The following is a 288,358-nucleotide window of genomic DNA, read 5'->3' on the forward strand; positions in this document are numbered from 1 at the left end:
TGGTGGTTACCAGAGGCTGGGGGATGGAGGAAATGGATAAGGTGGTTAAAGGTACAAACTTCCAGTTATAAGATGAGTAGGTTCTGGGGATCTAATGGACAGTATGGTACTATGATGAACAACTCTATAGTGTATACTTGAAAGTTGCTAAGAGAATAGATATTAAATATTCTCAGCACAACACTAAAAAGTAATAATGGGAAGGGGTAGATATGTTAACTAACCTGATTATAGTAATCATTTTGCAATACAGACATGTATCAAATCATCAAGTTTTATACCTTAAACTTACTCATTGTATGTCAACTGTATTTCAGTACAGCTGGAAGGGGGAAAAAAAAGCTAAGTCTTGACTAAAACTACTGGCAAGTTATTTATTTAATTACAAATTCTGGATGAATTTCTTGCTTAATATGGTAAACACAATAATTACTTTTAAACTAATGTTATCTCTTAGTATATTTGTAGTTCAATTTAGAAATGTCCTTAGAATGACTGTTTTCTCCCCTATTTTGCTACTAAATGTTCAGCTGTGATGAGTAATGACATATTCTGTTTCACATTAGGAAAAGATTAAGCATTCCTAACATTAAAATCCCATATTCTTACCATATTCCCTTATTCTTTCCTCTCACCCTTGCCTTCCTACTCTAACCACCACCCCGAAACCCACTCTTGGCCTCCTAGAACTGGACTGCATCTGCAGTATTTTGAGAGCATCTTCTGTAATATTTCTAAATGTTGGGAAGGCAGTTTTACGCACACAGGCAGGCTTTCCATTTCCTCGTGGCTGAGTAAGAATGGGCCTTGAGCCTGGAACGCGTTTTTATCAAGAGAGAAAGAACGCTCACAGTCTGTTCTAGACTTATCACCTTGTAGGGGAATGTCTCTCCCTGTCTCAGACTCGATGGGCACTCCTTTGCTCTGCTGACGTGTGTGTGTTATATGGCACCTGGCCAGCCCCACTACTATACCCGTCCCCTGTGGGAAAAGGACGAGGTCCTTCTTCTGCAATGTGAGAGGGGTTTGTGCAGGTCACTTGCTCTGTGCTGGCTGCTGAGAGGGACCTGCTGGCTGTGGAGGACTGATGCACACCCTGGAGCTGATCTTGTTCTGTCTCTTCTCTATGTCAGAAAAGCATCCTTCATGTAGTGCTTGACTGCGCTGTGTTTTCCTTGGTGACTCCGAGACCAAGGTGCAGTGGGCAGAAGTGCCTAGACTTCTACTCCTGATAACAGGTGGCAGATGCCACTTGCTCAACATCAAATCTTCAGTAAAATTACTGCTCATCTGTTTTATTTTGATTTCATGGAAACTACTGGTAGGCTTGAACTTTGCACCCATGTGTAAGTACCGGAGTGAAGATATAGGAAAGATATAGAGGGCCCTGTATCACATAAGCCTTGAAATTAAGGCATCAGGCCAAATTTATGTAATTCATTCAAGGGAAATAGAAAGCCTCGGAAGATATGGAATTACAAAAATCTTAGTGTAATCTTCAAAGACCAGCGAGAATATCCATTACAGAAGGACTGCTTGACATAGTATCTTCATTGAACTGTAACCACAGCCATCCTTTTGAAACCCAAAAGACTGTTGCCTAGCCAGCAGGCCTCTACTGTAAAGTGTATATACAGTCCCCAAAAGTAAAAAATAATTCTCTAAGTATTAAAGAAAGCAATGCATAATAAAATAACATGTGGAACAGAAAGTAACTAGTTAAAATTTTACTTTGAAAAACTTACAATAAACTAGATTAAAGCCATTCATTTCTTCATTTGTAATTTGAAAAAAAATCCATTAAATTTTTGCATTACTGGTTAAGAGAGAGGCTTTAGAGTCTGACTGCCAGGGTTTGAATCCTGATTTTGCTTTTCCCAGCAAGTTACATAAGCTCTTTGGCAAGTTACTCAAGTTCTCAGTGTCTTACTTTCCTCATCTGGACAATACAGATAGAATTAGTAGTACCTTAGAGAGTTCTACTTAATGAATTAATACATGTAAAGCACTTGGCTCAGCAAATGCTAGCTGCTATTATTATTATGAAATAGCTTGAATGAAATTATTGGACATGTTAACACAGAGGCAAGGTACATTTGTAGACTGTCTATAAAGATTTATACTGTTTTTCCCCTTAATTTAAGCTATTTTAAAAATATATAAAATTATAGAACCTTTCTTTCCAAATTGAAGAGAACTCTCAGCCAAGACTGTGAAAGGAGAAGGAGAGAGGCTCAGATTGCAAGGACATGCAAGCTGAGAAGCAGAAGAGACAAACACGCATGGCTGGGAGGTCACAGACTCAGGGATTTAAAACCTTCCACAGGTACAGAAGTGAAAAGCAAAATGCTGCTTTTTCACCATCTCTGCCAACACTCCATGCCATTGCCAAGGGTTACTGCCCTTAAAAGACTTACTTTTCTGTCCAGAAACTATCTGTAAATACAGAAACATATTTATTTTATGTACATAAAGTTTCTGTTGGTCTCCGTGTTACTATGTTATGTAATAGTAACTGTAAGAGATTCCATAGTGTTCGAGAGGAATTTGCTGAAGATGGTTTGACTTAAGATACAGAGTGCAGGGCTGAGATGAAAGCCACTTTGGAGAGTGTTGGGTCATTCCACAGAAGCAGGCAGTTATCCTCCAAAGCAACTGACACAGAAGTATGGGAAGCGTGTGTGCTGCCAAATGGGAAAGAAATACTACGTGGATGGAAAGATCAAAAACAGGGAAACCAGGCAGATTTTAGACATAGATCCCAACTGGAAAGTCATACGTAGTAGGCATTCCAAATTGCAGATGGTTTCTGATGAAGCTCTTTGTCACGTAAGAATTGTTGGCAGTGTCCTTTAGAATGAGTAGCAGCAAGATTATATCTATTTATATTGGTTAATGAAGTTCTTAGGCTACCCGTGGCAGGTTTGCTAATTCTACATAGATCCTTGCCTCCCCTACATATGGTAATTTATGGTACACAGAACAAATATATGTCTACTCTGTGCCAGGAGTTACAGTAAGTAAAGGGTTGGTTATAACCAACCCTTTGTTCTTGCCCTCACAGAATTCAGATCAAATTAAGAAAAAATTTCCTATAATGGTCTGGAGGGTGTGTCAGGTGTAACCCACTTTGAACATGACGCTCTTAACTTTGTAGGGAGGAGAGCCTAGAGAGGGCACCTTAGATACTGTGGATACACTTTTAGAATAGTTCTTTATTCAGTCTTCCAACAAATATTTACTTAGTACAAATATTTGGTGTCTAAGCCATTGTAGGTCACTATGAAGACTTTGGCTTTTACTCTGGGTGGGATGAAGGGATTCGAGTTTTTTTAAACAGAGGAATGAAATGATCTGACTTATATATTAACAGGTTTACTATGGCTGCTGTATGGAGCACAGAGTCTAAAGGGCAGAGAAACCAGTTAGAAGGCTATTACAATAATGAGAGAGAGAGAGAGAGAGAGAGAGAGAGAGAGAGAGAGAGAGAGAGAGAGAGAGACTGGTAGGTTGGATCAAGGTATTAGCAGAGGTGATAAAAATGAATTGTAATCAGGATATATTTGAAAACATGTTTTGTGATGGATTAATATGGAGTTTGAATGTGTTGTTAATGGAGAGTTGGATTTAACAGGGGTAAGATTTTAGGCACATATATACTATGCGCTGGAATAATATGATGAAGTGTGCATGACTACAAGAGAATTGATTGTAATAATAACCACGGTAGTGGGATAGACAGGGATGTGGGCACCTGAGATGTGGTGAGGGAAAGAAAATGGCTGGTAGAATCAATGAATTGTTGGTTTTGATATGGACAGAGATATTTGGAGATAGGGTTCTAAAACAGTGAGCTAGAAAAACAGGTGGAGGGAAGCTGGGTGTGGAAATCTGTATTATGGAATGGCTGCACATTTTGGTAATACGAAGGTAAAGATATACCACAGGAAGGAGTGGCTAGTGTAAGGTGATGCACAAGGTGGAGGTGAGGAGGTAAGGGGATTTAGAGGCTAGAGTATTGAAAGAATCATCTACCTGGATTTTTAACTGACTAATAAGACAGTAATAGTGTTGAAGAGAGTGACAGTGAGCCAGGAATTAAATCTGGTGGATGACTGCAAGAAGAGGTTAATGAATGGTATTGTCAGTTGGTATAAGACTCAAAGTCAGAGAATTTTAGGGAGGAGGAAAAGAGAGTGACTTGGAGGTGAAGCAGGGAGGACACCTGTCCCACCTCCTATTTTACCTGTAGGCCTTATATGTCCAGGAATGTGGAGGAAAAACGGCCACCACATGTGAGAGTCCCAGGGGAAAGCCAGGTTTATAATAAAGCAAGAAGGTAAAGGAAATGTTGAGAGAAGAGACTGAGAAAATAAGGGAGTTTGATGATGATGATCCATGAGTTCCAGAAGGCATAGGGCTCTCTCCTCATTCCTGACACTGGAAAGCAGAAGCTGGGAGTCTGGTGTTTTATTCCAAGAGACCTCAGTGGACATAAACTTTCCAGGCTTTGGTAAATCATGAATCTGTGTTAGCAAAATATGTATTCTTTTGGAGATACATACATATATATATATATATATACACACACACACACACACATATATATATATGAGAGAGAGAGAGAGAGAGAGAGAGAGAGAGAGAGAGAGAGAGAGAGAGAGAAATATTGATCAGTTGTCTCCCATACATGCCCTGACTGGAGATCGAACCCAAAACCTGGGTATGTGCCCTGACCTGGAATCAAACGTGCCACTTTTCCTGTATGGGATGATGCTCCAAACAAGCAAGCCACACTGGCCAGAGCTTCTTTTGGATTTTTAGAGTGGAAATGTCCTTTGCATTTTAGGATTAATACACACTGTCTACTCTGGTAAGAAGTGGTAAGGATCTAGATGTAGAACCATTCTACATAACCCAGTATAGGTTTTCTACACTGGGCACCTGAAGGGACTCATCAAAAACAGAGAAAAGACTCATGTGGATTGATGATGGCCCCCTAGGACTAAGACTATTAGGCAAATATCAAGGAACAGAGACTTCTGAACCTCTCAGTAAATCCCCTGTTTAGTAAAGGGATTAACACAGGCAGAAAAGAGTTGAGGTTCCTGGAACATTTTGTGGTGCCACACTGATAGACAGATTTCAGCAATTCTGTGAGATAAAAGTTCAGAGCCAAAGACTGTATTCATGGCCTAGATTTTGTTATGCTCACCCCTTGACCTCTGCAAACTCATTGGGGTGCCCAAGAAAGCCAGGATTGTATATATCTTAAATTGATCAAATCTGAAAATGCTTGGTACCAAAGCAACATACTGCTCTTTATTATTTTTTTTCTTAATTGATTTAGATTTTCTTTCTAAAGCTTTTTCTTTTTTCTTTTCTATCATAATGTATCATCGCTCCACTCACAACCACCAGCTGGAATAATGTAATGGATTTTTAAAAGCACTTCCTTCCTTGATATATCATTTTGGGGTAAAAATTGATCCTGTATCCAAGTAATTTCAAAGGCATTTAATTGACTCATTTGACTCATTTCTGGAACATTCCATTTCTACATTCTTTTTTTTTTTCCAAATCTTTATGTTGGATGTAAAATGTATTACAGATGTTCCACATTTTTCCCCCATTGACCCCCTCCTCCCCACTCCCGCCCCCCTCCCACCTTTTCCCACACTATTGTCTGTGTCCATTGGTTATGCATATAAGTTCTTTGGTTTATTTCTTCCTACCCCCCAACCCCTTTCCCTTTGAGGTTTGTCAGTCTAGCAATGAATTTGTGCTTCTTAATCCCTTCACCTTTTTCACCCATTCCCCCAACCCCCTTCCCAACTGGCAACCAACAAAATGTTCTCTGTATCTATGAGAATGTTTCTGTTCTTCCTGTTCATTTTGTTTGTAGATTCCATTGTTGATAGATATGTATTCATTGCCATTTTGTTTGTTCATACATTTTATCTTTTTCTTTAAAAAGACCCTTCATCATTTCATATAATAACGGTTTGGTGGTGATGGAACTCCTTTAACTTTTTCTTGTCTGGGAAAGTTTTTGTATGTCCATCTATTCTAAATGACAGCTTTGCAGGATAGAGTAATTTTGGTTGTAGGTTCTTGGTTTTCATCACTCTGAATATTTCTTGCCACTCCCTTCTGGCCTGCAAAGTTTCTTTTGAGAAATCAGCTGACAGCCTAATGGGAACTCCCTTGTAGGTAACTAGCTGCCTTTCTCTTGCTGCTTTTAATATTCTCTCTTTGTCTTGAACCTTTTGCATTTTGATGATGATGTGTCTTGGTGTGTGCCTCTTGGGGTTCATCTTGTTTGGGACTCTCTGTGCTTCCTGGACTTGTATGTCTGTTTCCTTTACCAAGTTAGGAAAGTTTTCTGCCATTATTGTTTCAAACAGGTTTTCGATTTCTTGTTCTCGCTCTTCTCCTTCTGGCACCCCCAGGATGCGAATGTTGGCACGCTTGAAGTTATCCCAGAGGCTCCTTACTCTATCCTCATTTTTTTTGGATTCTTTTTTCTTTTTGCTGTTCTGATTGGGGATTTTTTGCTTCCTTATATTCCAAATCGATGGTTTGCTCCTTGGGTCTACATACTCTATTATTGAAGCTGTGTAAATTATTCTTTATTTCAGTTAATGCCTCCTTTAATTCTAACTGTGTATCCATGATTTCTAACTGGTACTTTTTTATGCTCTTGAGGCCCTCCCTAAGTTCACTGAGGTTCTCACTAAGTTCATTGAGCATCCTTATAAGCAGTATTTTGAACTCAGTATCTGTTAGGTTGCTTATCTCCCTTTCGCTTAGTTCTTTTATTGGGGTTTTGTTCTGTTCTTTCATTTGGGACCTGTTTCCTTGTATCCTCATTTTGGCTGCCTCCCTGTGTTTGTTTCTGTGTATTACTTAATGAGAGGTATGGGGCTCGCTGAGACCCGGTGCTGCTCGTTTGAAAGAATTTAGGAAAAACCTGAAGCAGGATCCAAGACCGGCCAATCCTATGGTTAAGCAAGTGGCAACAGCTTGGGTGGGCTTGAAAGTTGGGTGGGGCGGGGCCTCAGGGAGTCAGCAGGGCGGGGCTACCAGTGTGAGCCAGGTTGCTGGAGTCCCAGATATGGCTTCTGTCTGCCGCCCCCGGGAAGGGCTCACCAAAGGAACAAAGGCCTCTGACAGCACGTTTGTCCCCGAGGAAGCCCCCTCTCCAGCGCTCGCTCCAGTGCCAAACAGCTCAGTTCTTCCCTGTATGTCTCTGGTGCCCCTTGAGCTGCCTCCCCTCCGAGCTTAGAGGGAGAGAGTCCGATAAGTCCGTGCGCGGGCCCTTTAGGGAGCTGCCTGGGGTTCCAGCCGCTTCAGCTTCCCTGAGCCTCAGTTTCCGCTGGTTTTTCCAGCCAGAAGTTATGGGGATTCTCTTCCTGGCACTGGAACCCTGAACGGGGCACCTGGTGTGGGACGGGGACCCCTCAGTCCTCAGGGAGGACCTTCCCAGCCGCGGGAGCCTCCTGATTTTCATCCACCACACTTGGGTGTGGGACCAGCCTGTCTCGCCACTGCGCCGCCGCCCCGCCTCGCGCCGCCGCCCGTCCTACCGGTCTGGATGTAGCTGCTTTTTTTTTTCCTTAGTTCCGTAGTTGTACGACTTCCATTCAGCTTGATTTCAGGCGGTTTTGAATGATGGTTGTTCTTTAGTTTAGTTATAACTTTGATGTGGTTGTGGGAGGATGAGATACCGCGTTTACCTACGCCACCATCTTGACCGGAAGTCCCATTTCTACATTCTTACAATAGAAATTGAATGGCATTTGGCATACTTAAACTGTACATATTGTATTAAAAAAATTATTTCGAGATATAGTTAAAAGGGCAGTAATGAAAACTGAGTGTATGTATCACTTAATTGTGTACAACAGAAGAAAAACATATTTTTCTCTGACACCCATAACCTCATATATAACCCTTGTGGCATTGTTACATAGTGCTAAGGTATAATTTTATCCTTAATTCTCAGCAGTTTTGTGCCCTTTTAAATCTGCATCAAACGTAGAATATGGTAATTAAGGAACGTAATAGTTTCCAGGCAGGTGCAAATTTCACAGAGACAAGCTAATGTGTGCAAAAGATGACAACTCGCTTTATTTTCCCACAAATAAATACAATTTCTATTTTTAGATCTTGTTTTCATCTGATGGAAGAAAGCATTATCTTGTAGACTCTGGCAAACACAGTGACTTCTCAGTCATTTGGGTTTAAATGTGGTCCAGTTCAGAACTCTCTCCCTTCTCTCTCATTTGGCCTTTTATTTAACAAGGGAAAGAGAGGGAACAGGAGTTGGAGGTGTCATACATGGCATTACAGCACTGAATAAGCAGAGAATTCTGCTCTGGAATTCTCTGAGGTGGCTGGCAATTGCTCACGTTGACACACAGTAGGTCTGCATCTGCTTTCCTGTTTGCGCAATCCACACCGACACCTGCAGATGTAATGTCCCTTGAGTATTGCCACACCCTTTGGGCCCCAGGCAATCTGTCTTATATATTTTATTCTCAGAAGCAAGGAGAAGGTTTGGCCATCGCCCCTCACTTCTCTAAGGCTGCGAGCGACCCAGAGCTGTCACTGGGCTTCTCTGTTCCTCTGTCTTCACCTTCTGTGGCCCAAGCCCTTCTTTGGGATTCTTTGAGCTTCACTTTCAGAGCTCCAGCAGTGAAACAGACACGAGTCCCTTCAACAGGACCCTGCTCCCAGTGTTTCTGTTTTGGGTCTGCTACAATCCACCAGCCTTCCCCAAGACAAGCTCTTGGAGGGGGAAAGGATAAGTCCTCTTGTAAAGACCTGCCAGAATCTATGCTTTCTCCTTTCACTTTTGAATCTCTTCTCAGAGGCTGGTAAGTGGATGTTACTCTGGCTCATTTATTTTAGGCCTCAATTATAGAGATCAGCCTTTTAAAACTCAAAAACCTGCTGGCTTTTAGAACCTACTTTGGAATTCAAAATCTAAGTGTTGGCCATTTCTTTTTACAACCCTGCTACCCCTGGAGGCATGGATGCCCTGACCAAGTGGAAGGATCTACCGACATGAGGGCATGCTGGCAAATGGGCAGAGGAAGAAGATGCAGAGAATAGAAGACACACTGGCGAGTACCTGACACTGCTGTACCACAGCATCTACCCTGACCAGGTGACCATCTCCATTTATATATTCCTCTACTGTGTGACATTGCCTATTTTAATTTTCTCCCTACCTCTTCAATTAGTTTCTTTTTCTCCTTTCCTACTTTTGTCTCAAACAGAGAGGTTCTGGTTTAAGCTCTTGATTTTTCTCTTTTCTTGGCCTCTGTCCTTTTTTATTTTTATTTTTTAATTTCATGCAATTCAATACATTCATCTGGTATATCTATACAAACAATGCCCACCTCCAATCCTGACCTTGAATTTCACATTTCTACTTGGACCTAGCCTCACCTCAAAATAACATGTCTAAAAGCAAATTCTTTATCTTCCTGTTACCTTTCAAACCTAGTCCCTGCTTTCCTCCCTATTTCTATTGATGTCATCACCATTCTTGTAGTCACTATATTCAAAACTCTTCTTCTTGGCATTAAACAGTCAACAAACCTCATGTATTCTTACCTTGAGATATCTCTGATATTTGCAATCCCCTTCCACTCTGAGTCTCACCACTGACTGGAAGCTTGTTATCTCAGAACCTGCACCGTGACTTCGCTTTGCCTCCTCTCGCCATGTCCATCGCCTTCAGATCCCCTGGTTATTCTTACCGTTTTGATTCTATACCTTGGCCCTCACATCCTATCTTGCTTCTTAGATGAGTGAGTAGATGTTGGATGTTCTAGCCTGGCTCAGTTTCTGAGTGTCTTTCAGGGTACTTGTTCTTCAATTTTGTGTGCCAACACTTGATTGATGAGGATTCCATTTGATAGAACCCAGCCTGACCCTACCTAACTAGGAAAGAGCTTCCAATGAACTCACCTTGCCACCTGCAGTGTACTGAACACTACCCTCAGATTAATGGTAGTCTTATCCTGTCTCTTCCTTTCTTTCTTTCTAGTCCTTAGGGATTCTTCACCACTTACGGGAGAAGATTCAAACGTGTTGATTCTTGCATTTAAGTTCCTCCACGTTCGGTCACCAGTCAGCTTTCTAGCTTTAGTACCACTGGCTGTCATGAAAGAACGCTTAGTCAGTCCCACTGAATTGGTCTAATTACCATCACTCCAACACTTTTTACTTTTGTACATCTGTAATTTTGTTTGTGTCTTTTCAGATATCTGAAATCCCTGCCCCAATTCCACCTATAGAAAACACACTCTTGTTTCAAATTTTAGCTTAAATTCCTTCCTGAAGCTTTTCTTTTCTACTAGAAACACAAATAACAGGAACTAAAACAATGAACTATTACAAACATTTAAACAGAAACATAAAATATAAATATATCTTATATATAATAGTTGCATGTAAGTAATTTTACTCATTTTTACAATAATTGGATTGGCCAAGCTCTAGATAGGTTTCTGTGGAAAATAAGAGATGATTTTTAATTTCTCTTGCAAAGGTCATAATGACCTCTAAATCCCCCAATTTAATCTTTCTTCCTAGGCTTCTTCCTTCTTGATGTTTATTGCATGCATCCCCCCGGATGTCCTTCCCCCCTCCCCAATTCCTTACTGGCCCTTTTTCTTCCTCAATGACTGCTTCTTTTCAGGCTGCTTTCCCATCTTTCTTTGCCTAAACCCTGATCTGCAGGTGCCCTGAGTGATATCACCATTGACTCCAAGGACCTGCTTATGACCCACGCATACTGAATGCCTACCCTTGAATCTTCTACTAGTAAGGCCAATCTAGACCAATGCTTCTACTTAGAAGTTCTATAAATAATTTAAACTCTAAATGTTCCAAACCAAACTCACTATTAGGCCCCACAACAGCAGTTTGCTCCTCCCTCTGTATTTGCCATTTGTGATGGAAACAGCATCATCTTCTCAGTCACGCATTCGGAAAGAATCCTCGATTCCTCCTCCTCTTTCTCAACACCAAGTCACTCCTCACTTGGAAACCCTTCAGACCATCTCATTACACTCAGGTACATAAAAATTTTTTTACCATGGCCTTAAATGTCCTTCACAGACTGGTTGCTTCATTCAACCTTTTCTCATGACATTATTCTCCTTTGGTCAAATTTTAACAACTTAGATTTTTTTTTTTAACCTGTGGCTGGCTTATTAGGATTCTTCATATCTTAGTTTAAAGGCCATTTTCTCAAAGTCACAATGGACCTAACTGAAGTAGCTGCCTTTCTATTATTTTCTATTACCCATTACTTTATTTCTTTCTGTCCTTTTTAAAAAATATATATTTTTAATTATTGATTTTTTTTTTTGTTTTACAGAGAGAGAAAGGGAGAGAGAGATAGAAACATCAATGGGAGAAAGAAACATTGATCAGCTGCCTACTGGGGACTGAACCCGAAACCCAGGCATGTGCCCTGACCGGGAATCGAACCGGGACCTCTCAGCTCATGGGACGATACTCAATCCACTGAGCCACACAGCCAGGCTCTTACTATCTTTATTCTTATTATGAACCACATATGGTCTGCTCTTCCACTGGCAAATAAGTTTCATGAAAACAGGTGCCATGTCTGCTTTTTCATTGTTGTAGCTGCAGGTGATTGCGTGGAGTAGGAACTTAATAAACCTTCATGAATTGAAAATTGGTCATCCAATCCTGTTGATTCTATTTTCAGAATGCCTCTTGAATAAAATTTCCCTTCCATTCTTAATTGCTTTTGCTCTAGTTTGACTCTATTATTTGAGAAGCAGTGAAGATTAGTGTTTAATATACAGACTCAAGAGTAAGACTTTCTATGGTTGAATCCTAGCCTCAACACTAGCTCTGGAACCTTAAACAAATTGTTTTAACAACTGTATACCTAAGTTTATAATCTGTAAAATGGAGATAATAATAGCAGCCTTATAGGACTGTTACAATAATTAATTCACATAAATTAGGCAAACAGTTAGCATCTACATTTAATAAGCATTATGTGTTAGCTATAATTACTTTTCTCATATGAACTATTATAGCCTCCTAACTATCTCTAGTATCTTTACTGCTGTGTTCCTAAAATCTGATCATAGCACTTTTCATCCTCACCCAAGGACATTTTTCCATTGATTTTTAGATAGAGTTGGAGGGAGGGACAGAGAGAGAGAGAGAGAGAGAGAGAGAGAGAGAGAGAGAGAGAGAGAGAAATGTGAGAGAGACACATCAATTAGTTGTTTCCCACAAGACCGCAACCAGGGCTGGGGATCAAACTGCAACTGAGGTACATGCCCTTGAGTAGAATGGAACCTGTGACTCTTTGGTCCATGGGCCAACACTCTAAGCACTGAGCTAAAACAACCAGGGCTACATGAACATTTCTAATGGCTGTGTACTGTCCACAGTGTGAAGGTCAGCACTTGGCATTTAGTACAATGTTCCTCACAGTCTGCACCATTTCTCACACTCAGACCCATGCTCCTATGTTCCAGTTACTTGGGTTACTTGTCTTTCCTAGAGTTAACAGCATGGCTTTCCCTAATTCTGTATCTTGGCTCATGTCCTTACCTCTGCCTGGAATGCCCCTTGCTCCTTCCAAAGAGGCAAATTCTTACTCTTTCTCCCCTGTTCTGAACACCCAGTTCTAATGCTGCCTGCTCAGTGAAACCTTCCCTGACTCTACTTAGTAATAATTATAGAAACACTGCCCAGCTGGTGTGGCTCAGTGGTTGAGCATCAACCCATACACCAAGAGGGTGCCGGTTCGATTCCCATTCAGGACACATGCCCAGGTTGTGGGGCCAAATCCCCAGAGCGGAGTATGCAAGAGGTGACCAACTGGTGTTTTCTCTCATTGATGTTTCTATCTTTCTCTTGCTCTCTCTTCCTCTAAAATCAATAAAGAAAAGTTAAAAAAAATTATAACAATACTAAAAATAATTACAGCCATTAAACTTAGTGAGTACTCGCCATATGGCAGCCACAATGCTCAACACTTCACATTATATCATTTATTTTTTTTAACACTCCTATGAGATAGGATTAATGTTGGCTTCCATTATACAAATGGAGAAACCAGGGTTAGAGAAGTTAACGAGAATTAATAATTTCCCTGTACTCCATTAGGATTTTAGATCTACCTCCATTATAGCTCTAGATCCCTGTTACACTATTATTTATTTGAGTGACTGCTGCCTGCCTCCCTTTCTGCAGAATGAGCTGCTTGCAATGAAGAACCATGTTATTCAACTTTTATCTGTGGGGCTCACTGGTGCTCATGATGTGGTAGTCAGTCAGGAAGTGCTTTCTCTTGCTTGAATTGTGTCTTCACTAAGGTGTCCAAAGTCAGTTTTAGACAACTTTCTCTAATTATGTCCAAAATGTCCTTTGAATCCTTGAACTTGGCTTAAAGTTGCCTCAATAACTTTTTTTTTTTTCCTCACCCGAGGACATTTTTCCATTTTTTGTACAGATAGAGTGGGAGGGAGAGAGAGGAAGAGAGAGAGAGAGGGAAACATCGATGTGAAAGGGACACATCGAGTGGTTGCCACCCGCACGACCAACCAGGGCCGGGGACAAACTGCAACCGAGGTACGTGCTCTTAGCGGGAACCGAACCCGGGTCTCTCCGGACCGCAGGCGGACGCTCTAACCGCTGAGCCAAACCGGCCAGGGCATAACTTTTGTTTTTTGAATACACAATTATAAATCCCCTTTAAAGAAGAAATGAGGGAGCCACATGGGGACATTAAAATTTGTTTTACTTATTTTACTTATCCCTCAAATAATAAAAAGCTTTAACAGTAAAAAGAAATAATATGTAAACAAAGCATTTATATTCATTTTGTGATACTGACACAAAAGGAGTAAAAATGCATTTTGTTATGATTAAACTTGTTCTAATATGTCTGTATCTAATGATGCCCTTAAGAACAAAAGTAATTTTTTTGTTTTGTATTTTCTTGAAACATCAGGATGCTCCTATAGAAATTTACTGACATAATAACCCTACATATCTTTCACTGATGGGTACTTCTTTGTTCAAAAAAATATATCTTTTATCCCCAAAGCTGCTTTAAAAACCACACATGGAAAGATTGGGCATTTTCATCAAAACTGACAGATAAAATTAGAAATTATATGAAAGATCTAGTTTATGTGAAAAATTTAGTTTATTTTTTTGCCAGAATATGCCACTACAGACAGAGATGTCTGGCAATGTGAATTATAACTTTATTTTATTTATTTTACTCTTCCTGTGGATAGAAATGTTACATATACTAATTTGAGTTTTGCAAAGGTTTCTTTGAAGTTATGAGAAAAAACAAGGACACTGAAAATATTTTATTTTATTAATTAAATGGAACTCAGGAAGGACTCATACATTCAACAAAAGGTATACAAAGAACCCAATTAAAAAATGGGCAGAGGACCTAAAGAGACACCTCTCCAAACAGGACATATAAATGACATACATATGAAAAAATGTTCAACGTTACTAATCATCAGAGAGATGCAACAACGATGAGGTATCACCTCACACCTGTCAGAATGGCCGCCATCAACAAATCATCAAACAATTGTTGGTGAGGGTGTGGAAAAAAGGGGACTCTAGTACACTGCTGGTGGGAATGCAAACTGGTGCAGAAAAACACTATGGTGTTTCCTCAAAAAATTAGCTGAGACCAAAACCCTGGTAGTTCTGACTCCACTGGCTGCACCTCTAACCACTGTGCTATAACAGACTACAGAGCCCCAAAGGTGGGCTCTACAGGTTCTATATTCAGTTTTAGCCTCCATAAATAGTACTTCATGGTGATTATATGTAAGACTGCTAAGTTCAAGCTATGAAATTCAACAAATAGGAAGTTGAAAAAAGCATTTATCTTCAAGACTGATCAGTGTTGGTCTTGGTGGACTTGGAAGAGGCTCCATGTTTTAGGTGTTCAACTTAGACAATGAGAAAATTAAATGTACAAATGGAACAATTGAGGTGCACATATAAAAGCATATAATTTTTTTATGGCAACTGAAGAGGTCTTACTGCCAAAACCATTATAAAGATACAGTCTTTACAATATTCTGAAATTTTTTCAGAGGAGGTGGTTCATAGCCTCCTTAAAAATATTATGGTCATGGCCCTGGCCAGTTTAGCTCAGAAGTTGGAGCATCAGCCCAAGGACTGAGGGGTTGCAGGATCACTTCCTGGTCATAGGGCATATACGTGGGTTTTGGGTTTGTTCCCTGGCCTCAGTTGGGGTGATGCGGGAGGCAACCAATAAATGTGTCTCTCTCACACCCATGTTTCTCTCTCTCTCTCTCTCCCTTCCACTCTATCTAAGAATCAATGTAAAAATATCTTCTGGTGAGGATTAAAAAAATATATATGATCATCAATTTATTTCTGATGTACAATTTACATCTATCAAACTGAAATTAAAACCCCTAATTTCCTTAAGTATAAATGATGAACATTTGCTCATCTATATAGATTCAAGGAAACTATATAAAATGCTGGGTATAACTCTGCAGGGACATGGTGACATTTGGGTAAGTTCAGGGTCATTACTGAGAAGAACTTTTAAGCTGGTGAAAAACTTTGTTTCAAAGAATTTCTCCATTGTTGATAAATCTGTCAAGTGTTGATATGTAGCTAACTGTCCCATATAATTGTTTTGCTTATTTGGAATAAAAATCTATCCATCTTGCTATTTGTTAGCTGATGTGCTTAAAACTTCTTGTTAGTAGTTAAAACAATACTCAATTAAAAGAAAGTTATTTATCATATATAGAATCATCATTTTATTTATTTATTTATTTATTTATTTATTTATTTATTTATTTATTTAAACCCTCACTTGAGGACATTTTTTTTGCATTTATCTTCAGACAGATCAGGAGGGAGAGAGGAAAGGAGAGAGAGAAACATCAATGTGAGAGAGACACATCATCTGGTTGCCACCGGTATGACCCCGACCACGGGGGAGGGACCTCAATCGTGGTACGTGCCCTTAGCGGAACCGAACCTGGGACTCTCTGGGACTCTCTGGTCTGTGGCTCTATGCTCTAAGCGCTGAGCAAAACTGGCCAGGGCTAGAATCATCATTTTAAAATGTCCTTTATTTTCCTTACTAATACTGAACTCATTTTGCTTACTTTGACATACTATGTCACTTTCTTTCAGATCAATTCACTAAATTTGGCCCTTGCCAATTGTCTTTTCTTGTTTTGTAACAATAATGTGGTTGGTTCTTTTTATTTTTTAAATAGACTTTATTTCTTAGAGAAGTATTAGGTTCACAGCAAAACTGAGTGGAAAGTATAGAGTTCCCATGTATCCTCTGCCTGCCATCCCCATGCATACAACCTCCTGCGCTATAGACATTTGCACCACAGTGGTTACAATTGAACTTGTATTAATGCATCATTATCACCAAAAATCTATAGTTTACATTAGGGTTCACTTGGTGTTGTACATTCTATGGGTTTAGACAAATGTATAATGACATGTATCCACCATTGTAGTATCAGATAGACTATTTTTACAGCCCTAAAAATCCTCTGTGCTCTGCCTATTCATCCCTCCCTCTCCCCATACCTTGGCAGCTACTGAATGTTTTTACAGTTTTTTTAGTTTTGCCTTTTTCAGAATGTTATGTAGTTGGAATCATATACTGACTGCATGTAGCCTTTTCAAATTGGCTTGTTGACACAACATAAACACGTTTATGTCATGTTCTTTGAAAAACAATTTAAAATTTAATGCATATAATGAACATAATTGAATATACACGATCTTATTAAATCCTCAGACTGTCTTTGAGATGAGTTCTATCTCCACAATTACTGAAGAAGAAAAGTAACTAATTTCTACATGTTCATACTTTCAGTAATAGACTCACACCTGTTGCAGCACCCACCTATCTTTGCATTTGCAGTTGACCCAAAATCACCTTTTTGCGCCTACAGGCTTGCTCTTCCCACCACATTCTTCTTCATATATTCAAAGAATTGGCAGCATTATGCAAAAAAAGGAATTAGCTTCTGAAAGTTGAAGGGATCACAGGTTTGTCTTCCTCACCTTGCAAACTTTTACTTCAACGTTACCCTATTTTACAGTATAAAAACTGAAAATTCAGTAAAGATAAAGGGTTGAAGCTCTCTCTCCCCACCCGCAGTTCTGGGAAACTCCAAGCTCGGGGACGCGCTTACTTCTAATCTTTAGAATCTAAAGGCTGGCCACGGTCCGGCCTCAAAGAAGGGAGGCTGGTGTCGCAAACCCCCCTCCACACACACGCAAAATACAACAACCACCCCGCCGCGCTGCTTTACGGCACTCGCTCCGCCCCCTCCAGGTGCGGGAAGCTGAGCTCGGCAATCATGGTCGCCACCTGCTTTTTCAGCCAGAGTGTGACTGTCCTGGCGGGGTGGTTGCTCTTGTCCTTCGGCAGCTCGGCCACTAGTCAGATCGAGGTAGGCGTCCGTCCCTCGGAGCGGTCGGGCCCGGAGGACAGCCCTGTTGTGGCTGCGAGCGCCCCAGCACAGGTCGGATGCACCGGAGCTGAGGGAAGCCGCCTGGAGTCTTCAGCCTCTTACTGGGCTGCCCGGGCTGTGGGGGCGGCGGTCACAGGGGACGGGATAGGACACTGTCGGCCCGTTTCAGCTTTTTAAACCGAATGAGTTAAAAGAATCAAGGTGTGGGAGTCGGGGGAGGACCTGGTCCTTTGCGCCGGCGCGTGTTAGTCCCTAGCAGGTGGATTGCGAGCAGAGTGCCGCACCTTCCTGGGGTTCAACCACGGGCTCCCTTCCACCGGCCTCGGAAGGACAGGTGTTTTGTTTCTTGCTCACAGGACGTTCTGCCTTTCATAAAGCCTTTACTGCCCCTTACACTCTGATAAACACCTCAGTACAGTTCTACAGTCCAGATTCCTAGCATCATTTTCAGGCCTACATATCAAGCTGGTTAAGGGGCCCTTTATGGGTCAGCAGACATTTGAAAATCTGTATCCAACGTGTCTTCTGTCTGCCCCATTTCCTAAGGGGCTGTCTGCCCCATTTCCCAAGGGGTTGCTCCTAGACTGAAACCTGGGGTTTTAAAAAAAATAAACTTTTCTCTTTATTCCACTTTTTAATCAAAACTAAATTCTGTGTTCTGAACTTTTAGAATTGCTTTCACTTGTTTAGTGAATGGCTTAATGCAGGCCTGGTCATTTCTTCCCTTGACTACTGTAATAGCTTTATCCAGTTTATCCCAGGCTTCCAAACTCCCTCACTTAGATGCTAGATTAGTCGTCACAAAATGTAAACCTGGCCCTGGCCAGTTGCTCAGTAGTTAAAGCAATCCCACCCCACCTCCGGCCCCTTGTCAGGGTCTCACTGGAGGCAACCAATTGATGTGTCTCTCTCACATCAGTGTTTCTGTCTCTCTCCCCCCCCCTCCCCCCCCCTCCGCTTCCACTCTGTCTAAAAATTAATGGAAAACTATCCTCCGGTGAGGATTAGCAACAACAAGTTAAAAAAAAAAAAAAAAGTAAACCTGATCAGGTTATTCTTCTGATGGAATCTTTTTATTTCTTTCCCCCTGCATACAGGATAAAATTAACAGCGTCATCTGGCCTCTGTCTACTTTTTGGTTCTTCATATTGGAGCCCATTCTGCTCACCACCTCAGTACACTGAACTTAGATCAGTGGACTCCAAACTTTAAAAGGATATTGAGCATGCACTCTCTATATTCATGAATTACTGCTCATTTATATATTCAGTATTTATAAAGCATATTTTTGAGATAATATAAATATGAATTAAAGTTCTGTTTTTCTCCTTAATTCTAATGAATTATCAAGTCATTCTTCCAGTCTGTTCTCCAAGCTGCAGATAGAGTAACTTTTAAAGATGTAAATCTGATCATGTTATCTATGTACATCTTAATATTGCTTTAAGGATAAAGAATGCAATCTCTATTATGACCCATAAACAAGGCCCTGCATACTTTGGCCCCTGCCTACACCCTGAGTTCTCTCTCTCTTTCAAACTTTTAGTTATGCTAATCTTTAAGTTTCTCAAAGCCTTTAAGCCCCACCTGCCATTAGGGCCTATGTTTCCTTTGTCTGAAACTATCTTTCTTCTTCACCTTTTGGATCTTAACCCAAATGTCACTTCTGTAGGGAAACTTTCCCTAACCCTTCCCCACCCCACCCCCCAGATCAGGTTATTTCCCCCTCTTCTGCTCTTTCATGATTCTGTGTATCTCACCTTTATAGAATTATAGGTTGTCATCTGTTTAACATGTCTAGCAAATTGGATAGTAACCTTTTTGGAGGCAAGTACTATGATATTTATAGGTTGTCATCTGTTTAGTGTGTGAATATAGAGAGCAAATTGGATAGTAAAATCTTTGGAAGCAAGTACTGTGCTTGTTTTGCCCATCATTGTATTCTGAACACTCAAGAAAGTGACTGGCACATGGCATCTACAGAAGTGATGAGTGAATGAATGAATGAATGAATGAATGTTACATTGTAGTGTAATGAACTTGCATGCTTGTCTTTATTGAACTCTGGGATTCTTGAGAGAAAGCAGCATGCTCTTCAATGATTTTTTGTTTTATCATTGTACATTACATGGTATTTGGCACATAGTAGGTGCTCCACTAACTATATGTAGAATGAATAACTTTTCAGTGCCTATATTATCTAATCAATCACAGAACAGTTTTGCCATCTCACCTTTTTTCACTAAAGTCCTAATGATATAAGAATTTTGGAGCTGGAAGGGACGTGCAGCTCTTATTTTCTGCATGAGGAAAGTCAAGTGTAAAGAGCTAAATGACTTACCCCAGTTTTGCAGTCAGGTGAGGGACATGACCTGGGCTAAAACCCAGATCTTCAAATCCCTAAACCAGTGCTTTATCCACTATAGCACATTGCTTTTTTTTTTATCCTCACCTGAGGACATCTTTCCATTTTTTGTTCAGATAGAGTGGGAAGGAGAGAGAAACATTGATGTGAAAGGGACACATTGAGTGGCTGCCTCCTGCAGGGCCCAACCAGGGCCAGGGACAAACTGCAACTGAGTTTGTCTGCGCCCCCAGTGGGAACCGAACCCCGGTCTCTCTGGACTGCAGGCCGACACTCCAACCACTAAGCCAAACTGGCCAGGGTGCACATTGCTTTTTTTAAGCATCTAGGTAACTATTGAGAAGGGTTAAAAAAAATTGTGTGTGTGTGTGACACACACACGTGTGAATGAATTTTTAAATTTCATTCTCCCTGAAATTTTCTTAGCAGCTGAAAACTCAAACAGCTAACATTTGTTATAAAATTATTAGGTTCCAGTCACCAGTCCTATGTTGTGAGTCAGGTAACATTACCATTTTATAGATGGGGAAATGGAGGCACAGAGAAGTTAAGCAGCTTTTCTAAGTTTATATAGCGAGTAACCAATAGGGCCCAGGTTTGAATCCAGGCAATTTGACTGGTCTAGTTATTAATACTGCTTGGGGGCAGATCTGAGGTCATTATGGTTTATATTCATTATTCTTTTAATATATAATAAGAATCATGTTCATTAGGTATTTGGATGCTGAGGTTTTTAATGTTCTATGCCAGCAAATATAATTCAGACTCATTTTAACAGATTAGTGAAGGGATACATGGCAGTATGTTAGAGAATGTGCTCAATCAAATATATTGATGAATTCAAATAAAGTAACTGGAAGCACCCGGTACAAAGTTTGCATGAATATTGAATGAAATTTCAACAGGAAGGGTATTAATTGTTATGTTTAGAATCAAGATACAAAATAGATCATTCACAATTTGAAGATAATGGAAAACTTGAAGCATAAGAAAGATGACTGGGATAAAATGTTTAAAAACAAACAGCTTCTCCCCCAAATAATGCTGCCTAACACAAAAATAAATCTCTTTATAGGTCCTTCATAAGGTCAAAAACTAGCATCTTTATAAACTTACATAATGATAACTTACTGTTATTGTAACTGTAAAAACTCTATGACTCTTGCCTGTCCTTTAGCAGTCTTTATCCTGTGAAATGTGGCTTTCTTCTAATCTTTTTGCTATTATTTGACTGATAGGAACAAGCAGAGCAGCTCTTTAGAAGTGGCCACACAAACAACTGGGCTGTTTTGGTAAGTATATTCTATAAAGGTTAGATATGTGTCTGAGAAATTTTGTGTGAATCAAATTTTTGAAAATAAAATTTATTATATCTTATACTAGAAATTCTTTGTTTTGATTTGCTATATTTAAAATTGACCATATCAGCTAGTAATATTCTTGTCTTCAGTATATCTATCAAGTGGTAATGTGTTTTTGTTAAAGGAAGCATTATATAAAATGTAGAGTTATTTTAATGATGGAAACTGGTAATTGTATTTCTTATTTGTAATGTCAGTTTATAGATACTCTTTACGTAGGCGGTTTTATTTTTATTACAATTTCTTTTCCCTTTATAAAAGTATATGATCAGTATAGAAAATTCAAATTATAAAAGCTTAGAAGACAGAGATTTTATGTTATGTGAATTTCACCTCAATTGAAAAAAAATAAGACAAGAAAAATGTCGTCAAGTTCCACATGTCAGAATCAACATTTTGATGAACATTCTTCTAAATTTCTCTGTCTTCATACATAAGCATAAAGATACATGATTTTATGTAACAGGATCATGTAATACCTACTATTTTACAGTCGCACAGCAGTAAACCTTGGGGAATCTTTCCCTGCCAGTAGATATGGAGATACATAATCTTTCCCAAAGGCCGTATTGTTTTCTCTTTTATGAATGTACCATAATATCTAGTCATGGGCTTTTAGATTCTAGATTTTTCACTATTTTAAACAGGGCTATGCTGGTCACCCTTATACATACATCTTCGTGGACTTCACCGATTTTCTCTTTAGAATAGACTCCTAGGCATAAGGCTTTTTAAAAGCATCTAGGTAACTGTTGAGGAGGGTTAAAAATAATGTGTGTGTGTGTGTATGTGACACACACATGTGAATGAATTTTTAAATTTCATTCTCCCTGAAATTTTCTTAGCAGCTGAAAATTCAAACAGCTAACATGAAGCAACAGAGCACCATTGCCCTCTAGAAATGCTGCACCTCTTTTTCTTTTTCTTTTTGGTGCATGCCCCTAGCGGGAACCAAACCCAGGACTCTCTGGTCCACAGGCCAACGCTCCAACCGCTGAGCCAAACCGGCCAGGGCTGGACCTCCTTTTCTAATCTCCAATCAACTGTGTATTATTAAATTTATCTTTTGCTTTTGACTGCTTGGCAACAGATTACATTTTGTTTAATCTGAATTGTTTTGATTCTTAGTAAGTTTTGCTTATTGGCTCATTTTATTTTTCTCCTGCCTTTTTTGGTTTTTGTTGGTGTGAATTATCAGAAATATTCACCACTGGAGATTCATTTAGTGATATTTACATGATTAGAAGATACAATAAATTTGACTTAATGAAAAAAAATGTATAAAAGGGTCCATTGGAAGAAAGGTGAGGAAAGAGGTAAGAAGGGAAGCTGATTTTTGTGAAAAAGGAAGAGAACAAAGAATGTGTACCTTTTTGAAGGCAGTAACTCTTGTTGGAAAAGGAGAAAAATTGGGGAACTAAGGATGCAGTAAGACTGTAAAGGAGATGGGTAGAAGAATTCAAATAAAAGTGTAGAATAAACTTATACAAGCATAATTAACTTTACTAATGTCAAAGGAAGATTGAATCTTTGAGGCATTGTAAGTTTATTGAAAATAGTTTTATAAAAGTATTTACAGGTTGCTGGAAGTAAATAAATAGTAATTATAGCTGCTATAGATTTTTGTATTCAACGTAATTTAATTATGATTAAATAGAAGAGTATTATGTGGGTTTATGGCTCATTTTCTTGTTATCCAGGAAAGAACACCTTTTATATGCTACACCTCACAAGAGAGTTGGTGAAGGAATTGAACAGAAGCTATTAAAGATAGGAGACAGGTTTTCAATGACTACTTGAAAGGGGGGAAAGCTATCAGGAGCAGGCCATGATATACCAATTTGAGAGGATAAGATGCTCTACAAGACAGTAAAGGCTCTTCCACGGTTGGTCTCTCTGTGGGAATCCTTAAAATGGAATCAGTGCATATGTGCAGGCAACAAATTGCCACAGGGCTCATTCTGTGGAACAGAGCCTATTTGGTTATAGGGCACACACTTTAAAGCCTTCCTTGTTTTGGGAAACCTCAAACCAAGACCCTTTTCAATCTCAGTAGTCAGGGTTTCAGATGAGAAATAGAGGTGAAAAAGAATTATTACTGAGCATTTCACAGTAACTGTAGTTTTCATATTTTGTGTTGTATTTTATACATTAACTCAGACTGACGGTGGTGAGACTTCAATCAATTGTACTTTCTGAAATGGAAAATTAGAAAATTTGACCAGGACCAACTTGAAAATACTAAACATGCATTTCTTTCAGTGTTATAAAATTCAGATTAAAAAAAATAAATGTTTTCCCCCGCAGTTTGAATTAATCTTTTAGTTTTGACTAGATGACCAGAGGTAAATGAAATGTCCCCTTGCTCTTGTAGTTTGACTGAGAAAACTTGCCACCAGAGGGAGATAAAGGAAAATTGGCTTCTATTTTAGTCTTCAGATCTACTTTGAATAAAATATTTTTGTCTTTATGTAATAAAAAAAGTTATAAATTTTTTTTTAAAGTATAGTAGTGAAGTAGGTAAACTGAAAAGTTATTGTACCCTTCTTTGACTCCCACTTTTATTCTTTTTAATTGCTATTATCAGTTTTTTCTGTATCCTTTTAGAAATTTCCACTGCATATAATCACATTTATGTCTACCTCTCCCTTCTTTTAAAAAGATGAATGGAGCATACCAGTTGTGTTTTACAACTTGCTTTATATTTTGTATTCCATTCAGAGAATATGTGATCATGTAAATTGGTTTTTCCTTATACCATTGGCTTTTTTCTCCTCCTTCTTGTCTTGTAAATTGCTGGTAAAAATGAGGGCAGTTTCTTAGGGTTATGCTCATTAAATACTATAATATATGACAAAAATCTTTTGGGTATATATAGTAAAGTGCACTGAACATACTGGCTTTTATTATAACTAATTCAGATATAAATTATACTTTTCTGCTCGAAAACCTGTAGTTTTTTTTGCTACTGCTAGGTAGTGATTTAGTTTCTAGCTTTTTGGTTTTGATTTTTGCTAATCCAATGTTAAAGTGAAAGTCCTTGAATACATATTATTGCATACTTATATAAGAGAAATCAAAAGGTAAGTACATTTTCAGATTTGATGTATATTACATATTACCCATTTAGAAGATTTATTTTAGTTTACATTCCCATCAGTAGGATATGAGTATTCATTTCTTTACACTTTCGTCACTGCTATGGATTGTCAGACTCTTGGATATTTATCAATTTGATTCTTGTGTTCTAAATTATAACAGAAGTTGAACATCTTTAAGAGCTTTATTTTCCTTTTTTTTTTTTATCCTCACCCGAGGACATTTTTCCATTTTTTGTACAGACAGAGTGGGAGGGAGAGAGAGGAAAAGAGAGAGAGAGGAAACATCAATGTGAAAGGGACACATCGAGTGGCTGCCACCCGCACGACCAACCAGGGCTGGGGACAAACTGCAACCGAGGTACATGCCCTTAGCGGGAACCGAACCCGTGTCTCTCCGGACCGCAGGTGGACGCTCTAACCGCTGAGCCAAACTGGCCAGGGCTTATTTTCCATTTTTAATACTCTTGTTATAAAATGCTTGCTGTCATCCTTTGCCTATTTTTCAAAATGGGGTTGTTTTTCTTACTGTGTTATGATTATTTAAAATTTTTCATTTCAGTTAATGTTTTATAGTATTTTTCTCATGTGGACTTTTACATTTTTATGTAGTCAAGAGTTTTAGTCTTTTTCTTATTGGATTCCAGGTTGAACATTTATGTTAATAAAAAATCTTGGTCCAGCTGGTGTGGCTCACCGGTTGAGCATTGACCCATGCACCAAGAAGTCACCGGTTTGATTCCCAGTCAGGGCACATGCCCAGGCTGTGGGCCCGATCCCCAGTGGGGAGGAGCATGCAGGAGGCTGCCAGTCGATGTTCTCGCTCATCGATATTTCTCTCTCTCTCTCCCTCTCCCTTCCTCTCTCTAAAATCAATAAGGAAAAAATATATTTAAAAAAAATCTTGTAGTTTCTTTTTGCAGGGGCAAGAATATTTATGCTATTCTCATAACTGTCGTTATATTTACTATCAGTAGAGGCATGTGGTAGGAGGTAGGAGGGTGTTTGGTGGGTTAGGTAGATTACCACCTGACCCCAATCTCTGTTACTTCTTTTGGAACGGATTCTCAAGAGGGCTGACTTTTGAGGCATGGTGTTAGGTTTTTCTAATACTCTTGGTATCATTTTTAGGAATGTTTCTTTTTTTAAAATGCCATTTTGTGTCACTTTAGAACTTACATTTTCTATGTCATAATATAAACAAATGATTGCATAACATTCTACAAATGATTGAAGTTTTTAGGTGTAAAACTAGTTTGAATTGTTTCTAGTGTTCTGTTCAGCTTAACAGCTTTATAACACATTCTCTTACATGCATATAAACCTGTTTTGTATGTTATAGTCTTTATTTTATGTTTTTCACAACTAAATTAGGAAGCAATCTAGAGTACAAGGAATATACAGCCCAAGGTAGCTTTTTTTTTTTTTTCTATTCTGTGAAGAGATTATACATGCTCTCTGATTTTAAAGAATTTAATCTTTTAGAAACAGGAACATTATAGGATTGCATAGATTGAGGGTAACTAAATTAGTTCACTATTTGATTGAATTTCCCAAAGATTTTTTTTCTCTTAAGCTCAGTGGTCTTTTTATTTAATGCTAGTAATGAAAGATCTCTCTCAAGAGAGGTTGATTTTATTGACAATTTTTTATTTGCTTTGCTGTTTCTAAACTTGGATTATGATGTACTCTTTCTTTAGGCATCTATATTATCCTACCTAAAGAGAAATTATTCTGTTACTTTGTGGCTTGTTTCATAAAAATAATATATTTGTTTTAATATCTTAGGTGTGTACATCCCGATTCTGGTTTAATTATCGACATGTTGCAAATACTCTTTCTGTTTATAGAAGTGTGAAGAGGCTAGGTATTCCTGACAGGTAAGAATTCTTAATAAAGCTAAACTCTGAACTTCAGTGAAAATCACCCTTAGATGATTGTTATAGTTGTATTTTCGTATTGTTTTTGTAAAAGATAAGGAAACTTGATTTGAAGTTTTTTTAAATTGTTAGAACATGCCATCATGTATAATGTAACTTACTTAAGACTATAATGGCAAATTATATAAAACATCAATCAATGCCAAGCTAAAAATATTTGGTAAAGTATAATTGTTTAGTGTCATTTATTTAATCATTAAATGTCTCAGTGTGGGTTTTTAATTGTAGGCAACAAAAGACAATTTGGACTGATTGAAGTAGAAAGGAATTTACTGAAAGCATCTTAATTAGTACACCAAATTGATGGGAAGGCTGTAATTTTAAATAGTCAGGAACAAGCAAGACTAGGTAGCAAAGAAGACATCTCTAAAAATGGTGACAAAACCAGTCCAGTAATAATAATGCAGCTGCGAGTTGCTGAAGTCTAGACTCAGCTACCGCATAGCTGCTGCGGTCGCCTTTGGAAACTTAATGTTGGTAACTGCTGCCTGCTGCCAGAGTCCAACCTTTGCTGCCCCGGCTTCTTACAGTCTCTAGCTCTTAATCTAGAGCCCTTGGAGGGATGCTTTATTGGCAGAGCGTATATTAAGTGCACGTGTCCATGCTCTGGGGGGTTGGGGAGTGACAGGAAGGAACAACTATATGGCATTACTAGCTTCTGTATAGGGAGGTAGGATCTGCTTTCTATGAAGACTCATGAAGTGGGATACTTCCTCATTATGTGAGAGGGGTTGGGTACTAGGCAGAACCTCTACACCTTCACCCTCAGATATATGTCCTCTACATTTGACTTGTCAGACATAATAGATCTGCTTTTGCTATTACCAAAGTAGTTGTAAAAGCAAGTGCAGTTAATTCAGTTGTTTAGGTTTGATTTATTTAGTCCTATGTTCTCTACCTGTGAGAAAGTGTGGAAAGAGCTTTACATTCAGACAAATGAATTTGAAATCTGGGTTTAGTGGTGATTTTGGTTAAGTCACTTGGCCATGGTAAGCCTGTTTCCTCAGCTGTTATGTGGTGATAATAGTACCTTCTTTGCACGATTCAGGAACTTGCCATAAGAAGCAAATTGAGATATGTAGAAAGTGCTGCAGGAGCAGAAAGACAGTGAATGACTCAGGAAATACAGTTGTATTCCATGTAAATAGATCAGGTTATCTTGAGAAGCTGATAAGAACTATAATTTAATTCCTGTATTTTCAATAGAAATTAAGGCAACTCTATATAATACTACCATTTTTTTAAAAAGTACGTTAAGTCTGAGAAAAGATTTGTTATATCAAGTATATAGGTATTATTCTTTTTTTTTTTTTTTAAATCCTCACTTGATGATATTTTCCCATTTATCTTCAGATAGAGTGGGTGGGAGGGAGAGAGAGAGACATCAGTATGAGAGAGAGACATTGACTGGCTGCCTCCCGCATGATCCCACCCAGGGCAGGGGACGAACCACAACCAAGGTATGTGCTCTTGACTGGAATGAAACCCCAGACTGTTTGGTCTGCGGGCTGACACTCTAACCGCTGAGCCAAGCCTGTCAGGACTGCAGGTATTATTCTTATAATTAGTCAATTATTATAATTTGTCAGTTGGTTCTCTTTAGTAGGTCTATCCGGTTAATCCTTGGGTCTTTAACTCTCGTTGCTTCTATGTATGCCTTGTGTGCTCCTCCAGGGAGCTACTATGTATGGTTTGGCAACAGTTTTCACTTTGGTAAATGAATCTTTGATCTCCGAGTCATGAGGAAATGTTTAAATGGTTTAAGTAAGATTTAAATGAACATTTTAGAAGTAGAGTATTACTATAGGATGTATTTTATATATTATAATCAGTAGGTTTGTTCCTGGGTTTCTGAAGAATATTCTTTAAAAGCTTATTCTTGTTTCAAATAATTGCCTGTGTATATCCCTGCTTATAAAGTCGTTGTTGAGGAATGAATTGGGATAGACAGTTGATGGTTTAAACCGTTAATTATTTAGCAAACAGAAATCAAAGAAAAGAGTCTGTTAAGCTTTTTACCTGTTACGGTGACTTGTCCGACTTCTACCTGGAATTAAGTATAAAAATATAACTATAAATAAATTTTTATTCAGAAAGTAAAAAATTATTATGAAATAACATTTTGGAAACAAAATTATTAAGAATAGTTTTCAGCCCTGGCCAGTTTGGCTCAACAGAGCATTGGCCCACAGACCAGAGACTCCGGGTTTGGTTCCCGCAAAGGGCATGTGCCTTGGTTGCAGTTTGTCCTCGGCTCTGGTTAGGGTCATGTGGGTGGCGACCACTTGATGTGTCTCTCTCACATTAATGTTTCTCTCTCTCCTTTCCTCGCTCCCTCCCGCTCTGTCTGAAATTAAATGCAAAAATCTCCTCAGGTGAGGATTAAAAAAAAAAGAATAGTTTTCAGTTTTAAAGTTTGAATTTTCCAATACAGAATTTATTTTATATTATGGAACCTTTTCAAGTTAAAACAACGTTAGTATAACTTCTGTCATATTCCAGATATGTATCCTGAGAAAGTGATTGGTCACTATATTTAATAACAGTCATGAGTAGAGCTCTGGGCTTTAAAAAAATCTGTTTGCTTTTTCAAAGGAGTATTTTACCTTTGTTTTGAAATGCAAACTATTTGCTTTTAGTTTTCCTATAACTCCCAATGAGAAATTAGTTCATGTCAAAATCATGTACTAAAATACATGTCACATGTGATTCCGTTTTTGAAAGTTGACATCAATTTGATCTTGTTTGAAATGTCACATTAATTATGTCACTACTTTTGTTCTGATTTCTCTCTTATCTTCTGTCTGTATTTCATATACTCTGACTATACTGACCTATTCTCTCTGCCTGGAATGGTTGTTTATCCTTGTAGCTCAGTGCTACCTAAACCTGGCTGTGCATGTTGAAAATCCTGATATCTGAGTTTTACCTCTGGAGATTCTAATTTACTAAACATGAAGTGAGGCCCAGACATCAGTTCTATATGTGGTTCTGATACACGGCCAAGTTTAGGAAACACAGCTTTAACTTTAACTGACCTTCCAAATTCACTTCACTTTACTACTTCAAAAAGCATTTTTTTGATCCCCTCTTTTGCTTCTCTGGTATCCTTTGATCATAATATGATTATATTAATTTAGTATGTTTTCCTTAATAGATTATAAACTCCTTGAAGGGAATAAGGATTAGATTTTATTTCACTCTGTACTTCCAGCATCTAGCACAGTGCCTTGCACATAGTAGGTACTCAGTACATACTGGATAAATAAACACATGACTGGAAAATACTTTATCAGTTAGGCAAAGCAAACACAAGTTTGCACTTTAAAAGTAGAAATTGTGTTAGTCTAATTTTTAGCAAGTGTGAATCTGATATAAACGATACTTTAATAGGTTGCCATAATTTTATAATACTGTTTCAAAATATTGACTCGGAAAAGGAATTTCAGTGGTAATGGGGAAAATAAAAGACATGCTCTTAAGATTTTCACAACTGCCCTACAGCCTGACTGTTACCATTTTATACCTAAGTTCTGTGGAGGACAGGTGTCTCGCACGTTGAGCCCATGCTTGCTGTAACCTACCCAACCTCAGAGATTTTGTTATTATTTGCTTAGTGTGTGCTTCCTGAAACATTTCACTATTTTTAGGAATTTTTTGCCCTCAAATAATTGTTTTGAACTAAACTCCTGTTTCATTACCTCCAATATGTTTAATGTGCTTAAGATGAGGAAGAGAAAAGGTATTATTAAGCAGGGATTAATTTTAAAATCAGTATGTGAAGCAAAACTTGAGCTGAAATTAATTTTTCTTAAATAGCATACAAAGTACAGTATAGTATTGTCTTTCACCAAATCTTACACAGCCAGTTTTTCCTCCAGTGCTAGAGCAGATGACTGTTTTCTTTGGTGAAGTGCTTGATGAAGTGGTTTACTTGGATTAAGGGACATGGTATATGAAAATATGCACATCTTTAATACTAGAATTATGATGCTCAAGCTGTGAGAGGCACATAGGAATTGAGATTAATTGAGGGAATGTAGAATCATAGTTCTCATTTCATAATTACTTTGGGAATAAACTTTGAGTATTAGGCTGAGATCTGTCTCCATTTTTTAAAATATATGATTTACCTCTACTACAAATTGGGTGGATTTGAGTTTTTATAATGATCCTTGTTTGATAACTATTTCTGTAATTAAATTCAGCAGCTTTTGGGACTATTTTTTCTTATTATACATTTTAATCATTATGTGAGATTAGTATTCTTAATTTAAACGTTTAATTCGTCATCTCCCCTTATTCATAAACTCTAGTGTATGTACATAAAGTTCAAATTTCTTATGGTAGTACTCAAGGCTTTTGCAATCTGGTTCCAAATATGTTATTCCAATCATTTAATTTCTAATCATTTAATTTCAGTTCAGTCAGTTTCTTCTTGTAAGTTCATGTATTGGCCTCTGTCATTGCCTTGCATTGATCCTTCCACCACCGGTCTTTCCTTCCTTTCTACTTTCTGGTTCTCTGCCCAAATTTAATCCATGAATTCTCTAAATTTTTCGTGATTCTTTCTGCATAAATACTATTTTATTTATACTTGTCCCATGACATCTTTTTGTATGTATTGATCTTATTTCTTCTAGGCTGGTTCTGATACTGTGTATATTCCTAACAAAGAATTAGTTGGTATATTGTGCACAGTTAAATGAATGAATGAAAAGTATGTTAAGGACCCTTAGCTAAGAGGAACCTTGTTGATCTAGGATAGAAAGGAAATATTTAAATGCTGCAAATTTATATTCTCTTTAAATCCTGTTTCTCAAACTGTGTTGAGCTAAATGTGCTCAGTAGTTAATTTTATAAACCATTTCCCCATTTCTACTTTAGGGATCCTGTGGGTGGGATGATCTTACCAGGGAACTTTAAATTCATTTCTTTCTGTCAGATAGAAGTCGATAAGAGTCTTGTCTAAGACAAGTTAACTTTAACTTTCTTATTCCCTACCTTTCTACTATTTAACTTCCCCCTGGGTGTACTTTTTAATTTTGGTCTGTGGTCTGTTTTAACTTCTTTCTCAAGTTATAAATACTGGAATTACAGATGTGAATTCTGGTAATCATTTTTGTAAATTAAAAAAGAAAAAATTACTTCTTGCCTATTGTTGTTTTAAAAATTACATTGGTAATACAGCTTTTGACTATTGGTTTTTATGCTGATGTGGATTCGATAGTATACATAAGAGGGCATTTTCTAAGGTAAAGCATTAAGATATTTCAGGAATTTTTGGTGTTCTTGCTTATTAAAATAATATGGAGATGGGTGTGGCTATTATGGTTCTTTGAAAATACTTTTGGCTTTTTCTCTAATGAGGTCAGCCAAAAGGGACCCCTATTTTCTTCCTCCTCCTCTACCCACCCTGTACCAAACATTCATTATCCACCATAATTTAGGCACTATGTTAGGGATTTTATAATGAAATATTTTAGTGATTCTTTGAGGCCTTTGTGACAGATTGTATTTTTTTCCCATTTTGCATATTAAGAATAGTTACTCAGAATGCTTAAATTACTTAATTAGTCCATTAAAGTTACCATTAAATAATAGAAACAGATTTTTAATTCAGGTGTTTTGCCTTTATGGCTGGAATATTTCTACTATAACTATCTCTTCCTTAAGAAATTATAACAGTTAACATCTATGTAGTATTTATTTTTTATTTTTATTTTTTATCCTCACCCGAGGACATTTTTCCATTTTTTGTACAGATAGAGTGGGAGGGAGAGAGAGGAAGAGACAGAGAGAGAGAAACATCGACGTGAAGGGACACATCGAGTGGCTGCCACCGCACGACCAACCAGGGCCGGGGACAAACTGCAACCGAAGTACGTGCCCTTAGTGGGAACCGAACCCGGGTCTCTCCGGACCGCAGGCCGATGCTCTAACCGCTGAGCCAAACCGGCCAGGGCTCTATGTAGTATTTATAATTAGAAATTTAAAAAATATTATCTCGCCTAGCTGGTATGGCTCAGTGGATTGAGCATCATCCCTATGGACTAAGAGGTCCCAGTTCAATTCCCAGTTAGGGAACATGCTCGGGTTGGGGGCTCAATACCCATTGGGGGGCATGCAGGAAGCAGCCAGTCGATGTATCTCTCTCACATCAATGTTTCTCTCTTTCTCTGAAAAAAAACAAAAAAAATCAATAAAATATATATTTAAAAAAATAAAAAAAAAATCTCATTTTATTCTTAGGGTATTCCTGTAGAGGTTGGTATAATTATGCACACCTATCATTTTTATACCTTATTAAATTAAAAAATGTATATGTCGCCACGGCTAGTTTGGCTCAGCGGTTAGAGTGTTGGCCCACGGACCAGAGAGTCCTGGGCTTGGTTCCTGCTAAGGTCACGTACCTCAGTTGCAGTTCGTCCCCAGCCCTGGTTTGGGTTGTATAGGTGGCAACCAGTCGATGTTTCTCTCTCTTTCTCTCTACCTCCCTCTCTATCTGAAGATGAATGCAAAAATGTCCTTGGGTGAGGATAAAAAAAATGTATATACTACATGATGAATATAATGCTGGGTTGTTGTGAAAATAGTTAATTTAATAAATATAAGGAATGCCTCTCTTATGTTTCCATTTTCAATTTTTCATAGTTTTTATTATTGTCTAAGTCTTTATTATTTCACATTTATGTACTTCATGCTTCTTCATCACGTTTGTAACTGTAATACATGCTTCTGTATTTCAGCATCTTTGTAGCTGTTTATTCCCTGTCTCTAGTCTCTTTCCCCCTCCAACTCATCCTACACACAGCTGTTAGAATTATCTTGCTAAGACACTGCTTTTGTCTTTTACTCCCACGATCAAAACCTGCAGTGACTCGGTTGCCTCTATAAAATCAGGAATTTTCAACCAGCCTTTAGTCTTTAACTACAGCTTTGTTAATTCCAACTTATTACTATGTTTATTTTTTTGTTATGACATCTGCTACATAATATTTGGTTACTCCCATTTCTTTTATTATTATTATTTTTTACTGTTTATCCTGCCTAAAACACTTAGAATATCTACTGTGTTCTTCTTTCCCACACATATAGCTTTCTTTTCTTTGTGTCACTGTGTAGAACTTTGTAGAGTACTCTGTATAGGGAGGTAATTTAGTAATTTATTCATTCATTCATTGATTCATTCATTTAAATCCTCACCCGAGGATATTTTCCCATTTATCTTCAGATAGAGTGGAAGGGAGAGAGAGAAACATCGATGTGAGAGAGACACATCTATGGCCGCCTCCTGCAGGACCCTGACCAGGGCTGGGACCAAACCGCAGCTGAGGTACGTGCCCTTGACCGGAATAGAACCTGAGACTACTTGGTCTGTGGGCTGATGCTATAACTGATGAGCCAAACCAGCCAGTGCAATTGAGTGATTTTTAAAAACTCATTACAATTAACTTATGAAATTTTCTAAATTAAATATATATTTAAAATTTTATTACTATTTTTATTTTATGATTTTGCCTTATTTTTATGAATAAGTGGACTGAAACTGTAGTAAATGTGCTTTGTAAATTGCAATATATTATTGTGGTTATTGTTAAGATATTTTTGACTTATGCCTTTGAATGTTTTGGTTCTTACCTCCTTTCACTTCTCAGCATTTTTTTTTTCTCAGATACTCTGTAAAACTGTAAGTAATAATGTTTGAATATGGAAATTTAGAATAGTTAGAAGGTTGAAATGTACTCTAAGGTGGCCAATAAGGGCAAAGGTAAAAGGAGAGTTTTCACCAGACCATCATGTTCTTATGTTTATAGATAGTAAGTAGGACCTATTTGCAATACTGAGAAAATGGTAAAGGGTTTTATGGAGCAAAAGGGAAATATCTTCATTGATTTGCAAGTAGATAGGAAGGTTTTGGGAGGTTGAATGAGGGAGATGCTTATTCCTTCATCAGTATCACAGTGTCTTCATTATTGACACTTTTCTCATAACTGGGAACTTGATTTTCTTGACTTTATTATTTTTTTAGAATCATCTAGACTGTTCTTGGTTTTTTTTCTTTCATATCAGCTTGTCAAAGTTCCTAAAACCTGCCCTTTTACCTTTTTCATTATTTTCCTCCTTAGGGCCCATTTCAGTTTTGATTTGCATTGCAGTGATTTTAGATTAATTTAGAGAGAATGGACTTCTTTATGCTATTAAATCTTTTAATTTATGAATAATATATATCTTTTGCAGCAAAATTGTATCATTTTTAATTTTTCTCTGTAAACATTTTTGGTAGAATTTTTATTGTCTTATAATTTTTTTGTTGATATTTTAAATTATATTATTTTATTTTATTTTACTTTTTTGTTAATCCTCACCTGAGGATATTTTTCCATTGATTTTTAGGTAGAGTGGAAGGGAGGGAGAGGGAGAGAGAAAGAAACATCAATGGGAGAGAGACATATTGATTGGTTGCCTCCCATACAACCCCAACCAGGGCAGAGGATCGAACCTGCAACCCAGGTACATGCCCTTTATCGGGAATTGAATCCGGACTCTTTGGTCCTTGGGCTGACTCTCTAACTGCTGAGCCAAACAGGCCAGGGTTGAATGGTACCTTTTAAAATAAATATACATTTTCTTATGTTGTATATGAAGTTAGTTTTGTATATTATTCTAGCAACTTGTTGAACTCTTATTAATTTTAATGATTTGATTATAAATTTTTTTTTGCAAATCATATATCTGATAAGAGATTAATATCCAAAATATATAAAGAACTCAACACAATAGCAAAACAACAACAACAAAAAAAAAACAAACCAATTTAAAAGTGGCCAGAAGATCTGAATTGATATTTTTCAAAGAAGACATACAGGTAGCCAACAGGTCCATAAAAAGGTGCACAACATTATCAATCAGGGAACTGCAAATCTAAACCACAATGAGATATCACTTCCCACATTTAGAATGACTGTTATCAAAAAGACATGACAAGTGTTGGTGAGGATGTGGACAAAAGGGAATCCTTGTGCATTGTTGGTGGGAATGTAAATTGGTGCAGCCATTATGGAAGACAGTATGGAGGTTTCTCAAAAAATGAAAAATAGCCCCGGCCAGTTTGGCTCAGCGGTTAGAGCGTCGGCCTGCGGTCCGGAGAGACCCGGGTTCGGTTCCCGCCAAGGGCGCGTACCTCGGTTGCAGTTTGTCCCCGGCCCTGGTCGGTTGTGCGGGTGGCAGCCACTCGATGTGTCCCTTTCACATCGCTGTTTCTTTCTCTCTCTCTATTCCTCTCTCTTCCCCCAACTCTACCTGAACAAAAAGTGGAAAAATGTCCTCGGGTGAGGATAAAAAAAAAAAAAGATTCAGAGAACTGATATTGGTGGTTGCCAGAGGTGGGGATGGGTGAAATGGGTGAGATTGGTTAAAAGATAGAGACTTCCACTTATAAGATTAATAAATCCTGGGAATGTAATGTACAACATGGTGTCTTAAAAAAAAAAAAAGTACAAGCTCTAGAGACAGACTGCATTAGTTTAAATCCTGATTCTGTTACTGAGTTAGACCTGACCGCAAAGTCTAGTCTGACTTCAGAAATCATCAGGAATGATGGGTTGACTTATGTTGCTTTTGCTTCTTATTGCTACCAACTCAAAGAAGCGATGCAAAAGATATATGAGGTAAGGATATGAGTCAGTGGCTACAGCTCCCCTCTATTTCCCTATTTCTCACCTTGGTGGTCCTGAGCCTACAGACAGTAAAAAACCATTTTGGTCACAGGAGTCCAGAACAGGCACTACTAGCAGGGGTGGGGAACCTTATTTCTGCCAAGGGTCATCTGGATATTTATAACATCATTCGAGGGCCATACAGAATTATCATCTTAAGGCCTCAATCAATAAATCATCAAACAAGTGTTGGTGAGGGTGAGGAGAAAAGGGGACTCTAGTACACTGATGGGAATGCAGACTGGTGTAGCCACTGTGAAAAACACTGTGGTGTTACCTCAAAAAGTTAAAAATTGAACTGCCATTTGACCCAGTGATCCCACTTCTAGGAATATACCCTAAGAAACCTGAAACACCAGTCAGAAAGAATATATGTACCCCTATGTTCATAGCAGCACTATTTACAATAGCTAAGATCTGGAAACAACTCAAGTGTCCATCAGCAAATGAGTGGATAAAAAAGCTGTGGTACATGTACACAATGGAATACTGTGCAGCTGTAAGAAAGATCTCTTATCCTTTGAGATGGCATGGAAGGACCTGGAGAGTATTATGCTCAGCGAAACAAGCCAAGCAGAGAAAGACAAATATCACATGATCTCACTTATTTGTGGAATGTAATGAACTAAACAAACTGCTGAACAAAATTAACCCAGAGACATAGAGGTGGGGTACAGACTGACAAGCCTCAGAGGAGGGGGGGTTTGTAGGGGAAGAGATAAACCACAGAACTTAGATGCATGTATGCATGACCAGTGAACATAGACAACAAAGCTGGGGATGGGGGGGGGGAGGAGGGTGTCAGTGGGGGAAAAATGAGAAACATCTGTAACAAAAATAAATAAAAACAAATGTAAAAAATAAAGAATTATCAACTTAAAAGTTAACCTCTTATATTTGGTCAGGCTAATTTGGTGAGGTGTGTGATGTTAGCTGGTATTGATTTTGTGGGCCTTATACTGCCCACCGGACGTTCCCCTCCCCTGCTAGGGAAGGCATCACTCTGCCCGCTATTACGTAAGGCAATTCCTTGCAGTGTCTGTGGTTCGTACTTACATGTTTTACTTCCTACTCTATCATCAGGCCTTCAGTAAACCTGAAAATGGCCTTATATTGCTGGTTTTTTGATCTTAGACAAATTATTGAATCTCTCAGTTTTAGTGCCCTTGTCTGTAAGATGGGGAAACAATACCTGCATGGGGTAAATCTTCTTGGTTCATCAGTCTGGTTGGGAGTACAGACTAGATGGGAAGAGTATGCCTATTAGTAAGAAAAGGAGAAAGAAGCAGATGCTTGCGGAATAGCTGAGTCATATTAGTGATAAAACACTGGAATCCGTAATGTTCCACAAATTTTTAATGTTGACATATCTAAAACGACGTTTGAATTCCAGTCTCTGGTAAAGACATATTCTTGAATTTCTGTAAAATTCTGTGCCATTCTAGTATTCATTCTCCTTATTTGAACCAGCTTTAATGATTCCTTGCAATTAAGAGAGCCTGATTAGAATAAGGTATGGGTAAAGGTTTAACAAAATTGTTTTTTTTTACAAAAGAATTTGACTTTTGTCCACTTTGTAATTCTGTTCCCTTTGATATCTGATAAAGTTAGGCAACATTGCTTATGGTAGAAGTGTCCCCTTATTGATTAGATTATTGCAAATGGGCTGAAATAAATAAATCAAATACTTGAGGAGAAAGCCATACTTTTGGGTTTCTCTAAATGTGATGATTCTTGTAATTGAGCTTGTTCCTATTAGGGACCCTGAAAACTATGTCTATGTACCTATTGCATAAAGTATTAACTCAGTAGGGCATGAGAATTCTAAGCCAAACTTGATATAAATCTCATTCCCTCATACTTGGTTGTCACATGAAGGTTCAAAGAGAACAGTTTGGGAGGATCACAAGCACACATACATACACTTTCACTTGCACATACATGCCATTCTGTCAGCTATATATAACCTCTTAGACTTAAAAGAGAAAGTCCCGGACAGTCGTACATGTTGCTCTGTAGATTGTTGTGAGGGTGCTCCCATGGTAGAGGAATGCCTAATGCTTCTGTACAGGGTGGCATGAAAGTAGGTTTATAGTTCTGAGTACACAAACACAGAATTTGTTCTTGTATTATTTATTAATTATTGTATTTTTCCCATATGAACAACTGTAAACCTACTTTTGCCCCACCCCTGTATTAGTTTTCTATTGCTGCAAATTTAGTGGCTTAAAATAATACTAGTTCTGGAGATCAGAAATCCAAAATTGTTGTTGGGTCTGCATTTCTACTCCAGGCCCTAGGGGTAAATCCATTTCTTGCCCTTTTCAGTTTTTAAGGCTGCCTGCTTTCCTTGGCTCACAGGCCTGTTCCTCATTTTGAATGCCAGCAGCATAGCATCTTCAGTGACTCTTCTGTTGTCAACTCTTCCTCTCCGTCTGCTTCTGCTTTCACATTGCCCTCTCTCACTCCTACCTACCCTCTTCTCTCCCTCTTATCACATAATCCAGGATAATCTCCCCATCCCAGGATTCTCAAGTCATCTGTAAAGTCCCTTTTAACCTTTTTTTTTTTTTTTTTTGCATCTATCTTCAGACAGAGTGGGAGGGAAAGAAAGGAGGGAGGGAGAGAGAGAGAGAAAGAGAGAGAGAGAGAGAGAAATATCAATTTGAGAGAAACACACTGAATGGCCACCACCCACACAACCCCAACCGGGGTGGGGACAAACTGCAACTGCACATGCCCCTAGTGGGAACCAAACCCAGGACTCTCTGGTCCATGGGCCGATGCTCTAACCACTGGGCCAAACTGGCCAGGGCCCTTTAAAAATTTATTTAATTAATTAATTTTTGTTACAGATGTTTCTTTTATTTCCCCTATTGACCACAGCCTCCTGTTCCCATCCCACCCCACAGAATTGTTGTCTATGTCCATTGGTTATGCTTGTCTGCATATGTTCTTTGGTTTATCTCTTCTCTTCCCCCAACCCCTCCTCTGAAGTTTGTTGGTCTGAACCCTACTTCTATATCTCTGGGTCTATTTTGTTCATCACCTTATTTTGTTCATTATATCCCACAAATAAGTGAGATTCATGTGATACTTGTCTTTCTCTGACTGGCTTATTTTGCTTAGCATAATACTCTTCAGGTCCTTCCACGTCATCTCAAAGGATAAGAGATCTTTCTTACAGCTGCATACTATTCCATTGTGTATGTGTACCACAGATTTTTATCCACCCATCTATTGATAGACACTTGGGTTGTTTCCAGATCTTAGCAATTATAAATAGTGCTGCTATGGACATAGGGGTACATATATTTTTTCTGATTGGTGTTTCAGGCTTCTCAGGATATATTCCTATAAGTGGGATCACTGGGTCAAATGGAAGTTCAATTTTTAATTTTTTGAGGAAACACTGTATTGTTTTCCATAGTGGCTGCACCAGTCTGCATTTCCACCAGCAGTGTACTTTTCTCCACAAGCTCACCAGCCTTTGTTGGATGATTTGTTGATGGCAGCCATTCTGGCAGGTATAAGGTGATACCTCATAGTTGTTTTAATTTGCATCTCTCTGATGATTGGTGATGTTTACCATTTTTTCATATGTCTCCTGGCCATTTGTATGTCCTCTTTGGAGAGGTGTCTGTTTAGGTCCTCTGCCTATTTTTAATTGGGTTCTTTGTCTTCCTTTTGTTGAGTTGTCTGAGCACTCTATATATTTTGGAAATTAACCCCTTATCTGGGTTCCCTTATTTGATATATTTTTGGCAATTATACCCTCACATATAGTGAGTTCCCTTTCCATTTAAATGCTTTTTTTTTTTTTTTCTTCTGTGCAGAAGCTTTTTAATTTAATGTAGTCCCATGTGTTCATTTTTTCCTTTGCTTCTCTTGCCTTAGGCATTGTATCAGTGGAAAATTCCGCGTGTGATGTCTGAAATTTTGTTGCCTACATTTTATTCTAGGATTTTTGTGGATTCATGAGTCACATTTAAGTCTTTTATCCATTTTGAGTTTATTCTTGTGTGTGGTGTAAGTTGGTGATCTAGTTTCATTTTTTTGCCTGTAACTATCCAATTTTCCCAACACCATTTATTAAAGAGGCCGTCTTGACTCCATTGTATGCCCTTGCCACCTTTGTCAAATATTAATTGAGTATAATGTCTTGGGTCGATATCTGGGTTCTCTGTTCTGTTCCATTGATCTGTATGTCTGTTCTTGTGCCAGTACCAGGCTGTTATGATTATAATGGCTTTGTAGTATACCTTGATATCTGGTATTGTGATCCCTCCTACTTTGTTCTTGTTTTTCAAGACTGCTGTGGCTATTCGGGGTCTTTTTAGGTTCCATATAAATTTTTGGAGTATTTGTTCTAGTTCTGTGAAGTACGTTGTTGGCATTTTAATGGGGATTCCATTGAATCGATAGATTGCTTTGGGTAGTATGGACATAATAATGATGTTAATTCTTCCAATCCATGAACAAGGTATATGCTTCCACTTTTTTATATCTTCCTCTCTTTCGTTTTTCAATGTCCTGTAGTTTTCTGCAAACAGGTCCTTCACTTCTTTGGTTAAATTTATTCCTAAGTATCTTAATTTTTTTGTTGCAATGGTAAATGGGATTGGTTTTTTAGTTTCTCTTTCTGTGTGTTTATTATTGGTATATAAAAATACCAATGATTTCTGGGTGTTGATTTTGTATCCTACTACTTTGCCAAATTCATTTATTAAATCTGGTAGTTTTTCGATGGAGTTTTTAGGGTTGTCTGTGTACAATACCCTGTCATCTGCGAATAATGACAGTTTCACTTCCTCCTTTCCAATTTGAATCTCTTTTATTTTTTTCTTTATGTCTAATTGCTGTGGCTAAGACTTCCAGTACAATGTTAAATAAGAGTGGTAAAAGGGGATGTCCCTGTCTTGTTCCTGTTCTAAAGGGACATGCTTGTAGTTTTTGCCCAGTGAGTATGATGCTGGCTGTAGGTTTTTCATAAATGGCCTTTATTATGTTGAGATATGATCCTTCTATTCTCACTTTGCTCAGTTTTTATCAAAATGGGTGCTGGATTTTGTCAAATGCTTTTTTCAGTGTCTATTGATATGATCATATAATTTTTATCTTTCATTTTGTTTATGTGGTGTATCATATTTATTGATTTACAAATATTGTACCAGCCTTACATCCCAGGGAGAAATACCACTTGGTTGTGTTGTATATTTTTAAAATATATTGCTGGATTTGATTTGCTAAGATTTTGTTGAGGATTTTGGCATCTATGTTCATCAGGGATATTGGCCTGTAGTTTTCTTTCTTTGTGGTGCCTTTATCTGGTTTTGGGATTAGGATTACGCAGGCCTCATAAAAAGAGCTTGGAAGCCTTCCTTCCTCTTGAATTTTTTGAGTTTGAGGAGAATAGGTGGTAGTTCTTTGAATGTTTGGTAAAATTCCCCTGTGTAGCTGTCTGGACCAGGGCTTTTGTTTGCTGGGATTTTATTGATTATGTCTTCTATTTTCTTAATTCTTATTGGTCTGTTCAGGTTTTCTAACTCTTCCCAGTTGAGTTTTGGAATAGTATATAATTTTAAGAATTTGTTCATTTTGCCTAAGTTGTGGAATTTGTTGGCATATAATTGTTCATAGTATTTTCTTACAATCCTTAGTATTTCTGTGGTGTCCGTTGTTACTTCACCTCTTTCGTTTCTGATTTTATTAATTTGGGTTCTGTCTGTTAGTTGCTTGGTGAGTCTGGCTAAAAACTGGTTAATCTTGTTTATCTTTTCAAAGAACCAACTTTTGGTTTCATTGATCTTTTGAAGTGTTTTTTTTTTTTTTTTTTGTAGTCTTTATGTCATGTATTTCTGCTCTGATTTTTATTATTTTCTTCCTTCTACAAATTCTGAGTTTTTATTTTTTTCACTTTCTAATTCTTTTAAAACAATTTTTTTTTATTAATTAATTTTTGTTACAGATGTTTCTCCTTTTCTCCCCACTGATTCACTCCACCCCCTCCCTCCCCACGTTGTCCACAGCTTTGATGTCCATGTTCATTGTTCATGCATACATGCATATAAGTTCTGTGGTTTATCTCTCCCTCACCACCCTCTCTTCTGGGGATTGTCAGTCTGTACCCCACTTCCACGTCTCTGGGACTACCCCATTCCTCAGACTGTTATGTTCATTATATTCGACAAATAAGTGAGATCATATGATACTTGTCTTTCTCTGTTTGGCTTGTTTTGCTTAGGATAATACTTTCCAGGTCCCTCCATGTTGTCTCAAAGGATAAGAGATCTTTCTTTCTTACAGCTGCATAGTACTCCATTGTGTTTATGTACCACAGCTTTTTTATCCATTCGTCTACTAATGGACATTTGGGCTGTTTCTAGATCTTAGCTATTGTAAATAGTGCTGCTACGAACATGAGGGTACATATATTCTTTCTGATTGGTGTTTCAGGCTTCTTAGGGTATATTCCTAGAAGTGGGATCACTGGGTCAAATGGAAGTTCAATTTTTAATTTTCTGAGGTAACACCATATTGTTTTCCAGAGTAGCTGCACCAGTCTGCATTTCCACTAGCAGTGTACTAGAGTCCCCTTTTCTCCACACCCTCGCCAACACTTGTTGTTTGATGATTTGTTGATGACGGCCGTTCGGACAGGTTTGAGGTGATACCTTATTGTTGTTTTAATTTGCACCTCTCTGATGATTAGTGATGTTGAGCATTTCTTCATATGTTTCTTAGCCATTTATATGTCCTGTTTGGAGAGGTGTCTATTTAGTTCCTCTGCCCAATGTTTAATTGGGTTCTTTGTCTTCCTTTTATTGAGTTGTATGAGCATTCTATATATATATTGGAAATTAACCCCTTATCTGATACATCATTGGCAGTTATGCTCTCCCATACAGTGGGTTGCCTTTCCATTTTGATGATTATATGTTTTGCTCAGCAGAGCTTTTGAGTTTAATGTAGTCCCATGTGTTCATTTTCTCCTCTGTTTCTGTTGCCTTAGGTGATGTATCAGTGAAAATTCTGCTGCGTATGATGTCTGAAATTTTGTTGCCTACAGTTTCTTCTAGGATTTTTATAGATTCATGAGTCACATTTAAGTCTTTTATCCATTTTGAGTTTATTCTTGTGTATGGTGTAAGTTCATGGTCTAGTTTCATTTTTCTGCATGTAGCTGTCCAATTTTCCTAACACCATTTATTAAAGAGGCTGTCTTTACTCCACTGTATGCTCTTGCCACCTCTGTCAAATATTAATTGAGCATATTGCTTGGGTCCATTTCTGGGTTCTCTGTTCTGTTCCACTGGTCTATATGCCTGTTCTTGTGCCAGTACCAGGCTGTTTTGATTACAGTGGCTTTGTAGTATAACCTGAAATCTGGTAATGTAATCCCTCAACTTTGTTCTTTTTTCAAGATTGCTGTGGCTATTCGAGGTCTTTTTTGGTTCCATATGAACATTTGAAGTATTTGTTCTAGTTCTGTGAAGTATGTCGTTGGTATTTTAATGGGGATTATATTGAATCTATAGATTGCTTTGGGTAGTATGGACATTTTAATGTTACTTCTTTCAATCCAGAACAAGGTATGTGCTCCCACATTTTTATATCTTCGTCTAGTTCTTTTTTCAATGACCTGTAATTTTCTGCGAATAGGTCCTTTATTTCTTTGGTTAAGTTTATTTCTAGGTACCTTAATTTTTTTGCTGCGATGGTAAATGGGATTGTTTTTTTAGTTTCTCTTTCTGTGAGTTCATCACTGGAATATAAGAATGCCATCGTTTTCTTGACGTTAATTTTGTATCCTGCTACTTTACCAAATTCATTTATTAAGTCTAGTAAATTTTTGATGGAGTCCTTGGGGTTTTGTACATATAGTATCATGTCATCTGCGAATAATAACAGTTTTACTTCCTCCTTTCCAATTTGGATCTCTTTTATTTTTTCTTCATGTCTGATTGCTGTGGCCAAGACTTCCAGTACTATTTTAAATAAGTGTGGCGAAAGTGGGCATCCTTGTCTTGTTCCTGTTCTTAAGGGAAATGCTTTTAATTTTTGCCCATTGAGTATGATGTTGGCTGTAGATCTTTCATATATTGCCTTTATTATGTCGAGATATGATCCCTCTATTCCCAGATAGCTGAGCGTTTTTATCAGAAATGGGTGCTGGATTTTATCGAATGCTTTTTCAGCGTCTATTGATATGAACATATGATTTTTATCTTTCATTTTGTTTATGTGATGTATCACAATTATTGATTTGTGAATATTGTGCCAGCCTTGCATCCCTGGGATTGATCCCACTTGGTCATGGTGAATAATTTTTTTGATGTATTGCTGGATTCGATTTGCTGGTATTTGGTTCAGGATTTTGGCATCTATGTTCATCAGGGATATTGGCCTGTAGTTTTCTTTCTTGGTAGTGTCTTTCTGTTTTTGGAATTAGAAATATACTCACCTCATTAAATGAGTTTGGAAGTCTTCCTTCTTAAATTTTTTGAAATAGTTTGAGGAGAATGGGTATTAGTTCTTCATTGAATTTTGGTAAAATTCCCCTGTGAAGCCATCCGGGCCTGGGCTTTTGTTTTCTGGGAAAGTCTTGATTACATCTTCAATTTCCTTAGTTGTTATTGGTCTGTTCAAGTTTTCTATCCCTTCTCACTTCAGTTTTGGGAGACTATGTGTTTCTATAAATTTGTCCATTTCCCTTAGATTATCGAATTTGTTGCCATATAATTGTTCATAATATCTGTTAACAATCTTTTGCATTTCTGTGGTGTCAGTTATTATTTCTCCTCTTTCATTTCTGATTTTGTGTATTTGAGTTCTCTCTCTTTGTTTCTTGGTGAGTCTAGCTAAGGGTTCATCAATCTTGTTTATCTTTTCAAAGAAGCAGCTCTTTGTTTCATTGATCCTTTGAATTGTTTTTTGGTCTATGTCATTTATTTCTGCTCTGATCTTTACTATTTCCTTCCTTCTACTTGCTCTGGGGTTTTCTTTCTGTTTGCTTTCTAGTTCTTTAAGTTGTGAGGTTAGATAGTCTATTAGAAATTTTTCTTGCTTCTTGAGGTACTCCTGTAGTGCTATGAACTTCCCTCTCAGAACTGTTTTCGCTGCATCCCATAGATTTTGTGTTGTTGTGTCTTCATTTTCATTGGTTTTCAGGAAGTGTTTAATTTCTTCCTTGATCTCCATGGTAACGCATTCATTGTTCAATAACATGCTGTTTAGCCTCTATGTTTTCAAATGTTCTTTGCATGTTCTTGTTGCAATTGATTTCTAGTTGCATGCCATTGTGATCTGAGAAGATGCTTGATATGATTTCAATCTTCTTGAACTTGTAGAGACTTAGTTAGTGTCCTAACATGTGATCTGTCTTTGAGAATGTCCCATGTGCACTTGAGAAGAATGTGAATTCTGCATTTTTGGGTGTGTAATTCTCTGTAGATATCTATTATATCATTTGTTCTAGTGCTTCATTTAGAGTCTGTGTTTCCTTCTTAATTTTTTGTCTAGAAGATCTATCCAGTGATGTCAGTGGGGTATTGAAGTCCCCTGCTATGATTGTATTGCTGTTGATTTCTCATTTGAAGTCCTCCAGAAGATTTTTAATATATTTTGGTGCTCCTATATTGGGTGCATATATGTTTACCAAGGTTATATCTTCTTGTTGGATAGATCCTTTCAATATTATGTAGTGGACTTCTTTGTCTCTACTTATGGCCTTCATTTTGAAATCTACTTTATCAGATACGAGTATTGCTACCCCACCTTTTTTTTGTTTTTCATTTTTTGAAAGATTTTTTTTCCATCCATTCACTTTCATCCTTTGTGCACCTTTTGTTGTGAGGTGGGTTTCTTGTAAACAATATATATGTGAGTCATGTTTTCTTATCCAGTCAGCTACTCTGTGTCTTTTGATTGGAGCATTCAAACCATTCACATTTAAAGTGATAATTGATATGTCCTTATTCATTGCCATTTTTGTTGCCATTCCTATTTCTTCTACTAATTACAGCAGTCCTTTTAGCATATCTTGCAGTACTGGTTTGGTGCTAATATATTGCCTTAGCCTTTTTTTGTCTGGAACGCTGTTTATTTCACCTTCTATTTTGAGTGATAGCCTTGCTGGTAGTCTTGGATTCAGATCCTTGTTTTTCATGACCTTGATTACTTCATGCCACTCCTTTCTGGCCTGTAGTGTTTCTGTTGAGAAGTCAGCTGAGAGCCTTATGGGTGTTTCTTTGTAGGTAACCTGTTGCTTATCTTTTGCTGCCTTTAGGATTCTCTCTTTGTCTTTAATTTTTGGCATTTTAATTACTATGTGTCTTGGTGTGGGCCTGTTTGGGTTCTTCTTACTTGGGGCTCTCTGTGCTTCTTGAACTTGAATGCCTTCTTCCTTCACCAAGTTAGGAAAATTTTCTGTCCCTATTTCTTCAAATATATTCTCTAACCTTTGCCCTTTTTCTTCCTCTTCGGGGACTCTTATGATGCGAATGTTACTATGTTTCCAGTTGTCCCACAGTTCTCTTAAGCTGTCTTCCTGTCTTTTAATTGTTTTTTCCTTTTGGTTTTATGATTGGGTGATTTTTCTTTTGGTACGTGCCCCTAGTGGGAACCAAACCCAAGACTCTCTGGTCCGCAGGCCAATGCTCCAACCACTGAGCCAAAATGGCCAGTGGGTGATTTTTCTTTACCCTGTCTTCTGATTCACTGATCTGGTCCTCAGCTTCCTCTACTCTGCTATTTAGTCCTTCCAATGTGTTCTTAATTTCTGCTATGTCATTCTTCATTTCCCCTTGGTTGGTTTTCAATGTTTCTATATCTTTACTCATGGTGCTGATATCCTTACTCATGCTGTTGAGCTTCCTCAAGATCATGGCTCTGAATTCTACCTCTGATAATTTACTTAACTGCATTTCATTTATCTCATTTTTAATAGAGTTCTCTTGTTCTTTTGTTTGGGATTTGTTTCTTTGTTTCACCATTTTGGCTATCTCAGTGGGTTTTGGAGCCTTTCAAGTTTTCCCTATGGGTGTTGGTGTTCTGCTGTTTGTGGCTCCCTCTACTGGGTTCTGATGAGACTGGGTGGGCCCACATTAAACACCACTGTCAAGTCTTACTTTCCTGGGTAGATTTGCAAGCCCAGGAAAGGTTCAGTTATCTTTTAGCTTTTTACTGGAGGCTAGTAGACTCAGTTACTCTGTGCCTTGGAATATAGCCCTGGTGTTCTGCATAAGATGATTTCCAGAGGGTCTGATAGATGCTGGTTATTAATGAGCTTTTATTTTCGTCCTTGCCTCACCTGGGAACGGCTGAATCTCTGAGGGGTGGGGCTGCTGCTTTTCCCCACAGCTCTGGAAGGAACACTGCAACTTTGTGGCCGCAACTCAGCAAATACTCTGAGTTTCTTCCAAATCCTGGGTGTCCCCACAGAGTTCCAGCCTAGTCTGCCCTTCCTCTGCCGTAGCTCCCAGGTGAGTGGCTGTGGATATTTTAGCACTCTGTCCGGCTCTCTGGGCTGTGGAATGGGCTTGGTCTTTATTCCCCAAGGGCCCTGCCCATAGCCTAGACCGCTGCTCTCCGTGGGCTTCCATCCTGCCACCTTCTCGCGCCTCCTCAGATCCTACCAGTGTCCCTGGTTATATGGTCCTGTTCCGCTGTTTTTCTCTTGCTTTTCCGAGGATTTGTCTTTATTTTAGTTGTAATTCCCATTTGGTCCTGGGAGATCGTTTTTTAAGTCCTATATTGTTATTTTTAATAAAAATAGATATTTAAGTGTTAGCTTTGCTATGCTGATAAAGATTGTTGTTTAGTAGATTACACTTATTTAAGAAAGTAGTTTAGATAGTATGTTTTTTTTTTTTGCATTTCATTAAGTTTGTTTACCTCTTACACTATGTTTTTACAAGCTGGTGAACACTGACAAATTATTTCTCCCACAGAAACATAACCACACATTACAAGACTATAAATAACTAACATCTGATCAATTACATAATAAAGTAAATTGCCAAGTGTCCAAATATTGAGTTACACTGTTCAAGAGTCATATAAAAATTAGGTATCTGTTTTGTTTACTAGCAGAAATCCACTTCATTTTTGCAAAGGAGGTAGGGCAGAGAAGGGAAAAAAGAACACCTCAAACAAAAATAATAGCTGGTAAATATCTAATATGTATGGAAAAAGCACAAGAATTTCAAAAATTTTATGATTAAACATTTCTAGATACATTAAGAAAGCATCTACCTATAACAAGTATATACTAAATTAAAGAGCATATTCTACGTATTCTTTACAAGACAAAAGCAATCTCTTACTAGAAATATTTAATAGTCATCTCCCCATTTATTTTTTTAGGCGCCATTTGTTACATTACACCCAAAAATGCAAACATTAAATTAACTCTAAAACTTCTTCTTCACCCTGGCCGGTTCGGTTCAGCGGTTGGAGTGTTGGCCTGTGGACCAGAGAGTCCTTGATTTGATTCCCGCTAGGGGCACGTACAAAAGAAAAAAAAATGCTTCTTTTTCTTTCCTTTTCTTTTTTTTTTTCGGTTTTGACATTAAAGTTGTACTTGTGTACAGTGTAGATTTTCAAAATGGACGTCATTAATAATAGCACAAAATGAGATATATTGAAAGACATTAAGTAATCACTATATGACTTGGTAAAAAAAATCTAACAAAAATTAATGGTTGTGCAAATTGGATGTATACTGGTATGAATATGGGAGATATAAACATAAAGTGAGTAAGCAAATAACCATATAGGCCCTGCTTTCAGTGTTTGAAATGACTGAAGGAATAAACCACATAGGATCTAGAGGGTTCATAGTTTCTAGGGTTTTAGTTATAAGACTAAACATATACAAGTTTTATACTTGATATTTTGGTACCTACTCTGTGTGAATTTCAGATTCTGGCATGGGAATAGATTTAAAGAAGACTTTTAACTCAGTGTTGCATGCTTTCAATAAAGATTAACCGGTACAAATGATAAGGCACATTTTAAATACAGAACAGCAAGAATCTTTCACCAAGTGTCTAAATGGATTGATCATAACACAAACATAGATGTTCTCTCAAGCATCTAACCTGATAAAAACTGCTTGTCAATGTCCTATAAAAGCTTATTTAGACTTGTTCACCAAGCTAACTTCTTGGCTAACATGTACAAATTAGGTCATGTCTGAAGTTTCACTTCCAAGACTGTAGCATCTGGCACCCAAGTTTTATTGGTCTTTGAAGTCTTTGCAGCACAGACACACATTGTAGAGTGATACTTCTCTACATACACAAGTTGCTTGATGTTGAAAGCTCCATGCTGCTTTTGTCTTATGATCTTTACTGCATCATCTTTTTTCATTCCACCTTCTGTTAATCCCAGGGCAACAAGCTTGGAGCTCTCCCAAGGCTGCAACACAATGAATAGCAGTACAACAACCACGTTCTTCACAAAACCTGATATTTTTATAAGACTTAACCAGTCATCACCAATCTGGTTTGGATGGTAGTGCACCTGTGTCAATGCCAGTCAAGAACATGGATGCCTTTTTTTCCATAAGAAAAATGCCATACATTGCTTTACATATTCTTACTATTGCGGTAATTCCACACGTCTTAAGTTCCTCAATAACATTGTTTAACGTCTCATTGGTTGTATTGCATATAAAAAGAAATATCATGCATTTGTATATGACTTTGTGGAAGGCAGTTTATTCAAGCCACATTAATTTAGTTACAAAATACTAGGGTTATTAAGGAATTTTTAAAAAGTGAACATAGAAATGATATAAAGAAACTTCGACATACTCCACTTAAAGTCTCAGAGCTAAGATCTGGAAATAGCCCAAGTGTCCATCAGTATACGAATGGATAATATACATATACACAATGGAGTATATGTATACATATACACAACGTATATGTACATTGGTACATATACACAATGGAGTACTATGCAGCTGTAAGAAAGAAAGATCTCATCCTTTGAGACGACATGGAGGGACCTGGAAAGTATTATCCTAAGTGAAATAAGCCAAGCAGAAAAAGACAAATACCACATGATCTCACTTATATACGGAATATAATGAACATAACAGTCTGAGGAATACGGTAGACCCAGAAACATGGAAGTAGGGCACAGACTGACATCCCTCAGAAGAGGGAATGGGGTGGGTGGGAAGAGATAAACCACAGAACTTATATGCATCTATGCATAACCAATGGACATGGACAACAAAGCTGGGGTCGGGGTGGGTGAAATGGGGAGGGGGGTGCCAATGGGGTAAAAAAGGAGAAACATCTGTAACAACAACAACAACAAAAATTAAAAATAAATAAATTAATAAATAAATAAATAAAAAGAAAGTCTCAGAGCTTTGAAGTTAGGAGTAATGGGAAATGAAATGAACTTCCTGACAAGAGGCAAATCTTCAGTCCTTGATATTGAGCAATACAAAGAAAGTGCCCTGAGGATTAATTCATCTAGGTCAGAACTGGAAAATGCTGTGCATATTTCAATTCAACACTTCTGTGTTCATGTTAACTGCTCTTACTTGGCTTCTTGGTGAAATAATAATGAATTTTTACAGTTCTCTTGCCCTCATAAAGGTTATGCTGTGCTTGACAGTAATCTTCATTGTCCTTCAGAAACTCCATAAATGTGTGATGACAAAAAGGAATACGTTTACTTATTGAACATTGTGGCTTAATCATACTGTGGGTACCGAGGTGGCAGTGACTGGGTGAGTGGCTGTGGCCACAGGACAGGGTGTCCACGGTGGTCAGTTGCAGGGGGGAGGCAGTGCAGGTGTTAGCAGAAGCACCTGGCTGGTATTGGGTTTTGAAAAAGAATTAACTTCATTCCTCAAACATTCTTAGTCAGATTTTATTATAATAAAAAAATATTTGCAAAGATTTTTCAGGTTTTTAAAGGCAAAAAACAGACTTAAATTCTGCAGCTATACAATTAAATGATTTGATTATTTAAAATTTAAGTATTTATAATGAAGTTGAGCACATAAATACTGTACCTTGGAAATAATGTATGAAATAATGCTTGCTTATCTTATTAGTGCAGTGCTTGAAATAGATCCAGTACTCAATCAGTGTTAGTTATCATCATATTATACTCAAACACATGTGGCTTTGAATATATGAACCTTTATCTAGCTAACTGTACCCTCATGTGACTTGTGCTGCTATTGACTTCCTGTCTCTGCAGTGCAGTTTTTTTTAGTTTTATTTCTAATAATATAAGTTCAAAATACCTTGCATCATATGGTCTAGTAATGCCAATTGTTTGACATTTATTAAGTTGAAAGTAATTCAAAAAATCTTAATGGTCTAGCACCCGCAACTCATAGATTTCTTATGATTAGCTTCATAGTGCATTGGTGGCGAGATTTATTAACTTGGCGATTTCCTCAACACATGGAAGAGGAGAAAGAAAAGCCTAAAAGTGAATTACTCTAGCATCAAGCTAATGATGATATAACAAATTTTTTTTGCATTTTCTTGGTTCAATAGTCATAAATTCCTGAAGAAGCAATAATATGCAGAGTATCCTGAATAGTTTATGTCAGGAAAAAAAGAGTGACACCTATGAGCAGAAACCCTGAGTTTTAAGAGCATCAGAGATCCCTGTGATCCTGCTTCACTAATCTTTATTATTTATGTTTAAAGTAGCAAATACATATGACTTAGAAATGAGCAGATATGTGTGGATTTTTCCTCATATTATTTTTTCTTTTACTAGAGTGCATGACTTAAACATTGTGAAAATTACCTATGTAAATAACCACTGTACTGTTTGGATTAAACCCAGCTTGAACTTCATACAATTTCAGTCCTCACTCTTTCTTTCGACTCTGTGTTGAGAGAGGCCACGTTACCATATGCTTTGTTGTGTGACATAGGTTTTGCAGGGGCTTGAATAAAGGTGTGAAAATTGAGTCATCTCACCTGGTAGTATAAGATTACCAAACTGTAAGAATATCGTATTCTTGTATCGAGGGGATATATTTGAGGGATTTTTTTCTTAATTTTAATAAGATACAACTAACTTCCTATTATAATTTATAGGGCTGTAGTAGTATGTCTTTAGTGTAGATTGTCTTGGTCTTAATTCCAGAAGTGATTTGATACCTACTTAATGAAGGTTTGAATAACTGCTGTCATGCTAAAAACAATGCTTTAAGGAGTCAAGTTAGATCTCATAACTGGTGTTCAAAGAATGTGTATTGGCAAAGATGTAATTAAATATAAGATCTGATTCTCCTGAAAAGTAACCAGAGTCTGGAAGTTATGAATTGCATTTTGTACAACATATTTTTGTGAACAGACTTCCCAATCATCACATTACATTGTAGTGTGGATGTCAAAATATAGAAAAATGTGAACTGGAGAACCAGGCCTGATGTTATCTCTTTCTCTTGTTAAATATAACAGTAGTCATTTAGTTTTAGCAAAATAACATCATTCTTCAATTGGAATTAATATTTTTAGAATATTACTTGTTTGTTAGATTGTTTAAGTTATAATTTTATATTTATTTATAGTTTTATAAGACGTAAAAGCCTAAGGATTTTACTTTCATGTATATGTTTAAGTATTATCATACAAATAATTTAACACTTGGACCAAAAGAAATTTTTTTCCTCTGGAAAACAGGTCTGAACATTTGTTAACTTTTAGAAACAGTGAACAGAGTATGTGGTTGGACGTCTAAATCTTTGAAATCTAGTCTTTCCTGCCTTGTTCTTCATTTATTATCCACAAATATAATGATTTTTAAATATGTTGATTATGTTAACAGAAGGTTATGGTACTTATGTTGAGGCTCAAAAGTATCTGTATAAAAACCTGAAACTAATATAATATTATGTGTCACCTGTAATTGAAAAATAGATTTAAAATTATCTGTAGGAAAAATATTGATTGAATTTGTAATTTAAAGCTAAAATTACCATTTCTTTATGATATCGACATTGGGTAGATATTGAATCTTAAACCAAAAACATGGCCTAAAGGCCTATTTTTATACTGAGATTGGGAGGTCAGTTTAGGCTTGTTTCATAAAGGCTTATAACAAAAAAGATTTGATTAATAATAACTTTGTTAATCACCTTAAATTATTATAAAGAGAAGATATATTTTCCATTTTAAGAGGAATAACTTTCATCATTCTGTGAATATGAATCAGTAGCAGCTGAAAATCTGATCTTTGAATGTGGCAGAGTTGGAACCCTTTCAAAATATAAATCTAGCCAATTTTCAAGAAAAATCACAATGATTCAGTTTTGAACTTTAATGTATTTGGAGCATATGCAGCAGAACATTTTCTTCTTATCTCCTGCCAAACTAGTTGCATATGCCGCATTAATTTTTTCATATGTTTGGGAAGCTCAAGTATATGGTAGAATAGAGTTGCATGGTTCATGTCCAGCAGTTTTAATGGTATGATCAAGATAAGTATCAAAGAGAAATTTTGTGATTTTTCTCTCAGAGAAAATATATGCAAAAATGAAAAGATTTCATTCACTCAACGGATATTAGTTGAATACCTACTATATACCAGGCTCTATTACTCAGCCTGAGTGTTACAGTGGTGAACAGGACATATCAAATCCTGCCATCAGAGAGTTTATATTCTAATGGGGGTGGTGGTGGGGGATGATGGGGATTTTAGATTCATAAATCACATGTAGAAAATAAAATACAATGAGATCAGAGTAACTTAGCTGAGATTGGAATGATACGAAGATTTGGGAGGAGAGAAGTCTAAATTGGGTCAGTAGCCCCTGAAGTGGGAAAGGCTTGGTCTATTCATAGAGCAGAAAGGTTAGTGTAGACAGAACATAATGATAAATGGTAGGGGCCAATGTTAGAGAGATAGAGACCACATTAATTGAGCCTTTAGACCATGTAAAGATTTTTTATTTTCCTCTAATTATATTAGGGAGTCCTTGGAGGGTTTTAAGTGAGAAAGTTTAATGATTTGACTTACTTAAGGAAGATCACCCTGGTGGCTATAAGGAGAATGAACTGTAAAAAGTTGAGCATAGAAGCAGGAAACCAGGTCGGGAACTATTCTAATGGCATCTAGTCAAGAAATGATGGTGGCTGGTATGGGGAGATGGAGTGGAGACAGTGAAGAATCGATTGGATTGGAGACATGTTTCTGTGATACTCTAATTGCACTTGCTGATGGAGTGCATGTATTCATATTTAAGTGTGCTTCTGAAAGTCAAATTCTTTGGAATGTCATTGTTTACATGGACTGTGTAAGTCCTGAGAATGTCAAATATTACTAATTTGTTTTTAAATGTGGAGAACAGTGCTGCTCCTACAGATTCCTCTTGCTATATGGCATAAAATGTACTCTGTTGAGAAAAAATTTTAAATTATAACTTCAAATTCTGCAGATTAATTCATGCCAGATTGCTCCAATTTCTCTATTTTAAAACTTATACTGCCCTGGTCAGTTTGGCTCAGCAGAAGAGCATTGGCCTGCGGACCAATGAGTTGTGGGTTTGATTGCGGCCAAGGGCACGTACCTCAGTTGCGGTTCATCCTGGCCCTGGTCGGAGTCATGCGGGAGGCAATGTGTTTTTCTCTCTCTCCCTTTCTCTCCCTCTTTCTTCCTCCCATTCTGTCTGAATATAAATAGAAAAATATCCTCAGGTGAGGGTTAAAAAACAAACAACAACAAAAAAAGAACTTATGCTACATAAGAATATTAAAAAAATAGTTCTTTTAAATATGTACTCGATAGGTTTGTTTTTTTAGTGAAAATAATTGTCACATGATATAAACAAAATGTGTCTATTTTTAACTTTTTGGTTTTATTTAAATAATACATTTTCTGGAATTTTTTTTTTTTAGTCACATTGTTCTGATGCTTGCAGATGATATGGCCTGCAACCCTAGGAATCCCAAACCAGCTACGGTATTCAGTCACAAGAATATGGAACTGAATGTGTATGGAGACGATGTGGAAGTAGATTATAGAAGTTACGAGGTAAATTGTTTAATTCAGCAACATTTTTGAAATGTAGTCACTGTTACTTTTAATCTCTAAAATCGTGATAGAATATAATAGTCTTATTCTTTGTCTTTAAACTTTGTACATAATTGTTACTGAAGCCTTGATATATTTCTGTCTCTGAAGTTCATATTAAGGAAAAAATAGATAAGTAAAACTATCACAACATGAATATTTTAAATATATATTTGGGATAAGCAATTTTATGTTGGTCTTTATGAGAGTATTTTAGTGAAGTTTAATGTATTAACTTGCTTTTACACTAAAGGCATTATTTGTTTTTCATATTTGATCTAAATTTTAAGTTTTATATTTTTAGTAAATATATTAATTGTGGAGAAGTTAAAAACACTAACAAAAACTCACCCATATTTCCACTATTTACAGGTAACCACCTTTAATATGCTTCTAGTGTTTTTATGCATATATGATTAAAAATAAAAATGTAAATTTGAATAGTAGCATTATACTATATTTTCTCCCTTGAAAGATCATTTTAAGTTTAACAGATTGTGAATATGTTTAAAATTTGAAGTGTTCTTTGATGCAGTATTCCTTTATAGTCCTTCCTTTACCAAGCTTAAATAAGACACAGTTTCCTATGTTTCCAGACTTGTTTTGAAGCAGTTGTAAAAAGCATGTCTGTCTCCTCCCAGGCTATCAGCATCTTGAGGGCATGGCTTATATCTTATGCATATCTAGCAAATACTAATAGCCCTTTGAAGACATTAAAAAAATGTTTGTTCAACAATTAAATGTGTATAAATGTTGGACTTTTTACTTGTTTATTTAGTCATTATAAAGTGTAGACCAAAAATTTTCTTTTCTTGTTAGCTATTAGTTCTATTAAAACACTTAACATTTTGCTGACTTCTGGGATAAATGTAAACTAAAGAGCTTACACACACACACACTTACACCCATGATCTAGAGAAAAGTCGAACAAGGAAGTTGGAGAGTTTTTCTGCTTTTTAAATATGGATCTATATTATACAACTTTGAATTAGCATTACATTCTCCATGACTTTAAACGTGCTTTCAAAGAATTCCAGAGGTCTGGAAATTTCAGGTTGGGAAATCTAATTTAAAGCTGTATGAATTTTTTATATGTTAAAGATATCCTTCATGAATTTTAAATAACAAAATGTACTAAAAAAAAAATGTAACTTGGGGATTATCCATGGACCTATTCTTATGGTTTTATTTTTATGATTTATTATGGACATATCTTTCATGGTTAATCTAGAATTGACTAAGTAGTTGCACAGATTAACTGTAATAGTTATGTACCTGAATTTATGTATAAGTTTCTATATATGTTTTTTTATCTTCCTAAAGAATTGTCTATGAAGACAGATTTGTAATTTTACATATTTGGCAATACTTTGCATAGTTTTAAAGTTAGAACTTTTTTCCTCAAAGTAGTTATTTAATAGTTTTTAGTATTAAAAAAAAATTTGTTTTAAATTGATTTCAGAGAGGAAGGAAGAGGGAACCAGAGAGAGAGAGAAAGTGAGAAGGAGAGAGAGAGAGAAACATTGATGAGACAGAAACATCAATAAGAGAGAAACATCGATTGGCTGCCCCCTTTATGGCCCCTACTGGGGAGCAAACCTGCAACCAGGGAATGTGCTCTGACAGGGAATCAAACCCGAGACCTTTTGGTGAATGGCACGAAACTCAACCAACTGAGCCACACTGGCCCGGGAAGGTTTTAGTATTTTTTTAAATGGAGGCAGTTACTTTGAGGTGTATATTTAAATAAATATATTTTTAGTTTATTTCTCTTTGTGTTTTATTTTCAGTTTCTGCTGAGTAATACATAGAGAAAGGAGAAATAATATTTTTGAAAGTAAAAAAAAAAAAATTACCATGTTTCTCTAAGTTCTGTTTAATCTGATTTTTTTTTCAGGTAACTGTAGAGAATTTTTTGCGAGTATTAACTGGAAGGATCCCACCTAGTACTCCTCGGTCAAAACGCCTTCTTTCTGATGATAGGAGCAATATTCTTATCTATATGACAGGTAATTTCAGAATTTAGATATTTAACAATAGAATATATTGCTACCATTTTCAACAAGAAATTTGCATGGAAAGAAATTTAAACAACTTAAATGATTTTTGGTTAAAATAGTTTATTTGTTATGTAGTTCTCTTTTCTCATAATATATAACAACTTCAAATAATATTTGAAAACAGTGTAACATTTTGTGCTGTCCCTTAGTTTCCTTTTTCTATTGTTTTTACTGTTACTCTGGTAAAGCTTATTACCTTTTACTTGGTATCCTGCTGTAGCCTCTTTGCCTTCAGTTTGTCTCCTATTAATCATCCTACTGAAGGATTTAATAGAAGTTGCAAATCTGTCCCTCCTCTTCTTAAACCTCTGGTTTCCAATGGTGGAGTCTCAAACTTTAGTGAGTATAAAGATTATCTGAATGCAAATATTTAGGCTTTTATGTAAAATTATGATTTAGTTTGGCTCCAGAGTGTGACTCATGAAACTTCATTTTAAATATATTCCCTCATATGAGCTGCTGTAGTCTTTTGTCTGTACTTTGAGGACTATTGTAGATAAAGTCCTCCATAATACAGTTATATTATTTATTGAGTTATACTGTATGTAATATATAATAAGTATTATTTAGTTATATTATCACTTATTTAATTGTAGTTCTTACACTTTTTCTAATTTCTTTCCAAGCATTGGACTGTTTCTGTACTCATATCGTTTACTTAAGCTATTGCTTTTGTTTATTGATGTCTTCTCAGTTGACTTTGCCTACTTGATTATTCCTTATTGTTTCAGTCTCAGTGATTTCCTTTCTAAGTCTAGGGTGACCTATGCTTCCAGTTGCCTGGGACAGTGTTAGTTTACACTTGTTGCCCAAAGTAATGATCAATAATATCTCTTTTTTTAAGGACTTGGTATGTGTTATATATTTTATAATTGCCCTAAGACACTTCTCATCTCTATGGCTGGTGTAGACTCTTTTCTTTGTACTACCACATTAATCTGTAGTTTCTGTTTTAGCATTTAATTTATTATTGCTCTTTTGTCTGGATATTTATTGACTTTATTAGATTTTTGAACTCTAAGGTGCCAATGATAATGTGTTCTTCATATTTTTATCACCAGTGCCCTATCTTATAGTAGTATTCAGTAAATATGAATGTTGGGCAAGTGATATTTAAACATTTTTTTTAGAGGGTATTCCATCCAACTGATGATAAAACAGGTGCAGAATGATCAGATGTCACAGCAGGGCAATTACTGACCCCTGCTGAGCTGTTTGCTATTATTTACCCATCATTCTGCTTTTATTTACAGCTTTAAAAATTCAGTACATTTATAAACTTTATAAATTAACTCAGGACAATTTTTATTTTAGTTTATTTAACAGTTACAGTAAATTTTTAGGCGTCTGTGGCAAATGGGATAAAGTAGAGTCTTGTAGCTTAGCTTTATTTGATGTACCAAACTAGAGGTTTTACAACATTTATTTTTTCTGAGTTGATATGGAAGAAATTGCAGCAGTCTAAAATAGGATTTGTAAACGATGGCCCATCGAAGGGCTCCCTGTATTAGAAATCGAGCTTGAGCAGCACACAGTCTCATTCGTTTGTTTTACGGATTGTCTGTGGCTGCTTTTACGCTGTAACAGCAGAGTCCCGTAGTTACAACTGTACTGTTTTAACGGTACAGTTACAACGTAGTTGTACCATTTACCACCTGGCCCTTTACAGAATTTGCCAACTCATAGAAGAGGATAGGGGGTTGGTAATTATGATAATAAAAATAATAGCTGGTATTTATTGAGGCTTTCCGTATATAAGGCAATATTCTAAACTACTGTGTGTAACTCATTTCATCCTCACAGCAACCTGAAGATTTAGGTGCAGCTATTCAGAGCTGATAAATGGTTCTGTGGGTTGTGCACTATACATAAGTATCTGGGTAGGGAGGTGAGTGGGAACTGAAATCCAGTGTATGTTTATACTTACTAAGCAGTATGCCCTGCCATAGAGTTGTCTAATGGGAGAGAGAAGTATCCCCCCCCCCCCCCAAAGGCATAGCCACTAACCACTTTGAGCTCACAGAACTGCATATATTCAGAGGGCACTAAAATAGACACATTTTTCTACTTTGCTTCCCAGTGGGAGGTACCTTTATAAAATCTGTATAAAGGAGCTATGTAGGCATGATAATGATGGTCTTGCTGACACCTTTCTCACTTAACAACTGAGAAAACTGGGGCATAGAGAGATTAAGTAATTTGATTAAAATAACAATCATTAAGTGAATGAGCTAGGGTTAGAATCCAGACAGATTTGCTTCTTTAATGCATTTTAAATGTCACAGTCTTCTGGTCAGCTCTCCTGGGATGGTGTTTGATAGTTGTAAAAACATCAGTTTTTAAATGATAACTGCACTTTCTAGCAGTACAGTATTCCAAGTATACACTGTGAGTAGTACGAGCAGACCACGCGACTGGCTAGTGCCTTCCACTCCTTTCTCACCAAAAATGTTTCCCTGGTGTGTGAGAGATTTTATCTATGGAAAGTCATTTCTGTGCTTTTCTATTACTGAATGATACAAAAACTCTAAAGATATTGTATCTACCATTTTTATACAGTTTATCATTATTTTCTTTCCAATCAGTATGAAATTAAATTTATTTGTTTCACAGTATTTTTTACTTTAGAGTATAAAATAATAAGTGATATTACAAATTTCCATGAAAGATGTAAAAATTTGTATCAGGATGTATGTAGTTTGCATTAAAAAAAATGTGTCTTTTTAATCTTTTTGACTCTTCCTATAAGGACACGGTGGAAACGGTTTCTTGAAATTTCAAGATTCTGAAGAAATTACCAACATAGAACTTGCAGATGCTTTTGAACAAATGTGGCAGAAAAGACGGTAATTAGCAAATAACTACTTTTCACAAGATAAATTAGTACCTAATTTTTCCATGGTTAGTATATCTGTAGATCTTATTTTATAAGATTTTAATTTATTTAAATTTCTTTTAGATTTATATTTGTTATTTCTACTGAATGGAGTTATTATTATTATTATTATTTTTTTCTTTATTGATATGAGAGAGAGAGAGAGGAAGGGAGCGAGAGAGAGAAACATCGGTGAGAGAGAACATTGATTGGCTGCCTCCTGTGTGCCCCACACTGGGGATTTGGCCCACAACCTGGGCAAGTGCCCTGACCGGGAATCAAACCGGTGACCTGTCGGTACATGGGTTGATGCTCAACCATTGAGCCACACCAGCCGGGCTGAATGAAGTTATTTTTATTTATTATTATTATTTTGTTAATCCTCACTTGAGGGTATTTTTTCCATTGATTTTTAGAGAGAGTGGAAGGCAGAGAGGAAGGGGAGAAAGAGAGAGAGATAGAGAGAGAAACATCAGTGTGAGAGATATCAATTAGTTGCCTACTGCACTCACCCCAACCGGGGCCAGGGATCGAACCTGCAACCCAGGTACGTGCTCTCGACTGGGAATCAAGCACACGACCCTTCAGTGCTTTAACTACTTAGCCATACTGGTCAGGGGAGAATGGTGTTATTTTTAAGAGAAAAATTCAGGGTTATTAAAGAACATGGGAAAAAAAGTTAACCTTTTAAGATCATATCTCTTGCTATTTAGCATCCTTTTTGGAGGAAATAAGATCCCCACTAATGACATTCCCTATTATTTAAGGGGATCGCGAACATACATTTTTTTTTTCCAACTTGTGCCTATTCTTACTTTTTGCACATTCTGTGGCGCTCCATGCGATAACAGTATATTATTCTGTGGAAAAAAATGTTGCAATTACGATTAGTATAAAATTTGTGACTTGATTCATATTAAAGATGATATATTGTTAGTAATCTAATGGTAAGCATCCCTTTGGTTGAAAGTTATCATGTGAACTTACCGAGTGAATGTAAAATAGTACAGTGTGGTTATGGCCAGAGGGAAGGGAGTAGGGGCTGGGTGGAGGTGGGCAAAGTGTGTGGGGTAATGGGGACATCTGTAATAGTGTCAACAATAAAAATCAAGTTAAGTAAAATAGCATTAACACTGCTTTTTACTTGATTACCTTCAGTAAACCCCTATGGGTTACCTTCTAAACATGCAGCAAAGAGGGAAATATGCTTATTTTGCCTTGAAAGGATTTAAAATGTAGTTGAAAAGACTACACATATACACAACTATGGTACAAATGAAATATTATAGATGTTGAATTGTAAGCCTAAGCAGAATATGTATAAGTGCTGAGGAGGAAGATTTTGCTAGTTACTGGTTTTATCTTATCCATAGTTCACATTTATTGAATGCATAGTAGTAGGTGCTGGGCACTGTGTTACATGTAATGTCTGATTTAATAACAACTCCATGAAGTAGATAGTTTTATTACTCTTTTTTTTTTTCCTTTTTTTTACAAATGAATAAATTGAGCTAAGCAGATTAACTTACCGAACTTGACACGGTTAGAAAGTGCCAGCACTGGGATCCATGCTCAGTGGTGCAGTGCTGTACTGCCTCGTGTAACCTGAGATGTTTCTGACCTAAGTGGAGGCCCCTGATTTTGTCTCAGAAGAAATGGCATACTAATCGTGCCTTCTATCGCCTGCTTAGATGTTGTGGTTCAAGCTTACATATTGTTTTTTCAAGGGCCAGTGTTAGCTATCTGCCTAGGTGCGGTGTCTAAGAGAAACCTCTGAGAAAACTTACCTGCTCCCCACTTTCACTTTCACCAGCTAGGGATCTCATTCTAAAAATACAGAGCCTAGTGTGTTCTTTCACTTAAAAAAGCCTTTGATGGCTTCCTCAAACTTACAGGATAAGATCCAGACTTTATATGGGTTATTTTGCTTACAGATTGACCTTACCTACCTTTTTAAAATGAATTTCCCCAATTACTCTAAATCCTAGCTACAAGGACTATTCCCCTTTTCCCAAACATTCATACTTATTCATTTAGATGCCTTAGTGCAAGCTTTTTCCTTTGCTGGAATGGGCTTTTCCTTTCTTTGTTCAGTGCATAACACTCACTCTGTTCATTTCTCAGTGCTCTTAGAGCACTTTGACTTTGTTAGATGCCAGGCACTATAGGGCAGGGACAGTTGTTTTCTCAGCCAAGTGTCAGGGACATTGTAGTTTCTCACTAAATACTTGTAACACATCATACAGTTTATGAGTGTCTTCCAGTTAGATTTTAAGCTCTTTGAGTATGGTGACTATATATATATATTCTACTTTTTCTGAATGTAGATCAGTTTCTAGGGCAGCATGAGTACCAAATATGTGTTTTTGTTGTATTCAATATTTAGTATTCATTTAGATTCTGAATTATGTGGCACAGATAAGGGAGGGGGAAAGAATTATGATACCACAACCATTCCTTGTTGTAGTGGTTTTCCTGTAGTGGTTTTCTATTGGGAATTCTACTGAAAAGTCTCAGTTTTTAACAAATGAAATGACTAAGATATAACTTAAACATGTTATGCTGTGGAAGCATTGTAAAAGTATTAGTTAATGTATGATTAGCAGCATGATTCATGTCAACGATGTTACCACTTTTCTTTCAGCTACAATGAGCTACTGTTTATTATTGATACTTGTCAAGGAGCATCCATGTATGAGCGATTTTATTCTCCTAACATAATGGCTTTAGCTAGTAGCCAAGTGGGAGAAGATTCACTCTCGGTAAGTATATTTTTCCCACTTGTAAACTGCATTGTCTTTGGAATGTATAGCTATTTCTCAAATCTCTTATTTGCTTAATGAGTATATCTGCTATTTCTTACTTTTAGACTTTTTAACAACTTAGAAGGAAATTTTGATAACATTTAAACTATTTGTTATAATGATGCTATTAGACTTGTACTTTATTTTTGCTTTGGTTTTTAAAAAATTTTATTGAGGTATAATTGACATACAACATTATATTGATTTCAGGTGTATAACATGATTTGATATTTGTATACACTGTAAAATGATCACCACAATAAGTGTAATTAACATCTGTCACCATATATAGTTACAAAATTTTTTTGTGTGTGATGGGAACCTTTAAGATCTACTCTCTTAGGAACTTTCAAATATGCAATACAGTATTAGTAACAATAGTTTCCATGCTATATATTACATACACATGACTTATTTATTTTCTTACTGGAGTTTTGCACCTTTTGACTTCCTTTAGCTATTTGGCACACCGCCTCCATCCCCATGCCTCTGGCAACCATCAGTCTGTTCTCCCTCTGTATTTATGAGCTTGTTTTATTTTATTTTTGTTCTACTTATATGTGAGATCATATGATATTTGTATTTCTCTATCTGCCTAATTTCACTTAGCATAATGCCTTCCAGGTTCATCTAGTTCATTCTTTTTTTTATGACTGAATAATAGCCTGTTGTATATGCTTTGCTTTTTGTAGCATCAACCTGATCCTGCAATCGGAGTTCACCTTATGGATAGATACACATATTATGTCTTGGAATTTTTAGAAGAGATTAATCCAGCCAGCCAAACTAATATGAATGACCTTGTAAGTATTTGCTTGACTATAGCACACAGGTATGCTAATCTGAACATGATCAGTGACGTCTTTTATTTTCCGTACTACTAGGGTACTATGTCATATGCTGAATGGTGGCCTTTTAAAACTGTTTTGGCCCTGGCCAGTTTGGCTCAGTGGTTAGAGTGTCAGCCTGTGGACCAAAGGGTTGAGGGTTCAATTCCTGGTCAAGGGCATATACCTGGATTGCAGGTTTGATCCCCAGCCCCAGTTGGGGTTGTTTGGGAATCAGCCAATTGATGTGTCTCTCTCACATTGATGTTTCTCCCTCCCCCTTTCCCCCCTTTCACTCTATCTAAAAATTAATGGAAAATGTCCTTTGGTGAGGATTAACAAACAAAACAAAACAAAACAAAACAACACACCTGTTTTGAATCTCCCTTTATAGTAGTATTTCTTTCTTTACTACAAGAGGCCTAAATATTTAGCCCAGTTAACTTGCTATTCCTTGAGGTACTTTTCTATTTTCATTCATTTGCTCTATTCTTTTCCTTACCAGAAATGTATTTTTTTTAAGATTCACATATTGAAATGCTATCTATTTTTCAGGAGTCAAATCAGATCCTGCCTCCTCCAGGAAGTCTTCCCAAATTCTTCTCTGTTGGAATTTACATAAGATAAATAAAGCTTTTCAGAGCTTTTTCTTTTTTGTACCATTTATCAAAGTCTATTTTTTTTTTTGAACTTAGTAACTGAGTGCGAGTGTCTTTTTCACATAATGGGAAGTTCTTGGAGAAGAGAGACCTTCTTTTACATATATTTTTGTGCACCCTACAACTGCTAGTGCAATGTTTTGACATGGCTTGTTGAATTTAGTTCACTTTCCCCCTGACTTTTCTGCCCTAGTTGTAACTTTTTAAATAATTACTTTAAGGTTACTATTGAAAGTAGGCATAACAAAAAGCTTGAAATAATTCTAGATGGGGTAATTACTGTGCATCAACGACATTCACTCTTTTTTCCCCATTAATTCATATCTTGTTCATTCATTCAAATATTTCTTGAGTTATTGCTAAGTGCCAGGCACTAGCTATACCCTAGTGAAAGAGACAGGCTCTGTCCCTGACTTCAGTTAGCTTTGGAATGAAGGGGGTGCTGAGGAGGTAGGGCTCTGGACTCTAGTACTTTAGTGAAGTAGTTTTGCTGATCTCTTTTATTATATAGAAACCTTTTAGGTTAATTTTTATTTATTAAAGGGGATCTGCAGAATTCTGAAAGCCACTGCTATAAGCTGTCAAATTTGATAGCAGAACTACTTACTAATTATATTTTTAAGGTTATATATTTTTATGCCTGTTAAAGTTAATATGAATTTGAATATGAAAACAATACTTATAATAATGCTACTTTAACTAGAAGAAAATTACAGTCACCTAAATTCCAGTTACTTTAATTTTAAAGTTTATTCACATTTTATAATTATACATTGTACATTTTATGTAATACATGACATGCTGTCTCAGAAGTTCACAATAAATGCACCTCACACTTTAAAATGTCTAATGGATTAAAAAAATACTTCTGTTGAAATTATATATGAATGACTGAGGATACTAATGTTTTTTTTATTGCTCACAATTGTTATTTAGTTTTCTCTTTAAGTGTAGTAGGTATACAATATTATATTAGTTATATTAGTTTCAGGTGTACAATATAGTGATTCAGTGTTTTTATATCTTACAATGTAATGTGATCACTCCATTAATTCTAGTCACAGTGCAAACTCACCACCATTTTATTGACTCTGTTCCCCTTCACCTCTTTTGCACCCAGCCCATCATCCCCTTCTCCTTTGGCAACTATTCCTTTGGTCTTTGTTTTTGTGAGTCTGTTTTTGCTTTGTTTTTTTCTTTTTCTTTTTTAGATTCCACATATAAGTGAAACCATATGGTACTTGTCTTTCCCTGTCTTATTTCACTTAGCATAATACCCTCTAGGTCCAGTCATGTTATCTCAAATGGCAAGATTTCATTATTTTTTTATTGCTGTGTAATATTTAACTTTAAATAAACATTCCCCACTAATTTCATCTGGCCCTTTAACCTCGGTTCTTTAATTGACTTTTAATTGAATGATTATTGTAATCTTGTTTGCTAAGAATGGTCTCTTTCCTTGAAGTTAAATAATATAGTGATTTGACATAACTTTAGATATTGTATAATCCTACCTATTTTCTGTTGACGTATGTGTATATAGTAAAATTTGTTGAGTATCACCTGTATTCAGAATACTATGTTAAGGGCTTCCGGGGCAGAAAAATTAGAAGACTTGTTGTTTAGCCCCTTAAAAATATGTAGTGTCATTGTTAAGAGTTGAAGAGCACACATATAGAGTATCACCTGTTATCTGAAGTCTCTGGATCCTCCAGGCAAGTTCTTTTCTCTCTGAACATGTAACTCTTGCTATGCACCTTTATTATACTTCTTAATATTCCTCTGATTGTTTATAATTGTAGTGTTCCCTTGAGGCTTTGACCTTCTTAAATAAGAGGATGTTTTATGCATCTTAGTACCCACAGAACTTAATTATATATAGTGACTGGTTTTACTATACATTTACTATATATACAAGTAGTAAACTACATATATAGTAATTGTAGATGCCCAGTGAATGTTTATTGGATGAATGAAGGTCGTGACAACAGCGCACATTTATATGGTTCCTTTGAATAGGGTGGGATTAGTGACTGAAATTTTTCTTGGAAGTGGTAGATTTTCAGGTTTGAAAGAAGAAAATAAGTATAGCATACTCTAGGAAAATGGAGAGTTGCAGAGGCCCAGAAGTTGGAATACTAGATGATCCTTGTCTTTGGTAATAAACATATAAGCTGGTTAGAGTGCGGAGATTCTGTAAGTGAAGGAGATTATTGAAATTTAAGCTGAGCAACTGATTACAGGACCTGTGGGTCATTATGTTGCTGAGGCTAAGAAAATCAGATTGATATGATCAACATTCTTGAAGGGCAGAATTACTTCATAGCATGTAAAAGTATGATTATTTTGGCAGAAGAGAAGATAATACTTATTTAGTGTTTCCCAAGCTCATTCAACTATGCTTTCTCCTACTTTCCTCTTGTGGCACCTAATAGAACCCCCCAAGTTGCTCATACAGGAATGCCTTCAATATTCGTAGGACTTCAGTCTTAGCATTGTATGTTTATCTTCTACATTGTTTCTTCAACCTTCCACCTGTTTTATCCTTCCTGTTTGGCATTTTACTTTCTTGATCTTCCCCCAACTGGTTTTCCTTATTTGCTTCTTAATTTATATCTTTGTATTTCCTTTTATTGCGTTCCTGAATGGGGAAGGCAGTGTGATGTTAGGCTTAATGACTTAATCTCTTAGAGCCTTAGTTTGAAGTAGAGATAATAATTTTCATATGCCTCAAAGTTATTGGTAAACGTAAATGAGAATATTTACAAATTGCTTACCACAGTGCTTGGAACACTGTTGTTTCATAAAGTATAGCTGGTCCTGTCATGGTTGTGATTACCTATTCATGTGGGCAAGTGCTGTGGGCCTTGGGCCCTTACTAGCAAGCCTGTAGATCTCCGTATATCCTGTGCATCTGCCAAACTAGGTTATTTGTCTTACACATCTCTGTACCCATAGCTTTATTAGGAATGTTCTTAAATCCCATCTGTAATATTCCCTTTCCTTCAGAAAATAGCTTAAATTTTAGTCCCTCTTTTTTTCTTATCCTCAGACTATAAGAAGTTTATCCTTTTCTGAATCAGAACATGTCACCTTTCTTTCTTAACCTTGCTGTGTTTATGCATCTCTAACTAGACTAAAAGCCTCGAGGACAGGACCATGTCTATCAATTTTTGTATTTTCTGTAAAGGTAACAGTAGGAAGTATATGTGATAATAGGTACTTTATATGCTTTGCTGAGTGAATGAATAAGTGTCTGTCCTTGGTACTTCACTGATGTGGGATATCAGGGATAAGATTAACTTAAAAATTATCATGAGATCTGTGTAGCAGTGAAGTCATGTTTTTAGATTATATTCTTTGGAGCACTGTTGTCTGGTGGTGCTGTGGGTTTATTTTCATCATGGATAAACTAAGAAAGTTACTTGATTTATGGAATGGTTTCCATAGGTTCACAGCAGGAGACCAAAGGGGGATATCTAGTGGGGAGGCTGTGCTTGAACTCCCTGTGATCAGAGTACCTCTTTTATCTCTTTTTACATATTGGGCTACTATGTAATTTTTTTTTAGTTTAAAGGTTGAATGAAGGGGTCATGATTATAAAATGTTTAAAGAAAGCATTCAGGTACAGCATCCTCTAAGATGGATATAGATGCAGAATAAAGCAATTCTCTTTTCATACTGTTGCATATGAGTTCTCATAGATTTAAAGGTTCAAAATATACTTTGTAACATATGATTAAGAAAGGTCAAAGTTTTTCCCCCACCCTGGCAGCTTCCCTTTTTATCACCTGTTCTTGTGTCTGTGTAGCTTTCTTAGAATGCCAAGCACTATGATAGCAATGAAACTATTATCTTTAGAAACAGTAGTTTCTTTAGGTTGGAAGAGCTTTAAAAATACACTGCAGCCCTGGCCGGTTTGGCTCAGCGGTTAGAACGTCAGCCTGCGGTCCCGAGAGACCCGGGTTCGGTTCCCGCTAAGGGCATGTACTTCGGTTGCGGTTTGTCCCCAGCCCTGGTTGGGTTGTGTGGGTGGCGACCACTCGATGTGTCCCTTTCACGTCGATGTTTCTCTCTCTCTCGCTCCCTCCCACTCTATCTGAACAAAATATAAAAAAAAAAAATGTCCTCGGGTGAGGATAAAAAAAAAAAAATACACTGCAGCGTACTATATTGTTTTACTGGATTTAATAAAGGTGGTATGTGTATGTCGGTATGTGTGTATTTATTATTCCTACATATTTTTTTCAGTTTCAGGTATGTCCAAAAAGCCTATGTGTGTCTACTCCTGGACATCGCACTGATCTTTTTCAGAGGGACCCTAAAAATGTCCTGATAACTGATTTCTTTGGAAGTGTACGGAAAGTGGAAATTACAACAGAGACTATTAGTTTGCAGCCGGATTTAGGAATCACAGAAAGCAGGTATTCATCTTAAATTTTTATTCAAATAGAATATTCTAGTCTCACAATTTGTAAATTTTTATGTAACATAAGAGTAAGAGATGCAAGTTGATGTTTGTAAATGAAATTACACATTTCTACCCAATCTTCACTTTATATAGACCCTATGCGTTTCCGATTTACGGGCAAAAGCTGTGTTAGTGAGAAGCTATGATCGTGATTAGGATTATGTTGTAACTCCAGAATACATCGTTTTTAATAGTGTGATTTGAAACTTGATAAAAAGGACTAAAATATTCCCTGTAACTGGCTGTCTCGAAGCCATACTTTCTGTCGATGGACATGTATGTAATGGCTCAGAAGACCTTTATGAAAGGTCAGGTATTGTGAACATTTCAAACATTAATCTCTAACGAATGTGTGTGCTGTCACTTATTGAAATAGAAGGTATTAAATTGAATAGGGAAGTTGGCAGCGGGGCATTTGGAGTGTAATAGGGCCCTAGGAATCTGGCAGGTGCAAGGAAGATACACACAAAGAGGGGAAGTGAATGCCAAAAGAATTTAAGTGCCAAATACAGGCTCGAAGCTATAGCACATCGCTTCTAGGTTCAGAACTTCTTTGGGCTCCAGCAATCTGATCCGTTCTCTGACTGCTATGTATTTTGGTTTCCAAGAGTCTGGAGGTTTGTGAGCCTGGTTCAGTTATATCTCTGGCTTTTCCCCTAGTGCCGTATTTTGTTAATCTGGAACAGTTTATCTGGGGCTTTTGTAAATTTGAAGTGACCTTCCATCAACAGGTGCCACTGTTCAGGATTTATTTTGTTGGCTCTTGGGAAGGAATGGAAGAGCGAGGTTTAAGCCAGGTACTCTCTTCTTGGGGAGTGGATTGTATGTGAGTGAGCAGTGTGTACATTCATACACATGTGTGTAGGTGTGTGTGTGTGAGAGAGATTGAGAGAAATTGGTTGATTTGGAGTATGTGAATTTTAGAAATATTTATAGTGTTCTATTTGTTTTTTTCTCTGTAAACAGTTTTAAAGGCAAAATATTTTGTTAGGATTAAATAGTGTCTCAGCTAATGCCCACTTTCTTGAAATATATATTAAACTTGGTTATTTGTGATTGTCTAATGCTTTCTGTTGTAAACTCATACTCCAGGGAACTTTTTTGGATTGCCATTAGGTAACAAGATATAAATTACTATCAATTTTGAAATATTTAAAGATTTGTAATTGATTTTATGAACATTTTAGGAATAAATTAAAAAATCAGCACAAAATGTATTTCATGAATATTTAAAATTGATATTATTAATTATTTTTTATTCTGGATATTTGAGGCCTTGAATTTTTTTCTTTTCCAGTTTTCTTGAGCTATTGGCTCAGAAAGTATTTTCTTAAGACAGCAGATTATATTCTACAGCAGTGTCACTTTTATTGACTGTTTAAATACGGACTTTTAAATTATCTTTGTAAAATAGCTGAACTGTTTCTTAATACTTAGCAACTAAAATTGAAATTGAGCCACTATATGTCTTTTACCAAATTCATTTTGTAATTTTCTTTGAACTTAAGTCTGTAAGATATGTATCTTTTCTTAACCATATGAACTCTACATTAATTTTATTTATAATCAAGGACCACCTTTGTACTTCTTCTGTACTTATTTTCTGTTCTCTCTACCTAACAAGATATTAAATATATAATAATTATATAATAAAAAATGATTTCAGTGGAAGTCTAATGTTGTTATATATTCTGGAATAATGGAATTTTGTCTCAGAGTATCTCCATGTACTATTTTAGATGCAAAAATAGTTGGTGCTGAAGAGTATTTAATTTATCTTTAATCGAGAATATCGTTTTAAGCATCAAAGCCAGGTATCAGGCACTGTTGAATTAGAGCACCCTCTAGTGTTTATTCATAAATTTTATTTAGACTATTGCTTACAGATGGTTTCATGATCACTGATACAGATTATTCAATTAATTTAGACAAATTAAGTTCCCAACATGCTTTAGGAATTTCTCCATAGATGCTACAAATACTATCTTATATTTGGTGCTATTTATATGTAAATGTGAATGACAGTTGGTGTTTTGAGAAAAGTATATTTATGAGAGATCAGATATTATGAGAACTATTTAATTAAGGAAATTATGGGCTAGAATGTATTTGTGTTTTTTCAGATCTTAATTTAAAAATATAGATACAGCTCTTGCTATTAAAATTGTTGTTTATACTTTTAAAATATTACTTTTCTACATTAGGGAAACAATAGATTTGTTTAGACTATCTATATTTCATATATTGTGTACTAGAGTACACTAGACTAAAACCTGATATGATGAATAACTTAGTACATAAAATTGACTTAAGGAGCTATATGAAATGATTGTTTTTATGTCTTCTGACTTAGATATTGAATAAAGTACAGTATATAGTTATTAACAACACTTTGTTTCTGCATATGTCTTACTAATTGTGTTATTACTTTATTTGCAAGAACAAATGAAGTAAAGTATGGACTGTTTATAATATCTTGGCTTACATAATTTGATTCTAACTTCATCTGAGTATACGTAGGTTGACTTCTGATAAGTATGCAGACAAGTAAGCAGCCTGCTCTCCTGAAAGAGTTGGGCTTTCCAGAATCTAGTCGTAAGTCCATTTCAGAATTACTCAGATTACCTGTTTTGTGTCCTTGCTGTATAGGGAAAATAGCCTGCAGCTTATGGCTGTAAAAATATAGGCACATTTTAGTTTTACAGAATGTAGAAGTCTAAATTCTTTAGGCATTGCTCAAGAGAAAATGGAGTACATTTTTTTTAGATGAGTAAACTGAGGCTAAGAAAGGGTAAGAAACCTGTCTAAAGTCACACATCTAACAAAAGGGGATAGCCAGGATATCCATGCCTCATACCTCTAAACATATACATATATATATATATATATATATATATATATATATATATTTACATTATTCTTCTATAATTTACCCTGAGTTATGTGGCTTGCTTTCTTTTAAAAGGATGTAAAATATAAATGATAGCTCAGTGAAGTAGCACAGAGTAACTACTCACGTAACCACCTGAACAAAAGTGGAACAGTGCTGGTACCCTTGAAGCCGCCCATCCCTTATGCCCTTTCCCAGTCTCTACCCTCTTACATCCGTCAAAGGTAACCACCATCCTAATTTTTATGGCATTTACTTTCTTGCTCTTCATTTTAGCTATATCACCTAAACATTATGTTTTGAATCTTTTGCCAATATTATGTTTTGGGAATTCACTTGTGTTGTGTGCAACTGTAGTCTGTTCATTTTGTTGAGTTTTTAAAAACTGAGGTATAATTTATTTACAAAAAAAATCACCCTTTGCCCTGGCCGGTTTGGCTCAGCGGTTGGAGCGTTGGCCTGCAGACCAGAGAGTCCTGGGTTTGGTTCCTGATAGGGGCATGTACCAAAAAAAAAATCACCCTTTTAGTATACAGTTCTGAGTTTTGATAAATTCATACTCTTGGACAGTCACCATGACAATCCATCACCACAAGAAATTTCCTTATGTCTCATTTTATCCAATCCTTCTTCCATATCCCTGGAAACCACTGATCTGTTTTGCTCTTCCCAGAGTGTCATCTAGATGGAATCGTACATTCTGTAAGCTTTGGAGTTTGGCTTCTTGTACTGGCATAATGCATTTCAGATACTTACCTGTTGGTTGTCACATGTATCAGTAGTTAATTCTTTTTTATTGCTGGGCAATACATGTGATACTGTTTATCCATTCACCAATTAAAGGATATTTGTTTTTGCTCCCCCTCAATTTTTGTCAATTATGAATAAAGTCACTATAAACATTTGCATACAAACATAAGTTTTCATTTCACTTGAGTTAAATATCTAAGAGCATGTTTGTTGGGTCATGTGGAACTACATGTTTAACTTTGTAAGAAACCTCCAAACTATTTTTATAGTCATTATACCATTTTGCATTTCTACAAATAGTTGTTCCACATCCTTAATTATACTTAGTATTGTTTCAATTTTAATTAGTCTAGTGTGTAGTAATATCTCATTATGATTTTAATTTTCATATCCTTGATGACTAAGGATGTTGGGCATCATTTCATGTTCTTATTTGTCATTGATACATGTCTCATGAAGTGTCTATTAAAGTGTTTTACTTTATTTATTTATTTATTTATTATTTTTTTCTTTTGCATTTGAAGACTGAAATCTCCTTGAGCCCCAATTTGTTTTTTGTTTGTTTGTTTGTTTTGGGCCTTATATATACACTTACAGAAATGTATGCAGTCTGTCTATCTGGGACACTAACTTGCCAGTTCTAAGATGTTGTGTAGTGATGCATTCACTTTAGTCAAAGAGAAGCCTGACCTTTGTCCCTCCTCCTGGGAGTTAACCGTTATACCTTTGGATTATTCAAAGTAATAGGAATGTGTGGTTAGTCATGAGAGACTCCTTAAACCACACTTAATTGTTTATTGTTAATGAGATGATTTATGATGAACACCTGATAGGTTATGGTAAGAGATGGCTCAGAATGGGGGTATTGCCTTCACCAGAAGTCTTAAAGGGAGATCTGGCCACAATCATAGGATTAGAGAGTGGGACTTTGAGCCACATGCCAGTCTGATCTTCAAAAATGGGAGAAAGCTGGAGAACAAGGCATCCCTGAGTTCACAGAAGCTTTGAGTTTGGAGCCCTCTCAGCCCAAGATTCTGCCTCGTGCATCTCTTCCTTTGGCTAGTTCTGATTTGTGTCCTTTGCTGTAATAAAATTGTAATTATATATATAATAATAAAAATAAATAAATAAATAAGCAAACTGGGGCTTAGGGACATTTTAATCTTCAAATGCAAAAGAAAAAATACAGTTTCCTGAGTTTTGTGAGTCATTCTCTCAAATTATCAAACCTGTGGGAATCCCTGGGGATCCCTGAGTGTTTCGCTTATTTAAAAAATTAGGTTATTTTCTTACTGCATTATAAGATTTCTTTATATATTCTGTATTTAAGTTCTTTGTCATATATATATATATATATAGCAGACATTTTTTTCTTAGTCTTGTTTTTTATTTTCTTTGTCTTTTGAAGAGTAGACTTAATGTATATGACATTCATTTATGAATTTTTTCTTTATGCTTAATGCTCTTTGTGCAAGAATTCTTAACCTTAAATTAACGTCAGGAAGGCTTTCTTTTATTTTCTTACAGAAGTTTTATAGTTTTAGCTTTTATGTTTAGGTCTGATTTACTTTGACTTAATTTTTGAGTATAGTATTAGGTAGGGGTTGAGGTTCATTTTTTTTCCATATGGATATCTTGTTAATCCAGCATCATGTGTTGAAAAGATTGAATTCCTTATTGAATTATGTTGGTGAGTTGGTAAAAAAAAATTACATGATCTTATATACATGGGTCTACTTCTGGACTTTACCGTTTCATTGACCTATATGTCTATTTACACCACTTCTATACTGTCTTGATTATTTTAGCTTTATAGTAAGTTTTAAAATCAGGATGTGTGAAGTCCTAAACCAGTTTTTATTTTTCAAAGTTCTTTCCAAATAAATTTTAGAATCAGCTTGTCAATTTTGGAAAAAAAAATGTCTATGGGGTTTTGATTAGGATTGGATTGACTATATATATATATATATATATATATATATATATATATATATTTGATTGATTTTAGAGAGAGAGAAAGAGAGAGAGAGACAGAGATAGAAACATCAATGAGAGAGAACAGAGATTGGCCACCTCCTGCATGCCCCCAATTGGGGACTGGGCCTATAACCTGGGCATGTGCCCTGGCCTGGAATCGAATCAGCGACCTCTTGGTGCATGGATCGATGCTCAACCACTGATCCACACTGGCCGGGCTGATTGTATATATTAATTTGAAGAGTATGGACATCTTAACAACATTGAATCCACTGATCCATGAACACATCTCTACATTTATTTAGATCTGTAATTTCTCTCTGTTGTTTTATAGTTTTCAGTGTAAGATGCCTCTCACGATTTTCATTAAATTTATTTTTAAGTTTTTGTTTTTGATTCTGTTTTAAAATTTTATTTTTTATTTGTTGCTCAAATATAGAAGAACAAATTATTTTTATATTGACTACATTCTGGGACTTTATTGATTCTGTTGTTGATCAACTCAATCCCAATAAAAATCCCAGCAGGCTTTCTTTGTAGAGATTAACAAACTGATAGCAAAATTTATGAAATTGTAAGGGACCTACAGTACTTAATATATTATTGAACATATGAATTCTGGTCACTATTTATAATGTTTACTGGGAAAGAAAATCAAAATTTAAATGTACATAATTAGTAGAAACATCTGTTTTGGAGTTTGGAAAGTAGATTGTGAGAATATGAAACTTTGTGATCAAACTGTTCACTGAAAATTGCTTATAGTAGATTAATATGATTATGAAACTTTATGAACCAAAGATTCACCAAAATGGGTCAAACAATAGTTGACAGGATTTCTCACCTATATTCTACATGCTACTATATTTTTCAAAGTGATGAATTTACTCATCAGTACAGTTCTGTATTATCTAAAGTATTTTATTGGACCATTTATTTTATATTGTTATTTATAACTGTTAGTTACTTCAGTTGCTCAGTGGCTTTCATTAAAGTAGACTTTCAGAGCATAAATTAGGTGTGATTACTTGATTTATAAAGAAACCAAAACTGATAACTAAATGATCAATTTTCTCATTTTACATATACATAAAGTTCTTACTGTTATAATTTCAAAATAATGTATTGATCATTTCATGGGAAAGTTTTTAAGAGCAGTTTTTTTCCTCTATGTACAATTAATAAAAACATCTATTGAGCCCTGGCCAGTTTGGCTCAGCGGTTAGAGTGTCGGCCTGCGGTCCGGAGAGACCCGGGTTCGGTTCCCGCTAAGGGCACGTACCTCGGTTGCAGTTTGTCCCCGGCCCTGGTTGGTCGTGCGGGTGGCAGCCACTCGATGTGTCCCTTCACGTCGATGTTTCTCTCTCTCTCTCCTTCCTCTCTCTCCCTCCCACTCTATCTGTACAAAAAATGGAAAAATACCCTCAGGTGAGGATAAAAAAAAATAAAAAACAAACAAAAAAAAACATCTATTGAGCTGGTTTATGACTTTTAAAAAAATGTATATAAATAGTATAGCAGAATATAGTACTATATCCCTTTGTATAAGTAAACCTCTTAATATAAATTAGTATATATGTTTAATAGGGATAGTAATTTCTAATAAATGTTTATTAATATTTACTGTATCAAAGCAAAGTTAATTTTAATTTAATCACTAAACATAGAACCCAAAATTTTTAAATTGTGAAAAATCTCACAATGATATGGTATTTATAAAATGGAACATTAGAACCTAACCCATTGGGATGTTTAGGGAATAAAGGTCTGAATTATATGGAAAAGCAGATTATGGGACCTTTAAGGTTTCTTTTAAATCTTTGATTCTATGTTCTGTGTCTCTTTTGGTCTACTTACTAATTATAATAATTGCTCTACTCCACGAAATTAAGCTTTAAAGTCCTAAATGAGTTAAATAAGTTTCATGTCTATTATAAGCCATTACAGAGGATACTACAGTATAATAATCAAAGTCAGGGTCATTGGATTTAGAGCCTTTGACATTTACTAGTTGTGTAACCATGGGAAAACTACTTGACTTCTTTGATTCTGTTTTCTCATCTATAAAATGGGAATAGTAACTCCACTTTAGGAGGATTAATTTTCATTTTGTTTTAAAGCTCTTAGTTCTGTGCCTCAAATATATAGTAACATGTTCAATAAGTGTTCAACATTATCAAGAGAACATATTACATGTACTCAAAAATTATTGCTAGAATCCTATTTTTAGTATATTTTGTATATTTGTATATTTTGTATATTTGGCCATTTGCAAAAATTATTCTGCTTTTATTAATCTAGTATTAGAAAGTAGTTATTTCATATCTGGAGGTTTCTCATTTGAGGTACTGTGAAGAATTGGGAAGTGTGTTTTATCAGTAGGTGGCAGCAGCATTACATATTTGTACATATGGAACACTCCAATTTTTGTAATGATGAAGATTATAGGTAGATTGTACCACCAAATAAATTATGATATTTGTTTCTTCAGACCACTAACAGAAGAAAAAGACTTTTGATATTGAATTACCAGTTTAAAACAAGATGGTAAAAATGTCTTTCTCTATATAAGTTGTTTTGCTTTAATAAGAAACTTTGGTTATAAAATAGGTAAACCTACAGGATCTCTTTGAATCACCACTCTTCTAGCATACTTTTAGAAATAGTTTGCATATTGTTAAATACTTAATAAGAAATTGAAGGTTAAAAAGATCTTATGTTTGTGTGAAGATTATTTATGATTAGTTAGTAATAAAGATAAAGCAGTTATTTATAATATATCAGTGGGGAAAACTAAATTGAAGTTTTAAAAAACTGGCTTATATATGACACTTTAGGAGTATAACTCTTCGGGAAAGCAAGAGGCAGAAGACATTTACATTAATAATATAAATCTGTAATCCAATTCCAGAAGTTGCCATTTTTGTTGAAATCATGGTATGCTTTCTTACATCGATTTTCAAGTGTTCTAAAGGTGAGGTACTGCCACACTGCCTCCTAGTGTCAGAGGGAACCTTTAAGACAATTTGATACAGTAGAGAGAAGATGGAGGTGAATGAACTTGCGTTCAGATTTAGTTTAGTTTCTTGTATTTTTTCAGGCATATTACTCAATCTCTCTGAAACTCAGATATTTTATCTGGAAAAGGGTGATTCACTCTCTAACTTCAGAGTTATTGGAGGACTGGGGATAATGTATATAAAATGAACATACTTTGCCAATGCATTTTTAAGAGCACAACGTAAAACTCATCTCAGTTATGTTTGCGTCTCTCTTCCAATGCAGAAGGTTACAGTGGGAGTGTTACCATCTTTATTTGGTGTACTATAGCTCTGTTTATATAACTTTATTTGCATTTTTATCATCCATGCTGCATATTACTCATTCTGGCCTTCTCATGCTTACTATGTAGTTGATTTAAAAAAAAACAACTATATTTCAGGACTTGATGCTTATTTCATTGTATTTTTTCTTACCAATAATTATCTTAGAAGTATTAATTCATTATTGTAACCTATTAGTCTTTTATAATCATTCTGATCTAATAGTATTAGCATTAAGCTAACTATAGATTTTATTATGGGGCAGGTAAATATGAACCCAGAAAAATGACAAGGCTATGTGGTCTTTGCTAGTGATAACCTTCATGATTGATATCAATATTGAGGCATACCTATGAAGTGAATTGCAGTACTATGATTTTCTCAGGGGTAATAACTAATTTGAAATTTCATGACAAATTATTTTTCATAAAGCTAAACTGTATCTAAAACTAAGTAAAGTCATTTATGTGAATTTTTATTAAATTGATAAATTTAAATATTTAAAGTATTTTTTTTTTTTTTTTACAAATGCAGTAAATAAGTTTCTGCAAAGGAGGGGACAGTTAATTAAAAATGCTTAATTTTTATTTATTTATTTTTTAATTTTTTTTCTTTATTGATTTTAGAGAGAGAGGGAGAGACAGAAACATCGATGAGAGAGAACATCAATCTGCCGCTTCCTGAATACCCCCAACTGGGGATCAGGCCCACAACCTGGGCATGTGTCTTGACTGGGAATCAAACTGACAACATTTTGGTGCATGGTTCGACCCTCAACCAGTGGGCCACATGGGACGCTATAATGTGAGAAATAAATGATGAGTATAGGCAATCTTTGGCTTAGAGATACCACCCTCAAGTTCTTCCCCTTGTAATAGAAGGAGTTGTAACTGCTCAAACTGCTTTGCATAAACATGATGTGTACATTTAAAATCTTATATCTAATGATAGGGAAAGCTCTAACTTAGGCTTTAAAAATAATTGATGTTCATAATAATTTCTCTTTAGTATAATAAATATCTTCTAAATCATAGAAAATGATTAAAGTAAACTTGTATAGTTTTAGTGTTAAGGGTCTTTTTTTTTTTTTTAATTCTTTGAAAATTAGGCACAGTAAAATGTGGAGTATCCAGAAATTAGGTAGCTTCTAGTAATAAAGTTGTCAGCGGGTTCTCTGTGAATATGAGAAACCCTTTTTACCTTAGATATAATAACACAACTTGACTTTAATGGCCTTTGACATTCATAAGTTGATATTCCTTTAGAAGAAAACATTTCTCAATAAAAGGTACCCTATAACATTCAGAATTAGGTGTAACATTTCTCTTTTTTTCAGAACAAGAGATATGAGTTATAGAAGTCATTTGAAGTTGATAACAAAGAACAATCAATTGACTTCACTTTTGGAATTGTTGCTGACTGGATTTTTCTAAAAAACTCTTCTGTTATAAAATACCTAAATACTCTATAAATTGCCAGAAAACTCCCACAAAAATTTTTTTTAAATATATCACCGAGCATTGTGAGCTTAAAATTGGTTACCCAGCTTAACTATCATTAAAGAATAAATAGGAAATAAGGTTGTTTTCAAACATGCAAAAACAGAGTATTTTGAATCAAACACCCTTAATTAAGCAACACCTAAAAGAATAAACTTTTTGAAGAAGGCAAAGGATAGAAGAATGCTGTGAACATAAATTAGTAAAAATATAAGTTGAAGAAAATAATTGTGATGATGCTATTTTTTGGGGGAAGTAGGGTAAAGTACTAATGTATTTAATGACAGTATTTTAAAGTATTCTGAGGGTTTCTTTTTGGGGGGAGAAGAGTAGTAAATGTTAGTAGCTTTAAATAATAAGGTAAGTATGAATTTTACATTTTGAGAATGGCCACTAAACAAATAGAAGTAGAGGAAATAAGACAAAAACAGTGTGGGAGAAAAAATGGAATAAAAGAAAATCAATGAAGCAGCAAAGGAGTAAGGTCAAACAAACAAACAAAAAAACCCAGGAAAAATAGAAATAACAAAGTACAAAGAAATAGTTGTAATCTTAGTTTAAAACAGAGATCATCATATTAGGATAAAAAGAAATCTAACCACATACAGAAAACACAATGGCATCAAATAGCTAAAAGTAAAAGATTGCCTGGCAACTGCTAACCAAAAGAAAGCTTAAATAGATATATTAATGTTAGACAAAACAGACTTCAGGAAAGGGCGTGAACAAGCATAAGTAGGGCAACTAATGGTAAAGAGTTTAACTCATCAGGAAGATAAAGCATGTTAAAATAAAGTTGATAAATTTGTCATTGTAGTGGAAGATTGCAATATCACATTATCGTAAATAGATTAAAAATTTCCCCAAATGTTTTGAAATTGAAGATATGAGCAACATGATTAACAAGCTTGATCTGATAGATTCAACAATTAGAAAACAAACATTTTTCTCAAGCACAAATGTAATATTTTAAAAAAATTGACCCATAGTTGGCCAAAATAATGTATTTACAACTGTAAAGTGTTAGAATCTTATGGAATATTTTTTTTTTTTCTGATCACAGTATGATTGTTACAATCAATAGCAAAAAAGAATTGTTTAAAATATATTTGTGTGGAAATTTAAAAAATACTTAGAACTGCCTGGCCAGTGTGGCTCAGTGGTTGAGTGTCAGCCCATGCACCAAGAGGTCACCGGTTCGATTCCCGGTTAGGGTACATGCCCAGGTTGTCGGCCTGATCCCCAGTGGGGGCATGCAGGAGGCAGCCAGTCAATGTCTCTCTCATTGATGTTTCCATCTCTCTCTTCCTCTCCCTTCCTTTCTCTCTAAAAATCAATTAAAAAAATATTTAGCACTGAGTGATAATGAAAATAGTAAGTATCAAAGGTAGTAGGATACAGTATCTGATTCTGGATGGATGAAATGATTTACATCAGGCTCATGTTCCCACCAAGAACAACTAGAAAAGCCAGACAAAAAATATATTTTTAAAGACATCAGAGATGTGCAGAAGCAATAAGGATCAAGAAACTAAAACTCCAGATTTGGGAAATCTTAGAGATGAGCTTAAAATCTGTAGACACTTTTCCATGGGGTTATACTGATTCAGGGAGTAGGCCCAAGTTAAGAATCTGGGTTTGGTCCAGGCAGTAGGTCATTTCTTGTGGATAGAGAAACAAGCAAAATGTTTGGTGATTGTGTGACTCTAGAGTGACACAATTTTCACTCATTCACAAAATCACACTCCCTTTCAAGCTGTTTGCCTCAATCTCATGGCCAGTTCCCCTTTCAAAATATTTGCTAAATTTATACCAAAGAACATACCAAGTGAGAGTAGTTGACAGTCCTGGAGACGGTGGTAAACTGATCCGACAATTTCCAAGAACTTTCCCCCTTGGTTATACTTACTGATTTTGGGTACAGCAAGAAGAGATCAGTAAACTATGTATGGTTCATGGGCCAAACCTGGCCTGCTGCCTGTTTCTGTAAATAAAGTTTTATTAGCAAACAGCCACATTCATTCTTTCATTTATTTACATATTGTCTATGGCTGCTTTAATGCTAAAATGGCAGAATTGGGTAGTTGTGACAGAAATGTATGGCTGTGGAGTCTACGATAGCTACTGTCTGGCCCTTTATAGAAAAAAATGTTCACCTATATGCTGGAGGACTCTGGGCATGACTTCTGATAAAGGGTCATTACTGGGGACAGAGTGACCTTTTACAAAACAGCTTTTGGCACTTTAATGCCTAATCCTGAAGCTTAAATATTGATTGGACAATAATAAATAAATAAAACAATCTTTTGTTGAGTTAAAAAATATTTATAGAATTAAAGTATGTGACAAAAATAATGTAAAAGACAAGGATAAATGGAATTAAAATGTAAAATATTATTCTTATTGGAGAAATGGTAAATGTGATCAGTTTGATTAGATCAACCTGTCAAAATTGGATGTTCTGATGTCCAAGATAGCCATTTTAATAATGGTAGATGTATGTATGACTATTTTGTTAATAGAGGGGAAAAAAGGATTAATAAAATATTTGATTAATTTAAAAGAAGAGAGGAATGAAAAAGGATTTTTAAAATAAATGGGAAATAGGAAATAGTAGTTATAAATCCAACTGTATCAGTCATTAAATTGAATGTAATTGGACCAGATATACTGTTTGAAAGACTAAGGTGGTCACACTAAATTAAAAACAAAATCCCCAAATGTGTTGTTTACATGACACGTCTTCAATAGACGGGCACAAATATTACTTGGAATGTGGCTAAAGTAAAACTAAGAGGGGATTTAGGGAAAAAAAGTAATTAAAACAAATATAAACAAGTATTAAGTCATCAAGTAAAAAAAAAAAAAACAAAAAAATTGCTTTTTTTTTTTTCAATTGTGAAATACATGTACTCTCTCCCAACAAACTGCAAACAAATAGTAGGCTTAGGTGGTTTTTACCTGTGACATTTATCAAACTCATGTGGAGCTGACATGTACGAACAGAATAAAAAAAGAAAGTGTGCTACCTAACTTACTTAATGGAAGTAGTTAATTTTGAAACCAAAACTAGATAAGGAGAGTATAAAAAGAATGGCCAAACTCACTTATGATCAAAGAATACAAATCTTAAATAAAATTAAAATCTAGTAATGTATAAATAAAAATACTTAAAAAAATAAAAAGACCATATAGAAGTTGTCTTAAAATTGCAGGAATTATTTAGGATTAGAAAATAGAATAATGTATTTCATCATATTACATTAAATGAGAAATATTTTGTAATTTCAGTAGATACAGAGAAAGCATTTGATTAAAATTCATCAATCATTAATGATTTTTAAAAGCAATGTGACTTAGCAAACTAGAAATAAAAGTAGCTACCTTGACTTAATAAAGGCCATGTATCAAAAGTGTAGCAAACATTATACTTTAGGGTGAATCTACAGAAGCATCTCAGTTAGAGTCAGACAGGATAAGGATACATGATTCCATCTATTCATTATTGCACGAGAAATAACAAATGAAGAAGACAAGGGATAAAATAGGAAGTATAAGAATCAGGAATAATGCAAAGTTTCTCTCTGTTTGTTACAGACCATATAATAGAAATCCTAAGAATCTACCATTTAATAATTGTTAATAATAGAGAAACGGTAGGAAAAGATGTCATGCTACCCAATGCATAACAAATAAAAGATTGATAAAGTTTACTGCAACAAAATTAAAATAACATACATAGCAAAAAAAACAGAGTCAAAAGAGAAGGACAGTCTGGGTGAAATTATTTGTAATGTGTATGTAAAAAAGAAATTTCATCTAGATTATATAAATAACTCTGCAGTTTGGTTTAAAACAAAAAACCAGTGCAATAGAAAAATGACCAAAGGAAATATAGTTTAGAAAAGAGGAAAGACTCATGTTCAGTGCCATATAAATATGTTTTTTAAAGGGAAATGGAATTAAAATGAGATACAGTCATCTCTCCCCACTTTGCGCTTTGACTTTTGTGGCTTCACTCTATCGCGGTTTTTTTCAAATATATTCATTAAAAAGTTGATCGAGACAGTGAAAATGATACAGTGCGGGCTCTGTTGTCTGAGTCAATTATACACTCCTGTATTACAATTAAAATTAAAATCACTGTATGTGTGGACTGTAGGCCTATGTATTCAAGCACCCCCGCAAATCCTCCGATGCCAGGTGAAACTGCTCGACCACTCCTTGTGTGTGGACAATAACTTTTTCCCAAAAAATCAGGGGTAGTAAAACCAAGCCAATCAGAGCATGCTGTTCACTGATTGGCTATCCTATCCTCTTCCTATCCTGGCCACTGATTGATTGGCTCAGCCTCATGCAAGTTCATTTCTCTCATACACGCTTCTACATTGCTACGCATTGGAAGCGTTTTTGCTTTTGTAAGTGTTTGCAATTTCTGAGAACTTTTATCTAAGCTCCACGATGGCTCCTAAACGTGCTGCTTCTTCTAAGCCTTCTGACAATGAAACTAAGCGCTGGAGGAAGATGCTTACCATCTAGGAGAAGGTGAAACTCTTGGATGTCATCAAAGATGGTAAAAAAATCGTGGAGGTTGCCCGCCATTATGACTTGAATGAGTCTACTGTTCACTCCATCTGTAAAGATGAAAAGAACATCCATGCAATGGCTACTGTCTCTTTGAGCAAGGAAGCAGAGTGCAGTGACATGGATGAGCTGCTGGAGACACATTCAGATCCCTAAACTGCAGAGGATCTGGTGGAGATGACTAAGTCTGTGAGTGAGGAGGAGGAAAAGCAGCCAGAGGTTCCTGGGGGTCAGGAGGAGGAAGTTGGCTTTACACTTGAGTGTCTTTCACAAGTCGTGAGACCTATTAAAGTAGTACAAGACATGACTGGCGAATGGGACCCACAAATGATGCATGCATTGCGGTTCTGGAATGCACTTGATGGAGTGATAGAACCCTACAAAAGACTCCTCACACATATGAAAAGACAGCGCTAGCAACTGCCTATCATGATGTTCTTCAGCCGCGCACCCAGACACCCACTGCCTACTCTTAGTGCTCCTTCAGCAGGAGACGATGACAACACACCTGCTGAAGATACTGCACCACCTGAAGACTCTCCTTCTGAGGTCGTGCCTTCAGAGGAGCAGTAACCTTGCTCTTCTTTGCTGTGCAGTACATCTCTTCATCTTCATCGCTTCATCATTGAGCAAGTTGCACTATTTTCATAGGTTAGTGGTTGTGTGTAAGAACTGTGTGTGTGTGTGCAATTAAATGTACAACAATAACCGTAACGTCTAATATGTCTTATTTTCTCTTATTTTGTCTAATATATTGGGTAATATGAGTGTAATGGTGACTAAAGGGTGTTATTTCATGTCTAGAGGGCTATAATAATGTTAAAAAACCGTATTCAGAAGGTTGTAAACAGGTTTTCTATGCTCTAACTGCGAAAATTCGATTTATAAATAAATAATTCTACTTCAAGGAAATTCATCTATCACCAGAGAGTCTGGAACTGATTAACCGCTATCAACGAGGGCCGACTGTACAGTTTCTTGTAGAAAATTAAGTGGCGATGATGTATGGAAGTGGGAACTTAACATTTCTGGTGGCAGTGTAAATTCGTACAGCCCTTTGGATAGCATTTCGGTTGTTTCTAGCAAAATTTAAAGTGTGCATAAGTTTATGACCCAGCAAGTGCACGTCTAAATAATTACTCTAGCACAGGGGTTGGCAAACTTTCTGTAAGGGCCATATAGTAAATATTTTAGCCGTTGTAGGTCATATGGTCTCATTGCAAATGCTCTGTTGTATTGAAAAAGTAGTCATAGACAATACATTAACAAATGAATGGCTGTGTTAAAAATGAAAGTTTATTTGTAAACACTAAAATTAGAATTTTATATAAGTTTCAATTGGCATGAAATATTACCCTCCTTTTGATTTATTTTTCAGCCATTAAAAAATATAAAAATCATTCTTAGCCCACCAGACATGTAAAAACAGGTTACAGGCTAGATTTGGCTTATGGGCTGAAGTTTACCCCTTTTATAGAATATCACTTGTACATGTAGATGAAGTAGCCTGGAAGGGTATTTATGCAAAATTATTTCTAATAATAAATAATTGGAAGCAGTTGTCTATCAGTATTGGAATGTCTGAATAAAATGGAGCATTTTCATATACCATATAACTATTAACAGTAATGAACTATAATTGATAATCAATTGACGTGCTTGGATCTCAAAAACAATATTAAGTAAGAATAAGTGGGTGAATTATATAATATTTTAAATATTTTTCATGTATACAGAGATGTGTACGTAAAAGCAAAGTAAAGTGACTGGAACAATGCACGTACAGTTTTAGTTGTATCTATCTAGTAAGTGCCTAGCACAGGGTAAGGGCTTGATAATTTTTAAAGTTTTTCTCTAACCACTTCTAACCACTGTTATTTTAGAATTGCCTTGGACTCTACAAAACTAATTCCATATGTATACAAGTTAGCTGGTACTGTGAACTTTTGGAAAGCCCGCCTACAACTTCTACCAGTTAAGAGGTTATTTCTAAAGTTCCTCAATGAGAACTAGAGCTTGTTTTCTGGAATTTTGTTTTAACTGCTTTACTGAGTTGCTTGGGAGGTATTTTTTTTTAAACTGGTCTGTGCATTTTTATACCACACTGCAAGCTGACAGTAAATGAGATGCATTTCAGCATCTGGGCCATAAATTAATGTAGCTTTAGTTCTCTTGGGACTTAACTTTCTGTTTTCTGGGTCAAATTGTCTCTTTCTCCTGGCCCATCATCTTCCTTATGCTTCTTCAAAGTTATGTTTTACTATCTTCTCTCACAAGGTTTTTAGTTTGCTGATTAGAAGAATGGTTTTGCTGTGAGTTTAGGAGGAGGTTCTCATTTCAAGGAAGATGATGCATCAGATAGTTGTCTCGTTGCTATAAAACTCATCTTCACAAAAATAATCTTCAGTGACTCTTGAGACCTGTCTGGAATTGTAATGGCATTTTGTGTTTGTCTCTATTGACCAATAAAATTGAATTCTGTTCTCCCTTAGAGTATCTTTAAACTTTTAAGAATGTCATAGGGTCCCAGGTTTATCAAGTATATCTTGTAGAACAATATGTGTTGTCACTTATATGAATTCTAGGGCATTTTTTAAAATGTCATTTAGGAGTGGGGATTTTTCCATCATTGTTTTCCCCAACAAGATCAAATTAAATTAATTTGGTTTCTCTATGTGGTTTTAGTTTCAAGTAATTATTTTGAGCTATCATGTTTAAGAGGTTACACTAACTTTGGCTAGCTTCCTGTGTTTGTTTATGATATATTTGAGTAGTTTCTTCCTAATGACTTTGGATTACCCTAAATGATGTGTTTTGACTTATTTGTTGATCTTCTTAATTTTTAGTTTGTATTTGGCATAGTACAGTGTCTCTGCTTTCCTCTTCTTTTTGTTGTGTGTACATATTTCTAGTGTTTGAGAAGATGATTTGGCCTTCTGCACACAATAATTATGTCATTTTATGATCATTTAATCTCAGTGTCGCAACATAGAATAAAAAGTTCACCTGTTTCTGAATCAGATGGCCATATATCTGGGCACAGTGAGCAATTTCATGATGTAACTTCAGAGGTGCTTAGCTAGCACAGAGGAGGAAGATTTTTGAGGACACTGGGCATCTGTAAAAGTAAAAGAACACAAATGGTATAAGGGTTTGTAAAGACTAACTTCTTGGTTTCAGAATTTTGCCAGCATTACTTTACTTATGCAGAGGATTTTGACAATATTTCTATGCATTTTGACTTGAGATGGTAGTATCACTGTATTAGATCCAAAGTCCTTTTATAGTATAAACAAATTCCATTTATTATTGTTTTCTACAAAAATACAGTTAAAGCTCTGGCCAGTTTTGCTCAGTGGTTAGAACATTGGCCCATGGACCAGAAAGTTCCAGGTTCAGCTCCTGCTAAGGGCACGTACCTCAGTTGCAGTTTGTCCCTGGCCCCGGTTGAGGTCGTGTGGGTGGCAACCAGTCCATGTGTCTCTCTCATACTGATGTTTTTCTCTCTCTCCACCGTTTCTCCCTCCTGCTCTATCTGAAGATAAATGCAAAAATGTCTTTGGGTGAGAATAAAACAAAAACACAGTTAAAAATAGTAAAGTAAAAACAAAAGGAATATGCAATTTTTCCATGCAGAAATTACTCCCTTATTAAATTATTTAAGTATAGCTTCTTAGTGAGGAATCTTGAAAAGAGATAATACAAAAAGTCTTTCCTTTTAGGAGGAACTCAAAATGTTAAATGACAGCAATTATGGGTGGCTTTAAGAAAGAAAGAAAACTGCCATTTTGTGAGAGAAAATTCAGGTTCTCTCAGAATGGCAGCCACATGTAAATTGAAATTAACATTTGTATTATTAACATTTCTGAATTATACTATAAGCATGGATTACTTGGTGAGGGCCTTGACTACAGAGCACTTGAGAGATGGGGCTTAGAAAGTGTGGGTGACCTTAGGGGGCAGTCTTGGGAGAGCCTCACTCTGAGAATAGAAGCCAACTTTCAGAGGCGGGGGTGTTCCTTGGAGCTCAGTGGTGAAGGGAAAGAAAGGAGCAGCTGATGTTGAGTTAAAAGGAAATAAGTGAAAAAAACAAAAAGGATAAATTCTGTTTCCACTATCATCACAAAAATCAACCATTTATTAATGAAACCACACTCAGTGTTGTCACAGAGGAGGATGCTCTTGAACTGAGAAGCCTAATAAGCCAACTTATCTCTCTTCTTCCCCCCATCACAAGATAACTTGTGTTGCTGGTCCTGGAAAAAAACAATCTTCAACAGAAAAAAGAAGGAAGCATCTGTACAAAGTTACTAGAGAGACAGAGAAGGAAAGGAAAAATAAAAGGAAGAAAAGAAAAATCGCCCTGGCCAGTTTGGCTCAGCGGTTAGAGCGTCGGCCTGCGGTCCGGAGAGACCCGGGTTCGGTTCCCACTAAGGGCACGTACGTCAGTTGCAGTTTGTCCCCGGCCCTGGTTGGTCGTGCGGGTGGCAGCCACTCGATGTGTCCCTTCACATCGATGTTTCTCTCTCTCTCTCTCTCTCTCTCTCCCTTCCTCTCTCTCCCTCCCACTCTATCTGTACAAAAAATGGAAAAATATCCTTGGGTGAGGATTAAAAAAAAAAAGAAAAGAAAAATCACAAAACAGGAAAACGGAAACAACATTTGAACATGAATAACCTATTAAACAAGCAATTGCATTATGAAATGACACCATAAATCAGACACTCCAATACTCACAATTGAAATGGACAAATAAACAGGAAATGTATGAAACAGGAGCTGACTGAACTTTAGAAAGAAATTGGTGAAAAAAGACAAAAATCATTTCAGAAATGAAAATAAATTACAGGGTACCCAAGGGATGATAGATATTACCAAAAGTTCAGTAAAAGACATAAAAAATGGAAATGAAAGAGTCAAGAAAATGAAACTGAAATAAGAGAGATAAAAGGATCAGAGAAAAAGTGATAGAGAGAATCTAATATATTTAATTCAAGAACTTGAACCAGAAGAACAAATGAAAAATCAACAGAAACAATATTTCAGGTTATAATGAAAAAACCTTTTGGAAATAAAAGGAGATCTGAATTTCCATATTGAAAGGATTCCTAAGTGTCTGGGAGAATTGATCTAGAACAACTAATTTTTAGCTGTACCCTATATCTTAGTATTAGGCTTTAAAATAAAAGAAAAAGAAGACCACTTGAGTCTCCAAGCCAAAAATATAATAAATAACTAAAATATTTGAAATAAATTAAAATGGAAATAAAATTTGTTTGACATAACACTTTTAGCAACATATAAAGCAATAAAATGATAAACATTTTCAATAAATTAAAAATGAGTAATAATTTTAATTTATTGTGAAACATTGAATAAGTGAAAAACTCCTCTAAGTCTATAGTGATACCCATGATTATTTGTGAATTGCACTTTGTGTGACTTTTAAAAAGTGTCCTGCGGGTCTTAAGAAAATTTTCAAACCTATCTTTGGTTGATGCATGCTGAAGTGTTTAGATGTGAATTGTCTTATCTGCAACCACAAAAAAAAAAAAAAGGAAGAAAGAAAGAAAGAAAGAAAGAAAGAAAGAAAGAAAGAAAGAAAGAAAGAAAGAAAGAAAGAAAAATAAAATAAAATACAGGAACATGTTTGGAATAGAATGTTTCATAACAGCTACTTGGCATTTGAAAAATGTCACTCAAATTGCTAGATCTCCAGTTTTTTAAAAAATCTTTTATATTGACTGAGAGACATTTTATGAGTAAAAAGTATTTCATCTTATACATGCTACTTTAGATTTCTGGAGTAAACAATGAAAAGTGTCCTTTTCATACTTATATATACTCTTAGAATGAATTCAGTGATTTAATCTTTATCTGTTTTTAGCAGATACTTAATATTATTACTTTTTTCTATATATCTTCAGATAGAGTGGGAGGGAGAGAGAGGGAGAGAAAAGGAGAGAGAGAAACATTGACATGAGAGGGACACATCAACTGGTTGCCTCCAGCATGAGCCTGACCAGGGCCGGGGAGGAACCGCAACCAAGGTATATGCCCTTGGCTGGAATCGAATCCGAGATTCATTGGTCCGCAGGTGGACACTCGACCACTGAGCCAAACCAGCCAGCGCTAGCAGATACTTACTGAAGCTCCTGGTGCCGTAACAGGAATCAAGGCACTGGCAGCAAGCTGTACTGACTAGTCATTGTCTTCTCTACCACAGACATACAGCAAACAAGAAACAAGCAAGCAGTTTCACTTAGAAATATCCTTGGTGAGGAAGGATTTTTTGTTGTTGTTGTTAATCCTCACCTGAGGATATATTTTCATAGATTTTTTTTAGATAGAGTGGGAGGGAGGGAGGGAAAGAGAGAGAGAGAAACATTGATGTGAAAGAGAGACATCAATTGGCTGCCTCCCGCACAACCTTGACCGGGGCTGGGAATCGAACCTGTAACCCAGAAACGTGCCCTTGACTGGGAATTGAACCTGAGACCCTTCTGACACGAATTGTAACTGCTGAGCCAAACCGGCCAGGGCAGGCAAATTTTTAATTGGATCATTTAACTTTTTATTATGGAGTTGTAATACATACATATGCCTGGTACAAATTCTTTTTCAGATAGATGATTTGTAAAAATTTTGTCCCATTCTGTGGGTTGTTTATTTTACTTAATGATATCCTCTGAAGCACAAACTTTCAAATTTTGATGATACTCAGTCTATCTATTTTCCTTTTGTTGCTTGGTATGTGTTTTATGTATCTAAAAATGTAGATAGACTTCTAAAATGTACATTGTGAAATGTTTTAAAATGTTTTCTTTTGTCAATGAATGTTTTGTTTTATTGTGGTAAAATATACTGTATTAGTTTGTGAGGGCTCCCATAACAAAGTACCACAGGGTGGGTAACTTAAACAACAGAAATTTATTTCCTCACAGTTCTGGAGGCTATAAGTTCAAGATTAAGGTATTGGCAGGACTGGTTTCTTCTAAGGCCTCTATCATTGATTTATAGGTGGCCAAGTCTCCCAGTGTCTTCACGTTGTCTTTACCCTGTCTCTGTGGTCTATTCTCCTTTGTTCGTTCTTTCTTTTCTTTCTTTCCTTTCTTTCTTTCTTTCCTTTCTTTCTTTCTTTCTTTCTTTCTTTCTTTCTTTCTTTCTTTCTTTCTTTCTTTCTTTCTTTCTTTCTTTCTGTCTCTCTTTCTGTCTCTCTTTCTGTCTCTCTTTCTGTCTCTCTTTCTGTCTCTCTTTCTGTCTTTTCTTTCTTTCTTTCTTTCTTTCTTTCTTTCTTTCTTTCTTTCTTTCTTTCTTTCTTTCTTTCTTTCTTTCTCTTCCTTCCTCTCTCCCTCCCTCCCTCCCTCCTTTCCTCCCTCCCTCCCTCCCTCCCCTCCCGTCCCCTCCCCTCTCCTCCCTTCCTTCTTTCATTTTTAAAATTTATCTTTATTGTTGAAAGTATTATACATTTTCCCCCATTTTCCTAGTTGATACCCTCCACCCTGCTCCTGCCCCCCACCACTACTCCACCTTCAGGCCTTCACCACACTATTGTCTGTGTCATGGGTTATGCATATATGCATATAATTCTTTGGTTAATCTCTTCCTCACCCCTTCGCCCCTCCCCTCTGAGATTTGTCCTCTCCTTATCAGGACACTATCATATTGGATTAGGGCCCACCCTTGATGACCTAATTTTAACCTAAGGACCTCTTTAAGACCCTTTTTCCAAATATAGTCACATTCTTAGGTACTCAAGATTAGGGCTTTAATGTGTAGTTCAGCCCATAACATATACATAACAAAATTGATCATTCTAACCATTTTTAAGAGTTTCATTCAGTGGCATTATATACATTAACATTATCATGTAATCATCACCACCATCCATCTCCAGAACTTTTTTGTCTTTCAATATTGAAACTCTAACCTTTAAACTCTACCCTGGCAACCACCATTCTACTTTGTGTTTCCATCAAACATTGTTGTGAGATAAATTTTTTCATCATTAGTGAGACTCTTTTCAAAGTCCCCCCAAATTAATTATTTTTATGCTAATTTTGGCAGGTATACTCAGACTTTTACAGAGCTAACAGGTTCTTTAGGCTCTGAAATCATATGTAAAATTTTGTACATTTAAAAAAAAATTTTAAATTACAGTTTACATGCAATATTATTCTGTGTTAGTTTCAGATGTACAATAAGGTGGTTCTTGGGAAAGATTCCAGATTTCTCATTTTCAGATTCTTTAACTACAGCCCTGGAGACTTGGACCAGTCTTGTTTGATTATTTTTCAAGATAATTCACAGTTTCAATTTTTAAAATTTAATTTTTAAGTTGATAAGTTGATGTGTGATTTACAGAGACAAAAGGTAGAAGGAACTTTAAACAGGTTGAGGTCTTATTGTTTTGAAATATGATGCTTATTTGCTATTTTGAAAAGGGTCAATACTTTTTTAAAAATATCTTTTCTAATACTGTCTATTTGGGGAGATTTTATTTTTATTTCTTTTCTGCACTTGACTGTTTTATACTGTATTAAATATTATGTCAACTCTGCGTCTTATTGTAAATGGAGATATTAAAGAAAATATTTTCATATAAAATAATCTCTCAGAGTTATTGTTTTTATTTTATTCATATTTTCAGATAGCAAACATTTATTGAATATTATATGATAAACATTTGATATACTACAAAGAAGAATAAGACATGGTTTTTGTCTTTTTTTTTAATTGATTTTTTAATCTATTTTCCTTTTGTTGCTTGGTATGTGTTTTATGTATCTAAAAATGTAGATAGACTTCTAAAATGTACATTGTGAAATGTTTTAAAATGTTTTCTTTTGTCAATGAATGTTTTATTTTATTGTGGTAAAATATACTGTATTAGTTTGTGAGGGCTCCCATAACAAAGAGAGAGAGAAAGGAGAGAGATAGAAACACCTGTGTGAGAGAGAAACATCGATTGGCTGCCTCCTGCACACCCCCTTCTGGGGATTGAGCCTGCAACCCTGGCATGTGCCCTGACCGGGAATCAAACCCGAACCTCTAGTTCCATAGTACGAAGCTCAATCCCCTGAGCCACACCAGCCGGGTGGTTTTTGTCTTTTTCCTTTTTTTTTTTAATCCTCAATCGAGGACATTTTTGCATTTATCTTCAGATAGAGCGGGAGGGAGGGGGGGAGAGAAAGAGAAAAATGAGAGAAACATTGATGTGAGAGAGACACATCGAGTGGCTGCCACCCACACGACCCCAACTGGGGCCGTGGACAAACTGCAACCGAGGTACGTGCCCTTAGCGGGAACCGAACCCGGGACTTCCTGGTCTGCGAGTTGACTCTCTAACCGCTGAACCAAACCGGCCAGGGCCGGTTTTTGTCTTTAATGAGGTAAAAATGTACCTAGATGGGTCTAAATATATTATTATATTTGAAAGAAGAGGACATAAAGAAGAAATGCCTGTTTGGTCCAAACAGGAAACTAGAGAAAATCAGAGTCGTGGAGCTGCAAGGCCCATCAGTGGGTGGCTGGCAGTAGTTGAATGTGGGTGGAACAGCAGACCGGTACAGAGAAGAGTTGCTAGCAATGAGGCTTGAACATGGTTGGAGCACAGATTTTGAAGACCTTTACTGTGTAAGAAGCACATCCTATGAACAGAGAGTTCTTACACGTTTTTAAGTCTGAGAGTGAAAGACAAGACCTGAGACTATTCGGTGATGTTAGCTAATCTAATTACATAGTAGTTAAGTGCAATCTGAATGCATTTATAGTTACATCACTTTAAAGTTACCATTAGGTGGTTTTTCATAGATTATTGATACATACCGATTATTTCAAAAACACTATGTATACTTTAATATATTTTATATTTGGCATATTTACATATTTGCCATATTTAAATATAGAGTGTTTACCTTTGGTTTGTGTTTTCTAATTCCTTTTTCCAGTGATAAGGAAGACTGGATGGATGAGGAACTAACGGAACCCCTGAAATATGCTGAACAACTTCCTGTAGCTCAGATAATACACCAGGTTTGCTTCCAGTTTATTTTTCTGAAAGAAACAAGATTTTTAATCTCTGAAAAGTAATTGCTTTTGTTAGGCTTTTCAGAATCAATGTGCTATAGCTAAAAGGCATTCCAGGCCGTCTGTCCCTGTTTAGACTCCACCTATTACAGTGGGAAGTCTCATTCAAAACAATATTAAAAGGCTACTTGCTGTGTAACAGTAGAATTCTTACTTATATAAAATATAGGGTGAAATCAGAATTATCTTTTGGGCATTATTTAACAATAAGACTTAATTTCAGAAAACTTGCATTTGAACCACTGTATCTAGTAATTGTTACTGACAGGAAAAAAGAGTTGAAAAAATATAATTTGGTGTAATTTTTTTGACTAGCTAAAATGAGAAAACGATATTTCCCTACTTCTTTCACCCCATTATCAACTCTTGTGAAGTGTAATTTTAAGTGTCATGTGGGCAGTTTTTTTCATTTCCAATTATAATGACTCTATTATTCCTTCTACATAACTGTAATCTTAGAAAAGGCAGTGTGGTAAGTATTTAAACTCATATTTTGTACTGTGTGTTTTTTTTTAAATCCTCACCCAAGGACATTTTTTCATTTTTTTGTTCAGATAGAGTGGGAGGGACAGAGAGAGAAACATCGACGCGAAATGGACACATGGAGTGGCTGCCTCCCACACAACCCAACCGGCAGGGGACAAACTGTAGCCAAGGCACATGCCCTTAGCGGGAACTGAACCCGGGTCTCTCTGGACTGCAGGCCAACGTTCTAACCGCTGAGCCAAACCGGCCAGGGCTTTTTTATGATTTTGACAGCATATAAAGTCTGCCCTGCTGGGTTAGAATCTAAGAATTTTAAATGATCTGTTGACAAGAGTTATGGCCTTTAGACATATCAGAATTTTCAGAATCTATAGATTATAGGGAATATTAAAAGTCCTTGGAGGTAAGAATATCTCAGAATTTCAATCAATGTTGTTATTAAGATTCTTTCTATATGTCTTTGTTAATCATAAGAATATTTAGCTGATATGGGTTGATTAGAAGACATGCCAGTTTGAACTTATTAAGAGAAGCAAGCTTTTACTTTAAAATGTTGACTATATAGATCTTTTCATTGACATTAAAATTTAATATTAAAATTCTATGAGCCATTACACAAACTGGTCAGAAATTTGCCCCTTTGGGAAGCCTATCTGTGCTTGGTAATCAGGTCTCACTTATATGTCAGGAATTCCCTAGTGTTGTCAGAGCCTAAATGACCTAACAGCCTGCAAATGTCACATTTAAAATTCTGTCTTCATGCCTGACTCTCAGCATAAATGAATTAAACAGCAGAGCAGGAGCAAGTCAATATGTTCTTAATAAGAAGAGTGAGCAATGAAACAGTTTGTGGTTTGTTCAGAATAGGTAAGTAGATGCTGCCTAGAACAGTTCACCTAAAATAAAATCTGAAACGGGAAATAAGAATTAACCTTTAAGATGGTTGACCAGATGAAATGTCAGTCATATTTTTATAGCAGGAACGATCCAATAAACTATGGTTTATGTAACAGCTGCATTTTGCTGTTATACTCTGTATGAATTCAAAGATGAAATTTTTTGACCCTGGTGAAAATTTTTATTATATTTTTGGCAGTATAAAAAGCTGTATTAATTTAAGCACTGAATTATGAACATTATAATTCTGTAGTACCTGAATTAATAAAATTTTTATTTTTAAGAAATTTTTATAATAGGAATTCATTTTCTTTAATTTTTATTGAATAAATTTAATTCTGTTCTCAAGGGGTAATCAGGAAAGGTCATTGTTAAACTCTTATCTATTCCTCTTGTTACTTCCCTTTACTAACAGTACTGCAACTTTGGTACTATTACAGTTGTCTCTCCAAGTGGCCTTTAAGAAACATGAATGTTACTCAGATTGCATTTCATTATCAGAAGTTAGACAAGAGTCTTTACATTGCTATTATATACTGCAAATTCCCATTTTTAGGGGTCCTAGCAAATCTGATTATACATCTAGGAAACCCATGAGATTAATGTTATAAATAGTAGAATTAATAAAAGAATCTGGTGAGATAGCCAGATATAAGATAAATACAACCAATAGCTTCTCTATATTTACAATAAGCACACAGAATGGAAATGGGAAAAACGTTCTTTCACAATATTGAAAATACCAAAAAACGCTTAGGAGTAAATTTGACAAGTAAACCATAGGACCTATATAATAATCATGGAAATATACTATGCTTCATAACCAGAAAGATACACCAAATTATTTGATGTGATGGGGAACTTACTATCACAAAAGTATCATTTTTTCCAAATTAGCAATTCTAGGGAAGCAAGGTTTTTTGTTTGTTTTTTTTTTTGTTTTGTTTTTTTGTTTTTTATGTAAAGGAATAAGTGACCACATAGTTCATGTGGAAGAACAATTATACAATAATAGCCAAAGAAGGTGTATAAAAGAGAGATGTGCCTGTCTGACCAGATATCAGAACACAGACACTAAAATGGAACACAATGGAGTAGATTTCAAATTTTCTTTATCGTAATTGACAATAAATACATTTTGCATAATTAATGACCCTTGTGTATTTGTATGTATACTAGAAAATAGAAATAAACATTTCATGAAATATTTACCTCATTACATATGATGAACACTGATATTTTCTTTTTTTATTTTATATTTGAAAAAATGCCAAATCCTAATAAATTGATTTTATTTCATTTATTTTTTTATCCTCACCTGAGGACATTTTTCCATTTTTTGTTCAGATAGAGTAGGAGGAAGAGAGAGAGAGAGAAACATCAATGTGAAAGGGACACATCGAGTGGCTGCCACCCGCACAACCCAACCAGGGCCGGGGACAAACTGCAACCAAGGTACGAACTGAACCCTTAGTGGGAACTGAACCCTGGTCTCTCTGGATCACAGGCCGATGCTCTAACCACTGACCCAAACCAGCCAGGGTTGATTTTACAAAGCAATAAATAATTTTACCTGTGGCTTGCAAGACACTAGAATAGAGAATCCAGAGGAAAAAAGTAATTATATTTGATCATTTAGAATATGATTGAGATGATATTTCAGTAGGAAAATGGTTAAACTTCCATTTTATACTATATATGAAGTAAATTAGATTAAAAACAAAGTAAAATAAATAAATAAAAATTTTAGAAGAAAATTTAGGCAACTGCATTTATAATCTGAAAGTAGGGAAGAACTTTATGAACATGAAAACCAAGAAGATACGGTTAGCTCTATAAAAATGGAATATTTTATATGACATAAGATAGAACAACATTAAAAAACTCATGTTAGATTCAAGACACAGTGTTTACAAAGAAGACAACAGTAAATTGGTTACTATCTAAACCATATAGAGTACTCTTAGAAGTTAATAAAAGGCAAACAAAACAAATTAGTAGAAAAAAAAGGTGAAAGAAATGAAAAGTAGTTAAGAGAACACTAATTGAATGGCCAGTGAATGAAAGGAATAGCCCCAGTATCAGTAAGGAAGTGAACATTAAAAATTCAGTGAAATTATTTTATGCCCATCCAATTGGCAAAAGTTAAAATTACACTTTGTAAAACAGTTTTGCAGTTCCTCAAAAGATTAAACCTAGAGTTTTATATGATCCACTGATTCCAGCTTAGGTATGTAAAACCATGCATCCACACAAAAACACGTACATGCGTGATCATAGCAGCATTATTCTTAACAGCCAGTAGCTGGAAACAACCCAAATGTCCATCAACTGATGAATGGATAGGTAAACTATAGTATATTCACACAATAGCATATTAGTTGGTGCCAAAAGAGAATGAAGTACTGATTCTTGCCACAACATGGATGAGCCTTGAAAACAGTTATATTAAATAAAAGAAGCCAGTCACAAAGATCACATATTATATGGTTCTAGCTATAAGAAATGTCCAAAATAGACATAACTATAGAGACAAAAAGCAGATTAGTGGTTGCTTAGGACTTAGATGAATGGGGGAATGGGACTGACTTCTAAATGGATACAGGATTTCTGTTCTTTGGAGTGATAAAAATGTTCTAAACTTAGATGACAGTGATCATTGCAGAGCTCTGTGATTATACTAAAACCACAGAATTGTATACTTAAAGGGTACATTTTATGGTATATGAATTATATCTCAATAAAGATATTTTTAAAGTTAAAACATTATCCATTTCTGGCAGAGATATAGGAAGAAGATACTTGTATACCTGGTTGGTAGATGTCTGAATTATTTTTACCTTCTTAGAAGCCATCTTGCAACTTCTCTTCCATATTTAATATATATATCCTTCAACCCAGTGGTTCCATTCATGAGTATCTAGCATGTACCACTAATATATAAGTAAGAGAACTAATGTATAAGAATCTTAGTACAATGATATATCAGCCTTACTTGTGATCACAACAAATTGGAAACAATGTGAACGGCCCTCAGCATAGTTGATAAATAGTGTGTATGACTTTGAGAAGCTACAATACAGTACAGCAAATGTATTTTTCTGTTTTCTTATTAATGGATTTATTTTCTTATCAACCAACCTCTTTCCCCTCCTCCTGTTTTTGCCTAGTGATAGAAAATTTAGTCAAGTCACTCACACCCAGGGTTTTCTCCCCCTTCCATTCCTTCTTGGGATCATGGAATCTCAGCTTAGGTAAATGGGTAGGTGGGTAGTTGATGTAACTTGATGGCTCTGAGATATTCAGGGTGTTTCTCTACTCAGATGTTGTATGGTTTTGGATCAGCATCTATCCCTTCTAGTAATCACTGAGATAACTGGTGTGCAGAGCGCCCCTCCACATGGTTGCATGGCTCTAGCAATGGTAGAGGAAGAGAACAGAGGAGGATATGGAAAAGGTCAGCTCATTTGTTGTCGTTTTCTTCTCTATCATCTCCCCCTTCTGACTTTCTTACTTTTCTTTCTTGCCCCATTCCTCCGTATTTCCTTCTCTTTTATTTCTGTAAGCTAAAGTTATATGAATTCTTTCTAATTATTGGTGAACTTTGTTAATATTTTCATTGAAAAGTGAGTTAAATGCAGTGTCTTCTACATGCTAGATAAGTACGGTCATCACTGATTGTTGAATTTAGGGGTCTTTGACATGCTAAGAAGCAGTAGAGTTAAGAGATTTCTAAAGGTTACAGAGAGCTTGACAAGGGTTACATAGGTTAACAAACCTGTTTATCATACTCAGCTTCCTTCATAGATAATAAATGCAATGGTAGTAGTTCTTAAACATTTCTGAGTAGGTATGCAAATTGGAAGATTAATTATATTAACAATTTAGGCAATCTGGTGGTCTTACAATAAAATAGAGTATAAAGCATGGGAAAGCGTAATATGCAATTACTGATGTAAAGGGCATTACTAAATATGAAAGTACAACTAATCCTTTTAAAGATTTATGAAGTGTGTTAGGACTGAAAATACTATAAAGAAATAGAAAAGGGACTTCCGGTCAAGATGGCGGCGTAGGGAAACGCAGTATCGCGTTCTCCCACAACCACATCCAAGTTACAACAAAACTACAGAACAACCATCATCCAAAACCGCCTGAAATCAAGCTGAATGGAAGTCCTACAACTACGGAATTAAAAAAAAAAAAAGCAGCTACATCCAGACCGGTAGGAGGGGCGGCGGCGGCGCGGCGGGGCTGGTCCCACACCCAAGTGTGGCGGATAAAAATCAGGAGGCTCCCGCGGCTGGGAAGGTCCTTCCTGAGGACTGGGGGTCCCCGTCCCACACCAGGTGCCCCGCTCAGGTTTCCAGTGCCAGGAAGAGAATCCCCATAACTTCTGGCTGGAAAAACCAGCGGAAACTGAGGCTCAGGGAAGCTGAAGCGGCTGGAGCCCCAGGCAGCTCCCTAAAGGGCCCGCGCACGGACTTATCGGACTCTCTCCCTCTAAGCTCGGAGGGGAGGCAGCTCGAGGGGCACCAGAGACATACAGGGAAGAACTGAGCTATTTGGCACTGGAGCGAGGGCTGGAGAGGGGGCTTCCTCGGGGACAAACGTGCTGTCAGAGGCCTTTGTTCCTTTGGTGAGCCCTTCCCGGGGGCGGCAGACAGAAGCCATATCTGGGACTCCAGCAACCTGGCTCACACTGGTAGCCCCGCCCTGCTGACTCCCTGAGGCCCCGCCCCGCCCCACACAACTTTCAAGCCCGCCCAAGCTGATGCCACTTGCTTAACCATAGGATTGGCGGTCTTGGATCCTGCTTCAGGTTTTTCCTAAATTCTTTCAAACGAGCAGCATCGGGTCTCAGCAAGCCCCATACCTCTCATTAAGTAATACACAGAAACAAACACAGGGAGGCAGCCAAAATGAGGATACAAAGAAACAGGTCCCAAATGAAAGAACAGAACAAAACCCCAAGAAAAGAACTAAGCGAAATGGAGATAAGCAACCTAACAGATGCTGAGTTCAAAATACTGCTTATAAGGATGCTCAATGAACTCAGTGAGGTCCTCAAGAGCATAAAAAAGGACCAGTCAGAAATGATCGCTGCACAGTTAGAAACGAAGGAGGCTTTAACTGAAATAAAGAATAATTTACATAGCTTCAATAATAGAGTATGTAAATCCAAGGAGCAAATCATCGATTTGGAATATAAGGAAGCAAAAAACGCCCAATCAGAACAGCAAAAAGAAAAAAGAATCCAAAAAAATGAGGATAGTGTAAGGAGCCTCTGGGACAACTTCAAGTGTGCCAACATTCGCATCTTGGGGGTGCCGGAAGGAGAAGAGAGAGAACAAGAAATCGAAAACCTGTTTGAAACAATAATGGCAGAAAACTTTCCTAACTTGGTGAAGGAAACAGAGAGAGTCCCAAACAAGATGAACCCCAAGAGGCCCACACCAAGACACATCATCATCAAAATGCAAAAGGTTCAAGACAAAGAGAGAATCTTAAAAGCAGCAAGAGAAAGGCAGCTAGTTACCTACAAGGGAGTTCCCATTAGGCTGTCAGCTGATTTCTCAAAAGAAACTTTGCAGGCCAGAAGGGAGTGGCAAGAAATATTCAGAGTGATGAAAAGCAAGAACCTACAACCAAAATTACTCTATCCTGCAAAGCTGTCATTTAGAATCGATGGACATATAAAAACTTTCCCAGACAAGAAAAAGTTAAAGGAGTTCATCACTACCAAACTGTTATTATATGAAATGATGAAGGGTCTTTTTAAAGAAAAAAATAAAATGTATGAACAAACAAAATGGCAATGAATACATATCTATCAACAATGGAATCTACAAACAAAATGAACAGGAAGAACAGGAACATTCTCATAGATACAGAGAACATTTTGTTGGTTGCCAGTTGGGAAGAGGGTTGGGGGAATGGATGAAAAAGGTGAAGGGATTAAGAAGCACAAATTCATTGCTAGACTGACAAACCTCAAAGGAAAAGGGGTTGGGGGGGTGGGAAGAAATAAACCAAAGAACTTATATGCATAACCAATGGACATGGACAATAGTTTGGGAAAAGGTGGGAGGGGGGCTGGAGTGGGGAGGAGGGGGCCAATGGGGGAAAAATGTGGAACATCTGTAATACATTTTACATCCAACAATAAAGATGTGGAAAAAAAAAAAAATAGAAAAATACATTCAGAGATGGTAGTTTGGTTAACCTAGCATGATTATGTTGATAATTTCTCTTTAACGGTGATTATTTTTTTCTTTTAATCTGTTGACTAGGAAGGCAGGTATAGAAGTATCTTACTGAGACAGGTATGGAGAGAAGTTGGTAATTTTTCCTAACACATAACTTAACATGTATGTTGTAGATGTTAATTTTAAAATTAAACCACTTTTTATTTATTATTATTTTTTTTTATCCTCACCCGAGGATATTTTTCCATTTTTTGTACAGATAGAGAGGGAGAGAGAGAGAGAGGAAGGGAGAGAGAGAGAGAAACATCGACGTGAAGGGACACATCGAGTGGCTGCCACCCGCACGACCAACCAGGGCCGGGGACAAACCGCAACCGAAGTACGCGCCCTTAGCGGGAACCGAACCCGGGTCTCTCTGGACCGCAGGCCGACGCTCTAACCGCTGAGCCAAACCGGCCAGGGCAAACCACTTTTTAAAAATAGCTAAAATTTAGGATTAATATTTGAAATATGTGAGGAAACTATGGTACTTTAATAGAAATTTGGTTGTTTTTTTTTGTATTAAGAATTGCATGGTTCTAATTATTTTGTCTAAAATTCAGATTCATTTCAATCTAACTTAACATAAAAAATTGATTAGCGCCATGTAGGGTGTATTGAATTATAAAATAATTACAACTAGGGAATTAAAAAAGAGTTAGACACAAAAGTCTTTTAAAAAGAGAAATTTGGCCCTGGCCGGTTTGGCTCAGCGGTTAGAGCATTGGCTCGCAGACCAGAGAGTCCCGAGTTCGGTTCCTGATAAGGGCATGTACCTTGGTTGCAGTTTGTCCCTGGCTATGGTTGAGGTTGTGTGGATGGCAGCCAGTCGATGTGTCTTTCTCACATCGATGTTTCTCTGTCTCTTCCCCCCTCTCTCCCTCCTGCTCTATCTGAAGATAAATGCAAAAAATATCCTCGGGTGAGGATAAAAAAAAAAAGAGAGAGAGAGAGAAATTTGTATGTAGTTAAAAAAATATATATATTAGTAGTCTTAAGTACAGATATTTCTTCAGCTTCCTTTGAAGTAAAATATTTTAGACCTACTGAAAAATGTCAAGGTCAGTAGTTAATGAATATGTGTAATTTAGCAGTTATTAACATAACACTTTTTTTTTTAGTCTCATCTACTTAGGCATGTGTTTTATTTTTTAAATTTTTATGTGAAGAATAAATTTTAGATAGCCCTGGCAGACATTAAAATATTTTAGACTGTACTTTTTCGATATACAAAGTGGCATTGATAAAGAAATGTAGGTAAGTCTTCAGTGCAGAGTAGATTTAATCAGAACAGATAGAATAGATCACCTAACTAGTCTAGAAACTCCAGTATGTATGTAGATTATATCAATGATAAAAATTATATCACAGAGCAGTGAGAAATTAAAGGATTATTCAGTAAGTGATGTTGGAACAATTGATTAGGTATTTGGGGTAAAAGATTAGATTCTTGCTTTATAACACATAGAAAATATACATTCTAAATGGATTATAGATAATGCAAAGTATGGAAAACACCAAAACAATTAGAAAAGTTCATTGGTAAATATTTGTACATAAGGATTTTCTAAGCATGAAAATAATAGCAGAAACTACAAAGGAAAATTGATATGTCTGACTTTGTAAAAAAATGAAAACTTCTGTGCATCAAAATGAAAAGGCAGATATCAAAGTGGAATAACATTTTCACACAGAATTAACATCTTTATATATAAAGAGCTTTCACAGAAAGATAAGGAGAAAACTAACACTCCAATGGAAAGGAGCAAAGAACTTATTCAGATAGCCTTAAAACTTTTTTTTTTTTTTTTTTTTATCCTCACCCGAGGACATTTTTCCATTTTTTGTTCAGATAGAATAGGAGGGGGAGAGAAAGAGAGAGAAACATCAACATGAAAGGGACACATTGAGTGGTTGCCACCCACGTGACCCAACCTGCGCCGGGGACAAACTGCAACCGAGGTACGTGTCCTTAGCGGGAACTGAACCTGGGTCTCTCTGGACTGCAGGCCGATGCTCTAACCGCTGAGCCAAACTGGCCAGGGCAAGCTTTAAAATTTAAAATTAAGATGGTCAGTAAACTTATGAAAATATGCTAATATTCATTAATGATCTAAGAATTGTTCACTTTAATCATAAAGTACCGTTTGCAAAAATCTCTTAGATTAGCAAAGATATGAAAAGTAATAATACTCATTAATGACAAAGCATATGCAGCTGCTAGAGAGGAGTGGAAATTGTACAAACTGAGGACGGTATGATAACTTGTACCAAAATATTATTTTAATGAGCTATTTAACATGACTGATTGAACACACATGTTTATTCTCCTTCCTGAGAAACCCCACTAATATGACCATAAAGACATAAAAAGATTTAAACCATAAAAGACATAGAAAATAGCAGATAAGAGAAAACAAAAATTAGAAGAAAAGTAGTTGAACAAATGGTAACCAACTTAGAAGAGTGGAAGAGCTAAACCCTAACTTCTGTCATGGAGGAGATCTGTAAGAAAGAGCCAGTTTTTACTGCAGCATCCTGGGAAAGCACCAGGCATCTCAAAGGATGTGTGCAAAGACCTACTGTGTGTTGCCCTCCTGATGAGTTCCTAGAACACAGCATCCAGGCTCATCTACTATTAGGTGGACAACTGGAGAATCCTCCCTCAAAATACTAGTCTAATAGAAAAATAATGCACATTTTGACATTTTCACGACCCCAGTTTAAAACTCTCAGTCTGTTTGTCCCACTGGGAAGCCAGTAGTTGATAAATGCTGCTAATACATAAAAATCTAATCAGTGTTCTATTGCCTCTTACTATGCAGATACAACCAAGGATCATCAGACTTTTAGGGGATGTTTCCATTATGAAAGACAAAGATCCAAATAAGCAAATGGATATGTGAAAATTAGCAAATACAAATAATTCCAGGAACATCATCATTATTACCAGCACCATCACCACCTCAGAAAGAAATGAGAAAATATTTTATTTATGAAATAAGATATTATACCCACACAAAAAGGAATATTCAGAAAACAAGGAAGAGCTTTTAGAAATTAAAGTTATAAAAGTAGAAATAAAAATTTCAATAGAAAGTTTTGAAGGCAAAGTTGAGGAAATCTCTCAAAAAGTGGGACAAAAAGAGAAAGAGAAGGAAAATTGGAGGAATAACTGTTGTTAGGGTCTCATAATTCTAGAGTCATCTCTTATGAGCAGAGGCACTGATAGGTTTTTGTTCTGGATTATCTTGTCGAAGATGTTTGTATACTGAGCTATCTTGGAAGATGGAAATAGTGATTCCCTCAGGAGCAAAAGGCAGATTTGCTTGCTGTCTCGTATGATAAAGATACACAATGGAATCCTGATCAACCATAAGAAAAGATGGCATATTCTCATTGACAACAACATGAATGGCTCTTGAGAGTATCCTGCTGAGTGAAATAATTCAGATAGAAAAGGACAAGAATCATATGATTTAATTCATATGTTGGATATAAAACAGACAGCAATATGAGTGAACAAAACAAAAACTCATTGGCGCAGACAACGGTATGGTGGTTACCAGAGGGGAAAGGAAGGATGCAGGTGTAGTGAGATTGAAGAGGGTAAAGGGGATGAAATATTTGGTGATGGAAGGAGACTAGACTTTGTGTGGTGAGCACACAATGCAATATGCAGATTATTATAATATTGTACACTTGAAATGTATCATTTTGTTAACTAGTATCACCCCAATAAATTTAATAAAAATACAAATAAATTAAAAAGGACAAGAATCAGAATGTTATTCCACATCTCAACAGTAACACTTAAAACAAGAAAGCAGTGAAGTGATGTCTTCAAAATTATGTGAGAAAATAATTTCCAATTTAAGATTTTATTCATTGCTAAATTATCCTTTAAATATCTTGATGCCGGAAAGATCGAAATCTCAATAAATAGTTTTTCCCATTCATCTTTCCTCAAGAAGTTTGTGGAGGTATGATTTATTGAATGAAAGAAACCAAAAAAACATGCGAATATTTATCTAGGACACAAGAGATTGATCCATCAAGGTGAGATGCTAGTGAAATTTCCAGATTGATGGTGAAGGGAAGTCTTCGGAGTGACAGCAGTGTAGAAGCTTCAAGAGTACAGACTATTCAATAATATTTTATCTGGGAAAAACTACAAACCCATGTATGCTTTAAACAACTTCATCTTACTCGAGTGTTGTATATCAGTGACTACTTTGCCTTGACAGAAGTATATTGTCCACTTATTTTTCACTGTTCTTATCTATATTCCAGGCTTTCTCTGGATTCCCCTATTTCAATTATAAGGCTTCTTGCAAATCTTTTAATATCTTATACTATTAGTAGATTGCAACATCTCTTATTTTTAATGCACCCCTGCACAGTGTACATGATGATAATACAGTGTAACCTTACTGTTCTCTTACATTCAGACAAGCTGCTCAAAAAATTACTGTTAGAGCTATGTATCCATTAAAGATTTAGTTTAATGGAGAGAAGTACTAGAGAGTGTCTCTTCAGGCACAGGTTTAAAATATAGAAGGTTATCTTGCAAAATAGTTTCATCTATGCTTTGTTATACCTTTTTAATCCTGGAGATTTTGATACCACACAATGCCCTCACCTTTTCTGAACAACTCTCCTCCCATGGAGGGCAGTGCCACCTCACATTGAGGACCACTGCAGGTAATTGTTTGCAGTGTGTGCCTACAGAACCTTTTATTTGTATCGTATAGTCTCTTAATATTATAATTATGACATTTAAAAATAAGTATACATCATACGCAGCAGAATTTTCACTGATACATCACCTAAGGCAACAGAAACAAAGGAGAAAATGAACATATGGGACTACATCAAACTCAAAAGCTTCTGCACAGCAAAAGATACAATCATCAAAATGGAAAGGCAACCCACTGTATGGGAGAGCATAATTGCCAATGACATATCAGATAAGGGGTTAATTTCCAATATATATAGAGTGCTCATTCAACTCAACAAAAGGAAGACAAAGAACCCAATTAAAAAAATGGGCAGAGGAACTAAATAGACATCTCTCCAAACAGGACATACAAATGGCTAAGAGACATATGAAGAAAGGCTCAACATCACTAATCCTCAGAGAGATGCAAATTAACACAACAATGAGGTATCACCTCACACCTGTCAGAATGGCTGCCATCAACAAATCATCAAACAAGTATTGGTGAGGGTGTGGAGAAAGGGGACTCTAGTACACTGCTGGTGGGAATGCAGACTGGTGCAGCTACTCTGGAAAACAATATGGTGTAACCTCAAAAAATTAAAAATTGAATTACCATTTGACCCAGTGATCCCACTTCTAGGAATATACCCTAAGAAGCCTGAAACACCAATCAGAAAGAATATGTGTACCCCCATGTTCGTAGCAGCACTATTTACAATAGCTAAGATCTGGAAACAGCCCAAATGTCCATCAGTAGATGAATGTATAAAAAAGCAGTGGTAGACCTGGCCGGTTTGGCTCAGCGGTTAGAGCGTCGGCCTGCGGTCCGGAGAGACCCAGGTTCGGTTCCCGCTAAGGGCATGTACTTTGGTTGCAGTTTGTCCCCAGCCCTGGTTGGTCGTGCGGGTGGCAGCCACTCGATGTGTCCCTTCACGTCGATGTTTCTGTCTCTCTCTCCCTCTCTCTCTCCCTCCCGCTCTGTTTGTACAAAAAATGGAAAAATATCCTCGGGTGAGGATAAAAAAAAAAAAAAAAAAAGCAGTGGTACATATACACAATGGAGTACTATGCAGCTGTAAGAAAGAAAGGTCTCTTATCCTTTGAGATGATATGGAGGGACCTAGAAAGTATTATCCTAAGCGAAACAAACAAAACAGAGAAAGTCAAGTATCATATGATCTCACTTATTTGTAGAGTATAATGAACATAACAGTCTGAGGAATGGGGTAGTCCCAGAGACATGGAAGTGGGGTACAGACTGACAATCCCCAGAAGAAGGGGTGGTGGGAGAGAGATAAACCACAGAACTTATATGCATGTTTGCATGAATAATGGACATGGACAACAAAGCTGGGGACAGGGCGGGGAGGGAGAGGATTGGGGGAATCAGTGGGGGAAAAAGGAGAAACATCTGTAACAAAAATAAATGAATTAAAAAAAAAAAAGAAAAAGAAAAATAAGTATACAGATATTCCTCCACTTAGACAGTGGTATTATGTCCTGATAAACCCATCATAAGTTGAAAATGTTGTTGAGTCAAAAATGCATTTCATACCCTAACCTACCAAACATAGTTTAGCCTCACCTACCATAAACATGCCAAGATCACTTACTTTAGTCTACGTTTGGGCAAAATCATCTCACTCCCACTGCCCCCAGCACAAGGGAGTATTGTACTATATGTTGCTAACCTGGGAAAAGATCAGATTTCAAAATTTAAAGCATTGTTTCTATTGAAGACTTACTATCATTTTCACTCCATCGTAAAGTAAAAAAATTGTAAGTTAAACTATTGTAAGTCTGGACCCTTTGTATCTGATTCTGTTCTCACTTTTCTATATTCTGAGATGCTGTTGCAGACACTGCAATTCTAGCTGTGCACATGGATTCGGATAATTTTTCAGTTCTTCCTTGTTTATGATAACTCTTTATATTGTTTTACTGGAGCTATTTTGGCATTTTAATGTTTTTCTATTTCAGTAAGACCTATCTCATTATAGCTAAAGGTTGATTGGAGTGTCTATCAAGTAGAAAATCTCTGACACCTTTTTAAAAATGTGCCTATTGAATTATCAATATCTGGAAACTCATCAAAAGGTTGCTGAATTCTTTTGATGAGTTTCCAGATATTGATAATATCACTTCCCTGACTAGGGACTAAGATTGCTTTAAAATGTTTTAAAGCTTTCCCTAATTATAGCATCTTCAAAACTGAAGTCTAGTGAAAAATAATATTACTGTTCATTTATTTTCATTCAAATCGTAAGGCAAGTAATTAAAGTTAAATTACTTAAAGGTGATGTGCTATTCTTTTAATATCAACTGGGATATGGTTTTAAATTCATATGAATTAATCTTAGCTATCATCGTTTTTGACAGTCACTTAAAAAATGTCACTTTTTAAGGAATAAATAAAACTGTGAAGCTGTTTGAAAATACTTCTCAGTATTTCAGTACTATTTCATCAGCATTATGTAAGGTTTGAGAAATTGTGTCCATCTGTAAATTTGTCATCATAGTTTCTGATATATTAAATTTCTCTATTGAAAAGGAAAGGGGTGCGCCTTACTAGCCATTAAATATTCTAAAATAGCCCTGGCCAGTTTGACTCAGTGGTTAGAGCCTCGGCCTGTGGACCAGAGAGTCTGGGGTTTGGTTCCCGCTAAGGGCACATACCTTGGTTGCAGTTTGTCCTCGGCCCAGGTTGGCGTTGTGTGGGTGGCAACCAGTTGATGTGTCTCTCACACCAACGTTTCTTTCTTCCTCCCTCTTTCCCTCTCACTCTGTCTGAAGATTAATGCAAAAATGTCCTTGGGTGAGGATAAAAAAATATATATATATATATATTCTAAAATAAAAACAGATACTAGCTCTCACCACATTTTAAAGTTGAGAATAGTTGATGTTTGTGAAGAGGCGGTGAGATGGGCATGCTTATAGATTGCTGATGGGAATATGAGTTAACACAGCCTTTCTTAAAAGTAGTTTGCTAGTGTGTGTTTATAATTAATAATAGTAATTCTACCTCTAGGATTTTATCCAGAACAAGGGATTTGATTAGGACAGAATGATTTATGTTTGAAGCTGTTATGTCCATGTCAGCATTTCTTAGGAAACAGCATACTGTAATACAGTGTACTGGAATTGAGTCCAACCTTCACTGCTTAATGACTGTCTGGTTTTGGGCAAGTCTCTTCGTCTTTCTTTTGCAAGTCATACATTGGAAATATGATAACGGTAACGGTAATAACAACAGTGAAGACAGTGACAGCTTCATCTGGGCTAAATGCTGCTGGATATATCTAGTTAGGTTCTTACATTTTCCATAGCAAGTGTTCCAAATATTTGCTACTGATTTTATGCCTGTACTTCTGTTCCCTTTAATGTTCAGCTTATCACTTAGCCTCCTAAGTCTGGAGAAAATGGAGGTCATTAGGCAAAAAGCACCTTCAATAAACTTTCAATGTACCTTCAAACTTACTTGTATCTTTATAAGTCTTTATATTTTCTGTCCATTTCAGGAAGAAGTTTGTGAACTGTATCAGAGATAGCCTTGCTTACACAGTCAGGAGCCTTGTTCCATACTATGCTTTTCTCTCTGTATTTACATTCTCTACTGCCGACTTAGGTGTTGTTAGTGTTTTTAAAAGTCTTCCTCAGTTCAGCTTTTCCTTCCAACCTCACTCTTTCTCCTTTCTCTTTGTTGATGTTCTAAAGATAAACTAGCTCAGCACCAGAGAAACAATCCAATTAAATGAGCAACGGACTTAGTAGACCTTTCTCCAAAGAAGATATATAGATGACACATATGCACATGAAAAGATACTCAACATTACTAATCAATAGGGAAATGCAAATCAGAATCACAATGAGATACCTCTTCACATCCATTAAGATGGCTGTTACCAAAACAACAAAAACAAAATTAACGAGCGAGTGTCGATGAGGATGTGGAGAAATTGGAACCCTTGTGCACTGCCAGTGGAAATGTCTAATAGTATGTATAACCACTACGGAAAACTGTATGGTGGTTCCTCAAAAATTAAAACACAATTACTGTATGATCCAGCAGTTCCACTTCTGAGTATATACCCAGAAGAATGATAAGAGCACCCAGCTGGTGATGCTCAGTGGACTGAGCATCGTCCCATGCACTGGGAAATCCTGGTTCGATTCCCAGTCAGGGCACACATCTGGGTTGCAGACTGGATCTCGAAGGCAGCCAATCGTATCTCTCTCACATCGATGTTTCTCTCTTGGTAAAAAAATCAATCAAAACATTTTAAAAAAGGATTATAAGCAGGAACTCAAACAGATATTGACACCCTAATGTTTACATCAGCATTATTCACAATATCCAAAAGGTTGAAATAACCCAAATGTCCATCAATGAATAAGTGGATAAACAACGTGGCATATACATTCAGTATATTATTCAATCTTAAAGAGGAAGGAAATGCTGGCATGTGCTTGCACTTTAAAGATGTTATGCTAAGTGAAGTAAGCAAACAAAGTACAAATATCATAGATTCCACCTAGAATAGTCAAATTCATAGACGTAGCAAATAGAATAGTGGCTGTCAGGAGCTAAGGGAGGAGGGACTGGAGAGTTGTGTGTTATGGCTACAGCTTCACTTTGGGATGATGACAAAGTTCTGGAGATGGATGGTGGTGATGGGTGCACAACAGTGTGAATGTACTTAAAGACACTGAACTGTACTCTTAAAAATTATTAATATGCTAAATTTTATGCTATGTATATTTTACCACAATAAAAAAACTAAACCAGCTTTCTTCATTTCTTCACGCCTTTTTTCTCAACCTATTTTTTTATAGTTTGTATCCCAGCCATTGCTCTGTAACTGTTCTGGCAGTATACTAAAATTTCCCAATTTTCACATTACAATTTTTGACTTCTTTGTAGTATTGAACTCTGTTTATTAATCTCTCTGAAAACTTTTTTTTTGTTTTGCTCTTGGACCATCCATACACTGGTTTCACCCCTATCTGATTTCTTCCTTTGAAAATCTGCTGATCTCCTCCTAGACCTGTCCTTAGGATTCGGTCTCTTTTACAAATTCCTACTGAACATGCACTCCCCACTGTTGAGTCTCCCGTAATGGTTTTCAATTTTCACTTACATGCCAGTCACCTCCAAATACTCTTATCTCCTTCTTGGGTTGCAGAACGATATTTAATTGCCTGTAAGACAGCTCCACTTGGCTCTTTAACACATTGTCTAAAGCTGAATTTAACCCTTCCCTAAATGGTTCTCCTTTTATGTTTTATACCTTAATGCCACTATTTCCTTAATAATACTGGTTCAGATTCTTGGACTTTCCCCCCCACTTTTTCTGTCTTTCCTCCTTCTTTACCTTCTTCCCTCCCTCCTCTCATTTGTTCTTTTTATCCTTTCCTTTCCCTCTCACAATAGTCATATATATTGGTTTTTAATTCCTTTTTATTTCTTTTTTTTTTTAATCCTCACCTGAGGACATTTTTCCATTTTTTGTTCAGACAGAGTGGGAGGGAGAGAGAGGGGAAGAGAGAGAGAGAGAGACATCGACATGAAAGAGACATATCAAGTGGCTGCCACCTGCACAACCCAACCAGGGAAGGAGACAAACTACAACCGACTTACGCGCCCTTAGCGGGAACCGAACCGGGTCTCTCTGGACCATAGGCCGATGCTCTAACTGCTGAGCCAAACTGGCCAGGGCACTTTTTATTTTATTTCTTAAATGTTTCTGAAATTCATCTACTTTTTCATATTTGTTGCATACCTGTGAACAGTTACAAAACATCATATTTCACAGTTAATCATAGTCATCATAATAAATAATTAGTGCCATTTAAAAAGTGGTCACATTTATTTATTTATTCATTTATTTATTTCTTTTTTCACCTGAGGATATTTTTCTGTTTATCATTAGATAGAGTGGGAGGGAGGGAGGGAGGGAGGGGGAGAGAGAGAGAGAAACATCAATGTGATAGAGCCATACCGACTGGTTGCCTTCCACACAACCCAACCAGGGCCAGGGACAAATCACAATTGAGGTAAGTGCCCTTGACCAGAATCGAACCTGTGACTCATTGGTCTGTGGGCCAATGCTCTAACCACTGAGCAAAACCGACCAGGGCTATCACTTTCATTTTCTGCATGGATAAATTGAGGTTCGGAGGAGTTTAAGTAACTTGCCTAATATCTTCTATCTTGTAAGTGGCAGAGGCAGAATTTGAATGTAGGTCTGAGTTCAAAACCCTTCCTCTAAGTACAGTGCTATAGTTCCTCCTATGACCATTGTACAGTTTTTTTGTTTTTTTTTACAAAGGAACTGGTCCCCAGGAAATTTGATGAATGAGGTGTCACTTTATTTAAAATTATATTCTTGATTTTCTTCTCTACCCCAACTATTCTTGACTCTCTGATGAGGGTTTGAGGAAATGTATATCAGCACAAAAAGATATAGAAGAGGGTGCTAAAGGTTAGCTTTGCTTATTTAAAATTTTACTCATTTGAATCAAGAGAAATGTTTCTTCTATGTGCTCACCTGATCTGAGTATCTATGTTCAGTTCCGCAACATTAAGGATTTATAGGTTTTTGTGAACTATTCTGATAATCTAACAATATTACATGTTTTCAAAAATATATTTTCTGATTTTCATAAAGCTGATGATAAATAGCACATTTGGAATATAACTCATTCACTATTTTCCAGTACTAATTCTTTGTCTGTTCTCCACCACTGAGGACAGCCAAATAGGTTGTGATTGGTACAAAGTTATAAGAAAAATGAGTTTCACAGAGCCCTGATGATCTCTAATTTGTGTGAGTGGACCTTGAATACTTGAGGATTAGCTACACACAACCTAAAGTAAACAATCAGTAATTAAAAACAACTAGACAAATACACATTTCTTTCATAAGTCAAAGTAATTTAGAGTTCATTACATTTAGAAAGAAAACACCCCTAATGAATATTAGACATTTGACCTGTTGTGTTGCTTTGAATATTAAGATCTTGGTAGTAATTAACTTTACTCCCAATGCATTACGGCTTTATCATCTTATTACTAAGGCATAAGACTTCCAGAAAAGTTTTTGGTATATTATTGAAAATACATTATAAAATTTTTCTTTTTGAAAATATAGTTGTATAAATAGTAAAGACTTGTTAATATAACTTATAATGAATTCTCATGTTATTAATAGATACCATGATATACTCACGATAACAGTTCTAAATTGAGTGTTGGTCTTTTAAAATGCATTGTAATTTTGTAAATGTGTCCAAGTAATAAAGGATGTTTCATTTTCTGTATTCCATTATATCAAAATGTATCACCTAGCTTCTGATGTATTCTTAGATTTTTTAACTATATTTGTCTTAAGGGTTAAGTGTAGACCATAATATTAGGGGCAGAAGTAGGTTTGGTGGAGGATTGTTGGTGTTTGAGTCAATGTTGACTTTCTGGGGTTTGAGGCAGACAGTACTGGAAATGAAGAGATGGTCCTCTCTCCAGATCCTAGAAAGAGAAAAGTGATATGTTACTTGGCTAATTTCCTAGCTATATATTTGTACCTACTTTAAAGACAGAGAATCTGTAAAAGGAAGAAGCAGTTTATTATACAGTGAAGAAAATAGAACCAAATCACTCATTCTCAATGCGTTCTATGTTTCTAGTAGGAAGGTTTTAATTTATAGTGCAATAAGGTAAGCTATTATTTTAATTAAAGAAAAAAAGTAAGGAAGATATACTGTTGCTTGTATCAATTGGCTGTCATTGTTATATGCCTACCCTAATAAACTTGACAGCAGTTAAACCCAGGGATCCACCAAAAGCTGTTTTATATTTATTTATTTATTTATTTATTTTTATTTTTTATCAGAGCAGGAAGGAGAGAGGGAGATGGAGAGAGAGAGAAACATCGACGTAAGAGAGACACATTGAGTGGTTGTCACCCCCACAACCCTAACCGGGGCCTGGGACAAACTGCAACCGAGGTATATGCCCTTGGCGGGAACCAAACCTGGGACTTTATGGTCCATGGGCCGACGGTCTAACCACTGAGCAAAACCTGAGGGCTCACGAAAAGCCGTTTTAGAAGTACCATGGGAAAACAGAGAAATGAAGCCCGTGCAGGTCCCTTCTCATATAGATCCAGAAACTGGCTGTTTAGGCATAGACATATGAAAATAGTATCCTTTAGCTTCGTGCTGCATACTTGGCAGCAGTTACACAATGACTGACAGATCGAAATAGTTAACCAGGAGTTACTTAATCTGTCATCTAAACTGAGCTAAAATCACCTTAATGTACTTCCTGATAAGAGTTGAGATTTCATCATTCACTTTAAAGTTGATATGTGCGTGTCAAAAAAGTCATATTTTGTAATAAAGGAATCTAGAGCTTTAGTAACAGATTTTTATCATTCAGCATTAATTTTTGTACAAATCATGTTTGGTGGACATTTAGTGCAGTGTATTTCACTTGTGATTTTTGATAACTTCTAGATAAGCCTAGATTTCTTTCACAGATTGTTTTTACTTCAGTCTACATTCAGATATATTTATCAGTCTCTGATCAAGGTATTTTACTGTTTGATTTTGTTTGTGTATCTTTTTTATTTACCAGTTCCATCTCCAAGGTTATTAATACCTTGTGAAAACAGAATAATATCCATGTTACTTAATTTTGATTGAGAGATTTCTAGTTTAAAATGTTCCAATAGACATTTCAGTCTTTTGGAATAAACCTATTTACTTTTAGGTAGTGTTATTAAATCTATAACATTGCTAGAGAGAGGTGTAATAATTATGAATAGAAGTGTTAGGACTAATTCAGTGTTTTCTTTCCTGCTAAATAGCTCTGTTTACTATACCTAAAATTGTCAAAGTTTACAATGGAGTAGGTTTAACTGACATTTTAACAATTAATTTTTAAGCATTTTTAGGATTCTTATTTTACTTCTTTCTTAGCACATCTCATTTAGCTGTTTCTGCCAGAAATAAAATAAAATATTAATTGTAATAGACTGTGGACCTTAGCCTGTTGTCTTCAACTAGTATAGAAGTAGAAAGGAGCTGTTTCAGAGCACTATCACTGATTAAACCGTATAGAGGGCCTTGACCCATGAGAAAGATCATTACAAGTAGAGCATAGGAAAAATACTTATAAGATTTGTTTTTGTGCAAATATGTTAAACATTTTTATAATGAGTACTGTGACTAAAGCAATTACTTTGTTAAAAATGCTTTGTCAGTCCAGCTGGTGTGGTTCTGGTTGAGTGTTGACCCATGCACCAAGAGGTTTGTCTGTTTGATTCCTGGTCAGGGCACATGCCCAGGTTGTGGGCCAAATCCCCAGTGGGGGCTTGCGGGGGAGCATGCAGGAGGCAGTCAGTTGATTTTCGCTTTCATCGATGTTTCTCTCTCTCTCTCTCTCTCTCCCTCTCCCTCTCTCTCTAAATCAATAAAGAAAAAAAATGTTTAAAAAAGTGCTTTGTCAAACTTTAGATAATTTATTTTAAGAGAAGTTTAGTTTATAATTTCTTTAGGTACAAGCAAATGGTGTTCCAAAAAACTAATTTGATTGAAATTAACTTGTGTTTCTGAAGAATGACTTCAGTTAAGCACAGAGGGTGTCTTCTTGATTTGTTCTTCAGGCTATATATTTCAGAAGAGAAAATGCTAGTCTTCAGACTCTAACACTTAAAAGCATTGTGATGATTCTCCTGGGAGACCCACAGTAAAGCAGTCATAAAAATTCTTCCTGAAAACAAGGAGCTGGAATTTAACTTTTTCTTTTGGAACACCATTTACTTGTACCTTAGACAGGAAAAGAAAAGTCCATTACAGTAATTTAAAAATTTTGTCTTTATCTATTTAGAAATTATTGTACAACTGACAACAAGAATACCTAGTATTGGTGTATTATTGGGTTTCTTTTTATTTATTGTTTTGAAATGTAATTTAAATATACTTTTGGATTTTCAGGTGGAACAAGTTGACATTTTTCATATCAGAGTGAGATAATTTACCTAATGACTTGAAATCATAAAATAATATAAGCATGTACTGATTTTTCACTGCTTTCATGGAGTCATCTATCTTAATGTTAGAAAATCTTCTAGACTTTATTTTATTATTAATAATTTTTAATCCTCAGCTGAGGATATTTTTCCATTGATTTTCAGATTGAGTGTGGGGAGAGGGAGGGAACAGGTAAGAGAGAGAGAGAGAGAGAGAGAGAGAGAGAGAGAGAGAGAGAGAGAAAGAAACATCGATTGGCTGCCTCCCGCAGGACCCTGACCAGGGCCAGGGACTGAACTGCAACTGAGATACATGCCCTCTACCAAAACCGAACCAACAGCTCTTCTGTCTGTGGGCCGATGCCTTAACCGCTGAGCCAGACTGGCCAGGGCTTAATAGGCTAATTTTTAAGTTGATAGTTTTGTATGTCCTGTGAATGATGTTATAAATAAATATCCAAATTGTTCTTGGCAGAAAAAAGGTTCTCCACCTCTGAGTCTTAGATAATCAGAAATTTTTGGAGTGTGCACCTGTTTTATTCTGTTTATGTCAAAGATACAAATGTCAAGTAAAAGGAATCTATGCAAAGAATACCCAACTTTAAACATTTTTACCTGTTTATGTATTTGTTTATTTTAAATTTTATTTTTAATTACATTTTATATTCAACACTATTTTGTATTAGTTTCAGGTGTACAGCATAGTGTCCAGAGAGTCATATACTTTACACAGTGATTCTCCCATATTTCAAGTACCCACCTGGCACCATGCATAGTTATTACAGTGTTGTTGGCCATGCTTCCCATGCTGTACTCCACATCCTCGTGACCATTTTGTAGCTACCAATTAGTTGTTCTTAATCCCTTCACCTTTTTCACCTGCCTGCCCAATGCCCCCTCCCCACCTGTCAACCATCATCAGTCTGTTCTCTTTATGAGTCTGTTTCTATTTTGTTTACTTTGTCCTTTAGACTCCACATATCCAGTTTCTTTTATATATCACATTTATACTGTACAATTGAAGTTTTTATTCATATTTGTAGCCTCAGGATTTGCATTTGCTTAACTCCAGGCTTTCCCTAGTATGTTCCTGAAGCATTAGTTCTACAGGATGTTAATAGTTAATAAATTTAAAAAGGACTTTATAGTATAAGCAAGTGATATGCTTAAACACAAATTATATATGTTTTCTTACTGTAGGACTTGTGATTATCTTTAATAAGCTGATATGTGCTGTGAAGTTATTAGAGGTTTAAAACACCATTTTATCTTCTTTTGAGTACATGCTTTATTGTTATATATATTTTGTCAATATAAACAGACTGAAAGAAAGTCATTATATGGTTAGGGGAGAAAAATCTTCCTTCTACTCTTTTAGTTTCTATGGCTGGGCCTGAGAATTAAACTGACATTCAACAGATTAATAGGAGAAAAACACACACATTTTATTTAATCTTTTTATGTGCACATGGGTGTCTTCATAAGGAAAATGAAGATTCAAAGAAGCAGTTAGTGAGAGCTTATGTACTTTAATAAAGAAACAATAAGTTTGTGGAGAAATGATAGGCCAAAGGGCAAGAGCTGGGGGCAGTCAATTGTAGGAAATTACTAGGAAATAAATGGGGAAGACTAATGGAAGATGAGGCTATTTCAGTAGGTTGGTTTGCATAGGTTCGTTTTGGTCTTGACTCCCAGTCTCTGGTGGTAAGAATGCTCTTCTCTTCACCAGTAAACTAAAGTGTATGTTAAATGTCCTAATTATTTAGATCAGAATGAAAGAGCCTCAACACATTACTAACCTCAAAAGGGGCTCTGCTGAGCTCCTGTGGAGGGAGCCACATTAGGCTGTTAGGAGACAACCAGATGACAAAATGAATCTTACCTGATGTGTGTGTTCGTGTGTAGCATCATATTTCAACTCAATAAAGCTGCACTCATTGAATGTTTATTACACAATTGGCACCATCTAAATGTTTACAAGCATTCACTCACTTAATCCTATACCAAACTTGTGAGATGGATACTATAATTATTCTCCTTTTGCAAATGAGAAGCTGAGGCAGAGGGGTGAAATAACATACCTAAGGCCAGGCAAAAAGTAAGCAGAGAAGCTGGGATTGGAACCCCAGTCACCTTCTCCTAGGTAATAACCATCCCTTTGGCTAAACTGTTTTGCCTGAAACGATTTGTTCATGTTATAGTACTGAACTCAAGACACCGAGGTCGTGGGAGTAACCTGCCTGTGTGTTGTCATTCTTTTCCACAGCGTTAGACTGCACTGTTCAGGCTGGCTGGCTGCTAACAGGGGAGCCGGAGTGACAGCGTGGGGATGGTTCAGTACATCTTACTTCCATACTGGAAATACAGCTCGCAGTTTATGCTCAGTGAGAGTTGGAGCAGTCAACTTTATCTTAGTGTAGATCTCCTAATTCCCAAATTGAATGGTCAAATGAGAACTCTTCAGCTCGATTCTTTTCATTTAATGGGAAGAGGCTGAAGTCATGACCGGTGCAATGTGAGATAAGACAGGCATGTGAGACAGATGACAACTCATTGGCTGGAATGCAGAAAACAGCGAGGTTACCGGGTAAGGGAGCTAATAGAGTTCCAGGTATCAGGTTGTTAGGGGTTTGCAGTTTAATATGCTTCCCCTGTTCCAGTTCCAAATTGAGTGAAGGATGGAAGTGAGGGAAAGGCAGATGCCAAGAGCCAGTCGCTCAGTACAGGGGCATTTTCACCAAGTCACCAGACCGAGGGCGATAGCTGGCCGCCTCTGCATGTTTAGGCTGGCTCGGAGCAAGAACCCAGAAGGAGGTGAGTGAAGCCTGACCACTTCATTTTTTCCAAACTCACCAGTCACATAATTCCCTCCTCCCGGGTCAGGGGAGGGGTGATGAGCAGGGCGGTGTTCTTCTCAGGGGGCACAGGAGATGAGGAGTGCTAAACAGGTGGTAATTATCTTTGCTAAAGCCAAGCTTTGTGTGCATGGGAACACACACAATCACACAGGGACATGATTGCAGCTACAAGACTCTGACACATGAACACACGATTGAGCAAGAAACTCTGGAGGGCTGGAGGGCAGACAAGGCCTTTTGATGTCCTCACAGAGGAGGTCCGGAGTACTCTCAGTGTCATGTAGAATGGAGCAGGCAGGAGCAGCCAGGCAGGCGTGGCCCAGGCATTTGAGGGGCCACCCCAGCCATAGCACCTGGTCCTGAGACCCTGGTACATGGAATGTTCCAGCTAAGGAACCTGGCATTTTAGTTGCATGTTAGCCCTTAGGTTTTTTATGGATGATATGTTGAAATAATAATAGTACGTTTTTGTCTTGATTAATATTTTCATTAATGAATTAATCATAATTTTGATTAATAATAAATATTTGTTTGGTTTAAAAAAAAGAATGTTCTTCTCTTTCTGGTACAGCAAAGGCACCTTGCTAATAGGAAATATTATGATCTACTTTTAGGTAGAAAGGTAGAAGTCAAAGAACCCTTCTTTCATCTGCTGTTTCTCAGGTGCCTTCAGTTCAAAATAATGGATGGCATATTTGGGGTGGCATATTCTGAAGCCATTCAACAGCAGTTTTCTACAGCGTGGGTGGGCAAACCATGGCCCATAGATCAAATCCAGCCTGCCACCTCTTGTGTTTTATTTGTTTGTTTTTTAAATAGAGTTTTACTGGAGCACAGCCATGCCCAGTTGTTTACATATTGTCTACGGCTAGTTATGTAGTAGGAGGCAAAGTTGAGGCAGAGTTGAAGAGGCAGAATTGAGTACTTGCTACAGAGATTGTATGGCCTGCAAATATAAAATATGTATTATCTGACTCTTGTAGAGAGAGGAAAAAAGACCCTTGCTCCAAAACCTTGAAATAATTTCATCATCATCATCAATATTTATGAACATTGCTAATTTATAAACCGTACATAACCTTAATTTTACATAAGAAGAGATTAACCAAGGAATTTATATGCGTATATGTATAACCCATGGACACAGACAAGTCTGGGGGCAGTGGAGGTGGGGGCGGATATGGGGTAGAAGAGTCCGTGGGGGAAGAAAGGAGGGCATCTGTAATACTTTCAACAATAAAGAAAAATGAAAAATAAAAATAAATGTAATCATAACTGATAAAAAGGAAAAGGGGAAAAAATGTTCTGATAAACATTGAATTGGTAGGGAAAAAAAGAATGTGTCTACTTTTCCATCAAATTGTAAATGAGAATGGTCTTTTTCATGACCTACAAATATAAATGCAAAGGAAAGTATGTTCATATACATTTTTACTTATAAAAGAGAGAATAACCATATTTACAAGCCACTTAGCTAAAATGACTTGATCATCATAGGCATTCAGGATAAATTCAGGTGCTGAATTTATTATTGAAGAAAAATCTAGAAAAATTTAAGAATAATACAATAGAAAGGAATTTTTTTCGCTTTAAAATAGAATAGCATTTCTGAACTATGAAAGCATGTGTCAACCTATCAGGAAAACATGTTTTAGGTACATTTTTGATGTGTAGAAAATAGACATATACAAATTAAAGGTGCAGAAAATGATGAGATAGTATCTTTATATCAATTATTATGCACTTAAAATATCTTTTGCTACATGGATTACAAAAAAAGGTAAATCATAGTAGTTTTAAGGTAGCCGTTTATATGTAGACATACAAATTAAAGCCTATGTGTGTGAAAGTATTTCTTGCTTTAAATGATCAAATTTGCATATGATTACTAAGACCACTCCAGTCAGCTGTGCCTGCCTCTACGTGCCAGCGTAACGTGGAGACTGAAACATTTAAAGGTGCTTTCATGTATGCTGTACTTGCTACCTGACCCTGAGTGGGTAGGAGAGCCAACCTCTCCAAGCGTGGTGCCTCCTACTCCCTAGCACCTTCTCTTGCTGATATATCAAATCTGTCTTCCCCATTTCTACCCACAAATCATAACACCAACTGTACCCACTATATGCTATTTGGTCTTGTGCTAATTTTAGTTGTCCCCCAACATCTGTGAGGGGAGTTGCCTGGAGGAAGAGAGGTCTGGACACATTCCTGTAGAGGAATTATTCAGTTTGGTAGCATTGCATAGTGGTTAAGAGCACTGACTTGGAAATCAAATGAAATCTTGTTCCAATCGTAGCCAAATCACTTAATCAGTTCTCTAATATTAAAAATAATAATTATGTCACAGTGCTGTTGTAAGGATTAAATTAGGTAATGTATATGAAGGTCTTATGGGTGGAGTTTTTGTTTAACTCTCCATAAATTATAATCATGATTATGGGTAACAGTAGTACTTTTTGTAACAATTGTTAATTTTCCTCATCTGTAAACAGGGTAATAATATTAGCTATCTTAAAGACAATGAATTAGCACATTCAAAATTCTTAAAATAATGCATGGTATATGATAAACATTTAGAAAATGTTAGACATTATTATCTACAATTTCTGCTTGACTCTTGGGTTCTTCCTTAGGCATTTTTATCAGTACAGATCTCTTTTGTCCTACATTCTGACTAGATATCCGTATCCTCTTTCTAGACTGAATCTCTCCTCTCCAAATCTTTTAGGGATAGGGAGATATTAGTAGACTCTATAGAAATATGTCTTCTTTTTTTTACTCTTTGGCTTAAACTTTCAAGGCATAGATTGTCAAATTTATTGCCGTAAGTTAATTTTTACCCTTTTATTATCTTTTAAATGTATAATCTATAATGATATTCACTCTTTTATTCTTCTCTCTCTCTCTTTTTTAATCCTCACCTGAGAATATTTTTCCATTGATTTTTAGACAGGGTGGGGGAGAGAGGGAGAGAATCATTGATGTGAGAGAGACACATCAACTGGTTGCCTCATGCATGACCCTGGTCGGGTCTAGGAATCAAACCTGCAACCCAGGTACGTGTCCTTGACTGGGAATCCAACCCATGACCCTTCCTTTCATGGACCGATGCTCTAACTGCTGAGCCAAACTGGCCAGGGCCTTCTCTCCTTTTTTTTAAAAAATCATTATTGAATTTCCAAAGAAGCAGTTTTAGTTATTGATATTTTTCTTTTTATGGACTTTCACTTTATTTTATTTTTTCTGCTTTGGGTTTTGTTTGCTCTTTTTCTAGTCTTTCAGGTGGAATCTTAGGCCACAGATTTCAGAAATGCCTATTCTAATACAAGCATTTACAGGCAGACATATAACTGCAAGCATGTCTTATGTGCATCTACATATTTTTAATTTTACTTTTATTCAATTGAAAATATTTTCCAATTTTCCGTGTGATTTCTTCTTGGGTTATTTAGAAATGTATTGCTTAATTTCCAAGTATTTGGAGATTTTTCCAACTCTCTTTCCTGTTATTGATTTCTAGTTTAATTCTACTGTTTAGAATGTTCTGTGCGATTCCAGTCCTGAATTTGTTGAGACTTGTGTTACAGACCACAGTTTGGTCTATCATGGCAAACTTGCAAAGAGTTTGTATGCTGTTGTTATTAGATAGAATGAAATAGATATTAACTACATCACATTGGTTAACATTGTTCAAGTTTTGTATATTCTTACTGATTTTTTTTACTTCTTTATTTTGAGATTGTGCTGAAATATACAATTATATATTTTCCTTTCGGTTTTGTTAGCTTTTTGCTTTGTGTACTTAAAGGTCTGTTTAAGTAATTAGTACACACGTAGAATTGTTATGTCTTTTTGAGAATCAGTTCCATTGTCTATATTAAGTTCCTTTTTATTTCTATTATTCCTTCTGAAATCTACTTTGTTCTGAAATTAATATAGCCTACTCAGCTTTCTTTTTCATGGTGGTGTATTTTTCCATTTGCTTACTTTTAATTCATCTATGTCTTAAATTTAAAGTAGGGTTATCATGGGTAGAATATCATAGAGTTTTATGTTTTTATTCAACCTGACATTCTCTGCCTTTTAAATGGAGTGTTAAAATCCTTTCACTTGATGTAATGGTCAGTATTTAAATTAAATTTAAATCTGGCTGGTTTTAAATCTGCCATATTGCTGTCTGTTTTGTACTTTCTCCATCTGTTTCTAGTTCCCTTTCTCTTCTTTTCTTGCCTTTTGTATTATCCCATTGTATCTCCACTTTCAGTTCAGTAGTGAATACATTTTGTTGCTGTTGCTCTAGGATGTATAATAAACATCTTTAATAGTCTACTTTAAATATTATATTTTTTCATGTATAACATAAGAACTTCATAATGATACATTCCCTATTTATCTCTTCTATTCTTTTTTGCTATTGTTATGTGTTTTGATTCTACATATGCTACAAACCTCACAATCATTTTTATTTTTGCTTTAAACAATTATCTTGTAAAGAAATTTTGTAAAGAAAAATATTTTTATATTTACCTGTCTATTTACCATTTCTCTTTCCTCATTTATGTGTGTAAGTCTGCCTTTTCATCTGGTATAACTAACTGTCCTTCTGGCTAAAGATCTTAACATTTCTTGTAGTTTAGGTCTGCCATAGGCGCACCTTGTAGTATAAGTGTTTGGGATACTACCTTGTAGTGTGGGTCTGCTGTAGCATAGGTCTGTTGAATTCTTGACACTTTTGTGTTACTGAAAGATGTTTTATTTCCCCTTCATCCTTAAAGATGTTTTTTTACTTAGTACATTTTCCCTAGAATTCTAGTTAACAGTGATTTTCTTTCGGTACATTAATGATGTCCTTTCATTGTCTTGTGGCCTCCATGGTTTCTGATAGCAAATCTTCAATCATCCTTATCTTTGTTCCTCTGTTGTGGGGTCTACACACTTTTTCCTAAAGGGCCAGATAGTAAATATTTTAGGCTATGGGTCATGTGGGTTTTGGCAACTGTTCATCTGTGGTGCAGTGTGAAAGCAGCAGCAGACAATAGCTACGTGAACAGTGTGGCTGTGTTCCAGTCAGACTTCACTTATAAGATCATGTGTCTGGCTCCCGTGCTGTAGCTGTGAACAGTGCTCTGTAAGGACAAATCTCTTATTATCTGAATGCTGTTTTTTTAAATCCTCACCTGAGGATATGTTTTTATTGATTTGAGAGAGAGAGGAAGGGAGAGGGAGACAGAGAAAGAGAAAATAACATCAGTGTGAGAGAGAAACATGAATTGGTTGCCTCCCTTATGTGTCCTGACTGGGACCAAACCCGGTCAGGTATGTGCCCTGACCGTTGGTGTATGGGAAGATGCTCCAACCAAGTGTGCTACCTGGCCAGGGTCAAATGCTTTTAAGATGTTATTTTTATCATTATTTTTCAGCATTTGGATTCTGATGTTCCTTTGCTTGGTTTTTCTCTGTTTCTTATGCTTACTGTTGAGCATTGTGTATTTGGTGGTTTATAATTTTTATGAAATTTAGAAAAATTTTAGTCATTATTTGTTTTAGATTTTTCTCCCTCCCTGCTAGGGACTTCAGTTACACAAATGTGATCCTGCTTGGTATTGTGCTCATGTAGGCTGTTTATTCTTTCCCCTGTTCTTTTTCTTCCTGCCCTTAATTTTGAGTAATTTCTTTTGCTATTTTAAAAATTCTCTACTATTTATTCTGTGGTGACTAATCTGTTGTCAATTCCATCCAGTGTATTTTTCATTTTATGTATCATATTTTTCATCTCTAGAAATCCTATATGACACTTATTTATATATTCTATTTTTCTCCTTGTATGTTCATGTTTTCCTTTACATGTACTATATAATAGCTGTCTTTAGAGCCCTGTTTACTAAATCCATCATTTTTTTCATTTATGGGTCAGTTTCAATTGATTGATTTTTCTCCCGGCTATTGGTCATATTTTCCTTCTTCTTTCCATGCCCCCCCCCCCCTGTTTTTTTTTAATTGGATGCTAGGTATCCAACGTTTTTTGTTGTTAGTTGTTAGATTTTGGAGTTTTGTTTTATTCATGTAGAGATTGTTGTATTTTGTTTTGGAATCAGTTTGATCCCTTTAAGATGTCTTTTAAGTTGTTTGGGGCAGATCCAGAGCAGTTGTTTTTTGTTTTGTTTGTTTGTTTTTGAGATAGCCCTACTGTCTCGGGTTTATTGTGATTTAGCCTCATGATAAGTTGTGACCTGATGCTCTGCAAATTACGAATACTGGGAATTGTTTGGCCTGCTGCTTTTGGTATTTTGTGTTGTGTTCCCCTACAAGATTCTTGTTATGTATGCCCAGATTAGAACTTTGGCCCCGGCTGGTTTGGCTCAGCAATTGGAGTGTTGGCCTGTAGACCAAAGGGTCGTAGGTTCGATTCCAAGTCAAGGGCATGTGCCTCAGTTGCAGGTTAGATCCCGGGCCCCTACCAGGGCTGTGTGTGGGGCAACCGATCAATGTATCTCTTTCACATCTATATTTCTCTCTCTCTCTCTCCCCCTCCCACTCTATCTGAAGATAAATGGAAAAATATCTTCAGTTGAGGATTAAAAGAAAGAACTTTGCCAAACATGCAAGGAGACCCCTCTGCAGATCTCTAGAGCTCTGTCTGCAGTTCCCTCCTCTGCGGTAGCCCACCCTGCAAATGCTAGTCATCCAGCCCTTCGGAATTCTCAGCTGTGTCTCCTCCACTCAGCAAGACTGTCAGGCTCTGTTTGGGTCTCCCTCCCTGTGCTGAAGTTTGGAAATGGCCCCAGGCAATAAGCTGGGGCAATTGAAGGACTTACTTTCTCTTATTTATTTTCCTTCTTTTAAGGACTAGAAAACTGCAGCAAAGTATGCAATATCTGAAAACCTTTTGTATGCTTTTCTAGTTCAGAATGGGCAGACTAATCCTACATTGGCAGAAGCAGAACTCTGATTCCTCCTAACAGATACAGATATATACTATTTATAACTGTAGCTTTATTATTTATTTGTGGGAACAGAGGGTTATTATATCTCTTAGTTAACTAGAAAATAGATTCATTTAGTTCAAACTTCCAATTGTTTTACACATTTTTAAAGAAATATTTTTAAACTTCTCACTAGGGATTCTTCAAATAGGTTGTATTATTTGATTAATGCAATTCTTATTTTTTCCCTAAGTCATAAAACCAACAGTATAAACTAGTAAATTAATATTTAATATTTATATTTGAATATTTTATATTTCTTATTTTAAAGAGGAAAATAATATATAACAAGTTGATTACTCTATTGTATTCAAAGCTTGGGACTTTGATAAGATGTAAAAATCAAAATGTAGTAGAATCACACCCATAAATTAACTGTAGTGTAAGATATAAACTAAGTATCATTGGTGCCCAAAGAAGAAGAAATTAATTCTTACTGAGGTATGAGAACAGGCTTCATTTGGAGGTGCTGCTTGAGCAGGGTTTAGAGAATAGATTTGGAAGAGTAGGAGGAATTACAATAGACTATTGTATTCTTGTTACTATTTTTTCTTTTTAAATAATCCTCACCTGAGGATATTTTTCTGTTTATCTTCAGATAGAGTGAGAAGAATGGGGAGAGAGAGAAACATTGATGTGAGAGAGCCATATTGATTGGCTGCCTCCCTCACAACCCCAACCAGGTCTGGGCACCGAACTTCAACCGAGGTACATGTCCTTGACCTCTTGACCAGAATCAAACCCACGGCTCTTTGATCCGTGATTGATGCTCTAACCGCTGAGCCAAACCTGCCAGGGCTATTCTCTTTACTTTTTAAAAGCATTTTTAGTCAATGTCTGAATTAGTTATTCTCCCCAAAGAATCCAAGGCATAAGTATCAGATACAAAGAATAGTTTCATTTCAAGTTTAAGTTTTGTTTGTTAATTCGTTTTCTATCGCTGTGTAGCAAACAAATTTAGTGACTTAAAAGCTTTTATTATCTCACAGTTTTCATGGCTGAGGAGTCTAGACACAGTTTAGTTTAGTCCTGTGTTTACAGTCTAACAAGGCCTCAGTACAGGTGTGAACCAGATTACAGTCTCATCTGCAGCACAGGGTCCTCTTGCAAGCTTCCTGATTATTGGCAGAATTCAGTTTCTCATGGTTGTAGGTCTGACTGAGGCCTTCAGCTCCGAGAGGCTGCTTGCCATTCCTTCCTGTGGTTCACTCCACAACAGCAGAGAATCTTGTCTGCTTCTAGCATACCTATCTCTCTGATTTCTGGCTCTAATATCTAGACCCTCTTTTAAAGGGCTCACCTGATTAGGTCAGCTCCTCCCCCAAGGATAATATCCCTTTTGATTAACTAAAAGTCAACTTAGGGACCTTCATTACATCTTCAGAATTCCTTCATCTTTGCTCTTCAATGTAACCTAATCGCAGGAGTGACCTCCCATCATGTTCACAGGTCCTGCCGTACTCACGGGAAGGGGTAGGGTGTTTACACCAAGGAGAGGACATCTGGAGGGCTGTCTTAGAATTCTGCTGACTACACTTTGATTTATATCATTAATGCAATCTGAAGAGTACAAATGATATTTTATACAGAGGATGTAGACTAGATATACTAATATATTGTCACTGATTAAACAGTTAAAAACAGCTATTTTCTAAAGTAATTATAATTATAACCTCAGTAGATTGTTTTTTTTTTCTTTTCTTAAAATACAGTTTAACTGAACTGATATGCTTATTATATTTTAAGAAAAGAATCCCATTAAAACCATGGAAATTTTTCATTTGCTTGCCAGTAAACATATACATTTATGAAAACCCTCATTTTCTCTTTTCACATAATAGTAATACTTAGATCTGTCCTCTGTTAACAGTTTTAAAGCTCTGTGGTCAGGTTCTCCTAGCAACATGAGAGGAGAGACTGAATGCTGTTCACAAGTGGCAGTGCAGTGTTGCTTAGCTACCTGTCTATTTAATTGGAAATATTAGGCATTTAAATAATAGGTAGCCCTTGAGTTTTTAAGTGTTTGCTCATGACACATTGCAGTGTTTAAGTATGCTTTTCACCTTTGTATTCTAGCTGTTACTGTGAGAGGTTCAAAAAAGAGTGTATTTAATAGCAGTCAGTAGAGTACCTTAACTACATAAAGTCAATTTACGAGAAACGCTAATATGGTCACAAATGAAATTGTAAGCTATACTTAAATATGAAACTGTTGCTGGTGAAAATGAAGTCCTTTCACGGGGTCATAAGGAAAGCATTCCAGAGACCCATGTATGGGAGGATAAGAGGCAATGGTCCTGGGTTCCTCTCAGGTGTCTTGTGTCTGTCTGTCGTGCCATGGAAAAAGTTCAGCCTTGTCTTCATCAGGCCTAGATATAGGGCCAGTGTCAGACATTTTGACCACTGATTCAGTCCATGTCTCTGTCCTCGTACTAGTAGCTTGGTCTGTGTTCCCGGCTGCATTCCACTGACACTGTGGCCAGGCCTGCCCTGTCTGTCCCAGGCCCCAGGTGGCTGCTAGAGCCACATGGCTGCTGCGGGAGAAAACTCATGAATGAACTGGGCAAGCAGTTATTTTCAGGCAAGAGAGAGCGAGCGAGCAGGAGAGCTCTCTGTTAAGCTGGGATTGTATTATCTAGGGCTTGGGAAGGACCAGGCTCTTCTTCAACCTAACCAATCTACTCCCAATCTTTCAAGGGCTTGGGTTTGATCCTCCCCATAACCAACCCATTTTCTCCATCTTCCGGGGTCCTTTGTCCCTTATCCAATCTGATCATTTTTGCAGGCTGGGCACCTCCCCTTTATGGTTGCCATCTTGGTTCCTACTGCACATGTACCCAGCAGAGGAATTCTGCCTTTATTGTTCTATTATTCCCTCAGTAATCTGCAAAGCTGTGGCTTCCTAGTGAAGCAGGCCCAATATTGGATTTAGCTCCCCAGTTGATTAGGCTTCTTTTAAAAAAAATACACTTTCTTTATTAATTTTAGAGAGAGAGAAAGGCAGAGAGAGAGACAGATAAAAACATTGATTGGCTGCCTCCTGCGTGCCCCCAACCAGGGATCAGGCCCACAACCTGGGCAGGTGCCCTGACTGGGAATTGAACCTGTGACCTCTTGGTGCATGGGTTGATGCTCAACCACTGAGCCACACCAGCCAGGATGTTTAGGCTTCTTAATGTCTGATTCCTTTTGCTCCTTTCCTTTATTAATATCTGGCTACCAACTTCCTGTTTCTTAAATGGATGTTGCCTTGGAATCTGACCATGGTGTTTGGGGGGCTACACCTCCTTTTTTTTTCTGATTTGGACTTGCTCTGGAGAACAATCAGTAATAAGATAAACCAGTTTTGCCAAATGTTATATCCAGATCATGGGCAGTGAAGTTAGCCATCCAGCTCCTGTAAGAATAAGCATGGGAAATGATGCAAATAAACAAGGTGGCCCTCCAAAAAGACTACAAATAGCAAATGTATACATTGGAGAGACAAACAACCAGAAAGTTAAGAGCAGTGATCAGTTTTGCTACTTTAAAAAATCACTTGGCTCATCTTTCTCCACCTGAGAATTCAGAAGCTGATTTATCCCTATAGCTGTGATTGTAGAAGGGTTATGCAGTTGGAATGATATATGAGGATCCTGTTTGTTACCTTAAATTTTAAAATATTTTAGATGATTTGATTTTCAGTGGAATGGACCTTTGTTGTTTTAAAATCCTTTATTTAGAATGGTCTGCCTCTGTTTTAACTTCATAAGGAATTATAATAAAATGTATTTTCTTTTAAAAATATGTATATCTAGCTAACTATGCTAATATATTTTTATCTCAAATTCAGCCGTGGTACAAAATGTAATAATAATTACACTAATCTCTCATTTGTGTAAGTAAAGTGTAAGTATAATGTCTGAAATATTACCTATAGTTGTTTTAAAAATAGCAATATTGGGGTGAGAAAATGGCGGCGGAGTGAATGGAAGCTACATAGACGATCTCCGAGGACCAAATGGGAATTACAACTAAAATAAAGACAAATATTCAGAAAAAAGCAACAGAAAAGCAGTGGAACAGGACCATATAACCAGGGACACCTGTAGGATCTGGGGAGGCGTGAGAGGGTGGCGGGCTGGGAGCCCATGGACCGCAGTGGTCTGAGCTGTGAGCAGCGCCCTCGGGGTTAAACTCCCAAGCAGTTCCACAGTGCAGAGAGCTGGGACATAGTGCTAAAATAGCCACAGCCACTCACCTGGGGCTCCAGCAGAGGGAGGGCAGACTGGGCTGGAACTCTGTGGGGACACCCGGGATTTGGAGGGCACTCAGAGTTTTTGCTGAGTCACGGCCACAAAGGACGGTGGCCAGTTTGCTCCTTCCCAGAGCTGTGGGGAAAAGCATCAGCCCCTCCCTCAGAGATGCACCTTTTTCCAGGTGGGACAAAGAAATGCAAATTGAGTCTCATTACCAACCAGCATCTATCCCATCCTCTGAAATCCTCTTCTGCAGAACACCAGGGCTACATTCTAAGGCCCTGAGTAATTGACACTACTAGCCTCCAGGCAAAAACCTAGAGGATAACTGAACCATTCCTGGGCTTGCAAATCTACCCAGAAAAGTAAGACTTGACAGTGGTGTTTAAGGTGGGCCCACCCAAGCTCATCCAAACCCAGTAGAGGGAGCCACAAACAGCAGAACACCAACATCCACAGGGAAAATTTGGCAGGCTCCAAAAACCACTGAGATAGCCAAAATGGTGAAACAAAGAAACAAATCCCAAAGGAAAGAAGAAGAGAACTCTATCGAAGATGAGATAAATGAAATGCAGTTAAGCAAATTATCAGAGGTAGAATTCAGAGCCATGATCTTGAGGAAGCTCAACAGCATGAGTAAGGACATCAGCATCATGAGTAAAGCTATAGAAACAATGAAAACCAACCAAGTGGAAATGAAGAATGACGTGGCAGAAATAAAGAACACATTGGAAGGACTAACCAGCAGAGTAGAGGAAGCTGAAAACCAGATCAGTGAATTAGAAGACAGGGTAGAAAAATATCAACCAATCTGAAAACCAAAAGGGAAAAACAATTAAAAAACAGGAAGATAGCTTAAGAGAACTGTGAGACAACTGGAAACGTAGTAACATTCGCATCATAGGAGTCCCTGAAGAGGAAGACAATGGCAAGGGATAGAGAATATATTTGAAGAAATAGGGACAGAAAACTTTCGTAACTTGGTGAAGGAAGAAGGCATGCAAGTTCAAGAAGCACAGAGAGCCCGAAGTAAGAAGCACAGAGAGCCCGAAGTAAGAAGAACCCAAACAGGCCAACACCAAGACACATAGTAATCAAACTGCCAAAAATTAAAGACAAAGAGAGAATCCTAAAGGCAGTAAGAGATAAGCAACAGGTTACCTACAAAGGAACCCCCTTAAGGCTGTCAGCTGACTTCTCAACAGAAACACTACAGGCAGAAGGGAATGGCATGAAGTAATCAAGGTCATGAAAAACAAGGATCTGAATCCAAGACTACTCTATCCTGCAAGGCTATCATTCAAAATACAAGGTCAAATAAAGAGCTTCCCAGACAAAAAAAGGATAAGGGAATATATTAGTACCAAATCAGCACTGCAAGATATGCTAAAAGGACTGCTGTAATTAGTAGAAGAAATAGGAAGAAAAATAGAACCACACTAAACAAAAATGGCAATAAATTAGTACCTGTCAATTATCACCTTAAATGTGAATGATTTGAATGCTCCAATAAAAAGACACAGAGTAGCTGACTTGATTAGAAAGCATGACTCACATATATGTTGTTTACCAGAGACCCACCTCACAACAAAAGATGCACAAAAGTTGAAAGTGAAGGGATGGAAAAAAACCTTTCAAGCAAACGGAAAGGAAAAAAAAGCTGGCGTAGCAATACTCATATCTGATAAAGTAGATTTCAAAATGAAGGCCATAACTAGAGACAAAGAGGGCCACTACATAATACTGAAAGGATATATCCAACAGGAAGATAGGACCTTGGTAAACATATGCACCCAGTATAGGAGCACCAAAATATATTAAAAATCTTCTGAAGGACTTCAAAGGAGAAATCGACAGCAATACAATAATAGCAGGGGATTTTAACACCCCACTGACATCACTGTATAGATCATCTAGACAAAAAATTAACAAGGAAACACAGACTCTAAATGAAGCACTAGACCAAATGGATTTAATACATATCTACAGAGAATTACACCCCAAAACTACAGAATTCACATTCTTCTCAAGTGCACACGGGACATTCTCAAATATAGACCACATGTTAGGGCACAGACTAAGTCTCTACAAGTTGAAGAAGATTGAAATCCTATCAAGCATCTTCTCAGATCACAGTGGCATGAAACTAGAAATCAATTACAACAAGAACATACAAAGACATTTAAAAACATGGAGGCTAAATAGCATGTTATTTAACAATGAATGGGTTACCATGGAGATCAAGGATGAAATTAAAGACTTCCTGGAAACCAATGAAAATGAACACACAACAACACAAAATCTATGGGATGCAGCAAAAGCAGTTCTTAGAGGGAAGTTGATAGCACTACAGGCTTACCCCAAGAAACAAGAAAAATCTCTAATAGACTATCTAACCTCACAACTTAAATAACTAGAAAGCAAACAAAAAACCCCAGAGCAAGTAGAAGGAAGGAAATAGTAAAGATCAGAGCAGAAATAAATGACATGGAGGCCAAAAACACAATTCAAAGGATCAATGAAACAAAGAGCTGATTCTTCGAAAAGATAAACAAGATTGATGGATCCTTAGCTAGACTCACCAAAAAACAAAGAGAGAGAACCCAAATACACAAAATCAGAAATGAAAGAGGAGAAATAGTAACTGATATCACAGAAATACAAAGAATTGTTAACAGATATCATGAACAATTATACGGCAATGAATTTGACAATCTAGGTGAAATGGACAAATTTCTAGAAACACATAGTCTCCCAAAACTGAACTGGGAAGAGATAGAAAACTCGAACAGACCAGTAACAACAAAAGAAATTGAAGATGTAATCAAGACTTTCCTAGCAAACAAAAGCCCAGGCCCAGATGGCTTCACGGGGGAATTTTACTGAACATTCAAAGAAGAATTAATACCAATTCTCCTGAAACTATTTCAAAAAATTTAAGAAGGAAGACTTCCAAACTCGTTTAATGAGGCGAGCATATTTCTAATTCCAAAACCAGAAAAAGACACTACCAAGAAAGAAAACTACAGACCAATATCCCTGATGAACATAGATGCCAAAATCCTGAACAAAATACTAGCAAATCAAATCCAGCAATACATGAAAAAAATTATTCACCATGACCACATGGGATTCATCCCAGGGATGCAAGACTGGCACAATATTCGCAAATCAATAAGTGTGATGCACCACATAAACAAAATGAAAGTTAAAAATCATATGATCATATCAATAGACACTGAAAAAGCATTAGACAAAATCCAGCACCCATTTCTGATAAAAACACTCAACAATTTGGGAATACAGAGTTCATATCTCAACATAATAAAGGCCATATATGAAAGACCTACAGCCAACATCATACTGAATGGGCAAAAACTAAAAGCATTTTCCTTAAGAACAGGAACAGGACAGGGATGCCCACTTTTGCAATTCTTATTTGACATAATACTGGAAGTCTTAACCAAAGCAATCAGACATGAAGAAAAGATAAAAGGGATCCAAATTGGAACGGAGGAAGTGAAACTGTCCTTATTTACAGATGACATGATATTATACATAGAAAACTCCAAAGACTCCATCAAAAATCTACTAGACTTGCCCTGGCCGTTTTGGCTCAGCGATCAGAGTGTCAGCCTGCGCGGTCCAGAGAGACCTGGGTTTGGTTCCTGCTAAGGGCGTGGTGCGTACCTTGGTTGCAGTTTGTCCCCGGTCCTGGTTGGTCATGTGGGTGGCAGCCATTCGATGTGTCCCCTTCACATTGATGTTTCTTTCTCTCTCTCTGTTCCTCTCTCTCCCTCCCACTTTACCTGAACAAAAAATGGAAAAATGTTATCGGGTGAGGATAAAAAAAAAAAAAAAAAAAAAATTTCCTAGACTTAATAAATGAATTTGGCAAAGTAGCAGGATACAAAATTAACGTCAAGAAATTGACTGCATTCTTCTACACCAATGATGAACCCACAGAAAGAGAAACTAAAAAACCAATCCCATTTATCATCACAGCAAAAAAATTAAGATACCTAGGAATAAACTTAACCAAAGAAATAAAACACCTATTGACAGAAAACTACAGGACATTGAATAAAGAAATAGACGAAGATATAAAAAAGTAGAAGCACATACCTTGTTCATGGATTGGAAGAATTAACATCATTAAAATGTCCATACTACCCAAAGCAATCTATTGATTCAATGCAATTCCCATCAAAATACCAATGACATACTTCACAGAACTAGAACAAATACTTCAAAATTTCATATGGAACCAAAAAAGACCTCAAATAGCCACAGCAATCTTGAAAAAGGAGGACAAAGTAGGTAAGATCACATGACCAGATATCAGGTTATACTACAAAGCCACTGTAATCAGAACAGCTTGGTACTGGCACAAGAACAGGCAGATAGATCAATGGAACAGAATAGAGAACCCAGAAATGCACCCAAGACAATATGCTCAATTAATATTTGATCAACGTGGCAAGAACAAACAGTGGAGTAAAGACAGCCTCTTTAATAACTGATTTTAGGAAAATTGGACAGCTACATGCAAAAAAATATGAAACTAGACCATCAACTTACACCATACACAAGAATAAACTCAAAATGGATAAAAGACTTAAATGTGACCTGTGAATCCATAAAAATTCTAGAAGAAAATGTAGGCAACAAAATTTGAGACATCATACACAGCAGAATTTTCACTGTTAAATCACCTAAGGCAACAGAAACAAAGAAGAAAATGAACACATGGGACTACATCAAACTCAAAAGCTTCTGTATAGCAAAAGAAACAACCACTAAAATGGAAAGGCATTTTATTTATGGCAGAGCATCATTGCCGGTGATACATCAGATAAGGGGTTAATTTCTAATATATATAGAGTGCTCATACAGCTCAACAAAAGGAAGACAAAGAATCCAATTAAAAAATGGGCAGAGGACCTAAATAGACACCTCTACATACAGGACATACAAATGGCCAAGAGATATATGAAGAAATGCTCAACATCACTGATCATCAGAGAGATGCATATTAAAACAACAATGAGGGATCACCTCATACCTGTCAGAATGGTCATCATCAACAAATCATCAAACAAGTGTTGGCGAGGGTGTTGAGAAAAGGGGACTCTGGTACACTGCTTGTGGGAATGCAGACTGGTGCAGTCACTCTGGAAAGCAATATGGTGTTACCTCAAAAAATTAAAAATTGAATTGCCATTTGACCCAGTGATCCCACTTCTAGGAATATATCCTAAGAAGCCTGAAACACCAATCAGAAAGAATATATGTACCCCCATGTTCATAGCAGTACTATTTACAATAGCTAAGATCTGGAAACAGCCCAAGTGTCCATCAGTAGACGAATGTATAAAAAAGCAGTGGTACATATACACAACGGAGTACTATGCAGCTGTAAGAAAGAAAGATCTCTTATCCCTTGAGACGACATGGAGGGACCTGGAAAGTATTATCCTAAGCGAAACAAGCAAAAACAGAGAAAGACAAGTGATTTCACTTGAATATATTGAACATAACAGTCTGAGGAATGGGGTAGTCCCAGAGACGTGGAAGTAGGGTACAGACCGACAGTCCCCAGAAGAGGAGGTGGGAGGGGGGAGGTAAACCACAGAACTTATATGCATGTATGCATGACCAATGCACATGGACAACAAAGCTGGGGACAGGGTGTGGACGGAGGGGAAGGAGGGTGTCAATGGGGAAAAAGGAGAAACATCTGTAACAAAAATAAATTTAAAAAATAAAGAATAAAATAGCAATATTGTTATACTCCAGGAATATTATTAAATAAATATTGAAAAATCACTTTTTTATATTATGTTGCTGTCATGCTATTTATATTTATGTTACTTTTCCTTAAAGTAGGTTATCAAATACTAAATGATATTATTGCTGTACATTTCCTAATTTGGAAAAAAAAAAAAATATAAATATTTTTCTAGGTGGACTCTTTTAATACAAATTTTTCCTATAAATTTCTTTTACCCACAAAGATGGTTAAAGACATACATATCCATTGTAGAAAGCATATTTAAAAAAATATAGATATGTAGAAAGAAAAGATTAAAACTACCTCTAACCCTTCCTCCCCCAGAGAAATACTGTGAAGATTTTAGTACATTTTCTTCCCTTGATATAGATATATTGGTATAGAAATAAAGATCATATTTTTAAATCAGTTTTCATCTTGCTTTTATTTTCCTATTATTACAGTATAAGCATCTTTCCAAATCATTAAAATTGTTTATAAACATTTTTATCACTAATTATGTGGATGTACAGTACTTATATTATTTATATAGATTATTTCCTGTTTTGTATTATGTAAATAACACTGAGAAGAAAATCTTTGTGTTAAATCTTTCTCACCATTTCCAGGTTCTTAATGTAGATTCTAGCTAGGAGTGTAACAGATCCCAGAAGTGAAAGATAAGAACATTTTAAGACTTCTGAACATGTTAACAGATTACTTTCTTGAAAAGTAGACCATCCTCCTTAACATTTACTAGTTTAATTTAAAAAGAGGAAGAAATAATTAATATATCATTTTTAATTTGTTCTTGTGATCAAGAAAGAGAATTTTTTCTAATGTTAATTAGCCACTTGTAATTATTCCTTTCTGAAAATTTTCATTTTCTTGTCGCACTTATTGATAAATCTTTGTGCCTTTTCTTAAAATTTTTGGGAGATCTTCATGTACTGAATTCAACTCCTTTTCTGTTGTATTGTCCTATGTGTTTGCTTTTTAATGTGATTTATACACTTAACAAAATGCAGATCTTTCGTAAAGTTTTTTTTATAAAAATCTTTTTACCCTTTTTTTTCTTATTTTCATTCATTGTCTTTAAACTTATAACTTCCTTTATTGGGCAGATTATCCTACATTTTCTGTGTTTTTATCCCATTCACCTGTGGTTGGTCACTGGCTCAAGCTCTCAGAGGCTTCTCTTTGTCTCAAATCCCAACACACAGCTGGGCATTCACAGAATGACTCTCTCTGGCCCTGATGTTTACTACCCCCAAACTTGGGACTTCTTCAACTGGGCTTCCTAGGCGCCAGGTCCGAGGCTTCTGCAGTGAACAAGCATGTGCAAGTCTCCGCCTGTGTGCAGCTCTGTCACCTTCCTTGTACCAGCAAGGCTGGGACATCACCCTTTTCCCAACGTCTCCCTTTTCTCATCTCTGTGACTTTGCTCCATGTGCCACTGCCTGAGTGCCAATTAGGATACCTCGTTCAAAGGCCAGCTCTCCCAAGAAGTCCTTCCTGAGTAGCAGTCCCCTGCTTACTGGTCTTTGGACTCATGTGTTCTCTCCACAAGAGTTGCTTTGTATGTTAATTTTTACAATTAACATAGCTCCATTATGATGTGTCCCTAGGTGCCATTTCACAAAAGTAATTAAAACATTTTTTTTCCATGTAATATTTTTTCATCTAATTCTAAATCATATAAGGTATATTTTGGTTTATAGCATTACGTTAGAAACATAATTGATTTTTAAAAAAATGTTAATCCATTGTTATAGCACCAGTGAGAATATTCCCTTGCCTATTGACTTGTAATTATTTTTATTGTATACTGAATTCTTGGGTACTGGATGCCTACTCTATTCTGTTTCCTTGATGTATTTTTCATGAGAACAACATATAGATTAGCTTTATCATATTCTTCTTGATATTCAGGACTGTTTACTCCTCTCTAGAGAGTAATCTAGATTGTTTACTTCTTATACTATGGTTATTCCTAGTTATTTAATGTTTCTTATTTCTATTGTGAATGTATTTTTTTTTTTATTTTTTATTCTGTTTTCTGACTTGTTTTTACTGGCATATTGGAAGGGTATTTTTGTTTTGTTTTTTGTTTATCCTCACCCAAGGATATTTTTTCCATTGATTTTTCTTAGAATGGAAAGGGGGTGGGATAGAGACATCAATGTGAGAGAGACACATAGATTGGTTGCCTCCTGCACGACCGGACCTGCAGGGGACCGAACCACAACTGAGGTACATGCCCTTCACCGGAATCGAAACCACGACGCTTTGGTCCAATTGCCGACATTCCAACCACTGAGCCAAACCGTCCAGGGCTATAAGTTTATTTTATATTGGTTGATAACTAATCAAACTATCTGCAAAAAATGAAAACTTCTTCCAAAATATTACGTCTGAGTTGGCCAGAAATTCCATAGCAATATTAATAATGTTAATAGTGGTTATTCTTATCACAGAAAAAAAAAATCATGGTTAAGGAAAAACTATGGTCATCCTTCTTTAAAAAATAACAGTTAAAAGCAAATCATTTGTAATTATCCTAGATTAGATTAATTGCTTTGCAAATTTTCCATGTAGGTAAGGTGCATCAAGATCCTGGGAGATGTTCATTTCTCCAAAGGGGGCAACATCTGTTTAATACTATTTGCTAACTTCAAATGGAGAAGAGCTAGACTTCAGTTTTAGATTGCAGTTGGGAGGAGGAAGGCTGGAAGGAAGCTAGGGAGTTAGTCTGTAGATCGCCTCACTTGATTTTCCTTCAGAGCAATTCCTGGCATGGTGACAAAAACCATAAGGGAGAGCCAGAAGTGGGCATCACTGCAGTTCCCTTAAAGTGTGTGTGCGGGGTGGGGCGGGGTGTAAAGAACTTTGTAGAATTTACCTCTAGGAAACAGTATAGCATTATTTTTCCTGGACAGCTTTATCAGAGGCCGGCTGTAAATATTGTTCAGATGCAACAGGTGGTTATTGAAGTTCTTTACTTTGTGAAATTTAGCTCTGATGAGTTCTGGGGCTGGATTTATCATTCTAGGATGCCTGGTGGGGATTATCCTGACAGACCTCCCCCACCTGAACAAAGTTCATCATGGACAAGGGATTGACTAGCTGGCCTTCACGCTGCTCTTATTTATACCGTTGTTGCAGAAACCTGAAGCTACAAGTGTGTAGAAGGGAGCTTTATTTTCTAATGAAAATGACATGTCAGGGTTTTTTCTTCCACGTTAATTGTCACCTCAGTAAATGTATTCCTTAGCTTTTGATGCATAACAACTCACCTCAAAACTTGGTGGCTTTAAACATCAATCATTTATTTAGCTCATAATTCTGCAGGTTAGCAATTTAGTCCGAGTTCTGTGCAATTCTCCTTTCAGCTCATGAGAACATGTTCTGAACTTATAGTCTGTGGTCAACCCTGGGTTGTTGGGTGGGTCTACTTCTGGGAATTGGCTGGTGATTGGCTGGGGGACCTGAATTCTTCTTCAGGCATCTTTTCCTCCAGAAGCCTTGCTTAGATTTTGTTGTGATGGTAGCAGAGGTCTGAGAGAGAGCGCTGAAGGAAGCCAAGCTTCTTGGAGCTAGATGAAGACACTGTTGCTTGTGTGTGTTCTTTTGGTCAAGAGAAGTTACAAGGTCAGCTGGTTCAAGGAGTAAGGACATAATAGATTCCACCTCTTGATGAGAGCTGCTACAAAGCAACGTGTTGCGAAGGGTATGGGCATGGGAAGTATGGAGAACTGGAGTTATTTTTTGCTACCAGTTTATCATGATTAGGTGAGTGTAGGACTCAAAGATGTGCTTAGGACACTATCTTTTTTGTCAGTGTAGATTTTAATTTTGCTTTTACAAAAGTATGTTACCCAGCTGTCTTTTTATCTAGCCGATTGTCCTTGTATCTTGTATTATTTTTCTCTGTAACATTAAACCATTTTTTTTGATTCCTTGTACATCTTTATTCAAGTCCATGACAAAATTTCTCTAAAATTATCTTTTGTGTCTTTATTAAAGCTCATTCAGAGCTATGTTCTCTTCATCTTCAGAATATTTCTTTCTTGTGTGGGGGAGTTTTTTTTACTCATGGACCTCACCTTTTTTTGTTTCCTTTGTCTTAGAACACTGATGGTGTTTGCCAACAGAGCATGTGCACACTTCTCACTGTCTGCTTAGATTTGAACAGCCTCCTCAGATCTGCATCTGAAGAATAGGGAGTTAGACATTCCCAGTGACTGGCAGGCAAGCATCAAATGTGGTTTCCTAAACTAAATTAGGATCATCTGCTGCCATGCTACTTTATGCCTGATTTGGAGGCACGCTAAAAAGATGAAGTATATGAAAAAACCATATTTCTTAACATGTACTCCTGAAAGAATTGTTTCTGTATTTTGCCTTCTCCGCAGAGCTTCTCATGTGGATATCGAAGCTTCTTAGATGGAGTGAGCCAGTATTAGTGCCCATGTCCCTTCTGACATGCGCTGTACTGGGCATTGTGTTTACCTGGGTGTATACAGAGGAGGGCCACTGAGTCACACTGCTGTGTTACCTCATACAGCCATCCTTCTGCGTAAGCACGGCTTGTCTTGAGCATCTGGGAGAACAAGGGAGAGAGGCTGAAATCTCTTTCTCAGCTGACAGAGTTATTGTGTTTTACAGGGCCGAGCAATACCATGCCTCTTGTGTACTAATCAGAAAACTGGGCCAGCATTAATTTGTTTCTAGGCCTGGTTTCTAGGACTTTCAGATAGTGAAATTGTCTAAGGTTTTTCATTAGAGGTTAAATTAGTTATTTTGTGCCATTTTATTTTCCGTTGACTTTTTCTGTGCTTTGTATTTTCCTGAGAAGATGGGAGAGGCTGTCTTGGGGATTCTGCTCAGATGCCATATTAAGCTAAGAGGCCAAACAGTAATTAGTTAATAATTCATTTCCCACTTTTTTTGTTCATCAAAAATATGTAATGCCTATACAATTAAAAAAGAGCAATTGCAAATAGTTTTAGAAGGCTGAAATACGTTGCTTTTTTAGCTTGTGCAAGTTATAATGTGAATAAGTACACCACTTCTTCACAGTTTTGAAGTAGTTACACATGTTTCTGACTCCTCCATTATTACTCTCGAAGTTTGCTGTTGAGAAACCACAGCCTGCACTTTGCTTTTCTCCCTGGTTCCCTCCTGGGCATCAGTGGTGTAAATATGGGACCATCTAGTGAAGGACCAGGAAACAATGCCCCCAGAATTCTCTGAGCCAGTCTTTGGAATAACAGATCAAAATAGCTGCCAGGGCCAACCATTGGGGGTAGTTACTTTCAAAGAAGTTATGGTTATCTTACCTCTGGCAACTTTCTGGCTACTCGATTTAAGATCGAATAGTAAAAAGACAACATCAGAGAATTCTTCGCATTGGAAAATAAATAAGTTAATTTCATTTAGCTCTTCTGCTTATATGCATAACCCATAGACTCGGACAATAGGGTGGTGAAAGGGGGGTTGGGGGAGGAGGCGGAAGGGAGTCAATGGGGGAAAAAAGAAGGGACATCTATAATACTTTCAACAATAAAAATTAAAAAGAGAAAGAAAAGTAGCTAGAGTTTCTACAACTGCAGAAGTAAGATTTCTTTTTAGTATTTAAATAATTTCAATATTATTTCAGTAACCTCTAATGAATCATAGAACTTAAATGTTGCTCATCTTTTTTATTTTTAACATGATTTGCTTTAAACACCAACTGAAAGGTACAGTGCTCTTGAACTCCTGTGTTCATACCTTCCAAGCACTTAGCTCTTAAATTCGTTAAATTGGTTTTGGGAACAATTGTTTATGTTATTACCTACCTGTTCTTCTATAGTTTGGAGTTTACTTTAATGCCAAATTTTGATAATATGTACTTATCTTTTTAAAAGTAATAATGTGTGTGGGCGTGTCTTTAAATGCTATGTAAGTCAGAGACTCCTAGTTTGGGGGGAATCTGTGTTGCTTCCCCAGCAAGGCCGGCCCTCTGACTTGGAGTCCCAGGGTGCACTTGCAGACAGCTGCAGACAGCTGTGCTTCCACTAGGAAGAGTGATGGTCATCTTTTCTCAGTTTGTGGAAGTAATTTTTGGTGTTAAGTTTTTTCAGCCCTTTGGTGTGAATTACCAATTGTTTGAGTAGGAGAAAATAAACAGGACAAAAACTGAGCAGTAGTCAGTCATGTTTACTTACTTGTTTTTTCATTGTCACATGTTTGTGATATTTACAGTACTTATTTTAATATATCTGTGTTTTAATTCTAGAATTTCCACTGGAATTAAATTAATATTTTTTCACAGTTTTGACTTCCAAGAGCTCTGCCATCTAAAGTGATTCAATAACCACTGCATTTATCAGCTTGTGAGATACTAGAGGGGAAGGGCTTTTGTCATCATCATCATCACACTTGATCAGAAGCCAGTGAAGACTCTTGGGTAGAACTAGAAGCATGAGGAACACATTGATTTACTTTGTTGGGGGTTTGGGAGTTTTCTGGAAGGAACAACAGAAAGAAAGCAGACACGGCAGCGGAGGCGGAACATGACTGCTGTGGACAGTAGTCAGTCCAGTTCAGATTAAACATCGGGTTAAAACTAAACCTCTAGCATTATGATCCAGATGAAAATATTCAGGTGGATTATTTTTCCTGTTAGTTGGACAAGTTTATTTTGAATTGATAAAAATTGTACAAATTAAAATAAATCAGAAAACTTCAAATACTATTCCTTATAACAGGCAAGCACAAGTGAAAGTCATCTAAAACACACTTTGAGTTTCATATCATCACTTTTCTACGTAGGGTGAATAGGTAGAGACTAACTTTTCAACACATTGCAGTGAGTGTGCGTTCATTAATTCCCGAAGGTGTGAGCTACTATGCCCATTTCACAGCTTCAGAAATGCAGAGCGGAGAAGCGCCTAGGCAGGTAACATGGGCTTTACGTTTTCTGTCTCAACTTTGAACCCAGGGCAGTTGATTCTAAACACTGTGCCCTGAATCATACCACACCATGCACTGGTTTTTAAATTGTGTATTTAATTTTTTTAATTATAAAAGTAATGTATGCTTAAGGCAAGCAATACTTACATGCATTCATTTGGGTGATATATATATATATATTACACAAACGTATACTTGTAGTTTAGAAAGCTGTGTCTATAGTAATGTGGTTGATAGATGGAAAAGAGTCCCTTGAGGAAGAGAAACTAGTTAGGAGACACTGTTTTGGTGATCCTGACGAGAAAGGATGAGAGCCAGAATGAAGGCAGCGGCAGCGGCTATAGGAAGTTTGTGAAGGGCAGGTGTGATGGGGAGAAAACCCATCCGAATGGGAGGGTCTGAGAGATGGGGAAACCAAGATGGCTGCCCAGTTTCTCACTTGGGCGACACGGTGATGCCCTTCACACAGGGAAGGAAGAGCAGAATTGGATGGGACGGGTCAGGTATGAGTTTACTGTTGGCTGTAGTTAAGTTTGAGATCCTTAGGAATATCTGACTAGAGGTGTCTGTTCATTGTACTTGAGTCTAGGATGTAGTGTAGAGACCCAGTTAGTAATTTAAATTTGGGAGGCATAGCATATTGACAGAGGTTGAAACCAGGGTACGAGTGTCACCCAGAGATACTATTTATATAAAGGGAGAAAGTAACTGGCTGAAGGCAGAGATCTAGAGAACACTGGCATTTAAGGAGCAAAGAAGATGGAAAAGGAATGGCTAGAAGTAGAGTAAAAACCTGGTGCAAGTATCACTGAAGCTGAGGGTGGAGCTCTTCAGAAGAAGGGAAATGTTGCAGAAAGTATAAATCCAAAATTCCCATAAATAATTTTTTCATTTATAAAATTAAAAGAAAAATGGAATTTCATTTTATTAACATATTTTGGGGGATTTTGTTAGTGGGTTTATAATGTTGTAGGCATTAGGTAGCTATCAGATGTTAGAAAGCACAGATAATAAGCATAATTAACTGTAGAAGGTGGCAGTGAGTACATGTTACTGGCATGGCCCTGCTGATGAATTCTGGTCGATTTGACCTGATTTGTTTGATCCCCTCCCTCCCTTCCTTCCTTCTTGCCTTTTTGTGCTGTGATGAGCTGAGGTTGAGTGGAGAGTGGTGCCATCCTGGGTATGTAACGGAAAACCAAACCCTAAGATGTGGATTCGTCTAAGCGATTTATGAACCTTTCTTGGATCAGTTTTACATGATGACTGAAGGAAAGTTCAGATTATAGTTTCTCTTCACGCTAGTCTAATCTAAAATTTGATTCTCATCATAACAATCCTTACAATCTTAGTAATTCAGGAAGTAGCACTCATAAAGAGATCATAGTCACAGACCTCCAATTTTAGGGCCATAATGTAGCTGTTGAAATGACGACTAAGTGGGAAAGATCGGCTTGCCTTTCCTTGCCGAGCAAGGAAACATTCAGGACACTTGGCTGAGTCCTGAGGCGTAGGGAATAGGGAAGGGGACGTAAAATGGACTCAACCAGAATTTGAGCCTTGGGAATTAACAGGGAGATAAACAATGAAGATAACTATAATAGTAGATAGAAGTAAAAGTAGAAGGAGCTACAGATTCAAAGCAAAGACTACCAGCTGGGAAAATCTAGAGGAGTTGGCATTTGAGTTAGTGAGTTTTGAATAGGTGTAGTGGAGTAAGGAGCATTCTACCTCCGGAGGGAGCATGACCAAAGGCACTGGCTCCCAAACAAGTATGTGTTGAATATCAGAATAAATGGAGTTGGATAGCTTTTGGTTTTCTACTGATTTACTCAGTGTACTGTATGAGTGTCTCCTATGTGCCAGACACTGAGCAGGTATGTGAGGACTGTTAGGCTGCTGGATAACTTGTTTGAAGAGAGGTAGTTGGGTAGGGTAGTCAGGGAAGGCTCCTTTGAGGAAACAAGGTATCATTTGAAAGGGATGTTTATAACAACCACTTTGACATATTTACCCTGTTTGAAGTCTTTACCATTGTTTCCTAAGACATTTAATTTAGTTAAACTACTCCCCCTTGAAACACAACTTGTGACATTTCTAATTTCTATCAGTATTTGCTTTACCCATTGATGAATTATTTACTTCTTGTTAAGTTTAACCTGTCATCCTTGTTTTGCAGAAACCAAAGCTGAAAGATTGGCATCCTCCTGGGGGTTTTATTCTCGGATTGTGGGCACTCATTATTATGGTCTTCTTCAAAACTTACGGAATCAAGCATATGAAGTTCATTTTCTAGAAGTGATGATGTAAAAGAGGACTGTATGGAAGACTACAACCTTGGATAAAAATATATGTCATATCTTTAAAAAAATACATTGCATTGTGTGAATTGTCAAAAAGTATAAGGAAACTAATTTGGTGAACTATTGTTTTTTAACTTAAAGGAAAATAATTGTTAATACAAGTGCTAAATGGCACTAAATATGTTTTGTTTTGTTTTTCCTTTGGTTTGTTATTAAAAAGATGGGACAAAGAGATCAGAATATACTTATTGACTCGTTTTGAAAATAAGAATTTCCTGTTAGCCCCTTTTCATTTGGAAAAGAAACAAATGTGATGACATTAAATTCTCACCGTAACTTCTGATTTATTTTTGTGTAAGTTCTCCCAGTTCTTTTTTCTATGTATTTATTTATTTTTTGTCTAAAATAGAGATTATATGAAACATACCATTTTCTAACCACACTTTTCATTTTACAATATATTATCAGCCTTTGGCCTCTCCTTGGATATTCTGCAAGAATACATTGGGAATGGCTACCGTGTACCCGTTGCATGAATGTACTACAATTTCTTTAATGGTGTTCTGCTGTTGGACCACTTACCTTGTTCCCTAAACTTTCCTTTGGTTAATTCTTTATGTGTGAATATTTTACTGTCAGTTGCTGATGGAATTCTGTAGCTTTAATTATAAGTAAATATGAAAAATTAGCTTCTTAATCTATGGTACTGAGAGTCTTCAGGACCTTAGGTATTGTCCATTTATCTGGAAAACCGAAGACCTTTGGGAATTGCACGTGCTGACTGCCCCAGAGAAATAAGCCCTATCAGTTTATATTTCTGCACGTTCATTCATTCTGTGATCCTCTAGAATCTACCACTTTTGCTTCAGTTTCCATATTGAAAGAGACATTGTTTCATTCTGTGTAAGATAAGCCTTGCCCACTGGCTGGATCTACAGTTCTGCTGAGACAGTCCCATAAAGTGGATGGACCGTATGGAAGATTCACACTTACAACCCTGCATTTACGTGTGATGGGTGTATCACATAAGGCAGTACATAAGCCCCTTTTCCTGGTCTCTGACAAGATGCAAGAGCTCATCTCCATCACCTGCCAGCCATCTTCACACCATCTAATAACTGAAAGTGGTGTTCAGAGTGTGCTTGCTGTCAGCCCCAGATATGGTTTCTTCACAGATAAGGGGGGAGAAAACCCTGAAAGTTGCATATTCATGTCCCATGGGATACCTTTTTGGATTTTATGTTTTATCCAAGAACTTAGGTGTAAATCTTTATTCATTGCAAGGTGTGTTGTGTAATGGTAGGTAACGTTGAGAAGACAACTCTTCTTCTACAATAAAGCCTCCTAAAATTACTATTCCTTAGGATTTGTTTTCCTTTTGGCACTTCATTGTTACTCTTTAATTATGAGCAAAATGGTCATACTTTTTGCAAGCAGAGGATTAACTGTGTTATCTTCCAGGTTAGAACAAATGATGTTGAGGCTTTCTGCCAGCTCTGAGTCTTCATTTTAATTGATCTTTAGTACACTAGAAAGATGAAGAAGGAACATTTTTATCTGATTATGTGGAAAAGGATCCTTCTGTATGTGGGTGAGTGGGGGCCAAGCTTAAATAGCCGATTAAGTAGTGCTAAGAGACAAAGAGGTTGACCCTTTCACCCCCTAAACACATGAGGTCATGGACATTCTGGTAGAGCAGAGCACTTAGCGTGGGAAGGAAATCTGACCGTTCTTGAACCACAGCAGTTTAGTGTGCCTGCAATGAAACAGACCCTGACGTAAAGACTGCTGGGAAGTAAAAGGGATCCTCTTCCGAGGCTGTGCCAGGCGCCCTCAGTTAAAACCAAACTGGATGTAATACACAGGACTAATTTTGCCTGGGCAGAGTTTCAAAGGGCAGGTGTATCTTTTTGTTTCATTACTGAATTTTCAGAATTAAAGTAAAAAGGTTAAAATATGTTAAATGTTTAGCTCGTAACTACAGTCTTTTCACATAAAGTATATTGTGTCTTAAATAATAAGTACACCCTCTGTACATGGTGAGTGGGTGATATTGTAAGTGCAATTAAATGGCCCAGGCTTTAAATGATAACATAAAAGGACCCCCTTAAATATATTCTGCTCGAGTCACAAAGAGCTGAGCAACCAAAATGTGTTTTCTTTTTGTTTCTGTTGTGAGGAGCAGATGAGATCATGTTATGACTAGCCACTTTGGAGATTGTAAATACATAGTGGTGTTGTTTTTCTTATTTTTGCTTAGGAAGGTGCTAAGGAGGAAGGTAACGGGCCAGTGTCCTTTTCTGTTGCACTCATTGACCTTTCTCAGCGACTCAGTGCGATTCTTGTCTCTGCCTGTCTCTTTGGTGTTCTTTATCCCTCCCCTGCGGTGTCCTTCCGGGAGGAAAGGAATACAGAGAAACGGATCCCAGCAGACGCCTCCTGACCTTTGCGAGGAGGGACAGGGTATATTGATGCCATTCTGCAAAGGCAGCCTGCATGAATAAAAGAAACCAAATGATGTGGATTTTTAAATTATGAAAGACATTCATTTGCAGTTTATGAAAGGCAAATGTAGTTTGGATGCAAAGCTGATTAAATTGGATCAAGAAAAATTCGAATTAAGTACATAAAATAATGCATGCGTTTATGGTTTCAATTTTATATATCCTCACTAGTTGAAAATGATGATTCCCACAACAAGAGTAACTCAGCTCGTTTCTGCTTACTGAGTGTTCCGTACTGTGGTGTGTGTGGATAACGTTTCTTCTGTTTGTATGTTGCATAGCAGAGTTACAGTTACTGTGAGAATCGTAATTTGAATTTTTGACTCATGTGTTTCTGGAATCTTGACAACAAATGTTGCATTAACATAGAACTTTTTTCATTGATTTTACCAAAATTGAATCCATCTGTAACAGATACTGTTTAAACTTGTGAAAGAAATATTTTATAAACATACCACAAGGTATGGCTGCCATGAGAGCAGCATCCAATTTGGCTCTGGAATCAGCCCCTTACTCCCTTGTCTCGTCTCCTACCCTTGGGCATTGATCACAAAGACAGTGTCTTCAGTATCTCGTTCCGTTGCCATCTGCCCCACCTGCGTGCGACCTGCTGTGTAAGTGGGAACGCCTCTTAGTTCAGGGACCGTGCACCCTGGTAGTAACCAGTCCTCTTTTTTCTTTCAGTGCAACATTTTTACTCTTTTGGAAATGTGCTTTGAAATATTTGGTTTAATTTAACTATGTAGACTTCTGAATCATGGGATTGATCATAGATGCAGGTGTGACTGAAAGTTATTGAAAGTTCAGTTACTTCAAACATGGGACGGTGGTCCCTGTCATTCTTGTTTCATCTGGGTTGCTTGCAGCCTCGGATTTCAGAGGACTTTCAGATTTGCTCGAGGAATACCCAGTCGTGGGGTCTGCTGGGTGGGGTTCTGTGATCCTCTTCTGACCAGGGACATACCAGCTCTGATCATGCTAGGGTTTCAGGGGCAGCTAGCAGGAACAATGTAGGACACTTCCTCAGGGGTCATTAAATAAGGTCATAAATGTAAAGCATGCAATGCCTGGCACGTAGGGAAAGTTCTACCTTTTGTTCTTTGCTGGGCAGAACTCTACCTAGCACTGTTCCAAACCTCCACTTGGGCCCAGGGGTTTCTCTTTAAAGAACATTAGCCTTGGTGCTCCTAGATGGTCCTGTTCTCTGTAGCAGATGTCTTTTTGGGGTAACAGTTTCTTTTCACTTTCAATACTGTCCAGTGTCAACCCACAGACACTCTTGTCTCTTTTCTATTTTTTTCCTCCTATTTAGATAGGTTGAGGCTTTTCTCAGTCTTCTTTCAGCCTTAGTTTGTTGTCTTCTCAGTGGCCTACCCACTTTGTTGTAAACACACTCTTAGCACGACGTAATGGGCAGGCCAAACTGCAGTGTGTCCTCACTCCAGGTCCTAGGTGTCCGGGTGATAATTCCTTCTGAATTTCCCCAGTATTCTTCCATCGCTGTGTGTACCGCATTTCCAGGGGAAGACATCCTCTTCCTCCTCACCTCAAGTTCGTCAGAACTTTCAAATGTCAAATGATAGAAACCCAATGAGGACAAATTTAGACCAAGAAGGGGATTTGCTGGAGGGATATTAAGATATCTCATAATAATCTGAGCCTTACTGGGGACTGGAATGTCATTGGGTTTTTCCTTTATCCCTCCTGGAGACTGACTTTCTCACATGCCCGGTAACTCCAGAGCCTTATATCCTGTGCTTCACCACAAGGAAGAGGAAAAGTACTTTCTTCCTTTTTGTCCAGTTCTAAACATCTGGTGCAAGAACTGATTAACCTTGTCAGTATCAAGGGTTTACCTGGCGACAGGGCCCAGGTCCTGTAAGCACAAACCTCTGGTGGCATGCCCTGTCTATTCCGGTCCCTCCCAGAGAAGGGAAGGATCACAGGAGCCAGACGGCCACCCTTACTAATAACCTGGTTACTCAGTGGATGGTCCATGAAGCTGCAGCATCACCCTGGAGCTTGCTAAAAACACAGAATGTCAGGCCTCACCCCAGACATTCTGAACTAGGATCTTCATTTTAACAAGATCCCCGAGTAAGTCGTACCTGGGGACCTACCACACCTTCCTAGACTAAATAGCTCTATTTCATCTCCTAAAAGGAGTAATCGTACAACATTACAATTACTTGTAAAACAGGCAGCCATGGGTAGCATGTTTTATGGGTTAATTGACCCTTTAGCATTATTGGCAACTTCTGTAGACCTTTTAAGAATACGCACCACTTTCATTCTCTCTCTCTCTTCCTTCTGAGGCTTTCCAACATGTTTAATGCTTAAACAGACGTTTAATTAGCACTTACTGTATGTAGTATCTGAAAATTCTTATGCCATTCTTCTCTTCTAGAGGTGGAGTCTTAATTTACCCGCCTCTCCATTCTGTTACCCCTGCCCCACCCATCCATGTTGTCATAGAGATTGAGTTATGAATCCCATCCCTTCTGGAATATTGCCTTTCTTCTTGTCCATTTGCATAAAAGTGCCTTCCCTTTCATTTTATAAAATGTTCAAGCTTTCTCGCCTTAACAACTTGAAATCCTATGTCCCCTTTTAAATGCTAATAGAGAAATGCTATACAGAGCTCTTTTTTTGCGTCATTTCGTGGTCTGTTATTTTCGATGAATGGGCGGCTTTCACTGACTTGGCTTCCCTGCCTTGTATTCATTCATGAGCCTTTTTGCGAAGCTACCCTCTGCTCCCACCAGTCACCTGAAACAGTTTCTGTACTGATATCAATGATCTAACTGCCAAATCAGATGGAGTTTTTCTGCCTGTATTGTACGTCTCTCTCCTTCATATGTTACAGTCGTCGGTTACGCCCACTGTTAGAAACGCTTCCTCCTCCTGAGCTTTCCTCCCTTAGACTCTCTTCAGTCTTCTCCATGTGCTGCTCTTTGACACCTGCTCCAGGTGTCCCGCAGGGTCTGTTCTACACTCTTCAGATTCAACTGCCCATCTGTGGTCTCCACTATTACCTCTACCTCATTTGCAGCCAAATTTCTATGTGTTAGTTTCTCTCTTGAGTTCCAGAAGGGCCCCTTTGTGCTCCAAAGGCGCACGGAATCTCAAACTCAGCATACCCGAGCTGAACCTACCATCTTGCATGATCACCTCACTCAATACCCAGCTCTTCTCTGTTTTCTTGTTCTTATTTTATATTCGGAATCCTCTCTGAATGGATACAGACTGAGCAGATACCTATCTGTGCCCCATGTAATGCTCACCATAGCATTCTGCAGATGACATTCTTAATAATAGCGGGAAAAATGACATGCTCTGTGGATGTCAGTCAGCTTCTTCCTCAGCCATCCCAGTGCTTGCTTGATGGGTCCATAAAAAAACAGTGGACGAGGACCATATATAGGCTCAACAGGATGGCTTCCTCCTTACCATGGCTGATCGAGCTAACGTTACTGCTGAGTGCCTAGTTTAGCAGCAGCAGAGACCTACATGACAACTCAGCCTCTGCCCGGCAGAGTGGCTCAGATGGTTGAGCATCATTCCGTGCACCAAAAGGTTGCTGATTTGATTCCCGGTCAGGGCACATCCCTGGGTTGTGGGTTTGACCCTCTAGTCAGGAGTATATGGAAGGCAACCAAACTCCTTCCCCTTTCAGGATTTAAAAAAATACTCAGTCACCAACTGGGCTAGCTGAGGATTATAAAATCTCAGCCACCAGCTGGGCTAGTGCCTCCATTCCCCAGGGGGCCAGTCTGCTGACTGGTAGAAGGTTGATTACATTGACCATCAGAGAGTGGGCAGAAATGTGTCTGCGCTGAAATAGACATATTCTGGATATGGATTTGTATTCCCTGCCCTTTAAACCCTGCCAACATCACCCTCTGTGAGCTCACTTCTCTCTCCGTACCTTCAGCTTCGGTCCTGCACCCTCAGTGGAACCTGCTGCTCAAGAGAGAGAATACAGTGGCCTACAGGTGCCAATTTAGGGTTGTTTTTTAGGTCTGTGACAGGCCAGGGGGATGACCTAGACAGAGTCTTTGTATTTCAGCAATTCTGTCTCTGTTGAAAATACTTGACAGAAATCCAGAGACTTCTTCTGAGGACCAGCATCCTGATTTGGCACACTGTGGGAACAAAATCTCGTGCCAGTGAACTGTGTGTGGTCTTCTCTCGCCCTGAGTAAGCCTGCTAGAGTTGCTACCTGCTAGAGGTTACCTTATCCAAGGTAACCTTCTCCATCTCGTTTCATTCTACCTCTCCCTAGACGTGCCAGGCCAGATGCTCGTCTCTCCTGAAATCCAGGGAAGGAGTAAGGCAGACGTGGGAGGATGTGGTGTGCCACAGGAAGAGAAGCTGGAAGCCAGAGCAGAACACGCAGAGACAGGTCACCCTGTGAATTAGCCAAGAGTCCCCAAAAAAAGTACTTTGAAAATTCAGTGTTTGCTGGAGGAACTTAAGAGAGAAAATACAGTGGTCTCTAAGTGCCAATGTAGTTTTTTCTAGGTTTGTGACAGGCCAGGGGGATGATATAGACAGAGCCTTTGTATTTCAGCAACATGTTTGCTAAAGGTTTCCATTGTTTAAAAAAAAGTGGTGAAATATGTGCTGGATCAGGTAGATCAGCTCCGCCCCAATCTGGAAGCCTTGGCTGGAAAACCATCTCCCGGATAATATGATTATCAACTTTACACTTGGCACAAACAGTAAGAGATTAGATGTGTGAGAGATTCAATTAAATTGTTTTGACAGGCTGACACCAATAGAATTAAATTTAACAGATAAATGTTAAGTTCTTTATTTAGGCTGTTTTTTCACCCCTGAGGTTGATGTGGTTTGGTATACAGGATTGTAGGAAGATGCTGCTGGGAATTGTAGTTGATCCTTTGACAACTTTCCTACTTTAAAATCCATTTAAAATATTTAAAAAATTCCATATATAATTATTTTATATTTTTATCTGATTACTAATTAAAAGATACAAAGTATGGTTAGTTGCTTCTGTTGAATCTCCCCAAGGGTGGCATATTTCCTTGGGTATTTTGTGGTTTTATATAGATACATATTTAATAAGGAGTCTACAAAGGAATGTTCTACAAAAAGTATATGAATGGAAATATAGGTTTGGGCCAAAGGACACGGCTCTGACTTGGTGAGTTGGCTTGGGTTAGACTGGATTAAATAACATATTAGACGAGATAAGAGAAAATTAGCAAATTGGGGAATAAAATTAAAGAATTTACCTGGGATGTGGCACACAAAGACAAGGAGAGGACAAATATAATAGTTAAAAGCATTTAAGATAAATTAGATCTATTTTGTATCTAATATCAGTGCAAAAAGGCAGAATAGAGAGAATGTAGGAAAGACCATAGATGAAAAGATAATGGCCAATAATTTTCTAGTATTAATAAAATACTAGATGTAGGAAGTAACTTTTGTATCTAGCAAAATAAGCAAAGAAAATTCATGTCTAGACACACTGTGGTATCACTTCAAAACTCCATTAACAGAAACGAGATAGCATAAGCAGCCAGAGGCTGAACAGAGTAATAATAGTGACAGACTTTTTGGCAAGAACAGAAATCAGGAGACAGCGGAGCAATATCTTTAAAGAGTTGAGAGAAAACCACTATTAACCTAGAACTTAGCATCCAAAAATCAAGGATGAAATAAATACCTTGAACAGGCCTGCGGACCTGATATTTTTTCTCTATAAATAAATTTTCACCAATTAAACATCTAAAGGATTTAAGAAAAACACAAAGACATCCATGTAAGATTTCTGATATGCCAAAAGGAACGTGGAGCATAGAAATAAGTAAACTAAATAATAATAATAATAAATATATATACATATACATATATATATATATCTGTAGGTTTTTTTTCCTCTAAGTTTTTAATGAAAGTTATAAGTAAGATTACTTTCTTCCTGCATCTTACCAATTGTTTCTTCCTTGTATTTGGTCTTTTCCTTTCCTTCTGGGTGAGATTTGACTTTACATTCAAGGATCTTTGTCCAGCTTTAGTCTGGTGATAACCACCTTGCTGGGTGAATGCCCACATGAACAGTTGTACCATTAGCTTTCTCCCAGTGCACTTGTTCAATGTAGATGCCATATTTTGTCCTATAAACCTGGACTACTTTGCCAATTTGCTGCCCTTTATAATGTCCTTGAACAACTGAACTTCACCTTCCATTCAGGTGGGCATGGATCAAACACTGTCTTCTGTCTCCTCAGCTCATTAGAAAGAGGAGAAGACATAATCTTCCAGTGAATGTGGGAAGGCACATTGAAATGCCTTTTCTGGTTCTTGCTCCAGTCAGAAGTCACAAAGGGATTGAACTTTATATCGACATCCTGATCCCTCTCCCTGGCTGCCACTCAGCCTCAGAACAGTACCAGGGACTTCGAGGTCAAGAGCCACTGTGCCCATGAATGGATGGCTGCAGATCACACACGCTTTCCCATAAATCCTTACTTTAAACAAATGTATATTTTTAATTTTTTATGAATTTAAACTACATATATAAAATAAAAATAATTTCTAAAGTGTGGCATTGAAAATGAAGCAGATGGAAGTAGACAGTATGTAGGGAGTTTATGATTGAGAATTAGAGGGTTCTAAGGTCTTTGATTATTCAGGCAGGTAGAAAAAAATTTACAGTTATTGATTAATCATAAAGTTACACATGGTAAAATTTAATTTCAAGGGTGACCACTAACAGAAAGAGTATGTAACTTCCAAACTAACAATAAAAAGTGAAATAACAGTGATAGTAATAAGAATGATCATAAATAGTTGAAATAAAGAGATGATAAAGGAAAGGAAAACTTAAGAGGAATGAGTGGAAATTGCCAAGCAGGATTATAGTAACAAATATTAATATATCATTAATCTCTCAAAATTGGAAATGAACTTTACATAAAAGAAATTGTCAAATTTGAGAAAAAATGTTTTGTTGTTTATGAGAAAGGCCTAAACTATAAGGACATGGAAGACTGAAAGTAAATAAATGAAAAAAAAAAAAAAAAAGATAATTCACCAACAATAGTAGCCAAAAGAACACTGGCAGAAAAATACAAACTTTAAGGAAAAAGCAATTGGGAATAAAAGTGGTTAATACCAAATGATAAAAATTAATTTACCAGGAAGATAAAACTTGTATGTTCCCTCAAAATAGCTAAAGCAAAATATTTGTAGACTTATGAAAGAAAATTTAATAACATATTAGAAAATTTCAAAATGTTTCACTTTTATTGTTTGACCAAGCAGATAAAATAATTATTGCTCTTTAAAGAGCAAGAATTTAAATATAAAGACAAAACACAATTGAAATTTAAAAGATGTAAAAGGATACAAAAGAATATAAACATATAAATATTACTAAAATAAAGCAAATGTAGCTATACTAATACCAGGTAAGATAGACTTTAAGGAATGAGGCAGTATTAAAGACAATCCATGACAATCCATAATGACATTTGAACAGGAAGATATAACAATCCTAAATACGTATGTACCTGATGACACATTTTGAAAATATAAGGCAAAGTTTAAATACTAAAAAAAGAAATAGACAAATTTGCAATAATAGGTATAGATTTCAATACACCCCTCTCAGTAACTGATAGAACAGCAGACAAAAAAGAATTAGGAAATATTAAAAAGATTTGGGCCACACTAGTAATGAACCTGACTTAATTGATTTAAAGAATACTGTGCACAACTATGGCAAAATACATGTTATTTTCTTCAAATATACATGGAACCTTTATCAAAATAGACAACATTCTGGGCCATAAAACAAGTCTCAATAAATTTAAAAAAAAATTGAAATCATACGGAGTATGATCTTTGACCACAGTGGAACTAAATTAGAAAAATAGTAGCTAGAACATTTCTAGAAAATCCCTAAATATTTGGAAATTAAGCAACACACATATAAATAACCCATACATCAATGAAAAAACAATGGAAACTAGAAAATGTTTTGAACAGAGTGATAATGAAAATTCAGCATATTTAAAACTTGTAGGATGCTGCTAAAGCAGAATTTAGAGGAAAATTTATAGCTCTAAATTCATATATTAACACAAGACAAGAAGAATGGTTGAAGAATCAACAATCTAACCTTCTACTTCGAGAAACTAGAACAAGCACAGTAAATTCAACTGAAGCAAGGAGAAGGAAGAAAATAATAAAAATTTAAGGACATATTAAGCAAATATACATTAAAGGGGTTCATAGCACAAAGGTGCCCTCTGGAACTCAAGAGAGAAATTAGACATTCTACAGAAATTAAAAAGAAAATATTATGAAAAACTGCATTCAATTTAGATTAAATGGACAAATTTACTAAAAAACATGACTTACCAAAGTTGACCTAAAAAGAAATAAAAAATCTGAATAGCTCTATATGTATTAAAGATATTTAATCTGTAATTTTAAAAAATCTTTTTACACAGAAAATTAAAGTTGCAAATGGCTTCAATTTTTCCAAACACATCAGAAAGAAATAACACCAATATTTTACAAACTCTTGTAGAAAATAGAAAAAGAGGAAACACTTCCCAATTTATTAATGACACCAGTATAACCTTTATACTAAAATGTGACAAAGTTGTACAAGAAATATTATGTGAAGCTGTATCACGAACACTAATGTGAAAATCCTTAAAAAATATTAGCAGTCAAATACAGTAATATAGAAAAAGGATATTACATCATGAGGTTTATTCTAGTGATGCAAGTTTGTATTAACTTTTGAAAATCAATGTAATTTAGAGCACAATTACATAATAAGAGAGAAAATCTATATGCTTATCATAATTGATGCAGAATAAGCATTTATTTTAATCTAAAACATACTAAAAATAAAAATTCTTAGAAAACTAGGAATAGAAACATCTTTTATCTAGTAAAGTATATCTACCAAAAGCCTACAACTAACATCATTATAGTTGGTGAAATACTAAATAATTTTGCTGAAGGTTAGGAAGATAATAGAAATGACTCCTCTTACAATTCTAATCAACACTGGACTAGGAGTCTTACTTAGTATAATATGAATATTAAAAAATGTAAGATTGGAAAGGAAGGAATAAAACTGTCAGTGTTCACAAAAGTAAGATTGTGCATGAAGAAAATCTGAAGTATCCACAAACTTTTCGAATCACTGAGTTCATTTAGTGATTATGCTGGATAGAAGATCAATATACAAAAACAATTCTATTTCTCTATACTAATAACAAACAGGTAGAAAATTAAGTCGAACCAAAAATTATTTAAAATAGCACCAAACAAACCCATGAAAACTCTATATGGAAAACTTCAAACTGAGCTCATGAATTGAAAGACTCGATACAATTAAATTGTCAATTTTCCCAACTGATTATTATAATAAATTTAATCTCAATAGAAATCCCAGCACGTTTTATTAAATGTGGAAGGTGCTAACTCTGATTCCAAAATCGTATGTGGAGATACAAAGTGCCAAGAATAGTTAAAACAATATTGAAGATAAATAAGCTGGTACTCTCCAATTCTAGATATAAAGACTTATACAGTTATAATGATTAAGATAACATGATTGTGCAAGGATAAAAAATGGTATAGAATTCAGAGTCAAGAAACACCAGCATAACCTTTATAACAAAGCAATCCAACATATACATGGTCATCTGATATACTCCCAAAGCACCACTCTTAATTCATTGAAGAAAGGGGTATTTACAATAAATGGTTCTATGTCAATTGGATTTCCTTAACGGAGAGAAAAACCAACCAACCAAAAAGCTTTGACCTCTACCTCACATCATATCCCTAATTCAAATAATGGAAAGGAGAGAAAAAATAAAGTTTCTGTAAGAAAATAGAAGAGATGCCTGGACAGTGCGGCTCAGTGGTTGAGCGTCGACCCATGCACCAAGAGGCTGCAGGTTTGATTCCCGGTCAGGGCACATGCCCAGGTTGTGGGCCTGATCCCCAGTGGGGGATGTGCTGGAGGTGGCCAATCAGTGTTCTCTCTCATCGATGTTTCTATTTCTCTTTCCCTCTCTCTTTAAAAATCAATTTAAAAATTTAAAAAAAAAAGAAAATATAAGAGATTACCTTCATGACATTGGGCTTCATAAGATTTTTAAATAGGATACAGATTATACCTGAACTATGAATAAATTGGAGTTAAAATTATTAAATTAAGAACTTTTAGTCATCAAAATATGCCATTAAGACAGTGAAAAGGCAAGCCACATATTGCAATATATATAACAAATGACTTGAATCTAGACCATGGAAAGAATTCCCATACATAAGAAAAAATTTGACAATTCAATTAAGAGTGGGGAAAGTTTTGAAAAGGCATGTCACAAACGAGAAAGCTGCTTGACATTTATTATTCATCAAGGATTTATAAATCTAAACCCACAATGATTCACAACTATATAGACAGCAAAAGAGGTAAATGTGTAAGGACTGACAATTCCAAGAGTTGGTACGTATGTCCATAACATCTGTATTCTTAACAGCCTTGAACTGGAAACAACCAAAGATTACCATCTTCAGAATTGGTCATTCAAATGTACAGTGATACTGTCCAGCAACAAAACAAGGAACCACTGCTATAGGCATCGGCAGGGATGAATCTTACAAACACAGTTTTGACAGAAACTGGACACAAAAAAGTACATACCATATAATTCTCTTCACATGAAATTTAAAAACAGGCAAAAGAAATCTGCATTGTTGGAGGTCAGTGGTTACCGATGACAGAACGACGGACTGGAGAGAGCATAAGGGAGCCTTCCAGGGTGCTGAAGATGTACTATATTATGATCTTGGTTAGTGGTTACATGGGTGTACAGACACAGCAAATTTCATCAATATATACACATGATATCTGTATACTTCACTTGAATTAAGGTAACTCAGTACAAATTAGTGACTTCCAAAACATTCTTCAGGAAGGGGAAGGGGAAGGGGAAATGGGCCTACCAGATATCAGGACTTTTTCTAAAGCTCCACAATTAAGATCGTGTGGTGTGAGTACAGGGATAGACAATTCAGTTAGGAGGGCCCAGGCTACAGACAACAGAAGTAAATCCGTACATCTGTGGAAATTTGATTGCAGATTACTGGAGAAGAAGGAATTCTTTAGGAAATGGTGCTGGGACAGTTGATATCCACATAAAACAGAAGTGATTTCTACCTAACTTTACACAAAAACAGAAGTCCCTTACTGCCCCATGAAAAACAAAACCTTAAAAAATGTTTAAGAACAAAATATAGAAAAATAATTATTGATGAAGGCCATGGAATATACATTAAATAAACTATAGGAACCTCTAATCATGTAAGAAAAGACAGAAAACATGACTGCATTGAAATTTTAAACTTTCTGTTAACTGAAAGGCATCGTAGAGAGAAAAAAAAAGACAAGCCACGGATTGGAAGAAGATATTTGCAACACGTGCAATCAATAAAACATAGTATCCAGAATATGTTTTAAATTCTTTAAAAAGAAAAAAAGCCCTGGCCGGTTTGGCTCAGCGGTTAGAGCGTCGGCCTGCGGTCCAGAGAGACCCGGGTTCGGTTCCCGCTAAGGGCGTGTACCTCGGTTGTAATATATCCCCGGCCCTGGTTGGTCGTGCGGGTGGCAGCCACTCGATGTGTCCCTTTCACATCGATGTTTCTCTCTCTCTCTCTCTCTCCCTCCCACTCTGTCTGAACAAAAAATGGAAAAATGTTCTTGAGTGAGGATTAGAAAAAAAAAAGGAAAGGAAAGTAACCAGCAGAAAAGTGGATGAAGGTGAACAGCCATTTCACAGGTGAGGTGATACTAATGGAGAAGAAAAAAATGCTAAACTTCATAAGGAGTCAGTGAAGATCACAATGAGATAAAATTTCCATGCACCAGATGGGCACAATTTGCAGTCTGAAAATACCAAGCCAAGTGTTAGCAAAAATGTGGACAACTACTGTTAGGAATATAAAGTGTCCAGCGCTTTGGAAAACAATCTGGCAATATCACGCACCTGTGAACAGTCTGTCTCTATAGCCCAGGATTTTATTTCTTGGCATATACTCTGTATAAAAATTCTTGTACGTGTGCACTAAAAAAACTTTCCAATGATATTCATAAAAGCATTGTGTTTGTTAGTAACACGCTGAAAACCTTAATGCTCTCTAAAAGAAGAATGGATTAAAATAAAATATGACTTAGTCACACGATGACATTGTGCAATAGTGAAAATAAACGAGTGACATGCAAAAGAGATGAATAAATCCTGGGGAAAAAAACAAGTATTAGAAGACTAAACACAATGTTATAATAATCGTATCATGTTTATTAATCTGCAAAACCAAACAATAGATTATTTATTGATATATCTGTATATAATAAAACTATTTAGAAGCAAGAGAATGTTAAATAGAAAATCCAAGACAATAGGAGGAACACTCATGTAACTTCACGGCTAGTAGTAATAAGCTCATTACATTTGCTTCATAATTTACATATGTGTCACTTATTATTTGGTATGTATCAAATATCATATATACTATAAATATGATGTGATAGAATATGAGGAACACTCTAATGGAAATCACTACTCGTAGGGTTAAATTTCTGCCAGGAAGTTCATGGGGACTGAGGGCAGCTATGGAGATAGACCCTGTGGTTCTAACCCGACTTTCCCGCTTACCAGCTGCCTGACCTTGGGAAAGTTACTGAAGGGCCCTGTGCCTCAGTTTTCACATCTGTAAAAGGGGAGTGATCGAAGAACCTATATATTTACTGGGACAATTGTGAAGATTAAATGCATTTATATATATAAAGCACAGAATAGTGCCTGGAATGTGGCAAGCCATGTGTCCACACTCTTGTTCATCCCACTGGGGGGGCAGACACCCAAACTCTCTCAGTCCTAATACCCTTATTTGTATAACGAGATAATAAGATAATTGTGAAATGATATATACAAAGCAAATGACATTGTACAAAGTGCCCAGCAGATATTCAGTAGATAAGATATAATTGGAAGATTTTTATTCAATCGAATGGATTTCCTATATTTGGTTTTGAAATTAAATAACTAGTCACATGGTGAAGAACTAAAGATGCTAACCCTTGAGATGATTTATGTAGTGAGCAAAGACATTCTTTTAATGTGTAGTTAGACATGGCATATACTAGATTTTTTAGAACATCCCTGTTGGGATTCTGTTTTAAATCCTATTCTGGTGTCTTAAAATATTTGATGAAATGACATATGTGATTATAATAAAATTTTTGAACATGTGGGAAAATCTCTAATCCTATCCATCCAGAAATAAGCACTTTTCTCAGTTTAATGTTGTATCTTCTAGTGCTTTTTCCTACACTTGAAAATAATGAAATCGAGATATCGCAGGTAATTCTGTGGGAGAGCGGACAGTGAGAGACAGGGCTCCATGCTCAGGACAGCAGTGACTGCGGTCCCTTGAATGGCTTGATGCCATCCTGCCCTCACAGGTAACCTGCAGGTAACGCCAGCAGGTGCTGACCGGGTGGTAACTCAGGAGCCTGGGATGCTCCACCTCTTCCCCCGAGTTCTTCCTTCCCCGTCTCATTCAGGTAGAGATGAAACCATTTTGGATTGCTTCATAGAAACACAAGGGTTTTGCTTTTCTGGTTTTATTTTGTTTTTAAGATAAATGTATACTTAGCTTTTATAGACTCTCAGTAACCACCAGTTGGCCTTCCCGCAGCTTGTGGAAGCTGTCAAGTTCAAGGCCGTCTACAGCTCGTCCCATTGGAGCCACAGAATCAGAGCCCAGGCTGCCCCTCTGCCCCTGCCTGTGCCACAGCATCAGTATTACCTTCAATCTGTGCCACTCACGCGAGGACACGGACCGCCGAGCTTCCCTTCACCTGTGTGTTCAGTACAGTCAGCACGAGCAAACCCAACGAGCTCAGCAACATTATTCTACCCGAAGCTAGGTCAGCTCTGCTGATTAAAACATGATAAGTTCAAGGACTGACCTTATAAACACCATTTAAAATTTAATGACGTTATCACCTATTCTGTCTCCTGTACCTCTTAAGTGGAAGAATATATATCAATTACCAACCCAGTAGGTCAACATTTAAAGGTTATCATCAACAGACATTTATTTATTTACCTTGTTAATCCTCACCTGAGGATATTTTTTCCACTGATTTTTAGAAAGAGTAGAAGGAAGGGAGGGAGGAAGGGGAAAAGAGAGAGAAAATGACAGAGATAAACATCAGCGTGACAGAGACACGTCAATTGATTGCCTCCCACATTTGCCCTGACTGGGGCTGGGGATTGAACCTGCAACCCAGGTACGGGTCCTTGACCTGGAATAGAATCCGAGACCCTTTGGTGTGCGGGCCAGTGCTCTAACCACTGAGCACACTGGCCAGGGCTGAAAACAGACATTTATTGAGTGCCTGTTGCATGCAAGGCACTGTGCTGGGCATGGGGCTACATAGGAAAAAGAGAAACAGTGTCTGCTCTTAAAGACTTACAGTCTCAGACTAACAGGACACACACATAAAGGCAGAGAACCGCCCAAGGAGCACGTAACATTAGGGCTCTGCGCAGCCACCAACAGGGTGCAGCCGTTTGTTCGCATCTCTGTGGCGGCTCCACACCCGGAGCTGGGGACCAGTGAACTGCAATAGAGGGGTCACTCCTGTTCGTGTTTGAGGCATGTGGACATGACACCTCTCTCCATTCCAAATTATCTTCTGGCTTGTGTTAGAGCCTGGGTTCACATTCCCTCCAAGGCCTCAGCATCATAGTTCTCCTTGAGGTGGCCCTTCGACAGGGTGCCTGGGACTGTCCATGTCTTGGAACTCTCCCCTCTCCTCTCCTCCTGGGCCTGGGGAGACCAGGATGGTGTTTCTAAAGAGCCTTGACCTGTAGCCAGACGTAATCCTCTCACCTATAAGATCATGGCTCTGGCAGGACCCACCCCAAGTCTGTTCCCCGGATAGGTCTCTAATTTAACCTACAAGGAAGAACTTAATAGCCCCCGAAGACTGCTGGTTCAAGAGCACACTGTAGGCACAATAAGACAATCAGGAGAGAAGGATAGCAAGACAAAATGAGGTTCAAGAGAGACGGAGTGAGGATGGAAGAAGAAATTGGAGCAGGTATGAAATATGCAGGCAAATTAACATCACCTAAGAATGCAGAGAGAGGGTGGGGACACAGACCCTGCCCTCAGAGTAGGTCTGTCGGGCCATCTGAATCATCACCCCGTGGAATCTAGGGTACGTGTCTGAGACAAGGTCATGCCCACCTGAGGGCAAGTCTTTGGGTCTATTATAATAGGTACTTAAGTGTTTAAATAATACTGTTTTAGTCCTAACAGAATTTCAGCTTTTCCTTCCACTTTCATTTGGCATTCGGGTAGCTTCTAGATCAATATTTTTAATCTTTGAGGGGGGTTTTGGTTTCAAACTGAGGTTATATCCTTCCATTTAATTGTAATTCAAATAGATCAGTAATGAAGAGAATTTCAGAAAACAAAGGTAATCTATCTTGAGAAGCGTTTGGGGTTGAATACGTATTATCTAGTAGTAACCCAAGGACTTTGAGAGACCACACACTAACAACGTCTCTTTTAGGGACAGTGCTTTGTGTTTTGCTTTCATTTGTCTTTTTGAAGCAACAACGCTAACTCTGCAATCTTGGGAAGTCCATGAACAGCTCCAGTTTTCCGTCGAGCCCTGAGGGGCACATACCAGGGTCAGTGAAGCACCGGGATTCGTCACCAAACTCCCATCAGCACACCCATCAGCCGCAGAGCCAGTCACGCACCAAGTCCCCACGCAGCACACAGTATCACCTCCTAACGTTCTTTTCCTGCACGCTTTCTTGGGTGAATATTTACTACAGAATATTAAATGTAAGTTCCTCTTTTCATGGGCCATTTGAAGTGATTGATTTTGTTTGTGAGTTCCCGTATCTTTGCCCACCACGGCTATCTACTGTAATGGCCCTGCCAAGCGTTGTTGTGTTGAAATAACAGATGCCGTGGCTCGTCCAGCTGTGGCTTTGTACTGCTGTGCTCTTAACTGGAGGGGAAGCTGGTGGCTCAGCTGCGGAGAGAAGAGGGTGTGGACCATAGGGAGTATGACTTAGGCTCCCAACACAATCAGACCCTGAACTCACGGAGGTCTGTGAGCATGGTTTTGTAGTCACCGTTTCTATCAGAGTTGAAGTTTAATGGTGTTGAATGGTGTTGGGATGGATAGTTATGAAACAGCGGCAATCTAAGAATTAAATTGCGCACAACCAGGTCCATCAGCACGGTCGATCAGAATTGTAGGCGTTTTCTTTGAATGCTATAATAAAACCACTGCCCAGGCGATTGTTTCTTACATTTATTTATACCATGTTTTAAAAAATATAAACACACATACTCACATGTCCTAGCTACATGTATATTTGAAATATTTCCCAGTGAAGCCAGAAATTTCAGAATTTGGTTGCTTTTCATTCTTTTGGGTATTTGAGAGGGAGGAGTTACAAGAAAGAATGAAGCCGTCATAAGGCTTTTGATAAACATCCCTACAAGTTGAAGGTAACACAGACACTTGAGATATTAGATTAGGAATACATACTTGTTTGCATTTCCCAAGTATGCCTTTCTAATTTCCCATAAAAATATAAGTAGTTAAAGGAGCTACTTATATCTGAACAACATAATCCCTTCAAGTGATGGTAAGGGTGGCCTGTAAGTCAATTACCTAAAGTTTATACACTTTGCATACGTTCATAAAGTATTGTGTATTCAGAGTCCATGCTGCAGAAGAGACTGTACTAGAATAAAATTATCTTGACAGTTCTGAGAACATTTGTAGAACACACTCCAGGACGTTTTGAACAGACACTGCCATTGCCCTGGCTTTGAGCAGCTCGGGCTACACCACTTCGTCTCGCTATGCAAGTATCTAGCCAGCATCTGCGCCTCAACAGCACAGCCGTCCTCCAGATAATCAACAGTCCCAGAGGGTACGGGGACACGGACTCAGTACTAACTGAGGACGGGGAAGGCAACTGGGAATGTGAGACCACCTCTTTCATCACAAGCCAGGTCATGTTCTGTAAAACTGCCAGTCTTCATGCATGATACTTGCTGGTGCCTTCACATGGGGTATGAGAGAAACCGATGCCTCCGACGTCGTGGGTAAAGAAAACACTGTGATGTTTTTTAAAAGACGATTTTTGAACAATGTGGCTTGCTTACGTGAAAGTCTTTCATACCAACTGACCTTGGCTCTGAATAAAATAAGTCCTCTGCATTCCTCCCCACCAAGGAATGAATGGGAGTGGATGTAAGATTTGCAGCGAATCTAAATAGTTCACAGGATAAATGAGTGCTGTGGTAGGGAATAGCCTTGCATTCTCCTTTCTCACAGACTCACGGAAGGGCGGTCCCTTGCTCTGTAGCCAGGCAACACCGTGGAAGTTCTCTCTCTCTCTCTCTCTCTCTCTCTCTCAAAGAAAGGAGTAGATTTAGTTAATGGGGAGGACCAGGGAGAAAATATGTTTTTAACCACAAGAGGGAGATAGGTAGTAGGGATATAAAAGGCCCCCTAAAACAAGGCTCCTGCTAATGTGGGGGCCCCAACCATTTCAAGGTTCAAAGTCCTCCAAGGGCTCAACGAGGGGCTCAGAGAATTTGGGGTTTGCGGTGAAATGTAAGAGGCCACCTAGCACAGTGACATGGTTCTGCCGCAGAGGTAACTAGGGCTTCCGTGAAGGGACCTAATCAATCTCACTGAAGAAAGCTACCTTTACATGCCTCTTCTTGGTATCGTTTTGTGTTAGTGACAGTTTTTGGTTTTCAATTTTGTCATGTGGAGCGCTTCTGCATCTTGGAAAATGTTATCGCTATTCTCGAAGCCTAAGGGTTCAGAAAACGCAAGACAACATTTCCGAGTGCAATTCCACTGCACGGACAGTGAGCCCGTGAGCACAGCGCTCACAACCCGACGCCAGGCCTTTTCCACCATCGCTTGGGAGTCAAGGGTTCGAACAAATTACCCAAATAAAGATAAGGACAAGTTACCACGTAATAATCTATAAAAATACTGGCCTAGAGTACACTACAAAACTCTCAATAAATAAATCTCGGGCATTTGCTTTATGAAAGTCAGTGGAGCTGTGCTCTCAGAAACCGCGTGCATACGTCCAGGCTGTGTTTTACAAACCACACACGCACACACACACACACACACACACACACACACACACGGGCCAACAGATGGCAAAGGTTATAGGTCAGGTCAGGGTAGCACTTGATAGAAAAATGTCTTTTGACATGGCATTTCTATAAAGGAATACAACGAATAAACACTGTGGAGTTGCTCATGTTCCAGTTTTGAAGGCAATCTTAAAGAGATTGGAAACGTCATTAGCCCCGGGGCACCACTGAAGGAGTGTTCTCACCGGAACACACCAGCTCTGGCCTCTCCGGTCAGCCCGCCGCCTGCTGTGCAGTCCGTCCCGTCCGCGTCCAGCTCGAGGAGCGGAGCTGTTTCCTGCCAGTCTGCTCCTCCGTGTCCGTGTCCGTGTCCGTGTCCGTGTCCGTGTCCGGGGGCTCAGGAAGTCCAGCAGCCCGGCGTCGGATACAGCGGGTGCGTGGGGTCCGGTCCGGCACGCTCAGTCCTCAGAACACAGGTTTATTCTCAAGATGATTCATAGCAAGTGGTTCTGGTTTCCAGTCTGGTTGAAAGAAGTGGATATTGAATGTCCGTGCCCAGTTCTTAAAGACTCGTTTCTCTGTGATAAAGCGGTGATGACTACCCTTCCGCCCTCGCTCATGGGAGAGGTACATTGTACATTCATCTGGTCCAAAGGGTTCATAATAGTGATAAGGGACTGAAGGGTGATTGGGATCCCTGTAGGAGGAAAAGGAGATGAGTGATTAAAGCAATAAAGAAGAAGAAGAAGAAGAAGAAAACAGAACAAATTCCTTTGACTGATTGAGGTAAGATGTTATCTTTCATAAGCTGATAAACACAAATCATATTTTCAAGTTAAATGAATTTCAACAAATAGTTTTTTCTAATGTTGAAGCAATAAGCAAGTGGACAGGTTTGGAGGTTGTGAAATAAAAGTAGCAAGCATCATTATCAGATGGAGACAGCCAAAGGGTACTGTATGTAGGACGTTCAAGTGTTCGGGACTCAAAAATTATCTATTGTAAAGACCCAACTGGAGAGTCCTACTCCTGCACCCATACAGTCTGCTTCTACAAGCATCTCTAGAGATAACAGTAAAATAAAAACAGATCATTTCCCTTCCCCATTCTAACTCCCAAATTGTCCAGAGACTTCTAGTTGTACCAAGAGTATGCTGACTCCTAGTCAGAGCCTTCTCCTAACCCACCCAGCCTGTCCCCTGTGCCCCAGTCATGCTGGCCAGTAGCGTGTGCCCTACTGGGAAATATCAGCAGCTGTCCTGTCCAGTTATTACAGATATTCCTTATTTACTTACCCTAGAAATTGGGGTCCCCTTAACATTTTAATAGAAGGTGTTTTCTATACATAAAACACATGCTATGAAAAAATTAAGTTGGAACTACCACTATAAAAAAGAATAAATGAAAAGAAATAGAATCTTCTGAGACAAATCTCCCCAAATTATTGTGGCATAATTTGAGGCACCATGACAAATTCATGCTGCCATGGTATATCTGGGGTTAAGCTTTTATTCCAGTACAGATTGGGCTTTGAATCTGATTCATCTAAGTTTTGGACATATTCTTGGCCTCGGTCTGACTGAAGAAACAATTAGGTTTCTAAAAGTAATCATGAGATTGATCTGGCACCTAGGAATAAAGGGAAATTGCAAACCAGCTGAAGGACGCTGTGGGATCAATTTCCTCATTCAGGATGACCATCTCTTTGAATGAAACCTTAACTGGCTCGATATTGATCACCTAAAGGGAAAATTAAATTTACATATTTGGTAAATTTAATTCTTGATTTCAAAGGTGTCCAAATAAATGGGGGTCGTGTGCATCCATTAAAACTTTGTCCAAATGGCAGAAATGTGCTTTGGGGACGGAGGGCAGACCAGAGCAGCTCCAGCAAAACCCCCGGTTGTGAGCTGTGACCTGCCCTCCTCTCAGACAACCCTTCACAGTTCAAGGTCAAACCTGACTTTCTAAAGGCTGCTGTGGCTTTTTCCTCCTTCACCTGGTCCCAGTGAAAACAACAAAAATATCAGCAGAATGTCCACAGTGGGGCCAGGGGAGCTGAAGGGGCGACGGTGTGCGGGCGGGGGTGGGATGGTCATCACCGAGCCAGTTACCCAGGAGGCTGCAGCCTGTCATCAGCATGCCAAGGGCTGGTGCGGGCACTAATCCTGCAGAGCGACGTGAAGAAGGTGTTTTCCTTTTTGAAAGAAGCAGGTGGGCAGAGGCAGAGAACCAACACTTATTGCACGCGGGGAGCTTTAAAGAAATACTGTTGTCTGTTCCACCTCCACAGATTCAGGTTTAAATGACTTGGAGAGGGTCCCAGGCATGGGTATTTTAAAACGTGCCTTAGATTTTAGTATCAAAATAAATAATGGCAGTACTGGGTTATAAAACCCATAAAATAAAATAAATATCCACGAGTCCATGATGATCTCAATAAACAACTGAATAATTAAATCAACGAGGGAGCTGAAAAGGCATTTCCTTAGAGAAGAATTCCAGTTAACAAACCTAGAAAGAATAAGGGGAAGGAAATCCTCATTATAGGGGCACAGTGACTGTGCAGGCAAGACGCCCCCATGGCTGGAACATTAGTGGGGATGTGGATAGGAGACAGAGGTTATTTGCATACAGTATCTTCCCACAAGATGCTTCTTAATGACAGAGAGAAAAACAGCAACTTTACCATGAGTAAACCCAGCAGACACCACCTCAACCCAGTGATAAAGGTTAACGCGGCCAGTAATAAGACATTTTGACATCGTGTACTGCTTGATACGAGAGGCTGAGGCGGGCTTATTGCTTCTGTGATATCCTTCCCAGTCATGCACAGCCTCAGTCTAATCACAGACATACAAAGTGAGGGGCATCTCGCAGTAGTGACCAGAATTCTTCAAAAGCACGAAAGCCGTGAGAGAGAAGGAAAGGCTGAGGGACTGTCATGACTGAGGGGACGGAGGGCTGGGCCCTGGAGCAGGTACAGGACATTGGTAAGAAACCTGCTGGAACCTGAACGAAGTCTGTAATTTAGCTAGGAGCATTGTACTGGTGTTACTTTCTTTCTTTTTCATCCTCACCCGAGGACACTGTTTTTATTTTTTGTTCAGATAGAGTGGGAGGGAGAGAGAGAGAAACATCGATGTGAAAGGGACACATCAAGTGGCTGCCACCCGCACAACCAACCAGGGCTGAGGACAAACTGCAACTAAGGTACGTGCCCTTCGCGGGAAGCGAACACGGGTCTCTCTGGACCACAGGCTGACACTCCAACCGCTGAGCCAAACCGGCCAGGGCTGGTGTTACTTTCTTAGTTTTGCTAATTGGACCATAATTCTGCAAAATATTAACATTAGGCGAAGCTGGGTGAAGGGTATACCAGGACTCTCTGTATTATTTTTGAAACTTTTTCTGTAAGTCTAAAACTATATTAAAACAAAAAATTAAAAAGATATAATAATGCTAAGAAGCTCCTTAGGGGATTCGAATATGCAGCCAGGTGTGAGATGGCTGATTTAATTAAATACCCGCTAAGCCTTGGTGCTTAACTTACATTATCGCATTTACTTCCCCACAGTCTAAGGTAAGTATACCTGCTACATTCCACAGGAGAGCATCTGGCAGCCAGGCAGAACCCCATGCCTGGCTTTGCGCACATAGCTTCATTCACGGGCCATCCAAGATGCTGGGCTTGATTCTTTCAACCCCAAAACTAGTGCTTAGCACTCTCTATAGACTAACTTAGCTAATCCTCTACAAACCCCACTGAGAAAGGCACTGTCATCTCTGCTAGTTTAGAGATGAGAAAACTCATGCAGAGAGTTTGGAGAAGTTTCAGGGCCCCATTTTGGATCAAAGCTGTCCTCTTAAGAGTGAGGCTTTGTGTCTCAAAAAAGCTATCCCGCCAGGTGGGCTTCGGCACTTACAGCACCCCAGGTTCCTGTTAGGGTTGGCAACACATGGTTGGGAACAACTTAGTCCTTGCTGCGTTTTTCCAAGCACTTAGCTATCGAGGTGCCCTGTGCTTGGTGCCGCTGGTCAGGGTGCAAGGCGCAGGCCTCATGCTCATTGACAGTCCTACCCGCTAATGGTAATGGCAGCAGGAGTTTGTCATGTCCAATGAAACATTTTTTTTCCTCCTTATTGATTTTAGAGAGAGAGGAAGGGAGAGGGAGAGAGAGAGACAGAAACATCGATGAGAGAGAACATCGATTAGCCACTTCCTGCATGCCCCCCACTGGAGATCGGGCCCACAACCTGGACATGTGCCCAGACTGGGAATTGAACTGGTGACCTCTTGGTGCATGGGTCAACACTCAACTATTGAGCCACACCAGCCGGGTGTCATGTCCAGTTTTTGAATCTTCTAAAGCTAAGCTGTACCATTGGAGAGAAACCTCATAACATTAACAAGCAAGGCAGGATAATTCCACTGCGGGTATGGTCTAGGTTAACCCTGCCCTCTGGGTTTGTGTCTGGATTATCTATAAGGAAAGAATGGTGCTTTGCTTCTCTCTAAACACATTTCTGTTCCCGGCGTGGTGCTTGGCATATAGCGGGTAGTCGGGAAACGTTTGAAGAAGGGAGTGGAATCAATAGCTGTCAAGTGTCTGCGTTGTTCTGAAATTGGCTTGCGTGGTGGGGGCGCTTTGGGAACATGGTCGCACTCAGAAGTAAATGTTCCTGCCACAGGCCTTCCTAAACACCTGCCTCGGGCCAGTGAGACCCACTGGGCCGCCTTTATTCTCTGCCTGATTTATTGTCTTTGGAGCCTCTTTTGGAAGTTGAATTGCTGAACTCCCTGGAAGCTGGTGGAATAATAATTGTGTACTTGGGGCACACTGAGTCCCTAGAGACTCATGGGGCAAAGAGCCAAAGTGAGTCACCTGAACCCACCCCGCACAACCCGCGCACCTCAAGTGGTGCCACAACACCTCATAAGAGATCAGTGGTACCCACAGGGGAGAGAAGGAAGGCATTGAAAACACCCGGCGACTGGTAAGACTTGGTCGAATTATGGCAAAGAAAGAAGAAACAATAAGCATCTAGGAAGAAAGACAACAGTGTTTTCAAGGACTACGTCACGAAGTGGGAAGCACGCGGGCGCATTACTGTTCCGCACGCGTCCCCGGTAAGCACCCGCTTCCACGCGGCGCGGAGGCGGTGGGGGGACTCTGCGTGGTGCTGGCAGCCTTGCGCATGTTCGTGAGCTAATCATTCCCGCAGAGTCAAAACTCTGATGCCCACGATACCTTTGCGATGTCCTTCGCCTAACGGATGAGGTATTAATTTAGTTCCATGACAGTGATCACTCCGAGTCATTACTCCTCTAATCAGTGCTGGAGAAATAATGGGAGCTGCGAGTTGTAAACTTGGTAATGGGTTAAGTTTGACCAGAGATAAGATTATTAGATGGAATTTAAACTCGGGGCCCATTATTATGGCCAATAATTTACAATGGAAATGAGATTAAAAAATACTCACTGTAGCTTAGTTTGTAAAGTAATGATAACAGACCTTCCCCCTGTGATTTATAGTCCACCTAGCGAGCATGGATGTGGCCTCCTGTGTGGATAAGGCATGATTTAAGGGCACACTGTCCATACAATAATAAATTTTGACGCTGTCTAGGATGCAGCATGGGATTAATTTTCTCCGGCTTTCTGAACAGGCATGAGCCTGGAGTCTGGGGGTGAAGGCAGGATGGAGATGAATGGCTGAGGCCGGAGCCCCTCTTGGAGGACCCGATGCTGGCCTGGTGGGGAATGAAACAGGTGACCGCCAGTGACTTCTGAGGACGCTTGAAATCTGAATTTGCCACTTGAGATTCCACTTTTTATTCACCTGACACTTTTTGGTCTTGAGATAAGTTTAGAATCAGTCTCTTAAACATCGCCGAAGAAAGGGAGGTTTTAACATCTATTTGTTGAGCCAATCCATGCTAAATACACAGCATGTGCAGGACACAATGACAACTGCTGAAGATACAAGTGTGGACACGACCCTCCTCTTAAGGAGCCTACAGGCAAACAAAGGAGATGGAAAATCAACCCAGGAGATGGGGCGGGGAGGAGGCAGAGGAGTGAGGGCACAGGTGGGGTCTGCCGAAGCCAGGAGGTTGGAGACAGGAGGAGGGCCCGCTGCATCTGAAATGGTGGCGGGAGGAGTTGGGAGCTTTGGCTGTCGAGTCCTGTAGACCTGGGTTGAAACCTCAGCTCTGCACTCTCTGCTTTACCAGCTTTGCCAGCTGCTTCTGGTCTTTGAGCTTCCTATAGAAGATGATGATGGTGATGGCGTTAACCTCATGGGATTATCGCAGAGGTTCAGTGAAATGGCACACGTATTCGTACTAAGTGTAAGGCCAGCATGTGGTGTGTGCAAAAAAAATATCAACTATCAGCCATTAATAATTCTTTGTTGTCATTGTTAGTCCTCACCCAAGGATATTTTTCCATTCATTTTTAGATAGAGTGGGAGGAGGGAGGGTTAAAGAAAGAGAGAGGCACATTGATTGGTTGCCTCCTGCACGACCCTGACTGGGGCTGGGTATTGAGTCTTCAACCCAGGTACATGCCCTTGACTGGGAACTGAACCCACAACCCTGCGGTCCTAGGGCCGGTGCTCCAACCGCTGAGCCAAACCAGCCAGGGCACTGTTAATATTCTTAGTGAAGAACCGGTAGTAATCATCAGATGAAGACGGAAGGACGGACATTCCAAGCTAAGGGCGAAGGGGCCGTAATCAGCAGGCGAGCTCCTCTGTAAGTTCTCAGTGTGGCCAAGACAAGTCTGTGTAAGCGGAGATGATGAAACTAAGGTGGACACAGACGCCAGGTCCTGAAGGGCTTGTGCGCCAAGCGAGGGGGTGTGAACTCTGTTCCAGCAGCCTTGGCTGAGGGGTTTAAGGGACAGAGTCAGATTTGTGACATTCAGGTGACGGAAGGCAAAGACCCTGTGTCATTCATCTTTGGTTTACGTCCCCAGTGCCTAATAAAAGCTCGCTGAATGAATGAAAGTCTGTCCCTGTGATTAATTTAGTAAATGACTTCTTTTGGGGGTACTAATTGTGTCTTAAGTTCCAAAAAGTTAATTTACCAAAAAATGAACAGCTGGCCCTTTTTTTTTTTTGCTGAAATCTGGCCCCATGTGGCTAACTCTTCATTCCCGTGAGAAGCTGGGCACTTGAAGGAGGCAACAGAATGGGCAGGTGTGTGGAGAACAGCCTGTGATACCCTGCGGGCAGCTGAGGCCACATGAGGCCACTTCTCGACAGTGAAGAGAAATGGGACCCAGCTCACACAGAGGCCATGCCTGCCTTCCCTTCCCAGCCACCGGGCCTCCTCCCCACTGAGCACCATTCATTCGTACTCCCGGACATCTCCTTACATGGTGCTAATGAGGACCCACACTGGCAGGTTAGTGAGTCCCTTCACCTGGTACACTTATGCATGCTTGACACACACCAAGCCCTCCTCACCTACATTAGCTCATGTAACTATCATACGAACCCTTGAGGTAAGTACTACTGTCATCACCATCTTATAGACATAGAACCTCACGCTTCTGAGACAGTCATTAAGTAACTTGCCCAAGGTCACTAAGGCTCTGTGAGGTCAGATAACTTTCTCAAGGTCAACAGCTTCTGAGAGGCAGAAGTGGTTTTCACCCGCGTCAGCACCCTTTTACTACAACACTGAAGAGAGTGCAGGACAGGCCACTCATTCACTTATATTTACAGAGCGTCAGCTATAAGCCAGGATGGTAACGCTCTACCGTCCTCGCTCTAGGGCTCCAACAGTGAGGCGAACACACAAACTCTCTGCCCACGGGCAGCTCGCATCCTGTGGACTCCACCAGCTTGAGCCCTGCCAAAGGCTCTGTTCTCGCAAAACTTCCCTTATTCCTTTGGCCCTGTTGATATCTTGTCTCCTTCAGTCCTAGAGCTCATGTGACCTGTACCCTGCATGACACATGACCCCTTACAGTCCTCAGCTTCTTTCAAAATAAAGACCAAGGGGGAGTGCTGGGCAGCCAGGCTGCCCGACTGGCTGGTCTGGGCATCAGGGCCGTGAGGTAGGGCTGCCAGTCCAGGGCGGAGAGCTCCCTCTCACCATCTGCCTGCAGTCAGAGTGTGCCCCCACGACCTGAGGACCCCCAGCCTCGCTTGCTTAGCGAAGACATGGCCCCCCCGCACTTGGACGCTGGGCATCCCTGCCAACTCCTCTGATGCTGGAGAACAGCTGGGAGAAGCAGGCAAAAAAAAAAAGTTGGGTGGAAATGGTCAGACTAGTAGAGAGATTGACGTACATACTGCCTTTTCATTCTTTGGCTACAAATACCATCTGCAAGAGCCATTTGACTCTAAGAGGTTTTGTCATGTTCAAAATTTTTTGGGGTGGGGAAGGCTTATCATGAGCTTCTGGGACAAAAGAGCTGTGTCCTCATCGTTGAACCTCCCCAGGGTCTTGGGACCTTACAGGGAAAATCTCAAGTACTCGGGATAACAGTAGTAATAATAATAGTTTCATATGTCTTATGATAAAATACTAATTAGTAATAGTCTTTCCTGAGGACTAATTGTCTATGGGACACTGTAGCAGATGCTCCACCTTCATGAGCTCAATGTAACCCTCACCACGACCTGCTTGTTCTTATTATTTTCTTATCACTACTTTCCAGATGAGGAAGGTAAGGCTCAAGGTCTCCCAATTAGGAATTACCCCCATGGTGGTTCAACCTAGATGTTGCAGGATAAAGATGAAAGAACTTGAGCATCAGTCTGTGCTGCTCCTGGTCCTTCCCTTCTCACCGTTTGTAAGGAGGCATTACGACTGAGCAGGACGCTCTCTCTAGCCTAACCCTCTCCTCCAGACGACACCCGGCACAATTCTCCACTTTCTCTGACAGGACGCTGGGCACAGAGGTCCTTTGAAGAGTTCTTGCTGAAAGCATCTTATGAGAACCTTTGGGATGGTGGCTGAGGAACAGAAGCCCAGAGCAGGTGGCAGCACACGGTGCATGGACAGTAGCTCAACTTCCTTGCTCGTGTCATTCCATAAACTATTCCCATCTATGTACAGGAAGTCCTCATGAACTTACTCTGAGTAAAAGAAATGACTGGTTAACTTGCCTTTCATTTGTTTTCCATAGTAAATGGAATATTTCCTGCAACACTGTAAGTCACTAACATTTCAATTTATTCATGCACTTTCTCTCTGACCTCCTAATGGCAATACTGCATCATTGTATCTGCCATATAACCATCAACTTTGACAGCTCCTTGCATGTCCCAATGGGATGCTCCCACTGTCTTTGTTAGCTTGTTGGTTTGAGGAGACAGTTTGCTTTCTTACACCATCCTACCTACTTTTTGCACATAGACTATTAAATAGGGAAGCAAGGCCAGTGAATTAAGCGATGAGGAACTGGATGAGAATCCAAGCTAACTCTTGCCATGTACCAGACCCTGTTCCAAGCACTTGCACCTGCAAGTTTAGTACCCCTGCAACCCTATGAGGCAGAGTCTGTTATTATCATCGCCTCCACTTCTAATGATGAGACTGCTGAGACAATGAAAGACTGAGCAACATGCTCAAGGTCACACTAGGTTATAAGTGGCCAGGCCAGGATTGGAACCTGTGCAGTCTGGCTCTAGACCCTACACCCTCCCTTACTATGTTATGTCACCCCTGGGGCCGAGTGAGCCCCGGAATGTGACAAAGGCCTGCTCTGTCCACGCCTTTCCTTCTCTTCTGGGACCTGACTCTTACATATAAACTACTACTGCTGCTGCTGAGTTTTCTGGTTCAAAAGGGTGGGAGAAAAGTGGCCAAGTGGTAACAGCATGATTAAATACCCCTTTCCCATCCTTGCTTCAGTCCTGCTGATTGTGGATTTTACATAAAGGCCCATGGCCTTTGAGAAGTTGTTAGGTCTAATACACGTGAAACAGGCATACATTTTACTGATCAACTTTAAAACAGCCCCCATCCCAGGTTTGAAGATCAGCACTGAGGCTATGTGCTGGCCATCAGGCATTCCTAAAGTCAAGGGCACTTCCTGAGTTTACGGGCATCACAACTTTAAATTACACATGTGTTTTCCATCGAGCTTCCGCAAATCGGTACCTTTGTTAGGATACCAAACTCTGCCTGGGCACATGCCAGGTGGTAACTTACAGTAGCAACAGAGATGTGAGTATGTTCTCTTTAAAGTGTTACATCAAAATGATTATTCCTGTGCTTTGGCCTTAGAAGCACAAACCGAGGCTACGTGGTAGTGAGGGAAAGAGGCTCAAAAAAATATTTTAATTTTAGAAAATAGGCATTACCGTCAAAGAAATTGCCCTCTTTAATTCTTAAAACTTACCACATTCCTTTCAAATGAGAATAAAACTGATATTTCTTAATGCTTGTTCATCATGAGTACTATGACAATTATTGCATTACTTTTGGTTGATAAAATATTCAGAGGACAAACAAAGCCCACATGATGGATTAATTCTCCATCAGTACAAACAAAAACTTTCAGTATTTTCGATCACATAATTAAAGGCTGTTGTTTCGAGCACCAGAACCCGGGACATGTTAATTAATTGCTTCAAGAAGACAGACATGTTCTGTGGTTGACATTTGGAATCAGACATTTATAAACCCCGCACAACACTGAAGACGAACTACACTTGCAGAATAAGTCCTACCTGCAGAAGTCTGGGGGCACCATGCCGTAAACATTGATCCTGTCACAGAGCTCCAGCGCAATCGTCATTGTGAACCAGCCCGTGCTGAGCCAGGTGTTGGAGATCTTCCTGGAAGGGACAACCATGAAGTCTGCGAGCTGGTCAGATAATCATTATACCCACTACCATCTTAAGTCTTTTCTGAAGCAGGGCTGACGATCAACCCACACACTCTCTCCATTTGGTAAATAGCTGGAACTCTTACCAGAGAGAGAGATCTACCAACACCCCGTGTTCCACGGTACAATCACAGATGATGTTGGTGGCCACCACGGCAGACCTGTGGTGCTGAAGGCTGCTCAAGGGACTTCTTCATCACCAAAGATGATGACCAATGTCTCAAGGTTCTAGTGCATATCACCATAACTCAATTTCTGGTAAGATGATAACCCCTTGTGCCAACCCTGTATTAACTAGAGTACTTGACTAACTAGAAGTATTCCTTGTTCCCCAAGCAGGGTGGACAAGAAAGAGCTTATGACATATGATTAAACACAGACGTGTCCATCAACTGATGGAGCTATCAAATGATCTGGTTGAAGCTTGCCTTCAACTAGACTAACACATCTCGATCGAATGTCCTTCCTTAGGCGTCCAGGAAGTCCTCACTTAACGTCGCTAGGTTCCTGGAAACTGCCACTTTAAGCAAAATGACGTATAACAAAACCAATGTACCATAGGTTAATTGATATAAACACGAGTTAAGTCCCTATGGCATACTTCTGGCAACAAAAACGTCAGCAAACATCTGAATAAAGACCCAATGCACTTGTAGTATTAAACATTAAAATAAATGTGAGCTATACATACATTTAAGAAAGATTAATAAAAAAGTAAGATGATTATTTTCCAACTCATTTACTCCAGTTCAGGGTGGTGGTTGGCTCCGGGCACAAGGCAGGACGCACCCTGGCAAGGACGCCTTCCATCGCAGGGCACACTCCCACCACCCACTCATCCAGACGGGGACGGTGCCCTCGCATGCACAGCTTGGGGACGTGGGAGGAACCGAGCTCACAGACATGGGGAGAACAGCAGACTCCACACACAGTGGCCCTGGCCGGGAATGAATCTTCTTCCCTCATTCACATGACGACAAAGCATGTTGATCAAAACGACTTTATCTGAGGGCCTGCAGTACACGCTTTTGAGAAGGGGCTAATGACCAGAGGAAAAGAACCAGAGGAATGCTTACGTTGAAGTGAGCATTTGCTTTATTTTACCTCAGCACATTCAGCACCCTCTGGAAATTTTTATTAGAAGACCAAAAGTTGACAAAATTTAAGGAACAAATCTGTGCATTGCAACATTTATTCACTTGTCCACTCAGACATTGGTACTGAACTCCAACCACGTGCCAAGCCTAAGGATCACAGTGGAGACACATCAAGGTCTAATTTGACCCTGTTCGAGTGGCTACCATGCTGTGGAGAGCAGTTCAGTTCTTTAGGGTGGCACTTGCATTTTTTTTTTGGTGCTTATGGCATGCCTCATTAGCCAGTTTCAAACACCCATCCCCAGGTCAGACTGCCTGCCTTGGCCCGGCCATAGCACCGCTTGTGCTGTGAACAGGATTGCAGGAAGCCTTTTCTGTTTGCACTGTGTGGCACCCTCTTTCCGGTGGGAGGATTTTGTTAAGCAGTTTGCGTTATTTCCATTTCCCATAAGAACAAAAAAGGGCATTCTAAAAAGCCCTTTCTTTTGTCAAATACCTGACAGGAACGGGTGATTTAGTCATTCCTGAGTTAATGGCTCCAATTTTCTAAGTGCTTAATCCCTTTACTCAGGTTTGTTCTCCATGCCATTGTATCCTGACCCAGTAATAGCCCAGGAAGTCCATTTAAAAGCTCCTAAAGATGAGAATACCGTGGGTTTGTATTTTACCAGTTTCTATCACTAACCCACTGAACGACCCGAGGCATCACTGCTGGTCTGTGAGCCTTGATTTCTACCTGTAAAACAGGCATGGGGAACTCCATCTTCCTGGCTCTTTCAAGGACTCATGAGAAAACACCATAAAAAGTATCGAACTGGTGTGTTGAGACATGGAGAGCCCTTCTTCCTCTCTGGATTGCTAGGCTGGAGCAAATGAAGGAGATAAATCTGCCATTCCTTCCAGTGCCTTTCAGCACCCACGAAGAAACGGATATCCTTCCAACACTCTGCCACTCGCTCTGTTTGGGAGCCACCATCTGTAGCCAGAGCAGTACTTGCAAACTTCTGGAGCCTCGAGCCTACGTGTGTATTAACACTCCCCCTTTCTTCGCACCCGGGATGTATTCATAAGACCTTTGGGAACGAAGGAGGTGGGATGGCGCAGAAATGACTGAATGGGAAGGGGGAAGGGAGGGAGGTGACTTGCCTCAAATTCCAGCCTGTCCACACCTGTGTAGCTGTAACAAGGGGGTGGCCGGTTGTTCTGGGCTCAAACAGGGAGAGAGAATAACTGGGAGGATGTGGAGCCCAGATCTGAGAATCACACCGGAGTCCCTATACTTTCAGAGCTGCCCAAATACCACGAGGGCCTTTCGCAGAGGCGGAAACACCCCCATAATGGTTTCCTTTTGTGCGATGCAGTAGCGGTCACAAGCCACAGCCCAGAATGCAGGAGGATGTGCTCTACAGAAAAAGGTTTTGTGGGCACAAATACAAAGTGAAGGACTAAAGAAACAAAAGTGAAGAGTTCTTTAAAGAGCCACTTAAAATTCCCCAGACTTTCCAAATAATAGCCTTTTGGGATCCCATGCTATGGAAATGCAACTGCTTTGTGCTGTCTTTCTGAAAAGATTTGAACTCTTTTTCCAACAAAGGAATAGCTACTGTTTTTACACTTAATCAGCTGTAATGAAGGAATATGAAGAGCTGTCATGTGCTTATTAGGGAAAATTATCAGATATTCTTTTATATGATGAAGTAACACACTGAGCTGATAATTCTATAGTGCACACTAAATTACAATTAAAGGCCTTTCTGCTCCACCAGAATCTCATTTATAATCTCTATGGAAATATTCTTCCTGCAGTTATTTCATTTATGCTTCCTTTATCTAATTACTATAATATTGGTTCTGAATCATATTTTCCTAATGTACCCTTATTCAATTATAAAGTTATTTTCAAGTACAGTTACTTTCTAATGTTAAAGAATACCACTTGGCCAGCTCCATCATTTGTCATCCTTTTTAATTGCAGATTGTTCCTGAGTCATTTTTTCCCCCTCCACTTTTAAGTAGGGTGAAACTTCTATAAATCAAAATCTATTGAATTATTTTGTTTCTTCAACATATTAGCCTGAAATGAATGTCCTGATCATGAGATGTATAAAATTAGATATTCCACACTTTGTGTATGTTTGATACGTGCCATGTTTTGGTTGGGTTAAAAAAAAAAGCATATATAGAGGAAATACTGTTGGACCCGGAATGGTTTGTGTTTTAATCTACAGATGCAGTTCTGTTCTGAAAGGCTGTTTCAGACCTGGGTCTTTCAGCCTGGAGTAGGTTGCAGGTTATTCTCAACACCTGAGAATATTGAATCAATACAATATTATCTTAAGATTGTTTCCTAAAGGTAAGAGGCACAGAGATTCTAGAAGTCGCAGTGTACTTTGGCCTCCTACAAATCCTTAAGTGTGGTTCCCCTGAGCAGGGACCATGTGGACTGGACCCTCACAGATGGATGTCTGCATAGGAGCAGCCCTGCAGCCAAGCCACACAGATTCGGTCCCCTCCTTCCAGCTGGGATCCCCAGGGAGCCAGACCCAATGAGCAGAAGGTTTCCACCAGTCAGAATTTAATAAACTTAGTGAGTGAGATATGTCTTGATGAGAGATTGTTTCCTAAAGATCCAAGTGAATAAAAGGAGGAATGACAAAGTCTCCAAATTTCCAACTTAAAATAATTTCTGAAGAAGATTCAGAGCGGTGGGTAATTATCCCAAATAGTGAGCACAGCAGCAGGGCTTCAAGAATATGTAATGAGCAAACAATCATTAAGCTAAAAAGAGAGAAGTGTTTTGTATTGAAAAGAGTGTTTCTACTTATTTGAGTTTTCCAACAAGTCAAAAATGAAACTGTAAATAATGCCCCTCATTCCTCTTCTCTTATCAAATGCTCTCTTGGTTAAATAACTCAATCAAATGAGTGACAGTCTCTCTTATTTGTGGTTTTTTTAAAGGGCAATAAGTGGCTGGATTTCGTGGCAGCTCGAGATGATGACCGGGACCCCGTGTGATCCACGGGTTGGACTGACCAGGGAAGGAGGCCACAGGCCAGCAGCCAGCTCCCCTTCTCCTCCTTCCACCAGGTGCCACGCCCCCTTCTAAAGAAAGCTCTTCCAAGCAAACAATTGGGGAACATGCCCTGGCCAGTTTGGCTCAGCGGTTAGAGCATCGGCCTGCGGTCCACAGAGACCCGGGTTCAGTTCCCGCTAAGGGCACGTACCTCGGTTGCAGTTTGTCCCTGGCCCTGGTTAGGCCCTGTGGGAGGCAGCCACTCGATGTGTCCCTTTCACATCGATGTTTCTCTCTCTCTCTTCCTCTCTCTCTTTCCCACTCTATCTGAACAAAAAATGGGAAAATGTCCTCAGGTGAGGATGAAAAAAAAAAAGAATTGGGGAACATTAGGTTTTGGTATTTCTTTAAGACTGTGTTCTCCAACAAGACTGTGTTCACCAATAATGAGCTGCCTAAACTAGCCAAATAGTGGGTTTATTTCTATCCTTTATTTTATTTATCATACCTCTTTAGTTTTAAGATATGAAATTGACTCAGCAAGTGTTGTAAGGGAGGGGGTAAATTACATCATTAAATGCATATTGATTATAAAAGTACACGTTTGGAATTAAAGACACAAGGGGATTTTCTTATTAGACCAGTCCTGTGAGGCCTGGTCCCTATTTCCTTTGCACATTCGAGGTCACTGAAAGCTTAGGTAACATGTCCAGACCACACAACTAGTGAGGGATGGGGTCAGAATTCCAGGCTAGAGCCATGTATTTGGAACACAGTGCACTGCTCCTTTTGACACCTAGCTGTATATATATGTTTTAACCTAGATTTGGCGAGCTCACGATCCTGCTGCTCAGCCTCTTCTGAAGCCACGTCCCCTCCCCTGTCCCCTTCTGCCTGAAGCCTTAGGGGACTTTTCTCCCAGGCCCTGCAGGTCTCCCACCTCCGGTCCCTGTTCCCATAAGGAGGTTTCTCTCTCCCCTTCCCAGGTTCTTCTTTTCCTGGATAAATACTTATTGGCCTAGGCCTCAGCTTAAATGCACTTTTTGAGAAAGACTTTCCCTCATCTCCTAGACCAGTGCTTTTCAAACTATGTCAACCATAGTGGGAAATACATGTTACATCATGATAGAGCATATGCCCATACATGTGCATGTATGTATGGTTTTCATTTCATTTTTTGAAGTTTGCGTTCAGTGGTTTTTAGTGTATTCACGAGTTTGTGCAATCTTCACCACTAATCCTAGAACATCCTTGTACATATGTATACTCATATGTATAAAACCAAAATAAATAGTATTTAATGAAGCACTACTTTGCCTAACTTACTATGGGTGATGAATGCTGATTGTGTCTGTTCTATGTCATTCTATTCCATTTTTTCCATTTCATAAAAAAATAAAAAAAGATCTTACATGACCCACTACGTCGACTTCATGTCCCATTACTGAGTTATAACTAACAGATTGGAAACCTGTCCCTAGACCACGACCTCCCTGTCCTGCAGGTCACAGCACCGTTTACTTCCGGTCCCTTGGCGTTCAGCACACTGGCCACTGCTCCTGCAAGTCTGCCTGCCCTGGCAGCTGCACACCCCAGGAAGGCGGGTCTAGATTTGTCTCCTCTTTGTCTGTATCTGGTGTCTGGTGCAGCGAAGTAATAGGTACTCAATAAATATCGGTTGACTGAATAAATGTTTGCCTTCGAAAAGTGAAAATCAACTCACATATACTTCTTTGTGGTTAGTGTTCCCACAAGTCAAAGGAAACGCAATAACGCTGTTATCTTGCATTTGTTACCAGTGTAAGCCAGCAGCTGTGTGGCTTCTTCCTCCAAAACAGGGATTTGGCCTTGAATTATCCATGTGATTGTCTAATTTCTTCATTTCGCTTTGCCTTATAAATCCAGCTTGAGCAGCCCAGCTACCAGGAGGAACCTACAGATGAGCTCTGTCATGGCAAGAGCATTGGGGCCACAATTGCTCTCAGCGGCCAATCAGCCAGCGACCACATCTCCTCCCTCCCCTCCTCTCCTCTCCCTTCCCCTCCCCTCCCCTCCCCCGCGGGACCCTCCCCCGCGCTCTGCACCTGTCTTTGCCGGTCTCCCGCTTGAAGAGCTCGTCGAACTGCAGCATCTTGTGGCGGGTGATCATGAAGGCCTTCAGCCGGGGCAGCACCTGGCTCAGCAGCTGCAGGTTGTTGTACACCTGGCCCTTGCCGTCGCGCCGCATGTAGCTGCTGGGGCCCCAGAAGATGAACACGGTGCCCTGGCTCACGTTGAGCAGGTCGTGGCGGTTGCTGAGGATCCTCTGGATGCTGGAATGTGCGATGACCCTCAGGCTAGTGCGATTGCCCACGTCGTGCCCGTAGCCGCGCGTGGGGGCATCATTCATGCGGATGACGCACTCGGTCTGGTCGATCTGGGGGCCTTGCCGGCTGCGCAGCAGGTGTCCCGAGCTTGTCACCAGGGCACAGTCCCTGCAGTGCATTTTCAGGGGCTGAAAGGCAGGGGAGGGGGGAAGCACACCATCAACCTCAACCCTCCATTAGCACCCCTAGGGCACTTGCCTGCCTCAGAAGGCTGCCCATCTTCCACCTCCTCCCTCTTACGCCAGAATATATTCCTTCTGCTATTAACTCATTAACATTCTCTTCTAAACTGGTGACAGGGAGCACTGGACAAGAGGGAAAGAGAGCCAGCACTGACCTGTCAAACCCTGGGCTCCAGACTTTGCTGATGTCAAATAAGGAAATCATCCCATCAACCCAGCAAGGTTGCTGCTCCAACCATTTTACAGGCAAGGGCACTCAGACTCAGAGATGTTAAGAAATTTGCCCAAGGATGCAGAACTAGCAAGTAATGAAGTCACACGTTCAAGCGCAGGTCTTTCTGAATCCAAAATTGCCCCCAAATTGAAGAAAAGACTCCCCACCCTTTGCTATGACACTAGCTCCAATGCTCTTAACTCACTGTATTTAAAATTAAGCATTTATCTGTATTCTTTGATGCTGTACAAATATGTTTATCCCAAATAAACACTAAGAATCACATGGGAAAAGATATGCAAATTGTAACCCATCAGATGCTATAATTTTGGGATGACTCTTAAGCAGTTTGTCCCATTTTAAGGGGAGAGGGAGAGAGAGATAGAGATAGATAGATAGATAGAGAGAGAGAGAGAGAGAGAGAGAGAAATTGAGTTGGTCCATCTTTAAAAATGTAAAGAAAGCCTGGAGCTCAGAGCCACAGACCTCGTCTAGGAACATGTGTGTGCCCTGTGGACGCCTACAAGTGACAAATGCGATGACCTTGCTCACTTCAACACCCTGAACCAGTGATTTGCTTTCTGAACACCTGCATGCTAACAAGTCAAACATTCCCCTGTTCATGTTTAATGAGAAACATCTCTTAGTTGCTGTTCGAAGATAATATAATTAGGGCCTGAGGCTGAGGCCAGCAAGCACACAACCAGGTGACAATCAAGAGGGTTCTGAAGGAAAGTTGCATCATTGGATCTTCCCCAGAGCCTCTGTCCTTCCTCCCTGTTAACTTTGAACAGGACACACTGGCTCCCTATACAGTCTCAGGAAATAGGATCCTTTTAGTGCTGCATGTCTTACATTTGCCCTGGGAGTTTCCTCTCCGTCTTCAAAACCAGACGGTACCCACGGACAGCCACCTCTCTGCACAGTGGCCAAGAGGGGCTCCCAGGATGGGCCCCGCCTTGTCTTCACCACCTATTAGCCATGAGACCTTGGCTAGCCACTAATCTCAAGTCTCAGTTTTATTCATTTTTAACTGAGGATAATTAATGCCCCCATGTTAACCTTGATAAAATTAAAACATAGCATTAGATTGAGCCACTTGAAACTGCCACTATTTGAGCTGCAAAAATAGCAATTGCAGGGAATTGAACCTGATCCTTCCCATAAGACCTGGCACAGTGATCATTCAATAAGTGATAGCTGTTCCTGGGATGATCAACCTGAGTGGAGCGCATTGTAGCCGCTCACTAAATCAGTACTGATCACTTTGGGTTGGTAATTGGCACATAGGCCTATGAAATGGTGATTCTACCACTGCACATTCATTATTCATTTAACATCTGATTATTCCCAGGTGACAGCAAGTATGCTAGGCAGTCAGAATGTAAATGGAATGGAAAAGCAGAATCCCTTAAAATTCACACCTTTGATTGGTTGCTTTGGCTAATATTTTTGGATGTTCTCTATATTCCAGGTACTGTTCTGAGCCGATAGGGGTTTAATGGCGGAGCAGGGCAGATGCCCAGGACAGACTATGACACTTAGGGTGACCAACTCAACCGGTTTATTAAGGGTTGTTTGGATTTTAGCATTGCAAGTCCTGTATCCCCCAAAATCTCTACTCATGGAGAAGCCCACTAAAAAGTTCCTACAAAGATGATAGTGGCATCTGCAAATAGCATGCTGCTCAAGGATGGTTAGGGATGGGAGACCCAGGGTCCAAAGCAGACTTTGTCACAAATCAAGTGCTTGACCTTCTCACCTGTAAAACAAAGAGGACAGACTAGATAGTTGTGACCAAATGACATTCATTCATTCATTCATTCATTCATTCATTCAAAAGACATTTCCCTAGCTAATTCAATACACCCCTGAGGTACTATGTAACTCAGTACATTTGCTTAATAAGGTCACTTTGTAAGATTTCATTTCACTGGACCCTAAGGGTGTTGGTACCTGCTTTTTCTCATCAGACTTGCCTAGAGTTATCATCCTGAATTTTCCAGTTTGGTTTACAATTTCAAGAAATTGTGCTGCTTTTTACAGGGGAAAACAATCGGAAGACAGGTCCTGGCATCTCTTTCTCCCATGATTAATTATCTTGCTGAAATTCTTGGTTGACAAGTGAAACCCGTGTCACCTTATGAAGATTCCAAGGCCTTCTCTCTTTCTTTATCCTATGCCTGTGTGAGTTCAGCTGAGGTCTCTTTCAGGGACGGCCAAGGTACTCCTGACTGTGCCACACTGACACTCTGTGACGAGTGGGCACCACTCAGACACACCGGGGTCCGCCCAGTCCTGGAAAGCCCTCCCTCTTGATTCCTGCCCATTTGCCTTAGCTCCGAGGTATTGATTACCTCGGACATCAGCACCCACTCTTTGAGTTGTGCAGACACATCAAATGCAAAAACACTGAAGTCTGAATTATGCCTTAAGTGTCTTTTGGTAAGTGGTGCCAATAAAATGACAATAGCTGTTGTAAACATAACAGTACACTTCCTGCAGCTGACAAGAGCGTGTGCCGAAGGCTGCTTCTCTTCCCAAGGAGGAAAAAAAGTCTGTTTTCTGCATTTGGAGGGACTGACGATGTCTCGGACACAGAGTGATTACAAATTATACAAACTGACTGTTTCTTGGGATGTGACACAGTTGTCAGAGCCATGGTCCTCCCCACCTCAGCACCACTATAATCCTTAGTGTGTTCATGCGATGGTGGAAATGCTCATGTCTTTAGGGTTCCCTTGTAGTATTTGCACGTTCTCTCCTTGAGCATTCAGATCCCGGGTTGAACCACTCAGTGGAGTGTAGGAAGGTGAGCTCAGGACTCCGCTAGGCAGCCTGGAAGATACAGCTCCAAGGAGGGGAGGTGGCCCCCAGTGAGCTCACTACCCTGCAAGGCCTTCTCTCTGACATCCTCCTCATAGTATTCAGCCTCCCTGATTCCGGGGAATATTTTCCTTAAAGCCCCATTTGGTGAGGTGCTGCCAGGAAACATGGCACCCATGTTAGGTCACTTTGATCTTGTTATCTGGCCCACCACAGAGCTTTGTTGACTACCTGGATGGATCGATAAATGAGTGAGGGACACCCACCTCCTGCCTTCTCTGTCCTCTGAGAAAACCTACCTCCTGAGACATAAAAAGAAGACCTAATGCGGTGCCTAACCAATAACTCGCCCACAGACCCCAGCCCTTCGTATTAACGCCATGGAGAAGGGGGGGGGGGGTCCCTGTGGAAGCCTGTCTGCGGAGAGGGAGGCTCCTGCCATTTGCCTCAAGGCAGCCACTCGGCCCAGGGAGCCATAATGGCCAGAGCCTGGGGAACTGCTCGGGATGAATGGCTGGCTGGGAAAATGGCCCAGGACACAGTAAGGGCCATTAAGCCCAGCCAGTTATTAATCCCCAGTAAGAGCTTGATGCCAAGGTCATTAGAGCTGTTGTGAGGTGAAAAATACCCGGGAAAATCTACAGCACACAGAGGAGTTACCGCCCTCCAGCCCACTGATGCTCTGAGCTGCAGGCCAGGCCGCAGGAGTGTGAGGTCCGGGGCCGTGGGAGGCAGGCGGGCTGGCCCTCTGGAGGGAGTGCGCCTGCGTGCTGTCTCGCTCTCTCTGTCTCTCTCTCTGTCTCTGTCTCTCTCTGTCTCTCTGTCTCTCTCTCTCTCACACACACACACACACAAACACACAAAGCTTAACACTATTTTTGCTGTTACTTTTGCATTTGTCATTATCCTAGTACCTAGGACAGTGCAGTGTCTGTAACTTAGTGGGGGCTTGTGAAAGTTGTAGAATGTTTTAAAAGGTGTGAGTGAGTCTCTTCTTTCACCATTCCACTCCCCCCCCAATCAGGGAATAGGGAAACATGACAGCTTTCATCACCACTTATTCCTTAGAGCGGTGTTGACAGGAGCAATCCTTGCTTGACAAAGCACGCTCGGGGAATCAAGGTCTGATTTCTGTCACAGCCCGGAGAGCAAGAGCCGAAGGAATTTTCCCTGTGACCCAGCGGATGCCTCCGGAGGTTTTCTTAAGAGAACAGAGCAGGCCAAGTCAAATTAAACTTGACACCTAGAACACCCAGTGATGTCCTTGCAAACATTTGTAGCATGGCAATCTCAGGCTTCACGTCTCAAAATTCTGATTTATTTGGCAGAGGGAAAGGTACCTCAGAGCATCATGTCCATTAGTTCAGTAATGAGACCAGTCTTGCTCTGGGAGCTGCCTGTTAGTCTGGAGCAAACATAAGATATATTAAATGGCTTCAGGTGTTTCGAGAATCTCTGTACTTTCCAATTTGATGTTTTCCTGTAATTACTGGGCTTTTATTAGCTGTCAATCTCCGTTCAGCCTGACACTGGGTATAAACCACTCTGATTATTTAATGTGATTCACTAGAAAAATGTTACTCTTCTAAGCTGCTCCTTTCCCTCTTATTCAATGGCAAGCCCACCCACCAGCCTTCTCTGTCAAGAAGTCCTCCTCTCTCCATGCAATGCCACCGCCCATGATTCCCACGATTCCCACCTACTGGCTGGCTAAGGATGGCAGTGCTCCATCGGCAGGAGGCAGTACAGAGCAGTGTTTAAAATACAGCCTTTGGAGTCACTGGCCTTGAACCTGCTTCTTCTACTTTGATGGATAATTTTGGGCTAAGTGGCTCAGGCCTCCCAAGCCCCAGTTTTTTCCTCTGTAATCTGAATATGGTAAAGCCAGCTTCGAAGGGAAGACTTGCCATCTCATTGAATGGCATATCTTCCACCCAGTTGCTCAAGACAAAACTCAAGGATCATTCTTGATACCTCTCTTTCTCTACCTGTTACAAGTCAGCTAATCCTGTTGCGTCTATCTGCCTACATATGTCTCCAATCCCACCACTTCTCACCATTTCTGCTGCCGCCACCCGATCTAAGCCACCATCATCTCTCTTTAGCTACTGCTACAAACTCTTCACTTTACTTCCCTCAGTGTCGTCCTTCTGTCTCCGTGAAGCTCCTGGAGTACCCTTTAATGCACACATTAGATCATCCCACTCACGTGCTTAAATCCTCCAGTGGCTTCCTGTTGCATTGGGAATCAGACTCCAGTTCAAACTCTTTACCACAGTCGTCAAGGTCTGCTGTTTCTATCCTGTCTATCTCTCCAGCATCATTTGTGCAGGATTCACCATTTCTCCATTGCCTGCTGTCTGATGGGATTGCTATTAGCTCTGCCCCACCCAGGCCACCCTTCTGACCTTTGCATCACTGCTCCTTCACATTCTCCAGGGGTTACCTTCAGTCTACCGGGTAGGCCTTCCCTGCCCTCTAATCCACACTGCCCTCTTTTTCTATTTCCTGCCACTCTCTGCATTATCCAGACTTATTTTATTTTATTTATTTTTTTATCCTCACCCGAGGACATCTTTCCATTTTTTGTATAGATAGAGTGGGAGGGAGAAAGAGGAAGAGAGAGAGAAACATCGACGTGAAAGGGACACATCGAGTGGCTGCCACCCGCACGACCAACCAGGGCCGGGGACAAACTGCAACTGAGGTACGCGCCCCTAGCGGGAACCGAACCCGGGTCTCTCCAGACCACAGGCCGATGCTCTAACCGCTGAGCCAAACCGGCCAGGGCCAGACTTATTTTTTAAACTCATGTATCTCTACCTAAATAATCTAAATGATGACATGTGTTTACATGTTTATTGCCTTTCTCCTTTACTAGGATGGAATCTCCATGAAAGGAAGGACTTTGTCTTAGTCACACTGTATCTTCAACACCAGGAACAGTGCCTAGCACAAAGAAGGCATTCAACAAATATTTCTGAATAGATGAATGAGCGAAAAGGCATGTATCCTAGGAATCCTGAAACACCAACATGAGAGAATATATGCACCCTTATGTTCATGGCAGTGTTATTTACAATAGCCAAGATCTGGAAACAACACAAATCAGTAGTGGATAAAAAAGCTGTGGTACATTTACACAGTGGAATACTACATGACCGTAAAAAAGAAGGAAATCTTACCTTTTGTGATACCATGGATGGACCTAGAGATTATTATGGTAAATGAAATAATCCAGTCAGAGAAAAACAGATACCATAGAATCTCACTTAAATGTGGAATCTAATGAACAAAATACTGATGAACAAAATAGAAACAGAGGCATGGATACATGGAACAAACTGACAGCTGTCAGAGGGGAGGGGGAGGGAGAGACTGAATGAAAGAAGGGAAAGGGGTTAACCAAAGAACATATATGCATAACCAAGAGACACAGACAACAATGTGGTGATGGCCAGAGGGAAGGGGGATGTGGGTTGGGTTCAGATGGGCAAAGGGCAGGAGATGGGGACATCTATAACAGTATCAACAATAAAAATAAAGGAAAAAATCTTTGCGGGGGGAGGTATATAGAATTTACCACAGTGCTGGGCACATGAAGAGTATGAATGAGATATGTCTATTGTATTTAAGTATCATTGTTTGGATAGTAACCAGTTTCTGATTTTTCTGTCTGGATAACGAGGTTGATATTTCTTTCCTAAGGGAGTCTCTTGCATATGTCATAACCACCTTCAGCATTAGGTAACCTTCAAAGGGAAGCTCAGGAAACTTCATTAGTTTTCTTTTTACTTATTTAATTGCATTCTATTTTACAAATGTCTTTTTAAAATAACTTTATTGAGATATAATTTTTATTTCATAAAATTCACCCACTTTAAATGTAAATTTAATTATTTTTAGCATATTTACAGAATTGTGCAGCCATCACCACAATCTAACTTTAGAATATTTCCATCATCCAGAAAAGAAACTTTATACCCATAGTCATTCTCTATTCCCATGCCCAGCCTGAGACAACCACTAATATATATTTTGCCTTTTCTGGACATTTTACATAAATGGAATCATATAATCTTTTGGGTCTGGGTTTTTTTCACTTAGCATAATAATTATAAGGTTCACGTATGTTGTAGCAAGTACCAGCATTTTGTTCCTTTATATTGCTATAATATCCCATTGTATGAATATACCTCATTTTGTTTTGCCATTCACTATTACTGGATATTTAGGTTGTTTTCTTCTTCTTCTTCTTCTTTTTTTTGTTACTATGAATAATGGTATTATGAACATTCTTATACAAATCTTTATGTGGACATGTGTTTTTATTTCTCTTGGGTAGATACGTAGAAGTGGAATTATTGGGTCATATATAACAACTCTAGGTTTAACATTTTGAACAATTGCCAAACTAATTTCCAAAGTAGCTGCACCATTTTATACCCCCAAAAGATTCCAATTTTTTCTACATCCCTGTCAACACTTATTATTGTCAATACTTATTATCATCTCTCTATTTGATTACAACCATTCTAGTGGGTGAAAGGAAGTATTGCATCGATTTGCATTTTTCTAATGACTAATGATGTTGAGAGTCTTTTCATGGACTTATCTATGCCATTAGTTTTCAGATTTCTAATTCCATCTATTATAATCCCACCTCTGTCCTACATAAATGACACAATGTGTCAGTGATTCTGTTGAACTCTGGGTCAACATTCTTCTGAAGTCTGCTGGTATCTTGTTTGTGCAGAACTCACTAGCTGGAGGGGGTGAATGGTCTAGGGAGGATAGAGAGACAGAGGAGACATTTAACCAACACACTTAAGTCAGGAGAGGTAAATCCAAAGTGAAATAAGATGAGTGATGGCTGGGTCATATTTTTATATTTACATCATACTTTGTAAATCTGATGTAGCATATGCTCCAGCCACCCCACTTCTGAGTACAGATGTGAAGGAAACAAAGTCACTGTTTGGGAGAGTCATGTTCACGCCCATGTTCACTGCAGCCCTTCCCGCAGTAGCCAAGATATAGCAGTAACTGAAGTGCTCCTTTATGGACGAATGGATAAAGAAGATGTGCCACATATATGCAATTAAATAGCAATCAACCATAAAAAATAAGAAAATTCTGCAAGTTCCGACAACCTGGATAACCTGGAGGACATTATGCTAAGTGAAATAGGCCAGATAGAGAAAGACAAATGATGTATGATCTATCCCACTTACAAAACCAAAAAACATCTTTAAAAAAGTCAAACTCATGAAAAGGTTGCCAGGGCCAGGGGTGAGGGAAATGGGCAGATGTTGGTCAGTACAAATATTCATTTGTAAGACTATTAAGATCTAATGTACAGCATGGTGACTACAGTTAATAATACAGTATTGTACACTTGAAATTTGCTAAGAGAGTAGATCTTAAGCATTCTGACCCCACACACACACACACACACACACACACACACACACAGAGTAATAATATGAGGCAATAAATGTGTTAATTAACTTGAATATGGTAATAATCTCACAGTGTGTATGTATATCAAATCATCACATTATTCACATTAAAAATATACAATTTTATTTGTGTATTTATTTGCACCTCAATAAAGTCACGACATAAATAAATAGATTTTGATAACTAAAGTTAGAAAATTCTTTTTACCCAATTGACTATATTGAAATGAGTTTCATGGGATAATAGAATAGCATTCCTGGCAGAAATCTAAGGGATTCTCTCTGCCAGTTATTCTGAGGATGTGGTTCCCAGACCAGCAGCAACAAGAAAGTCTAGGAACTTTCTAGAAATGCAACCCCTCAGGCCCCACCCTAGACCTTCTGAATTCGATGTTCTGAGGTGGGGCCCAGCAATCTGTCTTTCAACAAGTCCTCCAGGTGATTCTGATGCATCCCGCAGGTCGAGCACCCCTCGACCAGGCCAGTACCCCCATTTTACAAAGGAAGAAGCTGAAACTCAGGGGGTTCTGTGATTTGTTCAAGGTCACATGCTAAGGGCAGCACCTGGGGTAACTCCAGGTTTTCCTCACTCTATCCACCTATGTCCATAGACGGTTCAGAGTCACTGGGCACTCACCAAAGGGGAATCATGAATTAATATAGAACCTCCGAATGGAAGTGATGTGGTGGAGACAGATAAGTAAGTAGGAACATCCCTTACTTGAGATGCTCCGTTCAGCAGGACTGCCTTCCTCTGCACCACCTGCCTGCTTCTTTGGAATAAGCTTCTGGGGAATAGCTATATAGCATCTAAAGCCCCGATGGCAGGGAAGATGCTGAATGCCTCTGTGCGTGGCAGGGGCCGATCTTGCCCCAGAAGTTGGGCTACTGCAGCTTCTCTCCAGCCAGCACAACTCCTCAGAGGTGTGGCTAGTCAGTGCCCACCTGTCCGTCGTGGGTTAAATTGTGTTCTCCCTTCAAGTGATATGTTGAAATCCCAAACCCCAGCACCTATGAATGTGACCCTTTTTGGAAAAGGGTTTTGCAGATGTAATTAAGATATAAATCAAGAGCAGGTCACACTGGAACAACATGGGCCCTAAATCCAAACGCTGGTGTCCTTAGAAGAGGAGACTCGGAGACGCGGTGATACACAGGGAGAACTCCACGGATGACGGAGGCAGGGTGGAGCGCCGCGGCCGCTGGCCAGGAGCACTGAGTGCCAGCAACCACCCGGCGCTGGAAGGTGGAAGGTAGAATTTTCCCCTGGAGCCTTCAGACAGAACAGGGCCCTGCCAAAACCTCAATTTCAGATTTCTAGCCTCCAGAATTGTAAGAGAATACATTTTGGTTGTTTTCCGACACCCAGTTGGTGGTAATTTGTTCTGGCAGCTCTGGGAAACAAATACACTGCCACCCACCCTCCTGCCAGCGTCCCCACCCACCAGTGCTGCTTCCTGGGCGCTCAGCCTTTGCCTTTATAGCTCATTCTCTGCACAGATGCCAGAGCGAGAGTGTAAAGCATAAAGCATGCCAGTGCCCTACCCTGCTTGAAGAATGAAACCCAAATTCTTTACCTGCTTGGCCCCTTCTCATCTCTCAGGTCTCAGCTTAATCCCTTTCTCCTCCAGGAGGCCCTTCCTGACTGCCCTAATGGAAACGGGCCTCCCCCACGTATCTGTGACAAAGACACCAGCCACGAATAACACCGACGAAACGTTCAACGAGTGTTTCAGGCACCGTTCTAGGCACAACGCACACCTCATCGAACCTGGTCCTGGGAACAGCTTTGAGAGACAGGTTCTACCACCTTCCTTCCTTTATCAGATAAAGAAGTTGAAGTGCAAATGAATCGCCTAGCATGATCCTGATTATTTTCCTCACGTCATACTCTCTAACGATTTAATTTTTATTTATTTCTTGTCTGTCCCCACCACTAACACAGGAGTCCGTGGGGGCAGGGACCATGGTAGGTGCGTGGCATGCCACGGTTGCTCAAGAAATAGAGAAATCTCTTAACACTCCACGGCAGTACTTGACTTTCTTGGCAAGCAGGAGGTCATTTTTCTCTGTCCAAAACAGGCGTGGATGAGTTGTCAGTGAGACGAGCCTCCTTTCAGAGCCTGTTTCTTCTCTGCACGGCTAGTACAATGGCGGATGTGACACACTGGCTCACCTCACAGCCTTCCAATGACTCCCTGATGTGATTTCCTTCAAAGGTCGCTTACATGCAATTACCTCCTCTAGGAGGAGATTGGATACACAGGCCCCCAGTGCTCATTAAAACAAACAAAAAGATGCATTTTCATTAGTGCAGGGTGATATTTAATGCTGCCAGACAGGTCTAATTCCACAAAACTGGCTTCTTTGGCTTCTGCCACATTGGAAAGGGCCCTACGATAAACACAGCATGGCCCAGATGGGGGAAGATAACTGGAAATTGATGGTCAAGGGCAAGATCATTATGAGAATGTGGAAGTTCCACATATAGCTGAATTACACAGGGGAGGGGGAGGGAGAGAGAGACGAGGAGGGGGATGGGGAGGGGGACTAGGCTAAGGTTTCAGTTGACCAAATGAGAACAAAATATAATCAAACAGAACATTACATTTGTAGTGTCAGAGTAGAAAAAAGCAATGTCTTGGGGGTCAGACTTGGGTTCAAATCTCAGTTCAGCCTTGTTGGTCCATACTTTTGTATTCTCAGCCTCAGTTTTCTCATCTATAAAATGGTCATGGTAGATACTGAATAAGGAGTAACTATTAAGACTATCATAGCTTAATTACTACAGATACTAAAAGAACCCTCCTGAATAAAGAGTTACCCCCTCTCCCCTCGTGTCCAATCACTCACCGAGCCTGCTAACCCAACCTCCCGTGTCTCTGTTGAATTTGATCATTTTTATCCATCGGTACATTGCTTCCCCCGACCCACCCTGGTTCAGCCTGACATCTTCACCCAGTCGTTGCCACGCCTCTCACACCTGCTTCTATCTACTCTCCACACCAGGTAGAATGATCCCTCTAAAATGTACACTAATTAGGACATGCTTTTGCTTACTACCTCTAAATGGCCTCCTGCTGCTTTGAGGATGAGGTCCTCCCGGTGGCTTCCCAGTTCCTGGTAACCTTGCCAAACCCCGTATCAGCCACCCTCTCATGGTTACACTCCAGTCTCACTGACTGTTCGGCTTCACGGAGCTCCAAGTGCCTCTATTCCTAAGGTTTTGCCTCGAAGCCTTTTCCATGCTTTCCCTGGACCCGAGTTTCCTCACTTGCAAACCAGAACAGCAACACCGACTTTACAGTTATTTTGTGAGATAGTAACATTCAGAATCTCCCTTCCTTTTCTCCTCTCTCCATCTGTAACCTCTGTAACTCCTTCATCACTCATTCAAAGCATCATGTCCTCAGAGAACCTCCCCTAAACTCCAAGACTAGCTTAGCATCCTGTTTCTCCCTTTCCAATATCCATCACACCTGCAGTGATTGATTCGGTGTCTCGCTTCCTCACGAAGTGGCGAGGTTCTTAAGAACTGGGTTCATGTCTGTGCTGGGTCACCAAACACAGGTCACCACAATAACCCTAGGATCTAATACACAGTGAGTCTTTGCTAAATATTTGCCGCCCAGTATCTAAATGGGTCCCTGCGGGTGAGGGCCATTCCAGAGCCAGAACCTTTTCCGGGCTCTCTGTGTGGGTTTCCATCTCCATCTGATATGCCCAAGTGTAGCCCAACAGACAAACCCACTCAAAAGAGAATTTCATTTGGGACAACACTCATTTTTCTCACAGAAGACTGAGTAGTACAAACTAAACTGACTACACAAAAGCCATACTTCTACTCACTTTATTGTCTAAGCATAGAGAAGTTTCCCAAAGGAGTCATTATCTGAGGTTCTGGACACTGACTACTGCCAAGTAGCAAATAACCAGATTGTGTCAGGGTTGACACCGGTTCAAGCTGATGGTTTGTTTATCGAACTGCCTACTTTAGGGGCTCTGAGAATAAAAGAATGGTCATCAGCAGTCTGGATAACAACTCAGCACCCCAGCTGGAAACACATGAGTAAACAAAATCGTAATTTTTCACTTTGCCAAGCTCAGTAAACACCGTCGTGATGAGCTACCAGCGAGGCAGCCATTAGCTAAATAAATAAGGCACGAGGCTAGGAACAGGATTGTCGACGCAAGCACAGTCCACTCATTTGCTGACCACTGATGGACATTCGTCTCGATGTACAGACTGGGGAGGTACTTTGCCACCTGCTTTAATTTGCTAAACATGATGCCTCCTCAGGGCCGCAGAATGACTTACTTTGTATTAGTGAAAAATCATATTTTTTCCCATTTCATTTTCTCCACACATAGTTATTAAGTACCCACTGTCTATGTAATGGAGACTCGTGGGCAGGCTGCCCAGTATACGATTGTGTTCACTCCTCTGGCTATACCCAACTCAGAGGGGGTTTCTAAAATACAAGGGAGCTGATTTTTAACAAGAGACAGGTGTCCCAGCTCCTTCAAGAAACTTAGAGTGGATGACGATAGGAAGGACTGGTAGCTTCAGGGTTTAGAAAGTTTTTTTTATTTGTAGAAACGAAAAAGATTTTTATCCAGTCTATTTTTTTCTTTCTTTCTTGATACTCTTCTTTTGGCTCCATTAATTTATTTTAGATTTTTTTCTTTAAATCATGCTCAAGCACTTTAGTAGATCCATAACTCCTTGAAGACTTTCAGAAATCCTGGTTCATGGCTGCAGCCATCCACTCCATGGAAGTGTCTCCCGTGTTCTGATCTCCTCCATTTGTTCCTGGTTTTCACTCCCTGGAGTCCTGCGGGTCGTTTTCCTTTCTATCTAGGGTGTCCATGAAAACCAGGTTTCATAAATGCCAAAATCACAACAATAATGGCTACCAATTTTTATAGAGAAATGTTTTATATTATTATTATTATTGTTATTATCTTAATTAGCCCTAAGGTAAACCAATAAGGTCTATGTTACAACTTTGGTTCATATTTGAGGAAGCTGAGGTTGAAGATTAAATTGCTGAAGGTCATAGAGTTCTAAGGGACACCCTGTGTTGGCACCTGAGTGAATCCCACTCCCAGGTGTGTGAATGCTCTTTTGCCATAACAGGCAAGACAGAGTTGAAGAGGAAGGGTTGTAAAGAAAAGATGATTAAAGAGTCAAAGAAGAAAAAAGAAAGCCTATAGAAGGGAGGGACTAGTAAAAAACAAAAATGTCAGGAAAACATAGAAAACAAAAATTAGAGACATTGAAATGACACAGAAAATTCTCAGGTGGCCAGAAAAGTCAAAGAGGAAATTTAACAGAACAGCCTAGAATTCTGGATGCATTCAGTGCAGGAACAAGTATTTCCACATGACTCCAAAGCTATTGGTATACAACACATTGCATTATAATAAGTGACATTCATAACGGGGATTCTAAGTCATCAAGAAAAACTTAAATTAAGTTAAGCTTTGTTCACTTAGGTAGGAAAGTATAAAATCAATTTGGAACCTTCAAAATTAATTTAGACAAATACGAGTTGGTGCTAAAAGGAACTGTGCTTTTATGTTATTTTAAGCCTCATTTGCTCATGAAATTCATTCCTCAACCATGCTTCAAAATTAGGTGCTAGACTACTTTAAAAGTTATTGCTGAAGGGTAAATAAACTTTTCTTTCATTACTCAGATGTTAATAGACTTTCCACCAAAATTCATGCTTCCACCAATTTCGTGGTGTAGATGGAAGCGGATGCTCAGTCAGGACTACACTTCTCATACCCAGGCCTCTAGGGGGAGCGCTCTGCCTCCCAATGCAATTGCAAGGGAAGTCATTGGAGAGCTTATTTATTTATTTTAAATTTATCTTTGTTGTTGAATGTATTACAGATGTCCCCCCCCCCTTTCCCAACATTGACCCCCTCCTTCTTCCCCACACTGTTTTCTGTGTCCATTGGTTATGTGTGTGTGTGTGTGTGTGTGTGTGTGTGTGCATGCATATAAGTTCTTTGGTTTATCTCTCCCCCCCACCACCCCTTTCCCTTTGAGGTTCCTCAGTCTAACAACCAATTTGTATTTCTTAATCCCTTAACCTTTTTTGCGCATCCTCCCAAGCCCCCTCCCATCTGGCAACCAACAAAAAGTTCTCTGTATCTATGTATCTGTTTCTGTTCTGCTTGCTCACTTTGTAGATTCATTTTTTGATAGATATGTTTTTATTGCCATTTTATTGTTCATATTTTTGTTCTTCTTCTTCTTCTTCAAGAAGACCCTTCAACATTTCATATACTACTGGTTTGGTGGCGATGAACTCCTTTAGCTTCTTGTCTGGGAAACTCTTTATATGGTCATTGATTCTAAACCATAGATTGTCAGGATAGAGTAATCTTTGTTGTAGGTCATTGCTTTTCATCACTTCAAATATTTCTTGCCTGCAAAGTTTTCTTTTGAGAAATCGGCTAACAGTCTTATGGGAGCTCCATTGTAGGTAACTAACTGCTTTTCTCTTGCTGCTTTTAAGATTCTCTCTTTGTCTTTCACCTTTGGCATTTTGATGATGATGTGTCTTGCTGTGGACTTCTTTGGGTTCATCTTGTTTGGGACTCCCTGTACTTCCTGGACTTGAATCTCTGTTTCCTTCACCAAGTTAGGGAAGTTTTCAGGCATTATTTTTTCAAATAGGTTTTCACTTTCTTGTTCTTTCTCTTTTCCTTCTCTTTGTACCCCCATGATGCAAATGTTGGTATGCTTGAAGTTGTTCCAGATGCTCCTTACACTATCCTCATTTTTTTGGATTCTTTTTTCTTTTGGCTGTTCTGATTGGGTGTGTTTTGCTTCCTTATGTTCCAAATTGATGGTTTGCTTCTTGGCTTCACCTACTTTACTATTGATTCCCTATAAATTATTTTTTTATTTCAGTTAGTGCATCCTTCATTTCTGTCTGGTCCTTTTTTATGCTCTTGAGGTTCTCACTAAATTCCTTCAAGTTCTCATGAAGTTTCTTGAAATTCTCACAAAGTTCCTTGAGCATCCTTATAACCAGTGTTTTGAACTCTGCGTATGTTAGATTGCTTATCTCCCTTTTGTTTAGTTCTTTTCCTGGAGTTTTGTTCTTTCATTTGGGACATGTTTCTTTGTCTCCTCATTTGGCTGCCTCCCTGTGTTTGTTTCTACGTATGAGGAAGAGTTGCTATGTCTTCCTAGGGTAGTCTATTATAGTAGGTGTTCTGTAGGGTCCTGTGGCATAGCCTCCCTGATCACCCTACCTGAGCCCTCGAGGTGCACCCCTCGTGTGGACTGTCCACCCTTCTGTTGTAATTGAGTCTTGATTGGTGTTGGCACATCAATGGGAGGAATTTATTCAGGCTAATCAAGCTTCAATTACTGGCTGTGCCCACTGACCACCGACCTCTGACTACCGTGGAGGCTCAGTTGTACATGGGCCCACCACACAGAGCAAGACTTACCTCAGTAGGTTTCTGGTACCCACTAATCCATTCCTTAAGTGTGTCGCTTGTGGAAGTGGTTGGGTGGTGGTTTTTCAATGTGGTCTGAAGCTGTCCACTGGGTGTGCTGGCTCTGGGGCAAAGTCAGCCACTGCCTGTGTTCTACCCGGGGCCACCAGAAATAAGTTACAAAGTGATCTGCAGATGGCTACTTCTTGTGCTGGTGCTGAGGCAAAGCCAAGTTGTGAACCAAGGCTGGCTGCTTCTAGTGCCAGGACTGGGGCCACTTAGGGAGAGGTATGGGGTTCGCTGAGGCCAGATGCTATTTGTTTGAGAGAATTCAAGAAACTCTGAAGCAGGACCCAAGACAGAACAATCATAGGGTAAAGCCACTGGAAACAGCTTGGGTGGGCCTGAAAGTTGGGTGGGGCAGGGTCTTGGAATCACCAGGATGGGGCAAACAGTGTGAGCCACCTTGCTGGAGTCCCAAGGGGAAGGTTCACCAAAGGAACAATGGCCTCTGTCAGCATATCTGTCCAGTTGATGTCAAATAGCTCAGCTCTTTTCTGTATGTCTCTGGTGCCTTTTGAGCTGCCTTTCCCACACTGGAGCCTGGAGGGAGTGTGGGTCCTTTAAGAGAAACTGCCTGGGACTCCAGAAGCCTCAGCCTCCCTCAGCCTCAGTTTCTGCTGGTTTTACAGCCAGATGTTACAGGACTTCTCTTCCTGGCACTGGACCCTGAGCTGAGGGGGACCCCTCACTCCTCAGGGAGGACCTTCCCAGCTGAGGTAACACTCCTGACTTTTTTTTAACTCCTCACCTGTGGTTATTTTCCCATTTATCTTCAGAGAGAGTGTGTTGGCGCGGGGGAGAAAAACATCGATGTGAGAGAGACACATCTGGTGGCCTCCCGCAGGACCTGACCAGGGCTGGGGATGAAACTGCAACCAAGGTACGAGCCCTTGACCAGAATCAAACCTGTGACTCTTTGGTCCTTGGACTGACACTTTAACTGCTGAGCCAAACTGGCCAGGGCTCCCTCCTGACTTTTATCCACCACACATGGGTGTGGGACCAGCCCGTCATTGCCTCCACCCCTCCTTGATGTGGCTTCTTCTTTAATTTTGTAGTTGTAGAACTTTAGTTCAACCAGATTTCAGGGGGTTCTGAATGATAGGTGTCCTGTAGATTAGTTGTAATTTTGATGTGGTTGTGGGAGAGGTGATACCGCGTTTACTTACGCTGCCATCATGACCAGAAGTCCTCAACGGAGAGTTTAAATAGCAGGTGCCTTCTCCACTTTCTTTCCCCTTTGAATGCCTCGATGTACATGGTATCGTGAGCTTGGAAGCCGTGTGTTACAGACGGCAGAGCCAAACAATGGAGGGAGACCAAGTCGCTGAATCCTTGCTTGGGTGAGGGATATTAGGAACGCTCACTTTTTTTCTGTGTGAGCAAGAACCATTATATATATATTGATCTGTTTATGAAGCAGGCAGTATAACTGTAATTATTATTCAGGCAGCAGGGAAACTTCCCTTTTTGTCCACTTATTTAACTAAAGGGCCAAAGTGCCGGAACTATGTTTTCTTTCTAAAGTACAGTCTGATCCTATCCGTCTTGCTCAAAGGTCTTCCACTATTCCCGATTGCCTGCAGAGGAAAGTCTACTGAAAGTGACCCTCAGCTCTTATTATTATAATTTTCTTTACCACCACTCATTTATTCAAATGCCCCCTGTCTTTGTCTCTGCCCCACACACAGGCTCCGTCTGGAATGCACTCCCAGGCTCTCCGGATTCGTTACTGAAAGCCACCCCACCTTTCAAAGTCCTCTGCAAAGGCCATTTGATCAACAAAGCTGTCCCTAATTCTAATTGCTATGGTTCAAATCCCATCACTTACCAACTATTTACCTCTTGGGCGAATTACTTACCTTCCCCGTGCCTTAGTTTCTTCATCTATAAAATAGTGATGGTAGAACCTACCTGAGGCTATGAAGGCCAGTGAATTAATACACAGAGGAGCCCCAGCCTTCTCTCCTGCCGTCAGCCCATGTCCCTTCCCAGTGCGAATCATTTTCTCAGTCTCCACGGTGCTGTGTCACCTCCCCGGGAGGCAGAAAGCCTTTTTATCTTTGTGTCCCACACTGTCCCACAAAGTGGCTTAACTACAGAAGATGTATTTGTTGGTTGAATGCATTAGTACATGCATTTCTAAAGCTGCAGGAGTTGGGTTTCATCATTCCTTTTCTCGGAAGACTAGGAGGTTTTCCTCCAGCTTGAATTCTAATTAGAAAATGACAAGGCTCTGATCGTTTCTCTGACTTCCAATGAAATTGTCCACCCTGTGAGCAGGGGGACCTAGTTTGCTAGAAAGGATTGTTTTAGTTTTAAAGACTTAGTGAGTTGCTCTGGCTACCCACTAAGCAGAGGTGGACACTTTCATTGTTTGTGTTTATCCTGGACATGCCTGAGGTGTCTGAGATGCCCAGGATTTGTCTTGAAAGGCTATGGGAGGGTTAAATAATTTGAGCTCGAAGGACTAAGTATCCTTCAAAGCTGACAGTGCAGGAGGCCAGGGCAGGCAGGGGTCACGGAAGGAGGGCACGACGAATACAGAGCCTGGCAGACCGTATTCCCCGCTGGTCTGGCCCCGCTCATTTTCAGCTGCACTCCCGGCTGATGTGGTGTTTGTTTCAAAAACAAGACTTAGGAGGACTGCCAGGACTGTAAGTCAGTCGGCAAGTGCAGGAGGACGTGTCTAGCTAGAACATTTTCGGTGTTGAAAAATATTAAACAAACTCTCCCACTCTTTTCACTGCCATTTTGCATTACGTTGTTCCACTTCCGAATAGACTTTTCCTGTTGGATGACACACAGGACCCTCACTTGCAACACCTCTGGAGCTGAGCTCATCAGCAGTCTCCCCACTGCCACGCTTCCCCTCAGGGGTGGAGGTCCCCGTCCCACCCAGCTGCCCAAGCCCCAACCCTGGGAGTCATACTTAACCACCTCCCCTTTCTTCTCTGCCTCAACCAAGGAGGCAGTAAGTTTGTCGTCCTTCATCCTCAGTTCCTCTCACCTCTGTTCACTCCTGTCCAGCCCTACTCTGAACACCCCAGTTCAGCTCTTTGCCACCTCTCACCTGAATCACTGCAACTCTACACATGTCATTTGTCAGGGTCCCTTGCTAGACCACAAATGCCTGGGGAATGATGTCTTATTGATGGAGCTCACAGCTCAGTATCTGATACACAATAGATGCTCGATAAATGGTCACTTAAACTCATGCTTCCCGCCACTGGAGGAGGATGATGAGAATCTGATTAGACCTTTACCCCTGCCCCCATGTGCCAGCCCTGAGACTGGGTCATAAACCCCACATCCGAGGACTTTAAAAAGTCTGAACACAGTTCAATTCATCTTCGGTGTGAAGGACACCACTTACTATTTTTATTGTTACTAATTAGGGAATATATTTTTATTTATTTATTTATTTAATCCTCACCCGAGGACATTTTTTTTTTTTTTTAATATTTTGTTCAGATAGAGTGGGAGGGAGAGAGAGAGAGAGAAACATTGACGTGAAAGGGACACATCGAGTGGTTGCCACCCACACAACCCAACCAGGGCCGGGGACAAACTGCAACCGAGGTACATGCCCTTAGCGGGAACCGAACCCGGGTCTCTCGGGACCGCAGGCCGACGCTCTAACCGCTGAGCCAAACCGGCCAGGGCAGGGAATATATTTTTAGGATTTTAAATTACGCCATAGAACTGTGGAAGGACCCGTGAGCCCCGCCGCCGGCTGCCGTCCGCTGTCCGCTGTGCTCTGTGTCACTCAGTCAGAGCTCGTCCCTGCGGTGCAGCCGGGAGCTCTCCTTGCGCTGCTCCCGGTCCTCCCACCGCCTGGGGAACAGTCACGCGAGTTCCCGGGCAGCTGGTGACCAGACCGCTGTGCCTTCGGGACCTCTGTCTGCCTTGTGTTTGATCAGCTTAGGGCTGGCCTGTAGGTGAGGGCCAGACTCCAAGGGTATGTTCTGCGGCATTTCATTCATTCACTTTCTCATGCAAAATCTAATTCTTAGTAGTTTACTATGTTCCGGGTACTATTCCCTGTGCTAAGGATACAAGAGTGAGCTAACGAGACAGAATCTCTGTCATCACGGAGGCTACATACAAACAGAGGAGAAGGACAGAAAACTGGTAAATAGGTAACACCTGCTGTGCCCTCTCTGCTGACTTTGAAGAGCCCTGGCAATAGAGTGGAGCTGTTTCCCCTGCCCGGAGTCACTGAGGTTAGCCCTCGGAACCCCTCTCGGTGACACCTCCACAAGCCGGGGCCCAGGCTGGAATTCGGCCTCTGAGCCGCCTCAGTCCAGCTCCACACAAAGGCAGGCCAGCCAGGCTGCATGCGTGCCTCTTACAAAGCAGTTTTAAATGCAACCGGCCATGCTGTGCTCTTGTACGGAGACAGCAGGGTTGGCGAGAGGAGGAGGAAATTACCATGAGAGCAGCTGAGGCTGATTGATCCAAAGTGCCCACGGGGTCTGAGCACGAGGGTCCCCTCCTCTGGCTAAGAGGCCGGGAGTCTCTTTTTAACCACATTTCCCAGGACACTTTCCTCCGCAAAATTGGCAGCAAACAAGCCAAAGGTAGTGTAACATTCATGTGAAAGAAAGAGCATCCCAGGAGGTGATGGAACCTGCCCAAGGTCACACGGTGCCCCAGTGCCAACAGGGGACTAGAATTCTGGTGAAAACTTCAGGCCCAGTTCCCTTCCCACGATGCAATGCTGCCCCTTCGCAGAAAGTCTGGGGGATGATAATATTATTTCCTGACAATGGTTTGGACAAGTGCTGGCCTCCCTACGGGACTAAGCTCTGTATTAACAGGGAGGGGAGTGAGGCCTCTGAGCCTCACGGTCTTGGCAGGTGGGGGAGGGGCAGCAGGGTGGAGAGGGGCTTGGGTGGGGCCGTGACTTTGACACAGCGGGCAGAGCTGTGAACTAACTGGCTGACTGTCTTCTTTTGACCTCTTCTCACACTCCTCTCTCCCTTGCATCACCTCCATGTGACCCACCCATTCCTAACCCTACCCCATAACCAGTGTGTGGGTTCTGCCTGCCTCCTGGCCACGCAACGATCTCACTGTGGCTACAGAAGCACCCCATGTTCCAGATCTTTCTTAACTACGTTTCCTGAGTAAAACCCATCTAGTCCACAGCCCACTTTTTTCCCAAGACTATTCCAGGTACCCAGAGAAAGCTGATTCTCACCAAGTAAATTGTGTCCAGGTATGAGATTGGTTTAATTGTTATCCCTTTAATTCCTTGAGCCAAAGGAGTGACTTTCTCGTGTAAAATAGTTGGCATTTTACTGTCCTTGGAGTGAGATGGGGGCAGGGAGGAGAGAGAGAGAGAAAGGTTTCAAGATCACTGGGCTTTTCCAGCACCTACTAATGCCCACAATGTTTATGCCCGAGACAAATGGAATCCACACAGGGAGAGCTAGGGCGGGGATGCAGAAGTTAGAAGAGGCAGAGGGCCTTGGAGATAATCTGACCAGTGTTTGGGTGGCAGAGAGAGGTGACTCGTGGCAAGTGGAGTCAGGGGATAGGAAACTTCTCAGTCCCTTCACTGGGGAGTGGGGCATCTGGTGTTTCCCAGGCTGCAGTGGTCTTTGTTTGCTCCATGACGTTAGGCTTGGGGCTGCTGAACAGTTAGTTGTCTGTGTGGTGCATCCTTCTGTCTGCAAGGACCGTGGACTTTTTAGATAAAGATCATATCTTGGCCTGGTCTCCGCAGGCAGGTCCACTGCCCCTTTTCTCCTTGCAGAGTTTCTGTGCCTCACATGTCAAAGTCTTTTCTGAAATCCAAGGATCCAGCTAAGTCACTGGGATCTTCATTGGCCTTTCAGAGGCAAAATGCTCTCCCGAGCCCCACTCTGATGCACCTGCCACCTGAGACCCCGAGGCCAGCTCACAGCACAGTCTTCCCAGCTCGCCCCGGGAGGACACTGTTTCTGTCCTTGACCTTCGGTGCAGCCCACGCGTTAGCAGAAGCGAGGCTCTGACAGCTTGGGGGCATCGACACAAATCAGCTCATTCATCCCTTCAACAAGTATTTCTTGAGTCAGCTCTGACCAGGGACCATGTTAGGTACTGGGAATTCAACGGAAAGTAAAATAGTCACTGTTTCTGCCTTCCTGAAACATGCGGTTTGGTTGGGAAGGCAGATGTTAATCAAATAATTGCACAAGTATGTAATTACAAACTGTAATAGCTGCTAGGAAAGGGAAGCACGGGGTGTTGTGAGAACATTGCTGGTGGGAGGCAATCCAGTCTGGTGTGCGGGTCAGAATCCCGATGCGTCCCGGCCTCGGAGCCGCCGAAGCTTTCAGGCCCCTGAGCCCAGCGGGCCTCTCCCGCACCGCCCAGGGCGGGGCCGCAGCTCGTCGCCCGGGATGTCTCCCAACCGCTGTCGACAGTGACCCCTGTGCCTGAACGGGCTACATTCAGCGGTATTAGCACGGGACCCCGCCTTTGGCACCCACATCACTTCCCCGCTCTGAGGCTCCGGCTCTTCCAGGTGCCGCTGCCGCGGCCCCGCACCCAGCTCGGCGGACGCACAGCACAGTCAGGGGCGGCTCCTCCAGAAAAAACAGACGACCCCAAAGTCTAGCTTTGCAGGCCCTGCCTCCCTCCCCGCCCGTTCTGAGCCTGCCCCAGACTCCAGGTCTGCGTTCATCGTGTCTCCTCCCAGACCCACGGCACCTCGCCTTCAGAATGGCTCTGGGTCCACGACGGAAGGCTGCCCTGCCCGCCACGCCCTGCTTTCTCCCCGCGTCTCCCGTGCTGGAGGGCTTCGGTGGCATTTGTCCCTGCGCAGGCTGTGCCAACGCCGCTGGCCCTTGACGAAGATTCCCCAGTCAGACCTAGCCAGGCTCCTCTGAGCCTTCTCCACGGTCCTGTGGACCTGGGCCCATGAAGACTTGAAACACTAACAGCTCCAGGCTGCGTCCCTGGGATGGCCCCAGCTCCCCGCAAAGTGCTGCCGGGGAAACGCAAGGCTGTCTGAAGAGTGTACTGCCTGCTCCAGCCCACACCTGACTGCAGGGCCCTGTCCCCCTGCCCCCGTCTCTGGGAGGAGAGGGGCCTAACTTCAATCAGTGCCAGTTAACAAGCCCGGACGGTTTCACATGGACCGACCCACCTTTCTGTGGCTGCACTTTTTCAGTCCCCCGATTCTGCGGAGCCCCAGTCACCCCCCTTTGCCCTCACACTCTTTAAACCCTCCAGGCACCGCCGTACAAATTGAATGTGAGTTCAGTTCACGGTGGACCGTTTTCCTTACTGTTTCCCTATATAACCCGTATCTTACGGATACAAGTTCATCCTTATCATTTAACTAGGGTTCAACTGTGTTTACCTTTGACACCCTGAATGTGAGACCGGTCTGCTGTCACCTGCTCAGAGCTGTACCTAGACATGAGCAAGGCGCTTTTCATTAGTTACCCCCAAGACGAGTTCTGTTACATGCAGGAGCAATGACTGCATTCATGTGCTAAGGCTGCCATACAAAATATCACAGAGCGGGTGGCTTAATGACAGGAATTAATTTTCCCACAGTTCTGGAGGCTGGACAGCCAAGATCAAGGTGTCTTCCAGGAGCAAGATCAGGTTTGGTTTCTTCCGGGGCCTCTCTCCTTGGCTCACAGATGGCTGTCAGCTCTTGTGTCCTCACAGGGTTGCCTCTTGTTCTGTGTTGTCTGTGCCCTAATCTCTTCTTCTTATAAGGACATCTGTCCCACTGGATTAGGGCCCACCCAAGAGACCTGATTTTAACTTAATTACCTTTCAAAAATTAAAAAAAAAATTTTTATCCTCACCCGAGGACATTTTTTTGCATTTATCTTCAGATAGAGAGGGAGGGAGAGAGGGAAGGAGAGAGAGAGAGAGAGAGAGAGAGAAACATCGATATGAGAGAGACACATCAACTGGTTGCCACCCACACAACCCCAACCGGGGCCGGGGACAAACTGCAACCAAGGTACATGCCCTTAGTGGGAACTGAATCCAGCACTCTCTGGTCTATGGCTCGATGCTCTAACCGCTGAGCAAAACAGGCCAGGGCTAACTTAATTACCTTTTAAAGGCCCTATCTGCAAATACAATTTTATTCTGAGGTAATGAGGGTTTTGGAGAACACAATTCAATCCATAGTGCTCCATTTCCCCAGAAATATTTATTCAAAGAAGACCACAGATGTTCGAGGAAGAAAAGCAGAAGAGTTCTGAGATATCATTTCTCCTAAAAGAGCCAATGCAAGGGAGTATCCCACTTTCAGGTATGAGAACAGATTGGGGGTGAAATTTACCCCAAATAACTAAGTTTCTGTATATTCATTTTTTTCTCAATATATATAACTCGGTCTGATTTTTTAAGTTAAAGTACAAGTCAAGCCCAATTTTTGTAACTATTTGTTTTACTGCTGCCCTGCGTGACCATACTGAGGTAGAAGAGACAGAAGCCTCATTCTCTGAGTTTCCTGTAAGCTAATTAACAAGTCATGAATCCAGCTTGTGTTGCTTGAAAGCTTTGAGTGTTTTTGTTTTCTGGGTGCAAGCATTCAGCCAAACACACACCGGATCAAATAGTGTTGCAAGCACTGGTTTCTTTGGCTTCCATGTTATAGGGGCACGGACTTCATATGAGGAATTGAAACGTTTCTGGAAACGCTATCTTGGGCCTGGAAAAATAAAACGTCAACCCAAGCATGGGTCGCATGGCGAAGGTAACCTGCTGTGTCTGTAAACCTGTCGGGACTCAGTCTTCCTGGGAAAGGGCAGTTATATTGTGAGGCAAGGCTTCTGCTTCAGGGAGGTGTGTGCAACCACCTTGCTTTTCTGTTTTTATGGAATCGATGGTAAGTGAAAGCTTTCACTAGAGTAATTAAAATACCAGTCTCCTTAGAAGAAATCAGTGATGTGTATGCCGCTCTTTTAGGAACTGGCCATGTCCCAAATAGCACCCATCTAAAAATTCAGACCCAGTATTTGATTAGCTGGAAAAAATTTTTTTCTTTTAATCCTCACCTGAGGACATGCTGAGAGAGAGAGAGAGAGAGAGAGAGAGAGAGAGAGAGAGAGATCAGAACTCACCCCGACCAGGGATAGAAACTGCAACCAAGGTACGTGCCCTGACTGGGAATCGAACTGGCACCTTCTGGTGCACAGGACGATGCTCAACCAACTGAGCCACTCAGGCCGAGCTGGAAAAATTCTTTTTAAAGACAAACAGGGGCATAGCACAGATTGCTGAATGGCATGACAACGTCTGTATATGAAAGGCATTTCTGTTCTTATTAGGTCTGATTACACGGTTCTCAAATTTCCCCTTAAGCCTCCTGAGATGAGTGTGAGGTGCAACCTTGTAAATTGTCAGCACACATAAAGCTCAGATTTAGAGAGTGGTTTGCACTGTGCATCCTATGAAATGTGTCCCACGAGGAAGATTAGTATCAATCACAGGCTTATTGGAGAGGGAGTTGGAAGCCAGTGATAACCTGGCACTATCAAGTAGAGTAATGGTCTAAGAAGAAAAAGCAATCCGAGAGGGGAAAGGAATACCCCCAAAAGAAAGACAGAAGTAGAAAATCAGAGTACACTGTATCATACTGACGAACAGGAGCTGTTATCCAAGACAAAGGCTCATGTGAACAATGCATGTTCTCAAACAATGGATATTGCCTACTGCCCAGCTTAAGGGGGATGCGAGGAGACTTACATATCACGTCTAGCAGCCTGACTCGGACACCGCAGCACCAAAATGTAATGAAGCCATTAGTACTCGGGAGTCTTGCCTGTCCTACTGGAGAAGCATTTGCTAATTTCAGAGCCTTCTCAAAGAGAAACTGTCATCCCAGTTTCACAGATAACTTCATCTTGGAAATAAAAAAGCAACGTTTTCCCGGCCCCAGCCAATTTGGTTAGTTGGATTCTGGTTGACTTATTTGAGTTATTATTCCTTAGGACATGAGTGGATAAACAGGGAATCGTAGTGGAAAGGTGTGACCACTTTTTTAAAAGGAGGATGGTCTGATTACTTTTTAAAAAGATTAATTTAAAGTTTCTCATACCTTAGAATTCTTTGATGCTCCTCTTATCAAGAGGTATAGTCTATGCCCTGGTCCATTTGGCTCAGACCGAAGGGTCGAAGTTTCGATTCCTGGGTCAGGGCACATACTTGGGTTGCAGATTCGATCCCCAGCCCTGGTCAGGGTCTTTAGGGTGGCAACCAATCCATGTGTCTCTCTCACATTGATATTTTGCTCTCTCTCTCTCTCTCTCTCTCCATCCCTTTCTTCCACTCTATCTAAAAAAACCAATGGAAAAATATCCTTGGGTGAGGGTTAACAACAACAAAAAAAGGTACAGTCTAGTACCCCTCGCCCTAACTATGGTCTGCTCTTACTGCCTCTGCGCTCTCGTTTTCAGGCTGGTATCAAGTCTAAGCCAGGAATCCGGAGGAGGCAAATGAAACACAAGACACTTCTGCATTCCCATAATTATGAACAAAATAGCAATTTTTAAATGTGACAAGCACATTACAAAAAGGCGTATGCCAAGGCTGCAGGCACATCCAACGTGGGCTCTCAGGCAAAAGGAACGAGCCTCCTAAACACTACAGTTGCAACTGGGCAAGAGCTTCCTCCCAGCAACCCTCTGGGCTCGCTGTGAGCAAAGACTCAGGCGTGACTGTCCATCAAGCCGGGCTCATTATGAAGTCTGTGCAGAAGTCCCTCCGGGCCAGGCTTTGGAATCAACACGGAGCAGAGAATGGAGACGGTGCTCTGGACAGTGTGGGGAACTTTCTGCCGGAAGTGCCCGTGTGAACTGCTTCCAGCTCTCTGCTCCCCATTAGCTAGGAAGCGGCCGCTGGCTGGGGAGAGCTCACAGGGGTGTGAGCACCAGGTGCCACTGTGCGGCGACCACAGCAGCTAAAGCAAAGGGGGCCTCATCGCACACTCCCGAACGTTCCCAGGCAGGAGGTTTCAATGATATACGGTAAACTATCACTTCTCCTAGTAAATAAGGATACAAATCAGGTGTTGCAACATTTCAAAATCAGAAACGTTCTAACTGAAAAACATAAAAAGAAACACACAAAACCCCGAATCTTAGCTTTCCTCGGAAACTTGGAGGATCTGGGTTCCCGGGTCCGCCCTTCCCGGTGACCCCAAGGAATGTGGGCAGTCACCCGTGTATACTTTGAAGCAGAGACATTATTTCTGCTGTAGCCACTCCAAGAGGTTCTTTATGGTAACGAAAAGTCAAATTTCCTTCCTCCTGGATGGGAGGAGAGGAGAGGAAGAGGAGGGAGAGGGAGAAAAGGGGGAGGGGAAGGGAGAGGGGGAGGGGAAGGGGGAGGGGGAAGGACCGAAGGCATAGCTCCGTGCAGACAGCCACTCTCAGGCTTACAAACTTTCCCCCCAATAGGCTGAGGAGGCTCTCAGCCCACCTCTCACTCTTTCCACCTTGTATTCTGAACTCCAGCCATCTGTCGGCTAAACTGTGTCTTGTCTCTGGGGCTTTGCTTAAACGATTCCCTCTGTCTGAGAAGTCCTTCCAGCCTGGCCACTTCTGCTGGCCCTTAGGCCTTACACCATTTCCTCAGGAAAGTCTTTGCTAGACCACCCCAAAGACAGATGTCGGCGCCCCTCGTCCATACTCCCAGAGCACCACGGTCCGGCCACTTTAAGAACGTCCCCATTGTGTCATATTGTGTCATATTGCTTGCTCCCTGGGTTTTCTCTCCTGGATGTGAGCTCCCTTCGGGTACAAAAAATAAGCACATCGTGAGTTCTCAGTAAAGTTTTGTCGAGTGAACAGGAGAATAAGGATGTGTATATGCATAAGAAAGCTGGTCACTTGAAACTACGGATTAAGGAAATATGGTTTAGAGAAAGACTGTTTTGCACGAAAGACCTTGAATCAAAACCCAGCTTCGCCATTGAGCCGCTCCTGGGCATTAGGGAGGTCAGTCAAATTCCTAAACTTCCTTTTCCGATGATGTAAAACAGGATGTAAATGCCCCACCCTTCTCATGTTCTCACAATTAACTGCGAGAAAAATGTGATAATTTGTGCACACGGCCAGGTTTCTCAGAAAATTCCGTTTGGGTTATTTCCCGGTGGCTGATTCCAGATGCTAACGGCCTTCTCTGCCCGAGGCTCGTCTGGTGCAGCGGGACAAGGAAGGCGGGGAGTGGTTTGGGTGCACAGTGCGGGTGAGGATCAGCGTATATACACTGGAGTCTGCGGGATCTCTGCTTTCTCCAGGACCCCTTAGCCTACCCAGTAGGTCTCTACCAACCTGGGCCAGCAATGGTTTTAGAGGCTGCCAGTCAACTTATCAAGAACGCATCCCACTTTGCAACCTCCTCCCAGAGAGCAGTGGTTAAAGTCCCAAAACTCAGGGCTTAGATCTATCCAAGACTCTGTGTGTGTGTGTGTGTGTGTGTGTGGTGGGGGAGGGGCGTCTGCCTGCCTGCATCCTCTATGCCTAACTCCCAGAAAAGCTACACTAAATCTGCCATTGCCTCCTGCTAACCGCCTGTAAATCACCCGTGGGTGAAGTGCCCTGTGCCTATCCACAGGCCGAGTTGCAGGGCCTACACATTCAGAGGCCCTGATGGGGATCCTGTCACTGGCTGATGGAATGGTAATAGATGTGGAAATAAGTGATGCATAATGGATCATGGGATTTAAAAACCAACCTCCACATCCGAGCTGCTTGACGAGGTTAGGGGATTATATGGCTGCAGTCGCATCAATTATGAAATAGAAAATACTCTCGCCTCCCTTGGCATCTCAGAAGGTGGTAAACCTTTTATACTGGTTCCCTCCGTAAGAACAAAATACTTGCTTTTCATCGACCAGTCTGGGGTCTAAGTAAGTGGAAGAGATTGGGAAAGCCAGTCCCAAGAATGATGGGCAATGATCCTTTACTTATGACTTTATCCACAATTTGGCTTGACAATTGATGGGAAATGAAGTGTGATCAATTTCAGCCGACTGTACGTTGTTTCCCATTGACTGACCTGCCAAATCGTTGATTGAATAATTAGTTCAAGTTCAGTCTGAGTGGCCATTTTGCACAGCCCTCTCCAAGACAAACAAGTCTTAATGGCATCCCGGAAAGGCCAGGCCGGGACATTAATTGCTTATCTTTTCACTTAAGGTGGTGAGCCCCCACGACCATGTAAATAATTGTTAAGAGTCCCTAAAGGATGAATGGCAGCTGGGAGGAGGGCTGGGAGGCTAGTCACGTATTGAAATACAATGTACCATTAGGCTTTAGGGTAGCTTCTCACAGAGGAAGATGCATCTAAATGCAAACAGAAGCCCAGGAGAAAACAAGTCACAACTCATCTCTGGTTAAAAGAGGATGCTGCCCAGTGATTGATTCAGGCTAGCAGCTACAGTTGGGTGAGAAAGTTTCTGGTAAGTGCAATGATGTAAAAACAAATGAACTTCTGCCCCCTCCCCCACCCCAGGACCAACAATCACCTAGCTCTGTGCCTGAAACAGCTGTTCCAAACATCACCTTCTTTCCTCCTTGGCAATTCTAATTTCCCAAAAGGGGCATGGGTGTCCAGGTGGCAGTAATGTGAAATTATGAACAGAATCTCAGATGAGGCTCTAGCATCAATACTTTGTATTGAAATGGAGACCCTAATTTGGGGTTCTCCAGGCCCCAGAACTGGGTTTCCACACTCCATCAAAGGATGCAAAGGAGTCGGGTGACCAGCTGGCTCAGTGCAGGTGTGCACAATGCACCTGCAGGACGGTGGACTGCCTTTGCCTTGTGTTCTCCTGTGCACACGCTGCTCCCTCTGCCTGGGACGCTCCCCCATCAGCCTGGGCAGCTGCACATCTTTCAGGACACAGTGCGAGGCCTCCTTTAAGGGGCTTTCGTGGACTTGACTTCTTATCCCTATGAAGTTTCAAGTGCCCCTGCCTCATGGATACCATAGTAACACTCAAATATATCTATGGAAATACCTCATGAAGCTGGTGCTGTTTTTCTTCTCTGTTTTCATCACTCAACTGCCAGGTTCTTGGGGAACAGGACTATTTTGTTTTTTTATAATTTTAATTTTTTTTCCTTCATTGATTTTAGAGAGAGAGGAAGTGAGAGGGAGAGATAGATACATCGATGAGAGAGAACACCGGTTGGTTGCCTCCTGCATGCTCCCCACTGGGGATCAGGCCCACAACCTGGGCATGTGCCCTGACCAGGAATCCAACCAGCAACCTCTTGGTGCATGGGTTGACGCTCAACCACTGAGCCACACTGGCAGACAGGACTATTTTTTCTTTAGTGCTATATCCCCTTCCACCATATCCCTTTCTGTATCCCCTACAATACTGCCTGGTTCATCAGAAACACTTGACAAATGTTTATGGATGAATAAATGAATCCTAGGATTTATTGGACACCTCTCTTAATTTATCCATTGTCATCTGAAACTTTAGCTACAAGCCCGAAGCTGGCTTGTTACAAAAGCCCATCTACTGACTCGCAGTGGCCAAGGGCACCGCAGTCAGAAGAGGTCCTTTCAAATCAATTAGGACTTAACCTAGCCTTCCCTCAACCCTGAAGCGTTTCCACAAAACGTAACACCTAACGAGGCTTTTGGTTAGAAATGTAAGTTACCGTATCACACTTTGTACCCCTTCTACTGTCCCTCGGTTTCCCGGCATTTAGCAGCAAGACCTCCTCCCACGCCCAGGCTGGGAGCCCCGGGGCTTGTCTCTTGCTGCTTGTCCCTTCTCGCTCCCAGAGGAAGTCCTGCTCTGGAGCTCCCGCCTTCTGCACCACCAACCGGCCGGGGAGGTTCTGCAAAGTCCACATGTCTATAGGTTTGGACATCAATCAACCAGCTATGCTCCTGGCCACAAAGAGATGGTCTTATTTAATGCTGGAAAAACTCCTCACCGTTACTTCTGCAGAGAAAGCATCTTTCTTTCCCTTCCCACAGACTTTTTATCTCTCTACTGCCTAGTGATGCCACTCTCCCAGTCCGATTTCCAAAGGTCTCGGGTCACTTCGATCAGTGCAGTGTGGTAGTTAGAGTCTCAGGCACCAGAATCACCAGGTTTGGTGTAAATCTCTGCTCTGCCACTCACCAGCGAGGGGGTCTTGGGCAAATCACTTAGCTGCTCTGCTCTGTAAAATGAAGATAACATCACTTCTTTCAAAAATAAATTTGAGGGTTAATGGTGATAATGTATATAAAGCACTTGGAACAAAACTGTGTATATGATAATGAGTTTTTTTTTTAGTCCTTACCCAAGGATATTTTTCCATTTATCATCAGATAGAGTGGGAGGGAGGGAGGGAGGGAGGGAGAGAGAAAGAGGAAGAGAGAGAAACATCCATGTGAGAGGGACACATCTACTGGTTGCCTCCCACACGACCTGACCCGAGGAACTGAACCGAGGTACCTGCCCTTGACCGGCACCGAACCCCCGAACCCACACCTCATCGGTCCGCAGGCTGACAGTCTAACCACTGAGCCAAACCAGCCAGGGCTGATAAGAAGTTCTTTTTTTTTTCATCCTCACCCAAGGACATTTTTTGATATTTTGTTCAGATAGAGTGGGGGGAGAGAGAGAGAGAGAGAGAGAGAGAGAGAAACATCGACGTGAAAGGGACACACCAAGTGGTCGCCACCCACACAACCCAATCATGGCCAGGGACAAACTGCAACCGAGGTACGTGCCCCCAGCGGGAACTGAACCCGGGTCTCTCCAGATCGCAGGCCAATGCTCTAACCCCTGAGCCAAACAGGCCAGGGCTGATAAGAAGTTCTTATAAACAAAGTTAATGTGTTATCATTATCACTATATTACAAAATAAAAATACAATATAGATACTGTGTATAAAATAATTATATACTACATACACAAAGTATAAACATCGTTTCATATACAAAATAAAAATAAAATATTATTATATATAAAACAAAAATTAAACAAGTCTGAGGTACAACTATGTAAACTGCCGATGAGGACGTGCTGTCAGCGACAGATAGCCTCAACCCTTCGGAATCATTCGGGGTATTTGGTAAGAAACAAAAACAACGGGGCCACATCCCTGGGAGTAATGGTTAATGTCTAAAGTGTCTTCTGTCCCCGACAGCTCGGGGGGGAGGGGTGACATCGTGCTGCCTCCCCCGGTAGCACTTTTGCCTAAGCCTCCACTCCGTCTTGTCTGAATGTGCGGGTGACTTTGGACAGGCCAGAGAGACCAAGACACATGAAACAAAAATGTTTCTCTGTCTCTCAGTTCTGCGTGGGACGTCGATGCTTCCCACGGTAAACACTCTCCTTGTCTAATCATGACTGTGCTACTGAGTGCCACTGAGGGGTTACTGTTCCCGTCCTGGATAGCCTCAGAGACAAGCTGGAGCGTCTTCCCAGCCAGGACTCACCGGCCCGTCAGAAAGTGCTGGGGTGTCCTGTCCCTTGCTTTCCAAAGGCCAACAGCAGCAGCCTCGGACTTCAAGGAAAACGATCAAAGTTTCTTACTTGCATGGAGACATCAAGGGATGAAAAAAAATTCTACCTCTGGCGGGTCCTCAACGGCTAAATAACATGCAGATCTCGTTGGGACGATAGAGGCAGCTCAAGTGTCCTTTCAATCGACGTTTTCAGGAGAACTGGTGAACTGAATCAATTTGTCCTCAGGTTGCAGTTGCTATTAGAAATAGTCTAAGAATGTCCATCTCCGAACCAGAAAGAGCACGGTCTTTGGCACAGTTAAGGAGAGGCGTGGCCGGGCGTGCAGCCCAGTGTGCCGAGGTGTCCTGGGGCCGCGGGTTCAGATGGAGGCCCACACTGGGCCCTAGGGGCGAGTGCACAGCACGCTTGCAGATGAACAGTGTCTCGGGCCGAGGGAGAGTCCCCACGGAAGGAGAAAGCCCTGCCCAGAGCAGAGCGGCCCAGGACCACCCACGGGAGGTGTTCACCCCAATGGTTTCAATCGTATCTGGCAAGCTGATCATTTTACACCCTAAACCATCTCTCCAGTGGGTGCTGAAGAAGTATTTATCGAGCACCGATTGTGGACAGGCCCTGTGCTTGTGCCTGGATCAGACAGACACACTGAAGCTCCGTGTCCATAGTGCTGTCAGTTTGGGTGGCCACTGGGACAAACGGCCCAGGACTGGGTTTCGAGGTCTTTCGGAGCAAACGCTGTGACGCTGTCGGTGCGGCTATGCCATCAGGCTGCCAGCAGCTTCCACGCCGCTGTCCTGCTCCGGCTTAGAAATTAGGCAGGACTGCCCATGGGAAAGGGTCAAGGTCACTCCATTTAAAAAAAATAGTATTTTAGCATTTTCCATAAAAGAGGAAATTGACAATTTGTCCTAAGAAGATATTCTAAGACGAGTAAGAAGCTTGAAGACATCTCAATTTCCACCGTGATAGAATTATGATTTCCTCCAGGGAAGAAAGATCACCCTATAGCAAGGTCGGGGGTGAAGGAAAAAGTGAGGAGAAAAACACAGCCCCCGGGAGGAATAAATCCAGGCAGGCAGGTCAGCTTTCTGGCACACGGGGGAAGGCAGGGAGATGGTGTTTCCCAGGCCGCGTTACAGTTCACGTGGCTCAGAACCCAGCTGAAAAGTCCACCTTTCGCCTTCGTTCATTTCCACGCCTGCCCCGAATTTCTCTGTCTCCCTGCTCTCCCCAGCCCCCAAGACACACAGTCTCGCCAGCTGCCCAGAGGTAGCATCTGACCTTCTCCTAAGGGTCTCATGTTTATGGGGAAATTGGATTGTTCCAGAAAATGGGAGTAGCGTGGTTCCCATACCCATGATCCAAAATCCTCTCTCTCCTCCTGTCAGCTCATGAAATTCCTGCTCCCATCCATCAAAGTCGACTCCCAACCCAACTCCCACTGGGTCCAGCTGCTACTGTCAGCTTAGTCCAAAATAGGAAACACGAGATTGAATACACTCACATTGGGCTCTTCTAGGAAGTCTGGTGGAAAACCAATCAGGAGATATCGGGGGAGGGGTCTTTCTAACAACCCTAAAGTCATTCCAGGCGAGGTGCTAGTATTGGAAGTGCTGGGTTTTGTTCTTTTGGGGGGAAAGACTGATTTGCTTTGCTCCTGGGACAACTCCAAGTCATAGAAAAATAGCTCAAATAGTGGGCAGCGGCCCAAATAAGAAACCCTGACTGGCTATGGATCAACAGCAGCATCCAGTTTCATAAATGTCTTTGAGTTTGAAACGGTGCTAGGATGGTTCACCAACTACCTCCCCTGTAGCTTAGATTCTACACCAAGAGCCAGGCTAAAGGCACCTCTTTGTGGTGATAAAACTGTGGATTATAACAGCATTTCTGAAGAGAACAGCCTTTAGCTAATGCTTTTTGTCAAGTGCTTGCTACAGGTACTGTGCTAAGATCTGTGCACGCATTCTCTTAATATTTCCAAATTTCCTGACATAGATAATATTATCAGCCCATTTTATAGATAAACAAACTGTGAGACTCAGAGAGGTTAAGTCATCTGCCCAAGGTCAATGCCAGCAACCGACACAGCTATCTCACTGAGAGAGTGCATGTTTTGCGCCCTCCTAAATTCGGTCTTCCAGTTCTCTCCCCTTGTGATGTCTGATTACACAGAAATGTGAAGCTTGGCTGCATCCCCGAAAAAGCTCTAGTTCGTGTAGTGAGTTTCAGTTGGCAAAGGTGCTTAGTTCTGAGTGTCTTAGCACCTCTGCGCCGCGGCCGGGCACTAAGCTGATCTCAGCACCAGGTGCTGAAAGGCTGCAAGACACTTTTAGTCTCTCAAAGTGAACTTTCCCAACCAAGTAATGTTACGTTGAAAATAGAGAATTCCGCTCTGCTCCCGCAGGGCTAACCACACGCAATGATAATAAAGAAAGAAATGTCTAAAGAAAACGTGTGCCCTGGACATCCATGGAGTTCAGCTCTGCAGTGTCCTCTGAGCTGTGAAATCAGCCTCCCCCCAAGCAGCAGTGAGGCGGAAAGGTTCCGCCTGGCAGAAAGCACACAGGTCGGGAGAAACACATCCGTCTGTCTTGTATCACGTTTACAGCCTGAAAGTCAATTTTCATGTCCTTACAGAGCTTTTCACCTGCTCTCCGGCATCCAATTATCTGGAACTTTTAATTCAACAAACGATTTTTCTATATTCAAATATTCATAAAAGCACAAAGGGGTGGAAAATGGGAAATGACAAAATATTCTCCAGGCTTAAAAAACTTCCTGGATATGTGTGGGGATCCAAACATGTTCATTCTCACTCCCCAAACTTTCCCACCTACAGTAGAATGTAAGTCCCGAGAGAATAGGAACCGGCACTATTTGATTGGTGGCTTTGTCCCCAAGGCCTAGAAGAGTTCCAGCCGTAAGCAGATGCTGAGGAAGTGTCTGTTCAATGAATGAATGAGCACACAAACAGAGAGCATTTTAGAGCAGCTGGGACATGAGGTTCTTGAGGCCTGCAAGCAACTTTAGAGACTGCTACGTTTCGCTCACGGATTGATGATGGCCGGAGAAAGCTTCCAGGTAACCCAGAGTTTATCGAAAAGTTGAATTCATCGGGGAAGCTGATGGAGTGATAATAGGGATGGACCCAGTTCTTTATCAGCTTTTTGATATCCACACCCTCTGGTAGTTAGTGCCCTCCACACTGACGGTGGGCTTGGCCAGGTGTCTGGCTTTGATCCATGGGACCAGCGAACATAATGCAGGAAAGACCTGAAAAGTGCTTGTGCACTGGGGCGTGCCCTCTTGCTAGTCTTGGAATCTGGCCACCAGGTAGACAGGCCTGGGTGACACAGTAAGAGAGTCTAGGTCTGGTCACATCATTGCCCTGGCCAACAAAACTAAACAATCACCATACAGATGACTGAGGCTATCTGGGACCAGCGGCACCAGCTGACTAGCCAAGTGACCATAAAAGCATGAGCCAGACCAACAGAGATCAGAGAAGCTCATCTCAGTCCAGAAGAGCCACCCAGCAGAATGGTGAGCTGAATAAATGAATACCTCTTTAAGCTATTAGTTATTGGGGTGTTTGTTCTGTAGTGATATGTAACTGATAAATAAGTGTGGCCCAAATTACCTGATCAAATAACCCGCAGTGTTAGTTAAAAACTATATATTCCTACATTATTTTGCTTCCTCAAAATATTAAACATAGAATTACCATATGACCCAGCAATTCTACTTCCAGAGATACACCCCAAAGAACTGAAAGCAGAGACTTGGACAGATATATGTACCCCGATGTTCTCAGCATTATTCTCAATAGCCAAATGATGGCAATACTCAAATGTCTATTGACAGCTGGATGAATAGACAAAGGTGTAGTATACACAGGCAATGGAATATATTCAGCCTTAAAAAGGAATGAAATTCTGATATGCTACAACGTGAATGAGCCCTGAAAACATGCTAAGTGAAACAACTCCGGTACAAAAGAATGAATATATTTTTTTTAAATTTTTATTCCTCACCCGAGGATAGTTTTCTATTTATCACCAAATAGAGTGGGAGGAAGGGAGGGAGGGAGAGAGAGAGAGATAGAGAGAAACATCGACGTGATAGAGCCACATCGACTGGTTACCTCCCACATGACCGGACCAGGGCCGGGGACGAACTGCGACCGAGGTACATTCCCTTGGCTGGAATTGAACCCGAGACTCATTAGTCCATGGGCCAACGCTCTAACTGCTGAGCCAAACCAGCCAGGGCAAGGATGAATTCTGAATGGTTGTATGATTTCACTTAGAGGAGGTACCCAGAACAGTCAAGTTTTGGAGACAGAAAGTAGAGCAGGGATGCTATTCTGGAGAAAGGGAGAATGAGGAGCTACTGTTTCACGGGACCACAGCCTCAGCAAAGTCTCAGATATGGAGAGTCGTGCTTGGCTGCACAGCAATGTGGATGCACTTAATGCCAGGGACTGGTACACGACAAAGTGATTAAAATAATACATTTTATGTTATGGAAATTTTAACACAACAAAGAGAAAAATCCCCTACACATTCCTGAACCACCCCTCAGACCTACCAAGTCACCACCTCCAGGGCCAGAGCAAGTTTGTACTAGAGAATCCCATCTCCAAGTTGCTTTTGTGCACAATTCAAAAGAACACACTCACATACTAGATCAGATTTAAGTCTCTTCCTCTTTATGAACCAGGACAATTTCTGGAAAAGTCACAAGACATTGGCTTTGTTTGAAGTATTTCATTCAGTATCTGAATCTCTCGTTATCATGGGAAAGCACCAGGTTTCAGAGAAAACCCAAGAGAAATCCCTCCCTCTCCTAGAGTCCAGGAGCTGGCAAAGCCGCCCGTCTTCCATTTGTCTAGGCATCAAGGGGGAATACCACATTGAATCCAAAAGGTGATTCTAACCTTTTACTTTCCTACAGTATTGAAACAAGAACGAAACGAATCACTCTGTCTGAAGAGCCAGCTGTGTGAGTTTACTTCCTGTCCACAGTCACTAGATCTAAGTAATAATGAAAACAAAACAAAACAAAAAACGCTACATGAGAATGATTCTAAAATAATTTCCATTCCAGAAATGAAAATGCTGCTACTCTTCTCTAAGAGACTGGCTATTATTTATGCAAGACAGGACTTTCAAACAGTATCCTCAGGTAGGTAATTCACATGGCAGAAACTATTCCAAATTCCGCAGTGTATAATTACAGAAGAGGGTTTCATCTTCAAACATTTCACACATATTAGTCACAGAACTTTTAATGCCTCTGGATTTTGGATGGATTACTTGATGATGGTTCAAAGTCTCTGGAGGATTTTAAAACTCGAAACTTAAAAACTTAAGCTCTAATAGTAAGAAAAAGCCTAATATGCAAGTAGTATGACGGAAATTAGACTTTCTTTTCCCGTGAATAATGCCATTCATTCTGCTCAGCATGGAACTTAATTCATCTCCTTGTTCAGAATCTTTACAGATCGCCATTGGATCTGAAATAAGAATGCACCTCGTTCAATTATACAATGTAATGGTCCTAAATATTTTTTCTTTAAAATGGCATTTACAGTGTTTCAGATAAAACACAAAAAAGATCCTTTACTGTACAGCCCCAAACTGTTAGTTTCAAATGTAACCTGTGTTATAGGTATCACATTTTATTTCTTCAGTACGAAATGAAAGAAAAGATTGAATCTTGACAAAGTATTCAGTGAGTGGTAATTTAGTCGTCTGGATTCTCTTTGCGGGATCAACTAATACAAGTCCTAGAACAACTTCAATCCATAGGGCAAAGCCTTCTAGATTAAAGCACTGATTGGCTGGAAACTTTCTATACAAGATTTTCAGGTCATTTTGAGCCAAAGCCTAATTGCTGCTACCAGGCTGCATGCTTCATACAAAACTACTCCCTCTAGACACACTGCAACCTTGTCACGTCCCTTTATGCCTGGACCACCGCTCACTGTCCCCTGAGTGTTCTACCCTTTCTTGAAACTAGGAATTATTGCCTCCACAAAACCATACACGCTCTGTGTATATCCTGCCTGTGAGAACTAATCCTTTATCACTTAGTTTGCTTCCAGAGTTACTACTTATTTCCGGGGTTATTTTTCTCCTTTTGTTTCACATTCATCTATCGTGTAACAAACAGAAAGCAGATTTGTTTTGTAATTTGCACTTTTTGCAGGACCTCACCTCTTCTCTCTCTGCTTTCCCTGAGAGTGTGACAACCCATCAGCCACCTATTCTTATCCAGGACTCATGTGACATTCCTGAAACTGACCCTCTGGGAACTCGTCTTGTTAAAATATAACACATCCTGGCACAAACCTTAGAAGATTAATCTCATGCATTAAAGTGCCATTTTTTCTCCCGCCGTCTCTGAAGATCTCACCTGCCTGAATGTTGTAATATGATTTGCACCTCACACCTTTGCAGGTTCTTTTCTCACTTGGGATTCTATGGAGACACTAACACTGGAAAACGGAAAGGACAAAATGCACTTTCCATCTGTATTTTCCAGAGCAATTTTCTGACAATGCCATCCTGGTTCCAACTGTCCATGCTGGAAGAAGTTCCACAGTTGTTTCATAAAGTTAAGCCTTCTGACCTCAGCTTAACAGATATGTGCTGTGATGAGGATTCCAAACCCATCCACCGAAAGATTCAAGTTTTGTCTCAAACCTGAAGCAACAGGTATTAATGGATGTGCAAGCCACCAAGCCTTGCTCTCCTTCCACGTCCCTGAACGTTACTGTAACTGCAGGAAGGGGAGGGTTTCAATCCCAAACATTCAACGATATTTGAAAATTTGCATGTTCAAAACACGATGTTAACATCAGATCACGAGTGCTTTTGAGGGCAAGGATGGCATCTCATTCACATTTGCCACCCAAAAGCCTCGTGTCATATCTGGTGCTGAGTGGGCACGAACACCTGTATCTAGTAGGGGATAAGACATCATCGCCATCGCCCGCTCCGATGCAGAGGAGTCCGGTGGCTGCAGGAGAGGCTCCCCGGGGACGGGAATGCCCACCGGCCTCGCTTGGGCTTAGAGGACAGGGGTCAAAGCCTGGTTCTGCGAGGAGTTCGCTGTGCAACTTTGTGCAAGTTCTTAACCCCTCCAGTTCCAGTCTCGTCTGTAAATGGGGTGGGAGCCAGCATGCCTGGCACCTTTCTAATGTGAGCACCTTTGTGGAAGAGCTTTTGTAACTGACAAAGGTGCCTCCAGTCCTGCAGCGTGATTGAGCCACATTGACAAAACAGAACTTTCGAAGACGGGGCAGCCTTGTGGTCTTTCTCTTTCTTTCCTTTACTATATGCTCGTTCTGCTCCTCTTGGGCTCACTGCTATTTGCTGAGAGTGAAACAGGGAGAGAGAAAGCAGAGGAAAGAAGGAGAGGGAAGAAGAAACAGTAAATGGAAAAGTGCAGGTCACCTGGCCGGCAGTAAGAACGTGGCCCATGTAAGTTTCAGGGAGGGTCTCTGAATCCACCTTTGCCTCACTTCATTCCAGTTTCCCTGCCTCTCAATGCCACGCTGAATTAAACACAATCCCGACTACTCGAAGATGCTAGGTTTTATGCAACAAGACCCAAATGCGAGCTGACGGCCTAATCTGGTGCTCAGTCTGAGAGACTGATCCGGACCAATGGCAGGTCACTTACAGATTAGCAGATAATTCTGACCATATGTCATTTTTTTCCTGCAGGCTGACTTCAGAACCGACCTCAGTTTTGAGGTGCACTCAAAATTTGGGGTTTGAGCTGAGGGAGACAGGAAATCTGAGGCCTCTGCTCTAGGCATACACCCACAGTTCTCCAGAGATCTCTCTAATCATGTCGTCAGGAGCTGGGCTGCAATACAGTGGGCCTGTCCTGTCCAGCAGAAATAAAGTGGGACTGTCCTGCCTGTGCTGATTGTCCTGTGTGTGTTTTTCTTGACATGGCAAGAAATGCCTGCTGTGGTCCGGGAGAGAATGAGGATAGTCCTCAATCCCCTCCTGTGGGAGGCCCATGAACAGCGTGTCGGTGTCATTCCAACTTCCAAAATTTAAAGTACAAGTTACCCCAATGGAGGTCCTAAGGGTGTGCGCGTGGTTTTTAACACATGCCATTCCCATTCTTTCTCTCCTTCACTGAAATGAGACTGAAGGAAAGGTGTCCAGCTCATTCCAGCGAAGGCCACCGTACAGACGCTCTGGGAGGCTTGGGGAAATCAGTCCGCACCCGGGTCACATCATTCTGAATTTAATCGTGAATGTTTTAGTCACAGAAAAATTCTCACCTGATGGAATAAAACAAAGTCATTCTGGAAAGAGAGCCAGTGACCAAATTAATTCTTTTATGACCTGTCTGATTTGATTAAGTTGTTGTACCACATTTTAAAACTCATTAACAGGAGCTATCAAGCCATTTCGGAAGTGATTTTTTTTTTTTTTTTTCGTTTGCCTGTACTTTCACTGTCCTAGGCTCTGGTGTCAATCAAAATAGATGACAATGCTGAGTCACTGGCTTTATAACATAATTCAGCAGTGGGCGCATTCGGCTGTCTCTGTGAAATATGACCTTGCAAGAGTGGCTGATTTGCTGGTTGTCATCTCTGATAAGAAACATGTATTTATAATGACATTGTGGGTGCATGCATATTTTACAGCGTATGTTCATTTATAACAGGTTTGTTTAATCTTAAAGAAATCCCGTCCAATATTAGGCGAAAAGGGGAAACCTTTCAACACAAGTCCTTTTCCTCTTCCTCCTTTTCAGCCAGCACTTCCTCACGTTCTGAGTCAGGAAGCTCCAGAGGAGAGAAATTCATACATGAAAAAGGAAGGAGTATGGCTTTCCTGGGAGAGCTTACTGAAAGAAAAGGAGAGAGCTGGATAAATCTGCACAAAGGAGACGAACAAGGAGCATTTTCCAGGGCTGAAAGCCAAACATAGCACATTGGAGAATTAACTGCTTAGATACAAGGTACAGAGCCTGGCAAAATCAGGCTTTGCAAATTCCTCCAATAATAACAATTTCCTTAAACACAAATCTCAGAGATTTGCTATTGTAGGGAAAGTTATTTCTAATAATACAGAAATATTATAAATAGGAATTAAATTCCCATGTGTCCAAAATAGTGCAGCAATATTCCATATTTATCTCAAAATTCATTAGAGAAAGCTTCAGTGAAACATAAGAGAGATGATACTGTTTAATGAGTACTAAGGATGCTCAATAAATTAGGTCAATAAAATGTTCATTAATTTAATAAACATTGATTGAGCCCTTGCTATTTCCCAAAATTTGCACAAAGGAAAACTACAATCTATCCAGGCCTTAGAGGCTTTTGAAGCAGCTGAGTAAACATAAATGTAAAAATGTAATTACTGTGCAGTGCAGAGATAGACAAACAACCCCAAAATCACAGAGGAAGGAACAACTAAAACTACAGCGTTCACAAAGGCATCAGGATGGGGTGCTACAGGAGGCGTTTTTTGAAGTATGGGCAGGAATGCCCCAGAAAGCGAGAAGGGTGCATGGCACACGGAGAACATTTGAGAGAACTGTGGAAGCTGAGGTTCCAAGTTTCAGACAAATGGATGGGTCAGGAGGAAAAAATGAGGTGAGAAGAGCAAGTTGATTTTCATGCTAAAAATTTGAGGAGTGTATTGGAAAGGATTAGGTGGAAAGGGGAGCAGGACTAAGTCTGGGAAGGCACAGGTTGCCTAACTTTCAGAGTCTGGCTACCTGCACAGAGCCTTGGAGCTAGCACAAAGATTATTCCTCTGGGCATCTCTACTCCACCATTTCAAAATAAGCAACAGAGATAGCAGAAGGCTGGGAAGGTCTATATTTCACTGCAGCAGAACTGACAGGTTGGGGGATGCAACCTCGTGTGGTGAATTTTCAGGTAACTGCTATCTGAGTTCATGTTCAGAACCATCAGTTCTGTAGTGAAGTTCCATAAATCAGGTTGCCATCCAATGAACAATGCCTACAGTTGCAAAGAAGATGTTCTTGCACTATTTTTGGCCCTTGTACAAAGAAACGAAGGTGGCAGAAGAAAGAATCTTCAAAGTATAAAAGAATATCTTTCTAGTAGAGGTTGGGGGTGGGGTAGACACTCTCAGTACATATGCATGGCTGCGTCATGCAGCCTTACACCTTCTAAATCCAGAAACCACCCTACAGCAAGTGAAGAATGGGGGAGTCAAACACAAACTCAGTTTTCAATAAAACTTCAATTTAGATTCTGAATGTTTTCAAAGAACAACTGAGTTCTCACAGGACAAAGTAGAGAGACGCTGAGGGAAAATGTTAAGATTTCAGTGTCTGGAGCCCAGCCTTGACAGATCTTGTGAAACGTTACACAAAAAAAATCACTTCCAGAAAGTACAAGGTATGCCTTAAGGGGCAGAAGCTGGATCCTTTGCTGGCAAAAGTGTGTACAGAAACAGGTCACTTTCCATCCCCATCAGAACCACAGCGAGTTTAATGAAAGAGAGGAAGCAAGACCGAATGAAGAGTCAGACAGACAAGGCACATTTTCAGGAGGCACTGCATCTCCGTGTGAAGCGTGTTCGGCAAGGATGCCAACCTGGATCTGCTTCAGTAGAACTCAAAAAAATTCCTGGTCTAGAAAAACAAACACACAAACAAAAATCATCCACTGATGATGAATAATAAAAGAAACAATTATCATTGATACAAAGATGCGAAGAAAGCAAAAAGGAGCAAACATTTTTTAACAAAGTACAACCTTTTGTACCATAGGGCAGATGAAAATTGTGAACAAAAGTTTTGCCATGAGTTTGGATGAAAAAAAAAATCCAAAATGAAGTGATCACCTGGATGAAAGAAGATAAGTAATAATACAGAAATGGAAGAATTCAGGGAAAATATGGTAGAATAGTAGTAGGAAATGAGATATAAACTGGCAGAACTTAGAAAAGATGTACAAGAAAAAATAGAAGATTAAAGAAATGAAAGCAAAAGAGAGCACAAGAGTGAAGAGACCCTGTGGAAAACACAGTAGATTCATAGAAGATCAGAACGAATAAGTTAATGCAATGGGATAGAAATAAACAAAGACCCAGGCTGACTAATGAGACATACCCCAGTAAAGTTACTGGGCTTAATATAAAAAAATCTTTTGGGTGGACTGGTGAAAAGGTCAAACCAACTTTATAGAAAGAAAAAAATCAAGCTAGCCTTATGTTTTTTACAACACTGAATATCAGATACAATATCTATAATATTCTCAAGGAGGGAAAGTTTAAGATAAGGATTGTATATACATGCAAACTCTTCTTCAAGTACAAAGGTTACGAACAACTTTAAGATGAAAAACTGGAGAAATATTATTTTGATATCTCTTATATCTATATAACATTTTCTTTATCCATTCATCCACCCATGGACACTTAGGTTGATTCTATGTCTTGGCCATTGTAAATGATGCTGCAATAAACATGAGAGTGTAGCTCTCTCTTCAAGATATACTGATATATACCCAGAAGAGGGATTGCTGGTAGTTCTATTTTTAATTTTTTGAGGAACCTCCATACATAGTGGCTGTACCAATTTACATTTCTACCAACAGTGCACAACTGCGTTGTCTTTGATAACAGCCATTCTAACAGGTGTAAGGTAATACCTCATTATGGTTTCAATTTGTGTTTCCCTGGTAATTGATGATGTTGAGCATCTTTTCATATACACATTGGCCATTCGTATGTCTTCTTTTTTGTTTTTTGTTTGTTTTTTAAATCCTCACCCGAGGATATTTTTCTATACACCTTCATTCAGATAGAGTGGGAGGGAGGATATTGAGAGGAAAGAGAGAGAAACACCAATGTGAGAGGGACATATTGATTGGTTGCCTCCCACACAAGCCCTACCAAGGCTGGGTACAAACTGCAACCGAGGTATGTGCCCCGGACTGGAATCGAACCTGAGACTAATTGGTCTGCAGGCCAACACTCTAACCACTTAGCCAAACTGGCCAGGGCTGTATGTCTTCTTTTGAAGAATGTCTATGGAGCCTTTGCTCATTTTTAAATAGAGTTCTTAGTGTACAGAAATGATTGATTTGAATTTAAATATTACTATTCAGAGTTTCTTATCTATTTTGAATGTTAACTACTTATCAGATGTATGGCTTTTCAAATATTTTCTCTCACTCTGTAGGTTTTTTCTTCACTCTGTTAACTGTTTTCTTTGCCACTCAGAAGCTTTTTAGTTTGATGGAATCACATTTATCTATTTTTTGCTTTTGTTAAATAAATAAATTATTAGGAAGTAGTTAAAAAAAAACCTTTTCATAGTCCAATATACACATATGGAAAATACTGCACTAAATATAAATAGAAAGCTCCATAAATATTATAAAGCACATTCCTATACAAATACTACCTAGGTTAGAAATTCAAACATCACTAGTACCCTAGAAGTCCCTCAGGTAACTTTGTCTAATTACCCCTCTCTCTTCTTTAAAGGTAATTATTATATTTGCTTTTTATTTGTTTATTCATATATTTTTCTTTATTGATTTTAGGGATAGAGGAAGGAAGAGGAAGAGAGAGAGATAGAAACATCGATGAAAGAGAACATCAATTGGCCGCCTCCTGCATGCCTCCCACTGAGGATTTGGCCCACAACCCAGGCATGTGCCTTGACCGAGAATCGAACCAGTGACTTCTTGGTGCATGGGTGGATGCTCAACCACTAAGCCACACTGGCTGAACCCTTACTTTTATGATAATAATTTATTTTTCTTCCTATGTTTATCACCTAAATATGTATTCCTAAACACTTTAGTTTAATTTTGCCCACTTTTGAATTTTACATAAATAAAATCATGCAGTACATATTCTTTTGTATCTGGTTCTTTTGGGGGCTGAGGGATACATGCTATATTTGTGAGATTTATTCACCTTGACACATAGGCTTATAATGTTTAACTTCCATTAATATATAATATTTCATTCATGAACATACCCCAATTTGTCTATTATTTTGTTAATGAACTTCTACATTATTTCTAATTTTAAATATTATAATGTTGATGTAAATTTTTTTGCCCTGAAGAATAAAATCATTATGACCAAGTGCAATTTATCCAGGAATCAAAGATGGTTCAATATTGAGAAATATATAGATCTAATTATCATCTTAATGGGTCACAAGGGAAAATAATATGAAAATCTCCATAGATACAGAAAAATATTTGAAAGATCCAGATCTTGATAAATACTCAACAAAACAGTAATCAATGGTTAGTTGCTTAACACTAGATAATGTATCTATCTCTGTCCCAAAGTCAATGCCTTTCTTAATAGAGAAACACTAGAAATAACCTTACAAGCAAAATATAGCAAGTATTAACATTATCATTTAACAATGTACAAGTTTACAATCTCATAAAATTATTATGAAAAATAAAAGAGATGTAAAAAAATTGAAAAGAATAAGGAATAATAAGATTTTATGCTTTAAAAACTATACTAGCAATAAAGAAATGCTGTACTATATTAGCTTATAAAATTAACACATGGAAATCAATAGCCTTCTTACAAGACTCCATTTACAATAGCAATAAAACATAATAAACACCAATAAATAAGTTTACCAAGAAAATGCACAGGCTTCTATTAGGGGAAAAAAGCCTATAAAACATGCATAAAGAATAGAAAAGAAGACTTCAGTAAATTAAAGGCATATATATGTTTTGATATGAAGATGCAAAATCATAAAAATGTTCATCTTCCCTAATTTATAAATTTAATAAAAACACCAACATGTTTTTTCCCTGTAACCAGATAAGCTCATTTTTAATTTTATAAACCAGAATCATCAAAAACAAATAAGAAGGGAGAAGTAGCTTTATTAGATATCAAAAGGTTGTAGAGAGCTTCAGTAATTAAAGCTGTCTGGTTCTGCTGCATAATAAGCCAAATGAACACATCCAATCAACACAACAAAACACTACAGAAAATTATAGGACAGTCCCACTTGTGACCCTAGATGTAAAAATATGAATAAAATATTAGCAAACTGAATCTAGCAAGACACACACACACACACACACACACACACACACACACACACCTGCCCTCATGATCAAATGGGGTTTATTTCAGGAATATAAGATTGGTTTAATATTTCAAGGATTAAATAATATACTTTATCTTATTAACAGCATAAAAAAATCAATATGTTCATTTTTGTAGTTTAACATTCATCCATGTTCAAAACATTTAGTAAATTAGGTAGAGGAGAGAACATATTTAACCGGATACATGCTATCTACAGAAACAAAATAAAACAGTAACTTTTAATAAACTTCATACCTAATAATAACTTGCTGAAACCTTTTTTAAATTAAAATGAGTCAAGAATGGCTGCTATAACCCTTTTAATTTAACACTATACTGGAAGTCCTAAATGGTGCACTAAAGAAAGAACAAGAAATAAAAGGAGTTTTTTTGTCAGATGGGAACTAAACTTATGGGGTGACCATTTAATAAGTTATATAAATGTCTAATTATGTTGTCTACCTGAAACTAACAATATTTTATGCCAACCAGCATTAAAATATGAAAAAAAATTAAAGCAGTTTTGGAAGGACACATTTTTGGTTACAGATATGATTTTTTATGCAGCAAATCCAAAAGAATTCAGAGATTATTAGAATGAAAATGAACAAATTTCACCTATATGCAACACATAATTTTCAAAGATAGTGCTGTGTGAAAGCCATACTCCAAAGAATACTTACTGTATTACTCCATTTATATAACGTTCAACAAACAGACAAAATTTACATGATTTAGTGACATCTACATAGGTGATGACATCATAAGTAAAAACAAGAAAGTGATTATTATGAAAATCATAGAAGTTTCCTCCAAGGGGGAGCTTCTGGGTCATGAGAAAAAAAGCAGTGTGATACGAGGTTAGAGAAGGGCCATTAGGAATAATGGGTTTCGCCGGGCAGGTGTGCTCAGTGGACTGAGTGCCCGCCCATGGACTGAGAGGTCCTGGTTCGATTCCCAGTTGGGGCACAGGCTCCGGTTGCGAGCTCAATACCTAATTAGGGGGCATGCAGGAGACTGATCGATGCATCTCTTTCACATCGATGTTCCTATCTCTCTCTCCCTCCCTCTCCTCTCTCTCTTTAAAAAAAAAAATCAATAAAAACACATTTAAAAGAATTATGGGTTTCATCCTTATGGAAATGGATTTATTGGACAGTTTTGAGCTGGAAAACACTATTGATCTGGCATTTTTCAAGGGGACAACTGGATAACCGTGGGTTGTGGAAGAACAGAACTGGGAGCAGAGAAGTAAACCAGAGAAGTGAACGGCGACTGCAGTCGTTGGGCGGAGTGACGCTGGTGGCTCGGATTATGGGATGTATTCATTTTCTCTTGCTGCTGTAACAAATCGCCACAAACAACACAGCTTATTTTACATTCCGTAGTCAGAAGTCTCACACAGGTATCACTGGGCTAAAATCGAGGAGATGACAGAGCTGTGTTCCCTCCTGGATACTCTAAAAAGAATCCACTTCCTTGCCTTTTCCAGCTTCTAGAAATTACAGACATTCTTTGGTTCCTGGCGCCTGACCTCCACCTTCAGAAACAGCAATGCCGCGTCTCTCCCTCCATCCTTCTGTCGTCACATCTCCCTTGGACTCTGACTTCAGCTGGGAAAGAGTCTCCTTTTTCAAGAGCTCACATGATTAGATTGGGTTCACCTGAATAATACAGGACAATTGCCCCATCTCAGGGTCTCTAACCTTAATCACAGCAGCAAAGTCCTTTTGAAAGGAGAGGTAAGGAATTCTAAGGTAACATATTTACAAGCTCTGGGAAATAAGCTATCTACTATGACCTACTAAGACGTCTTCGTGGGCTTTTATTCTGCCCATCACGGAGGTAAATGTGAAAATGGACAGAAAAGGACAGACAGTATCCATCTGCCTTTGAGATGCAGTCTGGGTGCTTTCCGCAGCCTCTGCCTACCTCCTGCATTAGATCCCCAACCCTCTCTTCCATGTGATGGCCATCGAAACTGGGACGTCCTGTCGTTAATTCACCCCGCTCCTCAATTTAGGCCTGTTTTGAATTTGTTCCTTAGTCCTCATTGTGCTTAATCCTACTTACCATCTCTTTTCAAGGTCTAAAAAACTCGAACCGACTCATATCTTTGGTTATGCATACTTTCATGATGGCTTTGTAGGCAGGCCTGTATCTGCTCTAATAGAAATGGTTGTGAATGCACAGTAATCAATTAACCAGAGCACTCGCTGTGTGATCTTAGCTCATTGATAATAAAACATTGGCTGGTCATGTTCAATTTGATTTATCTTCTAGCTGGAAAAAAAATACATGGCTATTTGAGTCTTTAGCTACATTCTTTATTGTGATAAGTAATTAGACAAGTCTAGCTAATGGGCAATATTACTTTACTATCATAGTTTTTGCCTTAGTCGCTCCTTAACTGTCTGTTCCCAGTCATCCTCCCAACTCCCTTTTCTCTGTTCTCACCAGATCTTATAAAAATGACCCCAATAATCCTACGCAAAATGTTTCCACAAGATGGAAGAACTACGTTTCAAGGACTGTATTTGGAGAAGCCAATTCCACTTCTATAACCGTATGAAATAGAACATAAACAACTCTATAAAATAGTCAATGTTCAGCTATTCTCTATAAATAGTAAGAAATTATAAGTTTTCCTTCACTTTTTGAGTTAATTAAATACACTTAATGAGTGAAAAACAACATCCATACTTCCGTTTCTTTTAGACTAAGAAAAAAGAGGCTGATTAACATGCAGGGTTAACATGTAGCATTTGGTTTAAAAGATCAAATTAACACCATCTCTGTGTTAAACTCTTTATTTTTCATACTTTCCTTAAAATAAATGTGCATGAGAGTGAGAATTCAGTCACAGATATAAGAATGCTTTATCCTTAGATATCAATTTCAATACTCAACATTAGCATATGCCTTTAGGTGCTTTAGTTGCTTCTGATTAAAAAAGAAACACACACCCACAAAAAACCCCACTTCATAGATTTGCTTTGAATTTTCTGGACCCCCACTCTAGGATCTGCATTCCATAGACAGGTCTTTGTTAAAATGAAGGTAGGAGACATTATCACACACAGCATTTGAGCTTTGGGTCTATAGCTACATCTCCTTTAAGTCCTCTCGACTTTCCACCGGAAGTCTGTAAACTTTGTGTGAGCTGCCTGGCATTTGATCTGGGATCATCCAAGCTGCCCTTCCCACGCTCTTCTCTTCACTGTGTCTTTAAACTCCTGCGGCAGTGATGAGACTAGAAATGAACACTGTGCTTTCAGACAGAACCAGAAAGTCGCCCTGAATTTTTGATCATGTTTTCTGCAACCTTCTTTCTCAACTTTTCCTCTTAGTTATTCCATCTGTCTCTCAGGCTACGTGTGTTTGTTTCAGCATCGTTTTCAGAGGTTAACGAACAGTGATTTTTAAAAAAAATGAGTTGACTGTCTTATCTGATTAAATGATTGTTCAATACTGTACTTGTTCCATTTTGGACAGTAATCCCCCACCATTTGCTTTACATTAATCAATTCATTCCTGCGTCCAATAAAAATTTTCTTCAGCACAACCTTTGTTCTAGGCACATGGAATTCAGTGGTGGTAAAAATAAACTCTGTGCCTACATTTCTGGAGGTTATAGTCTGGTGAAGAAGGAGACCATTGTTAGAGAAATGACTGTGCAAAAAAAAAAAAGTAGTTACATTACTCCGAAAGCACACGTTACTGTGCAAATGTGATGGGACATTCAAGGAAGACTTTTCTGAAGAAGTGATATTTGACCCGAAATCTGAAAGACATACAGGTATTGACTAAGGGAAGAGACAAGGTGCATTCAAGGGAGCAGGCCCAGCCAGGGGGCGGGAACAGCCTCTGAGGGCAGGAAGCACGGAGTGTTGGAGGAACTGAAATGAGGCCCTGGAGCTCGGTGCAGAGAGAGCAAGGACTTGGGATGACAGGATGCTGGAGCAGCAGGCACGGGGCAGACAGGGGAGGATCTTTTGGGCCCCACAAATTTGTTCTTTATCCCAAAACAAGAAAAACTAATGGAGGGCTTTTTCAAGGGAGGGGGACATCATTGAACTTTCCTTCCTTTCTTTCTTCCTCCTTTCCTTCCTTCCCTATTTATTTATATCTCAGGGACATGTTGCATTATCAATAATAATTGTTAGCAAGATACTCACAGAACTTAAGAAGGTCTAATGACCTTTCGAATTTTTAATACAGAGATTCTTCATTGAATGCATAATCCTGTCCCTCCATACGTGCTTTACCGGCAATACCAGGCAGCTACCTGAGTGGCTGTCGTTGGATATAACATATAAATACACTTAAAAGGGGTGTGTTGGCCTTGCTTTCTCTCCAGCTCTTAGGGATGAAGAGGGCCAGCAGGGTACGGCCAGCCTCAGAGAGGCCGCATGGCCCGACTGCTCCAGACTCATTTCCACGCAGGTGCCTTTCTTTCCTTATCAGTCTCCAAAGGAAAATAAGCTGCTTTCGATGTGACACCTCTTGTGGTCTCAAGGTAGAGGCTTTCGGAGGTGATAGAACGTCCCTGAGATCTCCCTTTGGGCAAGGCTCCGGGGGTGCCCCGGGAGAGAAGGGACTAGTAGCTGCAGGTGAGAAGATGAAATCTTAATGAAGAAGTGGAGACATAAACAAGCGACTCAGAATCTGACAATCCACAAAGCTGAGAAATCTGATGAGCAGCCAGCTTTGAAGGGCAGTTGGTCCTAACAAAAAAACCCAGAACAACAACAACAATAAACAATAACTCAGCAGAAACGAGAGGCTCAGTGCCAAGAGCATGGCCCTGAACCTCTGTAAGACATTCACAGGCCGGCCGGCCCCGCCCCCGCCGCCATCCGTTTTGCGCTTTTAAAAAACATCAACCCCAATTGGGCAGAGCGTCTGTCCATCTCTCAGCAAACGAGGCCACGATCCAGTGTGCTCCACTGTGCCTGTAGGCCAGAGCAGAAGGGGTAGATCAATAAGCCAAAAGCAAGGGATCCTTACAGATGAATTAAAGAGTTAAATGTAAGAAACACATCACAAAAAAAGAGAAAAATATAAATATTATTATGGTGCCATGACAGATTCAAAAATGCAAAATATATTGTATTTATATTAAAACACTAAGAAAGTACGCAGGCTTTAACTTTCTAGACATGAACTGCATAAGGATTTCTCCACACATCTCCTTCAGAACCTATGGAGATCAAGAGGGAGAGCAAAGAAAACCACCCATAGCCCGTCTACAGCACAGCGAGGAGGCAGAGAGGGCTACAGATCTCCATGTGCACAGAGGAGGAGAAGTGAGGGTCTGGACCTGCGCAGTCAGCTCTGAGTCCCTGCCGGAGCTGAGGCAGGGGGGGAGGGCTTGGCAGAGGAGAGGCAGCAGAGCCCAGGGCTGGCAGAGCACCGACGGAATTGTTTGCAGGAAGAAAATGCCATGCTCGGAGCGGATGCCTACTGACAAAGGCTTAACCTGCTGGACGAGAACACCACTGATGAGGGGCCTGAAAGTGCGCAGGTCCAGCAATGCAATCTTCAAAAGGTAACTTTTTTTTTTTTTTGAAGAGAAGTGGAGCAGAAGAAGGAATCAGGTGGTTGAGATTTAGGGTTCATCAGAAAAAGAGAAACCCTCCCCTCCAAGATGCCATCTATTTTAAAGGAAGTACACCTAACTATATTAACAGAATAAAATGCTCTTGAACTAAGAAACCGAGTGACCCTCTCTAAAACCTTACCACTGTCTGTCCTGAATCACTGTTATTGTTGATCTAGGAAAAGACGAGATTCAAAGTTAAAACGGCACATAACATCCCCACAAAGTATGAGAATCAACATATTTCAGTGGGTGAAAATTCTTCCCCCCAAGAAACTACAGAGCAGAAGAAAACGGTAGCACAGCTCCTGAACTGAATTAAATGTTCATAGAAAAAGCACTGACATATATTTAAAAAACATCTCTGGGAAATAGGTGAAGGGGGTTAAAAGTACAAAGTTCCAGCTATGAAGTAAGTGATGGAGATGGACGGTACAGCGTGGTGACGACTGTTAACAGCATTATTGTTAGTAATACTGTGTTGTGCATTAGAAAGTTGCTAAGAGCATAGATCTTAACAATTTTCATCACAAGAAGGCCCTTAAAGTACATCCAGTTTAGATTAGCTTTACATGCAAAGTGAGTATTACCATGTGCAACATAAATGATACATAGTCGGGCCCTCAGATGATAAGTGTGCCACACTGATCTTACCCAAACCTATAATAAAAAAAATAAAAATAAGAAAAATTAAATTTAAAAATGCTATCACTTATCAACCTCTGTGCACTTGAAACCATTTTTTAAATTTGTTTGAATCACAGTACCTGCTTTTTTCCCTTTATCCCAATTATCACAGCTTTAATACCATTTTGCTAATGTGCTCATCTGGTCACTGTCCAGCTCTCCACTGGACCATCAGTTCTTTGAGGGCCAAATCATGATGACTTTGCTCATACTGTATCCCCAATCCCTTCTGTATAGCCTGGGACTCATCAGTTATTTGTTAAATGAATGAACACAGTGTTTGATTCCTCTTCCCAATGGGGTGTTCAAAGCCGGTAAATGTCAGAACCAAAATTCAGACTCAGCTTTATTTGGCCGCAGAGACCATGATTGTTCTCTGCCAAGCTTCCTGGTCACCCAGTTAGTTTGGAGGAAACCTATTAACTAAGCAATTTCAAATTCATAGCACGAGTTTCATTCAATTCCTGCTCTTTCTCCCCAAAGCTAATAAAGTGTGAGTTTCAAACCTGAGTTTTAATTTTCTGTAAGATGGTAATAATGCCACCTCTGGGGCTGATGCTTTTATAATGTTTAATGTAACATGTTGCAGTGTTTACACACACTTAACATCCTTAATCATACCTACGATTGCCTTTTTCCTTCTAATCAAAACCATACAGCACAGTCTGAACCAATGGTGTGCTGAAGCTAAGCTGTTCGGGCTCCCAGAATGGACTGTTAACTCTTCAAGGAGTTGTGAGCTGGATGTTAAGCACATCCATTATTAAGAATTAAGCTTACATATATATAATCAACATATATGAGATAAGTTATATGAGAAACAAAGAAAATTTTAGTAGAAAAAAAGATAATCTTTTAACAAATGGTGCTGGAACAGTTGGACATCTAAGGGTCAAAAAAATGAAACTTGACTTAACACCTCACACCCTATAAAAAATTAATTCAAAATGGATCATAGATTTAAATGTAAAATGTAGAACTTTAAAAGCTTCATAAGAAAACTTAATAGAAAATCTTCAATATCTAAACCTATGGGAGGTCTTCTTAGACATGACACTAAGGCCATGATTCACAAAAGGAAACAGACACATTAAGCTTCGTCAAAATATAAACTTTCTGTGTTACAAAAGACTCTTTTAAGAAGATGAAAAGACAAGTTACAGAGTAAGAAAAAAATTGCAAACTACATATCTGACAAAGTTTTTATACCTAGAATGTAAAGAACTCTCAAAACTCAACAGCAAAGAAACAATCCAATTAGTAAATGGGAAGAAGATCTAAGGAGAAGTATCACCAAAGAGGTGACATGGGTGACAAATGAGCACATGAAAAGATGGCCAACATCATTCCCCCTTACATAATGCAAATTAAAATCACAACGAGCCCTGGCTGGTTTGGCTCAGAGGTTAGAGAGTTGGCCTGCGGACCAGGGCATGTACCTCGGTTGCAGTTTGTCCTTAGCCCTGATTGGGGTTGTGTGAGTGGCAACCGGTCGATGTGTCTCTCTCACATCGATGTTTCTCTCTCTCTTCCCCCCCCCCTCTCTCTTCTGCTCTGTCTGAGGGTAGTTGCAAAAAAGTGTCCTCAGATGAGGATAAAAAAATTAAAAATAAATAAATAAAAGAAAAATAAAATCACAATGAGGTATCAGGACTCAAATATGAAAATAGCTAAAATAAAAAATGCTAACAAAACTAAATGCTGGCAAAGATGCAGAGAAGCTTGATCTCTCATGCATGCTGGTGGGAAAGAAAAAGGATACTATGCTTCTCTTCCCTACTCTGCATCCAGTGATTTCTCACTGGTAGTGGGAAACCAGCCGTATGGGAGTCTTTATATCACAGAAATAAAGCAAACTGTAAAGATCATAACTTGGTTTATTATACTGTTGATTGTTGAGAAAAAATGGAGAAAATGTTAATGTTGTAGATTAATCTTATAAGTGTATCATGACTGTAGCCATTAAATCATGAATAACATAACATTGAAATTATAGTCTTTCATCATTTGAAAGTATTGTGTGATTCAGCAAAGCAGTCAATCACGTTATTGATGAGTAAGTCAAGTTCTAACATAGGTCTTTGTGTTTCACTTTCATCTTACTCATTGAGTGATCCAAAATATCAACCACATTTGTGTTGAAACTACACTCCTTCATCAATTGCAACCACAGGTTGGCTGCAGACACAAGAAATCAGCAAAAATCAATTAAAGCATTCTGCGAGAACCATTGGGATATATGAAATTTACGACAAAGAGTATCATATATTTTATCATTGAAATTGTCTGCTACCTTTGTTTTAGTAACATTCAAAATAAACTTAAGCATGTCCAAGTGCATATTTTAAAAAGCATGCTAGTGCTGCCCGGCCGGTGTGGCTCAGTGGATTGAGCGTCGTCCCATGGACTGAGAGGTCCCATGCCCAAGAGGTGGGCTTGATCCCCAGTAGGGGGTGTGCAGGAGGTAGCTGATCCATGTTTCTCTCTCTCTTTCCCTTTCTCTCTCTCTAAAAAAAAAAACAATAAAACACATTTTTTAAAAAGGCGTGCTACCCCTGGCCAGTTTTGCTCAGTGATTAGAGAGTAGGCCCATGGACTGGAGAGTCTCAGATTCAATTCCCGCTAAGGGCACATCAGTTGCAGTTTGTCCCCGGCCCTGGTTGGGGTCGTGTGGGTGACAGCCATTGGATGTGTCTCTCTCACATCAATGTGTCTCTCTCTCTCGTCCTCTCTCTTTCCCACTCTATCTGAAGATAAATACAAAAAAATGTCCTCAGGTGAGAATGTAGAAAAAAAGCGTGCTAGTGTTTAAAACTTTTACCAGCACTGCTTTAAACCCAAGCTTCTTTTTTTTCTCCTTCAGTGGAGAGAAACCATCACTCTTCTTTAAAGTGGTGATGCAGGTGGTTGTGCTGTATCAAGCGTTTACCTTTAGCAGATCCCCTGTTTCCAGGAGACTGATTCGACCCATAATCCGTTCAGATTCCTGGATTCACAAAACCATTGCCCTCAACCACCTATTACAACTGTAAAGCCCGTTGACCTTCCAGGAAAATGCTCTAGTTTCTCCCATGAAGAGAAGCTCACAGTGGGCCAGGTCAATTCCACGCTGTTTTTAGTTTAGACACCAAGTTTATGAGTTTTCTATGGTTTTTCCTTTTGGTATAACAAAATCAGAAAGTAAGACTTTTTTTTAAGGCAGGTGGTTAATGAGGTTAGTCACATTGGGTGTTTACCAAATGTTTTATACTCACGGTCCCTTTGCTGTCTGGCCTTGTACTGGTCAGACTGGGTCAAACTTCCCAACGGCTTTGTGCGGTTGCACGCATAGCTTGAGATTTTAGGCTCTAGGTTTCTGATTCCAGGGCTCAGCACCTGCCCTTCTTTTGAGGTTCGGTTCAGCTACCTCCTGCCTTGTCTTTCCTTATGTGAAAAAAAATACATTCTTTTCTTTGAATTGCCCTGGAATATAGCCAGATCTTTCTTCTGACATCAGCTCTCTTTCTCCCTTATGTAGCTGTTAGGAATTTCTGTGGCTTATGTCAGATGTTACTATTATCCCTTTGAGGGCACAGCTCCTTCCTAATTTATCTCTAAATTCTACCACCACGACTAGCTTAATGCCTGTACATAGAAAAGGCTTAGAAAAGTTGGTTCCATGGAACGAATGTCACCAAATGAATGAGTTAGTTCATCTCTCTAAGCCTCAGTTTTCTCACTTACAAATTGAGAATAATAAGAGAATGTATCTTATTGTTAAACTCAGAGCTAAGGTATATAAAGTGATTAGCACACTTTGTCTGGCTAATGTTGATTGCTCAATAAATGGTGTTTGAGCATATTAAATATGATATACATATAATATACATATATGGTATATATATAATTACCATGATTGGTACTCTATTATCATGTTACTGTTTTGACACCACACTCAGGTCTCAGTAAGTGTGTCTCTGAATCTCAGCACAGTATGGTGTAAGGGCCTGGGCCTCTGAATCAGAAGGTACGAGTTTTCATTTTAGTTCTGCCCACTGTTCATGGTCTTGGACTAGTCAACCTCTCCAAGCTTTGGCTCCCATGTCTGTAAAATGTGTGTGAACATGGGGAGAAGGCTGAGCCTCTCTGAAGTCCACAGGTCTGTAACCCTGCAGCGACGTACGACACATCCACGGGCGGAGCTGGGCTCCCGTGGCAGGCAGCACTCTGCCTTCTGTACCTTCCTCTCTCACCCATGGACTCTCCCTCAGCAATGGGCTGCATACCCTGTGGCAAGGCTGTCTTGGTGATGTATCAGTGGGTGCCAAGATACCCGGGCATTCCACTTTGTGGCTTGACTAGCTAGCGAAGGATGATTTCCTTCTGTAGTTTGTGACCGTAGCGAGCATTTGACAATTGCAGGGGAAAATATCAATGCCAAAGAGTTCCTAGGTGATGTACCTAATGGTTTTCTCTTGGCACATCACTGTTGGAGGGCTGCTTTCTGAGTTGATCAACTTGGTGACACTGCTCTAATGCATCCTCCCAGCAGACCCTGTGCGACCCCGAGCTGGTGACCTCAATTACAGAGGCGGGCGCGCAGATGCCCGGAACAGGGTGTCGCAGCTGGGACAGGCTCGTCTGGTTCAAGCATTCGATTTTACACATGATGAAACTGGAGCTCAGAGGAACCAAAGGACTCCTTCAAGGTCACAGAGACACTTAATGGAAGAGCTGGGTCTTGGAAGCCCACCTCCTGGAGTCCTGTCTTTTTATTTATTTATTTAAATATGTTTTTATTGATTTTTCCTGGGCACGTGCCCTGACTGGGAATCGAACCAGGACCTCTCAGTGCATGGGACAATGCTCCATCCACTGAGCCACACCAGCCAGGCCCCTGGAGTCCTGTCTTACAGCTTCTGTGCCCACTCCAGTCCCACCCACCACAGGCAAGGATCATCTCTGATGGCAAAAGTGAACCTAAACTGGCCCACATGGGCAATGAGCAGAACATTGTCCTATCCCCTCCCTCCTTATTCTCAAATAAGTCTGACGGGCAGACTATTGGAGAGAATTGACATTGATTTGGGGGGAAACGAATTTCAATTCTTAACTTCCATGACAACAGCAGAATTTCATCTTTAATATGTGTGCCACACCATTCAAATGGGATTACTCAGGAGCAGTAAGGAACAGGGGCCTCAGAAGCCCCCCATTCCTAGCACAGACCCAGCATCCCTCTCCCTCTGAGGGAGTGGTTCAGAAGAAACAGCGGATGTTTCCCCAGCACGAGTCTGTCCACACCCAGGAGGCAGGTGCTGGACCAGGAGCTCCGCAGAGGGGCACAGACTCGGAAACAAGTGGCACAAGGCCTTGAACTTGAGGACATTCAAAGTCTTGGCTGGATGAGTCCCGAAAGTGTCACTCACCTGATGACCACAGTGTCACAGAATACTCAGTTGAACATGAAATGATTCAGGAGTGGCTACCCTTTAAGAAATGAAGATAAGGTTGATAATGAGTAGCTTAAATTGAATAAAGCTTAAGGTTCTTGGTATGTTTTTGGAGTAAGGAAATCAGACATGCATGAATTATATTCACTACAATGGGAGCAGTTATGGGAGGAAGGAAAGCTGAACGAGAAGTATATTCTTACGTTCTTACTTATTTCAATGTATTTTTATTTCATACAGTTTTCTCTGTCTCTCTTCTCTGTTGAATGGTGATGTGCAGGGTGACCTGGAGTCTAATGCTGAAATGTGGCACCTCTCTGGAACTGCACACTGTGGGGCCAGGTATGAAAGCCAGTGCTTTGTTCATGTTCTCTCTTTCTCCCTCACTGGGAAGTTTTATTTCCTTTGAGGGATTGGTTCTGAGGAGAGAAATCAGGGAGCTGCCGGCTAAGGTGGGATGAGCGTACCGGAGTCAGAAAGTCTCCGATGGTACAGAGAAGCAAATCCCACCCATGTCCTCTGCTGTACCACACATCCAACTTCCAGGGCGTTAGGCTTGAGGAAGGTGGGGACTTATGGGCAGTGAAATGTGGGAGGAAGTGACAAGGGGCACTTCCAAACCTAGCCCTAGACCCCTGGAGCAAACTTTTCATTCTCTCTTTTCCTGACCCAGCCACCTTGCCAGCCACCCGATGGAAGAGACCCGTCTGATTTACATTGGACTTTGAGTTAGTGCAGAATAACCCCTTAGTGTATTGAACAATTTACTCTGGTTTCTGTTGTTGTTGTTTTGTTATTGAAGTATAGCTGACCCTACCCTGACTTTTCTTCTGATTTATCAAGTCCCCATCTGAGGATAACACGGGATGGGGGGGGGGGGGAGGGAGGCAGGATTCAGGACAGGAGATTTCTGTAGGATTAAACATTTTACTTTTGTTTAGAGATTCTCTCCTGCTGTCTTGTGTGGGAATATAAAAGTGCCGGTACAGATAGAGGGATTTGAGAAGAAATGATAACACATGGCCACATTTTCTCTTCTGCTTTAACTCACTTTAGAAGTCCTACTTTCCCCCAATTGTTCCTTTTTGGTTTTGATGTGTTCAAAAAGATATTTTCAGAGAAAACATGAAACTTTTAAGTGAATTAAATGCTTTAAATGGCTTTTGGATACTTTTGTAATTTTTAAGAATTATGATCGAATTTAAACTTTAACCATCTATTATATAAAGTTACTTATTTAGTTTAAAGAGCTTAGTTTCTACTTACTTCCTGCTATATGATAGACAAATACATTTTTTTTTCTTTTAATCCTCACTTCAGGATGTTTTTACTGATTTTTTAGTGAGAGAGGAAGGAAGGGAGAGGGAGAGAGAGAGAGGGAGGGAGAGGGGGGGAGAGAGAGAGAGAGAGAGAGAGAGAGAGATTAATCGATTGCCTTCCATACACACCCCAACTGAGAATCAAAACCCGCAACCTAGGTATGTGACTGGGAATTGAACCTGCCAACTTTTTATCATGTATGGGATGAAGCTTCAACCAACTGAGCCAAGGCAAGAAATTTTTTAAAAAGCTACAGATTAAGGCTTTTGTTAACTTTAACTTCCATATTACTACCCCCAGCCTCTTATTGTTAACCTTGCCCCAAGCCCCTTATTCCAGGAAACCAAAGCTTATCACTCCAGCCAGGTGGAACAGTATCCTGAAACCCCCACCCAAAGTTAAATAGCCGCTCGAGGAGAAGAACAACTCTTGGAAAGACCCCAGCTCCGACCAATCAAGGTTGACCGTGACTCCTCAGCAGGGCAACCACGCACCCCAGACCTAAGTTTAAAAACCCTTAGTCTGTACGAGCCGGCTGCTGCACTCTACTTGGAGGCAACCCGGCAGGTATTTCCCTCAATAAACCTGTACTTCTGGTTACTCAGCACCATCTCATTCTTATATAATGGTGCCGAAACCCGGGACAGGAGCTTGGTAACCTGGACGATCCCCGGCACCCTTACTACCTGGGAAGCAGTGGGCTGCGGCAGCTCGCCTGGGCTAACTCCCAGATTATGGGTGGACTGTGGTTTGGACTTATTGGCGTGCTCCAACCCGTCCCAGACTCCCTCCTACCTGCCAAACCAGGAGGTAGGGAATTTCTTCCTCCCCTCTCTGGTGGACCTTCCAAATTTTAGGCCCCTGCACTCTCTCTCTCTCACACTCTTTCTCTCCTCTATTCTCCCTTATTTTTTCACCTACACACAGTTTCGATTTTGACTCATCCCTATCTACCAAGTGGCCCATTCATCTTGCTCTTGCCTCAAAATCTGGGTACCCAGTCGGGTCTCTCGCTACTTGGACATTCAAGTCAGGGTGATGACTCCTTCTTGATCTGTCCTTCCTACAGGCTTGTCCTCCCGAGACCTTGATTGGAGATGGGGATGCCCTCTCCTGTCATTGCCTCTCTACGAAATGGGGTCATCTCAATTGAAACCACCTCGTTCAAGCCCCCTTGGCTGTCTACTGAAAAATCTAAACAACCTCGGCCTCTCTGATTTGAGGCTCCGCATACTTGTATTCCTGGCCCCAATATAAATTCGATAATAACTCTCAATGGCCAGAAAATGGCACTTTTGACTTCAATATTCTAAGAGACTTAGATAATTTCTGCCACTGGACAGGTAAAGCCTCAGAAATTCCTTACCTGCAGGCTTTCTTCTCTCTCCGCTCACACCCTTCCCTTTGCTCCACCTGCTCCACATACCAAGTCTTTCTAGCCCGATCCCCAAGCCCTCTGCCTTCTACTGATTCTTTTGACCCTCAAGCCCATTCGGCCCCCACTCCTCCTCTTGCCCCAGATACACCCCCTTCTCCAGCTGCACCAACCGCTCCACCTCTGCCTTATCCAAATACCTCTTCTCTTCCACCAGAAGAGCCTTCCCTCACATCCCTCCACTTTCTCTGTCCATGTAAGCCTCCCCACCCCAGCCTATATCCACTCCGTGAGGCTGTGAGAACTGAGGGGATAGTCCGCGTAGCCATCCCCTCTCCCTCTCTGACTTAGCCCAAATTGAACGCCGCCTTAGCTCCTCTCCTCTGATCCTGACACCTACATCAAGATGTTCCAATACCTCACTCAATCGTATGATCTTACCTGGCACGATCTTTCTATCATTCTTACTTTCTCCCTCTCTGCACACAATAACGATCGGGTGTGGGTGACAGCCCAGCAAGTAGCAGATGAGGCACATGCCTGGGACAATAAGCTCCCTCTTTGGGGGGTGCAGTTCCCCCCAATGACCCGAATTGGAACTATCAGATCAGCCATACTAATCGTAGGGAACGTGACCGTCTTATAGCCTGCCTTCTTCAGGCCTTAGAAAAACTTGCCAATAAGGCCATCAATTATGACAAAATCAAAGAGATCATTCAGAGGCCCCAAGAAAATCCGGGAGAATTCCTAGAACGACTCTCCCAGGCCTTTCATAAATACACTCGTATGGAGGGTGGGGGGCGAGGCTTTGAGCACTGTCTTGCCCAGAGCAATCAATTCCCCAGTGGCCCTCATGGTGACAGTGCAGGCAAGGCCCTGGTGGGGGGCGAGGCTTTGAGCACTGGGGCCACCTTCTCCACCCTCCCGGAATTTAATGACCCTCTCAGCTCTTCTCAAACCTTCATAGTGAGAGTCTCAGGTCGGCACTCCTGCCCCCTTATTACCCCTCCTATAACTTGTATCTTAGACGGAACCTCATTTACACATCAATTTCTAGTCATGCCTCAATGTCTGACCCCCCCTTCTGGGACGGGATATCTTAAGCAAATTCCAAATACCCTCCAACTCTTCCCTCCAAAGATACCCACAACCCTATCTCAAAGTATTAAAATATTCTTCTTACTAGACAACAGCCACACCCCCGATTCCTCTGATCCCTCTGCTTCCTTTCCCATAACCCCCTCTATTGTTAACCCCCAAGTTTGGGACACTAGTCAGCCTTCCGTAGCGACACATTATACCCCCATCTCAATTAATCTCAAAAACATCTCTCTCTTTCCTAAGGTACCCTAGTACCCCATTTCTCATAAACATCTCCAGGGCCTAAAACCCCTCATCTCCAAATTTTTAACCTCAGGACCCCTAATCCCCACTAACTCCCCCTACAACACTCCAATTCTCCCCATTGTCAAACCAAACGGCACCTACCGACTCATACAGGACTTATGCCCTATTAACTCGGCTGTCTTCCCCATCACCCCGGTAGTACCCAACCCATATACTATCCTCTCTACCATTCCCGCTAACACCTCCCACTTCACTGTCCTGGACCTCAAAGATGCCTTTTTTTATCATCCCCTTGCATCCAGATTTCCAGAATCTTTTTGCTTTCACTTGGACCAACCCGGACACCCTGCACTCCCAGCAACTAACATGGACAGTCCTACCTCAGGGATTCCGGGACAACCCCCACTTTTTCAATCAGGCTCTAGCAGCACATCTTAACAAGCTCAACCTCCCCCACAGCACCATCATTCAGTATGTCAATGATCTAAGATCTCACCCACAAAATCTTAATCCAAGAAACTTCCTTAACTAAACACATTTTCAACCAACAGATCCCCTTTGCATGGCTAGATGTAATAAGAAAAGGAGTCCTAATTCTGAACCTAACCCAAGAAGTCGAGCCCTCTCAATGCTTTCTCTGTGCCTTCCTAGACCAACCACCAGTGGCTGCAGTTCCACTCTCATATCCCTTAAACACTTCTAAAACCCGCCCTGCCTCCTCATTCTCCCTAGACCACGTGCCCTTATACACCCCAAATAGCACCTATAATCCATGCTACTATAAGGACATCTCTCACTCGACATGCAATCAAACTCATCAAATTACCTCTGACTTTACAAGTCCTCAGGGAACTTTCTTTTGGTGTAATCACACTCTAACCAACCACATCGACACTACCTCTCCGGGCCCATGTATCCCTGCAATCCTCACCCCACAGCTTCTATATTACACTGAGGATGAGGTAGCTGGAAACCTCCAAACCCCCTGCCAGAAGCGGGCCATTTTTCTGACTTTTCTTTTTCTTTTTTTTATCCTCACTCGAGGACATTTTTCCATTTTTTGTTCAGATAGAGCGGGAGGGAGAGAGAGGAAGAGAGAGAGAGAGAGAAACATCGATGTGAAGGGACACATCGAGTGGCTGCCACCCGCATGACCAACCAGGGCCGGGGACAAACTGCAACCGAGGTACGTGCCCTTAGCGGGAACCGAACCGGGTCTCTCTGTACCGCAGGCCGATGCTCCAACCGCTGAGCCAAACCGGCCAGGGCCATTTTTCTCACTTTTCTTGTGGGCCTCTCTTTCTTCTCCTCAGTAGCTGCCCTAGAAATTGGGGGAGCTGGACTTGGCTACAGCCTTAAGATGACTGAACAAATTCAGACGGATTTAGAAAGAGGTTTCAAAAACTCGGCTGCCTCCCTAGCCTCCCTACAATGACAACTTGTTATAACTCAGCGCCATTGACCCAAACTCCCAGAGGCCTTCACGACAACCAAAGGGGTTGTCAGTTTACTCATTTACTGAAGAACATTCTTCACTAACTAATCCCTAAGTAATCGCTAACCCTGGGGTAATAACTAACCCTTGAGTAATCCCGGGGTCGGTGCCAGGGATAATCTATTGAAAACATCTTGACCTTTGAGATGTCTGGGAAACTGAGTAACAGGTAATTAACTAACTGCTAAATTCCGCTTCTGTAACATGCTTGCTTACACGTAGCACCCCCCTTACAAAATCCTATAAAAAGGAGCCGTTTCAGCTCTCCGGAGCCGCAGTTACTCCTGTGCGGGACATACTGCAGGTGTCTGCAGACTTAGCTCAATAAACTCCTTTTATTAAACCCCATCTCGGCGTCTGCGTTTGGTCGATCTCCTGGGTTACAACAAACTCACCTCCCTAACAGAGGTCGCCCTCCAAAACCAACAGGCCCTGGACCTTCTCACCGTTGAGAAAGGAGGTACCCGCCTTTTCCTCCAAGAAAAATGCTGCTACTATATCAACGAATCAGGTATAGTAGAGGAAAATATGAATTCTCTCCAAAAATTACAGGAGAGGCTCCGTAACCGCAGACACGAGGAACTCTCACCTCTAAGCCAATGGTGGTCTAATCCCTTTTTGGACATAATTGCCCCACTCATCAACCCATTGATAATTATCTGCCTCCTCCTCTTGCTTCTTCCCTGTTTCCTAAAATTTTTGCAAACACGGGTTACCGAACTCGCCAGGATAGCCCACCACCAACTACTACTGCAAACTTACACCCCTCTATCCCAGGGTGATCCCCCAGGAGGGGCAGCCCATAGGGAGGACAGCAGGAAATCGCTACAGAAGAACACTCTTGCCTGAGAGGCCCTCCCTAGGGATCAACCCAAAATTTTGATCAACACAAACTTTTTTTAACCTTCCAACTTATATTAACTAAGAGTCGGGAAATGTTAACTTTAACTTCCATATTACTACCCCCAGCCCCTTATTGTTAACCTCTCCCCAAGCCCCTTATTCCAGGAAACCAAAGCTTATCACTCTGGCCAGGGGAACAGTATTCTGAAACCCCCACCCAAACCTAAACAGCTCTGAGAGAGACCCCAGCCCCGACCAATCAAGGACGACCGCGACTCCTCAGCGGTGCAACCACCCACCCCAGCCCTAAGTTTAAAAACCCTTAGTCTGTATGCTCCGGTTGCTGCGCTCTACTTGGAGGCAGCCCGGCAGGTAGTTCCCTCAATAAACCTGCACTTCCTGGTTACTCACCTCCATCCTGTTCTTATAGCTTTTAGGTCAGAATTATTTATGTTCTCATCAACCTAGATGTATAAAAAATATTCATCCTAAACTTCAGTTACTGTCGAATGAAACAAACAACCTAATTCATGAATTCTGAACCTGATTGCATTTTTGTTCTTGAAGTTAATTTGTTGCTAATAAATAAATTGCTTTGGATTTCAATTGTTGCCCACGTACATTAGAATCATGGATGATTGAGTACATAAAAATGTGTTGAGTTTAAATAAGTATGTTTCATAAAAGGAAAGTAAACTCAGTTAATACTTTCACATACTAAAATTATATAATTCATATTACTTACATTTATTTTGTAATCTGGTAGGACCCCAACCTGCCCAGTCAGGGATAGGACCTGAACATGCAGGGATAGAAGCACCCATCTGAAAATAGGTTAAGTTACATTTTCGAAAAAATGTATGTGTGCTTACCCTTTTATACATAGGATGCATCATTAAGGTTAGACACAAAAATGTAAATCCAAAATCACTTAAATTCCTAGGTAGATTCATTTAAAGTGTTAAAACTAAACACTTTAAACACTTTATCTTCTACAAACCATTCTGGCTCACTCTTGCGAAAAAGCTCACAAGGCAATTTGGTTGGAGGCATTTTTCTTCTTTGACTCTTCCAAATACAGCTTTGTATTCGCATGTTCAATAAAGCAAGTAACACTTCCACTTGATTGTTTGAAACCATTCTTGACCCTCATTTTATTCTAGTTGGAGGTAATTACTTGCTGCTAATGCAAAGTGCTAAAGGCAGCCTTAAATTCTATTGAATTATTATGTAGATTGGGAATCAGACCTCCATTCTTCTCTTAAAACAGCACTGTAATTCTAATCTCTACTTTGTCAAATTCAAAAGTCAAACCTGTTTTTCAAAGTGACTTACAGTAAGATATTAGTCTTGGACCTACTGGAAGAAGTGGGTGTGTTGCCTTGGGAAGGAGGTCAGGAATGAATAAATCAAAAATGGTGAAGTGAAGTATATACTATTTTTAGGGTCTGATATACATCAAAATTGTGAAATGGAGCTTTTACTCTCTTTTGTCATATTTGGTGCATTGAAAATACAAATTCTGTTTAGGCAATATAAGGAGTAACTCTAAAATGTAGCTACTGTGACTGGATAATTTCATTTTATCTGAGTCGCGATGGAAACTCTGAATAGTAACATTTAAATCCAAATCAATCATTTCTGTACACTAAGAACTCATATCTTGATTAACAGTATTTACGGTAAAATGAAGCAGGGTTTCTCTTAGCCTCATTCCTGGAATCAATAAAAACAACAGTAAAAGGCTATTTCTTCTGTGAATACCTAAATGACTTCACAACCATTATTCCACGCCGAGGAAAAATGATTCTTCTATCACAGTGAGGGGGATGCGTGGCTTCCGTAAGACTAACGGGGGCTGGGAGGCCAAATTCAGTGTCAGGAAAGAAGCGAGCTGCCAGAGGCCTGCAGGACTGGAGGGGAATTTACTAATCAGCTCTTCCTAAACCAAGGAGCTTATTGTTTTATTCTTTTTCCTTCACCAGAAAGTGAAATGCAGGATCATTGTATATTCCAGAAAAGGATACATGAAATAGCTCCCAAAGTTAAAGGATGGTAACTAGAATAATATAAGCTTAGCCCTGGCCAGTTCAGCTCAGCGGTTGGAGCATCGGCCTGCGGACCAGAGAGTTCTGGGTTTGGTTCCCGCCAGGGGCATGTACCCAAAAAGAAAAATAAATAAATAAATAAATAAATAAATAATAATAATAATATAAGCTTAAATAGATGGGGTTGTGTGTTAGTTATTTTTTCCGCAACATAGAAAATTTAAGTTTATTAATGGAGAAACATCATACTTGAAAAATCGGGAATAGTGGGGCATGATTTATGACCTTGGTTCCTCCCAGGAGGGCAGGCCCCAAATACATTTTCTCTTACAATTCGACTACTTCCCATATTCTAAAATTATGCTGTTGGTCTAATCAAAACACGAGTTTGACATAGCCTTTTTAATCTTCCTTTTTTTTTTTTTCCCCCCTCCTAAAAAATCACCTCAGGCATCACAGATCCATTTTATTGGAAACTATAATCAATCTTGTACTTAAGGAACAACTCAGCATTAACTCCAGGCCTTCCGGACACTTTCTGCAGGCTCAGATGAGTGCCGACATCTTAGGATGGCAGATGCGACTCAGGCCAGTCAGGAGGGTTTCGCAGGCCCTCACCAGGAGTGGCCCACCTCAGAACCACTCTACCCAGAACCACCCCAGAACCACTCTACCCAGAACCACCCAGAACCACTCTACCCAGAGACCCTGGCATTGCCCTGGCTCCCCTGCCGAGTCCGTCCCGAGTCAGCCCTGATTCCCCGGAGACCCCTCTGCCGGCCCCAGCGGCCAAGCATCCCCCAGGCAGCCCTGGCCGACCGTCTGGAGCTTCCAGGCCTCTGGTGTTTCAACATGGTCAAATAGTCACCTAAGCTGGTTTTACCCAATTTGCTGAGTGTTAAATGTAAGAAAAGTACAATTTCACCTCAGGTGAATTCTGGGGCGAAAAAGCTGTGGCTACAGATCCAGAACAAATGCTGGGTAAGAAAAACGTGGAGGGAAGCCGAGAACAGTTCTGTGGAAAAGCTCTGTCATCGGGCTGGGTGCTAAAATCTCAAACTCCTTATCTCGCGCTCATCCTGACGCCGGCCCGTCATCAGCGGAGCTGCCTTCACAACAATGCCCTGGCTTATTCCACAGAGGAATTCTTTTGAAGGATATTCTTCAGATCGCAACGCACTCGCTCATTCATTCGTTTATCAACGAAGCTATACTGACTACTGAGTGTACGCCAGAACGTGCAAGGCACTGAGGACACCACAATGAGCAAATTTGGACAAAAATCCCCACCTTTATGCAGTTCAAGTTCTTGGGGGTGGGTAGGGGGGGGGGTAGAGTAAATAATTAAGGGAATAAGAAGGGAAGATAGAGAGGGGACAATCTAATGTATTTCAGTACCCTAAATACTCCATTATACTTAATACCCCTCAGGCTTGTCATTGAACAGCAACTCTTTACCAAACAAAACTTTTTCTTTTTCATGCTGTATTATAATGACTATATTACATTTCTTAGCACCAGATCATCTTGACCTGTAAACTATAAGCTGTGGAAGTCATATAAGAGCCGCCTACTTTTCTCTTTTGAAGAATGAAAGCAATTCCTAAGGAGTTGTTGCCAGTGTTCTCAGACAGACGCAGGACACGTTTGCTCCGAGACTGACTGATTTCTGGCTCTGTGTATCGGGGAGGCAGGTCTGCGTCCTACCGGGGTGAACACTGTTGCCTTGGGCAGCCCTGGGGTAAGAGAAGCCAGCAGCAGGGACACAGGGGCTCCTCTCTTTTGATTCGCCCACACTTGGACTTGTGCTCCTCAGCACATGACCACTGAATCGTGCCGGCTGGGTGTGCAAGGTTCTGCACCCTGCGTGTGCAAACCCACACCCCACCTTTGTTAAAGAATGCAATATTCAGGTGTTGTTGCACTCCAGAGAAATCTCATACCATTTGAACTGTGTCCTACCTGAATTTTTAGGGCAGAAATAGAACAGTTTAGGGAATGTATGATGCCTCAAATTTGCCTTTTAGAGGTAACTCTTCGGCTTGCTTGGTAACTGTGACAAATCCCGTGCAAACTGGCTGTTGCAGGTTTTGCATCAACTTCTGTCTTGACTTAGGTTGGAGAGAGGTCCTCCGGGTGTCTGTGGAGGTGGGGGGTGAGAAGAGAGGGAAATCTGCCTAACTCATCAGCTCACATTCCCAGAAGCCCCGTGGATGCCCTCATCAATTTCAGAACTCTTTTTGTGGGAGTCCAGGTTGTTTTGATTCCGGTTGTGGGAGAAAAGCATCTGAGAGCAAATCAATGAAGTTAGACCCGGAAGAAATCTCAAACAACACCACATCCAGACTTGCCAAGATGCAGGTGTGCACTGTGCTGCGGGCCGCAGGAGAGCCGGCCAGGTCAGCTCTGTGCATCCGAGCGCTCTGTGCCCAGCACAGTGCCTGGCACCCACCAGGGGGCTCCACAACCGTCTCCTCGAACCAAATGAAGGGACGTGTGTTATGTGTTTGTGAATGTCAGCAGCCGTTTCTCCAGAGGCTCTAGTGACTGATAGACGAAACGTCAATTGCTCCTATTATTTTGGAGAGTAAATTGATGGGTGCGGCTTGACTAGTTCATCTATCATAATGAATTTCTCACTCCCGGAAGAACATTGGCCTGTCGTGGGACAGACGCATGTGAATGAATGGTAAAGAAAAAATAAATGTTGAATTAAATAAATAATAGAGATAATTAGAAACAATTTAAGAAGTATTGCTTGCTAAAGTGGCTTGGCTCTCAAGTCCAAATTGTTCTTATACTCCAGGTTTGAAGAAAAAGGCAAATTTGGGGTGTTCTTTCTCCACATCCATTCAAGAAGGGGAAAACTGGAAGCATGTGTGAGGAACCAAACAAGCACTCCTTTTAGAAGTCAAACACGGTGCAGAAGAACATGTAAGCACTTCCTCCAGAACCTTGGTCAGGCCTCTGCATGCTTCCATCTCGCTCACACAGGCATCACCACTCCTGCCCTGTATGATGTTTATCTCTTCACAACATAACTAGTGTTCTCCAGTGACTCTGAACAACCTGCCATGCAATGCCTCTCATTCAAGGGGCCCTGTATTTGCAGTTAGCAAGTGTACTACTTTCCTGGGGCTGCCATAACAAATTACCACAGGTTTGTTGGCTGAAAAAAAGAGAACTTCAGCCTTGGCCAGTTTTCTCAGTGGTTAGAGCATCGGTCCAAGGACCAGAGAGGCCTGGGTTCGGTTCCCGCTAAGGGCACGTACCTCAGTTGCAGTTTGTCCCGGGGCCCTGGTTGGGGTCGTGTGGGTACAACCACTCGATATGTCTCTCTCACATCGATGTTTCTCTCTCTCTCTTCCTCCTTCTCTTCCTCCCACTCTATATCTCAAGATAAAGTACAAAAATGTCCTCGAGTGAGGATAAAAAAAAAAAAGAGAGAGAACTTTATTTTCTCACAAGTCTGGGGGCTAGAAGCCCAAAATCAAATTGTCGGCAGGGCTGAGCTTCCTTCAACCTCTAGGGAGAGAATAATTCCTTCTTCTTGCAGCTTCCGGTGGCTTTGGGCATTCTTGGCTTGTGGCTACATCACTACAATCACTGCCTCTGTCTTCATACAGTCTTCTCTAAATTTGTGTTTTCTCCTCCTCTGTCTCTTATAAGGACACCTATCATTGGATTTTGGGCTTATCCATGTGATCCAAAATGATCTCATGTCAAGATCCTTAACTTAATGGCATCTGCAATGATTGTTTCTCCAAATGAGTTCACATTCACAGCTTCCAGGGATTAAGTGGACATACATTTTTGGGTGTTGCCACTCAACCCACTATAGCAAGTGAGGCCTGCAACCAGTCCTCTTAATTCTATTTTTAGGGTTCAAGAAGAACTCAGTGCATTACCTCACACAGAAAGTCCATGATGAGAGTACCTATTTTCTTGACAATAATGCAAACTCCTTAGCATGGGGTACAAAGACAAATCCAGGTCCGCGTTAGAAGGAGCTGCTGACTAACTTTCCTGAATGCTGCCTGTTTACATGTTCAGTGTAAACAGCTGAGCACAGCACTGGGTATTTATTCAAGAGGTCTGTGTGATAACAAGAAATTACTAAATGTCTGATCCACTATCCAAGCTCACAGAGCAGTCAATCCTGACATTGGTCACTATAGCTTTATCCTCTATGTCTTGTCTCCCTCCAACTGCTACTTAACTAGAACTGTGCCCCATAATGACAATTTTTATTTAATACTTACAATTAAAATGCTAATTTTGTGAGGCTCCAAACAAAAAGTTTTCAGTGACTCTAAACAAGCATAACTAAACCACAGGCCTCCAGTGAAACCAGCTATGATTGTCCATCTTATGACATTTGTGTTTGGCAACAATACCTGTGGAATTACTTCCCTTTTTAAAGGGGAGAACTAGATGGTTATTGTATAACTTCCACACCTAATGCTTTACAGGTCAATATGATCTGGAGCTACGAAATGTAATATTCATTATGATACAACATGAGAAAGAGAAATCTCTGTTTGGTAAAAGAGAGGTGGCAGAAAGGTGAGGAGCCCGAGAAGGCAACATTGGTGCAATCCAAAGCTTATAACTAACTTGGCGTGGAAGGAAAGGTGTTCAAAGTCTGCCACTGCGGTGTGAATGGTACTTATCACCACTGTCACTGGATCCAAGATAAAGTAGTTAGAAGACAGGTAGGATGTGGGGTATAGCAGAACTTTTCCAGCTGGGGCAGAAGGCCAGATTTTAGTTCCCAGGTAACCACTCACTACATGACTTGGGCAAGTTATTTTACTTCTCTGTATTTCAAATTTTATCATCATGAGGGAGCCAGGTTATTTTATTTCTAAGGTCATTTCTCATGTGTCATAATGAATATTACACCCGTTGAACAAAGAAGTTAGCAGTCTTGGGACTTGCCAAGATAAAATAATCAGATGTTCTCATAAATTCTGGAAAAAGCCACAACAATGTAAAGGGGGGACCGTGAAAAAAGTATAAAACCCTTGAACCCCTTCAGGCAGGGCGTTCTGACTAGCTGAGTTGCCCGCTTGTACTTTATGCCAAACGTACTCTTAATAAATTTGCTTGCTTTGCTTCAACACTGCTTTCTGTCACTTGTCTGAATTCTTTCTTGCACGCATGACAAAAACAGAGGAGGGAAGCGCCTCCTCTGACTCAGGTGGCTCTTCGGTAACACAGCCCTTGCAAAAGAAAAATGAGATGGGAGATGGTGTGAATGTTCCAGTGGCACTCAACCTGCTAACACTAATGCCAAGTAGGGCAATCTGTTCCATTCAAGTTGACAGAGCATCTCTGAGACAAAGTGGATGCTGCAGCTGAAGCCAGAAGAGCCCAGAGTGGAGCCCCGTCTAGAATACTGGTGTGCAAAGAAAGCCTCCTGGAGGAAAGAACTGCTGCAAATTGAAAACATTCAGCTCTGTGGAATCCAAGAAGGTTGACTGTTTAGTAAATATTTCACTGAGAACATTAGCTGTGAAATTAGAATGCTCATGTAATGCAGATAATTACATGTAAATAATTAAAAATAATAATGTTTGAAATGTTAAGCATAATATGACAAGTGATTCATCAGAAATAAAGGGGGTCCACTTATCCTGAATATCTGCTCACTACCTTCAGTATTAGCAGAAGTGGCCTGCATCAGTTTCTAGTTTTCCATGAAGTCAACCTTCACTCCAACTTTGCAAAGAGTCTTGTCAGTGTATGTCTTCTTGTAGAAAGTACCATAGTCCACGTATCTTTTCAAGGGAATGACACAGAGCAGTAACTGGAGTGTGTGTGAAGGGGGGAGGAGAGAGTCTGTGAAGATATTGCCAGAAATCACACTTCCAATCAGAAAAAGCTAGAAGTGAAACAAAGATGAATCCACATTTGTTTAGTGAATTATGTAATGGAAATAAGCTCTCTAGAGAGCTGTTCCATTTAGTCCTTTCTCTTGCTCTCATTGTCTCATCTTCAATCCCTTTTCCTCCTCAGTAGCTACTTCTCTTCAGTCTAAAAATAATATGTTCAAGTGTTCCTCGCTGTACAAAGAGAATTCTCTCAATATGCCTCCTTGGAAAAGCAGCTCTTCTTTCTCCTTCCTTCCTAATCAAAATTCTTGAGAGAACGAAGCACATTCCCTCCCTTACCCTCTGCAGCCTCCTTTCCTGGTGCAGCAGCCTGGCTCTGTCCCCAGCACACCAGCAAAAATCGTTCTTACCAAAGTTACCAATGTTAGACTATCTGATAAATCCAATGATCTCTTAGGATCTCTCCATAGCATCTTGTACTTGTGACTGTCTCTTTTCCCTCCTCCTTTGATTTTAGCTCTAAAGTTTTCTCCAGATGCTCCATCTACTGCTCTGATTCCTAGTTTTTAGATCCTGGCCTGCCATTAAGTATGAGCTTTTCCCTAAGTTATTTTCTTCTCTACACAAGGGCTTGCAAACCAAAATTCAAGACACAAGGCAGGAAACAGAAATGTGCGGAATGGATGGGGGAATGAGGGTGTATAAGACAATAGGGAGTGGTGGAGCCTGTGGCAAATGGCATTCAAATGGGAATATAGTCAGTTTTGATCTCTTTAGGGGCTTTACTGGGAACAATGAATCCTGAACATAAATATTACTTAAGTAGGTCAGAAGAGAAAAAAAGCATGCTTCTTTTATATGCTCCTCTGGTTAATGATGGGACTAATGTTAGTATCAGGTACATGTTCATCTTGGGTTTTTGTTTTGTTTTTTGTTTTTTCTTTTATCATCTTAATGTCTTGCACCAACAAGTAGCAGCAGTTGATCCTAAGTGCTCTAGCCAATCCAATCATTCATTCCCTCTTCCTTAAAATTTGCATGTATTCTGTCTTGGAAGTGCTTCTAGGGTACTTGCCTTAATTAATGCATTTGCTCTTTCCTCTACAACTCAGCAGTGTCTGCTACTCTACATCAACTTCCATTAAGCTATCAATCATTTTCATTAAAAAAAAATTTATTGGGACTGTAACATGGTTTTGGTTACAAATTTATGGGTTTTGCGTGGTCTGCCTCATTTCTATTTTAGTGCATGATTTTGCAAAACTTAGGTCTTTAAGAAAAGCCTGTATAGTCAAACATCAAAAACAACAATAAAAAAGAAATGACAAGTGAAAAACAAAAACCACCTGCATGACCAGTTTAGGCCCTCTGTTCTGTCTCCCCTCCTAGAGTGATTCCAGACTTACATACTCTAGCCCAGACCACTCTCTTGAGAGGTAGATGATATTCAATTATCTACAAAAGATCTCAATGTAGCATTTCCAAGGAACGTGCCCAACATGGGCCTCTTAAAGCTCCCCTTCCAATACCCCCCCCCAACACACACACGTCCTGCTTCTCTTCTTGTGTGCTAATTTGAATTGTGACTTCAGAGTCAGTTTTGAGTGTTTCTTACCTTTCACCTTCAGTAGGTAACAAAGTCCTATTGATTCTCACTCTGGAATAGCTTTTCATCTGACCATTTTGCATCTAATTCTGTTGCCACTTCCCTCATTGAAACCTGAAGAAATCCACCGACCTTGAACTGTTTCTCTGACACCATCCCTTCTTTGTGCCAATGTACCTTGCACACTGAGAAAGACAGCAAGAGGAATAGATGAAACGTGACATTGGCTGTTCTTAACCTTCTATTTTGGTCAGAATCAGCCTTACCTCTTTAGGAGGAATGAGTTATTGGTCAGGTAGAGCAGAGGAGAAAAACAGCCAGACCATCCTGAGAATCATCTAAATTCATTCCATCTGATGGTTATCAATAGTGGATGAGGCTGACTTTCTGAGCATCGGACACTTAGAAGGCGGTTGGTAGATAGATATTTGCTGAATGAAGGATCGTGCCTTAGGAACCCGAGAACGCCCTGCCATTTTTGCCCACACTACTCTGATTTAGAATTCTGTCTTAAAATCCTCCCATCAACAAAGAGAAAGGAAGAACTATTTGGTACTTAGTCAGATGATGTTTATTAAGCTTCCTGGGGAAATAAACACAACATTGACTTTGAGGGATCTCCTTTTTCTTGTAGATGCCAGGGAACTGATGGCGGGGTATGGCAATGACCTTGTAAACATAAGGGAACACTTTCTTCTTTAGTCTTTGCCTTTCCTTGTAGTCAGGCCTTCTGATTGTACCCAAAGGAAACTCTCTGAATCTCCGTGTGTTCAAGCATTAGTTATACTTAATAAATCATTTTATTTGTCTGCTTCTATGGTTTGTAAATCTCCATTTTAAATGGTTATCTAGAGCCAAGTTCTTTACTTTAAATTCATTCAATAACTTCCAGTTACCTGACTAGTTAGAAATAAGCTCCTCACCTGAAATTTAATGTTTCATAATAGGGCATTATGTACCTGTCCTCCTTCAGCCCTCAATTCACTTATGGAAGAACTGGCTGGAGCCCACTTTCTGAACATGTCCCATTTATGCCCTTTTCATGCTTTGGCTTAGTTTTTCCCCTCTATCTAGAATATCTTCAACTTTGGGGTCTCCCATCATCTTTTTAGGCCCAGAGTAATTATTTCCTCCTTTGTGAAGACTTTCCTGATTCTCCTTCCCCTTAAAACAGGCCATGAAGCCTCTTTTCCTCTAAATCTCACATTACATAGGATTTCAAACAATCATTATATCAATAAGGTTCATTACATGGACCTTCTAGTACCTTGATTTTGTATCATTTTTACAATAGTTTATTGCATTTTTTATTTATTATCAGTGTCAATTTATTAATGTCTTAATCAATTCTATGTCCAATGGGACAACCAGATGGCATCTCCAACTCTTGGACATGGTGGCTGGCCTCCTTTTCTAGTTCCTTTTCTGTAGAACCATTGTATTGGATCTTCTCAGGGCCCCATCCTGAGTTCTTCCAATTTCCTGTGTTTTTTATGTTGCCCATTTCCATGGCTTTAAATAAGATTTGCCTCCTAACAACTTCCAAATGGGCACCTTCCATTATAGTTTGCATTGGGACTTCACATCCATAGAGCCAAGAGCCGACTCAGATATCTAAGACTCAACATGCACATTGAATTCTTGAGCTCTAAATCTGGGAAGGAGAAGAAAAAAGAGAAACCATAAAAAAGAGGGAAAGAACCCCTATTTAGAAAGGGAAAGACTTTCCCAATGGTTCTAGAACTGCACACGCCTAAAAGGACCTTGGAATCATCCAGTGTATGTCGTCATTTGTAGGTGAAAACTCACATCTTCTGGTACAAAGTCCAATCAATGTTCTTTCTGCTACTTCACCACATAACCTCTGCTATGGGCTTTAAAACATCTTTAGTATCTAAGATTTACTATCAGTAGTATAATAATTACTGCAATTTCAAAAGAAAAAGTGATAATATAATTGAAAATAAATCTCCCAGATTTACTTTATTTGAGCAAACTCACAAATACTGTTTAATTACCTGGTAGTAAAGTTCTCTAAACTAAGAATTGACCTCACAAAGGTTCTGGAAACACTCCATAGAAAGGATTCCTTCTTCCTCAGATGCCAAGAGCACAGGCACCTAATGTTGTAAAGAAAGAATACCCTTCCATGAAACTTGCCCATAGACCTTACTCCAAGGGGGAAGGCTGATCCATAGGAATAAGTAACAAATTATTTTTGGTGTGTCTTTTCCTTATATTTTAGAGTATGAACAACTAAATAAACTATGTATTGGGTTCTTACTCCAATCTCAAGTCAAATCTGTTGCTTCAAATAAAAGACAATGAATCAGACACTTGCTTTAAAGAGCTGTGCACCAATAAAATAAAGTGATAGACAGGGGCACTATTTATAGTACATACAACAAAGGCATACTATTTTAATTATCTAATGGGCTTCAAATGAATGTAAAAATACTAAGGTCCCTGGAAAATAGTCAAACAACAAGTTGGAAATAATACAATGCTCAAACAAATGTGCAAATTTTTTAACCCATGTAGAGATGTCTTTGTTTGCCTGTTAGTTTTCCTTTGAAGAATCAGGACTATTTTGTACGACTGCAGAACTAACCTTTCTGCTGCACAGAGGCAAGTGCGGAGTGGGGAGCCAGACAGGGCCCAATCCCTGTTCTTTCTCGAACTAGTAACAAATGGCCGCTCAGAGCCTCAATTTCATTTGGTAAGAAATTATTACAATACCTCAAAGAGCTATTGGCAATTCTACTTGAGATGTTATACTTAGGCTTTGGCACAGAATCCATACCTAGTAAGTGTTAGCTCATGAAAGCAGAAATTAATTTTGTTCACGGGTCTAGTCTCAGGGGCCAGAAAGTGTCTGGGCTTTTCAGGCATTTAACAATAATAATAATCCTTGGATTAAATTGCATCAAAATGATTTGAATTACCACCTTGTTATAGGTCTTTTATACAAATCCCAAATGCATGGCTATAAATTAGGGCCCAAGGTCTTTGGTTTTGTACGACAACCTTTGCAACTCAATTACTTGACATCTAGGTAATTTCTCCTTTACAAAAACAAACAAACAAACAAACAAACAAACAAACAAAAAAAAACCCAAAGAATTTAAATCATAATAACCAACTAAAACAACACCAAGTTTATTCCCAAATTATTACTATTACTTCTAGTTATTCAGCACTTCACAGCAGAATTAATGTGCCAACCTACACGTGACGTACACTGATCTGTTCAATACAAGAGCATGCAACACCACATCAGGGAACATCGCCACTGGTGGCCATTTGTGCCTAAATAACAGAGCTCACTGTTTCATGGGTCTTTGGTGGGCTTTAAAAAAAATGAATTCTGTACAAGAGATGACATCGAAAAGGGAAAAAACCATAATCTGATTTTTCCTCCTTTCTGGACTTGTGTTAGTTTTCTTTTATTGATCGAAGCAATAAAATCTCTTTGACATACAATTGTTACTTATTATTTATTTTCCACATATTTCCAAGGAAGAATTTAGAGCAGTGCATTTTAGCCGTTAGTGTCCTCAGTACCATCTGTGGTTCCCCAGAAACAGCTATAAAAATTGAATAAACATGGCTATCTCAGGATAGTATATATAAAACCAATTTTTTTCTGTGACCAATAAACATGTTTATTATGTGCCCACATATGTATTATGCTGAAGTTAGTTTCTGTTAAATCAACTGCTAAGCAAAGTAAAGTCTTACTTATGAAACAACCAGTAATAGAATAAAATGAAAGTAATTACAGCCTGATTTGTGAATACTGTATCTAGCCTTAAAATATTTGTTGTAGATTCATGATATCATTGATTTATTCCACTCTTGAAAATCTGTGATATAATTGATTAGCTCCAAATTTAAAAATATGACTGAAGACCCCACAGAGGCTTTCTAAAGAAGACTGTCTTTCTTTCTCCTTTTTATTTTCCTCCTTCAGAAGAACTGACTAGCAAAGGCTTTTCTTTTAGCCTGTTAACAACTACCAAAATATACACGGTATTCCCTGGGCTTTTCCGTCTTCAGGGTTTAGCACGCGGGCCTTATTCTCAACCCAGTTACCTGGCCTGGAGATAAAGCAGGAATCCCGCGGTTGTCACAAAACACCTGAACCACGTTGGAACGGCACTGTTATCGAGAACCCCAAACTGGGATTTTATCGCTGACAGTATGTGAAACTGCACCTCACTGACAAAACCGTTGCAGAAGCGGGGTGATGATATTATTATAGTAATTACTGTGTGTCTTACATCAAACAAATGCAACTGCAGTTTTATTACCTTCAGGTTTTCTAGAAGGAGATAGGAGGAAGGTGTCACAATTTGACAGGTAGCGGGTCCCTCTCTGAAAAACAAGCCTTCCTTCCCACAGAAGGAAATACACTTATAAATGATAACTCCATTTGCATTGAGAACAAGAGGAGCCCCGGGTTAATTACAGGTAAGTTTCCGTTTGCATTCCCTGGGGCCAGCCACTGTCAGATTCCATTTCTGAGGTGGAGAGAGCTGCTGGAGTTTGAACTAAATCCACATTTTTTTTCTTCCACGCTTGCAATTCTGTGTGGGCAAAGGGAGGCTGATGCTCAAAGATCTTTCAAACGTAAACTCAGAACCTAAAGTCTCAACAAGAGGAAAGAAAGATGATTTGAGATCATCCATGTGATGATCGTGAAAAGAGGGGGTGGCAATATATTTATTATTAGCATTATATAATCAATTGATGAAATGTAAGACAAAGGAGTAATAACAGGAGAGAGCCAAAACCAATACATTCAGAGAACTATTTGCTGACAAGAGACTGAATTTAAAAAAAAAAAAAAGAAATTTTCCTCATCCGTAATGCTTCCTGGTTTTTTTTTCTGACTTATGGGGCTTTTTTTTTTTTTGGCTCAGGGACAAATGGATTGACTATACTATCATCCACTGTTGTCAGGGATGTGTCTGTCTCTGGGCTCCCAAGTTCACAGAAGAGTTATTTCTCCTGATTTAGATTCAGCTTTTCAAAAATATTGTCACAGCAGGTCTTAACGCCATTTATGTGCTTCCAAGGTAATTGCAAGCTGTTTATCTGTCTGATTGCAACCTGATAATCTTTTGAATTCTGTATGTTCTAGAAGTCTAAAGCCAGCCTGTCCCAGTCATTATTTATCACAGCACCATATTTCATTTTGCTCAGACGTCTTACTTAATCACTATCTGATGCATCTTTTTTTACATATTTAATTGTTTATTTCCAGCTTCCCTGTCCCTGCTCTCCCCCACACCATGTACATAAGAATGCAACAGGGGTCCTTATTTGGAGCCTAGAATAAATAGCACGAGACACATAACAGGTATTTAACACCGTGTTAAATGAAAGAACAGACTGCTCTAACCATTGCAGAGGAGCTGGGTGTTGGCTTTGGAAGCAGCCATCACTGGGGCTCCATCCAGACACAGCTGAGCTAGGTATGCGGGATGTTTTCCTTATAGACCATTTCTCTAGGAGCAAAATTTTATGATTCCATTTAAGAAATGAAATGAAAAACAATTCTAGTTTTATGGTCTTAGAGTCTCTGAAGAAAAACAAGTTACCTCTAAAGAGTTGTAATACACACATGGTTTCCCGAAGAAACAGTCATAGAGAAAAATGAGAGCTGACTACCTCGTTTCATTTAAATCAGGGGAAGAAAGAGATGGGGACTGAAACTGGTTCCTGTGGACAGGAGAAAGTAAAGCAGCATTACCTCTTCTAGCGAAGGAGGTAATGCCACCTCAGTGCAAGGAGCATGTCCCCTAATGGGATTCCTTCATGTCAACCTGAAGACCTACTTTTTTTCTTTTGTGTTTATACTACATTAAAACAAAACAAAACAAAATCCTTGTTTATCAGCCAAGAGGCATGTGGATAGTTCATGAGTGTAAGAGGGATGATGACCTTGGCAACAGCCTTAGACACACTGGGCTGCAAGGTATTGTTCAAGTTCAGGTTTCTCTCTCTAATGTGGACAACCCAAACTCTCTTCACCATCAGCTCAGCCCTACCCCCTTTACTCTTAGCAGATAGGAAAACTGAAGTCCTGATTTCTCACCCCATACCTATGAATGTATCTGCTTCCACACATAGGCTAATTTCTCTCCTTATAGTCTGAGAGAAAGTTGTTCTCCCCATCGAAGGTTGATTCTTCCTGCTGTCCACTCCACCCCTGCCCTTTCGCACGTCCTGGACTTGAACCATGATCTCCTGTCTTTCCATGCTGACAACCTGTCTTCTAGGAAGTCTTCGTGGCCAACAAACATAAAAGTTTTTCCCATCATTTATGAAAAAGTCTTCCCCAGAAGAGGGGGTGGGGGGGAGAGGTAAACCACAGAACTTTTATGCATGTGTGCATGAACAATGGTCATGGAAAACAAAGCTGGGGACAGGGTGGAGAGGAATGGGGAGCTGGTATCAGTGGGGAGAAAAGGAGAAACATCTGTAACAAAAATAAATAAACTAATTAAAAAAAATTCTTTCCTTCACTCAATGTTCCCTTTAGTTATCACCTAAGTGAGTATTTCCCTTTATTTCCTCATTCTAAGTTATTCAGTGAGTCATTGAAACCCAACTTTTATCCCACCTCACTAAGGCCAGAAATCACTTCTTAACCCCTAAATCCTATTAACTTAGGTGTCATTTTACCTTTTTTTGTCCTTTTCATTTTGAAGCTCTTGGCTTCACTGACATCACTCTCTCCTAAATCTTTGCTTACGTTCCTGACTTGGCTTCTTTTTTGATGATATGCCCCCATAATTGTTGTTTCTGTCTTGGGCTTTGTCTTTAGTCTTTTTACCTTCTACAGATGAGGAAGTAATTTAATCCATTCAAGCAGCTCTAATTACCATCTGGAAAATCCTAATGATTTGAAAAAAATCTCTCTCTGATCCATCTCTCTCTTTGGAACCCTAGATATATGGGTCTGATACATATTCAACCATAGAAGCATGGAAAACCAACATATAAAAATAGAATAATCATTTAGTAACCAAAAAGTCTATTATATGTAAATTTTAAAATACTGTAAAAATATAATAAAGTGATAACTGATTTATTATTAAATACCATACACCTAAATCCCTCAACCAGGCTTGCTAAGATGACAGAAGCTACTAAAATGAGGAAAATAAACAATTTCCAGTAATTGATAGAAATATATTTTGCTTTACTCACAAAATATGCTTAGAGGTTAAAATTCAGATAAGTCAAAGTATCGATGCCTTAGTTATTTGTTGAATGATAATATTACTATAAATTAGCAGCTTCAATAACACATTTATTGTCACAGTTTCTATGGGTTAGGAGTCTGGGCATGACTTTGCTGGACTCTCTGCTTAGGGCCTCACAAGGCTGCCAAGCAAGTTGTTGTCAGGGTTGTGGTCTCATCAGATGCTTGACTAAAGACGATCCACTTCTTTTTAAAAAATTTTTAAAATTTTTTATTTATTTTATTAATTTATTTATGATACAGATGTTTCTCCCTTTTTTTTCCCCATTGACACCCTCCTCCCCATCCCCCCCACCCCGTCTCCGGCTTTGTTGTCCATGTCCATCGGTTATGTGCACATGCATATAAGTTCTGTGGTTTATCTCTTCCCTCCCCCCACCACCCCTTCTTCTGAGGATTGTCAGTCTGTACCCTACTTCCATGTCTCTGGGTCTACCCTATTCCTCAGGCTGTTATGTTCATTATATTCCACAGATAAGTGAGATCATATGGTATTTATCTTTTTCTGCTTGGCTTGTTTCGCTTAGGGTAATACTTTCCAGGTCCCTCCATGTCGTCTCAAAGGATAAGAGATCTCTTTCTTATAGCTGCATAGTACTCCATTGTGTATATGTACCACAGCTTTTTTTTATCCATTCTAAAGACGATCCACTTCTAAACTCAATCTGGTTTTTGGAAGAATTTAGATGGTAAAATTGAGTTCATGCAGTTGGGTTAGTTATATATCATGTTGTGCTACAGCCCATGATAGGCACCAAGCCCTGAGGATATACAGATGACAGGCCTGAGTTCTACCCTTAAGATGCACATAACGGGGGCAGATACATTAACAATATAGTGTGGGTACGAAAAGAGAGCAGAACCCTAATAGCCTTGGGAGTGACTGACTGACTCTGGGCAGGGGATGGAATAGGGATGTGGGGATGGCAATAGGCCTCATCCTCAAAAGCAAAGATGACACATTTTGAGGTTGGGCAAGAAATAGACATGCACATTTCCAAAATAAGGCTCATTTCTCACATTGCTGTCCAATTATGCACTTGACACTCACTAGTTGGAGTAAACTCACCCATCTGATTTAGTTCAGGGAAATGCCATGGAAACTACAAGCAAAACCCTCAGTGGTTCAGAACAACTCTAAAACCTAGGCAAGGCAATGGACCCATTGAGCTGCATTTATTGCTGTAAAATGGGGACAACGTCCCCACCGAATTATAGGATATCAAGAACTTCATGTGACACAGTTGATGTGGCACAAAGGCTACAAGCATTTCCTGTTAGTAACAGTCACACTTCCAAAAGCATAATTTTGGTGCAGCACATTGCAATGACTGTAGCTATAATACATCACATCACATTAAAAATCAATGAAGGATGAAGATACAAGTACAGTATTAAGACTGTTCAGATTGGGATAAAGCTGCTGACCTCTATGTTCTATGCGCTGGTCTTAGTGAAGAAAAGAGAGAAAAACAACAGAGCTGGTAGTCAAATGTGAGACTATATTTCACCCTGTTTTGTGCTAGAAGTCCCACAATGTAAACTGTTGAATAATAGCCAAGTAATAGGAGGTCTATCTGGGGGCTCCTTCCCAACCGTGTGCTCCCAGGTTGTCCCCATCAAGCTTCATTATCTTCCACTAAGTCACACATTGAAAAGATTGCCACTTTCCACTTTGAACCCCAAGTTAGACCTACAACATATATGGTTCATCTTCTGGTAGGCAGCTTGAATACCGGCACACACAATTATACCGCAATCACAAATAAATTTTAACAGATTTACGAACAACCTTTATGGATAAACTCATCAGTTTAAATGCTCGAATAATGCAATAATAACACTTATTAGCTAAGTCCAAAAAGAATGAATACATTTCATTGTTGCCAAGAGTAATAAAATGTGAAGGAAATCACAAGGGACTCCACAATTCAGGGAAGAAAGACCTCATATCCCAATTAAATACACAGGACAAGTGCAAAGAAAAAAACTTGAAGCTCAATTAAAGTCCCAAATCTTCTAAAACACACAAATTTGAAGTGCTGCTGTCCTCTGTTTATTTAGTTTTCCTCAGGGCTATTTTTTTTCTAAACACGAATCCCATCTTTTTTAGGGTATCACCACTGGGCCTCTGCCAAATCCTGTCCCTTTCCCAATAGTGATAAAAGAAAAATAGTCTCACTTCACTTTCAATTTCTGCTGTTAATAAAATTTTGAAGATCACAGCTACTTTATTTTTCAGCCAGCTTATCAGCACGCTACCCTCACTGCAGTATTATTTATAGTGGTGAGAAGCTGAAGCACTATAAATATAGCCGACAGTGAGGAAACAGATAAACAGGGCTACATTCCTAAAATGCACTTTTTACATTCATTAAACAATTTTACTAGAACTTTTAATAATAAGGAAAAGTAAAAGCAATGTTAAAAAGGCAAAAGCCAGGTATAAAATTATGTAGTAGGTGCTATTTGAAGATATTAAAAGTTATTCTTAATTTTAAAACATTATAAAACAAATCAAACAACAACAAATTGGGAACATATTTGCAATAAATGAAGCATGTATTTGTAATATAAAATAAATCTTTACAAAGCAATTTAAAATAAGATAAAAATCCCAATCTGAAAATGGGCAGTTTACAAAAGAAATAACAGGGTCAATAAATATATGAAAAACTGTTTGCACTATTCATATATATATATAAAAAAACTACTAGTAAAAATGACTTATTTTAACCTAGTGAATGAAGTAAATATTTTATCTTCATTCAGCAAATTGGGAAAATAGTAGTAATGCTAATAAGGGTATAAGGAATCTGATATGTTACTAGGAGCATACATTCTCATAATCTTTCTTTTGGCAGTTCTGAAACATATATCAAAATTGATCCATTAATTCCTCATCTAGAAATTTATCTCAAGGAGCTATTAAGTGAAAAAAATAGATGTATAAACAGTTTCACTAAAGTGTTATTTTGGAGAACAGAAAACTGGAAGCAATCTACATATTCATAAATAAGAGGCTGAATAATTTCTAAAACATCCATTTGAAGAATTATCTGCATCCATTAAAAAGAAAATTTTCTATATTTCCTGACAAAAAAAAGATCTTGCTGAAATAGAATTAAATAGAAAGAGCCACGTGCAGGGCATGAAACAGGGGTTGACCCCTTGAATAAATTACAGGAATAACTGAGTGTGTAGGTATGAACAGAGAGCGGAGTTTTCACTGATATGTTAACAATGGTTGCCTCTAGGTGATGGGATGCCTTTTTAAATACATATTGCTTGAATTTTCTACATAAACATGTTACTTTAGTTTTAGAAAAATATATGCAAAGATAAAAGTGATCATCACTTTTCATCAAAGTGATAGGATGTTTTTTCTCTTTTAGAGCTTTCCTAAATTTTCTATTACTTTGCTTTATTTTTCACAACAAGGGGAAAAAATGACAAGAAAGAATGAAAAGAACCATGGAGTGTTCGTACCCAGTTCCCCGGATCCTACCAGGCAGCCCATGTGCCGAGGTGTCCCACGATGGGTCAGCTGGAGCGGGGGATGAGGAGGAGTCAGTGTTCTGCTGACCTGGACAGGCTTCAGTGACCAGGCAGCCAAGAAAAGCTGCACGAGGGTTGGCAGTCCTGGTTTCAGTGTTGCTGGTTTATCGATTAAAATGTGTCCATCTGAGTCCCAGCATCTCTTCCAGGGAGTTGTATCATTAGTTATCTTTTAAAATGTTATATTGCTAGAGTTGACAAAAACCAAACATGACCAGTTGTTTGAAATGGCAATTAGTATCTCCCACAGGTTACTACACTTGTTACTGGAACTCCAGAAAAACATTTGAATCTAGGTTTGTGTTTATATATGTTTTCACAACATATAATTAATGATGGAATGTATCATGTAGGACTCACAGACCTTCGTATTTTCTTCTTTAGGTGTACAATATTTGGCTTGGCTGATGGTTCCTAATGACGGAGGCTTTAAAACTCTGGAATGCATTTCCAGGAGAGGCTCTGTCACTTGAAATTTTAAAGCAAATGACAGACTGCTCTAATTTTGAATTAATGTGAGTACAGTATTGACTGAAAGCAGAAAAATAGACTCTGCTTTGGTCCGTTCAGCCCTATGATCTTCAAATATAAGTTTGATAAAGAAAAATATGTCTTTAGCTTCAAACTGGCAAATTCAAACTGATTGCTGGACTCTTTAAGGAAACCGGGACAGCCAGATTAACATATTCTTTTTAGTTTAAAAAACTGTGTGGGGGGGAATCTAATTACTGCTCATGAGGGTCTGTATTGGTCAGAAATATTTGAACCCAAAAGACCACACATTTCTTAATCCTTCAAAGTCTCTTGGAAACGCCTGGTTTCTTCAGCTAAAACTGCCCTTGGCCTGAAACCCTGAATATTTAGCTAACAGGACTGTGAACTCTCCAGTCACTGTTGAACATCAGGAGGGTGGAGAGGAACTCTGGTATGTATGTGTCAGCAAATGAGGAAGCCAAAGAAACATTTCCAACTAGTTCATTAGTAAACAAGACAATATATTAAATAGTTTGGGTTTCCAGACAAGATGGCAGTGTAGGTAAATGTGCTACATACAGAGAGGAAGTGAACTGTCTCACATAAGGGTGAGAGCTGGAGGGGAGGCCTTCTCCCAGACTGAAGTGCTGCCAAAGGGTGCTGAGTCTCCACCAACCTGGCTTACACTGTTTGCCCCACCCTGTTGATTCCCTGAGACCCCACCCCAGATAACTTAGGGGCCCATCCAAGTCATTTTCAGTGTTTTATTCCATACAAATTGCTGTCCTGGCTCATGCTTTGGACCTCCCTAAAATTTCTCAAATAAGCAGCATCTGGTCTTATTGTGCCCTGTACTTTGTATTGCAGCTTGGCCTTGCCTGGGCACCTCCAAGTCCAGTACAAGTAGCAGACACTGGCAGATCACTTTGTAGTTCATGCCAGGTGGCCCCAGGCAGAACACACTTGGCGGCTGACCTTGGCCTGAACCTCCCAGGAGGCCCCAGAACAAGTGCACCCAGAGAATAGCTTCAGACCAGGTCAAAGTATCAACCAACCACCTCCACTGAGTGGCACACTCAAGAGGTGATTCAGTGAGCACCAGGGCCCTGCTGAAGTAAGTCCTGCTCCATAGGGTTGGCCCCTGCACAGCTGATCCTTCACAGTGGTTGCAGCCGGTCCTTGCAGATGATCAGCCTGCGGGGTAAATCCTATTGATTGGCCAACAGCAATCAAGCCTCAACTACAACAGGAGGGAGTACATAACCCACATGGGGGGGGCACACATGGAGTACCCAGCTCAGATGAATAGGGAGGCTATGCCACTGGACCCTACAGGATACCTGCTACATAAGGCCACTCTGCCAAGCCCAGGAGACATAGCTGCTCTAACTAATTCATAGAAAAAACATAGGGAAGCTGCCAAAATAAGGAGACCCCAAAAAAAAAAAAAATGTCCCAGATGAAAAAAACAGAACAAAAGTCCAGAACAAAATGAAGACAAGCAATCTACTAGAGGCAGAGTTCAGAACACTGGTTATAAGGATGCTCAGTGAACTTAGGGGAGAGTAGATAAACTTTGTGGGAACTCCAACAAAGAGGTAATAAACATAAAAACAGAACTAGAAAACATGTAAAAGAACCAGTCAGAAATAGAAAATTCATTACAGTGAATCAATAGTGGAGTAGATAAAGCAGAGGATCAATTCAGAGATTTGGAAATAAGGAAGAAGAAAACACACAATCAGAACAGCAAAAGAAAAAAAGAATCCCCAAAATGAGGATAGTGTAAGGTGCCCCTGGGACAACTTCAAGTGTACCAAATTCACATCATGGGAGTGCCAGAAGGAGTCGAGTGAGAGCAAGAAATTAAAAATCTATGTAAAAAATAATGATGAAAAACTTCCTTAACCTGGTAAAGGAAACAGACATATAAGTCCAGGAAGTGCAGAGAATCCCAAACAAGATGAACCCAAAGAGGCCCACACCAAGATGTATCATGATTAAAATGCAAAAGGTTAAAGACAAAGAGAAAAATCTTAAAAAAAGAAAAAGAGAAGAAGTTAGTTACCTACAAGGGAGCTCCCATAAGACTGTTAGCTAATTTCCCAACAGAAACTTTGCAGGCTAGAGGGGATTGGCAAGAAATATTCAAAGTGATGAAAAGCAATGACCTATAATCAAGATTACTCTACCCAGCAAAGCTGTCATTTGAAATCAAAGGACATATAAAGAACTTCCCACACAAGAAAAAGCTAAAGAAGTTCACCACCAAATCAGTATTACATGAAATGTTAAAGGGTCTTATTGAAGAAGAAGAAGAAGGAGAAGAAGGAGAAGGAGAAGGAGAAGGAGAAGGAGAAGGAGAAGGAGAAGGAGAAGGAGAAGGAGAAGGAGAAGGAGAAGGAGAAGGAGAAGGAGAAGGAGAAGAAGAAATGTAAAATATAAATAATAAAATGGCAATAAATACATATCTATCAACAATTGAATCTAAGAAAAAGAACAAGCAGGACAGAAACAGACTCATAGATGCAGAGAACATTATAATGGTTACCAGATGGGCAGAAGGTTGGGAGATGGGCAAAAAAGGTGAAGAAATTAAGAAGTTACAAATTGGTAGTTATTTAATAGTCACAGGACGTGGAGTATAGGATAGAGAATATAGTCAATAATATTGTAATATCTATGTACGGTGTCAGATGGGTTTAAGATTTATCAAATTGATCACTTAGTGAGTTATATAATATGTAATCAGTGGGTTGTATGCTAGGAACTAATATAATATTGTATGTCAACAATAATTAAAACATAAAAAAATATTTAAAGTTAAAAAAAAAAAAAAGTGTTAGCTACTAGATCAGCTTTTTTACTAACCCTAGGGTAAAACATTAGAATTCTTTTAAAATAAATTCCTTTAATTAAAAAAAAATACTTTGGTGTCCTCCATTAAGTCCAATAAACAGGTAGAAACAGTTTGGTCTCAACAGTATGTGTGGACACATCCAACCACTCAAAAAATACTTGTGTCCCCACATAAAAGTAACAGTTGTAGAAGTATCAAGAAGCAAGATAAACCTGTCATCAAAGTTTGAATGAACCTCTCCAAATAGAAACATTGTTTCTAGAGTCTAGATACTTAGGCAGTGGCGCATCCCTTCAATGTTCTGCCTTTCAAGTCACACAGCTGGAACTGGAGTGAAAGGGCTTCAGTGGAGAGTGAAAGCAATGCCACGGAAGAGACCCTAGTTTGTAAGCTTTGAAGATGTACATTAATAAGAAAAGGTCTTTGATTCCAGCCTCAAATGATCCACACTTATATAGTTACACCACACAAACTCCTCTACCCTTATACACACAGACACACAGACACAGACACAGACCCCCCCCCCACACACACACACACAACACTGAGACCACTCAGCAGCAATCTCTCTCTTACTCCTTGGTGTCACAGCAGTGCTGATGTCCCCCTACCCAGCTCCAATGCTCATTTTAATACCATCATGCTGTGTTTATTTGACCATGTTTTCAATTGAACTTTCATTTGATACATTTGCAAAGCCCAGGAGTACAGCATACAGTATCTTTTCATTGAAATGGCACAGTAATTTTTTTTGAAGTGTTGAGCTGACATATTATAGTTTCTGTGATTATCTTTATGGTATTAACTAAATGTGATATGGAACAGCCATATCTTGGGAATCATGATTTTCCAAATACACTTAATTACATCATTTTTTCTGTTGCAAATTTATAAAATCGAACCTCATTGGGACTGGTGATGGAACTGGATAATCCTCTTATTCACCTCTAGTTGACAAATACTTTCCACATGAACTGTTCCAAGTCCTGTCCTATGGCTGAAAGTCTCCAATTTACATTCATTCTTTCATTTTGTCATATTATTTTAAAAAACAAACATTGTTTTAAAATAATTGTAGATTCACATGCAGTTATATGACATAATACAGAATGTATTGTCTTTTACCCAATATCTCCCAAATTGTAAACATCTTTAAAAACTATAGTACAATATCAGAGCCAGAGTAGTGACATTGATATAGTCAACTAGGAAAACATTTTTTTTTTTCTCCACCACAAGGATCCCTCACGTTGCCCTTTTATAGCCATACTGTCCTCCTTTCTCCTTCTCCTAGTGTCTTCTCCCTAACCTCCTGGAAGCCCCCATTTTCTTCTCCCATTGAACCCCTCCCCCCAGTTTCCGCCCTGCCCCAGGCCTTCACTGCCCTTTAGTCTGTGTCCATGGGTTATGCGTATACATTTTTGGTTAATCTCTTCCCACCCTACCTCCCTCTTCCCTCTGAGGTTCGTCAGTCTGTTCCATGTTTCCATGCCTCTGTTTCTATTTTATTCATCAGTTTATTTAATTTCAAATACATTATATAAATGGAAACATCCAGTAAGTTACCTTTTAAAATAGACTTTTTTCACTTGGTATAATTCAGTGTAGGTTCCTATAAGTTGTTGCATCAATAGTGTGTTCCCTTTATTGCTGACTAGCATTCCATGGCGTGGATATGCCACAGTTCGTGTATTCAGCCACGGAAGGACATCTGGTTTGTTTCCAATAGTTTTGACTATTGTGAATAAAACTGCTATAGGCATTTCTGACAGTTGTTGTGCGGACATAAGTTTTCATTTCTCCAGGATAAATTACCAAGAGTGTTATTGCTGGGTGATATAACCAATTTTATGAGAAACTGCTCAACTGTTTTCATGAGAAACTGCTCAACTGTTTTCATGAGAAACTGCTCAACTGTTTTCTGTGGCTGTATCATTTTACATCCCCCCTGGCAATGTGTGAGGGATTCAGTTTCTCGGTCTCCTTGCTAGCATTTGGTCTGTCACTAATTTTTACCGAGTCACTGGAGTAGGTATGCAGTGATATTTCATTGTGGTTTTAATTTTCATTTAACTAATGAAAAATAATGTCGAACATCTTTTCATGTGCTCACTTGCCACACGTACATCTGCTCCAGCGCAATGTCTGTCCACATCTTTGCCCATTTCCTAACTGAATAGTTTGGTTTTTTTACCGCTGAGTTTTGATAATTCTTTATATATTCTACATACTTATCTTTTGTTAGGTAGGTGGTTTGCAAATATCCTTCCAAATCATATCTTTTTTTCTTTTTCTTTTAGCAGGGTCTTTGTTGAGCAAAAGGTTTAAATTTTGATGAGGTACAATTTATCAGTTTTTCCTTTCATGAACCATGCTTTTGGTGTCCAGTCTAAGAACTCTGCTTAGCCCTAGATCTTGAAGAATTTCTCTGAATGTTGTTTTCTAGAACTTCTGTGTTTAACATTTTACTTTAAGTCCATGATGCATTTTGAGTTATTGGTTTGTAATGTGTGATGTTTAAGTCAAGGTTCACTTCTTTTGCCTATGATGTCCAATTGCCCCAGTACAATTTGTTGAAAATACTATCCTTCCTCCATTGAATACCTTTTGCACCTTTGTTGAAAATAAGTTAGGCATATTTGTGAGGGTCTATTTCTAGGTTCTCTGTTTTGTTCCAATAATCCATGTGCCTATTCCTCTAGTTACCACACTACCTTGATTACTGTACCTCTAGAGTTGGTTTCAATATCAGGTTGGGTGATTTATTCATTTTATTCTTCTTTTTCAGGATATTTTCAGCTATTCTAGGGCCTGTGCCTTTCCATATAAATTGTAGAATAAGCTTGTCTATGGCTATCAAATATCTAGCTTGATTTTTATAAGAATTGCATTAAACTTACAGATCAATTTGGGGAAAGTTGACATCTTTACTATGTTGAGTCTTCCAATCCATGAACACACTAGGTCATTCCATTTATTTAGGTCTTTCTTGACTTATTTTGTCAATATTTTGTGGTCAATATGCTTATTGGGAATATATAGAAACACAACTAGTATGTGCATGTTAAAAGATCATCCTGTGATCATGCTGAACTCACTTATTAGTTTTAAGTTGTGTTTTTGGTAGATTCTTTGGAATTTTCTATGTCATCTGCACATAGTGTTAGTTTTATTTCTTCTTGTCCAATACCTGTGCCTTTAAATCATCTTTTCTTGCCCTGCCCAGTCTTGCTCAGTGGTTAGAGCATCGGCCTATGGATCCAAGAGTCCCAGGTTCGATTCTGGCCAAGGGCACGTAGCTCAGTTGTGGTTTGTCCCAGGCCCGGTTGGGGTCGTGCAGGAGGCAAACAATCGATCTGTCTCTCTCACGTTGATGTTTCTCTCTCTCTTCTTCTCTCTCTCCCTCTCGCTCTATCTGAAGATAAATGGAAAAATATCTTCGGGTGAGGATTAAAAGAGAAAACAAAACAAAACTTCTTTTCTTGCCTATTTCAGTGGCTGGGACTTCTAGTACTATGCTTAAGAGGAGCGATATCAAACGTCCTTCCTTTGTTCCCCATAGTGGAAGGAAGCGTGCAGTCTGTTATGTATGGTGTTAGCTATCGTTTTTGTAGATATTTGTATCAGGTTCCTCTCTATTCTTAGTTTGCTGAAAGTTTTGGTCGTGAATGGGTACAGAATTTAATCCAATGCTTTTCTGTGTCAATTAATATGATTATATGTCTTTCTTTTTTAACTTGTGATATGGTAGATTACACTGATTGATTTTCAAATGGTGAATTAGTTTTACACACCTTGATTTTCCCTTTCCTGTAGCTTTTAAATTACAAATTCAATTTCATTAATGGTTATAGGGCTATTCAGGTTGAAGCTTGGTAGTTTGTGGTTTTCGAAGGTTTGCTCTATTTTTTTCTATGGGGTAGAATTTATCAATGTAAAGTTGCTCATAGTATTTCATTGTTGTCATTTTAATGGATGCAGAATTTGTAGTGATACTCTTGTTTATTCCTGATATTGGTGTTTTGTGTCTTTTCTTTTTATATCTTTGCCAGTCTTGCTAGAGATGTATCAATTTTACCGATTTTTTTTTTTAAGAACCAGTTTTTGTTTCACTGATTTTCTCTGTTGTTCTTTTGTTTTCAATTTTTCACTCTTCTCTGCACTGAATATCAAGTCTCCAAGACAGGAAAAGAAGAGCTCTTGTTCTCTCTCAATTTTCTTCCCAGTTCTTGGTGTCTCCCCGGTTCTTGGTGTCTCCCCCTCCTTCTTCCTGGCTACTCTCCTCTGTGTCAGAAGAAGGCTCCGTCTTCCTCCTTTCAAAGGCTAAGCCCCTTTCCCTCGTTTTGCATCAGTTTTCCCCTCTGAAGCACGCTGCATTCAATAACTTTGCATTCTTTTTCATCTTAAGCTTCTCCTCAGCCTATACGTTTGTCCCACCCTAAATACAGCCCCTCAGCGTAATCCTCACTGATCTATGGCTTCCCTTCACCGTCACACTTCTCAAACAGGTGGTCTGCATTCTCTGCCACCAGCACTTTATTTCCCATCCATTCCGGCCACTTCCTGTTCTCCAGCTTCACCCTGATCACGTCTCACTTTGTTTCTCATTCTGCTTGTTGGCTGCTACCTCTCCTGACACTAACCTCCAACTGAAATAGTAGCTTCTACTGCCCTGCACAACTCTCTCTATTTTTCTTTCCACCTTTCATTTTCTGTTTTCTTGTGGCTTCTGCCTACTGTCTATGGGCTTTGATATCACTGTATTATTTATGTTTCTGCATTCAAACTCCTCAAGACAGTATCTGATTGGCCAGTCACTCTCCAGTACGAATCACCTGATTGGCCACATCTATTTTGCAAGATTGGCTCCTAGGCTGACTTTGGGCCAGACACTGTTCCCTGATCCAATCAGCTGTGGCCAGCACAGCAAGGTACTGTGGGTGCAAAGCAAGGTAACTGTGTGGAAGGAACTTGTCAGAAGGGAGCTGGGGTGGGGATTAGGAAGCACTCAGAGTAAACCGCAATGTACAATTCTAGATTGGGTATATTAGTGTTAGTTTGGAGTTCTGGCCATTTTTAATCAAGGAAATGTCAGCTATTCAATGATTGACATTATATCTGAACAGGTAGGTTTTAAAATGAAGCCTAACAATTGGTACTTTTATTTTAAATGTCTTCCCAGTCTCTATAGCACATGAGTCTGAAATTCACCAAAGATGATCAGTCATATGGCTGTTTACCTTTAAGATGTCAAAGAATAATGAGGTTGATTCATGAGAAGTCACTGAATTTATAGCAGCTGAGATTTTTACATTTCTAAGCGTTGCTATTTCTTCATAGAAGGCAAATTTTAAAAACCACTAGTACATCAGAAGGCCAGACATATAGAGCTGACTAGAGAAGCTGCTCTAAGACACTTGGCTTTCCTTTCCTGGACATGATCCGCATGCACTCTCCTTTCTCCTAATTTACACGTAAAATAGAGTCATCACCAGAACGGGGAGTACAGCATGTCAAAACATGAGAACGTTATTTCTCACTGCCTTATTTTCCACAGATATTTCCATCTCTAACCTTCAGCACAGATTTTCACCCTATTTAACACCATATGTAGGGTGTTTTCTCTGATTTTTATTAGCAGTCTTCAGTGAGATTGGTTATGGCTCTTTTCTATTATTTCTTGAACAATGCTAAAAAATCCAAATTTTACACTTCGGTTTTCATTCTCACTCTAGTTTCAAGTCTTTGATTACAAAGTTATTTTAGGGTAAAAGTATTCTGAATTTGCCAAGATTGTAATGAAAGAGGTCAGAGTTTATTTTATTTTTTCGGAGTAACTAAGGGCTTGTGGTGTCATCTTTGGGAACTTAGCTTAGTTCAGCCCATGTTTACTCAGCATGTTTCTCTGTTAGGCACTGGGGATGTTAAGATGAATTAATACAGGTGCTAAAGTCAAAGACCTCACAGCCTAGCAGATGAAACAGTTTGATAGAAGGTTCACTTATGCTCAATGCAACCACTGGTAATTTTTCTCCAGATAACAGAGGAAAAGCACCTTGTCCTTTTGAGGGACAGAAAGAGCGTGTCAGAGAAAACATTTCAGACAAGATGATGACAGAGCCATGCCTTGACAAGTGACCGGAAACTCACTAAGGGAAGAACATGGGGATCTGCAAGGTGTGGGGTGAGGGGGCAGTGTGAAAATTGGTGGGTGTTTAGTATCGGAGAATGACACGGCTGGAGGGAGTGAGAAACCGAGAAGTGAGCAGGCTGAGAGCGGACAGTCTGTCCAAGCCGTGCTTAGGAACCTTCACCCAGTCCCGGGCACTGAGGACGCTCAGAAGCCATTTAAATTGGGATGCTGTGGTCACATTGTTCTTCAGGAGGATTACTCATTCTGCTGCATGGAAGATGCTTTTGAAGGAGTAAAACCAGAAGCAGGCAAACCAGTTCAGAAAGGTCTGTGCTCACCGATTGGAGAGAAAGTTTAAGGCATACGTAAAAGGAGTAGAGGCATACCTACCCGAGAAAATGAAGAGGCAGGATTTCAGTGCTATTTTACAATAGTCAAAAGACATCCCAGTGAATCTAACGTATGAATACAAAGAAATGGAGAAGAAAACAAGTGGGCAGAATAGAATCCTTATGATTCTTTAGTTGTAGAGGCAACTTCATGTCAATAAACCTCATTTTAAATCTGTGTGTGTGTGTGTGTGTGTGTATGTGTAATAGATACGCGATATGCTCCACTCAACAGTTGTTTGCTGTCCAAAGTACCAAATTTTGACAAACACTAAGCAGTGAGAAGGGCAGGACATGGCATAGACCTTGTTCTTCTCCAACACTGATTCGAGGGTATAAATCACACTCACATTTGGAAGCATTTTATTGAGAACTTTTCCTCATTTTCAAACTTTATTAGAAAAGGGCTCTCATGCACATTATCAACTTCACTCTTTTCTGTGTCTCTGTCCTTCAGAAAAAAGGTAATTCTATCCAACGGATCAAATGTATTTTCAAATAACTTTTTATATGTTACCTGAATAATAGATTACCTATTAAAACATAAGAAACCAAACATTTTAATTATTTATAACCCCATTAACCAGAGGCAACAGAAATATGCATGTGCGTACGTGTGTAGGTTGGCAGATTAATTGAATCACACTGTATATATTTGTTAGTGATCTTAGATCAATAATAGATCACAAATAAATATAGGACAGTTGACTGTGCTGTTAATATTTAGCTTAAGTTTTCCTGGCTTGATTTTTAGTCATGTTCAATGTTGGAAGCAAGTCAGTTTTTGTCTATCAAAAATTTTACGCTATGCATTTTTTTAAGCTGTATTTTGTGTTGATTATTTATACCAGCAACATTGATTATAAACTGAAGGGAAAACACCTCTTTGTCTCTATGTGTATGCAAAGAGCAGCAGGAAAGCACATGCAGAAGGTCTCAGTTACACGCAGGGTCAAATAATGAAGCCAAAATTCCCTTTTCCAAGTCAAGACTTGTGCAGTCGAAGGAAGTGGGGTTTCGAGCCTTGTCCACCTGACTTCCCTCACCCTGAAGGGGTTCCTGGGAAGACGCCACAATTAATCTATAAGGAATGAATTCTGGAGCAGTATAACAATTCTACTTAAGATTTAAAAAATTGTTTTAGTTTGTTCATTATAATTATTGAACAATGTACTTGGTGAATATATATACTAAAGAATGGTGGCATTTAACACAATAAAGCTTAATTTATAGGAACCTATGCTAACATTTTTGCTTAACAAAATATAAAGAAAAAACTCATTTCTTGGATCATGAAGATCTAGCCAAGGTAACATTTAATACATCCCAAATACAAGTAGAATGCCTAAAAAAAAGATAATGCCACAAAATGTAATTGACAGACTTAATCCTATTTTTTACACAGCCAATGACATACCAGCTAGATTTTAACTGGGGCATTGAAAGAGATATCTGGAAATGTTTATTCAAGATTGCTTCGAAATCTCATCTTTTAGCCCAGCCAGTTGACTCAGTGGTGGAGTGTAGCCCATACACCAGGAGGTCGCTGGTTCAATTCCTGGTCAGGGTACATACCCAGCTTCTGGGACCGATCCCCAGTAGGGGGCATGCAGGAGGCGGCCAATCGATGTTCTCTCTCATGATGTTTCTAGCTCTCTCTCTCTCCCTTCCTCTCTCTCTAAAATCAATAAAGAAAAAAAAAATAAAAGAAAAATCTCATCTTTTAATAATTTCATTCATTTTTCAGTGTATTCCAAAATCATGATGCTTAAAAGAAACTTTACTTTTTCTATTACTTGGAAAACAAAATTTAGACCAAGATTAAAGTTGGAAGAGAAAATTTCTGGATCATAAAGTTTTTAGTTCCTGCCCCTAAGACCAATGCATGACATTTGAATAAAGCATAAAGAGTTGTTGTTATTTTTTCTTTTGAAAAGAACTAAAGAGACAACAAGAAGAGACAATGTTGAGTCACGGCCCTTCTGGATGTCACCTGCCCCAGCCTCCCACCTGTAACCTCTGTGTCTCAAGAACACTTCCTTAGAACACAGGTATGGAAAATTTTGTTTTCAATCTGAATTTGGATTCTTTTCTTGGTTTGAAGGCAAAATATACTTTCGTCTTAAAAACTGTGGATACAGCCAATAAATGGGAAATTTATTATACATGGATGCTTAAGAAAAAATTTTTTTAATGCAGATAACTAAATCAATCTTGCCTTAATTTTGGTAGAAAGCATGTTTTTGGTTCACCTTCCATATTCTCAAATGCACAAAATAATTGTTATTACCACCAAGGAATTTTTATAAACATGTTAAAATCCTAACGCAGAACTGTACCAGCCTCAAGTCTTCCCTGAGAGAACATAGTTGCTTACTTCATGTCCCTCATCTTCTAAAAGCAAGGGCAGTTCTTTATTAAAAATGAATGTAGCTCAGTGGACTGTGCTCTCTCGGTGCACAGGGGCTCTTGGAGCTAATGGGGTTAGCTTTACTAAAGCCTGGTTTTAATCATCTAGGATTCCTGCGGGTGCTGAATTGGACTTATGCTATATTATTTGGACTTGACTCCTTATTTAAATATACTATTTATTTACCTGATGTGTAATCACAGGACAAATTTTACAGTCATAGAGATTTTGAATGGCATATAAGTCACCACATCTGTATTTGTATCTACACGAATATAAACATCTTTAATTTCGCAGCTATAGATGTCAGTATTGATACTACACATCCAGTTCAAGGTATTAATGAGTACGACTTCAGACTCACATTTAGCCTACAGAAATGGTGTCTTTAGGAGCACATGGTCCTCAGGGTCTTATGTTTTAAGTTAATATTGAAATTTTATTTATAAGTGTTTCACTAGTTATCAGACTGATTATTTAAAACTGAAATGTCCAAATCTACTAGTTTTTACTACAGGCAAAAATGAAACATCTTATTTACATCTAAATAGAAACGTTCGGTTGACTTCTTTCTGCAATCACCTTAGCTAAAATGGTCTCCCCTGAACGTACTATATTTAGCTTTCCCCCCAAAGATTAAAGGAATTATACATCTTCAACCACTGCAACTGTGACACGGCATATCACCACCGCGTGTTCTAATTCCACGACTGCATATATTTACACAAATCATGTCATAAGATGCAACTACCATAATTACAGAGGAATAGGAAATAATGGGGAAAAATGACAAATTCTCACTATGAAAATCATCGGACAAACCAATACAAGGAAATGATAGTTTTAAGATGAATAAACAATGCAGCACCGGACAGTCCAGCAAGAGGCCTCAGTCTAGTGAATGGAAACAGGCTTCACCGAGAAACTTGAAATTTAAGGTTTAAGGGTAAAGTTCTTTTCCCTTTAAATGTATTTCCCAGCCTTATAATGTGAATGTTCAACATCTTGACTTTCCTAAACACATGACTAGAGAACTTTATTTCTTGGTGATTTCTTACTGTTATTTCAAAGAAAGGAGGGAGAATCAATAATAAAGGCTAAATAATAAAATAGAAAAAATAAAGTAAGAAAGACCAAATAAATAGTAAAGACTAGAATACTAAAATATGCATGCACTGTAGACAACTCTGTAGAATTTTAGCTTGGAAAGAGCAAGTCCTGCAATGATTTTCTTTTTCTTCCATAAGCTGTCTGCAAGTGTACATCTTATTTTCAAGAATTTAGAGTCTGAGAATATTGTTTGTCCAATTCATTTTCCTTTTTGAAAAGAATAGTCATAAGACAAATCATTTGTCTTATGACTCAAATGCAATGGATACATTTGAACTCTGTTTAAATTGTCTTATAGTGTATTTTATTTGCATCCTAACAGCTCACTTTGTTTTCTATTCCAGATACATATTCTTAATGCAAAAATTGGAAGGTTGCCACTTTGGCTCCTTTTGCAAATATTTTATTAGATTTGAGATTGTGTCTTGCCAGCCTATGACAGTGAAAAATTAACATTCTGACATAACCAGAATTCTTCGCAAAGTAGCTTTGATTTATCCTTCAATCTAGCTTACTTGTAATTTCTGTATGTTCCAGGCATTTCTTCACATTTATTATGTAATAGTTTATAACAATCCTACCAGGCAACCTTTTATACTAGTCAAATTCCCATTTTACAGATGAAGAAACTCAAACTGAGGCTTTGAACTCTTTAAGTACAGAGACAGAGAGTAGTTTGGCAAGGTCTGAATTCCGGCCTGTCTTAAGCATTTATATAAACGTTTGCTGACACTGCACCACAGATGAGGTTGTGAGGACAATAAAATGAATATGACATGGTCACTGTCCTTGAGGCACTTAATGTCTTCCAGGTCACAGAGACACAAACACGAACAATCTCACTATAAAATGGAAAGTGCTGAGAGAGAGGCCTACAGAGTTTTTAGTATAGAACAGGTTTCTTAAGGCCATATTAGATGCCTCATGTATTTCACTGTCTAGCAGCCTGGCTTTAATAAAAATGGTAGCGATGATTTAAAGAAGAGATAAACCCAATTCTTTAAGAAATAAAACGAATACATAATTCTAGAAAATAAAATTTCAATTTCTTAGAGCATCAGAGACTTGCATAAAATTGTAAATTTGATTCACTGTGTAAATGATTAATAGAGTGATCTATTATTCATTCATTAAGAAATGGTCATTAAGAACCTGCTCAAGGCCAGGAACTGCACTGGCTTTGCGGAGGCGAGGATGAACAAGGGACACGAATCCTGCCGTGATGGAGCTTACGGGCACCCAGACCACCGGACAGAGGGTGTGAGCACGGCACGAAGGGAAGGGGACTGTGCTGTGGAAACGCAGGGAAAACCTCCAACCCACATGTCCTGGAGGAAGTAAGTCTCCACTGCGGTTATAAAGCAGCTGAGCAAAGAGGAAGGGTCGAACCCCAGTGGTCCAGATGCCTCTGTCGTGTAAAAGTCTTGAGAAGAACAAGAACCTGGCAAAAACCAGAACCTGAGAGTTTAGTCTGCTTGGAGCCATGGGTGACAAGGGAAATGTTGCGATGCGACCAACCGGCAGCAGCATCAGAAAGGAGACCTATTGCATTAAAATTGAGTTTTCGGCTAATCACACGTGTGAAAGATGGGCACTCCCCAGGTTCTGCAGGTGGTCTTCATGTGGGAAACTCCCCGGGTACTAGCCTAATAGAAATAGAATGTACTAAATTAAGTTTTTTAGTATTCCCAGTTAATAAGAGAAATGAAAATAACAATAAAATGTAAAGGAGGAGATGGAACCATCTTGGAAGTAAAACTAAGAGGAGCTAAGGATGTCCAATTAGCTGCAACCACTAAATAAAGCAGGGTCAAAGGTTAAGTTCAAACAGCTATCCTGGTGGTGCCAATTAGGAGATCTCTCTCCACATGCAGAGTAGGGAGCAAAACCTCATGTAAATGAGCCCACAGGAGCCCAGAGCAAGGGAGGGTGGAGTGGACCTGCAGGGGAAGTTGGAAGAACTGGAGTTCAGGACAAAGATTAAGATCACCTGGCACAGCGCTGGGGTGGTTAATGAAAGCAGCTGTCCAGAGCCCAGTGAAATATAAGAAAGTGTGGAGAAGGGTTCTCTCGCACCAGTGTAGTTACAGCTGGAGAAAATCAACCAAGTGTCTTGTCACCATCACCCCAAAGAAAGGATTTGGTCTTGGACTTGGTGGCTTTTAAGAGTTGGCCTGGGCTAGTAGCAGATCTGGAAACCTGCTGCCTCAGTTGTTCTTTCTGTTCCTGGCTGTCACCAAAGGTAGTAGGACGTGCTCAGGCGACAGGGATGGGGAGGTCACAGAGGCTGGAGTAGTAAGCAGGGTCAAGGTCATAACTGAATTTCATTAGCCATGTTAGGGATTTTACTCTAAGAACAAAGACCCAATGAGTGGCTGAAGAAAGGACATGAGAGCTGAGTTTTGAAAGGATCCCTTTGGTGGTAATGGAATTAAGGAAGCGAACAAATGGACGACTGCAGCAAGACTAGCTGGAACGACCTTGAGGGAGTTACGGGAGGAATGGCGGTGGTCTCTTCTACGTGAGCAAGAGTGGGGATGCAGAGAGTGGGTGGTTCTAAGAGATATATGAGAGGTGATTGGTTGGTGTGTGTAGCATGTGAGATGGCAGAATCCAAGGATAGTACATACACATATAATTTTGGGAACTGGTTCATCAACAATTAATAAAAAATAAAAATAGAAAATGGTCGCAAATGTGCAGTTATTGGGGATGGGTCAGGAGGAGGCAGAGATGATGAGTGTTTTTTCTTGAACATGTTGAAAGAGGGAACCTGTGGGGCATTCAATGTATCCGGTAAGTTGCTGAATATGAAGATCTACAGGTCAGGAGAGAGACCTGGGGTGAGAGCCAGACAGACGTCTTGAATTCATCTGCACACTTCTCAGCAAAAAGAGAAAAGTCCAAACACACATGCTTTACTACCTAGGACCTTTCTGTTTATACTCTATCTTATCATTCAGAAGTATCTTAAAATTCATCATGCAGGTATTGAACAAGCAAAAACTAATGGGAGAAGTACTATATTTAATGACAGTATGTGTCTACAATTCCACACTTCAAGTGGCATTAATTCTGTTCCTCGTCATGTACAGACTTTTTTTTTATCCTCACCCAAGGACATTTTTTCATTTTTTGTTCAGATAGAGTGGGAGAAAGAGAGAGAGAGAGAGAAACATCGACGTGAAAGGGGCACATCGAGTGGCTGCTACCCGCACGACCCAACCAGGGCCGGGGACAAACTGCAACCGAGGTTCACGCCCTTACCGGGAACCGAACCCGGGCCTCTCTGGACCGCAGGCAGACGCTCTAACCGCTGAGCCAAACCAGCCAGGGCCAGACTTTTAGGAATCATTGTCTGACCAGGAAGCCCAGAAGTTCAGCTGGTATCTGAACTACCTTCCTCCATGGACGTCTTCCTCCACCCCTCGTCCATTCGTGAACAACTCTGCACTTCATTTCCCCCAGGGTGAAGGATCCCTGAGAAAACCAGTATGAGAAACCTTTTCAAGAGCGGTTTTCTCTAGAAGCTCTTGGAAAGCCCAGTTTGGTTAAGGAGGGCTTGCTCTTCTCGTCCTGTTCTCCATCTCCAAGGGGCTAGTTGTAACTTGGCTGCACAGCCCAGGAGAAAGACATTTGGGCAGGCAATTTTTTTTTTTTTTTTACATTTGTTTGAATATTTTTGTTACTAGAGAATAGCCTGAATATAACGTGCTGCTGTTTGGTTAGGGGAAAAGAGAAAGAGGACTCGTCATGGCCGTTCCTCCCTCGAGATGATGCAGACATCTGAGACCAGAGCATTTTGCTCCCTGTCAAGCAGTTAGGTGAGGATTGCTGTCAGTATGCTTATGAGAACAGGAGCTTCTGCCACATGGCCAAAAGCACCTTTTCGATCTTCACACCAGGTAAAAACCCTTGTGCTCTAAGGAAAGATTACGGTAAATGAGAGAGATGAATGTATCGCTCCTCTCCCCTCAAGCTTCCTGTCTCCATCAAACAAACGGACACAAGCCCTGGTGCATTTATTGGGAAGATTTTTCTTGATAATCCACCCATGGACTCAATTTACAAAAAAATTGACGTAAGGAACTTAAGGCTTTTCTTCTATGAAAATTGCTTTTTACTACAGAATAGAAGTTTTGTCTTTGTCCCTGGACAAAATATTTTTATTTATTGCCAAAGCACAGAACTGGAAGAAAGCTCCCTTCCCCCAAACACGGTGGGGAGAAAAGTGCTCTGATGGTGAGCAGCTGCACCCCCGAGGAAGGAGGGAGCGTGCTGTCCAGTTTGGACAGGAGCGTGCCGTGGAGGGGCGTGTTCTTCCTCCCCCATCGGGCCCCATCTGTGCAGACCCGGTAGGAGGGATGTCGGAGCAGCCTGGCCAGTGTCAGGGGATGCCCGCCGCCTCGGCCAGCCTGGCGTTAGGAAAAGCTGCCGGACTGTTTGGTTCCAAGACAATAACAGCAAAGTGGCTGAGCTGGAAGGACTCTATTCTTTCCACACTCAGAAAACACCCTGTAACTCTGATTCCTGTAAGTAATTATTATCCATCCACTTCAGCCTCGGGGAAAATCTCTACCCCTGCATGAAAGATAATCAAAGATGAATAAATAAGAGATGTGCAACTCAAGGAGTTTTCACAAAGTAAACACACCCGTGTAAACAGCAGCCAGATGAAGAAAGAGGACACTATCACACTCCCGAGACCCTTTCTGGCTTTCATCACTGACCCCCGCCCCGCCCCAGGATAAGCACTCATCTGTCTGCATGAAACACAGACTCGTCCAGCCTTGTTTTGAACTTCATTTAAATGGAATCATATAGTTTGCATCTCTGTGAATGGCTCTTTAGGTTTGCAAGATTCATCCATATTATGTGCTTTGCAGTTTATTCACTCTTGTGGTCGCATGGTATTCCATTTTTAATATACCATAATTTATTGGTTCCTATATTGATGACTCTTGGGATTATTATAAATAGCATTGCTATGAGTATTCTTGTATGTGTCTTCTAATGAATATGTTGATGCCCGTCACGGCATCAATATCTGAATTTGAATTGCTCCTTTTTCTTCTTCCCAACCAAGACTCTAGTAGAACTTCCTCTTTGGAAAGCCCAGATCTCTTAATCACCTCGAGGACATGTGTAGTAAACTTTTTGTCTTTTTAACATCGGGCATTTATTTTATCCTTCCTCTGGGAACATTACCTTCTGCCTGTTTACAAATCATGTATTCGGGGGGACAGAATTCTTCTCCGGGAACAGCCAGGGAGCATGAGGCCTGACCCTAAGCTAATTAGAGCATCACATTCTTGTTTTATTTTTACAACTTTATTGGGATATAATTCCTATTCCAAACCATTCACCCATCTAAATGGCACCATTCAATGGTATTTAGTAGACTCAAAGATATGTTAAACCATCACCACAATCCATTTTAGAACATTTCACCACATGCCCTTCAGCTATCACCAATGTACCAATAACCCCTCCCCCCAGTCCTAAGAAATCACTAATCTACTTTCGGTTTCAATGGGTTTGCTTATTCTGGACATTTCATGGATGTGGAATTATATAATATGTAGTCTGATGTGACTGGCTTCTTTAACTTAGTATAACAGTTTCATGGTTCATTGACATTGTAACATGTATCAGTAACTCTTTGTGTCCGTTTTTTAAAAAAATAAGTTTTTATTGATTTCAGAGAGAAGAAGAGAGAGAGAGAGAGAGAGAGAGAGAGAGAGAGAAACATTGATTGGCTGCCTCCTGCATGCCCCCTACTGGGGATCAGGCCTGCAATCCAGGCATGTGCCTTGAGCAGGCATTAAACCTGTGACCTCCTGGCACATGGGATGATGCTCTGCTAAATAAGCCACACCAGCCAGGGCAGTACTTCATTCTCTTTATGACTGAAAATATTCCATTGTATAGACATGCCACCTGTTGTTTATTGATTCATAGGTTGGTAGACATTTAGATTGTCTCCACCTTTTGGCTGTTAGGAATAACTGCTATGAACGTTTGTGTATGAGTTTTGTTGTAGCTAGATGTTTTAATTTATATTGGTATATACCTAGGAGGGGAATGGCTGGGACACACAGTAACTCTAAGTGTAACCATTTCAGGACCTGCCAGACTGTTTTCCAAAGTACATTCCCACCAGCAGTGTATAAGGGTTGTAATTTATTCACATCCTTGCCAACACTTACCATCATCTGTCTTTTTAATATAACCATTCTACTGGGTAGGAGATACCTTCTAGGGGTTATCTCA

General features: G+C 39.6%; 2 protein-coding genes across 2 annotated transcripts; one reads left to right on the top strand and one right to left on the bottom strand.

The window, feature by feature from the left end:
• The first annotated feature begins 17,410 nt into the window (after positions 1 to 17,410).
• On the top strand, positions 17,411 to 145,545 carry PIGK (phosphatidylinositol glycan anchor biosynthesis class K). Its single transcript, XM_036257229.1, has 11 exons — positions 17,411 to 17,528; positions 21,153 to 21,206; positions 26,162 to 26,253; positions 54,929 to 55,064; positions 57,001 to 57,112; positions 59,913 to 60,009; positions 62,683 to 62,800; positions 63,535 to 63,645; positions 68,580 to 68,752; positions 93,773 to 93,857; positions 145,291 to 145,545. The coding sequence occupies exons 1-11, from the start codon at positions 17,436 to 17,438 to the stop codon at positions 145,405 to 145,407; spliced, it is 1,188 nt and encodes a 395-aa protein (XP_036113122.1). The 5' UTR covers positions 17,411 to 17,435; the 3' UTR covers positions 145,408 to 145,545.
• A 20,702-nt stretch (positions 145,546 to 166,247) lies between these two features.
• Positions 166,248 to 183,621, bottom strand: ST6GALNAC5 (ST6 N-acetylgalactosaminide alpha-2,6-sialyltransferase 5). The gene is made up of 3 exons (XM_036256904.1): positions 183,218 to 183,621; positions 176,866 to 176,973; positions 166,248 to 166,864 (listed from the first exon to the last, which is right to left on the bottom strand). Exons 1-3 carry the CDS (start codon positions 183,616 to 183,618, stop codon positions 166,633 to 166,635), a joined length of 741 nt encoding a protein of 246 aa, XP_036112797.1. The 5' UTR covers positions 183,619 to 183,621; the 3' UTR covers positions 166,248 to 166,632.
• Positions 183,622 to 288,358: the final 104,737 nt, after the last annotated feature.

This window comes from Molossus molossus, unplaced genomic scaffold (genome assembly GCF_014108415.1).
Source record: "Molossus molossus isolate mMolMol1 unplaced genomic scaffold, mMolMol1.p scaffold_m16_p_12, whole genome shotgun sequence".
Taxonomy (NCBI): domain Eukaryota; kingdom Metazoa; phylum Chordata; class Mammalia; order Chiroptera; family Molossidae; genus Molossus; species Molossus molossus.

Bases quoted from the DNA above. Each gene is read 5' to 3' on its own strand.
- PIGK (XM_036257229.1), top strand. From the start codon at position 17,436: ATGGTCGCCACCTGCTTTTTCAGCCAGAGTGTGACTGTCCTGGCGGGG. The intron at 57,113-59,912 runs GTAATTTCAGAA...TCTTCCTATAAG, and splicing joins TATTCTTATCTATATGACAG to GACACGGTGGAAACGGTTTC. The intron at 60,010-62,682 runs GTAATTAGCAAA...CTTTTCTTTCAG, and splicing joins CAAATGTGGCAGAAAAGACG to CTACAATGAGCTACTGTTTA.
- ST6GALNAC5 (XM_036256904.1), bottom strand. From the start codon at position 183,618: ATGCACTGCAGGGACTGTGCCCTGGTGACAAGCTCGGGACACCTGCTG. The intron at 176,974-183,217 runs GTGCAGAGCGCG...TGTCCCTTCCAG, and splicing joins CGGGAGACCGGCAAAGACAG to GAAGATCTCCAACACCTGGC. The intron at 166,865-176,865 runs GTAGGACTTATT...TTCCTCCTACAG, and splicing joins GTGCCCCCAGACTTCTGCAG to GGATCCCAATCACCCTTCAG.